Below are 288,358 nucleotides of genomic sequence, written 5' to 3'. Positions count from 1 at the left end.
AAGAAACTAGCTAAGGCTGCTGACATGTGGGTTGCCAACAGGGCTACTCACAAGGATTCTGGGGTAACTCAGAAAAAGGATGAGGGAAAGCAGCCAAAGAAAGACAACAAAGAGAATTCAAATAATTCCAATCCAAAAGAGGGCCCCAAACATAACCAGGGTAAGCCACAAGGGAAACCGAATCAGGCTAGTGTACCATCTGGTCCCAAAACAGATGGAGGTCAGAACAAACCCCTATTCCAGAGAGCATTTGGAAAATGCTTTTTTTTGTGGGCTACCTGACCATGTGAAAGGAGATCCCAGATGTAAGGGTAAACCTTCAGGGGTCAACACTGTTCCTTAGCCTTCTCCCAGGTGGATGAAGTATCTATGGCCAGTGGAAACTTTCAGTTGCTAGGTGATGAGCCCATGAGAGTCTCAGCTAGTGTTTCTTTAGTGTCCTTTGGTCTTTGGGAACAACATAACTTAGATGTCTATAACTCAATCCCTGATAATACTAAAGAGTATTACAAAGATAGTGCTCTTGTGAATGGTCAGGAAACCCCTGCCATCAGAGACACTGGAGCCAGCATAACTGTGGTTGATGAATGTTTTTTAAAGGTAGCAGATGTTGCTAAGGCACCCAAACACCTAACCAAGTTAACTGGAGGCCTTGTGCAAATGGTTCCCCAGTTATCAGCTCTCATCCAGTGTAATGACATGACTGTCAGAATACCTGTAAGTGTTCAGACTAACGTACCTAGGAGGGTCCTGCTGGGTAATGACCTTAAAACTCTTGGAGTTGTGTCCAGTACCCTCAGACCCACCAGCAGAAGCTCACAAGGTCTGCAAGGGAGAGAACCTAGAGAGGCTCTCCTGGGGGCATGATAGAGGAAACTATCCCCCCAAGTCCACAGGACTTACTTACTGCTATTGCAGGTCAGAAAGAGACAAAGGGGAAACCCAAGTCTGCCAGCAAGAAACCAGCAAGCACCCCTGTGCCAAGAAGGACATCTTCTAGTCTGTCCAAAGTCACATCTGTGATTCCTCCACCAGCTGAGGCTGAGTGTGAGGTTCAACCCTGTATGGTTCAGCTAGATACTGAGGAATCAGATCTAGAAGAAGATCTTACTCTGGTAGGGGATCTTGACCCTGTTGACCATCCTGAGCTGCAGTCTTTACTGGCAGAAGGTGGGCCCAACAGGGTCGATTTGAGCATGGGACAGAGAGAGTGTCCTACCTTGGAAGGTCTACGCTTACAGGCAGCTTCTTAGATCAATAAGACTGATACTGGGAAGTATAGGTTGCACTGGGAAGATGGCCTCTTCTACAGTGAACCGACTGAGTCAACCCCTGGGGACTGCAAAAACGTGTAGTACCTCTAGTGAATTCACTCCAGATTCTGCAGTTAGCCCACAAGATACCTTTGGCTGGTCACTTAAGTTTTAAAAAGACCAAGGAAAGGCTCTCTCTTTACTTCTACTGGCCTAAGATGGGCTCAGAAGTAGACAAATTCTGCAGGAGCTGCCACACTTGCCAAACCTCTGGCAAGAGTGGAGCCAAGAATGTGGCACCCTTGGTGCCTCTCCCAGTGGGTGGAGTTCCTTTCAAGAGTGTTGGGATTGACATTGTTGGTCCTCTTGACCCTACCACATCTTCAGGTAACAGGTTTATCCTGGTTGTAGTGTATCATGCCACTAGATTTCCTGAAGCCATACCTGTGAGGACTGTTACGGCCCTGGCTGTGGCTAATGCCCTACTTGGTATTTTTAACAGATTAGGTTTTCCTAAGGAGGTGATATCTGACAGGGGATCACATTTTATGTCCCACTACATGCAAGCCATGTGGAAAACCTGTGGAGTCACCTACAAGTTCTCAACTGCCTACCATCACCAAACCAATGGATTGGTGGAGAGGTTTAACAGAACTATGAAGAGCATGATAGGTGCTTTAGAAGATCCCCTTAAGAGAAAGTGGGACCTTCTACTGCAATGCCTTCTCTTTGCATATAGAGAAGTCCCTCAGGAGGGAGTAGGATCCAGTCCCTTCAAACTTCTTTATGGCCATCCATTCAGAGGTCCATTGGCCCTGATTCAGGAGTGGTTGGAGAGTGTTCCTTCCCCCAACCCAGTCAGAGTGACTGACTATGTGATAGGTCTCCGGAGGAGAATGTTGCACACGATGGCAGAGGCAAGTGATAACATGAAGCCTGGTCAAGCTCTGCAAACATTGGCATGACCAGAAGGCTAACATGGTTGAGTTTACTCAAGACCAGCTTGTTCTTGTTATGGTCCCCACAAGGCAGAGGGCCTTGCAGGACAAATGGATAGGACGCTTCAAAGTTGAGGGTAAACTTGGAGAGGTGAACTATCTGGTGGATTTAGGCAATCCTAAGGAGGCTCCCAGAGTCTTTCACACCAACCGTTTGAAGGCTTATGTCTCTTGACCTGATATAGGAGCTTTGATTCTAGCTTCAGCTCAGGAGGAGAGTGAACCTCTACCTGACCTCCTCGAGGCTTACCTTTAGATGAGCAAGTGGAAAGAGTTAATCTCTTTTCCAGTCTCACATTTGACCAGCAGGATGAGTGCAAGTTACTGTTAAATCAGTTTGCCTCCCTGTTCTCACTTTCACCAGGCTTGACCCCTTGGGGCCAACATGATATACTCACTGGTGACTGTTTGCCTGTCAAAAGCAGGGGGTACAGAATGTCAGACAATGTAAGAACCCATATAAGGAATGAGGTCAACAAGATGATTGATCTCGGGGTTATAGAGCCCTCTATAGCCCATGGTCTAGCACAGTTATGCTTGTACCAAAAGCAGGATCCAAGGAGTTGAGATTCTGAGTGGACTATAGAGCTCTAAATGCAGTCACCAGGACTGATGCCCATCCTTTACCTAGGACAGATGAGCTGGTGGACAAATTTGGTGCAGCCAAGTACCTCAGCACATTTGACCTAACGTCAGGCTACTGGCAAATAGCCCTGACAGACCATGCCAAGGAGAAAACTGCATTCTACACCCCAGCTGGCCTCTACCAATTCAAGGTAATGCCTTTTGGACTAAATAATGCACCTGCTACATTTCAGAGGATGTCAATCAAGTTTTGAATGGTATGCAGGACTTCTGCATGGCATACTTGGATGACATTGCAGTGTTCAGCCCTACATGGAAAGAACATATTGAACACCAATGCTATGTATTGCAGGCTCTGGAACAGGCCCATCTTACCATAAAGGCAAGCAAATATCAAATTGGTCAGAGTACAGTGGTCTACCTTGGGCATGAGGTAGGAGGATTTGAAATAAGGCCATTGCCTAGCAAAGTACAAGCTGTACAAAACTGGGCCACCCCTACTACTCAAACCCAAGTGAGAGCCTTCTTAGGTCTCACTGGGTATTACAGGAACTTCATAGAGAACTATGGGACCATAGCTTCTCCCTTAAATGTCATCTCCTCTCCCAAGTTCCCTAAAAAGGTCTGGTGGAATGAAGAGTGCAATCATGGGTAAAGGACATATGATAGAATGTTAGAAATTAACAGCGATATGCCCTATGATAATATGTACACACACCTAAAGTTATAGAATTTTAAGTAATGTATTTCTCACTAAAAAGTACGAAAACTGGTAGAAGGGCGAAACAAAATCTGATAAACTGTAGAGTTGGACTGCCATGCTCAGCGTGAAATATGTAATCTGCCTAGATAATTATTACGCTCGCCTGGTCTCTGCAGACCTGGTTGGGGCACCGTTGCAGCCCTCCCTTAAACCTGAATCACCCCTTCAGGTCTCTCCCTCAGTAGAAAAGCTGTGAGCGGTGGTACGTGGTGATACTGCTCGTGCATGGAGATAAGAGTGTGTGAGTGTGCCAATCTGTGATTGTTGTACCTCTCGAACCCTTCACCCCAAAGTACGGTTTCTGTGAGCATACGTCAGCCCATAAAGCTCAACTGTGAATTATGGAAGATAAGCTCTCTGTCCTGCTACTTCTGGCAGGGCCGTGTCAAATGGATTCTAGTTCCTTCACTGATCCTTGATAAGGATTCGTCCAGTCCAGCTGTGACTATGCTTCACCTTATGATTGGTAAGTCTTTCTTGAGCTCTTGTGATGCTGTTTGTTCTGTTTAATGTCTTTATATGTTGCTCCTATGTATGCCCGCAATAAAGTCTCTCTTCAGTTTTCTTCCCTTAGATGGAAATGTGGCCTCAATGCAGCTGTGAGACGCAAGATGTGGCCACATTGAAACTGGATGTTACCGCAATGTTCGACAGCAGGTAAGTGATGGTTTAAGGAAAGCACGAAGTATGGTGAAACACAACCTTAAACTGACTGTTTTTTCAATGTCTACCCTTGTCTTCTGTTTTTCCTTGCAGGTGCTGCTGACGACGATGGAGCGTGTAATGCTGCAGTGCGAAGATGAAGATTTCGGCATTTCAGAAAGTGTAAAGATGAATACTTGATTCGCCTAAGAGATGTACAGGTAAGAACAGCTTCCCCCAGTTGATAAGTATGGTGGCAGGAAGCAGGATGTCCAGGAAGCAGGATCTTCAAGGGTAAGTCTGACCTCAGGCAACAGTGAGCGTTACGCTGCTTGCAAGTGCAGAATAACGTAAAGCATCTGTCTTGAGGATCGGGGCAGCTTATATCGCTGAGATCGTGGGCACGCCCATTAGAGGCTGCTTACCAGCCACACCTTGCCACTCCTAGAGAGTGAGCACATGCAAAGGCAATACATTAGTAGCCACACCCAAGAATACACTTGGGGCTGCTTAGCATTTTGGAATGTTCAAGGTTAATGCATCCTGCTTAACGGATGGAATGTTTAAGGTTAATGCATCTGAAGTGCTATGTCCATAATAAAAGCTTTTTGGTGTTAAATGGATGTTCTTGTTTACTTTTGTTCATGATCCTGGTGCCAAAGCCACCATGACAGTGTCCACCCAGGTCTCCTGTGCATGCGACCGTTGCATGCCTGTGCCCCTGACTTCATGACCATGACAATAATTTGTAAATATGCCAAAATAGCATAAATGTGTGATTTGTGTGAGGAATGATTTTAGCTAAAGTAACTGTGGGATGATCCTATGCATAGTAAACCCACATCATAAAGCTGATGTCAGGTTTCTAAAAGTCCAATCAATTGACAGGAAGGCAGGAACAATCACCCCTGATCAATCCAGTTGTTTAGGGGCCTACTCAAGCTGAGCCTGCCCTATCATATAATTCTATGATGTCACCATACCTTATATAAAAGGTGGATGACAGAACTCTAGAGAGACTCTCTCCTGAAGTTCCAGCGCCTGTGTTCCTGATATTCTACATTCATCTTGCCAGATTCTAGATTCCACTGAAAGGCCAAGCATAGCTGGCCCATCCCAGCAAGGCCTAGATTCAGAAAACCCCACTAAAATCCCAGTAACCAGGGGAAAAACTGTGGTACCTTTTTTGGGGGGCATCCTGAGAAGAGACCGGCTTGTTGCCCACTAACTGCATGCCCTCCATACACCTGTCATCCAGCTGTCCTTGCTATCCAGGACCCAAATTGCTCAGCTGTTTGCTACCTGGTAACCCGAGCTATGCACTGACCAGAACCCAGTTTACTGTTCCAAAATTACGAACCCAAGCATAGACTGTGAGTATTTCCCATACCATTGAAACACATAGCTACCCCATCTTAAGCTTTTGTCTTTATTCCACTCTCTAAGCAACCATATCCATTCCTTCCTTTGTTAATTTGTCCTACTGTCAGAATTCTCTGTGCATTTTGTCCGTGATTTCCAAGTTCTTTCATCCACCCCACCTTATAACTCCTTAGCAATATTTTTAATAATTTAATTAATTTCCACGCAAAGAGAAACGCTGCGTCGAGCAGGTTAATGCGGCCAACTTAACATGTTTCATAGGCAGCGCTATCTATCCTTGATAATTTTTCTTAAGTAAAACTTGTCTTTCTTTCCCAGCGGATTTTCTCTCTTTCACGGCTTCAGTTTACCAAAACTGAACCTCTTTTTATCTTGTAAATCTCTTTCAAATCTTCAGTTACAACCATCCTTTCATTCCTATATTGTCCTTGTGATGTGTATCTATCCCCCAGCCCAAAAACCGTATTCCAAATATTAGTATTTCACCCGTTTTTTTATAGAAACCATTTGTGTCATTTAAAATGCCAATTGAGAAAAAATGCAACTTTCCAGCATGTGATTTCGGCTGCATCGTGTTCGTACTTTCAACTTGTTTTTGAACTGTATGTCTTTTGTTGAGAACTTGCCTTGTGATTGCCAGTGATTATATATTCCTGCTATTGTGAGAAATCATATTTGCCTCATAGATTTAACTGCACATTAATTATTTATTTGTGTTATTTTATGCCATTGCAAAGGGCTTCTGCCTCTTATTTCATGAGGGAAGGTTGATTCTGTTTGCTGCACAACATCCCTGACTCCCTGCTGATTATTTCTGTCCATTCCAATTTTGATTCATGGGGTAAGGGCGAACATTGCAGGGGGAAATCTTAACTCAGGTGCTATCTACCCAAAGAGAAAAAGTGTTCCTATTCATTTGTGCTTTGTATATGTTCTTGTAGAAGGTTAACCCAGTGTATTGCTTCAGTTTCCATTGTAATTATCAACCCGTTGGTGATTGCTGTCCAATATTAATATGTGTATGATTTCGTTTGAACTTCAAAATAAATAAATATTACATTTTCACCAACCGGCCTGGTTTATGGTCCATTGTGACCTGGGGTATTTGAAAAAGGGTCTGTGAGACGGGTTGTGTGCCATCTCAAATTGAATTTGCATAAAATAAACAGAAAGCATTCCAATTGTGCGCTACATCTGAGGCTAAAACCAAGGTGTGTGTCGTCTGATTGAAATCCTTAACAGTATAGATACAACAATATACTCAAACAAGGCAACATTCTCTCACCTACTTCCAACCAGTGCCAACACTGTTACAGCCAAGGGCCGTATCCATGCACACAAGCCAGTATGGGTTATACAGGCACAAGACAGCATGGCAGTCCGACTGCAAACATCGTCATATTGTCTCCAATGCACCCCTTTCCCCAGAAAAATACTAGTCTCCGGGGGGGGGGGGTGCTTTTGAGCGGCTAGCAAGATGGCCGTGGCCTGAAAGCACTCCGGCAGAGGCTCAAGCATTCAGCGTTTAAATCTATATTAAAAACAAGTTGCAGTGCCATTCCCGAGACGGCGGAGAGATTTGCCTGCGAGATTCCGGATCGGGTGGTCCTGCCCCCTCATTCTCCATAACTACCCCTGGGGCCAGAGTCTCGGGGGTACACCGTTTTTACAGACTCCTGGCTCCATTAGGGGATGCCCAGGTCACCGCTTGATATGAGTTGTTTCTTACTTGGTGATTGGTAATAGCAGGCAACATGATATATGTGGTAAACAAGCCTCTTGCCTAAGGGAGGCATAGTGGCCACCGGCACCCCCCCAGGCCCAGCGGCACTTAATCAGGGCAAAGTTTGGTAGTTGATGTTATGTGGGAGGGGTGTGGGTTTTGTTGGTCGGTAGGTTGGTGTCTCTGGCGTGGGAGGCGGGAGGGTAGGGTTTGTTGGAGTCTGTTGGTTGTGTTTTGCTTTTTGCGGGGGGGTGGGAACCTTCTTTCAGAACCATGGAATTTTGTGCTTGTCATATATTTTTGAAATGCCTTGACCACTCTGTATTAGGTGTATCGTATGTGGTTAGATATTGGGACAACACTCATAATCCATGCATAAAGTGACCCTCCCTCGGGGGCGGTTAGCTCCGGTAAGGTCCACTATTAATTTGCTCACTTCGAACATCCGGGGTTTCACCAACGGGAAAACGGTGCGCTTAATCTCCAATTATGTGAAGAACCATCAGGTTAATGTTTTATGTGTGCAGGAGACTCATTTAGGAAGGGAGCATAAGCTTCCCCCCTTGGCGGGCTGGGGGATTCATATGTATGGATCATCGTATTCCACTCACTCCCGGGGGGGTCGCAATTTATATACATCGGTCATTGGAATTTCGACTGCATAAGCAGATCTCGGATGATGAGGGCCGGTTTGTCCTGGTGGCTGGGGAGATTGCAGCGTGGTCTGTCCTTATTATAAACATATATGGTCCCAATAATGACTCCCCTGGTGTTTTTTCAGATATGTTCCGAACACATAAGGCTCTTCCCGGAGTATGAAGTGGTATGGGCTGGGGACTTCAATTTGGCCCTTTCCTCCCAGCTGGATAGGTCCACGTCAGCCCAGAGGCCACCCACCACAGCCGCTCTAAAGTGGCAATCTATAGCTGAGGATAATACCTTGACTAATGCCTGGCGGATGCATCACCCTAACGACCGAGAATATACATTTCATTCCAGTGTTCATTGTAGCAGTCCTAGAATAGATTATATTCACCTGTCCCGTGGGTTAGTCCGTGGTTCCAGCACGGCAGAAATACTCCCCCATACGCTGTCGGATCACTCCCCGGTGGTAGTATAGTTTGTGGGTCCGCTTCTCCGTCCTGGGCTCCTTAGATGGAGGTTTCGGGCACGGGCGCGGGTGGACGTGGTGTTTCGGGAGGAATTACGCAAAGCCATCTCGGAGTTCTTTCAGCTGAATAAGGATTCGGTCCCCAGCCAGGGGGTGGTGTGGGAGACCTTCAAGGTGTTCCTTCGGGGGTGGTGTATCGCACAGGAAGGGGGTGTTTTGAAAAGTATTCACAATGCCATTTCATCTAAGGAAAAATAAATTAAAAGCATGGAGATGCTCCAAGCCGGGTCAGACTCCCCCACGCTTCAGGCTGAGTTGGCGGCCGGAAGGCAGGAGGTCCGCCTACTAATGGAGAGTGAGGATAGATTCCAGGGGGACCTAATTGCGGCTGCTAGGTATGGAGAGGGTGATCGTCCAAGTAGGACTCAGGCATAGACCATCAGGCAGGACCGGCATTTGGAACCCATCATAGAGTTTGAATCATCCGAGGGAGTTCCTGTTAGGGGTACGGGAGGGATCAATGAGATTTTCAGACAATTTTATGAAAGGTTATATGCTACACAAAGTACTGCAGGGCATGATAATATCTCTCAATACCTTGATAGGATTGCTCTGGGCTGGCTGGAACCGGAGCTTGGGGCGCTTCTTAATGTTCCCCCTACAGAGGAGGAGCTCCTAAAGGTAATTAATTTGCTCCCGAATGGTAAGACCCCTGGTACGGACGGTATAACGGCAGAACTGTATAAAACATTCCCGGGCCTACTTATTCCTCATTTACGTGATATGTTTGAGGAGGCATCCTCTTCGGGGATCCTCCCGGAGTCTGTTAGAACTGCTCTGGTTACGGTGTTGCTTAAACCTAATAAAGACCACAGGACGTGTTCGTCCTACCGGTCGCTGTCGCTGATGAACACCGATAATAAGATTCTAGTGAAGTTACTGGCCAATCAGCTCCTCACCCATATGCCTGCCCTGATCCTCCCTGACCAGGCCGCTCTACTCAAAATAACCTGCGTAGATTGTTTACTCTAATGCATAATGTAAATTCTGAAGTCCCTATCGCGGTGGTGGCCTTGGACACGGAGAAGGCTTTTGATTCTGTTGAGTGGTCTTCTCTGTTTGAGGTTCTCCGGTGCTCTGGGGTTGGCAACCAGTTTCTATACTGGATTTGTTTACTCTATACAGCCCCTCGGGTCTGATCTATACCAATGGGATCCAGTCAGCTTCTATTTACCCGACTCGGGGTACTAGGGAGGGGTGCCCTCTCTCCCCTCTCTTGTTCGCACTGGCGATCGAGCCTATGGCTTGTGCCCTGAGGGAGTTTCATTCCCATCATGACGTGACTATTAGATCATTCACATTTGTCGTTTCTCTCTACGCAGATGATATGCTGTTATATGTCAAAAATCCCCAGGTCAATTTGCGCCCCATGATGGACGAGATCACCTCATTTGGTGCCCTTTCTGGCCTCCAGATAAATTGGACTAAGTCTGATGTGCTTCCGCTTACGGCGGGGGGTTTCCCCTCAAGATGTGGGGGAGACATTTGCTTGGTGCTCGCAAGGAATTTGCTACTTGGGAGTGAGGGTTTCTACATCCCCCTCTAAACTATACGAGGAAAACTACAAGGTAACTCTTCGGCACTTGGAGCATAGGGTGGACACATGGATGCATCTTCCAATATCTCAGGCTGCCTGTATTTCTTTGTCCAAAATGGTAATCCTGCCGAAATTATTATATGTTTTTAGTAGTTTTCGGATCTGGCCACCCGTGGCTTGTTGGAATCTTATAAAAACTATGATGACTAACTTAATTTGGGCGGGGAAATGACCCCGCATTTCGCTGGGTACATTTTGCAGCCCATGCTCTCAGGGAGGGCTGGATGTTCCCAATTTCTTCTTACACTACTTAGTAGCTCAGATTCAATATTCCATATGGTGGTGGGCCCCCACAAGTAATTTCACTCGTTCATGGCTTGAACGCGCCTGGTGACCTTAGGGGCCTACTCTGGACTGCCCAGGAGCACCATCTGCGAACGAAGGTATAGCCCTTGGGGGTGACCCTTAGAGCATGGGATCAGTTAGTGAAGTGCGCAGGGTTCGGGCCCTGGTACTCCCCTTCGATGGCCATTTACAGAGTTCATTATATCCCTCTTATGCATAAAAATATTTTCATTCAACACTTCCAAAACCTTCAGATCCACACTCTGGGGGACATGGCCCCTGGTGGCCATTTTTTAGCGTCGGACGAGCTTAAGGTTAAGGGTGAATACTCACCTGTCACTCTGCTGTTATATTTCCGCCTCCGGGAGGTATTGAGAGCTAAATGGCCCGAATTTCCAATTGCCCCCCGGATGTCTCCCGTGCTGGAATACGTTTCTACTCCAACATCCCCTGGAAAGTGGGTATCCACCTTATATGGTATGGTGCAGTCAGCGGGTCCCCGTCCCTCATCCCATTACAGGCTTAAGTGGGAGGGTTGCCTGATGCAGTCTTTATCGGAGGCTCAATGGTTGTCTATTCTCGCCCAGACAAAACATATTTCCATAAATAACAGGTTTCGTTTGATTCATTTTAAATTTTTACATCAGGTGTACTACTCTCCGTTGTATTTGCATAAGGTATTTCCCCTCAGATCCTCATCCTGTAGGAGATGCCACCAGGACTTGGCTGACTTTTATCACGTAGCATAGCTCTGCCCTAGGATTCAAGCGTTTTGGTCAGCTGTGGCAGAGGTCATGGAGAAGATTGTGGAGAAACCTATCCCCTTCACCCCTTAGACATGGTTATTGGTACTGATTGATCTGGACTCCCGGAGTGCAAAGCGGTTGGTTGGCATGGCTTCTGTGGTGGCTAGAGCGCTGGTGGCGCGGGCCTGGGGTTCGGCTGCGGCCCCTTCTGTACAGCTTTGGCTCAACACCATGTCGATCTGTGAGCGCAGGGAGACATTGTACAATCAAGCACTTTCATGTGGTAGCAAACCCAGGGACTATTGGGTGGCTTTCAGAAGCTATATGAACAATGTATCGGACCATAAAGGTATATCCCCAATACGGGATGGTGTGAAGTCGACTCTACCTAACCTTACGAGTGTATAATTTGAACTTTCAACATGGCTGGCCAGGTCCTGGCTGCAGTGGGGCCTTGGCATTGTGTTAACCGGTGGGTTGATGTTTGCATCGTATTTAAATTGTTAAAGGTGCATGGAGACCAGCCGTATTTGGCATCGGTTTTGAATACGTTGGAGTGGTGAATACTCCTAAATAATTGATTTTATTTTTTTTCAGTACCTTGACAAGCAGAGAACACTATATACACTTTGTGGAAGAAGGGGGTCAGGGGAGACTGATGCCCTATTTTGGGGCTTGGTTTGCTACCTGGGAAGGTTTTTTTTACTTTCTTCTTCTTCTAATGTTTCATTGTGGTATTGATTGTAATGTAAAACTAATAAACACAGTTTAAAAAGAAAAATACTAGTCTCCACATCTGCCCACCAATTAACTATCGGTGTGTACCTGCATACAAATTCCTTCCATATGCCAATGTCTACCTGCCCTACCTGAAACAAGGCTGTGCCCAAGCCCTACGCTCTTGGGAACATAGGTGAAGTTCACCTATACATGGAATCATGTCAGCACTTACCCTTTCTGGCACATATCGGTTCAGTAATAATCCCAATCAAGTCAACTTTCTGTTACCTACTTCCAACCAGTGGCCATCCTCTTATGTTTAATGGCCCCACCCATGTGCACAAGTCAGTATAGGTTTTGCAAGCACAATACAATATACAACTAATACTGCAAATATCCTCATATTCTGTCCAATGCACTCCCCATCCTCAATGCAGTCTGCCTGCACTCACCAAAAAATTATAGTCACCTCCACAACTGCCCACCAATTAACTATCTGTGAGTACATCCGTACAAATTCCTTCCATCTGCCAATGTCTACTTGCCCTCCCTAAAGCAAGGCTGTGGCCAATCCCTAGGTTCTTGGGTACATAGGCGGAGGCCTACGCCTCCACCCATGCACCCAATTGCCTATTCCTGCTACACACCCACTGGAAACCAAAAAAGTAATGCATGGTAAAGGTTACGCTCACCAGTTATCCACTGGGGCGCCAGACGATACTGGATGGAGGTTTAAGCGCTATCCCGGACCCCTGTTAGCTTGGTTATGTGCCAGACGTTGGGTACCGCCTATAACAGGAGAATGGAGGGTTAAGATACTGGTTCTGTGATGGGAGGATTCCCACCTCTCTCTGGTCCAAATCCCCTCCCTAGGGATTATTGCTCACCTTAGGTTTTTGTGCGTTGAACTCTCCATCCTGTGTCTCTGTGCAGGGGCGTGTGGTTGGTGCGGTCGTTCCGTGGATCTAGTTGCTTCACTGGCCCATGTGCCCTTATGTCGGATCCAGACTGGATGTGACTCTGGCTCTGATTGCTGTCTTCCAGGTGAGTTATAATGTCTTTTCTGTCTTTATTCTGTCTCTTTCTTTCCTGACGTTTTCTCTGTCTTCTCGGTGTCTTGCTCCAATATGCTATTCCCTAACAATGTCTCTTTTTGTTTTCACAGGGATGGTTGCGATCTCAGAGTTGCCGCACCGATGGCGAAGACCACAGTGAGTTATTGATGCTCGGAGCGCTGCACTGTTTATTGGTGTTAATTGCTAACCTGTGTTCTCTTCCCTTCTTTGTACAGGTTGCCGTAATGTTCCGGAGTGATGAGCGATCGAAGTGCTGCTTGTCCAGGTAAGTGCTTTCTTAATGCTGACCTTTTCCCTTTTCCCTTGCAGGTTTCGGCGAACTGCGGAGATGGGCGAGATAGGCGAAGCGCAGGGTGGATTCAAGGGCGGTTGCTTCACATGTAAGTGTTCTTGCTCACTAATGCTGTTCTTATTCTTCCAGGTATGAATGGATTCCAGATCTAGGGCTTCAGGATCTGGCCGCCAGAGAAGCAGATGAGCAGGAGCTGGACACGGTGAGCGTTACACTGCAGGAGTGCAGAATAATGCGAAGCGTGTTCTGTTGTTTTGGTGTGGTTTAAATAGCCCAGGTAAAGTAGTTCCAGGCCCAGTTGTTCCAGGCCCAGCCACACCCAAAACACTAGACCACATGGCTTGGTTCTAAAGAACTGAACTGGCCGCCAGAGAAGCAGATGAGCAGGAGCTGGACACGGTGAGCATTACACTGCAGGAGTGCAGAATAATGCGAAGCGTGTTCTGTTGTTTTGGTGTGGTTTAAATAGCCCAGGTAAAGTAGTTCCAGGCCCAGTAGTTCCAGGCCCAGCCACACCCAAAACACTAGACCACATGGCTTGGTTCTAAAGAACTGAACTGGCCGCCAGAGAAGCAGATGAGCAGGAGCTGGACACGGTGAGCATTACACTGCAGGAGTGCAGAATAATGCGAAGCGTGTTCTGTTGTTTTGGTGTGGTTTAAATAGCCCAGGTAAAGTAGTTCCAGGCCCAGTAGTTCCAGGCCCAGCCACACCCAAAACACTAGACCACATGGCTTGGTTCTAAAGAACTGAACTGTGTAATAGGCCTCCATGTTGGATTAAGGTCCAAAACTGGTATTGCTTTAATCCTAATAATGAGCCTGGTGCCAAAGGTGCCAGGACTGACTCCATGTCTGTTTTTGATGGAGTTTTAAGGCCCTTGGGGCCAGTTCAAAGGGTTTTAGACCTACTGCTGTCAGGGGGCTGTTATGCCTGAGGGGGCAGGGGCATGGATCTTGACAGTAACCTTTCCCACAGTGCTTTACTGCCAACAATTACATATAGATACACCAGACTCAATCAAAGTAATATTCTCATACTTATTTCCAACCAGTGCCCACACTGTGACAGCCAAGGGCCGTACCCATGCACACATGTCAATATAGGTGTTACAGGCACAAGACAACATGGCACTCCGACTGCAAACATCTTCATATTGTCACCAATGCACTCCCTATTCCCAATAGAGTCTGTCTGCACCCACCGAAAAATGATAGTCACCTCCACAATTGCCCAAGAACTGACTGTGTGTGTGTACCTCCAAACAAATTCCTTCCAACTGCCAATGTCAACCTGCCCTCCCTAAAGGAAGGCTATAGCCCAAGCCCCCGCTCCTGGTGCAAATTTGGTGAAATCCCGTCAAGCCGTTCGACCTGTAGCCATGCGCAAAGTTTTTCCCAAATCTGTCTATGGGAAAAAAAACATTTTTGAACTCCCCTATAACTCCCCCCCCACACAAAACATCACCCAACTTGGCGAAACTCAGAGCCACCCATATACTTTTTTGCAAAGTTTGGTGAGGATTCGTCCAGCGGGAGCGAAGTTATAAGCCGCTGAAAAAGTGTTCTTCCTATGAATTTAGCATCTTAACCATAACTACACGCTGCTACTGAGGGCCGTGTAATATATATATATATTACATGGCCACGGTAGTGGCCATGTAGTTATGCTTAAGTTGCTGTTTCCATAGGAAGAGCCCTTTATTTGGTGTAAATCCGTCCAGTAGTTTTTAAGAAAATGACAAAAATGTAAGTGAAAAAAATTAGTGATATCTGTGTTCGCTTTGCGGACACACTTCCCTGTTCGCTCCGCGGACAGGACGATGATTGGGCAAGCAGCTTGCGTGATGTCCGCGGACATCTGACGTGCTCTCTCATTGGATGCGGTGAAAGCGTGCAGTGCGTCTGGCTTCAGAGACGCCCGCCATCTTTGTTCCTCGCATGAGAGGCTTTGTATCCCGCCTGCACAGTAAGTCCCCCACCGCCGCTCATGCCCGTGTCTGTCTCCTGTTCATGCCACCCACCCGCTCATGTCCTGTGTGTCCTTCTTGTCACCCCCACCTATGCTCCGTGTATTCCCTTTTCCTCCAGCCCCCGCTCACGCCATCGACACACGGTGGCCAGCGGAGGGCGGAGGAGCGGGAACTGCCGCCTGTACACGAACGCTGTGTGTCTTTCTCCCTCCCGCCCACCCCCCGCTCATGTCCGTGTGTCTTTCTCCCTCCCGCCCACCCCCCGCTCATGTCCATGTGTCTTTCTCCCTCCCTCACATGTCCGTGTGTCTTTCTCCCTCCTGCCCACCCCCCGCTCATGCCCCGCTCGTGCCCCGCTCATCTCAACCACCCGTCCACCCCCCACTCATGCCCTGTGTGTCTCTCCCACCCCCCATGTGTCTCTCCCACCCCCGCTCATGTCCGTGTGTCTCTCCCCTCCCACCCACCCCCTGCTCATGTCCGTGTGTCTCACCCCTCCCGCCCACCCCCCGCTCATGTCCGTGTGTGTCTCCCCTCCTGCCCACCCCCTCTCATGTCTGTGTGTCTCTCTCCACCCGCCCACCCCGCTCATGTCCGTGTGTCTCTCCCCACCCGCCCACCCCCCGCTCATGTCCGTGTGTCTCTCCCCACCCGCCCACCCACGCTCATGTCCGTGTGTCTCTCTCCACCTGCCGCACACCCCCCGCTCATGTCCGTGTGTCTTTCTCCCTCCCGCCCACCCCCCGCTCATGTCCATGTGTCTTTCTCCCTCCCTCACATGTCCGTGTGTCTTTCTCCCTCCCGCCCACCCCCCGCTCATGCCCCGCTCGTGCCCCGCTCATCTCAATATCCCGCCCACCCCCCACTCATGCCCTGTGTGTCTCTCCCACCCCCCATGTGTCTCTCCCACCCCCGCTCATGTCCGTGTGTCTCGCCCCTCTCGCCCACCCACCGCTCATGTCCGTGTGTCTCTCCCCTCCAACCCACCCCCCGCTCATGTCCGTGTGTCTCACCCCTCCCGCCCATCCCCCGCTCATGTCCGTGTGTCTCTCCCCTCCTGCCCACCCCCTCTCATGTCTGCGTGTCTCTCTCCACCCGCCCACCCCCGCTCATGTCCATGTGTCTCTCCCCACCCGCCCACCCCCCGCTCATGTCCGTGTGTCTCTCCCCACCCGCCCACCCACGCTCATGTCCGTGTGTCTCTCCCCACCCGCCGCCCACCCCCGCTCATGCCCTGTGTGTCTCTCCCACCCCCCTTGTGTCTCTCCCACCCCCCGCTCATGCCCCGTGTGTCTCTCCCCTCCCCCCACCCCTCGCTCATGCCCCGTGTGTCTCTCCCCTCCCCAACCCCCCACTCATGCCCTGTGTGTCTCTCCCACCCCCCTTGTGTCTCTCCCACCCCCCGCTCATGCCCCGTGTGTCTCTCCCCTCCCCCCACCCCCCGTTCATGCCCCGTGTGTCTACCCCTCCTGCCGCCCACCCCCCGCTCATGCCCCGTGTATCTCTCCCTCCCGCCGCCCACCCCTCGCTCATGCCCCGTGTGTCTCTCCCCCTCCCGCCCACCCCCCGCCCATGCCCACCCTCCGCTCCTGCCCCGTGTGTCTCTCCCTCCAGCCGCCCACCCCCTGCTCAGGCCCCATGTGTCTACCCCTCCCGCCGCCCAACCCCCGCTCATGCCCCGTGTGTCTCTCCCTCCAGCCGCCCACCCCCCGCTCATGCCCCGTGTGTCTCTCCCGACCGCCGCCCACCCCCCGCTCATGCCCCGTGTGTCTACCTCTCCCGCCGCCCACCCCCCGCTCATGCCCCGTGTGTCTACCCCTCCCGCCGCCCACCCCCTCTCATGCCCCGTGTGTCTACCCCTCCCGCCGCCCACCCCCGCTCATGCCCCGTGTGTCTCTCCCTCCCGCCGCCCACCCCCGCTCATGCCCCGTGTGCCTCTCCCTCCTGCCTCCCACCCCCCGCTCATGCCCCGTGTGTCTCTCCCTCCCGCCGCCCACCCGCCGCTCATGCCCCGTGTGTCTCTCCCTCCCGCCGCCCACCCCCCCGCTCATGCCCCGTGGGTCTCTCCCTCCCGCCGCCCACCCCCCCGCTCATGCCCCGTGTGTCTCTCCCTCCCGCCGCCCACCCCCCGTTCATGCCCTGTGTGTCTCTCCCTCCCACGGCCCACACCCCGCTCATGCCCCGTGTGTCTACCCCTCCCGCCTCCCATCCCCCCGTGTGTCTCTCCCTCCCGCCACCCACCCCCCGCTCATGCCCCGTGTATCCCTTCATTCCCCCCACCCCCCGCTCATGCCCCGTGTCGGCCCTGTTCCAACCAGGCGTACACGGGGCATGAGCAGGGGTGGGGGCCCAACCTTGCCCTACCCCCGCTCATGCCCAGTGTCTCTCCTGTTCACCCCCACCCCCGCTCATGCTCCGTGTCTGTCTCCCTCCTTTTCCCCCCGCTCATGGCCCGTGTCTCCCCTGTTCACCCCCAACCCCGCTCATGCCCCGTGTCTCCCTTCTTTCCCGCTCATGCCCCGTGTCTCCCTTCTTTCCACCCCCTGCTCATGCCCAGTGTCTCCCTCATGTTACCCCTAACTCATGCCCCGTGCCTCTCTCCTGGTCTTCCCGCCCTCTGCCGATGCCCTGTTGTGTTCTCTTTAACACCCTGCCTTCCCTTTCCCAGGTGTCCATCTTGGTAAAAGATTTTCCTTCCTATACCGGGACGCCTGCCTGCGGTGCCCTGGTTTGGGAAGAAAAATCTTTTTTTTACCACCCCGGGTTCCCACTTTGACAACCTAGGATGCTAGCGGTCTTCCTCCATTGAAAAGGACGTTATGGTTACGTTGCACTAATAAGAAACTATGAAATTCAGTAAAAAAAATGTGTTAAAGTGACTTTATGGTTAAGTTGCACTAATAAAAACCTATGAAAATCAGTAAAAAAACTGTGTTAAAGGGACGTTATGGTTAAGTTGCGCTACTAAAAACCCATGAAATTCAGTAAAAAAACTTTGTTGAAGGGACGTTATGGCTAAGTTGCACTACTAAAAACCTATGAAATTCAGTAAAAAAAAACTTTGTTAAAGGGACGTTATGGTTCAAAGTAAAACCGAAAAACCCCTGAAATTCGGCAGTTATGGTAAGATAAGCAACCATAACTCGCGTCACCATGCACTGCTAACACTAACACCCAGGACATCAAAGATGACCATACCTACACCAGAAGACAGACTTCTGACGGAAGAAGACTCCGACCATCAGCTCTGGCAGTTCAGGTGGAGAGTTGGGGGAACTCTTAGAAGGTGATCTTGACAGATTGAAACGCCCAATACCCCCTGCGGAAAAGATGGCCATTGTGGAACAGTTGCAAGAATTGGTGGCCGCAGTGCAGAACCTAAACATGGAAGTCTTCAGAATCTGAAGACTGAAAATACGCTCCTCTGATAAATGGTAGCAGTCAGAGACGAACCCCCATCTGACCTGCCTCCCATGCCTCTCTCATCTGGGAAATACGATGGATCTCCCAAAAGACTCAAGATTTAGAGGCATGTACTGTCCATTTTGCTTTTCGCTCCAGTACTTACATGTCCGAGCATGTCTGAGTAGGCTTTATGATTTCTAATCTGGCAGGCAACGCACTGGCCTGGGCTACCCCACCGGTAAAATGCAATGATCCCGTCCTACAGGACTATGATGTCATGAACCGTCGTCTGCGTCCCTTCTGGACTTCCTGGTCCCTGACCCATAGGGAATTGAATACAGTGATCCTTCCAACATGGCTCCATGAAATGGAACGCTGCTGGCCAGTCTCTGCGCTCCACGCTGTACGCTCTACAAAACAGACACGCCCCCGCGGCTCTGCGCGTCTCAACGCTACCGCTTGCTGTAGTCGGACGTGTGTTGCCGGAGTTCGCTCAGGGCTCTCTTCTGATTCCTGGTTCCTGGTTCCTTGAATCCCCCTTCCTTCCTCCCATTCGTCTACCTTACCTCAGATCTTCCTGGATTTTCTTCCGCGCTCGGGTCACGGCATTCCGTGCCTCCGAGTGCGAACATCATTCCTTCCCGGTATCCACCCTGGACTTCTGAACGTTCCCGGAAGTTGGATAGCGAACCTCACACTGGAATCCGAGGACCAGCACTCGGGTTTGTACAAATCCTGGACCGTGAGAAAGAAGACATCGCAGAAGGTTGCAAGCAAACAACAAAAGCAGGTGAGAAGGGGAGAGACTTGTGACAGATTGAGATGCCTAAAAAACGATACAGATACAGAGATGGAAGCCGCTGTTCAAGACCTCATGCGAGGCATGCCGGAACTAACCACGGAGGTACAGAACCTTAAGGCTGAGAATGCTGCATTGAAACAGCTAGTTTTGTCATGTGACTCTGCAACTAAGGAAAGCGTGTTATTGGGAGGAGTAGTGGACAAATATGATGGTTCTTCAAAGACTCTCCATGCTTTCCTTGATTCATGTTTAGTGCACTTCACCTTCAAGCCCTACTACTTTTCCACTCCTTGAGCAAAGGTTGGCTTTATGATCTCACACCTCACTGGAAATGCCTTAACCTGGGCAACACCCTAGTCAATTCGAGCGACGCCCTCCAGGATGAATATGATAGGTTTGTGGAAGCTCTAAAGGCCATGTTTGATCGACCAGAACAGGTGTACAGTGCTCAAGAACAACTATTTGAATTTCAACAAGGATCCCAGGATATGCTCACCTATGTGACCTGTTTTAAACAACTCGTGAAGGAAGCAGATTGGTCTCAAGAAGCCAGCTTCACCCTCTTCTGAAGAGGTCTGAATGAAGAAATAAAGGGTGAGTTAGCTAGGGTAGCTCGCCCAAGCTCCTTCCAGGCTCTCATGGACCTTTCCTTGCAAATAGACTTCCGAATCCAAGAAAGAAGAGCAGAGAAAAAGAAGTCTAAATCGACTTTCCAAAAGGCCGCCACAGAACACCCGTCTAGATCTGAGCCCACAGTTTCTCCAAACCCGGACCCAGAATCCATGCAACTGGGGGCCTTCCGTGGACCCATTACCCCACAAGAAAGGATGCAGCAGATTCACACTGGTCTGTGCATGTATTGCGCCTCCGATAAACACCTCGTGAGAGAATGCCCTATTGCTCCTCCACGGCGTTCGGGAAACGCCAGCTCTCGATCCTAGAAGGGGCACAGTTTTGGGAGAGAGATGTTTGCTCCATATCAATTCCATCCTTGAACTCTCCTGGACAAAATAATCTTGTGGTTCTACAGGCCTTTCTATCACCATCCAAGAAAGAATCTTACCCCATCCTGGCATTAGTAGATTGCGGAGCCATGGGCATATTCATAGATCATGATTGGATCACTGCTCACAACATTCCACATGAAACTCGAGGAACTATGCAACCTGTAGAGGCTATCGATGGGAAACGTCTGTCTTCAGGACCCATAACCCTTCAGACTAAAAAGATCCTACTTTCTATAAACCACCATCAAGAGAGGATCAAATTTGACATTATAAAATCAGCCCATTACCCAATGGTTCTGAGAATGCCCTTGTTACAAAAGCATAACCCCTACATCAATTGGGCAGCAGGCTCCTTGTTCCTTGGTTCTGAATACTGTATGTCTCACTGCTTATCCCTAGATTCCTTACCAAAGTCTTCTGAAGACTCGCAAGAGAGTCAGCAAAATCCAGTCACCGTCTCTAACATCATCCGGATTCCCAGGGCCTACCGGGCCTTTACTGATGTATTTTCGACCGCTATGGTTCAAGCTCTCCCTCCTCACAGACCAGAGGATTGCGCCATCGATACTGAACCTTCAGCAGTGGTTCCTTTCGGGAGGATATTTATTTTTTCAGAACCTGAAAAAAGGGCCCTCTGGGAATACCTGGATACTAACCTGGAAAATGGCACCATACGACCATCTAAATCCCCAGAGGGTGCTTCGTTGTTTTTTGTTCCCAAGAAAGACACTAAGGAGATCAGACCATGTCTAGATTACCGTGGCCTTAACCAGTGCACTCTCATCTCGGATATCCTGGAAGCAGTCAGAGGTGCAGTAGTCTTCACAAAACTAGACCTAAGGGGTGCCTACCATCTTATTCATATAATATCAGGACTATGGTGTCATGAACCGTCGTGTGCGTCCCTTCTGGACTTCCTGGTCCCTGACCTTCCTGGTCCCTGACCCATAGGGGATTGAATACAGTGATCCTTTCAACATGGCCGCTTGAAACAGAACGCTGCTGGCCAGTCTCTACGCTCCACGCTGTACGCTCTACAAAACAGATATACCCCCACGGCTGTGCGCGTCTCAACGCTACCGCTTGCTGTAGTCGGACGTGTGTTGCCAGAGTTGGCTCAGGGCTCTCTTCTGATTCCTGGTTCCCGGTTCCTTGAATTCCCCCTTCCTTCCTCCCATTCCTCTACCTTACCTCCGATCTTCCTGGATTTTCTTCCGCGCTCAGGTCACGGTGTTCCGTGCCTCTGAGTGCGAACATCATTCTTTCCCGGTATCCACCCTGGACTTCTGAAAATTCCCGGAAGTTGGATAGCGAACCTCACGCTGGAATCCGAGGACCAGCGCTTGGATTTGTACAAATCTCGGACCGTGAGAATGAAGACATCAAAGAAGGTTGCAAGCAAACAAAAAAGGCAGGTGAGAAGGGGAGAGACTTGTGACATATGGGGCCTTCAGTACTTTACTCAAACAGACCTTCGAATGCCCCGAGATAAGCTTCAGTGCATGTGAGGAATTACTGGACATTCAGCAAGGGTCCGCCGATCTGCTCTCCTATATCACTCATTTCAAGTGTATAGCAGCAGAGGCTGGATGGGCTGAACAGGCCCAATTCACAATATTCTGGAGAGGGCTCAAGGAAGAGCTCAAGGATGAACTAGCCAGGATTCCTAGGCCGTCCACATTTTCGCAGCTGCTTTCTACGATCCTTCAAATAGAATACTGCCTGGGAGAGCGAAAAACCGAAAAGAAGAAAGGCAGAGTTCCCTATACTCCTTCACCTACCTCAGCATCCTCTCCCTCTCAGGTTGCTCTCCGTTCAGTAAATGATGAGCCAATTCAGATCGGAACTGCCAGAGCACCACTCACTCCGGAAGAGTGCAAACGGCAGAGGGACGGTGGATTATGTCTCTATTGTGGATCATCAAGTCATTTATTAAGAGACTGTCCCGAGGTTCCACCAAGACGCCAGGGAAACGGGAGACCTCGGTCCTAGAGGGGACAGGACACCAAGGTTCAGCCAACAGACCCTATGTTTCAGTTGGAAAAACGACACCCGAACTGAGAGAAGACTCATGCCTCATGGTAGTAAGCTTGCAGATTATCCTAAAGAAACAAACAGTCGATACACTTGCTCTCATTGACTGTGGTGCTGCCGGTAACTTTATAGATATCCATTGGACCAACAAGGTTGGCATCCAGCGAGTGGAAAAGGAAGAAAAACAGAAGGTTGAGGGCTTAGATGGTACACAGCTCAGATCGGGTCCCATAACCCATGCCAAACTTTTTCCTCCAGGACAATTTCTTATATTTTAAACAAATTGAATGTGCAGTGCAGCCGCTTTCCCTTTCACAAAATATTTGGCTATCAGCCAGTTCCCGTGTTCACCAATTAGTCTGTCCAAGCTACCCATAGGCATATGCGTGTTAGCTAGTGCATGCCCTGTATAGTAAACACTGCTTCTTCCTTTCACAATGGCCATCTTCTATGGGCTCTCCCTTTCTACATCTGAAGCCAGAAAAGTTGGAGTCATCTTCACCTCCTCTCTTTCCTCCCTTCCTCACATTCATGACCCTGCCAAGAAGGCCCGCTTTCAGCTCTACCTCCTCATATTAATTCTCTCTTTTCTCACTTTCCCCGAGAAGCTCAATTTCTCTAGAGCTCCAGTTCTCTCTACACTCGACTACCGCAATAACCTTTTCCTTAATCTACCCTCTGTTTCTCTACAACCCCTCCAGCTAATCCAGAATAGGGCTGTGAGACTCATTCTTGGCCTTTACCCTAGGGACTGCATCTCTCCAGCCCTAAACATTCTCCACTGGCTCCTGGCTGCTGCAAGGATCACATTTAAATCCCTCTGCATCATCCATTCTGGGTCCAGGGACCGCACCAGCCACACATTTCTCTCACTAAATACTCTCCCTTCAGATCTTTATGTTCCTCCGGCACCAACTCTCGGTAGGTCAAGTGCTTTGCTTAACAGATCTCTTTCCTCTGCAGGCTCCCTCTTATGGAACAGCCTCCCCCTTCCTCTTAATCTCCTCAAATTTCAGAAGCTCCCCAAGACTTTTCTTCTCACTTCTTCATTGCCTTCCTCCCTCCTCTGATAAAACCCACAGTTGCTGAGATTGGTGACTAGGGCCCTTATGTGTCCTCCTGTGCACTGGAACACCACACCCAATGGTGTTTATCCTCTGCCTGCTCCCAGCACCTGCCCTGGTACCCACAGGCCCATGCCACCACAGGCCTGCCCTTATTTTCTGGCAGTTGACCACTCACCCAGGCACTTACAGCTGCTCACTCCCTAGCACTTCCTTCCCTGATTACCTTGCAGTTACCCCCCACTCCCTCATCCCTCTCTCTTCTCACTGCACTTGCACGTTCTGAATGCTCACAATGCCTAGTAGGTCTGCCTCTATATTTCAGTGTTATATTTGATTTTCATTCCCATGTTCTCTCCCTCGCTTTGAAATACAAGTTACTTGATGTATAAGCACCTTACAAATGTACAATAAATACATAAATAAAATAAATACAACCAGCAATAACTACTCTCTACTATTTTATGAATCTGGGGGACATTGGGCACTAATTTGCAGCAGTGATTTATAAAGATAAAACCACATTGGAAAACGCTCTGTGAATAAGGGCCATGGTGTGGTGAAACCCGAGCTATAACCAACACCAATATGGTCTTCAGCTGTTTCATCATCTTGTATCTGACTGCACCGAATCAACAGGCACGTATTCTTATATCTTGGACTATTGGGTTGTCAATGTTTTAAGCCAATTCGCGGAGACAATGAATTCACACCACACTATTGTCAGTCCTAATTTGTAAACACTGCCACAAATAAAGGAGCTTGGCTGATGTTTAAGTATACCTCAGGAGCGTATGTGAATTGAGTCACGCATTCATCTTTGAACTCAAAAATATGGCGACTTTTTTTCTCAACAAAACAACATTACAGTAGATCAGAATCCCAGCTGCAAACTCGATTCTCCGTGTCCCTTTAACAATATAATAGATGCCATCATAATGAGGGGAAACGCATTGTGTGCCTGTCTAGAAACAAGTCTTTCTCTAAGTGATTATCTCCCCTGCGGTTCACAGCCTCCAGATGTAGGAGCAGCCCACTGTTGGTGCACACCGGAGTACACAGCACATCTCACCAGACAATTGTGCTAATTAGAAACGCAACAAGCAAACGGCTTGTTGTGTTCCAAGTACTGAAATTAAAATGCGTTTTTAACAAGCGTGCTTTTCGCACGTCAGGAACATTCTGAACATCCGGATAGCAAGGGGCCGCGTGGCTAATGACATCGTCACAGCTCAACATATAAACAGGAACATATTCACCGTTCTTAAAAGGACAAACCTGAAACTTTTTATTTCGCTTGGATCATCAGGACGTCTTCTCCGGCAGCACGGGGATATATTTGTTGACGGCTTCCTCCACAGTTCATTAACACTATATAACAATGGCTTATCGTCTGTAAAACACATTCGTGATCATATAATGAACCTGAGTAGGAGATCTTGACATTGTGAAGGGGGACAAGGTAAAAGCCTTGGGTGGCGATGTTGCACAAAGGCATTTTTAGGGAGTGTTTTAACAAAGAAAATAATTGCAGTGTTTTGGCGACGCTACATCTTTTTGCCAATCTAGCAATCTTTAGTGCATTGGGAAGATGGTGTTTCACCATTTTAACAGAGGCCATGTAGAGGGGTCGGTTTAGCTTGCTCCGGCCGTCTAAAATGCTCTAATTGTCATCACATGTTAAGCAGGTGTATCCCATGTTGGGTTAGTTTGATGTGGCTGGGACCACTAGCAGAAACTACCAGAAACCAGCGATTGTTTCTCTGCTTGCTCCTTTTCCATATCATATTGTCATAATATTTTCACATATATAATTGATGCAACATTGACCAACATTGTAAGTCTCATAGAGGCAGAGCAGGAATTGAATCTGAACTGTGTCTGAAATCTCATATGACTCACTGGGGATAGCTCCAAGGCTGAAACACAATTGTGTTGACCCGTCTCTCTTGTGTTATACATTTTCACCACTACACTTTTTTACACACTTGTTCACCATGTACTGCGATTACACTGTCATTGCTCATGTCATCCCCTAATAGGGAACATAGAGAATGTTATTGCTGAAAATTCTAAACCCAAAAATGTGTACTTGGGTCTTGTTATTTATGTACCATGCTATGTATGTTCCATGCATTTTGTTGAGTATCCCATGTTTACCTTTTGTTTATACAACACTTGCTGCTTATATATTAAATAAGAATCAAAGTAGCAGTCATCTGAACTAATTTTGTGTTTATTGAGAGTCAGGATTTAGTGTTCTTTTGCTCTAGGTTTTCATGATCTTGCTCAATTGTGTCTGATAAACGTTTACCTACCTGGGTAAAGCAGGGCCTTAACCAGGTGCCCTTTTTTATAAATTGGTCATTATTGGGAGTAGTGACATCATAATTGTATACCAATGTGAAGAGAAGGAGTTTGTAACATCACTAGTTTATTTCTTTACTGGTGCAATGACTGATTATGTTGGCAATAACTTGCATACATTTAAGAGTTCACCATAGTAAACAGTAAAAAAAAAGTCAAAATTGGACCAATGCCGGTGGTGTGGCTAGTCGACGAGAAGTAACGTTGGTACCCACTTGCATCAAGAAGGGCACTGATTAACCTCAGGTGGTTCTGCGAACATCTGCAGCACCTGTGCCAGTTCCTCTGAACGTCAGTCTTGTTTTACATGGTCTGGCGGACAGAGGGCTTGGCCTGACCAAAGATGAAGATCACAGGGAGTGGTTAGCAGGGAATGTCCGCCAGAGGACATTGTTGGGCTCCTAGCAATTTCTGTCTCCTTCTTAGTTGGAATACTAGGAGACATCAACATCTACTCGAGGAGGACGGTCTCCTGGATCACCTTGATAATTTCAGTGTTGTTGTGCTCCAGGAGGCCTAGCTTATTCAGTCAATGGTCTTGGATGGGTGGACCGCAGATGACACACCCGCAGTCAAAGGAAGGGTAGGCAGGCCCAAGGGGGGGTTGTTTTTGGATGTAAAGAATCCACTAACACTAACAGAGATCTTTTGTGATTCACCTAACATTCTTGCAGGAAGAATGGTGTACATCGATGCTAAGGGGAGCAACACAATCATTCTTGTTAACGGTTACAATCCTCCGTTTGCTCGAATGAGCTAGAGTGTCTACTTGACACTGTGACATCTGTTTCCCCCATTGTCTTGTGTGGAGACTTCAATTCCAGGATCCCTAGAAATCGAAATGCTGAGGTTGTAACCACTGTCATATGTTCTTCTGGTGTAGTTTACGAGTTGACGTGGCATCTGCTGAGCAACCCTGCTTTACTCCAAAGGGTTTGTGATGATAAATGGTGCATGTCCATTCCACTGCCCTCCTCAGTTTACTAGGACCTCTGTTAACATCTCCAATATAATTGATTTTGCGTTAGTGGTGAGCGCCTCCTCAATAATTACTGACATGAACTTTCTGTCTCTGATCCATTATTGTACGCGGCTGGTTGGAGGTTAATCAGGGCCAACTACGCCAAATGATTGAGATTACATTGCTACCTGGGTCAGTGTCAATTATGGAGAGACTTGGTCATAACTACTCTAACCACATACTCAGACTTTTGGCGTTTCATTTTATTCAGTGGGCATCATTCGTAATTACTTGCAGACACAGGAATGTGACTCAATAGCATTCACAGCACTCGTTAACACACAACTGCGGGCATGTCAGGGGTGACGTCATGGACATCAAACTTGTGACATCATGCGCGTTAGCACTGCTGTGCACGTGAAATCTCCCGCTGAGCCACATTTTTACAACAATTAATATGGTGCCAGGACAGGTGGCAACACGTGGCACATCAGGGATACAACCCATGGACTCTTATTCAGAACACATTCAAGGCTAGCAGAATACTTATGTATACCGAGTTTTCGATCCCAAAGGGGGTCTTCCACCAGTTTAATTTATTGACGCATCGGCAACACGCATTTATAATGTTTTACTCACAGGCATCTTAAATGGTCTAGGAACATCGTTATGGGGATTTAACCCAGGATCATCAAGCAATTTTTCAAGATTTACCAGCATAATGTGACAGCTATTGGTAAAGGTTTTCAATTCAAACAAATACTATAACAACCAAGAGAGCTCTAGGAATCTCAAAGTTTTACAGATATCATTAATATCTACAGATAGCTACTTTGGGACACAACCCTGCAGTAACCAGCATTATTAGAGAATCTAATCCAGGACACCACTGCAAGCCAAGCCAACTTTAACTTCCAAACCTTGTAGGCAAAACCTTCATTTTGATGCGGATACCACGCTTCGACTGACAGATGTGCCATTTCATTTCAAGCAAATGTTAATTTAACCTTGTTTATTACATCAGGTTATCGTACCGAATGGTGAACACTGAGGGTGAGTTACCAACTATTTCCCCAGACACCTACACATATTTGGTGATGGCTGCGAATGTGGAATGTCTCACCTTGCACATTTGATGCACTATATACTCAGTACCAATGGTGCCGCTCATCCCACACGAATTCGGATTTCCACATGCATCATACTAACACTTACATCTGAACACCTACTGGTGCAAACCACTGGCAATTTACTTTTCACTTTTTAATGTTTTTGCAAGTAACAACTGGACAGATTAGAGTTTCTTAGTGGCCATGAGCAGATGAGGTGCATCACACATCTCTTGATCATGTAACTAATGAAAGGTTGTATTCATGCTTTTCATATTTGTGACAATGTGTCTTTGTCTGTTTTCTTACAGCTATTTAACCCTCCAATGGTGACTTGACCATGGCTATGTAACTATTGATTCAACTGTCTTATTATTTGATTAATAACATTTGCATTCATACTTTATAACAAATATGTACAACTGTTCATTACATTTTTGTTTTTCCTGTTCTTTTTTTGAACATCTCATGTTTTGACACCATTTATGGGATAGTACATTGTCATGTCTCTTGTATATACACTTTTCTAATTTGTTCACATTTCCTTGTTTTTGTTTTTTTGGTTTCGTTGTCAGCCTTCAGGACGACTCAGGTACAAACACATGTCTGTTGGCTTTATGGGAATTAAACCATCCACTGATGAAAAACTTGATGATATTGATTTGAATTTATATTTACAGTCTGTACATCTTACTTTAGAAGGCAGAGCGTGAATCACCAAGACCAATTTATCATCTGGATTAAGTACATCTCCACCACTCTTGGAGGACACGCATTGGGACAAATTACCATTCCCCACTCTCTTGAAGCCTGGAGGTAGAATAAAAGCAAGGAGGAGGTGGCAAAGCTAATTAATATCAACAAATCTTCCGGTCCCCCTGGCCCCGATTTCTTATGCAATCAGTTGATGAAGAAAGATGTCCCATTGTGGACCAAAGTTCTCCTTCAACTCTTTATCTGCATCACATCTACTCAGACTATCCCTCATTCTTGACATGACAGCATCTTAGTTCCTGTACTCAAGAAAGGAGCCCATGCAGACCCTTTCAATCATCACCTTTTGGCAATGCTTGATGTACCAGATAAGGTGTTCACTCAGGTCATTCTTGTGGAACTAACCAGTTGGGTAGAGGCTACAAATATCATACCACTCAACCAAACTGATTATCCAAAAGGTTTCTGCACCACAGGCAATGGCTTAGCACTCACCACTGGTATCCAACAATCATGGCTGATTCGTAATTGAACTGTCTATGTTGCATACATATGGTCTAATTACGAGTTTGGAGGTAGCCATGCCCTTATTAAGGCTGGACTACTGCAGCAGAATCTTTCCAAATCTTCCTGCCTCTAAACTCCGGCCTCTACAACTTCCAGAACAGAACTGCAAGACTTGTCCGTGACAGGGATCGTATCTCTCCAGCTCTGAAATCTCTTCACTGACTCCCTGTGGCAGCAAGGATCAAGTTCAAGACACTTTGCATCATCCACAAGGCTTTCTGGGGCCTGGAACCACACTACCTTCAACTTTCTCTTCCCAAACATCTCCCTTCTCGATCTCTCTGCTCATCCACCTCCAACTCTCTGAGGATGAGTCGCTTTTCCAGGCAGAGTTGGGGCAGATCCTCTTAGGTCCAACTCTCTCTTCGGCTGGGCCTCCCTCCAGAACAGCCTCCCTGCCTCTCTCTCTCTCAAACTTGAGCAGAACCACATCCAGTTCCGCAAGCAACTCGAGACCTTCCTCTTCACTTCCACTTTCCCTCTTCCTCTCTGCTGCTGATGTCCTGACTGCTCCATGCACTGGTCATCTGGCTACCCTCTGAACTTGGGCCCAGGCTCCTGCATTTCCTGTTAATAAGGGCATAGATACCTCCAAACTCGGGTCTTGGGTCCGGGTCCGTGGTCCCTGAATGGGGAAATACCGGGCCATTCCAACGTTGGAGGAACCGGTATTTCCCCATTCAGGGAACACATCTACATTCCCATTTCAACCCCATAGGGCTCAATGGGAATGGGGAGGGAGCTAACAACGGGCCCGTTAATAACGGGCCCGTTGTTAGCTCCCTGGTCCCCTCGCGGGACCCGCAAAGGACGTCTGGTCTGACCAGACGTCCAGAGCAGCTCCCGCAAGGGAACCTCGTAATAGGGCAGAATAGGATTAACGGCACCTTTACCAGCGCCGTTAAACCCATTCCGCCTGCCTCGTTATGAGGCCCATATACTTTAGTGCCGCTTTTGATATGGATGATGGAGCAGGATTATGCGGTAAATTGATGTGCTGTGGGATTTCTTCCATCCAGTTGAAGATGATTATGATGCTGCAAGACTCAGTGAAAGTGCGGTTGGAGGGTAATGGAGGGACCTCTAGATGTATTGATACCATCATGGTAGTCAAGCAGGGTTGCACATTGGCTCCATTCTTATTCAATCTGTATTTGTCTGACATGGGAAAAGCACTGGCATATCCGACCTGTATAGCACTCAAATTAGGTAATGAGGTGTTGCAATAGATGATTTATGCCAACAATATTGTCCTCCTTGACTTGACTCCAGGAGGTCTTCAAACAGCGCTAAACAATATTTACACTTACTCGGCTGGTGATTCACTCAAGGGCAAAACTTCTTCTAAAACCACGATTATGGTGTTTGATTACAAACTGAAAAGGGCGGCTTGAATGAATTGGAAAATGAACGGCGTCCGTATCGAAGTAGTTACTCATTAATCATATCTTAGTATTACTTTAGACACTAAGCTCACTAGCATTGCCCACATAAACCAACTCAAGATTAGAACCCTACAAACATTGGGTGGTATTTGCTCTTTTGCGAATAAAGTGCCAGGTTATTCTGTTGGGTCTTTGACTAAGCTGTATTCCAAGACAATCTCACCCATTATTACATATGCAGCAGAGATGTGAGCATTGGGTAGTTTGGAAATTATTTCAAAGCTAGAAATTATGATTTTAAAGAGAATTTTAAAGGTATCTTCATTTGCTTCATCTGACATGTTTTACTTGGAGCTTAATCTGCTCCCAATCAGGGAGCGAATTAGGCTGAATTGTTTAAACTTGTATTGGAAATGAGCACATGCAGAGTACAACTCCCTCATGGGAAGGCTATTTGAGGTGTATACAAATAAACTCTTCTTTATGCTGCTAAGTGATTTAGCCTCTATTAAAAGGGAAATGTATAAGTGGATTTCTAAAGTTCATGGGGATCCCTTAGCGATGGGTCTGAACTCTTATAAAAGAATCATGAGGGTTTCATTGAAGGCTGTAATTCATGACCAAATGATAATCAATTTAGCTTCTAAATCTATAAGTGAATGGTATATTCCATATATTGGAGCGACAGCTGGTTCCTCTATACATACAGCACTTCATTGGCAATCCCTGGTATGGGACTATATGCGTTGTATATTCAATGCTGTTAAAACATTTCAGATCATTGGGTGGTGGCTTAAGATCCCTAAGAATGAAAGATTGTGTCGTCTTTGTGGCGAATTAGAACTAGAGTCAGTTCGTCACCTTCTTTTTGAGTGTTCACAGATGGTGGCATTACGAACAAAGGCGATAAGAGGTATAGGAAAATATATTTCTACCACCACTGATGATCTCTGGGATATGTTTATGTCTGGACAAACGAAGGAAGTATTATTCATTTTACAATATTATGGAAAAAAATCTTGCGATCTTAACGATTTTAGAATAATGGTATGTTTTATTGTCCAATGTTTAGGATGCTGATGTTATGTTAAGTTTATGGATTTGATTAATTACAAGTTATTGATGTAACTGCATAATACTAAATAAAAACATTTATTTTTTTCAAATGAAAAAGGGCAGAGAGAGCCTGACCATCCGAGAATGGCAGTCAACACGCCCAGGGCATGGGATTGGCATATGGGGGATGTGAACATGGAGCATCATGAGCATCGTGTGGTTTGTAAACGGGTGGGGTCCATGAAGGAGACGTCAGGCTAAGGGTCATTGGGTTGCTACATGAGGGAACACAAAGTGGACCGAGAGAAGGTTTCACCACTGGAAAAAACACCTACAAGTAGAAAAACTGCACAACGATGGCACACAAATGGAACATGGAAGTTGACACCAATCCCACCAAAGGGAAAGGCTTACTTTGAAACAAGTGAAGGCATATTTAGTGATGAACTGAACCGACGTTGAACATAATGAATACATCTTGAATTCTAAATCGAATGGAAAGTTGGAATTAAATGTACCAAGTGCACATTGAATATCGAATTGGAGGAAAACTTGAAATTGAGCATAACGAATGCTCAGTGAATACTGAACTGAATGAAACATTTTAATTAAGCTTATGATAACATGTAATGGAGGATAATTTCTATGGGCAAAGCAAGAGACAGGCAAAGAGGACATGTACAGATGAAAGTTGCATATAAGAAAGAATGCAAGTGTGAAAGAGTGCCATAGAAAGGTGTAATATGGATCCAATCACTACAAAGTGAACTTTAAGAGTGAATGCAGTACGGCAAGCCCAAAGACTGGCAAAAGGTGTGTGACACATTTTGGCAGAGTCAAGAAGCTAACCAGGAGAAGCCAGAAAGTGTGAACCTGCATGTAAAGCAAAGAACCCATAAAAAGAGCAGTTAAGTGAAAGTAACTATGCTTTTTGGAACAGGCATAGAAGGATTTTTGTGGCCTGAAGAGCCAGCGGGTACTGGCTACGTGACCAGTGAGCCCAGAACTATGAGAACCCAAAGATATAGTGAAATAAACTAAAGGAAAGGAATGCGCTGTAAATGAACATTTGAATAAACTCGAAGGAGGGTCAAGTGGACCTAGATTTCTGTTGAACTCTTGAAAGACTGAACCTGTGAAACAAGTTGCTAATCTTGGGAAGAGAACCCTGTAAGTTGATAAACTATATACACTGAGCCTCATTACAAGTCAGGCGGAATGGGAATGGGGAAGGTCCGGGCCTGGGTTCCCTGAGGGAGGAATTATCGGGCTCTCCGAACTCGGAATGGCCCGGTAATTCCCCATTCAGGGAACCCGCCCCGGTTTTGCCAAACCCGTAATGAGGCCCACTGTCTTGAGGACAGAGCCCCAAGACCATTGTGTTTTGGACTGTGTTGCCTTAAAAGTTGGTGAAGGGAGCCCCAAAATTTGTATGGAACTGTATTACCTTGAGTGTAAGAAGGTAATTTTGAGACTTTTGTTGAACTTTCTTGAACTTGGGGAAGGGGAGCTGAAAGAAAGCTGCGAGCTGGAAGAAGCTCAGAACTTTGAATGTAACACTATTTCTTGTATTGACATTCCTATAAATTGTTTAGCTTTAGTTGTGAGGGAAAGTATTGGTTTTGGACACAGGCAGACTTTTAAAGTGAACTCTTGAGTTAATAAATTACTTTGTTTTGAATCTTGAATCTGTTGTCTGTGTAATACTCCATGATGCCTTCACACTACATAGCCATTTTAACAGATTTAGCTAATTATACTGCTGAACCCATAACACATAGCTAGATTGATGTTTTTTGGGGGTTTCCTACAGAACAACTGATGCTGTTATTATGGTCTCTTGGCACTCCAGGACCTGCGGTAGAAAAAGTGGGGAGTGGTTAGTGGGAGCAGTGCAATATTACTTGTCTGTTCTGTTGTGGTGTGCAAATTATATATAAACATTGGGGCTGATTACGGGTCCAGCGGTAACCGTGCCCATGATACCAGCGTATTGCCGCTGGACCTGTAAATATTTACTGGCACCTGACTTCCCGGTGCCATCAGGAGATTCCAACCCCGGCTGCCCGGAAAGGACTCTATGGGATTGGGGACGGTGGAAGCACCGGCACCGTTACTAACGGTGCCGGTGCTTCCGTGATGGTCTGCCTACCATGGTCTCTGTGCCCAGCAGGGTCAGAACTGTGGGCATGGCGGCTCTGGCAGGCTGAGCTGTAGTATAGCAGTCCAGAAAGAAGGGTGTCAGCAAGCTTGAAAGAAGGGTGTCAGCAAGCTTACCGGCACTGTTTTTCTGGAACAGCACACTTGTAATGAGGCCCATTGTCTCTGTGCGGGTCTGGGTCCAGGTGTGTTTGTGCACTGTTTAAGAAGTGGCCTGAATATGTATGCTCTGTATCTGCTTGACAGTCTTCTGCGGTCAGTCAAATCTGTGTTTATTTATTTATTTTTATTTATTTCATTTGTTGTACGTGCCCAGGTCCTGGAGGTATCACAGCGCTTAATTATAGTTACAGTACAGTACAGAATGTTGGTTTACAGTGGTTTACAGGGATGATCATGCATACTTGTTAAAAGGTTTTGACTTGTTTGGGAATGCAAGTTAGGATGGTTAATTTCTAGTTGCAGGTGGGAGTGTGTTCCATAGTGCGGGAGTGATGACAGTGAAGCAGGAGCCCCCTGATAATTTTCTGGTGAATCTAGGTGTAGTAAGTGTGATGGAGGAGGAAAAGCGTAGGGTGCGCAGATTGGGTTTTTTGGAGATGCAGTGTGTGAGATAGGGAGGATCTGTGTTATAGAGGCAGCGGTGAGTGGTGGAAAGTATTTTAAATTCAATGCATGCTTTGGCAGGCTTTGCGTCGGATTTGGGAGATGTGTTTTGAGTGTTTGAGGCCCCTAACAGACCTGAGAGCATTATTCTGTGACAGTTGTAGCTTATTGAGGTTCTTGGTAGAGGTACCTGCTAGGATGGCATTGCAGTAGTCAAGTTTGCTAACAACGGTTTCTCTGGCAAGAGTGAGGCAGTTGCTAGGGGTGAGACATTTTCTGGAGAGATTGAGGAGTTTAGTAGAGTATGCTGCAGAGAAGGTCATGGCATTAACATGTTTGTTCAGGTTGAGTTCTGAGTCTAGGTAGACTCCTGGAGTTTTAACATGTGGAGAGACAGGGATGCTGTTTCTATCGATGATTATGAAGGATTAGGCAGCGTAAAGGTGTTTGAGATGGCGTCGGGAGCTGACAATGAGTAACTTGGTTGTATCATCATTGAGGCGAAGGTGGTGGTTGGCTAACCAGACCTGTATGATGTTATAGATGTGATTTATGTTTGCACAGCCTGAGTCCTAAGTGGCAGAGAGTTTGAGGAGGATCTGTGTGTCATCAGAAAAATTTGTGTAGGGGATATTGAGGTCGTCAAGGTGATCAAATAGGTCCTTGGTGTAGATGTTGCAGAGCGTGGGGGAGATGCAGGAGCCCTATGGGACTCCATAGGGCACTGGGATGGGGTCAGCTGCTTCAGTGCTAGAGAAGACCCTAGAGGTTTGGTCGCACAGGAAGGATTTGATCCATTTTGCTGCTTTTTGGGTGAAGTTGAAGGAGGTGGTGAGGCGGTGGCAAAGGATATCATGGTCTACGAGATCGAAAGCCACAGAGAGGTCGAGTAGCATGAGAATGGCGAGGTCTCCCTTGTCGCGGATGAGATCAAGTTGTATCTTGGAATCGAGGGGGGCGGATTCTGTGCTATGCCTAGGTCTAGACTGAGTAGGGAATGGGTTTCAAGGCACGCTTGCAGTTTTAGGTAGGCGGTGCGGTCAAAGAATTTTCAGGAGGAATGGGACTGTGGTGATGGGGTGGTAGTTGGTGGGATGAGTGCAATCAAGAGAGGGTTTTTTTCAGTGGTGGTTTGACCCATGCTTCTTTGATGGAGGTGGGTATGGTGCAGGTGCTGAAGGATGCATTGATTAATTTAGCAATGGTAGGGGCCACAGGCTCGGCAAAAAGTTTGATTATGTGTGCGGGGCAGAGGTCGCCAGTGCAGTTGGAGACTTTGAGGTGTTGGATGATAGTGAGTGTTTCTGCTGTAGTAACGGGGGGAATAGTGGGTGAGGGAGGGAAGGATGTGGGGTGGGAGTGTTGGGCTTGAGGGATTTGTGCTTTCTTGTGGATAATTTTATCCCTAAGGTTCTGTATTTTGCTGGCTAATGTGTATTGTACCAGGGTGCACCAGGCTTTGTCTTTGGGAAAGGTTGAGGCAGGTGGGACTGGGGTTTGTAGTTCTTTGAGTATTTTGAATAGCTCTTTGGTATTGGAGTGGGCTTCTGAGATGCAGGTATTGTAAATGTTGGCTTTGGTGTTGATGAGGGGCAATTTGTAGGAGGTGGTGCAGATGTGGAAGGCATCTTTGTTAGTGGTGGAGGGATTTTTCTTCAAATGTGCTCTTTAGCCCGCTTGGCTTTGTGGAAATTAGCTAGGTCTTCAGTGAACCAGTTGTGGTGGTGGTCTTTTTTCTGTGTGGTAGTTTTGAAAGGGGCATGAAGATCCAAGGTGTGGCTCAAAGCAGTTTTATAAACTGAGAGGATGGCCTCAGGGTTGTTGTTGTCAGGGCATGTTTCGAGGGTAGACAGGATGGTGGGTTCTAGTAGTTCCTTAGTACGTTTTTTAGTGTGTCTAGCAGTGATTTGTTGGTGGGTGGTTTTCCAGGGGAAGGTGTTAAATGATGTGGTCAGATGTACTGAACCCTGGATACAGCTTCATCAAGGTAAGGGACACCTCTTGGTGATATTCTGCCATGGTGATAGCCTTTTGCCAAAAGGATATTTTTGCAGCACTAATAGCCTGTCACACTAATAGACTTTGCCACAAAGATTGTTTTAATGTGAGAATGTACTAATTAGAGGTTTGACCACTATCAATTAAGGACACTATCAGGTTATCAGTAGCACCACTATAAATATGTGGAATTTGGAAAAGTGCATTGTAAAGTGCTGTCGGCTGTGAAGGCCCCGACTTGCTGTGTGACGGTGGAAAACTTGTCTTCTTTTCTCAATGTTGTGGCAGCGTGTGTTGAAAAGATAAACCACGCCCACTTCCCAGAAATCCCTCTTAAGGCACAGGGCGCACGCATTTGGAAAAGTGCATTGGAAAGTGCTGTCGGCTGTCTGCTGGCTGCGGGTCTGTGGGCGGTGGGTTAATATATCGTCCGTTTTTTATTTATCCTATATCATCCTATATCATACTGCAGAACAGTTTGTCTTCTTTTTTGTATGTGAGCATTTATATACAGTTATGGTAATTGTTTGTAACATACTATAGAGGTGTATGCTGTTTTATTAACTCAACGCAGATCACATTCAATAAGCTTGCGTTCTAACGTCTAAGAGACTAAGGACACGTCTAATTTTGTGTAATTGAGAACACTTTGGTTTAGTTCTGTGTGAACGATCACCTAAAATAGCTCTTGCGAAATAGTGATGACATTGAGAACAGGCATGCCGGCTCAGGAAGTAATTATGTTCTCCTTGAGTGAGGCTATTAAAACACCCAAACTGTCCTCGCGCACGATAAATCTAGTGCGAGCCAGCAAGTCGGCTTCAAATATACAAGCCTGTGCTGTCCTGGCGGACATAAGAAAATACTGTGCGCTCGAGTAAAACCGCGGGAGGAAGCTCAAAATGCTGCCGAGTGGGTGCAGCGGGGATGTAGCCGGGCGGGTGCCCCCGTCCTTCAATATAGAGGAAGGCGACACCCTACCGGTGGCCTCCCTGCCTGACTCACGTATTGCAGCAGGAGCTCCAGTTCTGTTAGAGCGAGAAAATGATACAGCGGGTGAAGAAAATCCCCTGAAAATCATGACAATGAATCAAGAGGCTGTAACAAATACAAAACAAGCAAATAAGAAAGGGAGTGTTTCTGCAATCACTTCCACTAGTGAAGGGGCGGAAATGTTGACTATAGTAAAAATGCTCATGATATTACTATGACTAGTTCGCCAAAAAACAAATCTAACACGAACAGCTGCGAGTTGAATGAAAGTTCTAACAAACGTTTATTGTATCAATCACCTGTGATGTTTTCTGCAACTGCAAATGTTTCCTCTGAAGTTTCCTGCTCTTTTACCAACCCGACTCCTCGGCGAAATCACTCTGCCCCCATGGATAAATTACATCCGATCCCAGGAAACTTTGTAATTGGTTTGGAAACATCACTACAGACGATGAACGCGGCTTTATTTTCACTTACGCGTCTGTATACTATAGACGCCAAAATAAATGATCAACAGGTGCTGCTAGCCCAATTAGTACAGGCAAGCAAAATTAAGCAAATTCATTGTGCTTGCGGTGAAAATCGAAATAAATCACTGAACAATTCTGTAATGGAGACAAACATGGGGTGGAAGACGTAGAGCAAAATGAGGTCCTACTAATTGATTGTACGCAAGATCAACAGGCGATAATACAGTTAGACGCAAAAAAAAAATAACAAATTGAGTAGTGTGACTGATATTGTTCCAAAATCGCTCTCTGTGGAAGTGAATAATGAAAAAATACTCTCAGAAATTGCACAAGATAAAAATGATGAATGTGAGGTGGGAAAGATTTGCACCAAAAAAAACATGTAAAGCTTAGAATCTGGAAATAGCAAATGCACCTTCTCAGAGTAACACACAGACCTATAGACACCCTATCAGTAACAGAGGAACATGAGAGTAGTAAGGCGCTTACTTACAATATTTTTGATATGAAAAAGAAAAAAGTGACCACGAGTTTGAAAACAACAACAATGAAAAAGTAAAAAAATATTACAACTGCTCCAAATTCAAAGATCACTGGTACTCGCCAATTTATTCGCTTATTATCTATGCCAAAATCTGCAACAGCCCTGGCCTGCACAGCTATGGCCAACAAATATCGTAATGCTCTATTTTCAAAAATAGGGCAAGGATCACAGAAACAAGCATCATCATTGGCATATGAACCACTGGACAATTTAGTCCTAATAGCAAAACAACAAAGCCAAAGGGCTATTGATAGCACACAAACAAATGAAAACAAGCTACATACCTCATTGAAAACAACAAACACTGCTGAAATGCAGTCTAATCAAATGTCTAGTGATCTAAAACAATGTGCTCAAATGTCATCGAATGTACAACAAGGACAGAGCAGCGAGGGGGGACAGGGCGATATAACAGAGTTGGCACAGGAGAAGACTGTAACCATGAGTGAATGGAAAACAGAAATTGAGCAATCACTAAAAAGACTAATTGCGCAAGCAAATAAGCAAGAAAACCAATCATCGAGTAGTGAACACACATCAGTGCAAACACCTAATATGAAAATGAATACTCATAACCCGCAATCAAAAGTGCAACTTCAACAAAAAAATCAGGCATTTAAAGGTGAATACCATACACCGCAGAGAGATATAAGCTCAAACTCCTTAACGATGCAGTGTCGCCCTCACCCCTATTGTAGCTTTGACTTGAATAGACAATCTGCAATGAACATCTTTGCTGATATTCCAACCCTTGAGGGAATTTGCTCGAGGGACATCGATCAGATTGAGTTTGTTCATAAAAGTGATCTCTCCATAGTGAAACTATGGATGAAATCAAATTTTGTTAAAAATGCTGTGTGGTATGCAAGAGATGAATTATATCAATTAGGCTTTGTGTTGTTGAATCCATCTTCTCGAGATCACCAGCAACAGTTAACAGTGAGAAATCAATATATCTCAAGAGTTAATGTGTATAACAAAAATCAGGGGATGATAACAAGACCTGATGAACAATTAAGGGATGTTGAAGAAGTGAGAAGTAATAACAACTAACTAGATTATCAGGTGAGAACCTTCTCCCTAGCCTCTTGGAATTTATGAGGCTTCAAGCATCTTACTCAGTCCAAAGATAGCTTATTGAGGAGGCATGATATAGTAGCTTTTCAGGAAATACGGCTTTCCACAGTCCTTATCTGGGACAAACACACAATATTATTGGTTCCTACCATTGTGCCAGTCAAGGGGAGACCTATGGCTGGTCTAATGGTGGCTATAAAATCTTCCCCCTATATACAGGTCGAGCCATGTTTTTGCCCTAACAGCTTTTTACAGATGGTTAAAATCAAGTTCCAACATTCCAACATGGCTTTAATTAATGCTTACTGGAACCATGCTGCAATAAATGATAATGATTTTCATGATGCTATGGATGACTTACTGAAATTAGCAATACTTGATACGTCCTGCGAGAATGTAATAATTACAAGTGATTTAAATATAACCTGCATAACCCTTGAAGGGAAACCCCTAACACAGGCAGCTGCTAGATGGAACTCCTTTATGGAGGAACATCAGTTTTTGAGACTAAATGGAACCAAAAAGGGAGATATGCCGCCTAAAACAACTTGGCATAGAAATATGCAAGCAGCGCTGATTGATTATACTTTTGTGGATAGAGAATTGTATGATTGTGTAACAGAATTTCAGATAATATTGCAGGATGAAAGTGACCACGATATACAATCCACTCAGTGGTCTTGGTGTGTTCAAGCAAAAACTCAAGAAAATTCATTGTCATGTAATAAGAATTTAAACTCTGCCCAAAATAGATTTCATTGGACTCCATTCTCTCTGGAACACTTGAATAAAAATTTACAATGGTCAGTAAGTCATAATCGCCATAATGGCTCTGATATGCTGACCTCCTATGTCGATGAAATGCAACTGTTTATTGTAAAAAGACAGACAAAAAAATAAAATCTGTCCAGCAGGTATTAACCAGTTGCATACATATGATCATGAGATCGCTCTCCAAAAATCACAATTTAGAGCTGACAAGTGGAAGCTTCTCAAAGCAAGATTGCCAAACTATTTGACAAAATTAAAGAATTTGAAGTCTAAATATAAGAATTGGATGAAATCAAGGCAAGCTCTTATGTATCAGTGAGATGCAGAATCTATGCTGTTGTCTTTCCAATCAAATAACTCAGCTAGAATTTGGGCGCATTTAAAATACACACAAAGTTAAATACCGATGATGAGTCAAATCAATCTGATTCCTCAGGAAGTTTGGACGTCTTTCTACAAATCCCTATATGCAGACAAAAACAGTAGTTTAATTGAGGGAATTGTAGAAGAGAGACAAAAAGAAGAGCTAACCTTTGATGTCGATGACATATTGTTATATATATCCAAACTATCAACATCTCGTGCACCAGGTACGGATGGAATATCTAACTTTATGAATAAAAAAATCCCATGGCATGTGCCCAAATTTATGTGACCATGTTTACTCAAATCTTAAGAAGTCGCTGTATTCCCAGTTCATGGAGAAAATATATCACTATCCCCATTTATTAAAAAAAGGGGATAGTACCAATCCAGCAAATTATAGACCAATATCCATTCTGGATATTCCGATTAAAATTTTTGCACGACTCATATTAAGAGATCTTAACAACTGGTTAGATGAAATCAAAATGAGAGATCCAAATCAAACTGCCTTTATGCCAGGTATAGGGACAGTAATTAACCTTCACATCCTGGAAGTCATAAAGAACCAAGAACATCAGAAGGGTCAGGCAATGTACATGGCCTTTATCGACTTCCAGGCTGCTTTTGACTCAGTCTGTAGAAAACGTTGACTAAATAAATTAAGGAATGCAAATTGCCCAAGCTATCTGATACATTGGATAGATGAACTTCATTCTAAAATATGGTACAAATCAGACTGGCCTTAGATGGCATGTTATCAGATTCAATAGAGAGCTGCGTGGCCTAAAGCAGGGGTGCATATTGGCCAGTACATAATTTAACTTTTTCATGTCAGCTGGACGTCATGATTTCTTGAATATAAGATCTGATGCTCCTCGAATTGGCAATTATGTGGTCCCCTGGTTATTTTATGCGGATGACCTAGTGTTATTAGCTAAAACACCAGGCGGCCTACAAGCTCTCTTGTCATGCTTGAGTAATTATGCTGAGACAAATCTATTAAAAATTAATCAAGCAAAGTGTAAAATCATGATCCTTGGTCAAAAAAAAGTGGGACACATAACCTATAACACTGGCACATACAAAATGAGAATATTGAAATAGTATCTGAATATAAGTATTTGGGTTTAACCTTTGGTGATGATCCTTGTGACAAATCCTACTACAGAGATTTGGAAAGAAAATTGAAAACGGGCATAGCTCAGACAAAAATCATTCAGGCTAAATTTGGTTTTCTTTGTCACCTGCTATAATTTTCTTTAAACAGAAAGTTACCCCAATTGTAACATATGGATCTGAATCGAGAGGTATTGTTCCGGAAAGTGTATGGGCCAAACTGGAAGGCTGTTTTTGGAAGAAGATATGTGGTCTTCCAATGTCTGCATCAGTTTGTTTAATCAGACATGAAATAGGTCGTCTCTCTTTGTATGCCATTTATACATGGAAAGCTCTAGCCTTATATCGGAAATATCTTATGGCTAGTCAACAAAATGGCATAATGTACATAATGGGACAGTACATATGGGAAACAAAGAGCTTAAAAATCACGCGCTGGCGAAATTGGTTAAAGGTCATAATGGACAGTGCTGGTATTGACAGAGATCTTTTAGTCACAAATCTGGAGAGAGCTAAAAAGAAACTATGGCTAAGGGATCGGATTGAAACTAGAGATTCGTGTATGAGATTAAGAGAGTTCAAACAACAACCACTTGCAATTAAAAAGTTGCACATCAGTGAAAGTTACTTGATAAAATTTCCTGATTGCAAGAATAGATGCTCACTTATGAGAATAAAACTGAATATTTGTCTCACAAATGAAATTCGTCATACAAGAAAAATCACTACAAATCCCAGTTGTAGATTCTGCCTCATATCTTCTCAAATGAGACTCTAAAACATTTGATCTCTGAATGTCCAGCACTAAATAACCAAAGATGTGCCTTGTTTAAACATATGTTTGAGAGCTCGCGTTTGATGGATGCGGATACATTATGGAACATCTTGTACAATAATCAATCAGTAAAGATGAATATTGCAATGATATTATTTGTTGAATCCTTACATTTGGGGCACCATCCTGACACTGTTGATCATAAAATGATACAAAGTATTAAACAAGCACCATATTGAAATATGATAATTTGAAATCTGAGAGAATGAAAACAAAACGTTGATCGTTGGCTGATTAATGTAATTTGGTATATGTATTTAAGTTGTAGCTTATATTTTATATTTGATGAATTGTATTGTTGTATATTTCTCTATTTTAGACAGTATTGTAAATCTTTTTATCAATGAAGGAACTATGTATTTTGATTCATTTTTGAAAGGCTGCATTTTTACAGCCATATCAAAATAAAAAAATTAAAAAAATGTGGTTGTGTAATTTTTCCACTTAGATTGTGATCATATGATATTACCTTGTAATATATGCCCCTGAACACCTAGCACTGAGCAGCATTGAATCATTTTGTTACCCTACACAACAATTTTAATTGGTACAGCTAAGTATACTGCTGACCCTTAACACAGATTGATTATTTATTTTATTTTATCTGAAATCCTAGCTAGAAATATTTGACAGACCCATTGTGTTAACCACATGGCTAGCAATTATCTAGAATGAATCTTTGTGTTTTGGCATCCACTACACCTGTATAACTGACTATGCTGCTGACCCCATAACATAGCTAGATTTACCCTGTTTCTGAAATTCAAACTATATTCATGCCTAATTGTGTTTAGACAAGCAGTTATCCAGATTGAATCTGTTTAGCAACCCATCCATCTGTAAAGCTCATCATACTGCTGACCCCATAACACATAGCTAAAATGATTGTGGGGGTCATTATGAGTTTGGAGGTAGCCATGGTGCTATTAGCACCATGGCTGCCTCCAAACCCGGGTCCGGTGTCTCTGAATGGGGACTTACCGGGTCATTCCAACCTTGGAGGACTCGGTAAGTCCCCATTTAGAAAACCATTCCCCATTCCCATTTGAGCCCCCATAAGGCTCAATGGGAATGGGGAAGGAGCAAATAACGGGCCTGCTAAGAATGGTTGGTCAGACCAGCCGTTTCTGGTGGGACCCGCTAAGGGACCTCGGAATATGGTGGTAGGGGGTTAATGGTACTGGCAACCTTACCGGTGCCATTAACCCCCTACCACCATACTCGGAATGAGGCCCTGGTTTTTGCCTGAGATTTTGCTGAAATTGTTCCATCTTTAGGCTTGTTTCACAGAAGCATTTTATAATGGAGCAATCCCATAGAAAATTGTTCTGTGAATCAGCCCCATTGTGTTTAGCAGCATGGCTAGCAACTGTCTAGACTAAGGGGGTCATTCCGAGCTGGACGGTAAGGGATACCAGGCACAAGTCAGGAGACCGGTGCCGGTAATCCCTTACTGCCCAATTCCGAGGTCCCTTAGCGGGAACCGTAAAGGACGTGTGGTCTGACCACACGTCCTTTACGGGTCCCGCTAAGGGACCAGGGCGCTAATAACGGGCCTGCTATTCGCGGGCCCCTTATTAACACCTTCCCCATTTCCATTGAGCCCTATGGGGGCTCAAGTGGGAATGGGGAATGGTTGGTTGAATGGGGACTTACCGGTTCCTCCAGGGTCGGAATGACCCGGTAAGTCCCCATTCAGCCACACCAGACGCGGACCTGGTTTGGGAGGCAGCCATGGTGCTAATAGCACCATGGCTGCTGCCCAACTCGGAATGACCCCCTAAATCTGTGTTTACCCTGCACTACATCTGTACAGCTAATGATATCACTGCGTGCATACATAAGACATAAGCTGCCCTTCACTGAATAAATCATAACAATAATTTTGCTCCTCACGCTACTGCTCCCTGTAGCACAGATAGTGAGCAGTATCAGAAACGCAGTCATAGCTGAATGTCACTCTTTGTAATTGCTTCCATACCAAGAGCCTGTTGATGTGCACATACACACAGCACAGAGCTAGTTTGAAACAATGTGTTGGCCTCACCCTTTATGGCTTTTTACACTACAACCATGCACATGTAGCACATAACTGAATTATATTCGACCACTACTTTGTAGTTTACTCACTGTTTTACCTGTTACTTAACACATAGCTAGATTAACCTAATGATATCCATACAAGCATCCACGACAACTGTTTAACTTAATATCAATACATGAATACCTAGCACACAGCCAGATTTGGTTATTTGTACTGTATATGTTATGTTATGTTATTTTGCATTTATATAGCGCCTTATATACCATTGGTATGGTCTGAAGGCGCTGGTAGGTTGACCGCCCTTGGGAACCGAAGTTCAGATCAGTAGAGAGAGCAGAGAGAGTCAAAAGGTGCGTGTGAGCACCGGGTATGTGTGCAGCTGGTGCGGTATTTGTGTAATAGCTGCTTCTTAGCGGTAGGTGTGGTGGTTGATAGATCAGGAGTATGTGTTTGTTCTGGCAGGATTTATCCAGACCGAATGTGGCTGTGTTAGGCCTGAGGAAAATGCCTGGCTTGGGAGTGTGTAACCAGCAGTGTTTATTTAGAATGATGGGTAGTATGCGGCGGATGTTGGTATGAGAACAGTTATACGAATGGTGTCATAGTATCTCTGTGTTCTAGTTGAGTGGTGGTGTAAAGGGGAGAGTAAGCGTGGTGGTGTGATATGACAGGTTATATGGTCTTTCAAACATTCTCTGCATTTCAAACCATACTATATACGTCACGCAATTCTATGCGCTCCAGTCCGTTCCATGCACTCCTATCCACTCCATGCACCCCAGTCTGCTCCACACACTCCGGTCAGCTCGACGCCCTCATGCACTCCAGTCCGCCCCGCACATTCCAATCCGCCACACGCGCCCAGTCCGCTATGCATGCTCCAGTCCCCCCCATGAATGTACTCTTACTGCCCCACGCATGCACGTTTGTCTGCCCCATGCATGCACTCTTGTCTGCCCCACACATACATTCCTGTCTGCCCTAAGTTTACACTCCTGTCTGTCCCATGCATACACTCCTGTCTGCCCGATGCATACCCTCTTGTCAGGCTCATGCATGCACTCCTGTCAGCCACACACACTCCTGTCCGTCACACGCACTCCTGTCCTCTACACGCACTCAAAGGCGCTCTATTTATTCCGATCCGTTGTGTGTATTCTAAGTTGTTTTATGCACTCCATCCACATATTTTGCCCATAACATCTTCATACTTCATCCTTTCCATCCACCTATTTCACACGTTTCATCCACTTACGTCACCCGTTTCGTCCACATACAGCATCCGATCCATCCATATAGGGCACCCGTTCTATCCACATATGTCAGCCGTTCTATCAATGTACGTCACCCGTTCTATCCACGTCCGGCACCCGTATGATCCATATATTTAATCGATTCCATTCACATATATCATTTGTTCTGTCTATATAGATTCCATAAGCATGCTTCACTCGTTCCATCCGCTCTACGCATTCAGCAGCTCTACGTACTCGTCCATTCTACGTAATCATCAGTACTGCATGCATTCTGCGCTTGTTCATTCTACGTACTCATCTGTTCTATGCAACTCGTCCACTCTATGCAACACGTCCGTTCGACTCTAGGTACTCTTTCGCTCTAGGCACTCGTTCGCTCTAGGCACTCGTTCGCTCTAGGCACTCATCCACTTTATGCCCTCACACGCCCAATGCATTCATCTGTTTTGCTCACTCACCCGCTCTACGTACTCATCCCCTCTATGCACTCACCCCCTCTATGCACTCACCCCCTCTACGCACTCACCCCCTCTATGCACTCATCCCCTCTACGCACTCACCCACTCTACGCGCTCATCCCTTCTACGCACTCATCCCTTGTACGCACTCATCCCCTCTACGCACTCACCCACTCTACGCACTCATCCCCTCTACGCACTCATCCCCTCTACGCATTCATCTCCTCTACGCACTCATCTCCTCTACGCACTCATCTCCCCTACGCACTTAACCCCTCTATGCACTCTGCCCCTCTACGCACTCAAACCCTCTACGCACCCAAACCCTCTACGCACTCAATCCCTCTACGCACTCATCCCCTTTACGTACCCCTTTTTCATATGCATTCATTTGCTCATATGTACTCGTCTGCTTTATATACTTGTCGGTCTTACCCACTAGTCTGTTCTATGCAGTCCTCCACTCTACACGTTCTTCCGCTCAGCTCATCCATCCCGCTCCACTCATCCATCCATTCCCAGCACTCATCTGTTCTACGTACTCATCAGCTCTGCATGCATTCTGCACTCATCTGTTCTACATGCTTATCCGTTCTACGCACTCATCCGGACTATGTAACTCATCCGGTCTAGGCGTTTGTCCGCTTTATCCCCTCGCATGCACTACACCGTCATCTGCTCTACGCGTTCACCCACCCTACGCAATCACCTGCTCCCGCACACATCCGCTCCCCGCACTCGTCCGCTCCCCGAACTCAGCAGCTCCCCGCGCGCATCCGCTCTCTGCACGCATCCACTCTCCATGCGCATCCACTCTCCGCACGCATCCGCACTCCGTACTCATCCGCACTCCGTACTCATCCGCTCTCTGCACTCATCTGTGCTCATCCTCTCTCCCACACTCATCCGCTCTTCCACACTCATCTGCTCTTCCATACTCATCCGCTCTCTGCACTCATCTGCTCTCCACACTCATCCGCTCCCCTCAGTCATCTGCTCCCCTCAATCATCCACTCCCCTCACTCATCCGCTCCTCTCACTCATCCGCTCCCCTCACTCATCTGCTCCCCTCACTCATCCGCTCCCCTCACTCATCCGATCTATGCACTCATCCGATCTAGGCACTCATCCGCTTTCTGCACTTGTGCTTTCCACGCATTCAAAAGCAATATGCACCCATCCCCGCACTCGTCTGCTCCCCGAACTCACCTGCTCCCCGCACTCATCTGCTCCTCGAACTTGCCAGCTCCCCGCATGCATCCGCTCTCCGCACTCATCCGCTCTCCGCACTCATCGGCTCTTCCACACTCATCGGCTCTCAACACTCATCAGCTCTTCCACACTCATCCGCTCTTCCACACTCATCCGCTCTTCCACACTCATCTGCTCTCCGCACTCATCCGCTCTCCGCACTCATCAGCTCTTCCACACTCATCCACTCACCACACTCGTCCGCTCTTCCACACTCGTCCGCTCTCCACACTCATCCGCTCTCTGCACTCATCCGCTCTCCGCACTCATCCGCTCTCCACACTCATTCGCTCTTGCACATTCATCCGCTCGCCGCACTCATCTGCTCGCCGCACTCATCCGCTCCCCGCACTCATCCGCTCCGCGCACTCAACCGCTCCCCTCAGTTGTCTGCTCCCCTCAATCATCCGCACTCATCCGATCTATGCACTCATCCGATTTATGCACTCGAGCTTTCCACGCATTCAATAGCAATATGCACCCATCAGCCTTATAAAGTCATTCGCTAATACGCAGTATTCCTGTTCTATATATTCATCTGCTGTATACCCTCATCCGCTCTATGCACTCCTCCGTTCTATGCACTCATCCGCTCTATACACTCATCTGCTCTATGCACTCATCCGCTCTATACACTGATCTGCTCTATACACTCATCCGCTCTATACAATCACCAGGTCTGGACATTCATCTGCTCCAGCGATCTACACACTCTCCGCACTTCCATACTCATCCGCTATACACACTCATGCGGTCTACACAATCTTTGTTCTACATACTAATCTGTTCTTCGCACTCATCCGGTTTACGCTCATCCGTTCCGCACATTCATCTGTTCTACGCACTCCTTCGTTCTACTCACTTCTCAGTATTTATGCACTCATCCGCTCTACATACCCAACCGCTCTACACGCTTATCCGCTCAACATGTTCATCCGTTCTATATAGTCATCCAATCTCCATACTCATTTGATTTACACACTCATTCAAACTATATAGTCATCTGTTCTTCCACTCATGCATTCTTCCACTCAGCGCATTCCTCTGTTTCACACGTTTCATCCATTCTAACTATTTCATCCACGCCATTCACTTTGTTCATTCCTCATGCATTATGTCCATTTCAGGAGTTTAAATCTCTTTACTGTTTCCGTATGATTTATTCTTATTAACCACTTCACTGCTTTGATCTAGTTTACTCGTTTAGTTCTGTTTGTTCTTGTAGTTTATATTAGGGGTTATTAGCTGTCAATTTCTCGCATCAGGTAGTTTGTTGGGTTGGTGTCATTGAGATGATGTGAGTCTGTTTGGGTTAGTTTGGTACCGGTTGGTTTTAGGGGAAGAACCAGCTTTTCAGCAGTTTGCGGAAAGACGTTAAATCCTCAATTAGGCAGATGTGGGGTGGGAGTGAGTTCCACAGCGTGGGGGCCAAGGCTGAGAATGATGATCCACCTAGCCTGACTGAGTTTGTCTTAGGTATGACTAGGAGGCCGACTGAGCTTGATCTTAGGGTGTGTGGGGGGTGGTAGGGTTTTAGCTTGTCTTGAAGATATTGAGGTCCAGTTTTGTGCAGTGCTCGATGTGAGATGCATAAGGTTTTGAAAGTCACCCTTCGGGCTAGCGGGAGCCAGTGCAGCGTCTTAAGGGTTGGGGAGATGTGGTCTCTTGGGCCGAGCGCAAGTAGCATTTTGGCTGCCGCGTTTTGTGCCCTTTGGAGTTCATTCAGTTGGTACGCTTGGACTCCGAGGTATAGGGTATTTGCGTAGTCCAGTCTTGATATAACGATTGATTGGACCGCGGAGAGTCTTTTGGGAAAGGAGAGATATGGAAAGATGCACCTAAGGGTTTTAAGGTGGTAGTGGCAGGACTTTGAGATGTTGTTGACTTGGCGCGAGAGTGTTAGGTCAGAGCCAAGGGTGCATCCAAGATTTTTCACTGAGTTGGAGGGGGTCGGTGAGTTGCCCATGTCGGATGGCCAGGGTAGCGGTTCCAGAAGAATTTTGGGGTTGCCACATACCATGATTTCCGTTTTGGAGGGGTTTAACAAGAGGTGGCTTTGGGTCATCCAGAGTTCTATGTCAATGAGGCAGGAGGCCAGGTCAGGTCGGGGGTTGGGATTTGAGTTCAGCAGTTTTAGAATTAGATGAGTGTCGTTGGCATAGTTGTAACACAGCATGTTGTGTGAACGAATTATTGGTGGGAGGGTGATCAAGTAGAGATTGAACAGGAGGGCGGATAGGCATGCTCCTTGTGGGACTCCTGTGTCAACTGGTCCGGCTTGGGAGGTATAGGTGGAGAGTATCGTTATTTGGTACCTATTTTTGAGGAATGAAGCTATCCATTTAAGAGCGGTTCCACGAATTCCTAGGGAGTGAAGGCGGTATAGGAGGATTGAGTGATTGATTGTGTCAAAGGCGGCGGATAGGTCGAGAAGGATTAGTGCGGCGCATCCCGCAGAGTCTGCCGTCATTTTAAGGTCATCCCAGATTGAGGTTAGCGTGGTTTCAGTTCTGTGACGGGCTCTGAAACCTGATTTTGCGGGGTCTAGGAGGTTGTTGGCTTCAACAAAGGCATTTAGTTAGGAGTAGGCGGTTCAGTCAATGAGTTTAGCAAGGAACCTGGTGTTTGAGATGGGGCGGTAGTTTTTGGGCTCGAGAGGGTCGAGGGAAGGTTTTTTAATTAGAGGTTTGACATGAACCGTTTTGAATGTGTCGGGAAAGATACCAGAGGAAAGGGAGGCATTTATGATGGATCTTGCATGTTCTCCTGCGCAGGTGGAAACAAAAAATTCTTTGAGGGTTGTGGCTGGGTAAGGGTCCAGCAGAGAGCCAGATGGTGTGCAGGCAGATAGATGTTTGAGAAATTGCTCTGGTGATATTGGACTAAAGGATTCAAATGTTGATTGCGTAGTGGTCGCAGCTGGTGGGCTGTCCGGTATGGGAGGAGTATTGCCTGGCGGATGTAGGAGGGCCAGCTTGGTGGCTAGAGTATTAGTTCTTTCGAGAGCCGTGGTGTAAAAGTGGAGAGAGAGTGAGTCGCACAGTGATTGTGAGGGGGTCGGGACGGTCGTGGTGCAAGCCGGTTTGGTGAATTCAGAGATAATTTTGTGGAGTTCTTTCCTTGGGTTTTTGCAGTTTAGGATTCGGGAGTTGTAGTGGGTCTTTTTTGCTTTCTGGATTTCGGCCTTGTACTGGTAAAGGTGTCGAGCCAAGGTGGCCCTGCTCTCCTGGGTTTTGTCTTTCTGCCATTTGCGTTCTAGGTATTTATATAGTTGTTTAGTGTTCTTCAAATCAGGAGTGAACCATTTGGGGAAGAGGCCACGGCGGGTTGATGATTTGCAAGGGGGTGTGAGTCGCATCAGAGATGCGTTGAGCCATGAGTCAAAGGCGTCAGGGGTTAGTTGTTTATTGGGATGGCAGGTAGGTGGTGGAGACTGGAGGAGTGTGTAGGCTAGGTCAGGGACGATTATTAGTTTTTTCCAGCATTTGCGTAGATTCAGAGGTTCAGATTTGAGTACGGGAAGGGGGTCGGGTGAGCGAATGGCGAAAGAGAGAATGAAATGATCGGACCAGATGATAGGGGTGGAGGGATTTACATGAATCCGGTGTTGGTGCTAAAGATGGCATCAAGAGTGTGTCCTTTATAGCGAGTCGGGACATTTATGTGGGGGTGGAGGTTAATTGCGTCTAAACCGTCAACCAGAGAGTGTGTCATAGGGTTGGTGGGGATGTCGAGCCATATGTTGAAGTCTTCAAGAAGGGTGAGGTTGGGATGGTTTAGTTGAAGGGTGGCAATAGAGTTGCAGAGGTTGTTTGCGAATTGTCTATCATAGCCAGGGACCGGGTAGATTATTAGGAAGCTGTGTGAGAGTGACGGGGAGAGGGATAGTTTAACGAGGAGAGATTCGCAGGAAGGAATGGAAGGTTGGTTGTCGATGATTGGGGCGTGGAAGAGAGATTTGAAGACGAATGCTACTCCTCCTCCTTTAGAGGGACGGTTCAGTGGGATGAGGGAGTAGTCAGGGGGGAAGGCTTCATTAGAGATTGGGGCAAAGTAGTCAGAGAACCAAGTTTCGGTGATGAAAACCTGGTCTGGTTTGTCAGAGGTGAGGAGGTCAAAGATGCAGTGTCTGTTTTTTGCTAAGGATCAGGCATTAAATAGAATACAGCTCACATCGGTAGGCGAGGTTGGTCTCGGAGCTGGAGGGGAGGGGGGGTGGCGGAGAGAGTGGAAGCTGGGAGGGGAGAAGGGGAGGGTGGGCGATGATCGAAGGGAATAGTGGGCGAGCAGAAAAGTTGGCGGGCTTTTGCCGGGATTGGGTGGCTGCGTGTGTTCGGATGATCGGGTTTGGTTCGGGGGATTTGAAGGTGGGGTGTGGGCGGTTAGGAGTTTCAGTTGCAGTTGATGAGAAATCGAGGGAGAGGGGTTTCAGGAAGGGTTAAGCCACGGGGGAAGGAGGTGATTGGGGGAATGATGTGGTGGGTCGAGGAGGGGAGGCAAAGAGTGCTGAGAGATTGAGGGGGACCAGGTACGTTTCCTCTTTAGTTTCCTTGCTGCGATTGGAGTGTGGGAGAGGGTAGGGGGGTCAGAGGGGGAGAAGGATGCTGCTTCGGTTCTTGCTAGGGCTAGGCGTGCTGTTTTTAGGGAGGGGAAAGGGTGCGGTCGGGGGAAGGTGGCGGGGGTTTGTGGGAAAGGCGGGGGGTGGATGATTGCAGGGCAGGGTGTGCCTGGTATGATAATGGGGGGAGGGGGCATGGTTAACGTTGGCTGGTCGGTGGTGGGGTTCGGGGGAAGAGTGGACTTAGGGTGGTTTGCTCGCCATCATGCCCCTCTGGCTTGGTGTTTGGAAGGGGAATGGTAGGGAATGTGAAGGAGGGTGGGATGATTTCAGAAGGGGGTTCGGGGGAAGGCAGATCGGGGAGTGGGGGCGGTCCACGGTGTTTGTTTCCGACAAACTCTGGTGGAGTGGGTGCAGTCATGCTTGGAACGAGCTGTTAGATGTAGATTCAAGTGCAACTTACCGTTTATTGGACTTTATCTACGTTTCACGATATTATTCACATATTCTAGGTTTTGGTGTACTATTTGTACTAGCTTGCAGATATTAGGCCGTTTTGAGGTGTAGCTAGACCTTAGGTTATGCTCATTAGTGGCCTATTTAGTTGTAGCTACAGCGCAGTTACGCTGTTCGGAAGGGTTTCTTCTAGTTAGCTGGAATACAGGAAGCTATTAGGAGAAATTGAGTGTAGCAACACCCCAGGTATGGTTTTAGTTTGCACTTTTAGGTGGAATTTTAGGAGGGCTTCCTAATTGTAGTTCTAAATTCAGTGGGGGCACGCTTTTAGGCACACATCCAAGTTCAATTCGCACAGAGATGATATTAGACTATTAGGTGCGCTTCAGGATTCAACTGTACACAGAGATGATGTTAGGCTATTATGTAGTATTAGGTACACTTCTAAATTCAACTGTACTCAGACGGTATCAGGTCTACCTCTAGATTCAAATTTTGTATAGATGGGATATTAGACTATTAGGCACAGTTCTGGATTCTACATTGCACAGATGATATTAGACTATTAGGTGGATTTCTAGATTCAACTGTACACAGAGATGATATTAGGTTTACCTCTAGATTAAATTTTGTATATGGATGATATTAGGTCTATCTCTAGATTCACTTTTGTATAGAGGGGATATTAGACTATAAGGCACATTTCTAGATTCTAAATTACACAGATATACTATTAGGTATACTTCTAACTTAGACTTTGCGCAGTCTTAGACTAACTTAGACTAAATTGAACTAAGCGCAGAGAGACTATTCTGGACACTATTCAGTTCAGTTAGGGCACACTAATAGGCACACTTCTCTCAATTAAACTTTATACAGGGAGGGTATTAGGCATGATTCTAAAATCAACTTTGCACAGAGAGGTGATTAGGGAGATTAGTCGGTTCTACCAGGCACGTTATTAGGCTATTAGGATAGCGGGCACACATCTAATTTCAATTTTCGCAGAGAGGCTATTGGGCGCCCTTCTACATTTAACTTTCTCTCAGAAGCTATTGGGCACACATCAAAAATTCAACTTTCACAGAGTGAGTGTCTATTGGGCACACTTCTAAATTCAACTTTCACATAGAAGGTATTGGGCACATTTCTAAATTCAACTTTCATAGAGAGTCTATTTGTTACACTTCTAAATGTAACTTTCACAGAAAGGCAATTGGGTGCACTTCTAAATTCAACTTTCACATAGAGTCTATTGAGCACACTTCCAATTTCAACTTTTCAGAGAGAGGCTATTTGGGCACACTTCTAAACTCAGCTTTCACAGAGAGGCTATTGGGCACACTTCTAGATTCAACTTTCGCAGAGATGGTATTGGGTACACTTCTAAATTCAACTTCTAAATGTACTTCTAAATGCAACTTTTTACAACCAGGCCATTGGGCGCATTTCTAAATACAACTTTCCATGAGCTGCTATTGGGCACGCTACTAAATTAAACTTTTATAAGGAGACAATTGGGCACACTTCTAAATACAACTTTTAATGTACCTCTAGATTCAATTTTACACAACGAGGAAATTGGGCACACTTTAAAATTAAGCTTTTCACAGAGAGGCTATTGGGCACACTTCTAATTCAACTTCTAAATGTACTTCTAGATTAAATATTTCACAACAAGGCTATTGGGCACACTTTTAAATTAAGCTTTTCACAGAGAGGCTATTGGGCACATTTCTAGATTCAACTTCTAAATGCACGTCTAAATGCAACTTTCACAACAAGGCTATTAGGCACACTTATAAGTTCAACTTTCACAGAGGGGCTATTGGGGACACTTCTAAATGCAACTTTCACAACAATGCTATTGGGCACACGTCTAAGTTCAACTTTCACAGGGAGGCTATTGGGGACACTTCTAAATCAACTTCAAAATGCACTTCTAAATGTAACCTTCACAGAGGGGCAATTGGGCGCACTTCTAAACTCAACTTTCACAGAGAGGCTATTGGGCACACTTCTAAGTTCAACTTTCCCAGAGAGGCTATCAGGCTCACTTCTAAATCAACTTCTAAATGCACTTCTAAATTCAACTTTCACAGAGGGGCAATTGGGCACACTTCTAAATTCTTCTTCTAAATGCACTTCTAAATTCAACTTTCACAGAGGGGCAATTGGGCACACTTCAAATTCAACTTTCACAGAGAGGCTATTGGGTACACTTCTAAATTAAACTTCTAAATGCACTTTTCACATGGAAGCTATTGGGCGTACTCCTAAATGCAACTTTCACAACGAGGCTATTAGGCACACTTCTAAATGCAACTTTCACAACGAGGCTATTGGGCACACTTCTAAGTTCAACTTTCACAGAGGGGCTATTGGGGACACTTCTAAGTTCAACTTTCACAGAGAGGCTATCGGGCACACTTCTAAATCAACTTCTAATTGCACTTCTAAATTCAACTTTCACAGAGGGGCTATCGGGCACACTTCCAGATCAACTTCTAAATGCACTTCTAAATTAAACTTTCACAGAGGGGTTGTTGGGCACATTTCTAAATGCAACTTTCACAACAAGGCTATTGGGCACACTTCTAAGTTCAACTTTCAAAGAGGGGCTATTGGGACACTTCTAAATGAACTCTAAATGCACTTCTAAATTTAACCTTCACAGAGGGGCAATTGGGCGCACTTCTAAATTCAACTTTCACAGAGAGGCTATTGGGCACACGTCTAAGTTCAACTTTCCCAGAGAGGCTATCAGGCTCACTTCTAAATCAACTTCTAAATGCACTTTTAAATTCAACTTTCACAGAGGGGCAATTGGGCACACTTCAAATTCAACTTTCACAGAGAGGCTATTGGGTACACTTCTAAATTAAACTTCTAAATGCACTTTTCACATGGAAGCTATTGGGCGTACTCCTAAATGCACAACCAGGCTATTGGGCACACTTCTAAATTACACTTCTAAATGCACCTTTCACATGGAAGCTATTGGGCACACTTCTAAGTTCAACTTTCACAGAGAGGCTATTGGGCACACTTCTAAATCAACTTCTAAATGCACTTCTAAATTCAACTTTCACAGAGGGGCTATTAAGCACACTTCTAAATCAACTTCTAAATGCACTTCTAAATTCAACTTTCACAGAGAGGCTATTGGGCACACTTCTAAATTAAACTTCTAAATGCACCTTTCACATGGAAGCTATTGGGCGTACTTCTGAATGCAACTTTCACAACGAGGCTATTGGGCACACTTCTAAATTAAACTTCTAAATGCACCTTTCACATGGAAGCACGTTAGGAGCTTTGTCTTAGTGCTTTGCTCCTAACATCTGCATGGTCGATTAACTTGCTTCTACACCTGTATAACTAATGCACAGCTCCATCATGTGCCTGCATATCTAGTAATTAGGGAGGTTGAATCAGTGTTGTATCTGCACAATAACTCCAGACCTATTTCCACTGACAAACTACCTAATGCATAACTAGTTTACTTTTAGCTGTGACAAACACCAAATACATACATGCTTTGCATACCAATCATCTACACACCTTAACTCACTGTGCTATCCCCATAATAACCGCATAGCTTGTGGTAGTTCAACTACACCCCCCGCACATAACGTGTTGGTCCCACCGTATCTTCCTGAGCAATCAGTACTATGTTAAATCAACACACCTAGTAAATATATTTTGTTGTAATCCATGCTATCTTACTAAAACTAGGCCCCTCACACACAGAGTATCAGACACAAACAATTCCTTATAACTTCTGGAATCATTATAACCATATAAGCATAGCTGCATACACTGCTGCACTGAAGGTACCCCCTGTCCATAAACCTAACCAATGGAAAATTATCCCATATGGATATTCTACAAGCCAATTGGCCTATAACATGGCATATAACATGCTCAGAGCATAACTTCACAACTAAATATTGTCACAGCGGGATAAGGAAATCCTTACAAACCAACCACAATTTCAGGCCTGAAGTAAATCAAAAGGTAAATATCACCCCTCCCATCTCTCCCTACCTTATTTCCTCCCTCATCCCAATCATCAGCAACTACAGGTTGGAAAGATGCCTAGAAACTGCAAACAGAGCATAATCTAAAAGGAAGAAAGAACAAGGAGAGAAATGGGAGCAGCCCTCACTACCCTTCCGATCAGGCATCTCGAGACTCTACAGGCTTCCCAGATCCTGAACTCAAAAAATCATTAACTGCTTTTATCTCCAGATACATCCTGATCCCAGATCCTGACGGTAAAATATCATTAACTGCTTTTATCTCCAGATACATCCTGAAGCACCCAGCTAAAGTTCATTATTATGACATAATATTGATCAGAGAAACAGGAATCGCCAAGAATCTAAAATTCTCACATGCATTTACCCCGATAGCCATTCAACCATCCATAAGATGGAAGCTGCAATAATACCTTATACCTTTTACTCCATTCATCTTGAGTCACCCTGCACCATCTACCAATATCACAAAGCAGGAATTAAGAGATTTGCTAGACCCTAAAAAACCTGCTAAGCTTCTTTGAATGTGAAAGACTTATTGTGGACCCCTCAAACCATGAACAACACAACAACACTGACCCAAACAGCCAAACGTACCCAGAAATGTCAGGCACAAGATGCCTCCTGATCAATGCACATTCTGTCTCCAAGCACTCCTCTTACATTTTTCAACCTTCTCTCCGAAGACCAGATAGACGTAGTCTTCATCAGAGAAACTTGGCTCTCAGTTGATCGGTCCTCAATTATCCACAAGAGTATCCCATCAGGGTTCAAGATCATCTCTGCTAATCACAACAATAGGAGAGGAGGTGACACAGCTCTAGTGCACAGACTCCTTCCTACTCTCAATATCCTCCATTGCCACCATCCCAGATTGTGAATCACTCTCTCTGACCTATTCCATCTCTCCCACAGCTACCCTAAGCTTTCTGTTAATCTATAGAACTCCCTCCTACAGTCTTAACATTGCTGACAAACTTGCTGATGCTGCCCCCAACCTGGCCATAGATCACCAACTAGTACGTATACCTCAAGAAAAAAATGGTACTATTACAAAGTCACTTGGTGCAAACTTCAAACAGATGGTCAAGGGCCCTACCCACATAGCTTGACACACTCTAGATGACATTGCTTGTAATGAAAACATAATCACTGTCTATTCCCCAGTACACTTCACCTAGGGGCTTTACTTATTTATCATGTTCACAATATTCATAGAGACACCACACATCACAGGACCCTCAATAGAACTGTTGACCATGCCCAGACCATGGAAAAGAAATACACATCAACTCCCTACTGAAAAAGCTAGAAGCAACCAGATCCACCGTACCCGCAGATGTGCCAACAACCACATTGTATGCAAAACTCCACCACATTCACAGCTGGATTATTTCCACATTGGACTGAATTGACACTAATAAACCTTTCAAAAACTCTAAACAAAGACAAAAGTCAAATGATTCATCCCCAATATGGAGGAAAAACAATCTACACACTAGAAACTGTGTCTACCAGAAACAGTTATTCCTACACAGGGCTGAAGTATTCAAAGCAAAGAAAACGCACTACTCTAAATGCATTGATTTGGCACATCACAGCAAAAGGGACATGTAGAAGATCATCAGAGAATACAAAACCTTGACAGCCTGTAATGCAACTCCTATGCCTGCACAAGATCTCTGTGACCAGATTAGTGCATATTTCAACCAAAAGATAGTAGACATCCAAGTTAACCCTGACAATAAAGCATGCTTGCCACCCAGATCTCAACAAAATGAATTACATGAACTTGACAGTGGCACATCATTGGATGGAGAAGAGACATGATATCTCGCAAATACGATTTCAGGTGGTGGAAATGGTAAGAAAGAGAGGTCCTTATGAAGATCTTGCCAAAAGACCCAATGAGATATGTACTGGAAAGAGAGATTGGAGTGAATGGCTACCAATAGGATTAATGAAGAGATTAATTACCTCTGTTACCTATAGAATTTGTGATCTGGACTATTAACAATACTTGCAAAACCAAGGGGTATGTGAGATAGATTACATCTCACCATATCAATATGATTGGTGTTTCACCACTTGATAAAATATGTGTCCCATTGTGGATGCCTAACCCAGGGTACCAATATACAAGAAAAGGATATTTTGTTCTGTGTGTATGATTGAGCAATGCTACTCTCTGAAATTAATATAGTTAATGACCATCATGAAACAAAAAATATCCATTCCCAGGGTACTAAGATACATAGAAAAGGATGTTTTGTTTAAGATGAAGCAATCCTCTTGTCTGTAACACATGCAGTCATTGACTAGTATGGAACATGTTTCTAATTTCCAGATTTTATGGTACTTGTAGCAGTATTACCACAAAGGAATGGTATCAGAGAAAAATGTAACTGCTTATGACAGCAAAGTGTCTACTGCACAATCTTCCACACTCATACAGACTATCCCTACTAGAAGGACACCCTGTCCCTACCCTCATATGGGATCTCTCACTAGGCTGCGGAGGTGTACCGCCTATCTAACAGGGCTAGGAAGAAAAATATCCCTATCCAACCTTCATTCATACTTCACTGTAGTACAAAAATAAAAACCAGGGTGAGGTCACTAAAGTTATTGATATAAGGAGATACAGTATATTATGCTTGTGTCTCTATCAAAGTGACAGGGTCCTTTCCTTGTCTGGAATTTCAATCTGAATTTTAATCACCAGTTTACGGGGATGTCACTGATCACTAAATAACTTATTCTGATAGATGTTTAAAGGACTGGCTCTATGAAAAGAGCGTGACTTGCTATAGGCAAAAAAGCTTTCTAGCAATAAAAAAAATCGCCCTGACAGACCATGCCAAAGAGAAAACTGCATTTTCAACCCCAGCAGGCCTCTACCAGTGTAAGGTAATGCCTTTTGGATTAAAGAATGCACCTGCAACATTCCAAAGGATGGTTAATCAAGTTCTGAAAGGGATGGGGGACTTCTGCATGGCAAACTTGGATGACATTGCAGTGTTCATCCCTACTTGAAAGAACATGTTGACCACTTAGAATATGTTTTGCAGGCTCTTGAGCAGGCCATCTGACCATAAAGGCAAGTAAATGTCAAACTGGCCAGAGCAAAGTGGTCTAACCAGACCCTTCTTAGGTCTCACTGGTTATTATAGGATCTTCATAGAGAACTATGGGTCCATAGCTTCTCCCTTGAATGTGGTCTCGTCACCCAACTTCCCCAAGAAGTTCAGATGGAATGGAGTGCACTAAGGCATTTGAAGGATTTAACAACACCCTTTGTCAAGCTCCAGTCTTAAGAGCTCCTTACTACATCCAAACCTTCATTGTGCAAACAGATGCTTCCAATACAGGTATAGGTGCAGATCTGAGTCAGCTGGATGAGAAAAGTAGGGAACACCCAATCTGCTTCATCACTAGGAAACTGAAGGAACCGGAAACAAGGTGGGCAACCATAGAGCATGAGTGTTTTGCCATTGTGTGGTCTCTGAAGAAGTTTAGACCATACTTGTATGGATCTACTTTTGTGATTCATACAGACCACCAACCCTTGAGATGGTTAATGCAGATGAAAGGGGAAAATCCTAAATTGTTAAGATGGTCAACCAGCCTGCAGGGGTTTGATTTTACCATTGAACACAGGTCCGGGTGTAATCACCAAAATGCTGATGGTCTCTCCAGAAAGTATGACCAATTGGAGTAAGGAGATTCATCCAGGGGTGGATTGCACCTTCCTGTCCCTTAGTCTGGGGAGGGACGAGTGTTAGGGAGAATTCTCATAAAAGTGCTAATTCCCTTCACCTTAGAGACCCCCATAAACTTTGCTGGATTTTGAGGACGTTATGTTTTTACCTGGAGAGAGTGTGCACCTTTTTTCCTACTCTCTCATGTATTTGATGTGTGTTTTACTCTTGTGTTCTTTGATTATGGTGTTTTAAGATAACTGCATATGCACCATCTTTTCATGTGTGTTACACAGCACCCTCAGTGCAGTAATAAAGGGAAGCCTTTCTAGGATCTCCCAAGATCTGAAAACCTTCTCTGGGATAAACTACTGTTTCCCAGAGAATGCAAAGTTAAATTGACTTTACTAGTCTTTTTAAATTCCTAGATCCAGCACACACTATCTTACAATAGAAGGCAGAGGTGTTACCTAGTATCCCCTATGTCTAGAAACGTATGTAGCAGTCAAAAGCTACCCTTTCCTATCGAAATGGCTGGTGGCAGTGGTTTTACAACAAACTACCATGATTGTTCCCGACCATGAACACTGGTAGCTAAAAATCGCAGGAGCCATGCTTTTCAAGATGGCGCCTAAGCCCCCTTTGTTTAAACAGGTCCCGCTCTTCTTTTTTTTTGCCATTTCTTTTTGGAAATCTCCTTCTAGATTTTGTCTCTGCACACCAAAATAGGTTTGGCCTCTTTGTTTCTATGCCTTTGGCGGGCATCAGGACTGAAGACTGTCTCTGTCGTCTGAGTGTCTGGGTTGGGGAGGAAGTGAGGAGGTGCCCGGAACTTCCTGTGCTTAGTCTCCTAGGAGACCCAAATGCACTGTGGCGTGATTGGCTGGCTGACTGTCCCTGCTGGTTGAGTGGCAGCTAGGCTGGAATGAAAGGGAGAAAACTGTTTAAAAGGTGAGTCTCTTGGCTTGGAAGGAAGAGTTGACCACTGGAATGAAAGAACTGAAGACGAGCTGCAAGAGGACGGCTACTGCAACTACTGGACCATTGGTTTGCCCGGTGGAGCCCTGCTCCAGGCCCGAATCACCAAGTTCATGTCGACAGAGAAGCCCCTTCAAGGACAACTTCTTCCTTTGAGTTGGTAGGACCAATGAACCCGTAAGCCACCTGGATACCATTCTCGGAGCTGGTTAGGATTAACCAGGGAGAATGACACCAGCTTGTGTGCTTGAAGAACAGCAACCGGAATTGAAGATTTGCCAATTTGCCAGCTTTGTGATCCGTCCCTGTGCACTGCAGGAGTCCACTGACGTCCCCCCTCTTGTCCCCACGACTGAGGCACAGGAACAGCGAGATCTGCAGGAACTGCCAGGAACAGAATTCTTCAGCTGCATCTTTTTCTTCAAAATAAGGTACTGTGAAAACCCGACCTTGAGAATTCACCTCTCACCGGAAAAGTTTGTGGAACTTTGGCAAATTGCACGCCTAGTCAGCTTGTGACCCGACATACACACCTTTCTTCTGTGAACTACTCCTAAGAACCGTGGCAAAGACATTTCCGTTTTAAATACCAGAACCGTTTTTACTTATACAAGACACTAGCCCATTAACTTTGGCCTACCTATTGCATTGAATGAACTCCTCTGGTGTACTCAACTTATTTGGACTGTTTTAAAGTAACTGTAATATTCGTTTTATCAGCTTATGCCTTTTTCTCCTACTTCAATGCTATTTGGCTCTGACTTCAAGGGAGCTCAACTGCTTAGTAATCGGTATTGTAGTGTTATTTTTGTGTGATATTGGTTGTCTAATTTAGTGAATGCCTTTTAAATGATTGTGTAATAAATTAAGAAATGTTTTACCAAGAAACCTTGAGCATAAGTGTCTATCTGAAAACTTGTCATTGTAGACCTTTGTGTAACACCCTTACATGCTCACATTCTCTCTTGAAATAAGCCTGGCTGCTCAGCTTGCTACCAAAAACTTTGTGGTACAGACTTATACCAAAAGTTGTTTTTGCATACGCCTGTAGTCCTAGTTGTGTGTAGTGATTCCAGAGGGTACTGCATACAAACTTTGCCTAACAGCCAGCGACTCACTATATATAGGTTTAGGTAAGTGCAGGATGCTCCCGAGCGTCAGCGGGGCTGCGCGTTCCACTCGTTTTCAGCCCAGCACTACAATAGGAAGGTAATGCCCACATGCACACCACATACTCTGGTTGGATGCAATACAATGGCTTAGAGTATGGATAGTTATACACTTGTTCCTTGTTCATTTATATTTTCAGGGGATATTTGAACTTAACTTGCCTATTTAAGAAGGATTGATGAAGACACAGGGGACAATTTAAACATACATTGGTCATTAATACACGTGCTTTTGACTTGCACTTGAGGATTATGATCTAACTGCCATTTATGTTCCCTTTTTGTTTCCCATATTTAGTTCAAATAAGGAGTGTTACTATACAGGTATCATGTTAAAAGGCTTTGAAGCCACTTATGATTTGATTCCTACATTTAATTTGCACATCGGAATTTAGTACTAATCTATTTCTCAATGTTTAGTCTTGTGTTTTGTTTTTATGTTTTTACTTGTGTTTGTCTACATTGATGATGATAAAGGGATCTGCCCTGAAGACGGATCACATTTGACATGCATTTTCAGAATATAACCCATGTATACACACTGCCTCGAACTCAGAATGAAAATAGAACTGTGTATATGATTGATGTGAAGTTCTTTTGAATGATTAAAGCTATGACAGTGTTAGGACTAATCTGTTGACTAGACATGTTATATGCAGCTCGGTTTAGAGCATAGCGAGAGCACATGGTTTTTCTCAAGGGCGCCCCTGGAATTTGTGTATGTATTTTATAACCCTGTGCCAGGGGCTGTTTGACCATTGAGCTCCTAGACAGACAAAAGTAATATTAATAGAAGAACAAGAATGTGAAATAATAGAGGAGTATGACAAGATAATATAGTGGTGCCCACCTTAATCAGTGTGTGTACTTCTATCGACATCCATGCTGTATATTTGTGCACTCCACAATCCGGGGGCTGCCCATATGGTTAACCTGACCGGTCAGTACCAAGTTCAAACAACATTGAGATGTTCATATCAACACACAGGTAATGGGCACTTTCACCCTACATCTGTCAACACCAAAGGTTTCTGCATCTGTCATTCCGCTATTCGACTAACACACCCTGCCCTCCTTTCATGAAAGGCTAGGCTCAGCCCAGTCAACATTATTTGCAGAAGGACGCAATATACGTCCCATTTACATTACATATAGCGCAATGAAAAGATGAGTCAACACCTCTAGGAAATGAGACCAGTCTCCTAGGCAAACGTTTTTCTAAAGAGCTTCATTTTTATTGTGTTTTCAGGCCTAAAAGTGGTCTTCACAGATGTAATGCCAATTGTGAGTGTAGTCTGATGCGGCCCCAGCAGATCTCACATCTATGCCACTGGGTTCTTCCTTTTTTCAGGACGAATATCAGTCTGATTGCTTTGTTTTGAATCATGTGGAGAAGATGGATTAGGTTTTACATTGGGAGGCCTGCCAGAAGAGTTTTACAATAGTCAAGATAAGAGACAGCCATGACAGAAGTCTGTTAATTTCTTTGGGGGTATACTCAAGAGTGGTCAGAGGTCTCAAAGGATGTGAAGTTGAGATTGGAATTAGGCATTCCTAAGGATGATGTTCAGGAGAAAATTAAAGATGTTGGAATTGAAGAGAACAGATAAATGATGTTTTAAGAACAGAAAGGCAGACACAGTTTTCAACAATCCAGTCCTGGACCTGTCAACCATGGCCGTGTAATATATCAGCAGAAAGTCCATCACAGTTTAACATGATTGGTTTTGGGAAGAAATAAAGGACTGTTTTAAACTGAATTGAATTCCTTGTCATGGAAGAATGAGGAGGGAAGCTTCAAGGCCATTGCAGAAATGTCAAAGATGCTTAATGGCAGGTGAGAAGGGTAGCATGAGTAACAGTGGCAAAGGTTCCAAGAATTCTACAAGATTGGGAATAGTGGATGTGTTGACATCCAATGACCTCATGATTTAATCACTCTCTCTGGTGGGCCTGATTCCAGATAGTGGTCATACGGGAACCTTTGCGATTCACTGTGAACAAGCAACTGCTGAGTGATTGTTTTTCTTTGCTTTTAAAAATGAAGGGGATACTAGCGATAGGGGTAATTCTAAAAAGCTTGGGTCAACGTTAATATTTTTTAGGACAGTACAGATCTGAGTTACTTGAGGACATTTGTGAAAATGTCAGTGTCCAGGATGTTATTGACAAAGGAATTTACCACAGGTGCAGGGGTGTGAATATTGTTCGTTTTTGCTGGGCACGTATCAACCTTTTTAGAGGAAGCCCTGATGTTTTTTCTCCTTACCATAGTCATCAGAATAGTTTTGAAGACAGGTGAGAAAGGCTTGAAGGAGCAGAGAGAGGTTCTGTCATCAGGCACACTATATGATCTTAGAACGCAGAAGAAAGATTGATTGATGGACAGATTGACCATATAAATAAGAACCCATTAGCCTTACGCATTTGCAAGTACGGCAATGATAACATTCCAAACAGCAATAATAACACAAGTGGAGCTTTTATACTATCTAGCTTGTGGTAGAGGGACCATTTTATAAACATTTTTAAAAGAGCATGCCCTCGATTTTTCCAATTAATAGAATGTTTTGATTAAAAATCAACACCTTTTTTTTTACTGTGTGAAATAAGAAGCGCCAGTTCCTTTGAAATACCTGCTTGTTAAACAATGGATTTTTTTTTCTTTTTCTCCATACATTTCAATGCTAATAGAATGTCCTTAATCAAAATGGGGTGAACCCGGTTGATCCAGGTTTACCTGCTTGTAGCTGCACTACTCCGATGAAAATGATCTTTAATCGGTAGACGGGTCACCTGCCAAGTCCACTTTATTCTATTCAAGTAACAGGAACACACAGGCTTCAGGCTTGCCGACCTAAGTGAATAAATATCAGGATCGTTTAAATTTCCTGTGCTCTAGTTTTAATTATAGAAAATCCATCTCAAACTCACGGTAGCTTAATTTTGAATCTCTACAAATCTATAGATGGACAAAGGTCAAACCCTGAAACACCAACCTCCACGGATGCCATTTTGCACCTATGTGTTGTACTCTTTATTTATTTCTCTCCATTGATCCTGCCTTGCTTCATTTATCTGAAAATCAATTCCTTCCATCCATCAATTCCGGCCAGCTTCACAGCATTTATTCCTTCCCTATTCACTCTGCATTAATCTGACTCTTTAATTCCGCGTTTTTAGTCTTGTCCTTTCCATCTGCATCGTTCATCCATGTGCTCAATCATTTTCCCCTTCATGCCACCTCTTCATCTTTAACAACTACCTTCTTCCTCTCTTACCTCCTAATGTTCTTACTTTCTTTCTTTCTTACCTCTTAATGTTTATTCTTTCTTTCTTTCTTTCTTTCTTTCTTTCTTTCTTTCTTTCTTTCTTTCTTTCTTTCTTTCTTTCTTTCCCTCCATCCTTCCTTCGATCTTTTCTTCCTTCTTCCCCCCTCTCCTTCTCTCCTTTCTTCTTTCCTTCCTTCTTTCCTCATGTTCCTTTCTTCCTTCCTGCCTTCCTTCCGTTCTTTCTTTTTTTCATATTTGTCCCTTTTCTCTCAACAATTCCTTTTTCTTCTCCACTTTTGTCATCTATCCTCCTTTATTTCCCAAATCACACCCGTTTAAAGTTTCCTCCCTTATTCATTTATTGTTTATATCCTGCTTTATTGCCTTCCCTTGATCTTGCATTTTTATTTTTCCTTATTTTAGTTGTCATTAATTTCTATATCATGCATAATTTCTTTACACGTTCTGCCTTCCTTTCTCTCTTATTTCATTAGCTTTGTTTTATTAGTTTTGTATATCTTATAACCTTCCTTTTTTCATATTCCTTTTTCCGCACATTCATTAATCAAGTTTCCATGCGAAGTTAATTATTAAAACAAACACTCAAACATAAATTGCATTGTATTCCTTAAAATATATTATATCTGTATCTCTCGTTAGCGCTAACACTGCAAATGCATCTTTGCTACAAAATGGCAGAAGGGAAATAAGTATTATATTGTTCGACGATGTGTGTAAATGCTGTAATGATGGTGTTAAATGGCATAAGGTGGTGAGGATTAAAGTAGTGCTATGCATTATTCACATGAAGTTACACAATTAAAATTATACGTCGGGCATAGATCAAATTATACAGTAGTTTAAACAGGTACGTTTTCAGTTCAGTCCGAATTGCACGAGGCTTACAGAATTTTGAACATATATGTCAATGTCATTCAAGATGCAGGCTGCTGAAGGAGGGACTCCACGTCACAATTTCTTCGACAATTAGAGTAGGCATGGCAAGCAAGATGACACATTTGACATGTATCAGGATATTTTTTGTGAAAATATTTGGTTATATTTGGCAATAAGACAGACTTCTTAGGAGGAAAAATTACGATAAGGCCTGATTTATCAATGTTCTTTGCACGCTGAATAGTGACTTTGCGCATTCAACCAACTTTGCCTGCCTTTCCATGGCTTTGCGCGGGCCTGTCACATCTCTGTGTGAAGTTGAGTACAGTGGGTGCGACTCCATGCAAAAACTGGGAATGGCCTACGCAAGGAAATAAATAGTGGGGCGAAGCATTCATTTACCCCATTTCCAATGCAGAAAGAGGAAGAACATGGGCGTGTTGAGGGATGGGCCATGCAGAGAATCCACACGCCCATTTATGCGCAACACAACCAAATTTGTGGATTTCACTGTGCAAGGTCACATCGGGAAAAGTCATGCGCAGACCTCCTGATATCACTGCCACATTGTAGTACTCACAATTTACAACGTGCGTACAATGTGCAAAGGAAACAATGGCCCTCATTACAAGTCAGGCGGTGGACCATGGTGCTATTAGCACCATGGTCCATGCCGGATTCCACCATGGTGGATGGCGGAATTACCGCCCCATTCCAAGGTGAGTGGGGTGGTTATTCCCCATTCACCATTTGTCCTTCCCCATTCCCATTTTTGCCCCATAGGGCATAATGGGGATGGGGAAGGCGCTAATTACGGCACCGTTAATTACGGTGCCGTAATTAGCACCAAGGTCGCTTAGCGCCTTGGACTTTAACGCCTGCAAAAAGCAGGCATTAAAGTGTGAATCAGGCGTTAAGAGTTAACGGCACCGACGGCGCCGTTAAACCCTTAACGCCTGACTTGTAATGAGGGCCAATGTGTACAAAGCACTCAATGCACACCATTCCAACGTCAGTCAGCCACAATGAATGCCGGAATAGTGGGAGCCGTCGTAGTTGGGCACAAAAGGAGGAGGAGGTACAGAGACCACAGATTTTCCCAACATGCACCATGCTGTTTGGGATGCTTGATGACCAGATGTATGCAAGATACTGGTTCCCACCCCATGTCATACTAGAACTGGTCAGGGAGTGGGAAGAAGGCCTTTCACCCCCCACCATCTGCTCCCATGCCCTCACCCCCTGGAAAAGGCGCTGACAGCACTCCATTTCAAAGCCACAGGCTCCTTTCAGCGCACCACATAGCTATTGTGGGTGGCATATCTCAAGCCACACAATCCCGTTGTCTCCACCAGGTGTTGGCCTGCAAACTATCACGTGCGAGTGTGCATAGGAACAGACACATGCCTACACAGTGCAGGAAAAGCAGAGAGTATGCCAGGAGTTCTATGCAGTAGCACACTTCCCACGTGTACTTGGTGTCATTGATTTTACACCTGTTGCTCTACGTCAACCCCGATTGACACATTTACCATCACCATGTGTCTCTGCACCCATGCAGCCAGACCCGCCCACCCCAGGACAATGCAAGTAAAAAACCACACACAGTGATACCTCCCCCACCCACAACACTTACACTGCCTGCCCGCCTGAGTGCCATGCAGTGAAGGACCAGGTACCACTTAACTCTTGTTCCGGTGAGGGGACATTGTGAACATGTTGATCCGACTGTAGAAAGAATGACAGTGAGCAGACTCCCAAATAGAGATCAATGAGAGGTTTGAAACCCCTGATCTCCTTGGAAGCACTCCCAATGCCATGATATGGCATCCCCTAATTAACGTGCCCTCGGGACAGTGCAGTACAAACCAATGAGGGAAGCAGCAAAATTATGGAATGCAAACATCTCATCAATTGCACTGAAGACAGGATCCGGCAGCAGGCAGCTGGTCAAAGAGGTAGCAGAAAAGAAAACACATTTTGTTCTCGGCCCTCAGATATGAGTTGGGTCTTCAGTCATTGACCAGTATTATTGAGTGGAAAAAAATAGCACTTTTGTACTGTTATCAGGGGAAATTTTGCAGATTCGAGATCAATCAGGGAGTGTTCATGTTCCTTGTCGCTTCTGTCAGAGTGCAACTGTAAAGGAAACTATCAGGCATTTACTATTAGACTGTGAATCATTGACGAGAAATGGTTTGAATATTTTGGTAAATTTGTGAGGGATTCATAGAGAGTGCTCCAGAGATAATATGGTGGAATATGCTACATGGACGGCCTGTCTCTTTGAAACTAGCAATAGTGTGCTTTCTGTCAAAAGTATGTGGATTGAGGACTATTGACTGACTGACAAGGTACAGATGTGAACTTTGGATTTAATATAACTTTATATTTTAACAAATTGATGTTGAAATGTTATGTGAAATTATAATTGGACTTGTAAACTTTTGTACTTTTTGTGAAAGTTTTCTTTGTAAAGCCAAATACATTTAAAAAAAAAAGTAGCAGTCATACAGGAAGGCAGGGCACAGAGGCAACTGGCATAAAGGAAAGAGAAACAGAGGTCAAGGAGACTGACACACAAAAGGGAGCAGGGAACAGGCAAGAGGAAGGGAAGGCTGAGCTCATAGGGACTGGACTGAATGGGGACCAATGTGCTGGTAACTGAACAGAGATGCACTGAGCAGCTCTCAACAGCCAGCAAAATATTGTCCAGCATACCATGCAAGGTACATGTCCCCATGGGAAACACCAACACCAGGCCAATGATGGGTGCATGGCATCTGTGGTGAACCAGGCATCCCCATAATGGGCTGCAATGCTGTGCTGTTTGGGGATTTGCCTTGGGACAGCACCACATGAAGGGGCAGATATACCGTGAGTGGACTGCTAGAGTGGCTAGACATGCCATGAAAAGCTCAGTCAATGGGATGCTGCATGGCAGTCAAGACACATGCAAAACCTCCAAGCATAGACTCACCAGCCTACCATCACCATGTGCCGCTGCACTCATGAAACCGGACTTGCTCGCCTCAGTTCATCCCAAAGTAAACACTCCACACAATGCCAGACTCCCTGCCACCAACATCACCACAACCTGTGGCCCCCTGAATGCCATCAACTTACATGCACAATGTACCCACCTGTCTCCCATCCACAGCATCACCCCTGAAACAACATTCTAAGCTAGCAAAGACATGCATTGCATTAAAATAAAGATAGTGGACAGCCTTGACAACTCCCATATGCAACATGGCAAATGCCAGGCATCACCCAGTGTCAATGTCCAGAAGTACACTTTTCGGAGCGTGAGCAAATTTCAACTTGATGACAGCAAAATTCATATACAGAGAGAGCACCCACAGTGAAGCAAACCAATCTCAAGCTCAGCACAACATGCACCCTGGAAACAGGTGTCAATCAGTCATTAGATGCGATCACAAGTGGGTTCATTGATTGCAGCCATACATGTGCTACACACCCACTGCCAGGTGTCACGTGTGCCTTTGGGTCACCCATGGAAGCAGGGGTGAAAAAAGACACCAAGTGATGAGGCAAATGTTTGGGGAGTGGAAGTAAAAGTGTGGGAGCCAATGTGAAGGATGACAGAGATAGGACGCAGAGGGCCTCATCACGAGTTGTGCGGTAGCCCGTCAATGTGGCCGTAAAGCTATTATTGCCACATTTAAGGGCTGACCCTATTATGGGTTGGGCAGAAAGTTTGGAGTTTTACCTCTTTTGCTGGAGGTAAAAATCCTACTTTCCGGCAGTTTTGCATGTTTTTAGTGTCGTGCTAATTGCGCCAGCGCTAACAGCACCATGAAACTCCCATTGGGTCCATAGGACCCCATGGGGAATGGGCAATAACTGTCGAGCCGCTACTCTTGATTCGGTGCTAATGGCACCGGACCAAGTAGCCGTAGTACTATTTGCACCGGCGGTATCACAGTGGAATTAGCCCAGTATACTGCCAGACTTGTGATGATGCCCAGAATGATGAATGTGTAGCTGCACAGTGGAAAGAGGGCGTGAGAGAGGGGGATAGGGAAATCATGGTACAAGGAGGAGACTGGTTGGTGGGGAGATGAGGAGAGAGATGCTGGCAATCACAGTAGGTGAGTGCAGAGCGAAGGTGGTGAATAGAGAAAGACAGAAAGACCAGGAAAAATGCACGAAAGCATGTTAACCGGAAAGAAACCCATGTCTGCATCATCCGCACCAAAACGTCAATCAAATAACATCTCCAGACCCTGCACAAACCACCAAACCCCCCCCCCCCCAGTTGAACACCACAGTAAATGGACATGATAAAAATACACAGCTGTTGCTTTACCATCCAACAGAACACGACCCCTGGATGAGACCGTCCGGGTAATTGTGCAGGGATCATAAGTGCATTGGCAACACCTACAGGGACAACAGATGAACACACGCTTGGGCGAGTGACTAATGTACCACATACATGTGCCTTAAATGTACAATTTACACACACATTGTGCAGTCATTCACAGTAATGGATTTGAAGAACAAATAACAAAAAAAAAGTCATGCAATATATCTAGGTGGAGAAAACATACCAAAAACAATGAACAACAAGGGTCGTGATTGGGTAACACATGTTAAGTCTGTCAGTGGTTGTGCAAACAAGTACAACCCTAGATGCACCAAGTGTGCCAAACCTGTCCTATGGAGTCCATGGAGACAAATGGCCAGATCTGTGTTACCAGAGGCAAGGCCATGAAGGGGAGCAGTCGAGGACATGTAGACCCAACAATGGACATGTGTGTAAGATGTATAATTGTATCAGGGCAGGTCATGTGAGTGGATCAGGGTGTGGAGTGGGATCTGGCACAGGTTACAGAGTAGTGTGGACAGGGAGTACACCTGCAGGGTCCCGGAAGGGCACATGGGGCGGGGGGAGGATAAGGGTGGCAATAAGAAGACATCATACTGGTCAGTGAAGTAAGTATTGAACAACCAAAAACACAGAGTCCAGATGCACAGAGAATGTAGGACGTGAATGAGGATGCATATCCAGAATGTTGCAAACACTCTGTGAGATATGTGCTGTACATTCCCATTATTTGGCAGTCAATTATGGAAGTGAAACCACAAAAACAAGGCACACACATTGATGCGGAAGGGTACATACACACACATGTATGTGGACAAACACATGTGTACTGACATTCACTGTGACTAAATGATTACACCCACAGAAAGTAAATGTGTAAGTATGCATGCAAAGAACCTGGTGACCACTAATACAGATATTGCACAATAGAAAGTGCTCATCCTTACCTGCTGACAGAGCTGCCCTAATGTGATTCCCTCATCACCTCCACGGAAACTTTACCTCCACATTTGTGAATGGAGTGTCAGTGCCTGGCAGAGGGCATGGGGAATAGGGAGGTGAAAGTTGCAGGGTGGACCTTCCATGGAGTTCAGTCACTGGATGAATCAGGATCACTGTAACAACATGGGATATTGTGTGTCACCAGCCGCAGTAGCAAATCATGCATACTGCCCATATGAACAAAAAGGCTATCAACCATTGTTACCTGCACATGTCATACTGTTGTGACCAAGTCAACTATGCCAGTTCATACCACTGTGCATGGCTTCATCTCCAGTACTGCACTCATTATTCCCTTGAGAGGGGAATAGCACATCTGTCAAGGTTGGCAAATATTTTTTAAAAAGTCCATCTCGTTTAGGGGAAAAACACAACACATGCCTCCATCCTAGACAGGGGAATGTAAAATTAGGAAGAAATAGTCCATCACGATCAAGAGGGCAAAACAATGAAAACTCAGACCACACTGGTCAGGTTAAAATAATATAAAAAGTCCATCCTGGACAGGGGGTAAAAAAAATCCACCTTGGAAGGGGGAGGCGGAGGGTGCATGACCATGAGTGAGTCCACCAAAAATAAAAACAATAAAAATTATCACTCCATGGGCTCATGGGCATCATGGCAGAGGTGGTTGAGGAGGCATGGGTGTGCTGGACCCGCCATCCTGCAGTGGATCTGCAGGTGGTAGTGTATCCAGTCCATGCAGTGCCAAGACCTGGTCTTCATTGGCTGTGACACAGATGCATGCCCCAGCATGCCAGAGGTGGGGAGGTCATGATGCGCTTCATCCTGAGTGGCCACAGAGTCTATATGTGTGCTCATTCGTGACACATCAAGTAGCTGGGACGGTGTCTGCCTCAAGGCATCCATCCCTTCATGGAGCTGTGTCCTTGTGGCTGAGAGTTCATCATGCAGTGAAGCCCTCAAGCTCCACATCTCATGGCAATTGTATCTACGACATGCCAACATCTCATGCCTGAGGGCCTCTTTATGTGGCCTAGCATCTGCATGCAGGGACTCCTGCATACACTTTAGGTCAGCCTGTCGGCCCTTGATGTTGGCCTCCATACCCAGTCTATGGGAGTGGCTTGAGGACTGCATGTCTTGAAGCCATTGCACATGCTGGGCTGCTGGTGTGGGCATGTTCTTGGCCAGGCTATCCATGCCCTCTGCAACACGACTCAACAGATCACCATGCTGGATGGCAGCACGCATCATTTGCTGCTCCCATACTGTCTCCCCAGCAAGCACACCTCCACCATGTGTGCGGGGCTCATGGCGGTGTGATGCAAGGGACCAGGCCTCTTGCTGCTGTGCCACTGTAGTTGGCTGCAGGTCTGCAGCCCTCTGTTGGACATCAGTCCCAGAACCTGACACCAACTCATGGGAGGGAGGTCTTGCCGCCATAACCACCACAGACGTGGGGATCACTAAAGACTGGCCATGTGAATCCTGCTGCACTGCCACAGACTCAATGACCCCATCTGATCTGCCCTTTGGGGCACTCACCTTCTCTCTCTGCGAGGCATCCACTTCTGGTTCTCCATCTGTATCAGCAGAGTCTGAAGAGGCAGGAGAATGACTGATAATCACCTGTAACACCTGTGGATTTTCCTGTCGAAGGACACTACAGCCTCCACTGGTAGACTGACAAACCAGTTGCTATTTTTCCTCCTCCTCCAATGTATCTGCTGCATCATCATTTGCACATGGACCAAGAAAGACAGTTTGAGTCATGTGTTTCCTGACAAAAATGCACATATACACCAAAGTGCAGACAGACACAAAATGCCTAGATACAGATACATCTAACATCATGACTTGGCGCGCTTTGAGCTGTAAACCATGCATTGGGATGCAGCCTACATGCATTCCCTCACCATTGGAGTACTCCTCATCTACCAAACATGGCAACTACTGCCACTTTCGGGCAAAATGTGACTCTGCACCTTGATCAGGACAGCATGATACATTGCATTATTGCGCATAGCATAGTCCATGTACAATCAATTACATGATAATTGTGCAGCAATGAAGCGTGTGTTCGACATAAATCACATGAACTTGATGTAAAATACAAAGAGACAGGTCACAAGAATGTTGCAAAGATCAATACATGTGGCTGTTGCATTTTTTGGCATGACACAGAGGTGCGCCCTGTGGGTAATGTGTGCATAACAGGGGTGCACGCCATAGAGTATTGCAATTTTCAGATAATTCGGACATTGAACCCCTCCATGCAAGTACTGGCACAGCTGTATAGGCCAGCAGTCAGTGCTGTGTACTGTCACACTGATATGAGCCACGCTTGTGAACCACACAACAACCTCCAAGAAGACAGGACATGTGACATAAGTCTACACGGTAGCAAACATGCATTGCCCTAGGATGGGTGCCAACTCCAGAGAACTGTACTGCAACATATATATGGGTAGGTCAACCATGATTTTCTGCACATATGATGCACACAAATGTCACTCACCAGATGTGTCCTCATAGTTCTCCACACATACAACGCCTGCACCTGCTCAATGGTGGTGAATTGACTTGTGGCCACTTCAAATGGAGTCAGCTGATACTCCTCTATTGCCCCCCCCCCTCATGTGGCCAGTGCAGAGGACAGCTTGGCACGGAGCTTATACTTGGTCCTTCGCCTGAGATCCTTCATCCATTTTTGGACCTTTTCAACAGTGCAATTCTCATAACCTAAGGCGGTGAAGAGTCCTGTGACATGCTGCCAATGCACCATTCATTCTGCTGGTGTATGGGTGCTCCCCACATGCTGGTACATCTCATCATGGAGATTGCTAACATAGTCAACGAGGATCTGGAGCTCCTCATCAGAAAAACACTTCTTCCTCTGCAGACACAGCTCCTCTTCCTTGTCTTGTGGTGGAGCCTCTTTGTGCTCTGCAGGGAGTCCCTTCTTGGACCTAGAGGCCCTAGCTGGTGCTGCTTCACCTGTCTGCCTCTGATCATGTCCACGTCAGGTGCCGGGTCACCTGTGGGCTGAGGCACACTACGTCCTACTGGGGCTGTGGCTGATATGTTCTCACCATGTCCATGTCTACTCCATTTCCCTTTCCATGTTGCAAACTTTCCACTCATGTTGCTGATGTACTGGATGAGTGCAATGCACACCAGTATATTGTTCTGGGCAAAATGTGGAAGGGAACAGTCTATATGATGTGCTACGTGGATGTGTGGTCCAGCAAGGCTCCAATGTACCCCAAAACAAAAAATTGCATAAATAATACTCGGAAAGCTTTCTGAAAGGTGGAAAAAGAAGTATGTGATACACAGAGGCATCCCAGAAACAAAGAATTCCATAGCAACACACAGTAGACCTCAAATGGACAAAAATACATATGCGTATGCACAGACGCAATCCCCAAAAAGAAAATGTCATTGCGTGTTACCTGATGGAAACGGCTTGTGTAACACCCTCAAATACGAGTATGCGATACTCCTCTGTCGTCGTACCTTCACATGCACAACTAAGAAGAGGCTCCACCACAAGACAAGGCAGAGGAGATGGGTCCACAGAGGAAGAGGTGCTTCTCAGCATGCAGCGTGTGTCACCTAACTTACATGGTAAGGGCCTATACTCTGTTTTCAGCTGTCTTCAATGCTAGACACGGAACACACCCCTGTCCTGCCCCTGTGCCAATTTTACTGCCACCTCCTGTCCTGTGCTACCTCCTACCTTGCTATCTGGTGCTGCCTGCCCAGAGTGAGTGCCTGCTGCCCACCTGCACTGCTCTCGGAGTGCCTGTTGATCTGACATTTCCTGTGCTTCTTTGTCTGTCCCTGTGACCACCTCATTTGCCATGTAGGACTCCCACCTCTCCATTACACCACCACTGCTCCACAGCCCATTTCCAGTTTGCCCCCCCACACATGCCTCTGTGGTGGCCATGTCGGCACCATCATCCTCTTCATCAAGCGGCACCCCCATGGCAGCGAGGCAGAGGGCTGCCAACCTCACCTCCAGCGAGGTTGGTATCCTGGTGGATCAGGTTCTGGAGAATTCTGATGCCCTCTCCAACCCAGCAAAGAAATGGAGGACTGTAGCACACAAGCAGATCTGGGTGAACATCACGGCTGCCATAAATGCAGAGGGGGTGGCAGTCCGCTGCCCCAAGAGTGTGCACAAGTGATGGGAGGACCTCAAGAAGTCCAGGACCCACACCGAGGCCTTGCGTGCCCAGAAGGACGGTGCCACCGTGGAGGTGCACTGTGTGGGCAGGTGCAAGTATTCCACCATGAATACAAAGGTCCTGTCGACATTCTACCTGGAGCTTTATCCGACATCCGCGAGTGCAACAAACAGCACCTGGATGCTGCTGGTGAGCAGCTATGTGGTGCACTGATCTACAGTACATGTGTGTTGTAAATGGGCCTGCATGTTAGTAGTTTCTCCCTTATGCATGTGGCATGTGTGTTTCAGTGATCCACAGCAGCATGCAGCCCCAGACAATGCTCACACTGTGTGAAGACTGGCATCTGTTGATTGGACATGCACTGGTATTTGCAGAGTTTGTAGTTGTACAGTTGCACCAACCATGCACATGCAATGTCACTTGATGGTTAGATGTGCTTGGACACAAGGGTGCCAGATGACAATGATGTGCCCATGTGAGGGGCATGCATGTTGGACATGATGTTGTGTGGACCATTGCAATGCATGTCAATCCACCCTCAATATCTGGAGGTAATAAGTGTGTATGGATGTTTGGCGGTGTCATGTTGTGGCATTGACATTTTGGGGACATTTATATATGTCATGCTGCTGCATGTGTACTTTGTGTTGATGTGCGATCATGCCTTGTCTATGTGCTTGGGGCTATGCCATACTTGCGTGTGCCTCTGCAATTTGTACATGTATGTGTTGCATGAGCACAGGTCAGGCTGTCATGGAGGCATGTTGTTTTATGTAATAGTGTGGACAGATGCCCAAGCAGGTGTTGTCATGGCAGATCTGTGCATAGTGCAATCATGAGTGTCTACTAGGAGCCAACGATCCACTGTGTGTCTTGCCACCAATGGGTACCCAGCGGTACCCTGGTCCATTTGTGCTTCCATGCTTTCTGTGTTTGGCCAACCTACCAGTTGACACCCTGCACACCCCTGTACCCCTGTGCCATGACTCCCATAGCAATGCAGCAGGTTGCAGTTAGGTCACCTTGGCATTGCCATTGTGCTATGTCATATGTCTTGGTATGTGCCCGTGCACTGCTGTCTTTGTGCTGTGTTTACATGTGAATGTGTCGTGACTGTTCTCATCCTTGACCCTGGATTGGTGTGTCTGTTTTCATGGGAATAGCATGGGCATGTGGCTGTTGCTGGCTCACCTATGGCAACTTCATGTTACTGTAAATGGTGTGTATGCCACACATGCTTTGACACTGTATAAAGATGTCAATATTCTATGTCTTCTTTCCCGCAGTAGCTGCAGCTGGAGAGAAAGGTGGAAGCTGTGCTGTCGAGCGTGGATGCGGGGCCCAAGCTGCCAGACCAAGGCACATAACCCAGCCACTCCCCTGTGACAGCTCATCTTTGGGGAGTGATGTGGCCAAGGGAGCGCCAGGACCATTGTGCGTGACTGCTAGGGGTAAGTCCCAGGAGTTGAAGGAGGCAGGGGACTCCTCAGCAGCGGTGAGACAGGGTGATGCTACACAGAGGCCATCCACGGGGAAAGACACCCTGAAGTCATCCAGGTTGAGGGAGGTGGAGATGGCACTTGTAGCCCAGCCCATGGGGTCAGGTGGGTGTGTGAAGGTGGGTGTAGTTGCCTCTACAAAATCCTGTCCCTGGGCTATCGGAAGCAGCAGTGCCCACCTACCTGGATGCCTCCACCCAGGCCACCATACCCAGGCCAGCTGATGTCCATTCAAGATCATGTGCTGCCCTTGCTGGCTGGTCTCACGAGGTGGACCATAGTCATCTGTGATGATGCACCGACTACTCGTGGTATGCTTGTGAATCGTCAGATTGAGCTATGCTGCCTCATGGCCTTGCTGGCAATAGCAATGTTCTCGGGTGGGCACCGTGGGCTGTTCTCTGTCATGACCCCCTCCTCCACTTCCTCCTATGTGCAACAGTCATCCTCCAGAGTGCCTTCCGGGCCACATTCCAAGTGGTCCCCTGTACACCACTCACACCACCTATGCCCTGTCTGGTGAGGGTAACGTCCGTGCCCACGGTGGGAATTCCTTCAATGACAGATGAAGTGGTCACTGTGCCTACCCAGGCACCAACACAGCTCCAGGCAGTGGAGGGTCAGCAGTCACCTCCGAGCAGTGCAGGTGCTGTACGCCCCTGACAACCATCATCTGGTCAGAGGGCATACCTACACAGCTTGCACTCGGCATGGCGGCAGCCGATGGCAACTATGAGGAGGCAGACTGTAACAGGGCATACCACCCTGAGGAGGCAGTGGGCACCTATGAGGCAGGCGGAACCTAGGGGGGGCATGTAGGCTTTGTCTTCTGCGTTCCGATGATACCAGAGGCAGCTGGTAGCAGAGATGCAGTGGGCACAGGAAGCGTAGGTGACGGTGGCAGAGCTGAGGGGGCGCTGAGGCAGCCTTGGAGCCAGGCACCAACCTGGAGGCAACGTTTAGGTTGGCAGAGGAGGCAGAACAACACATGGTGGCAACCCTGCAAGCCCCACAGGCAACAATGGAGGCCCTCCATATGGAGGAGGATGTTGCCTGCGACACAGTCCTGGTCAAATGATTGTCATAAATTGGAGAGGACTAACCTGATGCCTTTGTTAATAGTTATTTAGGATTAGGTTTCATGTTTGACATTTTGTTTCTATTTTATTCCCAGACTTGAAAGGCATTCCTTTTCTGTTTTTCATGTACAAAGTTACATTTCTCTACAGGTTTTAAATCACTTAGTTTATTTACAATTAGGTTTCATTTGTGAATTTATTTATTTTTTTCTTCCCAGGACTTTAAAGTTGTTCCTTCCCTGTTTTCTATGTATATAGTTATATTAAAATACAGTTTTTCAGTTACTTCATTTCACAATTCATGCAGTCTATTTATCTATCTATGCATTGGATTTTTTTATGTTCTCCCTGTGCATCTGTTAATTGTCGGTCATGTGTATTGTGGCCTGACTGTGTGTGTCATGTTGGTGCTGTGATGTTAGCTGCTGGAGGGGTGACCGTGTGCTTGACATGTGGAGGTTTGACCATCAGGCAACTTGAGGGTGCACTGAATGATTATCATATTCTGCTACATGTTCCGGGTGCACCGCATGTTTTGCATCAGTGTGTTGGTGTGGTTGGCGGGGAGGCTTTTGTTGTGTCTGTTATGGTTGTGATGCTGGAAATGCATAGGAGGGACAGGGCCTCCGTATCCTTGTCCTTTATTGATTTTTATTGTGTGTTCTGTTGTGTTTTCCACGCAGGAGTTCATGTGGGACTCCTGGCGGTGCAGCTGTCTCTTTTGGTTTGGTGTACAGACACATGGGATACCCTTATGGCACCAATGGGTGGGGGTACAACCCTGTGCCCCTAGTGTATGTTTTTGGGAACCTGTGTGTGGCCCACAGAGCAGGGCATGGGCTGGTGGCAGCTCCATGCTGAATTTGACAGGTGCTCTGAGTATCCTCCATTTTGGGATACCCAGGCCCTGGCATTGGAATCAGTTGATTCCTGATAGGAAACGAGATGGCCCCTCTGGCCTCTTGCGTTCTATTGCCTGTTACCTTGTTTTCCCAAAGTCCTGGAAAGCCCTGACTCTGTCCCTTCCCCCTGACCAGCTGTTGGGTGGAAGTTCCATATATGGTGTTGTTGTGAAGTTCAGGCCAGACTGGCTGGAGCCTTCCCAGTGACTGTATGTTGTGGGTACACCGTGTGGGTGAGACCTGGGTGAATGGAGTGTGTGACCAATATGCACTTCTTGTTGTGGATGTCTGGTTTCTGGTGTTTGACACAATGACTGAGACAGCCCTGCCCGAAACTGGTATGAATGCAGTGTGGAGTGTTGAATGGCTGGGTACTTGTCCCAATACACATAACTTGTTGTGAGTGTCTGTAGAGAAGCCAATGGCCTGAACGCACTATGCACCTGATTGGCTGCCTGCCTGCATGAATGCCCTTCTGACCGATTGGTTGCCTGAGTGTGACCCTGCAGAATGAATGGGAGATCAACTAGTATATCTGGGGGCCTCTAACTGCTAGAATTTGTGTTCAGAAGCTGAAGAGAAACTAGAGTTGGAACTGAAGCTTAACATTGAAGCCCTGCTGGAAGAGAAGTCTTGTTGTTGCTCTACTTTGTCGATCTGAAAGCTGCTGTGTCTCCAAGAACTCACCTAGAGAGGACCTCGTAAGGCACCCTCTTCCCGAGCTATGAGGGACCATTGTGCACCAGCTGATCTTTGCCAAAGCTCCCTGGTAGACAGACCTACAACAGGCTGCCGACCAGAGACGGGGACTGTTTCGGAATCACAAGGAGAAGTGCCCGGACACTGTTGTCCATCAGTGTCGATGACCGTCGTCACAGACCGGAGCCGCTGTGCTCCCTTTGCCTAAGTGACATTTGATCCAAGGAGGCTCTCGCCTGCACTGTTGACCACTTTGTCCCGCTGGAGAAAGTCAAGGCTGCCGACGTGCAGAGGAGAATCCGCTGGTGGGTTTCCCGCCACCTGACAACCGTAGAGACGCCAGACCACTCAACGCCCTTGCTGAGCCACAGTTCGTCACAATCTCTTTGCGATCCTGAACTATCGTCATCGAGGTGCCCCACACACCTCTTCCTTGCAGGATGCCAATGCTCCATCATCGACGAGCATCGCTAGAAATGAAGATGCCACCTCACTATCTTTGTTCAACCCTTGTTCCTCGTGGGATCTCGACGATCTGTGGCTCCTGCCTTAAAGTGAGCCGCTCAAGAAGGATCCGTCGACGACCCGACAACAAACTCTGCTATTCCAGGTACATTGGGGTGGTAGAACTATTTTAGAAGGAAATAAGACTCTTGTGAACAATATATGGACTAGACTTGTATGATGTCTTTATTTACAGGTTGCCCTGGTGGGGCGATCTCCACACAGAACTGTGTCTAGGTAACGGGGCCAGTATTCTGCCAATTGTTCTAACCAACTGCTTTCCTCCTATGTCTATTGTTGTTTACCTCTATTGATTGATTTGTGTGACATTTAACCAGAGTACAGTTGGAATATAATAATAATTGTGGTGCCACTTAGAACTGTATATATTTGCCATTGTAGATTCACTGAGCACAAAGTGAGTTATTGTGATTGTATACATAACCTTGAACTTAATTATATAAAGACTGTGTTTGAACAAATACAGTGTTTGGACATTCCTTTGTGGGGGCTTGGGGACTACACTGTACTTAGGGTATGGTTGTAGACATGTGTGGATGTCTTAGATGTCTTATGCCGGTTTTATAGACTCTCTTTGGGGATGGATTACCACCTGTTTATGTGTACTTCCACACGTTCAACATGTTTGTGTTGTGTGTAGTACCTGGTGTCATCTGTATTGCCTCTGCACATTTGATACTGGTGGTGGTGTTTATTTTGAATTGTTTCCCTTTTAGGTCCACTGTTGTTCAGGTGTCCCCTCGGTGCATGCTTGGGTTTGTGCATGTGACCACAAGCTATTCACTGTAGTGTGCATTTGGCATTGTTGATGCTTGGGTGGGAAGTGGGCTCACTGTGGATGGGTGGCCTGGACACATCGCTTGTGCATTTGACATTTCATTGCTTTGTCACTCCCATGTGATGCTGAACCATCCAACCACATCTGCAGTCACACACTGCCTGCTCTCATATCAATGCAGATGTGTCCCATGATTTGTGTTACTGTTTGGCCGAACACATTTCCTGTCTCACTGAGACACACGCTCTCTGACTGGCTTCCCATCACCCATGCACAGGCCTGTCATGTTTTTGACCCTGATAAGGACTTTGCCACCACTACCACTTGGGATACCTTTGAACAGGTTCCAAGGCGCCCAGTCATTTCTGTGGATATGACCAATCTATTTATAAGTGATTTCAATCCGGTACACACCCAAGTCGAAGCCCAGCATGTAGAGCACAACTGAAACCATTATTTATTTTTGTCTATATGTTCAATATTCTGAACGATATACCACTCATATCACAGTAGATTTTAATAGGTACACAACAATCACCACCGGGGAGACAGAACACTGAAGAATATCTTTAATACACTAGGAATAAGTAATGAGCAAAACAAATGCAGCACAGAAAATAATACTGTTGTGTTGGTTCAGATCAGATAGCACTATGGTTATAGGTTCCCCCTGCAACACCTCTCTACCCCCCCAATAGGCAGTTAAATAGATGTGAGGAGAGAGCAGGTATTCAGGAATAGCACAAATCAAACAGAATATCAGTCCCACTTTCCCCCTTCAAACACAAGAGAAAAACGGAATTGACTTTTCAGCTGTCAGGATGGCTTTAAAATGGTCTTTAGAATTGACTGGGTAAAAACACCAACTATGGTCAAACATACTGAAATTGTTATTAATTCCTATGGGAGCCGCTTTGAACAGTTGCACACAAACACAAGCAATGATTTAGCAGCAGAAAACATTTGAAAGCTTAAAGTCCAAGTTGGAAGCAGTTTAGAGCTATTTTACACGTGTAAACCTTTGAGATTTTTAAAATCGCGGCAAACTTTTCCTTGCACGTTTTTCGCTATAATGGGGCAACCACACTGTATTGCAATTCTATGGATAGCTATGGTTTGTTAGGTGTAATTGTGTTTCTATCTTAAAAACGGAGGGAGTTATAGAGGTTTTAGTAAAGGTCGCTTTTGTAAAATAGGTGCGAGAATTTTGACAGAGGCTTCAGTTTTAAAATCAGAAAAATATTGACTATGGACTAGAGCATCCAAGCTAAGCCACCAGGATGGCACAACATAAGAGCCAGGAGTGATTTGCGACTCAATCCTAGTTCTTCAATGTCCACCCTGGAGTGCTAGGCTGGTCACTCGAATGAAATTAACAGATCAAAATTTACAAAATGACTAGGAAAAGGATGCTTTGACAGATAGACAGAATAAGATTTCACTACGGATTTAGACAATGTTACTGATTATGGAAGTAAGGATAGTTCAGAGGTTAGGAGGGTACAAGATGATGCACGGTAATCAATCGTTTCTAGCTTCCTGTTAATACTCAGAAACAAATGGATTTAAGATTTTGAACCATCAGGATTCTAGACCACTTAATCGGATCTATCAGGAACTGACAGGGTCTGACAGCTGGGCACATCGGACTGGACAGGGTCAGCAAGACTCTCTGGTCACAGCACGGCACAGGATTGCACAGGATTTGCCCTTCTTGGTTCTGAGGCTATTCCAATTCAGCAGGCAAGCATTAACAGCACGCCCGGCTGTATTGTGATGCTTCCCCTATGCTTTTGGGATTCTTTTCTAGAATTTGAGGCCTAGCTGCGAATGGTTCAGCTATGCATAGGCCTTTGCTTTGCCAAGTTTCTGGAGTCTGGAACAAGGAAGATGTAGATTTCAGCAGCAGAGCGCTCCGCCAGCAGTCAGGAGATAGAAATGTTGTAGAAGTCCCTATGTGTTGTCAGCTGTCCCTATATATTATATAAAATGACATCACAAAGGGGGTGTATGGGCCGGCTTAGCTAAGTTTAACCCTGTGAGCTGGGATAGGACCACACTTCATATCTGCATTGCAATTTGAGTGATTGGATCAAGTCTGGATGATGTCACATTTTATGGTTTGCTTTACAGCCTTTAGAAACCTCCCTTTAGCCACTGGTCTCAAAATCGGATTTGATACTAAATGTACATTTCTACATTGGTCACCTTTATACAAATCACACACAAAGATGCCATATTTTATGTAGCAGCTATTCCTCAAAACCCTCCAGTGGTGGGATCTTGTCTCAACATTCTAAAGAATTATGACCTTTTTGCTATGAACACAATTTCCAAATTGTATGCAACTTTGCCACAAATGTGTGTGTTTAACATAGGGATGTGCTTGTACATTTTCACAATTCTAACATTAATACAGTCCACATAAACCCACCTTTATTGCCATTCCTGTTCAGAATAAACTACACAGTGTCAAAAGTAGTGCAAACATTTAGGTTAATAAATCTGTCATTTTCAGATTTTGTACCCCTTCTGATAATAAGTTATACACCTTCTAAAAATGTCCATTACATATCCTGTTAAGACCAAAAGGTCAGTGTTTGTCAGTCCTTGAAGCATGTGGTAGCCCCCTCCTATGGAATGTTCTTCTGTCAGCCAGGAGTTTCCTTGGCTGCAGCAGTTTTACGACCTTTCACACCTTCAATATCCTGGGTTGGAGGATGTCCATTGTTTAGTCCTGGCTGGAGACAATAATCTGGCCTAGCTTGTGATTAACACAATTAAGACAGCATCTGCTGAGAGGAATGCCCTCCCCCTGGATAGAACCTGTTTGGCAACCCCTTGGCAGAATTACATCTCCCACCCAGGCTTAATTTAATTGTTAAATTCTTTTGGCTTTACTTTAGCAAAAAACAAACTTGTGATTCCTTAAACTAAGTGAATTGTAGCACCCAGCAAGAATTGTGAATATTTGGAAGATGTTCTGTACCAGCATTCTGAGGTTTCAGCAGCAAAGAAAGGTGATTTAAAGCAATATTTCAGTAGTGAGAGCTCTGTTCCACCACTGACAACATGCGTGGCAGATTGAGCAGCCATCTTTTTGTGCATTGAAAAGCGTGATTTTCAGGGGTTTTGTCACACACAGTGGTTTTTCAGCCATTTTGCTGTTTCTGGCACCACCATAACAGAGTGATGCAGCATATTAGAGTACAAGTGGGTCAATATATCCCACACTATGGTTCTGGGTACTTATGTCCACCACAGGCATTCACTTGCTGTGATTTGGGGCCTTTGCACAATTTGCACAATTTGCACATGCCACTTTGCATTGCATTCATGTCATATGTACATGGGGTGGTCCTAGTGGAGGTGGTGCCACGGTGTGCTGTCCAGTTGAGGTGCTGCAGATTCAGGTCTGTCAGGGAGTGACATGAGATGCTCTGGTACTGGATTCAACAACAGCGCTACCAGTTGATCATGTTGGTGGTGAACATGTGGCATGCCTGCTTCATGGTGGAGGAATACCACAGAGGTTGAGGTAAGTTGCAGTTCCACATTGGAATGGTGGGGTGGCAGACAGTCAGGGTGCTCCCTGGGGGTATTGGCAGAGGTGAGGTGACCTGATAGGTGGTGTCAGGGCTCCCTGGGGATATTGACAGCGGTGATGCGGGCTGGTGGGTGCTGTCTGGACTTGACGGGACTGCCTGGGGTATTGGCAGAGTTGAGGGGGGCTTGTGGGTGGTGTCAGGACCTGAGGGCGCTACCTGGGGATAGTGTCAGAGGTAAGAGGTGGTGATAGGAGGTATGGGGACTTGAGAGGACTGCCTGGGATATTGACAGAAATGATGAGGGCTGGTGGGTGGTGTCAGGACTCGGGGGCTACCTGAGGCTATTGGCAGAGGTTAGGGGGCTGGTGGTGGTGTCAGGGCTAGCTCAGGGTATAGGCAGAGGTGAGGTGGGCTGGTGGGTGGTGTCTGGAATTGAGAGGGCTATATGGGGTATTGGCAGAAGTGAGGGGGCTGGTGGGTGGTGTCTGGACTTGAGGGGGCTGTCTGGGGTATTGGCAGAGGTGAGGGTCTGGTGGGTGGTGTTGGGACTTGGGGGCTACCTGGAGGTATTGGCAGAGGTGAGGGTCTGGTGGGTGGTGTTGGGACTTGGGGGCTACCTGGAGGTATTGGCAGAGGTGAGGGGGGCTGGTGGGTGGTGTCAGGGCTTCCTGGGAGTATTGGCAGAGGTGAGGGTGGCTGGTGGTTGGTGTCTGGACTGGAGTGGGCTGCCTGATGGTATTGGTGGTGGTGAGGGGGAGTGGTGGGTGGTGTCAAGGCTGCTTGTGGATATTGGCAGAGGTGAGGAGGGCGGGTGGGTGGTGTGGGTATTTGAGGGGACTGCCTGGGGTATTGGCAGAGCACAGGGGGGTTCATGTTTGGTGTGGAGACTTGATTGGGCTTCCTAGGGATAGTGTCAGAGGTGAGGGGGGCGGTTAGGTGGTGTGGGGACTCGAGGGGACTGTCTGGGATATTGGCAGAGGTGAGGGGGGCTGGTAGGTGGTTACAGGACTTGAAGGTGCTGCTATGATTTGTTGGTATTTGACAGCATTTTGTGTGCCTTGGGAGTAGGGGAGTAGGGGATGCAGTTTTACAGTGAGGCGGCTATTACTTACGGGGTACCACGCATGCATTTGCAGGGGTGCAGCCATGACTTATGGGAGGTCACATGCACTTTCACAGGGGTGAAGCTGTTGCGGGGGACAGCACACAGTTTTGCAGGGATGCAGCCATTACTTACTGGGTACCGCTCCTGCTTTTGCAGGGGGTACAGCTGTGACTTATGGGATATTCTGTGCACTTTTGCAGGGATGCCGCAATTGCTTAAGGGGGACCTTGCACAGTTTTGCAGGGCTGAAGACGTTACTTTGGGCGGACCTCACACAGTTTCGATTGGGTGCAACTTTGACTTAAGGGGCTCTGCGCATTTTTTTGCAGGGGTGCAGACCATTGCTTACGGAGGACAGCCCGCAGTTTCACACGGGTGAAGACAATATTCATGGGGGTTTGCTCGCAGTTTCGCCTGTGTACAGCCCTGACTTACAGGGGACTGTGTGCAGTTTCGTAGGGCTTCTGGATTGTTGGGCAGAGGTGGATGCAAAGGTTTGCGCATAGATTGTTCTTTGTCAATGGTTTTGGTATGTGTGGGGGTCGTATTGTGGGTGGATTTAGCGCAGCTCGGTCTGCTTTGCAGTTGGGTTACTTTGCACTTTTGATTCCATTAATACACGGTTCGCACAGAGAGTCTTTTGCACGGAATGTGTGGAATGGTATTGAACATATAGACTGCTTTGCAGGGTCTATGCTCTTATTCCTTAAATCAGAGCTGCATATGGTGTACAATTGATATTAAACATTTCTTGGAAGTACGTGAGGGCCAAGTGTTCCATGAATTTGTATTTTAGCCATTGGGTTATAATGGTGAACCTGGATGTAAAGGTGAGGCAATGGATGCCTCAGTGATGCAATAGGAAAGCGATGAATTACTTGAGGTGAAGTACGCTCACCAGTGGCATTGAAGTCTTGTTACAACCTATTGCAATATAACGGCTTGCTATGCAGGGGTCTACTATGGAGGACATTGACATTGTCTAAGGCATAGTAGATGTGTGAATTCACCAATGCACCTTAACCCATTTGTTGGTTTTCAAAGCACTGAGAGGTGTAATATTGTTCACCACTCCATCCCACAAGTCTTGTTGCTGAAGTTTTATGGAGAATACTTGTTTGTAGGATTTTAGAGTGTGATGGATAGCTTGCTATGGAGGAATAATTGTCTGGATATTCTTGTGATTAAGAGGACCTATAGAAGACAATGATATCCAAGTTTTGTTTACGGGATATTGTGATGTCATCCTTACAGTAGTTATTCATGAACTTCAGTGATGGCGACATTGTTGAACTCCCCAGATTATTTGCATTGTTATGTTATGTTATTTTGCATTTATATAGCGCCTTATGTATCATTGGTATGATCTCAAGGCACTGGTAGGTTGAGTGCCCTCGGGAACCGAAGTTCAAGTCAGTACAGAGAGAGAGAGTCATAAGGTGCATGTAAGCACCGGATATGTGTGCAGCGTTGTTGCATTCCTGTGATAGCTGCTTCTTAGCGGTAGGTGTGGTGGTTGGGAGATCAAGAGTATATGTCATTCTGGCAGGTTGTTATCCAGACCGATTCTGGCTGCGTTAGGCCTGAGGAGAATGCCAATGCTGGAGGGTGTGTAACCAGCTATGTTTAGATAGGATGATGGAGAGTATGAGGCAAGTGATGGTATGAGAACAGCTATACCGAATGGTGTCATAGTATTGCTGTGTTCTAGTTGAGTGGTGGTGTAAAGGAGAGAGTAAGTGTGGAGCTGTGATAAGGTGGTTTATATCTTGAGGTCGAGCACACTCCAGTAGTTCCATGCACTTCCGCAATTCCATGTACTCCGACCGTTTTGTGACTCCAAACCATTCCATTCATTACCACCATGCTATGCACTCCATCCATTCTATGCACTCCAACCATTCTAAGCACTCCAACCATTCTATTTCACCCGTTTCGTCCACACACTTCTTTCGTTTCAACCACTTCACCGGTCCCACCCACTCTACCCAGTCCACACGTTCCACCCATGTACTTCCCCGTTCCATCTGTTCCATCCACATACTTCACCCGTTCCTTCCACATACTTAACCCGTTACTTCCACATACTTCATCTGTTCCTTCCACATACTTCACCCGTTCCTTCCACATACTTCATCCGTTCCTCCCACATAATTCACCCGTTCCTTCCACATACTTCACCCAATCCATCCACATACTTCACCCGTTCCATACACATACTTCACCCGTTCCAACTACATACGTCACCCGTTCCATCAACATACTTCACCCGTTCTATCCACATACTTCACCCATTCCATCCACATACTGCATCCGTTCCATCGACATACTTCACCCGTTCGATCCACGTACTTCACCTGTTCCATCCACGTACTTCATCTGTTCCATCCACATACTTCACCCGTTTTGTCCATCCATTTCCCTCGATTCCTTCACATATTTCACCCGTCCTTCCACATACTTCAGCCATTCCATCCATCAATTTCATCAGTTCGATCCATCCACTTCGCCCGTTCCATCTAGATACTTCACCCATTCCATCCAGATACTACACCTGTTCCAACCACATACTTCACCTGTTACACGACATACTTCACCCGTTCCAACTACATGTGCCACCCGTTCCATCCACATACTTCATGTGCCAGCCAGTAGACCCAATGCCACAGCCGAAGCATGAGATCCGAGGTAACAAGGTACACTGGGGCAAGTGGCACAGGTATGGTACCAAATATCCTGGCAAACTGTTCTGCATTTCCCAACCCCATGCCAAGCTCCACAGAGTGGACAGAACATATCAGTAGAATGACACTTTAAAGTATTTCTCTCCCCCAATGACTTCAGCGATGAAAGATAATCAGAAAACTGCAGATATAAACAGCACACCAACATAAGAACATGAAGCAAAAAGGCTTGTGTTTTGTAACTTTCAGATACCTGATTAATTTTCCAATTAACATATTACTGTAACTGCAAGGAACATGCAATCAGAGCATAGCCTTCAGAAGTAATCTGAGGAATATGGATAACTTGGTAGACCTTCCTACTTCAAAGGAAGCACTTACCAAACCCTACAGAACTAACAATATGTTCCAGCAAAGAAAATGCAACAACAATGAGGTGAAAGCTAGACTAGTTGAAAAGAGAAGGGATACACAGTACAGATTGCATACGTTGCCACCCACTGACTGCTTTACGTTAAACAGATTGTAAAAAGGACAAAGAAAGACTTCAGGGAAGACAACTACCCAACAGGCAGTAGCGGCTTGTGAGTTTGAAAGCTGGTGGGGCGTAAATTTTGCAGGCCGAAATTATTAGCGTGGGGGCTGCCGGGGGTTCTCCCCCCGCAACATTTTTGGAAAAATGGCCTACAAAATGTGCAATTTACTGTCCAAAAAACTCACCGAAATATGAAAAAAGCATTTGGTTTTACATATTAATGGTGGTACACTATTCTTACGTGTGCAAGTGTGATGGTGTATTTTACAGCGGCTTGTATTGAGAATAGCTGGTAGTATGGTGTATGCATAAAGAAATTCATTATATAGTCAGTAATGATGGAAACATATGTTTATCATGCTGTTACTGGCATTCACATGCGTTCATCCTCTTACTAAGGTGAGATTTTAGGCATTTTCTGAAAGGGGGAAACTAAGCTAAAATATTACTTTAGTTTTTAACCACTTAATTAATGCGACATTTGTCCTACCTCTAATGGCTGTCTGCCTCACTGAGTTGCCATTGCTTCAGTTGCTCAAAGTTGCAACACGTGGAATGCACAGGTCTCAGAAATAACACATACATATTGCATGGAGAAAAATGCAACAGAAATAGTTTGCTAAGTTTATTATGTTGAGTGCTTTATAATCAACCAACAACTATAACATCCAAACATACTTCACATTTCTCACTGTTCTGTCAAATAGATCACTGCAACCTTACACAAAATCATAACATATATAAGGCCATTGAAAAAAAGAATTCAAGGAAACCCACAAAATAACTGCAAATAGCTTGTTTGTAACAGAACATTCACTGGTCAATCATTTTGAAAGTTTGTACACAAATTGTGCACGTCTATTTTTCAGAGAGGCACATTTATCAATAGTCCGTGTATTGAAGTCAGGGATCTCTTGAATTAGTTGTTTTTCCATGGACAGCATGGCCAAAGCATTCAGACGATCCTCAGGCATTGTGTTTCTCAGGAATGTTTTAATTCGCTTCAGGGTGGAGTAGCAGCGCTCAGACTCAGCTGTTGTCATGGGTGTAGTAATCAGAATTTTTAATAACTGCATTGTCTCACTAAATGCTTCTTTGAGATTGTTTTCAACGAACAATTTTAATAAAGAAATTGCCCCACTTGAACTACAGAATTCTAGTCTCTCATAAACAATTGAAAGCTCAGTGCGCAGTCTTTCCTTGTTTAACATGGGGTACGCTTGGACAGTTGCATTCAGTGCATCATTGGGAAAAGACTGTCCATGTGTTTGAAATAGGTCACTCTGCAACAATTTGGCCCCCTCCAAGTGGTTAGTAAATGCAAAGCGTTCTTGGGCTTGTGTAACTATAATATCACATACTTCTTTAGCCAAACGATTCAAAGTGTTCATATTTGCATTGCGACCTGAAAAAGTTGCCTCTGATGGAAGTTTAGCTTCCAGATTGTCAGTGCTTCCACGTACTCTGCCAATGCACTTGATAAAAGTTGCAGTAGCTTTCTGCATATACACAGAGTCAATGTATCACTTCTGAAGCTGGTTATATAGAATGTTGACATGGGGCATTATGTCATTGAACAAAAAAGTTTGAATGAATCCCTGGGCCTCATGCACAGTAACCCCCTCAAAATCAGTCCGTCTTTCAATAATGAGCTCAAAGCATGTACGGAGTGCTTCCCTGTACTGATATACGGCTTCCACTACCCGAATATGGTAGCTCCAGCGAGTGCGAGATGGTTTTGGAAGTCTGTGATCTGATACCTCATCTAGAACTGCAGTTATTTTTGGAGAACAAGAAAAAAAATGTACAGAAGCCAGAGATATCACAAAAGAAAACTTGAGCTTCTGAGATTTTTTAAACAGCCTGTTCAATGATGAGGTTAAGCTGGTGTGCATAGCAATGTACATAATGTGCTTTTGGATACACTTCAGCTACTTTCTTTTGGACACCACCAGATACCCTCTCATTACACTCGCACCATCATATGTTTGCGCAATTACTTTTTTTTGTGGCAATCTTCAGGAAATACTTTGTCCAATTTTTCCATTATGGCAGTAGCAATGGTCTGCGCTCTAGAGTCTTTCAGATGAGAGAATCCATAAAACCTTTCAACAATTCTGTATCGTTCATCAATGTAGAGATAGACTAGCACAGACTGAGTCTTAGTGGAAACATCAGTTGTATTGTCTGCCTGAATAGCCACATAATCAGTGCATTTTCACTGCTCTACAATGATCTCTCTGGTGACTGTGAGCATGCAGTCCAGCAGTTCTTTATGAATTGTTTTTGAAGTGCCCTTGAATAATGATGCAGTATAGTTCCATTGCACTGTCTATGCTGGATACAAAATCCACCAGGCCTCTATATACACCACGATTTAAAGAATCTTCAGTTTAATCATGGCTACGTAAAGCCAATTCAAAAGCACCACAAAAACGCACACAGTCTATTAACTTTGACAAGATGTATCGGTTTTTATCCACATCCTCATTATGACTCATCACGCTCCGGCAATAGGCATCATCCAACTGTGTTGCAATGTTTACACTTCCCAACATGCGCAGCTGTAATATATTCTCAATATGAGATTTGCACGATTCATGTCTCTTGCTTTTTTCTGACAAATGCTTTAAGTCAGTGACTCTGGTTTTTGTCCAGGCCGTTTCACCTCCAAACAGCAGGCAAGTGAAGCAGAACAAAGACAGCTTAGCAATGCTACCAGTGAGCCATGTCTTCTTTTCATACCACACCATGGAAAATGTGCGTGTGTAAGCCTTTCCCCTATCTTTTGCGGACTGTTCAATTTTTACATCTGGCCGATCAGGCCCTACTCTTACACCTCCAGTTTTTCACTGTGTGCGAGTCCAGAAAATGGTTTTGAGAGTAATTGGTCCACTGAATTCATTTTCGGCAACAGTGACACCTGTTAATAAGCAAAATGATTATGTACATGTATATGTAGATGGGATCATGTAGTCATTGTTAGGTATGCTCTTCAATAACACATAAGTATAATTAGTTGGTACTAGACACAGATATCGTCTGCAATTATACACAACTCTGCTGTACTTATCATCGACCAGTACAGTTGAGTATAATTGCCGATATATCTATCCATGCGTTAACACACATGCCCATTAGCAAATGTGACACCGGTCACACAGTACGTATTGCAGCTTGTTTGGCAAATGAGTACTTATGGAAGAAATGAGTCACGTTTGTTCTGTTAATACTGTTCTAAAAAAACATTGTTTAGAATGTAGGGAGATTTTTCTGACTGCATGACACAACCCCAACTCCTCCCAAGCACTGTGGGAGCAATGGTGAAGATTAGAAAGAAGGTATTCTGATGTTTGAAAGATTGTGGGATTTTACAGCAGTAAAACAAATTACTGTATACCATTCAACTGGAAGATACCAGGTCATCATGAGGTAAGTGAGAACCACCACCCAATCCTATCCTTCGACAAACAGTTTCCAAATGGACAGGTTTGCTTCCGTTGAACCATAAGCTGGCCTTTTTGCATTATATGTATGACTTTCCATTTTCACATGCCACCCTCTCAGCTAGTCATAGATGCCATTCTGTAGTCTGTACTGTTCATCAGATTTTCCCCCACCTCATTGATCCCCACAAACATGGGCTTCTTTTAAAAAAAAAAATTAAACAAGATAGCTGTGTGCCTTCTTTACTACAGATGAACACAAACAGAGTTGGAGTGCCCTGAGCACCAAACCCTACAAAAGACTCATGCTAGCTCACCTCGTTCTGGAGAATGGTCACTGCAATGAACTCCTTTGTAGGCTATGGGAAATTCAAATCCCGGAAGGTGCACTGTGGAGGTTGAAGTCTGATGTTTTTAGTTGCACAATTGCCCTGGACTGGTTGGATTTGTTCATGTAAGGTGTTGCTGATGGTCTGTAAAGAGAAAGCTAGAGACTGATCTGAGAAAGGGCAACATAAGCTCAGAGCAGTATTAAAATGGTTTTCACGCATGAAGGAGAGAGAGTTAACTGCTTGTAACATTGAAGCTGCACCAGAATAATCATTAGTACAATGTGTAAAGAAAGTACCAGCAACTACCACCATGTGCCAGTCATCAGTTGTATAACGCTGCAATATATACATTTTTGTAATGTTTTCATTCTGGGGCTTTAAAAGTGCGCTTTGCGGAGCTCACATTACAACATTAATTTGCTGCAGCCCTTCAGGCACCAGATTTATAAGCACTCTGCGTGTCCTTCGCTGAAGTCCTGTTAAAAGCCAGGCACTGCTATTAGATCACGATGCCCAGGAACTTGCACCATGTTTCTGCTTCTACAACAACGGGTAGTTAATTCTGCTACAGCCTTCCAGAGTGCAGTTTATGCAGTCCAGCTGTAGACCAGGTGATTGGTCAGTTATTTACTCCTTCGGAAATCAATGAGTGAATACCACACCCCCAAATGGAATTCAAACCAAGGGGTGGTCCGCCAAAGGCTAGACCACCCCACCAAGAACACCTATGCATTCTAGAACGGCCACGCTTGCAAAGGAATGAATCTACGCTGTTCCAGACATACATCTGAATGTGCCAGTCAGAACTGGTTTCAGACTGACGACAGCCCCCAGGCCTAGGAGACACACACTACCTCCTCGTGTCCAAAGATGGCCCCCTTCTCTCACATACCCAAAGAGGGACAAAGGATAGTCAAGTGATCTAACAAGTCTTGGAGGAAACTCTTTACACTGGCGAAGACCCATCACCAGCCTAGCCACATGACTAACCAAGAAGGACCTCTCTCTAGCAGACTAAGGGGTATCCCTACCTTAGGAGTCATAAGGGTGGTAGGGCACAGCACAAATGCAGACCCACAATCTGTTATGCTCAGGGGTGTTGCTAGGTCTAGAAAAGATCCGGGGCTACACTAATGTTGGGACTGTCGAGACTCTGGTCTAGCCAGCCTTTTGGTTGAAGCTCCTGAGATTCTATCCGGAGCTAGAACCAAAAGACCTGCGGCTATAGCCCCCTAAGACCCCCCACCCATCATCGCCTCTGGTTATGCTTGAGATTTAGCCTGGCTGGGTAAAAAAGTAGTCGCAAACCCAGGAAAGCCAACAAAAAGTACAGTGGGCCATCGCATGCGGTACACAGTGGGCTGTCTGCCTCGCGCTGCTCAGTACACAACTGCTCAACTTTGCAAGCAGCTGCAGTGTACCCAAGATGCCAGCTCTTTTGTACGTCCTGAACTGTTTTACCAAGCAGAACTGTTTTTTTATTTTTTCTGTTCCTTCTAAGACGTCGTGCCTATGAGCCTCACTGTGAAAATGATGGTTATTGTACAGATGAGTTTCTTAAATCACCCTATGAGTTGGCAACACATGGGATATTTATGTGTGCATGGGGTACATGGAAAGTACTGGATGGACTGAACAAATAACCCGTATTTACTCCATGTGCTGTAAATATTTCACGTGGCTGCAACTAATTGGTTGTATTTTAAACCACCATACACCTAATGATGCTAGGACTCATCTTCTTGCAGAGTGGTATAGCACAAGGCTCTGTGCCATGCCACCCAGCAATGTAGCAAGTGGGTCATTTGCCCTGCACGTGAATGTATATGTTCCTCCTTTGTGTCCCTCGTCATTGAGGTCGTTTGGTATTCACTGCCCATCAAGCTTCCTTATACGAAAACCTTAACTTAATGATGTGAACAAGCCCCACACTGTGCAAAGCTACTCTGCTACCGTGCGATTTCTTTCAAAAAGGTGAGTCTACTATTAGCTCACTCCCCAAATTGAAAATTACAGTCTCTTGTTCTGTCACAAATGTGTTCCACAGGATCTCCACGCGCCTTGATCCTGGGAAGGAATCTCCCGATTAAGGGCGGCACTATTTGGGGCGGGGTCGTTGGGATGTCAGTTTTTAGAATGTGCTCCGTTTTTTCCTGCAGTTACTGTGAATGTTTCCTGTGTTTTGTTTTGCCTATTAGATGGTGCTTCTAAAGCATACTATTGTCATGGCAAGTGAAGGTCTGAGGGAGAAGGGGATGTGAGGGGGATACACAGCCTTTGGGTGTTGGGCAGGTGGGTAAAAAGCAAATGGCCGTACTAGTCTCCATGGTCACACCCTATACCTGCCCAAAACACACACACCTGCGATCGTTTTAATCTAGATCTTGGCTTTCTGTGCTTCTTTCTGAAGCTAATGGCTTGATTGCAGATACTCTTTCCCGGCACCCCCCCATGTTTATGTTTCTGGCTAGGTTTGCTCTATTTGCACTGTCAAAATTACAGCTTCTGGTGTAATAAAAATGTCTTAACGAAGTGTGCCTTCAGCCACTTCATTTCATAAGCAGTATGTGTGAACTAGCATAAATTACTAGTGAAACTAGCACTGAATTACTAGTAACAATAGCATGTTCAAAACCAACCGTGTTGGATCTTTATAGGCATTTGCTAGGAGCTAACACCATTTGCCAGCTGTTAACCCTTTCATGACCAGGCAGGCCCCATGATCAGCCGCGGCCCGCGACCGCGCATCATGCTAATTGTGCCGTTTTACATTTTCAGCATTTTTTTTCGAAAAATGCAGGAAATATAAAACGGCACAATTAGCATGATGTGGGAGTGGTCGCGAGGCCGCGGCTGCAGTATGGGCAGCAGCAGCGCACGCCTGCCTGCCCTGACCCCCCTGGGCCTTGCGTACCGGTCCGGCGTGGCCCAAGGCAAGGCCCTTTGGCCACGGCACGGACCGGGGTTAAACAAAGTAGGCCCAGGCAGCCCCCGCCTTGGTGGTAGCGGGTGGCCCGCAACCACCAAGGCTCGCCCAAGTTGACGGCAGTCAGCTCAGCAGCAACACTGAACGACGTGTAGGCCCTAGCCTACACGTCGTTCAGTGTTTACTGGGCCTGGGCCGTGGTGGACCACATAGTTTGGGCCCGGGGAGGAGAGTGTAACACTCCCGAGACACCGGGCCCAAACAGAGAAGAAAAGTTAAACAAACATGGGGATGGGTGTACTTACCACAGCGCCGCTGGGCTGGAGTCGTGTGTTGTTCACTCAACGTCTCGTACTTCTGAAAGAAAGAGAAACAGACAGACGTGTGAAGGCGGCGCAGGCGCACGCACACACCCTGCGCCGCCAGTCATAGATACAGTAATGTCATTGGCTGTTTGCCAGCCAATGACATTACTGTATCCATGGCAGGGGAGGGGAAGGAATCGAATAAGTGCTCTGTTTGCGTACATTTTATACTAGCGGGGCCAACCCTGAAGCGGCATGCAGGCTTCTAATTAAAGGGGCTACGTAGAGTGTGTGGAGCTACGAGCTCCACACACTCTACTATAGAAGAAAAAATATAGTAAGTTGGGACGCGCCCCACTGTGAAAGCCGGGCCGGCCTATACACACTATTGTTTCCTTGCCACAGCGCCCCCGCGCTGTTGGCAAAGGAAATGCAGCACTAAAGCTAAAAGAGATTCAATCAGAGAAGTTCTCTGATTGAATCTCTTTTAGCTTCTCTCTTTTTTTTGGGGGCGTGGGGTGGCGCCCGGCCGCCCTATCATAGCAGCCGCCACTGCCAACAGGCAAACATAAGAGAGAGAACAAAAGCCGAAAAGTGCATGCACAGCTTTTTGACATGTACACAATGTATTGGACAACATAATCTTCCAATTAATTGTTGCCTTTAATTAAAATAAAAAAGCAAATACTGCTCTCTAGACTGATTGACCCTATGCGTCAAATTGTTAGTTTGAGGATGATAGTCCGGAGGATGGATCATGTGATGCCTTTTAACCCTCGGAGAACATGTCAGAAATAAGTTTACCAAGCAACTCACAGTGATCTCTTACTGGGGTGACATGAGCCTTCATGGTAAATGGAGCCACTTTAAAGATGATCATAAAGCAATAATTTAAGGAAGGGGACAATCCAGTCAGGAGCATTAATATGTGATGGTTTTAGTTATAAATATAACAGTGTCAATATACCAATCAGCCAGTGATGCAAGCACTTTAGAAAGCTGGAAGGAACATAACAGTTGATATAAAGAGACAAAATAAACCACAACAAATGTCAGCACCAGCTCCTCTTACAGTGTGGATACAAAAGAACGCAACCCACTCAAGGATGCCTTAACACATTGTGAAGAATTGACCACTGCCCTGCAGGGATACAAGTATGAACAAAGGCTAAACGCCTACTCAGACCTCACACTTCTACAAACCAAGAGCCAACACAATCATACAAGTAAAACAGGCACAGTTAATAGATATACTTCCTTCGCCTGTTGTGGTAACGTGGACCAATCGAAGACTATACTCGCAAGAGGGGTGTGACTGTGGTTCAGTAGCAACCGAAACAGTGAACTATAACAGTCCAGAATAAAGCAATGTCCAATCAAGTTTCTTTTAAAATATGTTCTTTAAACAAACACACCATGTGCATTAATAGCTACCTTGAAAAAACTGTAAAAACCCACCCCTCTAGAAGGAACAGAGAAAATGCAAACAAAGAATAGATGCAGCACAATGGGTAACGAGACAGGGGAGAAAAGACAGTTAAAAGACCACAATGTTCAAAAGGATATGCCGTGGGTTTGCAAAAGGGATTAAAATAACCTGTCCAGTCTCTAGGATCAAGGACACAAAAAATTGACCAATTAATCAGTTAATAGTAGCTTTAAAGGAGACTTAGCAGTTCAACAACATTGAGCAGGCTTCTGAGTGCAGTTCGAGGGTTCATTTCGAGGATGAGGCAGGTTTGGGGATCCAGTGGTGAGCAGGTGTCAAACCGGTGGTCAAATGGGAAGGTAGCTGTGGTTTGAAGCGTTACTCTAGAGATGTGGATCAGACGGTCGCCTGGTTCGATTCAACGGTCGAGCTTCGATGGCTGGAGGATAGTACCAGGATATGCAGGTGAGTCCGTTCAATGCTGAAGCCTGGATGTTACGGTTCGAGGGACACCAGATTCAGTCGGCTTACAGTGCTGGCACAATGAAGCAACTGACAGTTGGAAAGCGGTTCAAGCAAATGTGCTACTTCTGGGTTCGAGCTGAGTCAATGACACACTCCAACTGGCACTCCAGCTGGCACTCCAACTGGCAGCTTATGGCAGTGGTGAACTGGTTCAAACGGATGAACTTGCGGTTTGTAGAACAACATATGCCAATGGCAAGGTACAGAGGATCCTGCTGGATCAAATGTTGTTTGTTGAACATGCTAGAATCACGGTTCAAACTATTTTGATGGTGTAACCACAAGTATCCTTGCTGTTCTAGCTTTCAGGTGCTGTGAAGCCCAATTCAGGGACTCAGGTACAAGGTGAGTGCTTGTTCTATTGCTCCCAAACCCGCGGGAAGCTGGCATACCACTGCATGGGCAATCCAACATGGTGAGATCCTGGATACCACTGTGACTGACAGAGAGGTGGGTCTTGTTCCAACAGCAGGTCACCCCCAATTGTCCCTGGAGATGGTTAGGGAGCAGAATTGTCCTCTGCATTGGGACACCTGCCTTCACCTCAGAACTGGAGATCTCTGGAAAGGACTGTTCTTTCCACAGAGTCCAATAAAATCTTCTTAAGAGATGAGCCAAAGATAATTCAAAGAAGGGGTGGGTGACCCTTTAAAGGTAAAGATCAGCAGGTGATTGGACTGAAGCAAGCCTGCCTAAGTGGTTTAATCCCTGTTCTTGAAAGAAATGTATGTTGCCCTTCTGACATCACACCCAAAGTGCTTCACTGTAGAGGGTGTTGAGGGTACAGGAAGGAGAGAGAAAGGCAGAGAGGAACAAACATGTGGAAGTTTTCCTCCACTGTATAGAGCCCTCATGTCCACTCTAACCCTGCCCCCGACCCTCTTACTAGGATCATCAGCCTTTAGAAATGCAGCACCCTGGTGTGAGACTACTCCCCTTGAATGGGTGTGCCCCTCTGATGCCTGGGTCCAGGACAGCTGCCTGTTCTGTGGTTGTCCCTGTATGACGGTGTTACCTACCCTCACAAAGATATCAAAGAAGAGGCATGGCCATTCAAGTTCATGCCCTGTAATTTGGCAGGCTCAGCCTGTTTGGCCTAAAACACATCAACATCCAAAGCAGCGCTGGCTCACAGACACTAGCACATGTGTGATATCAAATTGGATGCAGCTGCAATGATTATAAGTAGTGTCATGCACCATGCTTTCACGCAGGCATAGCTTATCTTGAGAGTTTACCCTGCCACCAGCTTGGGCTACTTATGATCATTACAGTTTTGGTGCAGAGCTGCATATCTTAAATGCAGCCCCTGCACTGCAGAGACTTGGCTGTCACTGCAGCTGTCAAATGGGTAATTGTGACCTCTAAACCTGCTTTCTGCCAACAGTAGGGGAGGTGCTGCAAATTAGGATACTGATGCAGCAGGTCACACATACATGCTATACTTTTGGCGTGGATCTCATGAAAGGGGACTCTGATCAGCAGGTTACTCTTTCAGAGATGGTATTGCCTGCATCATTTTATTATTTAGTAAACATCAAAAAGGCTAAAGCTTTCACACCCTTGCCAGGTGGCATTTCATCACACAATCATATTCACTTTGAAGGGGAAAGTTTAGAGGTATCCGTACAGAACAGATCGAACATAGAAGCAGTGATTATAAAATGGTAATATTCCATTTCCAGTGGTGGCCAAATCTAACATGACTTAATGTCCTGAATATAATGCCCAATTTCAATTCCGCTTCAAAGGCTCCCTTGGCATCCATGCCCAAGGGACATTTCTTAAATTCCTTCAGTGTCAGTGAAACGTAAGTGTCCCGGCACACTTCCTTGGCTTGTATTTAGCCAATGGCCTGAATGACGAGCATTCCCCTAGAATTCTATAGTTGTGATGTACATCATAAATGAAAAAAACCTATTGAGGTTGCCCTCCACCCCAGGAAACTTCATAAGGCATTGCTGAAGCAAGCATTGTAACTTCCCCCTTGGTCATTATGGTTCTTCTGTGTAGGATGTTTCTCATGTTCCTTGTTATTTGGTAGGCTGAAGGGTTCCACCAAGGATGCAATCATGGAGTAATTTATGTCTGTATTTTCTCCCACTATACTCAATTCATTTACAGTGTGACAATATTGGGAGCATAGCGCGTTTCCTTCTCAGTGACCCTACAGATTTCGCCTCATTGTCCTGAGTCCCATGTTCACTAGTCCTCCACAATGGTCACCCTAATTGTGACTTCATCACACACCTTCTACCCTTAGCCGTTATAGGGACTTTGGACTGGGATAAGGTGATGTTTTTATGAAATCCACAACAGATTGTAGCTTGTAATTGCAGTGCTTAAATGAGAATAGATAGATAAGTCTGGTTTCTCAGGAAGAAAATCATATGCCATGAATTACTTTCTTTATTCAACCCTAACCAATTTAATGGGTGAGATATGTTATAAGACATGATTTTCAGCTTGTGAGACAGTATTTTGAGGTGCTTAAAGCCTTCCTAATAGCCATATCTATTTTGGGTTTGTTTCTCACATTTTTCCAGCTAATATGCAAGACCTGATGTTCCAGACCATGGGCCTCATTAGGACCCTGGTGGTAGGGGGTTAACAGTGCCGGTAGAGCTGCCGGCGACGTTAACCCCCTACCACCTCATTACGAGGGCCGCTCACGGGACCCTCTACGGACGCCTGGTTTTACCAGACGTCCTTAGCGGGTCCCGTGAACGGTCCTGCATGCTAACAACAGGCCCGTCATTAACAGGCCCGTTGTTAGCATGCTCCCCATTCCCATTGAGCCCTATGGGGGCTCAAATAGGAATGGGGATGGACCAGGTCTGGGTTCGTTGAATGGGGAAATACCAGGCCATACAAGGTCGGAATGGCCCGGTATTTCCCCATTCAGGGAACCCGGATTCGGGTTTGGGGGTAGCCATGCCCTTATTAAGGGCATGGCTACCTCCAAACTCGTAATGAGGCCCCATGTCTTTTTTGAGTTAACACTGGTCTGAAGCCTACTTTTGATGCATTAGTTTGAAATAGGAATCGGGCTGGGTAAAGGCACCCATGACCAGATAAAAGGGGGCTGCATAAGGTGGCATTTAACAATTGTAAAGCTTCTGTTTCAAAAGCACTCCAAACCAATTAAGCACAGTGACTTGGTTTAATTTTATCAATAAGAGATCCTGCTATAATAATCTCAGGATAAACATACTCAAATAGCCAATCAGTTCTAAAAGACTCTTTTTTAGGTGGTGCAAGAAGTACGTATTGGACTGAAGGCATCTTTTCTGACTAGGTTTGTACTAAACCATTTCCTATAAGCCCCAGATATTTTGAATGGACTAGACAAGAAGACACTTTTCCAACTTAGCTGTGTACCTGGATGTTTTGGTAATGCCTATCCCACCAGATAGGTTTTGCCACAGACTTTCAGTGATATTTAGAGGCGACCAAAACGAGTGTAAACTGCCCCAGCTCTGTATCCATAAGCTGCTGAAAAGTGGCTGAAGCTCATGCAGCCCAAATGTTAGTAAAGCAAAAAGAAATATACTTTCCAGGATAGAGGATGCAACTTTTCCCTTCCTTCTTGTGCTCTACACGAACATGTCAGTATTTCAATTTTCAGTAAATCAGCTTTATTCAGAAAGCAACAATCTATCCATTAAAGTACATATAATAATATTAGTTAATTAACTCAACGATAAAAAGAAAATCAAATCATAAAAACTAAATAAAATAATGTACAATGGACATTTGCCCTATAGTATAATGAAACCCACCATAATTAATGGTTTGCAGGGTCGGACTGGGACAAGAAATAGGCCCGGACACCCCAAAAAAAGTGGCCCTCAAACCTTCATCCGTGAATCTCGTCAATTCACGACTTTACAGAAATTCTATCCCAAAAACTCACACCTGGATAAATTGCCCTTTGCAATAGGGTGGCCACATTTTCAAAATGGTTTCGCAGGACACTTCACGCGCGAGATTTTATACAGCGCCATTTGTTCACACCAACATATGGATACTTTTGTTTACATATGACTGTTGTGATGTTTAAATGTCCTGTCCTCTCTGGGTGAAGAGCAATCGACCATTGACTGATGACTGCACACCTAGTGCACATTATTTTATAGGCTTAGCCATTCTTGTATGTCACATGTATTTTGGACCTAGCCGTTTCAGGTCTGTTTTTGGTCTCGTTTTGCCATAATGTGTCCATGGGTGTGTAATACATGGAAGGGGACATTAATGCCTGTGCCCTCCAGACATGGGTCACACCACAACTCCAGGGGAAACCTGAGGCAAAATGGTGTTGCCTGGCACCCTGATCCACCAGAGAGAGAGTGTGGTTATGTGTGCGTGGCAGAGAGGGTGTGGGCCTTATGATTTGAGTACTTAGCATAGCATACACTATCCATATCTCGTGTGCTGTGAGCTCACTGTTTTTCTTTTAGTTTGGGCTATTAGGTGCCGCTTTAAGCCAAAACTATTGCATTAGAGTACAGATAGGGAGAATGGTAAATGAGGTGGAACACAGAGCTTGTAGGTGTTTTTAGTTATTTGCTCACCCATTGACTGCCCATGGCTATGCTAATCCCTATGGCCAAATCCACCCAGTTCTTGCCCCTGCCCGCCCAAAACACCTCTTCATGGGAACTCTTTCAGCTTGCTTTAATCAAGCCTTACCATCAAACTTTGCAGTGTGATCAGCCTCCATGAGTTGAAGGGCTGCTACAGCATACCACAGCCTGTTTCTTTGTCATCCTTTTCATTCACAGCTCTTTAGTGTCATTATTATTACATGCACTCTCCCTCACGCCCTAGAACATCAGCAGTAGACCTGTATGCTTAATCCCATGCAATATGCTCCCTCCTGCAGGAACGGAACATCCTGACAACACAATATCATTGCCAAGCACTTTATACAGTGCACATCACAAACTCAACTCTCTAACACGCCCATCCACGCAGGGTACGTTTCACCACTCATGAAATGGTAAAAGGCCAATGAGGAACATGTTACACACATGTCATCTTCTACAGGAGTATTTACCCACTCAGTTATTGTTCTTTGCATATCAGACAATCGCCACTTTCTCTTCATAGCCCTATTGCTTAGTGCGCGCGGACACTTGCCACACGTTCTAATCAACTTTGGGCGATGATGGGAAGATTTAGTCAGCCTCACACGGTTCGCACAGTTCGTCGCAGAAACCACCTGGGCTGTCTTTTACTTTTGTGTACCTATCTAGATTTGAACCTGAGTCAACTGCATACCCACATCCATTTGTTTATGGTGTTTGTAAGGAAGCTGGTTTGGTTCATCCCGTGGTTGTGGGGTCAGCTTTGGATCAAAGAATGTAAGCCCGGCTTTACCACTCGACTACAGGGTGCCACCCCATGTGTCGAGCTTCCTCTCTCTGGCATGTTATAGTACTTAGAAACAATGTTTTCAGTGCTTTATATAATATATTAAATAATGATGTCAGAGCAAGGGGCTTTTTGGGGTAGTCGCCACTGGTTTGGTCGGAGAAGAAACATTGAAGACATATGACTTACCTGCCAGAACTGAGAGGGGTAACAGCAGCCAGTAGAGGACCCCACACAGCACCTGCAGCTCCATGGACGGGACTCACCCCAGAGAGAGGCGATCCTAGACTCTGCCTTAATGTCCAACCTGCGCCACGCAGCTCCGGACTGTAGTCTGCAACCATCGTGTCCAGCTCCAAAAAATCCACAAGTTCCGGTACCAGCATGGAAATGCAATGCCCGGTTATTGGGGAGAAGTGGGGACCAGTTGAGAGAGTCAGTAACATAAATGTGAAGATAGGAAATGGGCGGCAGTCGGCACTGCAGAAGGTGCCCGCGGGACTGGCGGGAGACTTTTCCTGAAAAGTTCCCGACAGTGCTGCCTGCAGCCGAGCTCGGCAGTCCAGGATCAGTGGACAATGGGCCTCATTTGGGGGAGAGGTCTGAGGTCATTTCCAGACCTGCAGAAAGTGAAAGCAGAGTCAGACAAAACGTAAATGGATGGAGAGACCGAGGATGGAGAGACCAAGAGCGACCCAACCCTCCCAGCTGCGTCTTCCCCCTACCCAGATCATTCTCCCTAATTGTCCCACCCAACCTGTCTCCCTGAGAGTAGAGTCCTGTTGGCTCTGTTGCTAATTCAATAAATCGCAACAAAAGGAGCGGCTCCCCAGGAGCCACTCCTTTTTACTGTGATTCATAACCTTTGCAACAATTGGTGCCACGCCGTCGCCAGATCGGCTCGGGGCTAAGGGCACTGCCAGTCCAGAATGCCTACGTGATGCATTCATCAAAGAAAGGTAACACTTGCATGTTACCGTTCTCTAATGAATAGATCCGCTGTGTGTCGTGCCGGCGCAGCAGCGAGGCACGACATGGCTGGTGGCAAGCCAATTTAATTAACAACAAAAAAGGCCCAGCTGGGCAACGCGCCCCGCAGCAGTCACTGTGAGTCTCGCTGCATTATGTTTACTTATCATTTTACCAGCAAAAAAATGGCCCTGGGGGCCTCATGAAAACTGGCCCCCCAGGTCCTCAAAGGTCATCGGCCAGTGGGCGATGGCCGATGCAGCCAGCCCGACCCTGATGGTTTGTATGGGCTAAAATCACCTATGATTTGAATAGACTGATCAACTGATGCAGAACATAATAAAGTGACAAAAGCTGAAACATACAAAACTATGCACAATGTATTAAAGCAATTCATGTTAACTGATCAAACCTGTATCTATGTAAACAATATCATTATTTATATGTGTTTTGTGGGCCATGAATGCCTGTTTCATCTTCACTCCAAAGTAGCCAGGCAACCTGTGGTTGCTCACCATTTTCAGCTCATTGTTATGGGGAAACTGGCATGTCCTTCAGGCTGTCAGTACTAAGAAACTTTGTTTCTCTTAGTCTTTCAACTTTGTTTCCACTTTTGGTAAAAGTGTATCATTGCGCAAAGTACATTACTGTACCGCACAATGGGGGCTATGTGTTTTCTCGGCTTAGACACCCTCTAAGGATTTTGGGGTGATGATACAGCAGTGTGCTTAGAACAGACTGGTGGCAGCAGTATCTTTTTCCTGTATTTTTACAGCTTTTTATTGAGCCATACAGCACTTACCACTTTTGCTCATGACTGTGGCTGGTATCCGTCATGGCCATGCCACAAGGTGTTTGGTCTGTTCCTTTTGGCCATTTTGTCCTTTGACCTTCCCCCTGGTCTTCCGACCTGGGACTCCCTTATTTGGGCATTCAGTTACCTGCGAAAGCTGCTTCTTCGTGGGTCTTGCAGGTCACGTGTGTGTACCCAGGAAGTGGGCTGGGACTGCCTGGTCCCAATCCATACTAATGGTGCCAGGATGTCTGGTGTACACAAGAGCATGAGAACCCCAAGGGTGCCTGATTTGACTGCTATTGGCGTGCATCCATGTGACAGATCTTCTCATTGGTGGGCCGGGTACGAGCACTTGCACAACTTTGGACCTGAGGAGGGGTCCTGAATCCATTCCAGCAGATCAACAACAAGTCAGAACTGACCTGGATATGGAGCCAAGTATCCAGGAGAGCTGAGCAGAACAAAGAACGATCATGAATCAAACAGATGAAAGTTAGCACCAGAATCACGTTGTTGTCCCGGTGGAGCCCTGCTTTGCACTTGATCTCAGAAGACCTGCAAAGGTGCTTTGAACCTTTAGAGTGGTGGAACTAATCAATCTCAAAGCATCCTAGTTGGTGCAAATGAGCATGTTCGGATGTGTCCCTGGGCCATCCAGGGGACTGTCCAGCTCTAACCTGGGTTACCGTGCAGGAGTGTTGCTGCATCAAGTTTTGGCTTAAGACTTTGGGTTACAGTGACAGTCTTTAAGGCAGTTTCCTGTGTTCCTTCCTGTTCCCTGAGACCAGATGCATCAGTGTTTTCTTTCTTCATAACCCAAATCAAGATTTACAGCTCCTGTTCCATACCAGACCCGCATCTGCACCCGAAGCGCCTGTGCAACTTCATCCAGACTTGCCAAGTTTGGACCAAAATGAGCTAAGGACAGTGTGCAGTCTAGCCACTTACTGGTGGCCCTTTGCTCATCCATATGCTTTAATGCATAGAGGATCACTTCTGATCTTCTCTTTGGCTTGGGTAGCGCCCGCTTCCTAAAGACCTCCGAAAGTCAGGAACAGCTATGTTCATGGAAGCAGATCCACTACTGACTTTTGGAACTTGTTTCACGCCTTCAGAATTGCTTCCCTAACTTTTACCAGCTTTTAAAAAAGGTACTTTGTGAATTTTACGCAGGAAAAGACGCTATTATGCGTGCATCGAACATTGAGCACGAGGCTCCATTCATCGTAGGGCAGGACTTCTAAAGTTAGGATCGCCATCTCTGAAGTTTCTCTGCACTCTAAAGGTTATTCACCCTTTTCCCTTACAGGTAGTGCCGCAGTTATTAACTTGATTGTATTGACTCCAGTGATTGTATACATGTTACATATTGTGTTACTTGTGTTCAATTTGATAGTACATTTCTTTATTCATTTGAGTTGATTCCTGCGGTCCTAATACATAGTATATTTTTGTATACTTCTGTCTAATGGTAATTATTGGTGTTTCACTGTGTGTGCTCATTGTGGGCCTGTGATCAACCTCACTCCTCCTGAGACCCATCCTTGACTGAACTCCAAGTTACTGTGAATTGGTCTGGCTATCTTCTCAGAAATGTCTACTGTTCATATAACAATGGTGGCCTTCTAAACATCTGGCCACCAGGCTAGAGTTTAGAAATGCATTCCAACAAAGGGCAACTCCACATTGGCAAATAACTGCATTAAAAAAAATCTATTTTAGTGTATGAGATTGAATACCATCATAAACTGGACAAAACAGAAGAAAATGCAGTACTATTTCAACAGCATTATGGCAGCTTGTCCCTACTGGCCATGTAATCAGGACTTTGCCCATGTCTCTGTACATTTTTCAGTGGTAGCAGGTTTAATCTCAATCTCATCAACCAGTGTCTGATAGAGTTGGTAGGCACCCAGGACAAGTACTCAGCATGGCTACTTTCATTGTTAGTAATTACTCAGTAGTTCAGATGGCTAAATGTTATCTTATTAAAGGTCTGCATGACGTTCTGCAAATTGCAATAATAAGTCATTGACTACCTTTGACTGTATTCACTTCAGGAATGTTGTTTAATTTGTAAACCATTGGGCATAATTACAACCAACCATTTACAGTGTTGCTCCATGGAATGTTTAAGCACTTGCCTCACATACTTATGTGGTTGAATAATGAATGTGCAAACCTATTTCTTCTTTCGTCCCATGTTTTGAGCCAAAGGCACAGTGGCACCTTCAGTATCTCATATTCAACATACATGAGACAAAACTCCAAATAAACAACAGATGTGGGGCAAGATGATACATGCTTAATAAATTATTTTACAAAATTGACAGATCAGTCACAAAGATGCCTCTTAATCGCCCGAAGTGGAGGCGGCTGGTCCTGCTTTTCCTCTGTTGTTTTCTGTGGTTCTCCGACTCATCTAACACTCCTACAGCTGAACTCTGATCTCCATTCAAGGCTGATATTTTGAAGTTTGTTGGCAGGGCTCGTTCCGCATAAGGGGTTGGGGGTTGACCACTTGACTGCCCACGTTTCCTGTGCCCTGCCCGCACCATGTTTAAGATATTGCAATTTTTAAATGGAAGGTTGGCCATAAGACTGGAATTCTTCCCCCTCCCTGTTGCATCTATCTCATCATTTACTCATTTGGTTTCCCTTGAGTGAGTGAAAGTAGCTGGTGGTGACCTGGGAGGTTTTGGAGTACCTATCCACAACCCTGTTCATTATGTGTATTTTGAATTCCTAGGTATAGAAACGTTACTGTCCCATTGGATATTTTGTTCCTGTTATCGCAGATGTTTGGAACTATCAAGCATCTGCATCTGGTCACTTTTTCACTTCATGCACTTGAGCACTTTGAAACTGGAAGCACCTAAAGGAACTATTAGCACTTTGTAGTGGTTCACTGAGCTGGCCACTTGGTGGTTGGATTCACCCGTAAAGCAGTGATTGCATCTATTCTATTCATTTTATTGATGGTATTTTTTTCATGCTTTTTGTCAGAAACTGGACATCTCAGAGGTTATCTCAGAGGTTGAAAGTAAAATCTATGCATGTTGTGTAAACATTTGGGATCCACATTCTATTGAGAATAAATCATATAATGGTTATGAACACAAAACTATATACTCAGGATCCTAATGACATCAATAATACCAGTAATCATACTAGTATCAAGAACCCATCTATTCTAAGGGCTGGCCTATATAAAAACAGAAGGGGCACAATGGGATATCTAACAATGGGGTGAAGGGGAACAGGAGCATGTGTTGACAGAGGGCCGCACAGCCGACTCTCAGCAGCCTTTCAAGACTATTATCGTTGACCGGGGTAATGTTAATAAGAGCGCTAATTACCTGTTTCCTCCTCCTAATACGCAGGTGAAGGAAATCCTAATCCTGGATGAAGATGAGCAGTGTGAAGCCTTAATACACATGCTATTAAATGGAAACATTCTAAAGAATGTACTACTATTTTACAGTGCATGATAATGTCTTTAGTGATTAATAGTCTTGGTATTTTAGTTTGAATGAAGTGGTACTCTATTGGCAAACAGTAGCAAAGGTAGTTGGATACTGGTTAGCAAATGTATGGCCAGCGAGGCGAGGCCATTTCAGCAATTAGGATTCTTTTAAAAACAGGAGGCTAGTCTCAGCTCAATCAGCTCCTTATTTAAGAAGTTCAACGAATGAGAGCAATGACAATAATCACTAATCCTAATCTAATCAGTGACCTCCAGGTTAAAAAAAATAATAATAATACTTGTTGTCGAAATCTAGACGCAGACTAGTAACAGACCAATGTAAAGTTGTCTGCGAAAAAATCCTGGTCAACTTCTGTAGGAAATATATGTGTGCTGCCTTAGGCAAGCATAAATACTTTCTTGCATTCTTTCTTATAAAACCATTCCCTTTTGTTTGAAGGCAAGAATCCAAGTCCCAACTCCAAGCATCAGCAGAATAAGAAGTAACTGAAACTGAAATGGCATAATATACTTGGAACTTGCATAGTATACTTTGGATTTGCAATATACTTGGAAAATATTCTAGAATTATAATCTTTCAGATGTTTATGTTATACCGCAAAATGGCCCCATTAACTTGGGTCATTTGTAGTGCCTAATATTCTGTATGCAGGGTTCACTCCTGCTCATTGAATCTCACTTTCGAACCCTGTGTATTGGGAGCCTAGATGGATTTGTAATAATCTGGTATGCCTAAAAATTGCAATGTTTAACCAACACTAATATCTCCTTCAAAAACATCAGTATAGTGCAGTTGCAGATGACATTCTGTCTATGTGTTGGAGAAGTTGAAGTCACCTATTTTGATTATATGCACATCAGCGGACATGTCAGAGTCAGAGAAGATGGGTGGGTGGTATATGAGAAGAATGAGAATAGGGATATGGGAAGGAGATGGTCAGAGATGTATTTGAATGAGGAGAGAGCGAAGTCAGAGAGAGATGGGAAAAATGGAGAGCGCTTGCTGATCATTAAGGCAAACACTATCAACTTTGTGTGATGAGGTACAGGGGAGCGGGGGAGCCTGGCCATGTCAGTGTGGATTGTGGTGGGAGAGAAGCCATGCCATGGGGGTAATCGCTGTTTTAGTGATGCCTATTATTGAGAGTTCAATCTGATGGGGGTCAACATACTCAGTGAGGAAAGATGTTTTGTTGCAGAACTGTTTGGCCTCCCGCATACGCACAATAAAGTCAATACAAGTGGACTGGTTTGAAAAGGTGAAGAGGGGAGTCATAAGAGCTTGGCAAGTAGGTTATATATGGCTGAATTGGGAAGGGAGAGCGCAAGAGTGGGGCAAAGGAAGGGGTGGGATAGAGAATGAGGTTAGACAGAGACCCAAAGTAGGGGGCGAGAGAGGGAATAGTGAGAAGAAGTAGGACAGATGGGAGCACAGTGATATGCAAAAGAGGAAAGGTAGCAGGGGTTTTGGTGCAGGAGTGAGAGGGCTGAGAGGTATAGGGAGTTGTTGCTTTTCTATTTCTCTATTAGGTAGACAGGTAGTGGCCATACAAGTGGGTAAAGGGTAATAAGTGACTTTCAGGAATTGGGGTGGGCTGCATTTAACCACATTGGATGACTGTCGGTCAGAGAGACTCAGGCAAACCAAAGTGAATGGATGAAGATGCATGACAGGGAACATTGACCAAAATACAATGCTGTGATGCAGCTAAAACATGTCTTAATCAACCACAATGCGAAGTAGTAGTAAACTTGTGGTTCTACACCTATACGTATGCAAGGTACAGGTGCTCACTCTCAGGTTAAATAGAAATCATAGGATCTGAGGAGTAAGCCAGCTCCTCTGATAAAATGGTTGCATTCATTCAAAATGTTGGCAAACTTAAAATCATGAATGGTTGTCACATTCAAACATTCCTTTACAATATATAACTCCACTGTGAATCCAGATATAATTCAGGAATCTGGCCAGATCGTGTCCGGTTCCATCACTCTTCTGAGGCAGGCTAATGCTTCATCATAAATGGCAATATCTCTGCCCCACAAATTCTCCCAGGAATACAACCTTAGGCTGATAGTTTACCCACTGTACTTGACGTAGGGGTTCCCAGTACGGGCACCCATGGAGTATAGCATGTAGTACCAGAATTGATTTACACATGATAATCTGTCATCAGTCAGTGGAACCGCACAAACCACTATAAGGCCAGACTTCATTATGCTGAGTTAATTTTGTATGTCATAAGGCTTCGTTAGATCACCCTTTGTATCCTTTGTAGCCAGTTATTATACATAAGAGTGACCTATAGGCATAGTGTTTTCCTCACACAAAAAAGGTATTTCATTAGCACCTATTGCCACTACTTTAACCAATATATATCCCTGGCAAATTGCAAATAAAGCCTTGCAAGACAATGTTCATCATTTCACCACTAGTTGTCAGTGTGTCATTCTCATTGTGTGTCACATATGACCAACAGAACGCATCTTATCCAAAAGTACAAGTTCAAAAACATGTCCTTCTTTTGTTAGGATGGAGATGAATAATGTCTATTGCCTTTACATTAGAAACAATAAGGATTCTTTTCATACATTTGTCAAGAAGGGTTACGTTGTCACAGGGACCTGTGATGAAGTGACTTTCATACATCTGGGGATATCTAGTGGTGTGAAAAAAGGGGCTGGCAACCTCCCCACTCTAGAAGATGATGGACCCAGAGGAGGCATAGAGAGCGAATACGATTTTCACCCAAACATAATCAATGACTTAGGCAGAGGAACATCACATGGTCACCAACCAAGATGATTCGGCACCCTTGATTGTGCCATGGGCACAACCAGCCAGGAAGCAGCATCAACCCAACACAGCACCACAACCTCAGGGGTTTGGTGCCCAACATTCCCTGCTCACTGGAACAGCAACCAAGGCACTGGCCCTTTAAAAGTCCTTCCACAGCAGTCCTATCTAATCTAGCAAAACACATTCAGTTATCTCAAGCTCATGGCCTCAGAGTGTTGTCCTTTTAAAAGATACAATCAAAGGCATTCAAAATCTCTGACTAATTACCTACAAATGTACCATTATTATCCCAGGGTTAGAATGCAGTTCTTGGCACTCCTCAAATGTGTGCAGAGTTGCTAGTACTGTCCTTTGAATGGACTGTGATCATGCTATTCCTAATAACCTAATTGCTAAGGAGTCAAGTCTGTCCAACCTGGTTCACTGACCACACAAACACATCAAAGACCCTAGTCTGATTCCTATACAAGCCCTATAAGGGGCTCGCATAGACAAAAAAAAAAAGAAAACGGATATCCTTGATTAGATTGGGGAGTCCACAAAGGTTTGAAACTTCCACTCAGATTTGCAATGCAACATGCGACTGCTGACTGGCACAAGGGATATAGAACTCCCTCTGGGAATTCACATATGTATTTCTCTTCAGCTACCAACATTTTCACTCCATACCCATCATTAAGATACACTCTCACTTCAAAGCAGCATGCCTCCAGGCTACAAGCAGAGCAAAATCAGCTTCCTGTGATGCCAGGAAAATATTTGGGAAATCGTTAGTGACAGAACACTATTGTAAACGTTTTACTTCGTCCCACCATGCCTGTTAAGTGCAACCAGTTCCAGTCTGTCACTTATTTGGAAACCCAACTGTATACCCTCACAGGGAGGCCAACCGTGAGGAGGAGTTAAAGGGCTATGTACGCTCAGACTATCATTAAGCAGTTTTTTGTAAGTTGTTGTAGGTGTTGGAGTGAGAGAATGACAATGCTTGCAGCTGGTTCAAGGAGGACAGATATTGGAGCTGGTTAGAGAAGGGCAGGCATTAGAGCCTCAGGGAGGAGCACCGAAATTGGAGATTGTTTGGGGAGTTCAGAGATTCTAGGTGGAGAAATACATGGAAGGAGGAGGCTGAGGGAAACAGAGATTTGTTGGATGAAGACAAATTGGATGTGGTTGGATGAATTATCTTCTGGAGCAGGTTGGTTGATGCTAGAGGGGAAGATAAGACCTGGAGGGCGAGGGAGAAGGATTAGAGTGTGGATGAAGTATTACATCTGGAGGAAACTAAGAGTTGGAGGAGTAATAACAAGAAGCATTAGTTTGGGGAGACAGATGTGGAGAATGAAAATCAACAAGAGGTTCCAGGAGGATTTCAAAAGCTGGAGAAGGAATCAAACAATGAGGCGGTTGGGGGAGACTTAACTCTGGAGTCATAATAATAACAGAAGGTCAGTTGGGGAGACTAAGAGATGGATGAGGAATAATGCAGGACATACTTGAGCTCAAATTTGAAAGTCCAAGGACTGAGAGACCGATCAAAATAACCACTGCACTTCTTGAGTACAAGCATGAGTAGTGAATAAACCACCTACTCACCTCCACACTACTTCTAAAGGAGCTTTGCTCTCAATCTAAGGGCAAAACAGACCTGGCCCAATTGGTGTGCCTCCTTTGGCTTTTGCGATAATGTGGGTCCAGGGCAGACTATATGCTCAGAAGAGATGTGAAGTGATCAAAGCAGCAACCCAAACAGAAATAGTACAAAGGCTGAAACATAAAGGAATGTTCAAAAAAGGTTTTATACACATATTTATACTTGATCAATCAAGAATGAAAACTAGAATACACAAGTGAAATCCCATCCCTGTTGATAAAGTACAAAACAAGCCGAGCGTGTATGCAATAACACTCAGGTTAATTGAGCTGAGATGAACAGGTAAGTAATTGCAGTAATGCCACTTGAACATGATATGTTCTTTAGAAACAGGTGTAATAGGAGGTGTTATCAGTAACAATGGCTGCAAAAGTGGAACAGAGCCTCTAGGCATCTCAACACTACCTGGCTTTTGGGCAGTTTGGCAGTGAACCAGACTTCTATACACTGTCCTTGAAGGTCAAACTGGGTTTGAATGCTGCAAGACGTGTTGGTCCTGGTGCTGAGTCAGCTTTGGGTCGGGTAAGAAGAGGAGTTCCATGGGGTTCAATGCAGCATGTGAGGAGTGAATTTCAAAGAGTTCAACCGGGTTGGTTTGATGGTCCAGCTGGTTTGAAATTAATGGTTACTGCTGGGTCAGGTTGGTGAGAGACCCTGATGGCTTCCATCAATGCTTCAAGCAATGTCAATTTGAGGTTCTGATGGTCCAATGAATTGTGTGTACATGCAGAAGTTTGAAGGTGTCTGCAACTGTGAGCTGGTGCTCAGACCAAAACAGTGATAAGCACTACTCGTGGTGCCATGTCAAACTCGCTTGAATGTTGAAATCAGTGGATCAAAGATGCATCAAGCGATGCCAAAGGCAGCACTGCAGGTTCTGTGTGTTTCAAAGGCTTTGAACATGGTAAAATTATTTCTAGGATGTTTCACAATGGTTAAGTAGGAGTCAAGGCTGCTCTGGGCTGCTCAAGGCACTGTGCGTCTTTGTTCACGGGACCTAGGACCAGGTGAGTCCTTCTCACTCTTCACTCTGAGTCCAGGGAGCTTGACTGGCACCTGCAGAAATTCCTACACCTGCAGTGAGGAGCCATGACAGCGTGCAGCTAGAAGAGTGCATGCCTTGGTAGAAGCTGTTGACCCCCAGTGTTCCCTGGGGATGGTTAGGGACCCAGAGTTCTCCTGTGTCTTGGATACACCTGTCTTCTCCTTTATGGCAGAGGGCTTTGGAATGGGCTGAACTCCTGACGACAGTGTTCCAGGGATGTCTTCTTCTTGGTTTCAGGAAAGAATTAAGGAAGGCGTGGGGCTTCTTCCTAATAAAGTTTAGAAAAACTCACAGGAGATTGGACAGGGGCAAGCTAAGTTTACAGAGTCCAAATCATGTTGCTGTAACAAGAGTCCCTTGCCTTCTTGCATCATACAGAGAGTGCCGTATTCCACAGGAAATGGTGAAGAGAGGTAGGAAAGAACACCCCCCAGAAAAGCAAAATGGTGGAATCCATTGGCTGGTCCACTTCATTATCTGTGGCTAGAGTAAATCCACCCCCTTCCCATGACTACACTTCGAAGGCACTTTGAGGTGGAACTGTCTAGTGTGAGACTGGCTTTTGTTATGTGAGTGTCCATTTGAAAGCAAGGATCCCATTGGATGTCATGTTCGTAGCCCCTCTGCCTTAGTGTAGGTGGTACCCATCCTCACAGGGGATCAAAAGAGGCAAGCAACCTGGATTTTTTTTTCTGATAAGGAGCAGTATAGAAAGCCATGCTTCCATAAATACAAATTGCCCTCACATAGCTAACCTGGGTTCACAGGGTTTACATGTGTATGATATCAAATTGGTGTGGCTTTAATACGTGTTTTCTCTTATTTGTCACTGTGCCATACCAGGTACATCTTTTAGATTTTACCCTGCCACTATCAAATACGGCAACACTTATATTTTGGCTTGGAGTTGCAGAAGTTAAATTACAGCCACTCTGTAGGGATGTTGGGTGCAGAAGTTGTCAGGAATGCACACATGACTGTTCAACCTGTCCTGTGCCACTGGAGGGGAGGTGCAGCTGCTGTCAAGCAACTGGTGTACCAGGGGCACATGTATGCACTATGACTTTGGCATGGAGCTTCATGAAAGGGAGTCACATTAGCTATGGCTTCAACACCCTCACTAGATGGATTCTGTCACAGAGAAACACTATCCCCCAAAGGGTGTGAGGAACCCCATTGATCACAAGCCTAGTCTCTAATAGTGGCCATTATCATAAGGGCCCTCTGTGGATGAGTAACTCCACATAGACCCCCTCCTTTTTGTATATTAATTTTCTCAAGTGTCAAGGAGATACTTCTAATTACTGAGTTTCCCACTGAATGTTCCTGTTGCTGGATTGATCTCTTGATTTATTTTCTATTAAATGAATGTTTTTTGTTTAAAAATCTTGGCCTGTGTTCTTGAGCCCTCATGAACCTTGACCCTTTGACAGGCCTAACTATCTAGATATTAATATTGCCTAAGGTTCAGTAAACATCATACTTAAGGGTATAGCAGAATGGACACTACTTGGTTCACTCACAGCCTCAGAGGTATAGGAAACTGGTAGCATCTTGGAAATGTCAGTCCTGGAGATATAGCCACATGTTTGCTTCTTGCCAACACAATCTCCTACCAAAAAATATTCCAGCCTTGATTTAGGATAATTGTCAGACCTAGATATTCTTACACAGTAATGGAAGATCATCCTCTTGGGAGAGTGTATATTTTAAAATCATGACTACCAGCAAAAATGTCTTCCTCTTTGAGTAGGGATTTCGTCAGGCTGTGATAGTCACCATCCAGCTGGGACCTGTACTTGTTGATTATCTCAAATTAGTCGATTCTTTGTGGTTTGTTCTGATGCCTTGTCCAAATCCTCCTGCAGCAGCAATCAACAATGGATAAAGGACATGTACTGGGATTTCCAGTGGCAGCTTCCTCAGTTAGTGCCTATTCCTTACGGCTCTGCTCTCAATCCTGTGGCTCATTATCTCTCCAGACCTGCCATGATTCCTGTAGAGCCCTGGTTTGTTGTATATAATAATGACTTTTCTGATTGGTTATTTCTGGGTCTAAAAAAAAGAGAAGCGAAAACTAGAATCTATCTGGCTTAAATACCAGTCCAAATAAAATAAAGATGTTCAGAAACAAGCTGATAAAACCTATAAAAACAAAGAGGTAGAGAGAAAGATGAATTTCTATAATTTGGAAAACTTTTTGAAACACTAAAATTAGTAGAGAAACCTTATGCCCTCCAAACTCCTTTTTTGTCCACTGCTCAAGACTCATTGACAGTGCAGGCTGTCTTCAAAGAGAAAATCATTAAGGGACAAAAGAAAATCAAGGATACAATACAGTCCAGGGCCAATTTAGTTAACATCTCTCCGCATAAATGCAACAAAGTCCGAAGCCAGCCCTCCTTCTCATTCTTTGAAATTGACACATGTGACATGTAATTAAGTCAATGAGACCTACAGCAAAACATTATTGTATCTAAAATCCTTTTGAAACATCAGGAACTTTTTGCTCCTTTACTCAGCAGGTCCATAAATGCCTCCTTTAGGGAAGGAAGGGTACGCAAGTCCATTAAAACAGTTGAAGTCACACCACTACCAAAAAAAAAGATACGAACAACCTTATGGCAATTAACAACAGCAACACACTTCTCAAAGTCCTGGATAAAGCAGTTTACATGCAGTTCCAGTGGTTCATTGAAGCTAATGACATTCTATATCCCAAGCAGTCTGGCGTTCGTCCTAATTATAGTACCGAAACTGCTTTAGTAGACCTCCAGTCACACATGCTACAAATCACAGAAGAGGGCAAAGTACATATCCTGGACTTATTGGATTTATCTGTGGCCTTTGATCTAGTGGACCTTGGTATTATGAAACAAACATTGGGCCATCTTGGCCACTGCTCAGACAAAGGGGTGGATTGATTCCTATCTGATCATGATGCAAAATTCCAATGGGGACAGGCTGGATCACCTGCAGTTACGATTTGCTGTGGTATCCCGCAGGGGGCAAGCCTGTTGTCATTACTTTTCAATTTGTATATTAGACCTCCCCCTGTTCCCTCCAGGACGGTCCGGTATGTTCTTTACTAACTCCGCTGAGGACACCCAGCTAGTCCTAGGAATAACAGGAGTGTGAACCACTGACGCCATAGCCCTCTCAACCATATATCATCTAATTGAAGACTAGTTGTCAACCAATTGGTTATGTATAAATGGCAACAAGACAGAGGTGATGATATTTGGCTCAACGGTCACACAGGCTAAACTAAGCACTGATTACACCAGCTTCCAAATAGGCACAAGCTGCAACTCTGTCCTTGATAAGGGGAATACTCTGGGTATTCAGCTGTAGGCCTCCCTTAATTCCAATGAAAATGTCAATCAGATGATAAAAAGCTGCAACTAATCCCTCGATCTCTGAAAAATATCCGACCATACATCACCAGAGATAACACAGAAACTATTGCCTGTGCCACTGTCTTATCCAAGTTGGATCATTGCAACTCGTTACTGATTGCTACTTCAACCAATAATGTAAGGAACTGTCAGGTACTAAAAAACAACACAGTACGCATTGTCAACAAAGTCAAAAGGCGAGAGCACATCACATCACATAGGAGGAACCTACATTGGTTACCTACACAAGAACGAATCAATTTTGAAGTAGGCTACATTATCCATAAACGCGTGCATGGAGCCGCACCATCCTACCTGAAAACTTTGATACCCCAGTACTGTCCCGATACCCCAGTACTGTCCCACTGCGGTTAGCACACAAAAACCAGATCAAATGCCCTAAGTATAAGCGCGAAAATGGCCTGGGAAGATTATTCCCAGTCAAAGTGGCACAGTTCTGGAACTCCTTTCCCGCAGTCACAAGGGATGAAAATTTGAGAACTTTCAATAAAACCCTAACACCCTTGCTTTTTAAGTAATCCCCTTTCTCCCCGGATCAGTCCTTCTGGCCCCTGTCCCGTCTTTGATGGATCCATCTTTTGGGTGTGTTTGCGACCCAATTCCTGTGGGCTTTCAACGCATTACAAATAAATAAATAAATACGTATACATCTGATTCTGTGAGTGAACCAATTAGTGTACATGCTGCTATACCCCTAAGTATGTAGATGTTTAAAGAACCTTAGGCATATTCAAGGACTGAAATTTAAAAGCTGCAACCATTGTCCTATGCCTCTGAGGCCGTGAGTGAACTAAGTAGTGTACGTGCTGCTATACCCCAAAGTGTGTAGATGTTTAATTAACCTTATGTCATATCATATATCGCCCTTGGAAGCTATGGAACAGATGGACGATATGGAAGAAGCACTAGTTCACCCATTCGTGGGAACGCACAGTGCGCTCTAGTCTTCCTGACTCTGGCAAGCTATAATTATCAGGCAAGTGGTTGCACCGGTGAGTTGCAACTTTCATGGTTCCCATACGTTAGTTCTGGTCAATGCTTCTGTCCCGTGAGTTTACCTTCCTTCTCCGTCCCTCGCGTATTCCTGTTTTCCTGCCCTTGTCCTGCTCTTTCTGTTACTCGGCACTCCTGTGGGGTTGTTTGTGTTATCCTTCCGCGCTCGAGCGGATTACTGATTTCCCTTCAGCGGTTACCTCTGTCAGCGGCGCTCCAATCTACTCTCTCTCGCTGCTGACATTTCATCACGTACTTCCACGGCGACTCCCGCTGTTGTCTGGTGGCTTGTCTGTGCCACGTGTTTCCGTGAGCAACCGGCAAGGGTGCCTTTTCGCCTTGCAGAGTCTATCGGCCCTGTATCACCGTATCTGATTGCTCACGCTGGGAGGCGTGAGTTAACTTCCATTGCCCACCAACTGCTGTCTAACCCAGTGCATGCTGGTAATGGTAGTCCATAGAAAAGTACTGGATTCTGCAAAGGATTACAATCAAGTCTACCAGCCACATCACTGCCTACAGCCTACCCAACAAGACCAGGGTTTTTCGGTAAAGGCTTTTCCCTAGTTTGGGGTGGGCTCCCCGGAGTCCCCGCTACCGGGCAAATAGCCTGTCTGGCAAAGTGGCCTCCGAGGGAGCCCAACCCTATATCTTCAAGCAGAACGGAAAAACCATCAAGAAGAAGACAAAGACAGCCTGGAGAGAAAGTAAGGTGGAGAGTTCCTCAGACGAGCTCTCGGATTTCAACACAGGATTATCAGGTGAGGAGTGGGCTTGTGATAAGGGTTCTGTGGTAGACACCAAACCTGCCGAATCTGAGAAATTGCAATGCCAAGAGAAAATGGCCAGCCTCAAGCAATACCAGGAAATGGTTAATGCTATGCAGGCTCTGACCTTTGAAATACAGTCCCTAAAAGCTGATACCACTGCCTTGAGACAATAAGTTCAAAGAGAGAAGACCTGCCTCCCATTGCATTACCCTGTGGCAAATTTGACGGTAACCTGAGGAAAATAAATGAGTTCCTAGATGCTTGCACAATCCACTATAGCTTTTGCCCAAAGACATATGATTTGGACCGGGCAAGGGTGGGATTTCTAATACCCACTCTAGTTGGGAACACCCTTGCATGCACCACCCAATTAGTAACCAATATGGTCCCAGCCCTGAATAATTATGGGTCATTTGTACAATGTTTCAATGAAAGTTTTGAGAGACCGGAGGTTTTATACTCTACTTTTGAGAACCTGCTGGACATTCGCCAGGGAACGTCTGACGTACAGGCCTATGTAGCCTACTTTCAGAAGTTTGCTGTGGAAGCAGGTTGGCCTGAGACAGCCCAGCAAGCCATCTTTCGATGAGGTCTTCACAAAGACATCAAGGATGAACTGGCCAGAGTTACCAGACCTGCTTCTTTCCAGGAGTTTGTATCTTTGGTGTTACAGGTAGAGTTCCGTATGTCTGAGAGAAGGGCAGAGAAGTAGAAACCTCAATTGTTCGTACCACTGCCTAGCCTACCATTATTACCTGAAAAAGGTCCAGTTGAAGAGCCCATGCAGATCAGAACAGCTAGAGGACCGCTTACAGCAAATGAACAAAAGGGGCACAAGGATCTCGGGCTATGCATGTACTGTGGGTCCAATACGCATTTGTTATGCGATTGTCCCGACGTTGCTCCCAGGAGACAGGGAAACTAAACACCCCGACCTTTAAGAGGGGAAAATGAAGCAGTGTTTTCAGTCAATCCCTGTGCCGCTATCCAACTAGCGGTAATCAACAGCAGTAGTCTTGTGGTCATCAAGGTTACCCTAGACTGGAATCAAGAAAATCCTGTAGAATGTTTGGCCATGCTGGATTGCGGGGCAGCAGGAAACTTTGTGGATGATAAATGGACATTGAATCATCATATTCCCAGGCGTTCCAAGATACGACCTATTCCAGTGGAAGGAGCTGATCGCACATCATCAACGTCGGTAAAAATCAGTCAGGAAACTCAGGAAGTAAGAGTCAGGATGTCTAATCATCATCCGACCATCATTTTGACCTCATCCGAGTGGCTCATTTTCCAGTTATACTGTGTATACCATGGCTTAGGAAACATAACCCAAGTATTGACTGGAGACTCAACACAGTGGAATTCCAATCACAAATTTGTTGTAAGCATTGTCTGATACCAGAGTCGACTCCTCCCAGTGTGCAGATGACTCGTCCAAATACCGTTGTCAGTGTTAATTCAATACCAGTTCAGTTCCAAGAATTCACTGACGTATTTGTGGACAGTCAACCTTGTAACCTTCTACCTCATTGCAAGGAGGACTGCAGGATCGAACTTGTGGGATATTTTGACCCACTTAGATGTGCCTCACTACATCGCTTTACTGCAATGGTGAAGGAAACAGCCCAAAATGACCGCGCTGACTCCTGTGCACACCAAGATCCCTAAACTGCACTTTGAAATAACCGGAAAATGGCTGCACTTCCCTGCCAACACACATTTCAGGTGGGGTGGAACAGAGTACGCACTGTAGGAGTATGCCAGGGTGCTCTGCAACATTCAACATGGAGCAAAGGAAAGAGCAGCATTACTGTGCTGAAAAACCCAAAATGCCTCTTTTAAATGTCATCTTTTCAACTTTCAAAGTGCTATTTGGCACCAAATCCATTCTTTTCTCATAAAACACTATGACAAAAAAGGCCCTGAAATGCTCAGGATCATCCATTGTGGCTCAGAGGAACCGGGCCTCATTTGAATGACAGCTCCTGGCAACAGTATCTTTGGAAAAGCAAACCAGGGACTGTGTTTCCATTTCTCCATGGGAAAAGCGGCTATTTCTTTGCAACAAGTATCAAGAATCAGCTGTGCAGAGAAATATTATAAACAAATGTCGGATACATGTATCCATACTGCAAAAAATTCCAGCACTCAAGGAAAGGACTAGAGCTGACTCAAGGGTGTATTTGCCGCAGAGGAAAACTGAATTGAAAAGAAATAAGTTAAATATGCTTTTTCCTGAATGAAGAGCAAAGTCGCCTATTTTAAAAGTATATCATTGTGTAAAGGCTTGATTATTTAAGCATGTGACAGGATTTTCTACTATTAGAAATACACATATAAATTCTTTAATTCTATATGTTTAAAGTTAAGATTTAAAAGTATACATCACAGCAAAAACCCAGGCTGAATGGCAAACTGTGTCAAAGGAAAAAAAAACTGCTATCCCAGAGTGCCAGCCCTGAGAAAGGGTGACACCTCATAAACCTCTTAGCAGGGCATGCTAATTGCAAGCATGGGGGCTTTGAATCCCAGGACAATGGGGGGATCCCCAGTGCATCAGACATTCGTCTTTGACTAAGGATGAGACAATAGCAGACTGACTCTCACCTGTCAAGTGTGAAAGGCAGGCAACTTCAGTCAAAGGAAAGAGGCCCCTCATCATGTTTCAAAGGAATTTGACAGTTTCTGCCAGTTGAAAAAAAATAAAAAAAACTGCTAAGGACATGTGGTGTTACCAGGAAAGGACAATCCACTTGTGGATGCTCTATCACACAGTCACGGAGGTGACTCAGGAGGATACCAAGGCCAAGAAGTCCTGTGGGCAGGGAAAAGATTCATTAACACTGTAAGTACTTTCCTCCAACAAGTACAAACAACCCAGGATGTGGGGCAAAGAGACCTGAATCAGGGGATGACACGAAAAGGAGGTTTCCTGTTCAAAGATGGATCCTTGTTCATGCCTACTCAAACCTTACAAGAACAGGCCAAGGGACAGAATGCTACTTGGGAGCTGACATCTCGTCATTTCTGGTGGCCTAGTATGACAAAGAATGTAAAGGATCATGTTGCCACATGCCCCATATGTGCTCAGAAAAAGTATTCTTACTGCGGTTTACTACAACAGGAACCTACACCAGCTGGTCCATGGCAACACATCTTGACCAATGTCATTGTGGACTTACCCATTTCTCAAGGCCACTCAGCGATAACGGTCATGGTTGAATCTTTCAGCAAGTTAGCCCATTTTTCGCCACTAAAAGGATTAACATCAGCTTTTATTACTGTGGAGGTGTTTTTGAGGGATGTGGTTAGGTTACATGGACTTCCACACACCATAGTCTCAGACAGGGGCTCACAGTTCACGTCCATGTTTTGGACAGTCCTTTGCAAATCATTAGGAATAAAGAGATCACTGTCATCCGTGTTTAACCCGGAGAGCAATGGACAAACTGAACGGCTCAATGCTATCTTGGAGCAATACATCAGGTGTTTCTGTAACCACGAACAGAGTGACTGGTATCAACTCCTACCCATGGCAGAATTTTCATACAATAACACAAGCCACACATCAACAGGTATGAGCCCTTTTTGTTGCACCTATGGGTTAAATCCCAGACACATCCCCATTCGGCCTAGTGTCTACAAACATACCTTCGGTTGATCCAACCTTGGGATTTCTCATCAGGATAATAAAAGATGGGCAGACCAAAAACAGAGACCCAACCAACCATGCGAAGTTGGAACTAAGGTGTGGTTAGCTACCAAGTTCTACCCAGATGGATTCATCAAGGCAAATTTATTGGACCCTTCAAGACTACTGCCAAGATAAATCTGGTTGCCTTTCATCTAGCCCTTCCACCAAGACTTCAGAGGATCCATCCAGTGTTTCACACATCCATGCTGAAAGCATATGTGGAAGACCCTCACACTAGAAAGGTGAAGAGGCTCAGTTGCAGACCTACTGGATTGGCTGAAGAATATGAAGTGTCCAGACTGCTGGACTCAAGATACAAGAGGGGTGCCTTACAATACCTTGTGATATGGAAGGGCTACCCGATGTCAGAGAGTTCATGGGAACCCATTCGAACATATCTTCACCTCTACTCATCCGGAGGTTCCATTACTTACACCTGGGAAAGCCGGGAGGAAGACGGCTGAGAAAGGGTCATTCTGTCATATATCACTCTTGGAAGCTATGGAACAGATGGGCGATATGGAAGAAGGACTAGTTCACCCATTCGTGGGAACGCACAGTGTGCTCTTGTCTTCCTGACTGCGGCAAGCTATACTTATCAGGCAAGTGGTTGCACCAGTACATTGCAACTTTCATGGTTCCCCTATGTTAGTTCTGGTCAACGCATCTGTCCTGTGAGTTTACCCTACTTCTCCTTCCCACCCATATTCCTGTTTTCCTGCCCTTGTCCTGCTCCTGCACTTTCTGTTACTTGCCACTCTCGTGCGATTCTTTGTGTTATCATTCCGCGCTCGAGCGGATTACTGATTTCCCTTCAGCGGTTACCTCTGTCAGCGGCGTTCCAATCTACTCCCTCTCGCTGCTGACATTTCACTGCGTACTTCAACAGCGACTCCCGCTGTTGCCTGGCGGCTTGTCTGTGCCGTGTGTTTCTGTGAGCAATTGGCACAGGTGCCTTTTTGCCTTGCAGAGTCTATCTGCTCTGTATCATCGTCTCTGATTGCTCGTGCTGGGAGGCATGAGTTACCTTTATTCGCCCACTAACTGCTGTCTAACCCAGTGCATGCTGGTACTGGTAGTTCACGGAAAAGTAATGGATTCAGCAAAGGATTACAATCAAGTCTACATGCCACATCACCGCCTACAACCTACCCAACAAGACCTACCAGGGTTTTTTGGCGTAGGATTTTCCCTGGTTTGTAGAGGGCTCCCCAAAGTCCCCGCTGCCAGGCAAATAGCCTTTCTAGCAAAGTGGTCTCCGGGGTAGCCCACCCCTATCTCTTCAAACAGAAAGGAAAAACCATCAAGAAGAAGACAAAGGCAGCCTGGAGAGAAAGTAAGGTGGAGAGTTCCTCAGACGAGCCCTCTGATTTCAACACAGGGTCATCAGGTGAGGAGTGGGCTAGTGATGTGGGTACTGTGGTAGACACCAAACCTGCCGAATCTGAGACCTTAGGCATATCTCAAGGACTGAAATGTCACAGATGCAACCAGTGTCCTATACCTCTGAGGAGAAAGTAGTGTACACGCTGCTATATCCCTAAGTATGAAGATGTTTAATGAACCTTAGGCAATATTAGTATCCTAATAGTTAGGGCTGTCAAAAGGGTCAAGGTTAGTGAAAGCTCAAAAACACACGCTAAGATTTTTAAACAGAACACATTTATTTAATAGAAAATGCATCTGCACTCAGGCACACATCAGTACCTGCGGGTTGCTGGTTCAGAGGCAACAAGACTTACTCGCGAAGATAGAATCTATAGTGTTCCTTTCTGCCAACGAATGATTTCCTGCTATTTCCGCACCCAATAATAATGCGTGATTATAATGCATCCTGTTGCAACATAAGCAGCCCTTTGTAGGTTCAGAACATCCCAAATGGCTTTTAGGTGTTCATTGGCCACAATGTGTAATTGCATTATCGGACGTGTAAAGCTGCATTTAAATTGAGGGTATCAGGAGCACTGCATGAATTGTTACAGGAAGAGCATCTCCAGAATGGAATGGGCAATGGATGTGACTGTAAGTTGTAAAGAGATGGGAGGCAGTGTTTTTTGGCTCCTGTACAGTAATTCCACACATCTCTTCGCGTTATTTCTATCATTACTCCAGCTGACTGCTTTCTAGTGCCACTTGCCAGTTTATTGTGCCCAGATGCTGTTCTCCTATTCCTCTCAGAGGGATCATGAAGGGTGCTTTGCGATTGTGTTTATGTTCATGGATATTTATAGTGTGAATAAGTGCGCATCTAAATCTGGAAAAACTTCTCCAGAATGGAATGGGGCATGCGCGGCACTGTAGGTTGTAAGGTGATGGGAGGTTGTTGTTTACTGACTCCTGTACAGTAACTCTGTCAGCCTCTTCATTTTATTTCTATCTTTACTCAATACACCTGTTATACAAACAGCATTGTGATCAAATGCTGTTCTCCTCTCCCACGGGAACCAAAAAGCGCAATTTGCAATTGTATTTTTCTTTATGTTTGTGGATAGGTATAGTGTGCCTCGTTGCATATTTAAATGTGTCTAGAAGCAACTGCTGAATGACACAAAATAGCCTGTCACAATTAACACCATACCCAGCAAAACATCAATGTCTTAGTAGCATTCAGGAATTGTGTTAACCCTATTATCCCCAGCTTCTCTGAGGGGAGAACATTGCAGCCATGGGCTCTTACGCTGAAAACGGAAAATCTCCACTTCTCTTGTATCTGCCTTTAGAAACTACTAACCGATGTTGACTTCCTGATTAAAGATTACAAGTGGAGAAATATGGGATGATTCTATCAATCAGATAGCATAGGGTGTGCTCTCGGATTTCTTTCACTGAAAGACAGAACCATTTTAAAACGATCTGCTGTCCTAATGGCAGCTATTGAAGAGCTTGCTTTAATGTGGGCACTCAGGAGTACATCTGTGCCTTAGAGATCCGTACAAATGGCACTAAAAGTGGCAGTACCAAGTATATTTTTTTTCTTTCTATTTTCGAGTTGAGTTTTGGAAGCGACAGACTTAACATATCTGCCTGCGTTTTCCACTCGGCCAGAAAAATGTCCGTACATTACTGTCAACATGTGTTTTTCATGTGAGGGTAATGCAATGGATGCCTATGGAATCTGTCTGGATTTTACATCAGAGAAATAATGTGGATTCCATTGGAATTCTTAGTAAATAATTCCTGGAATTGTCCGTTGTGGGTGGAGCTATCCTTTTTAACATTTGTTGTGGCAAAGTGAAGTGTAAAGGCACTTTCACCTGTATGTTACTATTAATGTTTCCATTACCTGATGGAAATAAAAAGAAATTTACAAAGTGCACATTCATGCACAAATGTGAATGTGGATGAGGTAGCCTCCATGCAATTCACATTTTAAAAGCATCCTCTCCTCCCCGATCAAATCACTTTTGATAGTTTGATAAATCACACGAAACTTTGTGTGTTTGTATCCCCGAATTCTGTTCCGCTGGTGTGTTGGGAGCCCAAGAGAGAGCACATGTTACCATAGACATGAATGGAGTTCACAAGTGCTCCAAGCGTGGTGCTATTGGTCCCCTTAGAGATACAGATGTCTGATGGAATTGGGGCAAAAGGAAGTAGGCATGTTTAATGACTACCCCAATTTGGGATCTCATCTCAAATTATCATCACAAAACACTCCTTAGTTCTACACCTTGTAGACTAAGCATGATGCCCCCAAACGACCTGCAAGGAGGCAGCGGAGTGTTTTATGTCATAGGGTATGCTGGGGTCTCAACAGCATCCCCTGCATCTTGGCTTGTTTGCACTTCCACCTATATATCCACTCAGTGCCTTACTGTGTACTCCGAATCCACCTGCATGCATATCTGTAAATGTGCAGGAGTGTTCACAGACAGATAATACATAGACATTGTGACAGTTGTGAAACTGATTAGAATTAGCGGCATAGTTGCGTAGATTTACACATGGTCCTCTATGGTTGGAGAAGTCTGAGAAATGCCTGAAGGCAGGATCCAAAAATATGCCACAGAAGTACCATAAGCAATCCATGTTTCATGGTGTGAAATGCTGCTGCAATTTCCAAAATAGAAAATAGTCAGCAGTGTTTGGGCCCCCCTCTGAGCCTGGGCCAGGGTTTCATCACAGGCATTCCATCCTAAGTAGACAGAGATGGCTGCCCCGGAAGATGTCAATCAATGCCTTCAAAATAGTTCTCCCATCGACCATAAAGGACAACGGCCAACTACCTAGATGAGCAATCATCTTTTAAGCCCAAGTCGTAATCGATGGGAACAATTATTCCTGGAACTTTCATACCATTAGACTACATGTTTTTAAATGATCAGATATAATTCTTTTGAATTCTGTTGTTACATTTGTGAAAGTAAGCCAGCACAGTGTTAGCCTTGGAGTAAGAACAACACATCTGCTAAGGTGCAGATGACCGATACAACATTTGAAATTACGTGGGTCTTGAATAATCACTTTCGTTGAAAAAATACTCCTCAAATTGAGCCCCTCCGAAGACTCCTTCACATTGAGTCATTCCTCAGTTTCAAGCACAGCTACAGCATTCTCAGGTAATGTATGACTGCATTTGATTCCGCCTAGGTATTGCTGGCTACCATGCAGTGAGTTAAATTGATACCCCAAAGCTGAACTTCCAGTGGCTTGCCTGCGGTGTACACATAACCAAAACAACCGTACTCTGATGTAGCAAAGGTAAAAAGAGAGGGAATCCAAATTATTCAAGTTGATAGGTAGACCGCTGTTGGGAAGCATGATGACTACCATGAAAAGGAGAAGCCCAGCAAAGGAGAACTGGGCAAATACCCAAGAAAGTTTCAATTACTCTGAGGAAGAACAGAGTTCTCTTCACCATCTCAAGGTGACTGTGTTGTGCAGCAAAACACGTTCCTGCCTTTTTCTTTGCTTGCTGAAAAACTGTGCCTGGCACCTATTTCGAAATGGCTGCATTTCCATACTGCCTACTGCATATTGCCAATAAACTAAATGCTTTATAAAAAAATGCCTGCTGAAAAACTGTGCCTGCCACCTATTTTGAAATGGCTGCATTTCCATACTGCATACTGCATACTACCAATAAAATCCCCAAATATGCATCAAAAATATTTCAAAATAAAACACATCGCAAAATGTTTAATGCATCTCATACATTCTCACGCTCCTCATCTTTGAACTGACTCACCAAAATGAGCGAATTCTGAAGCACTTGTCACCGGAGCTTTATCTATGCAAACCTCCCTCGCGCAACTCCCAGGAACACAGCCTTGCACTACCTCGGAATGATTTAAAGCCAGGCAGCTCTCCCTCTCTCTTTTATCTTCAAGACTGTAGCCAAAGATCTCCCATCCCTGAAAGTCACCATTCGCACTCAAGTCCCAAACAGCTCTGACCTCTTCCCCTTATTTTGCCCATCAGAATGTTTTCCCTGTCTATCAACTGCAAGTCATCCTCCCATGACATGAGCTGTACCACCTCTCTATTCCTACCAATCATCGTGCAAGAATGTTTTGTAAAAAAACTCTCTCTGCTCCAGAACAATGAAAGCTTCAGGCACATGTTTCCATTTGCCTTTCCATCGCACATGTTTCTGCTCTTCATGTAAAATGGAATACAACTCACTGTGCTCACAAACTGCATTACAATGTTAGAGGGAGCGGGGCAGTTACTATATTAGTAATACAATTAGTATAGGGTTAGCTAATTGTGTATTTCTAATGCAGTTTTACGCACATGAAAACATCCAAATTGTATCTATGCAGTTCTGCACTTTAAAATGACTGGCATGTCTCTGAAACATTTTGCTAAATGCTTTAAAAAAATAATACTGAAAAACTGTGCCTGGCACCTATTTTGAAATGGCTGCATTTCCATAATGCATACTGCATACTACCAATAAAATCCCCAAATATATCCTTATGCCTAAAAAATATATCAAAATAAAACACATCGCAAAATGAACTCAGTGTGCATCATTTTTGTTTAGTCAGTGCAAACATGCGTAGAGAAACATGATATTTTCTTTTTACAGTTACCTCACTACACTGTCTTTCAATAAGTGTAATGCATCTCATACATGCTCACGCTCCTCATCTTTGAACTGACTCACCAAAATGAGTGAATTCTGAAGCACTTGTCACGGGAGCTTTATCTATGCGAACCTCCCTCGCGCAACTCCCAGGAACACAGCCATGCACTACCTCGGAATGCTTTAAAGCCAGGCAGCTCACCCTCTCTCTTTTATCTTCAAGACTGCAGTCACAGATCTCCCATCCCTGGAAGTCACTGTTCGCACTCAATCCCAAACAGCTCTGACCTCTTCCCCTTATTTTGCCCATCAAAAAACTTTCCATGTCTATCAACTGCAAGTCATGCTCCCATGACACGAGCTGTACCACCTCTCTATTCCTACCAATCATCGTGCAAGAATGTTTTGCAAAAAAAACTCTCTATGCTCCAGAACAATGAAAGCTTCAGGCAAATGTTTCCATTTGCCTTCCTATCACACATGTTACTGCTCTTCATGAAAAAATGGAATGCATCTCACTGTGCTCACAAACTGCATTACAATGTTAGAGGGAGCGGGGCAGTTACTATATTAGTAATACAATTAGTATAGGGTTAGCTAATTGTGTATTTCTAATGCAGTTTTACGCACATGAAAACATCCACATTGTACCTATGCACTTCTGCACTTTAAAATGACTGGCATGTTTCTAAAACATTTTGGCAAATGCTTTTAAAAATAATGCCTGCTGAAAAACTATGCCTGGCACCTATTTCGAAATGGCTGCATTTCCATACTGCATACTGCATACTACCAATAAAGTCCGCAAATATATCCTTGCATACCCTCCTTTTTCCAACAATTCTGGCTAATAAACTCATAATTGTAGGAAATCTGTATGACTTTAAAATGTATGTTTCCCGAGACATCTCTTTTTTTCCATGCATGATGTAAAACTTTATGATTTGCATTTTGCATTTGATGTATGCTTGGAGTTGTATTTTATATCTGATGTATATTGCACGTTTATTTAACAAGTTGAACTTTTTTTGCACTTTTAAGTTACTGGAAATCTTTCTGTGAATCTAAGTGTTTATATCTGTAATGACGGTGGGTTAAGAAAATGTCACGCATTTTTGTCTGAACCCACACAATAAAATAATAAAATGTGATCAAGTGACAAGTCGGTCGCAAAACAAAACTCTGCTGAATTTTTGCCATTTTGCACTTTGGGAATTTTACATGTTCGTGGTTTTTAATGTGAATGATGCACTAATAAAATAACTTGGTATTTTCACTTTTCTGCTCTCGGATTTCTGGTGTTTGCACAGTTTGCAGACTTTGAAGAGTGCTCCTATATCTTTTGTTGCACACTGCAGCGGAACCTTGGCACATATATACGTATATATATAATTATACAGCGCACAATAGTGGCTGTGTAGTTATGGTTAAGTTGCTAATCCCATAGGAAGAACACTTTTTGGGAGGCTTATAAATTAGCCCCCCCTGGATGAATCCTCACCAAACTTTGCAAAAAAAAGCCCACTCTCAATTTATTTGCCAATTTCGGTCAGGTATGGTCCAGGGGTACAAAGTTATAGGGGGGGGTCCCAAAGTTTCTTTTTTCTTATAGACATAATGGGTTAAAACTTTGTGCATACCTACAGCTCAAATCGCTGGACGAATTTCCACCAAATTTGCGGCAGGAGCGGCGGCTTAGTCCCAAAAATGTGCTTTTGTTACTTTGGTGTAAATCTGTCCAGTAGTTTTTTTTTTTAAATGGCCAAAAACGTAAGGCAAAAATATTAGTGATATCTATGTCCACTCTGCGGACACACTTCCCTGTTTGCTCCACGGACAGGACACCGATTGGCTAATCGGCTTGCGCCATGTCGGCAGACACGTGATGCCTCCTCCAATTGGCTGGGATGAGGTGTGAGGTGCGTCAAATAGTTTTGATGCGCCCGCCATCTTGGGTTCGCCGACAGCGTGGCGGCGAACAGAGGCAAAATGCAATTTTGTGGAGTGTGTTGATGTGCAGAAGTGCTTGGGGAGGTTTGGGGAGTAAGAGATGGGTCAAATACTGTATTTGTTTAGGTTCCAGGTGCCCCTAATGTGTTTGCCATGTCCCCAGTCTTCGCAGCTGTCCGCGGACATAATAAATGCACTACTAGCTATTTTAATTTAGTATGATGTTGGTTTTGGGTTGTTAGTAGAGGACTGACTGTAATTAATATCCCCTATGAGCAGCACACATACCACAGTCAAAATGTTTGGTAGTATAGGTGTGCTATGCTGCAGTGGTTGTTGCCAGGGCCTAGAGTCTTGGGTGCATGGCCAAAGGCCGTATGCCATGCACCCAAGACTCTAAGCCCCGGCCACAACCACCGCAGCATAACACACTCATAGAATCAAACACCCATCAAATATCCACAACCCAAAAGTTTGTGTACTGTTTCATTTGTAGAGTTTGTATGTGAAGTTTTGGGTAGGCTATGCAGTTAAGATTGTAGAGTTTGTAACAAGGACTGAAGTTTTTTGTGGTTGTATGCAGTTTTTTCATGACATGGGTAACTGGACCAGACATACTTTTTTTCGTTCTCTGTGATAAAGAAAAGATCATATGTTAGAGTAGGTAGTTCATAATGAGTTATTGCATTGCATAATAGATATTTCTGTATTTTTTTACCCTCATATTTAGTACTTTACAAGTACTATAGTTCAAACCAGTGTACTGCACAATTTGTTCAGTTTCTGTTTTGGTTTTCTAAATCACTGGGTATGTGGGGAAAAAAATGATGCTGGATAAAAAAAAAACTTCTATGTTGTGGTACAATATATTTCTTTCAATGTTTTACTGTTCATTTCTTGTTTCTTGCTAATCTTCTATCTGTTGGATTTTTGCAGATTTTTGGGGCAATTAGATGCCTTTTGCCGTATTCTAATTGTTTATTTCTACTTTTATACTATTCATCTATCTGTTGGGTTGTTACAGATTTTTTTGGGGCAGTTAGATGATACCTGTTGCTGTATTCTAACTGTATATTTCTTGTTTGATTTTAGTGGTATTTGTTTATCTGTTTGCTTGTTGCAGATTTTTTGGGTCAGTTAGATACTTGTTGGCGTATTCTAACTGTATATTTCTTGTTTGATTTTAGTGGTATTTATTTATCTGTTTGCTTGTTGCAGAATCTGCCGATGGTGGGCCTCCTTATGGCGTTTAGAAAAGACAAACACTTTAAATTCCTTAGTGTACCAACATCATCACCCTGTTTTGAAGTTTTAAAAGTACAACAAGGAAAATATATGATTGCCAGAAAACACTTGTCAGTGGATTAGTTTTTTCATCAACTACAGTCCATTCTTGACAGTCTAGTTCTGGATATGACCATCATGCATACCCTAAATATGGGGGATTTAAATATGCATTTGATGCTTAATGTAAAATCTAGCAAAACTGCGGCGGAATAAAAATGGCTATCAATTATGGCTGAACGCAATTATGTAATGTTAAATTGATCTATTCAAGGAGATATTCCGCCCCGTATGACATGGCAAAGAGATGGCCAACATGCCATCTTAGATTATCTTTATGTAATTACCACTTATTTGGACAAAATAATGTCTCTAACTATTAAACCATCTAACAAGAGTGACCATGATCAATTATGTTTGGTATGTGATTGGCCTGCCTCCCATACAGAGATCCTGATCAATCCTTAGATGGCGGTCTTAAATGTTAATAATAACACATCTAGAGTCACCTGGAACGAAGCAAAGTTATTTAAGTTTGGAGAAATATTACAAGCTTCATTTCAGAATCTCAATAGTTATACCAACACAAACTATGTTGAATCTTTGCAAGTGTTCAAGTCCAGAAGAGTGGATGATTGGCAAAGCCATGGTAACTGTTCCCATGCTTTTGATTATGAGGTTAAACCCATAAAAAGAGAATTAAGGAAAAATATTCGAGATGTGAGAATCTCTGTGAATAAACAAGATCAGATAAAAAAAACTTAAGAATGCATATACACTTTGGCAAAGAGGAAGACGAGCCATTCAATATCAACATGAGGGTGAGTCCATGCTTAAACAACTCATGCTGAAGACATCGGGTGGCATCTGGGCGCTGTTAAATGGATCTTAGAAACAGACTCACCTTGTTTTACAAATTAATCCCATTGCTAAAGAGGTATGGCATGATTATTATGGCAATGCCTTTCAGTCACCCTTTAACAGGCTTAGTATTGAAATAAATGATCCATATCAGCAAAATAATATGGAATTCGATGTGACTGATATTCAATATCATATAGCCAAATTGAGTAATTCTAGAGCAACTGACTCAGTAAAATAACATTTAAAATAAGCAATTCTCTTTTCCTGAAGGTTTCCACATTCAACCATCAAATGTTTTATCGTTTCTGGATATTCATTACAAAATCTGCAATGTATTGCCTGTATTGGTATCTTTTGCCAGTTTGGTAGGCCAGAAATTCAGTCTAAATCTTTATTAATCTGCCCGATGTGTAATGTTAGGAGACCGCTGTAGATATGCTTCTACTTGACCATGTACTTTTAGACCGAATGGATCTGCTTGAAATGTATGTAATTCCATGCACTTTGATCTCGTTTTAATCCAATCAGACATCCATCATTTTTGCTTGGCCTTATCAGGATTCTCCATCAACATTCTTACAGTTATCCCAGCTCCTTGTAATGATTTTGACGCAAATTTACACCCAGTCTTCACGAAGCACTCATTTCCTTGCTTTAGATGTTTTGATATTATATTTAACAAACTGTTATTATTTCCCTGCATAATGCATTTCCTGTACAGTTGACATATTTTCCATTTGTACATGCCGAATAATAACCATGGATTCAGACATGGGAAGTATCAATGATTTTTTCCCATAAGATCCTTCCCATTTCGTCCAATATTCATACGTCTGACATTTTCTTGTCTCCACACCATAGAGTATTATTGGCACCAGTTTTTGCTTGTAATATATTATTAAGGGGGATATTGAAAACTTACAATATTTAGCTCTTATTATGCACATTTGAGAGTTTGCAGTCTGACATTTAATTTTCATATGATCCTCATATGGCTTATCATCATAATTATTATGAACACAAACTCCCAGATAAATATACGTCCTAATGAACTGTAGTGTAGTATTTTGTATTTGCCATTGATACTGTCTTTGATTTGATTTACCAAACTGCATTGTTTGTGTTTTACTAGTATTAATACTAATGCGGTTTTCTAGGGCATATTTATCTAGAGCATTCAATAAAGTTCTCAGCCCAGATGGTGTTTTAAATATAAGGATCAAATCGTCTGCATATAAGAGCCAATTTCTCGCTGACCCCTGTAATTTAGGCGGATCCGTAAGCAGGCCTGCAAAACTATAGCCTATATCCGCTAAAAAGAAATTAAATATAGCAGAGGCTAGCAGACAACCTTGTTTCAATGTTGGCAGTCAGCAACCCATCATTCCGCAGCCGAACCTGAATTGTATTATTCATTTGCAATGCTACAATCCACTTCATTATAGACCATTGTTAAAGGGACATTATTCGCGCCACCACCGTGCATTGCTAAGACTAACACCCAGGACATCAAAGATGACATCAGAAATGTCATTGATGACATCACTGATGACATCACATGTCTGGCTCCATGGTCTTTCCTTTAGTGATATATCTTAGCCAGTAATACTTAGGGACAAAGAAATCAAAAAGTACTATATTTGTAGACTTATACTTCAATTATGTTGTTACAGTAATTCATTTGGGGTTCACTCATAGCATATGAAACATATACATAGGGAAAATACACACTTGAAAGATACCAATGCTTTCTGTATATGAAGACAATCAGTGAAGTTATCAACACTTTCTTATTGTTCTGCTGTTTCTTTATTACTGTACTTTCTCTGGATATGCTCATATTTGTATTCAGATTACTTTCTTTAGGGTGCAGTCAAATCATGTGATAGTTATTCATAGGTAAGTAGTAGGTTTGAAGCAGAACAATCATTTCTGTGCATAAAGATAATCAGGTAGGCTATGAACAATTTCTGGTTCTACTGCGTTTTTTTTATACTTCACTTTCCCTGTATAGACTCATATTTGTATGTGTTTTTGTGTTTTTTTGTTTTGTATGTAATAATGAAATTATATAGGAAGTGGGTTTCATTAGCTACTTATTACATGTTGCACAGTACACACAACTCTAATAACAAAGTATTTATCATTTCACTATTCAACAGATGAAGATTATGAATATTACACCTCCATCATGTATGATGCACAGAATGCTTATATTTATACATGAGTCGCTTAGTACACTGTAAACAACTTCATAATAGAATGCTATTTATATCAATGCATTGAATAATGCACTACATAGCTCAAGACATCTATTCCAATGATCCTTGACACTTTTTTGTCAACATTATAATAAGAATCCGTTGTACAGAGTTTTAATGAAAAGTAAATGCACATGTGATGTCATCAGTGATGTCATCAATGACATTTGTGATGTCATCTTTGATGTCCTGGGTGTTAGTCTAAGCAATGCACGGTGGTGGCGCGAGTTATGGTTGCTTAGCTTACCATAACTGGTGAATTTCAGGGTTTTTTCGGTTTTACTTGGAGCCATAACGTCCCTTTATCAAAGTTTTTTTTACTGAATATACATATACATGCTATGAATTTGATAGATGTTTACTTTATATACATGCTGAGCCCTCTGGTAGTGATTTTGATGTCCGCGGACGACACAAACAACATCAAGAGTACCCAAAACTCAGGGGGTATCTTAGATTGTTCTATCATGCCATATAAACACTGAACAAGTTAAAAAAGCAGCACATAAACACATTATATGTAACAATAAATAAGAAGTGCAACCTATATGAGTAACACATCAACCGTTCATTTATATACCATGTGTACTAAAATGGAATATACCAAAACAAAAAAGATATGCTTCCAACAAAATTACCTCACAGAAACTGCACAGCTAGGAGCAACAGCAGACCTACACAACAGTAAGAACACAACTTACCAGAAACTAGTAAGTAAACTTCATGTTTCTTATATATTTCTAAACTATCTATATTTGGTACACTAAAAGTATATATATTTTTTTTTACACAGACATGTCCAGTACTTTGGAATGGCTTGAAGAAAATGTTCCACATGAGGAAATGTCTGAAGACAGTGATACTAATGGTACACACTTCTCTATGTAAGAAAACTAATAATCATTACTTTATGTGTACTTAACATATATATATATATATATATATTTTTTTTTTAACAAACCATACAAACATTGAAAATAATACAGCAAAAGAGACATTTGAAAATACTCTACAGTGCATGGAACAAAAAATTAATATGATTATGGAAAATTTCTATCTTTTGAAACATTTTGTAGAGGACCACATACAAGAAAAAATTAAATATCATTGTCCCACATGCACCTGTTCCCCCTCTCCATGTCCCAGTAAACTATCCCCAGACCCTCACCACCAAGAAAAATGTTCTAATGAGACTTCTATCCCTTCATCCCCTCAGATCGATCCTCACAAACCCCTAATTCCCCTGTATTTGTGTCAGTTTCTGCTTCCCCCCTCTTTCATAAAAGTTATATTTGTATACAATAATAAATATTATATGTGTTGTTACTTCATTCCTTTGTGTCTTTAAAAGGCATTTGGGGTGTCTGCGGACAGCGCGGGTGTCCAGAATGTTTGCATTTAACCAAATGGTGGTGTTCTGAGGACACTATACCTGTCCGTACTGTCCGCAAGCAAGATAGAAACTGTTCTTAGAGCATAGTTGGTGTCCGGGATGTCTGTAAGTAACCAAAATGGAGGTGTCCTAAGAACACTTTCCCCACCCGTACTCTTCGCAAGCAAGATGGAATTGTTCTTAGAACATACTCGGTGTCCGGGATGTCCGGAAATAATCAAAATGGTGGTGTCCTAAGGACACTATACCTATCCGCACATTTTGCAAGCAAGATGAAACTGTTCTTAGAACACAGTCGGTGTCTGAAATATCTGCAATTAACCATAATGGAGGTGTCCTAAGGACACCATACGTGTCCATACTCATCGTAGAAGTTCTACGCACAGGCGCATGACACCCAGAAGTCCTACGAACATCGCGCCTGTCCCTAACTGTCCGTCTCACGTGTGTCACTTTTAATTAGTTTGAGGACCTGAACAATGTCAGTAGAACAACCGCGCGAATGCGCTGGACCGGTCCTACACATTTGGTGTCCTGCGGACCCTGTCCCATTCATGGACGTGTTCGCGACATCATCATGTGACCGCACCCACGCTGAGCGTGTGTCCTGATTTGCGGACACTGTCCAGATCCCTGAACATTTAAAAAGTACTTTTTTCGGCAATCCAAAGTATTTTACAGTAGAAAATTCACCATTGCACATGTCCCAGACAATGACTCTGGCTTTCTAAATACTTTTTGGAACTTTTTGAGCCTTTTTTGGGTGTTTGATCTGTCCGCGGAGCGCGCACCTGCACACCTATAAAAGGCCACACCCCAGAGCTCATCTTCATTCTGTGTTTCTACTATTGAAGATTGACCTGCTTTTGCAGCCTTTGCTGTTGCTGTTGCATAATCAAACCTCCCCAGGGGCCTGCAGAGGGGAACAGGCATGAGAATGTCGAGAAGGAGGATGAAGAGGATGAGGTAGTGGAAGTCCCTACTACCAGCACTCGCCGTGAGTCTTGGGTGTGGTGGTTGTTTACCATTCCAGGTGACAGTCCAAAAGCACGTGCGAACAAGGTCACCTGCAACCAGTGCAAAATGGTGCTGAGACATGGGAGGCCTGGTTTGTACAGCTTTGGTACGACATCCATGAAGCGACATCTAAAGTTGTTCCACGGTGGTGCCATTCGCAAGATTGTACCTTGTGATAAACGTAGTAGGTTGAGTTCCTCTACAACATCCTCCGTTTCAGCTCCTGTCACCACAAGAAACACTACTGTGGGACAGCGCATCCCTCCAGCTGCCACACAGTCAATCCATGATGCTCTTGACCCTTACCTTTCGAGGGTCACAATATTGTATATGTACTGCGATGCAGTATTCTGCAGGGGGGAGAGTCTTCGGAGTGCTTTCAAGGCGGTGGTCACGGAGCATGAGAAGGTCTGCCCACTACCTAAATAAGGTCCACCCTACATCTTCCTCTCTGCACCTGCCCTTTCTCATCCCAGTGGTTGGCGTCCCTTCCTTACCCTCCTTTCCCCTCCTTTCCTTGTGTGTCGTGTGTACAAAACAAAAAAAATATATAAAACAACAAAAAACTAAAAAAAGGCTATTTTTAGAGCCACCTTTCACAGTTTAAAAATAGAAGTGGCAAATAAATGGAGCACAGCCCTTAGCATTTTTTTTAGAAGTCTGCGGACAGTTCGCGGACATGTAAAATTATGGGGTGCTATCAAAACCATTTCACTTTTCTCTGGGAGGAAGTGGTGGCTCTGAAAAGAGCCTTTTGGTGGTGTTTGTTTGTGATTGAAAAACTTCAAATGGTCAACATCTACTGCAAAATGGATGGCTGTAATTCCAAAAAAGGTTGCAATGCATTTTGTACATTTCTCAGAAAAATCTGATTGCCAGCATAAGTAAGATGAACACCATCTCTGCGAAAAATGTATGTGCTACAAAAAATAATATTTTCATTGTGAAAGGAGGACATGCCGACATCTCTTAAAAAAGCACAAACAGCCTTATTGACATTGCGCCTCGCTTTCTCCATTTGTGGACCAAATGAAGAAGAACGCAGCCACATTTGTCTATGCGCAATATGAGAAAAAATTACTTTATTGAAAATTGCAAAGAAATTCCAGACACATGTCCTAAACTGTTCCCTCAACAATGAATTATAATTATGTCTGGATGATGCTGTGTCTCCAAAGTAGCACAGAGAGGTACCAAGTACAGCCACTTCATTCCACGCACTCCATGAGAATGCACTTCCACATAAGGGAATCCAAGATCTGCAGCTACTCCACAGCGTTCTGCATGCACCTCCAATCAATGATCCATGAGTCTCCCAAAATCCAGATAATCTGTTTTCTGAAAAACACAGCCATGGCTATCTGTACTTCTCTGAGAAAAAAGACTTTCTAACAAACTCTCTGAGCGTGGCGAATGTAAATTTAAATAGTGTGCCCCATTTCCCCTTTGAGGTTGGCTCTGAAAAGAGCCGTTTTTTTTGTTTTTTTGCAGATGCTTGACAGACACCTGTTATTTTGTTTTTTTTTTTCTTTTTTTTCCTTAGTTTACTCCTAAAATCTTCACATAACCTTCTCCAAAGCCACCCATATATTCCAGAACAGCATGACATTTCCCATAAAAGATAAAGAAATGCCATCTTCTTTAAAATAAACAGCATTACTGGAATCAATATTCTCATTATTACAGAAGATCATACCAGCTCTAAGCATGAACACACACATGCCTCAGTTGATTGCACACCTAGCAATGTTTTGCTGAGGAAAAAAAACAGAAGTATTGTCCCATATTGCCCTAGGTACTAATCCAGAAAAAATAAGTTTGGCATTTGGAAGGATGTCCATTACTGCTTGAACCAAGTGTTCCAAATATGGCAACAAAGTAGGGCCACTGACATAGCCCAAATGGAAAGCACCACAGTGCAAAACTTCTACATGGGGACTGTTCATCCTGCCCATATCTTCACAAACTTGTACAATTCCCTGTACATTGCAATCAGACACAGTGCTCCACACCACCTTCACTCATTTAACATCAAAATTGTTTGCCACATGCCTGCATTGAGCATACTGCTTTAAACCATGCACAAACATCTCTCCAGGCACCAACAACCTGCATGCTCCACCTCGGACATCTTCACTACACACAGCCTCTTTCAGCACAAATCCACAACCTCAACACCTGATGGGCTAATCCCTACAGTACCCTTTCCATGCTGGATTTTCTGGAAAACCCCGGATGTGGCACGCCCTGTTGGCGGACAACTGAGGTGTCCGCGAACCGCATAACTCTTAGACAGCCCTTCTACCCTTTCCACTTCACTCTCTGTGCCATTCCCTCATTGGATACAGCTAAGCAGTCACACAACCATCCACCAATAACATCCAAGACCTCTACATCTAACTCCATCATCAGAGTTCAGCACTTCACATTTACTGTTGATCACTCTGAGTACAAGTCTCATATCATTGGAAAGCACCTACTAAATAAAACTACTGTACAAGTGTCCAAGATTCCTACTTGCAGCTGCATGCATATTCAAATACATGAATACAAACCACAGGTATGCATATTTTATGCACAGTACATATACAACTCTTATAAATGCATATAAACAAAGTAACTGCCACTTAACCTGTATAACTTATAAAATGAACTTACTATTATTTTTCCCATCTGCTATAATCAACTGTCACTTCCAAACCTGTCTGCTGTCTAAATTATTTTTTTACACACACAACTATCTACAAAATTATAATATTAAAAGATGGGAGAAATAACAGTATAATTGTAGAAAAACATTTAGTAGTGTATTATAAAATTACACACAGCCAGGATAAGTTCATGCATCTTTATACCCTCACACAGATAGACACATCATTGAAAAGCTCACAGCTGAAATAACACCACTCCCTGTACATCACATCCTTCTGCTTTATTACCCACACCTTCACAAACACATACATTCTAGGCTTTTCTATACAGTTTCTGCCATTTATCTTACAAAAATTGGAAAACAAATACATCATTATTTCTTCTATCTCCTAACATGCAATAACACAGCCCTAAGAAACCAAGTGAGTTTCATATACTTAGTATTGTACTCATTTGCAAAGCATGTTGAACTAACATATTGTAAGTAAAATATAAAGGCTGCACATAGTCAAAGGAAACTGCATGCACACACTATGTTCAGTTATCAAACAAGAATACTACTACAAAAACATAAAAATCAACGTCTACATTAACATTAGTGCTATAAACACACAGAATTACTAACTTCTTTCTTTTACAATTGCAGTGAAGACCACTCTCCTGGAAAGCAGCAGCATCTGAAGTACAAACAACAACTCAGAAGAAACCTGCTCATTCCAAACAAAAAAGTAAGTACAATACTACCATAATATTCTTACTGTTACTGAAACAATCTGTGGGGTTGCTTCATGGAATTTGTGCACCAAACAAAAGAAATTTGTGCACCATTCTGTCCACAAATCCCCATTGGTTAAACAGGGGTTTGCAGGCACAATGACGCATAAATCCCAGTTTTTCGAAACACAAATGGCATAACTCAGCCCCGAGAATGTTAGTATTGCAGAAAAAATAACAGTTTTAATTCTATACCATTAGATTTATTATTAGTACTAACACACAAATACAAGAATAGCCTTTCCAACTAGTTGTAGCTGTCCAGTGCACAATGACACACCACCATATACATCCTTAACATCATAGTCAGACACTCATGCACACAGCACACATAAATTGCAGAACAGCCCAACCCATACCTTCTTTTCAACAGACCCCAAAGAATGCCTATCAAAAAGCAAGTCTGTAGAAAGCAACGAAGAAGTAGAGCAAATGAAAATAAAAGTGTCCAAAATAAGCATCCATCTCTAGCCGAATGTGTACAAAAAGTTCAAACAAAAGATCTAATAGAGTCAGTAAGCAAAACAAAACAGGCTTCCAGTACAAAAACGTTCCCTCCTCTTTCAAAATGTAAAACGAAACAGAAAGTGATCAACAAGAATTCTGCTACCACTACTGCTAACACTGCTCCTTTAAATCTTGATGTAGTGGCAAGTAACCATACCAAAAAAAGAAGTATTTTAGAAAAAAAATTCCGGCACAGAGTCCTTCAGAATCTTATTCAATCAGGAGAGAAATCATGCACAACCCTTAAAACCATTGGAAATTAATCTTAGAAGCTCTCATAGACAGTGCAATCCTTCTCAAAAAGAAGTTATTTATTTTAGTGTTAAACAGAATGAAACCACTTACAAAATGAACTATTAAATTACAAAAAAGACTTCTTAATAAAAGGAATGTCAACAAAAATAACTTCTTAAATATCTGTGGAGGTGAATGGAGTCACACCACAAGCATAGAACCATATTTCAATGAAGAAGCATACAGAAAAAGCAAGCTAACACAATTGCCATACATAGCAGTGGGCGAGGGTATGAAAAACTTAATAATACCATAATGAAACAAGAAATACTGCTTACAAAAATATCCCCAGAAAATTCAGTATCACCTCTCCATGCGACTGAACCAGAACGTCCAGTATACAAATGGCCATGCACGTCAAAAAAATTCAAATCTTTATGCCAGTTCCTCAATCAGTATGTGAAAAGCAAAGACAAAATCAAAATGAATCTACTACAAAATATAGATATCTGTCCAGTGCGCAAATACACACAACTACAAGGACATTCATTAGCCTGCATTTCAGGACGTATTTGCAAAAGCACCTTCCATCATATCAACATGATATCAACACATCATTCAACTATAAGAAATCTAGTCTATAAACTGTACTATGCTAAAAGTCCTGCTATAGCACTAACCAATTTAAATAACACTCTTCTATGTGGTACAGCCAAAGACATACTTGAAGAAATAGAGCACATCCAAAGAAAATATGTTGGAAGTGAAAGCCACTTACAAAATGCAATAACTTTACAGCAGACTAGCAACAATTGTACAGGTGGCAATCTTCTACTACACACATACAAAAAATAAATACTAAAATTTAAAAGTACATCCACTGAAGTACCAAACCATGTGTGTGTGTGTTGCCGCAGAACATTTTATAAAAGTAACACAAAAACTGTAGACGTAACATACAAAATACAAGACAGTGAAGATTCCAAATGGTTTGAATTAGCTCTCCACCTTATAGCAGAAAACAAATACAAAAAAACTGACCCCTTAATATTTTGCACTTAATGCACTACAGAACTTGACAACAACCAAACTCCTTCACATGCTATCACAAATAACTTTTATTCCCACTACCAAAACCCCTGCAAAAACTCAATTTATATGAGAGCGTCATAATTCAAACAGTGCACCCATTTCAAGCAATAATACGCCTTCAACCAAAAACACTCACTTTGAATTAGTGAAAGGCATTTGTGGCAAAGTAGTTTATTTACCATTTGATCTGAAAGAAAATGTGCACACTCTAGGAGTGCAATGTTCAATAGAGCAATCTTTAATTGTCTTGGTAAATGGTGTACCAACAAAAGACAAAAACATTTGGCAACAACTCGTAGACTTACATAAAGTTAGACAAGCCTTGCAATGTCTAAAAGACAATAAGAAATACTACAAAGAAATGAATATTGAAGAAAACTTGAGGGAAACCACGGAAATAATTCAAGAGTCACCAGAAAACTGGTCAATTTGAACTTCTAGATCCGCTACAGTATCCAATATTTTAGACCATTATACAATTCATCCATTACACTCTAAAGACACCATAGATGATGCACTAGAAACGTACCAAATGCGACAAACCAAAGGATTACCAATCAGCATATGGGTAAAAAGTATAGAAGCATATGCTTTTCCTCTACTCTTTCCTACTAGGAAAGGAGGAAGGTACGATGATAGATCGATTCAGATAACAGCATCAGAATACCGCTCGTTAACAATGTATTCTGAAGATCCCAGATTTAGACAAAATCTGGAATACATATTCCACCTACTCTTTGAAAGTGAACTAGCAACTCTATGCTACAGAGTTGCACACACATTGAAATCAGGTAACCACTTTCAAAATATGTCAGCTACGCAATTACTACAAAAAGTGCAAGAGAAAGATGAGGTTTTACAATCAAGCATTACAAATCTGTTAGCAAACATGCATGGTACTAAAGAGTACTGGTTCCGACATCACCGAGATGTACGTTGTATGATAAAAAAACCTTGGCCCACCCACGTGGTTTGTTACATTAAGTAGTGCAGAATATGCATGGGAAGATTTACATGATTTCCTACGCATATCAAACAAAAACAAACGTAGATATACTAACACCTGGAGAACTTTGCTCTCTAGATCCTGTTAATGTTTTAAGATATTTCCATCATTGCTTCATTGCTATGCTACACTTTCTTTGTAATAAAATTGTTCCTCCCCTCGGAGAAGTGCAACACTTCATTCTGAGAAAAGAATACCAAGCTAGAGGAGCAACACCTATCCACATGCTTTTATGGATTAAAGATGCTCCTAAATTTGGACAAGACAGTGATGCTGCTGTTTTACAGTTTATCAAAAAATATGTCACTTGTGAAATTCCATCAGAAGCAACAAATAGTGATCTTCATGCACAAATTGTTCAATTTCAAAGACACAAATGTGGGAAATATTGTCATCGCAAATACAAAAACAAAGAGAAATACTACACCAAATGCCGCTTTAGTTTCCCTAGACCAGTTACAGAAACAGGTGACATGAACAACTTCATGTCTTCAGTTAGAAATAGTGTTAAAGGTAAATCACCTAAGAACACATGTTACATCAAAAGAACAGAAGAAGCAAAATATATCAATGATTACAATGCAATCATTGCCCTCTTATGGAATGCAAACATAGATGTGCAGTACATTGCAAACAATCCCAGTGCAGTTCCACAATATGTTACAGCCTACTTAAGAAAAGCAGAAAAAACAGAGCTTCAAGACCTCTGGGATTACCTATTATCAGACAAAACACTGTCTCAGAAATTGTACAGCTTAGGCATAAAAATGCTCTCTCATGGAGAATGTGGCTGCTATGAAGCTGCAGACTGTAGATCATTTGACCGGTACTGCTTTGTATGGAAAATCTGAAAATATAGTATGGCTAAGTCTTGGTCCTGCTAAATCTAGAAAAAGAGTTCTCAAATCATACGACTTAGAAACAATAGCCAAAAATGATCCTAACAGCCAAGACATTTTGAAAAATGTTTTACTAGACACATACTACCCAAACAGAAGCACCACTTTGAAAACCATGTGTCTGCACCACATAGTCCAAAACTTCACATACACAAATAATATAAAACTTGATGAAATTAAAGGTAGATACAGAGTGACAAATTGTGAAGGCAGCTTAGTGAAACTTACCAAACAAAACTTAATTAATCATATCAAATTGTCATTCAAAACTCCTCACCATAAAGAACTGTATTACATGTCCCTGCTACAACTTTTTAAACCATGGAGAAAAGAAGAAGAGTTACTAGATATCTATGACTCCTATGAAGACGCTTTCAAAGCAAATGAAAGCACTATAACGGATGTAAACTTTACACAGTACAAAACAATGTTGCACAATGAACAGCGACACGAAGAAGAACTCCAGGCCCAACTAGATAAGGACACTCCCGACAGTAGTCAACCTTCTGTAACAGGAAGCCAAGAACCACTGGGAGAGCCACTAATAGCAAATGAGGCAGAATTAGCTATGACAGACATAGAAAACACCATGGGCCTCATTACACGGATGGCGGAGAACCATGGCGCTATTAGCGCCATGGTTCATGCTGGTAAAATACCGGCACCGCCTTAGCGGAAAGGGGAATTACCGCCCCATTCCAAGGTTGGCGGGGCGGTAATTCCCCCTTCCACCATTGCCCTTCCCCATTCCCATTTTTGCCCCATAGGGCTCTATGGGAATGGGGAAGGCGCTAATTACGGTACCGCAAATTGCGGTACCGTAATTAGCTCCCTGGGTCCCTTTGCGGGTTGGTTTTTAACGCCTGCAAAAAGCAGGCGTTAAATTCCCCAACCCGCAAAGGGACCTCATAGTAAGGCGGTAAGGATTTACCGGTACCGGTAAAATAACGGTACTGGTAAACCCTTACCGCCATCCGTGTAATGAGGTCCCATGTCTCACTATGAAGAAGATACAGAAGACTTAACTGTACTGCAATCAAAACTGAACAATGAGCAGCATAGCATTTTTCAAGAAGTAACACAATAAATTGCAAATGGTGTACAACATGAAAATAAATAATGTACCTGCCAAAATTACAAACCTATACTACTATACGTCAGTGGTCAAGCTGGTTCAGGCAAAACATTCTTAATCAAAATCATCAGCAAGTTCCTTCAACAATTGACAAACAACAAACTGTCAGCTGTTGTAACTGCCCCCACAGGTTTAGCTGCCTACAACATAGGCGGTTTCACTTTACACCGATTACTACTCCTTCCAGTAGAAAAAAAAAACATATTAGAATATTATAAACTTTCGACAGAAGCTGCAATGAAACTATGCAGAGTGTTAAAACAAATGAAAATGCTACTATAATAGGTGAAGTGAGCATGGTCTCCAACCTAATGTTGGCTTTGATTCACCTCAGATTACAAGAAGTACTCAAAACAAACTATATTCAGTGAAAAAAACGTTGTTGAAGGGACGTTATGGTTAATTTGCGCTATTAAAAACCTATGAAATTCAGTGAAAAAAACTTTGTTGAAGGGACATTATGGTTAAGTTGCGCTACTAAAAACCTATGAAATTCAGTAAAAGAAACGTTAAAAGGACGTTATGGTTCCAAGTAAAACCGAAAAACCCCAGAAATTCCCCATTTATGCTAAGCTAAGCAACCATAACTCTCGCCACCACCGTGCACTGCTAAGACTAACACCCAGGACATCAAAGATGACATCACAAATGTCTGCAGACCTCACATACGCCAACATTTTAAAACGTATTAGAGTTGGTGTACTATCTCAAGAAGCACAAGCAATATTTAAAACTGTGGCCATAACTCATGTGCTACTGATGTCATGGAACAATTAGCACACAAAATGTCAACGGTATGTCCTTGATGCAAACTCTTGCAAGCTGTTCCAAATTCAATGGAACAATGTTGAAAAAAGAAATGCAACCAATAATTGACATTTGCTCCACAGACAAACTGGATGTACATGGTATGACACTACCCATGTGTCAACAAGCCACAACAAGACTAAATACCTTATAAAACACAGCTGGTTTGGAGAATATATTAAAATTATCTTTAAACTGTAGAGTAATGCTTCAATGTAACGTTGACGTGGAGCAAGGACTAGTTAATGGAGCAATTGGTACAGTTGTTGGCTTTTAAACATATCCACATGACAACAACATTCAGTTTGTCAATATTCTCTTTGACAAACTATCAGAAGTAAAAAGGATAGGATGCTCAACAGCTCGATTCCTTCTTTTTAAAGACATGTATGTACGCAGAGAACAATTTTCTCTAACTCTAGCATATGCAGCCACCATTCACAAATTACATGGTCTTACCCTAGATAAAGCATTTATAGATATTGGGAACACAGTCTTTAAAGAAGGCATGAGCTACGCAGCACTATCACGCTTACATACACTTGATGATCTATTTCTAATCAACTTTGATGCAAGTAAAGTAAATGCTGATATTCCTTGCATTTTAGAATACAATAGACTACATTCACTATACATCCTCCATCTAAAAACGTATCCTGTTCCACAAAATACAAAATGTTGTAAAAGAAGACTACTTCAAACAGAAATGCAACAGGATGTCACTGCAAATCCTCTAAAGAGAGTAAAAGAAGCTAATACTTCATCAATTACGGCAGCGAAAGAAGAATCTACGACTCAAAGTAACTCAGGTACTTCTTCAAAGAAGCAACACACACTCCGAAGAAATGACTTGGACACAGAACTATCTGGTCCATTCCAATTTTCAAATATAACTGTTGTAAATTGCTATGCAAATGTTGCAATAAATATTCTATTTCAATTGCCACCAATTGTTGACAACATTTACTTATACAATACAGACAAATTGTGTTTGCAAATGTTAGTCCTTCATAGAAATGCAAGCAAGATTCCTGACAACACATATAGTGTTCATGGAATAAGACAAGAATTGAACTACTGTGCTGGAATGGTCAAATTCACTATCAACTCACAAGAAGATCCACAAGAATGTATAATGTACTTACTACAAGTACTGGAAAACAAAAACATACCATAAAAATGAAATCTTCCAGATTTCATACAAGTGAAAACATCCATGCAGTCTGTGCAACAATATGGCACAGGAACAAATCCCTAATGAATGATTCGTGTATGTATCCCTACCAAACTGTGAATCCGTTCCATTTCAGCAACTTGTACAAAATGCAAACCATGGCAGATTATATATTACCTGCAATTCAGATAATCGCTCCACCTTACAAATACAAACACATAGTAAATACATAATATTAATGCTTATATGTTACAATGCAGATGGTACCAAAAACAACTGCAAGCTGAGTGGATTCACACATGGTCAAGTATCACTTGGTAAGAAAACCTTCACAAAAATAAGTATAATCTACCACGCAGCAGCCACAACCATTGCAGGTCACTACACTGCATATATAAAAATTAATTGTGGATGGTTCGAATGTAATTATAGTACCATTACTCTAAAGCAGAGATTACCAGCAAATCTTATAAACCCTTATTTAAACTCCTTAAACCAAAATTTAATAAATAATCTGTACATAAACATTAACAAAACTACAATTAGAAAACTATAAACAGTTACAATACGCCAACAGGTATCTAACTGCCCCAAGATTTTGAAACAACCAAACAAATAAATCAATACCACTAATAACTGATCTGTGCATAAACATTAATAAAACTTCAATTAGAAAACTATCAACAGTTACAATACGCCAACAGGTATCTAACTGTTCTGCAACAACCAAAAATGTAAATCAATACCACTAAATTATAAGAAGAAATAAACAGTTAGAATACGCCAACAGGTATCCAACTGCCCCAAGATTTTGCAACAACCAAACAAATAAATAAATACCACTAAACTATAACAAGAAATAACCAGTTAGAATATGCCAACATGTATCTAACTGCCCCAGGAATCTGCAACAACCCAACAGATAGACTAGCAACTTGAGAATATGAATAAAAAATGATAACGAGTTACAATTCGACAACAGGTATCTAAAAACCTGCAACAAGCCAACACAATATTAGCCAGAAACACTGAAAACAAAGAAAGAAATGTACTGTATCATAACAAAATAGGATTTTTTTAATCCAACATGGATTTTTTTCCCACAGACCCAATGATTTAAGCAACCAACACAGAACCTGAGCAAATTGCAGAGTACACTTGTTTGTAAACTACTAAATATGAGGGTCAAAATAAAGCAGAAATGTCTTTTATGCAATGTAATAAGTCTTAATAAACTACCTAAACTAACATGATCTTTTCTTTTATCACAGCAATTGAAAAAGAATATCTGCTACAGTTACCCAAGTCATGAAAAAAAGGCTCTCTACAACGTGCAGACATTTTGGCGTGAGTTGGTTCATGCAAGTACCTGGCACCAACATCTCCAACCAGACTTTGTCAAAAGCCTTCCTCACTTTGAGAAAGAAGATTGACGGGTGTGTATTTCAGGTGCCAGTGCATAGCGCACCACGACGGCTAACACATTTGCGTATGCGACGGTAGTTCTTCGAAGAACAAAAGCATGTTCCTATGCGGATAAAATGGGCAGTAAAATAGCTACTAATCTAGTAGCTAGTGATGCAGAAAATAATGTCTTAATCCATACATGGGTCTGTGTGACTGATACATCGTTTGATCTGTATTTATTTTGGAAAAAAAAAAACAATGTTTTTCTATCCCATGCGTTAATTGTGCTTTAATTATTCAAGCCACAGCTACCTATCCTGTAAACTAGTGTCACTACCAAGATGGCACATGTTGCTAATAATTCAACTTCTCTTGGATCCTTCAAAATGTGGGAGTGGTTTGAAAGCTTTTTATAACACCTCACTACTAACCACCAGCGGCAAGTATACTGTCTTCCTCCTATATGTGTGGTAGGGGTATCTGTTCAAAAAGTTTCCCAATAAACTTTTGGTTGCATGTCCATCTTCCAGCTACAGTTTGCAATAGAATATCTAGGGCAGCTATAACACTCATGACCACCCTATCTTGCAAAACAAATATTTACAAAACCTGATTTTCTGCCTGCTTGATTCTCATTTGGTAAACTATATATTGTTCTGAAAATTGGGTATTACAATATATGGGTGTTACTAGTATGCTGTTATTGTTTATTAGCTTCCTTCCAACTGTCATTACACAGCCCACGGTAGTGGCCGTGTAGTTATGGTTAAATTGCTAATCCCATAGGAAGAGCACTTTTTGGGTGGCTTATAAATTCACTCCCTGTGGACAAATTCACACCAAACTTTGCAAAAAGAGTATATGGCCCACTCTTAATTTTTGCAAAGTTTGGTGAGGTTTGGTCCAAGGGGGCCAAGGTTATAGGGGGGTCCCAAAATGTATTTTTTTCCCAGAGTGAATTGGGAAAAAACTTTGCTCACGCCTACAGCCCAAACCGCTGGACGGATTTTCACCAAATTTGCAGCAGAAGCAGAGGCTTGGTCCTGAAAGCGTACTTTTGTAAATTTGGTGGAAATCTGTCCTGTAGTTCTTTTATTAAAACGACCAAAAAGTAGGTGTCAAAAAATAAGTGATATATATGTCCGCTCCGTGGACACATTTCCTTGTTTGCTCCGCGGACAGGACACCGATTGGCTAATCGGCTTGCGTCATGTCCACGGACATACGATGTGTTCGCTGATTGGCTGGTATGAAGCGTGAGGTGTGTCATATTGTTTTGATGCGTCCGCCATCTTGGATCCGCAGACATCCGCAGACAACGCGGCAATGAACGGGGGAAAAATAAAACTTTGGGGAGTGTGTTAGTATGTAAGAGTGCTTGCGGAGGGTGGGGGAGTAAGAGATGGGTCAAATGCTGTATTTCTTTAGGTGGCAGGCATCCCTGATGTGTTTGTCATGTCCGCGGTCACCGCTGCTGTCCGTGCACATAATAAACGCCCATATAGCATAGTTAATGGGTGTGTTATGCTGTGGTGGTTTTGGCCAGGGCCTACACTCTTGGGTGCATGGCCTACGGCCTACGGCCTTCGGCCATAGCCATAAAACCCATAGAAATATTTTGAATTGTGGTGTATGGTTAGATGTTTGCTTCAATGGTTGTTTTATGGAGCAGTATTTGTGGGTTGAATTATAATATACTCACTGTTTGATTTTTTATGATGGGATATATTTTTTCATGACTCAATTTATGTGATTAAAGAAAATATCATGTTAGTGTAGGTAGTTTATAATGAATTATTGCATTGCACAATAGGCATTTCTGCATTATTTCGAACCTTATATTTAGTAGTTTACAAACAAGTGTACTGTGCAATTTGCTCAGTTTCTTTGTTTGTTTCTTAAATCATTGGGTCTATGTCAAAAAAAATCCATGCTGGATTAAAAAAAAATGTTATGGTAAAATATATTTCTTTCTTTCTTTTCAGTGTTTATTTATTGTTTCTGGCTAATGTTCTATCTGTTGACTTGTTGCAGATTGTTAGATACCTGTTGGCATATTCTAACTGGTTATAGTTTTTTATGTATATTTTCAAGTTACTCATCTATCTGTTGGGTTGTTGTAAATTTTTGGGGCAGTTAGATACCTGTTGGCATATTCTAACTGTTTATAGTTTTCTAATTGAAGTTTAATTATTTTTCATGTACAGATTAGTTATTAAATTTTGGTTTTAAGAATATTAAATAAGCGTTTATAAAATTTGCTGGTAATGTCTACTTTAGAGTAATGGTATTATCATTAGATTCGAACCATCCACAATTCTTTTTTATATATGCAGTGTAGTAACCTGCATTGGTTGTGGCTCCTGTGTGGTAGATTATACCTATTGTTTGACGATTTTCTTACCAAGTGATACTTGACCATGTGTGAATCCAGTCAGTTTACCGTTGTTTTTGGTACCATCTGCATTGTAAAGTAGAAGCATTAATATTCCGTATTTACTATGTGTTTGTATTTGTAAGGTGAAGCGATTATCTGAATTACAGGTAGTACATAATCTGCCATGGTTTGCATTTTGTACAAGTTGCTGATATGGAACCGGTTCACAGTTAGGTATGGATACATACACGAAGCATTCATTAGGGATTAGTTCCTGTGCCATATTGTTGCAGAGAGTGCATGTATGTTTCCACATGTATGAAATCAGGAAGATTTCATTTATAGGTATGTTTTTGTTTTCCAGTACTTGTAGTAAGTACATTAGAAATTCTTGTGGCTCTTCTTGTGAGTTTATAGTGAATTGTACCATTCCAACACAGTAATCTAATTCTTGTCTTATTCCAGTAACACTTTATGTGTTGTCAGGATTGTTGGTTGCATTTCTATGAAGGACTAACATTTGCAAACACAATTGGTTGTATTGTGTAAGTAAATGTTGTCAACAATTGGTGGCAATTGGAATAGAATATGTATTGCTACATTCGCGTAGCAATTTACACCAGTTATATTTGAAAATTTGAATGGACCAGATAGTTCTGTGTCCAAGTCATTTCTTCGGACTGTGTGTTGCTTCTTTGAAGAAGTACCTGAGTTACTTTGAGTAGTAGATTCTTCTTTGGTTGTAGTAATTGATGAAGTAGTAGCTTCTTTTACTCTCTTTGGAGGATTTCATGAGATCCTGTTGCATTTCTGTTTGAAGTAGTTTTCTTTTACAACGTTTTGCTTTTTTTGGAACAGGGTAGGTTTTTAGATGGGGGTGTATATTGAACGTAGTCTATTGTATTCTAAAATGCTGGAATATCAGCGTTCACTTAGCTTGCATCAAAGTTGATTAGAAATAGACTGTCAAGTGTACGTAAGCATGATAGTGCTTTGTAGCTCATGCCTTCTTTAAAGACTGTGTTCCCAATATCTATCAATGCTTCATCTAGGGTAAGACCTTGTGAGTTGTGAATGGTGACTGTGTATGCTAGATTTAGAGAACATTGTTCTCTGCGTACATACATGACTTTGAAAAGAAGGAATCGAGCTGTTGAGCATCCTATCCTTTTTACTTCTGATAGTTTGTCAAAGAGAATATTGACAAACTGAATGTCGTTGCCAGGTGGATATGTGTGAAAGCCAACAACTGTACCCAGTGCTCCATTAACTAGTCCTTGCTCCATGTCATTGGTACATTGTAAAGATAATTTTAATATTTTCTCCAAACCAGCTGTGTTGGAGATAGAGTTTTCTAAAGTATTTAGTCTTGTTGTGGCTTGTTGACACATGGGTAGTGTCATACCATGTATGTCCAATTTGTCTGTGGAGCAAATTTCAATTATTGGTTGCATTTGTTTTTGCAGCATTGTTTCATTGAATTTGGAACAGCTTGCAAGAGTTGGCATCACGGACATACAATTGACATTTGTGTGTGCTAATTGTTCCATGGCATCAGTAGCACATGAGTTATGGCCATAGAGTGCATTGATTTGCTAGGTTTTTAATATTGCTTGTGCTTCTTGAGATAGTACACCAACTCTGATACTTTTTTAAAATGTTGGCGTATGTGAGGTCTGAAGACTGGCGCATGTTTTCTGTTAATTCTCTGTTTTGGAAATGTTGCCAAAGGTTGATATTTCCTATGCTGCCAGCAGTTTTACGGCAGAGTTTGTGTCCTAAGGTTTTAAAAATAGGTTCACCTTTCACTGGTGTCAATTGAAGAAGAACTCTGAAAACAATAATGTGTTTTCCTCCAAATAGCTCTTCGTAGTTTGTTTTGAGTACTTCTTGTAATCTGAGGTGAATCAAAGCCAACATTAGGTTGGAGACCATGCTCACTTCATCTATTAGTAGCATTTTCATTTGATTTAACACTCTGCATCGTTCCATTGCAGCTTCTGTAGAAAGTTTGTAATATTCCTATTTGTTTTGGTGTTCTACTGGAAGGAGTAGTAATCAGTGTAAAGTGACACCACCTACGTTTTAGGCAGCTAAACCTGTGGGGGCAGTTACAACAGCTGACAGTATGTTGTTTGTCAATTGTTGAAGGAACTTGCTGATGATTTTGATTAAGAATGTTTTGCCTGAACCAGATTGAGATTGACCAATGACGTGTAGTAGTATAGTTTTGTAATTTTGGCAGGTACATTCTTTATTTTCATGTTGTACACCATGTGCAATCTCTTTTGTTACTTCTTGAAAAATGCTATGCTGTTCATTGTTCAGTTTTGATTGCAGTACAGTTAAGTCTACTGTATCTTCTTCATAGTGAGACATGGTGTTTTTACTTCTGTCATAGCTAATTCTGCCTCATGTTCTGTTAGTGGCTGTCCCAGTGGTTCTTGGCTTCCTGTTACAGAAGGTTGACTACTGTCGGGAGTGTCCTTACCTAGTTGGGCCTGGAGTTCTTCTTCGTGTTGCTGTTCATTGTGCAACATTGTTTTGTACTGTTTTGTACTGTGTAAAGTTTACATCGGTTATAGTGCTTTAGTTTGCTTTGAAAATGTCTTCATAGGAGTCATAGATATCTAGTAACTCTTCTTCTTTTCTCCATGGTTTAAAAAGTTGTAGCAGGGACATTTAATATCGTTATTTAAGTTGAGGAGTTTTTAATGACAATTTGATATGATTAATTAAGCTTATTTTGGTAAGTTTCACTAAGCTGCATTCACAATTTGTCACTCTGTATCTATCTTTGTTTTCATCTGGTTTTATATTATATTTGTATGTGAAGTTTTGGGCTATGTGGTATAAACACATGGTTTCCAAAGTGGTATTCCTGTTTGGGTAGTATGTGTCTAGTAAATTGTTTCTCAAAATGTCTTGGCTGTTGGGATCATTTTTGGCTCTTGTTTCTATGTTGTTGTATGATTTGAAAACTCTTTTTCTAGATTTAGCATGACCAGGGCTTAGCCATACTATATTTTCAGATTTTCCATACAAAGCAGTACCGGTTAAACGGTTTGCAGCTTCATAGGAGCCACATTCTCTATGAGAGAGCATTTTTATGCCTAAGCTGTACAATTTCTCCGATAGTGTTTTGTCAGATGATATGTCATCCCAGAGGTCTTGAAGCTCTGTTTTGTCTGCTTTGGTTAAGTAGGCTGTGACACATTGTGGAACTGCAGTGGAATTGTTTGCAATGTACTGCACATCTATGTTTGCATTCCATAGGAGGGCAATGATTGCATTGTAATCATTGATGTATTTTTATTCTTCTGTCCTTTTTACGTAATATGTGTTTTTAGGTGATTTACCTTGGAAGTTGTTTACTTGACCTGTTGTTGAAACTGGTCTAGGGAAACCAAAGTGGCATTTGGTGTAGTATTTCCCTTTGTTTTTGTATTTGTCATGACAATATTTCCCACATTTCTGTCTTTGAAATTGTAAAATGTGTGCATGAAGTTCACTATTTGTTGCTTCTGAAGGAATTTCACAAGTGACATATTTTTTGATAAACTGTAAAACAGTGGCATCGCTGTCTTGACCAAATTTAGGAGCATCTTTATTCCATAAAACATGTGAATGAGTGGTGCTCCTTTGGCTTGTTATTCTTTTCTCCAAAAGAAGTGTTGCACTTCTCCAAGGGGACAAACAGTTTTATTACAAATAAAGTGTAGCATAGCAATGAAGCGATGTTGGAAATATCTTGAAACATTAACAGGATCTAGAGAGCAAAGTTTTCCAGGTGTTAGTGTATCTATTTTTGTTTTGTTTTTGTTTGATATGCGTAGGAAATCATTTAAATCTTCCCATGCATATTCTGCACAAATTAATGTAACAAACCAAGTGGGTGGGCCAAGGTTTCTTATCATACAATGTACATCTCCGTGACGTTGGAATCAGTACTCTTTAGTAACACGCATGTTTGCTAACAGATTTGTAATGCTTGACCTCATCTTTTTCTTGCACTTCTTGTAGTAATTGCTTAGCTAACATATTTTGAAATTGGGTACCTGATTTCAATGTGTGTGCAACTCCGCAGCATAGAGTTGCTAGTTCACTTTCAAAGAGTAGGTGGAATATGTATTCCACATTTTGTCTAAATCTGGGATCTTCAGAATACATTCGTAACCATTTACTAAGACAATTAAAGATTGATCTATTGGACGTTGCACTCCTAGAGTGTGTACATTTTCTTTCAGATCTAATGTTAAATAAACTACTTTGTCATGAATGCCTTTCACTAATTCTGAGGGAGGTAATGTTGCTGTGTTTGGTTGAAGGCGTATTATTGCTTGAAATGGATGCACTGTTTGAATTATGATGCTCTCATATAAATCGAGTTGTTGCAAGGGTTGTGATAGTGGGAATAATTCCAAGTTATTTGTGATAGCACGTGCAGGAGTTTGGTTGTTGTCAAGTTTTGCAGTGCAGTAACTGCAAAGTATTAAGGGGTCATGTATTTCGTATTTGTTTTCCTCTATAAGGTAGAGAGCTAATTCAAACCATTTGGAATCTTCATTGTCTTCTATTTTGTATGTTATGTCTTCAGTTTTTGTGCTAATTTTATAAAAAAGTTCTGCGGCAACACACACACAACCTGTTTGGTACTTCAGCGGATGTACTTTTACATTTTAGTATTTCTTTTTTTTATGTGTGTAGTAGAAGGTTGCCATTTGCAGAATTGTTCCTATTCTCTTGTAAAGCTATTGCATTTTGTAAGTGGCTTTCACTTCCAAAATATTTTCTCTGGATATGCTCTATTTCTTCGAGTAGGTCTTTGGCTGTACCATGTAGAAGATTGTAATTTAAATTGTCTAATGCTGGACTTTAAGCATAGTACAGTTTATGGACTAGATTTCTTATAGTTGAATGATGTGTTAATATCACTTTGATATGATGGAAGGTGCTTTTGCAACTAGGTCCTGAAATGCAGGCTAATGAATGTCCTTGTCGTCCTGTGTGTTTACGCACTAGACAAGTATCCATATTTTGTAGAAGTGTCATTTTAAATTTGTCTTTGCCTTTTACATATTGATTGATGAACTGGCGTAAAGATTTGAAAGGTTTTTCTCAATGTTACACATTGATGTGCACAGCCATTTGTACACTGGATGTTTTGGTTCAGTCTGATGGAGAGGTCATACTGAATTTTCTGGGGATATTTTTGTGAGCAGCATTTCTTGTTCCATAATGGTATTATTAAGTTTTTCATACCCTTGTCCGCTGCTATGTATAGCAATTGTGTTTGTTTGCTTCTGTTTGTATGCTTCTTCATTGAAATATGTTTCTGTGCTCGTGGTGTGACTCCATTCACCTCCAGAGATATTTAAGAAGTTATTTTTGTTGACATTCTGTTTATTGAGAATCTTTTTTGTAATTTAGTAGTTAGTTTTGTTAGTGATTTCATTCTGTTTAACACTAAAATAAATAACTTCATTTTGAGAAGGATTGCACTGTGTGCTTCTAAGATTAATTTTCTATGGTAGGTTTTAAGGGTTGTGCATTATTTCTTTCCTGTTTTCATAAGATTCTGAAGGACTCTGTGGCGGAACATTTTTTGGAAAATACTTTTTTTGGTATGTTTCTTTGCCACTACATCAAGATTTATAGAAGCAGTGTTAGCAGCAGTGGTAGCTGAATTCTTGTTCATCACTTTCTGTTTTGTTTTACATTTTGAAAGAGGAGGGAATGTTTTTGTACTGGAAGCTTGTTTTGCTTCACTTAATGACTCTATTAGATATTTAGTTTGAAATTTTTGTACAAATTCTGCTAGAGATGGATGCTTATTTTGGACACTTTTATTTTCATTTGCTCTACTTCTGCGTTGCTTTCTACAGACTTGCTTTTTGGTAGGCATTCTTTGGGGTCTGTTGAAAAAAAAAGAAAGTATGGGTTGGGCTGTTCTGCAATGTATGTGTGTTGTGTGAATGATTGTCTGAGTATGATGGTAAGGATGTATGTGGTGGTTTGTGATTGTGCATTGGGCAGCTACAACTAGTTGGGAGGGCTATTCTTGTATTTGTGTGTTACTATACTGGGGTTCAGATGACAGTACAAAGTAAACTAGTGGTGAGGAGAAGCACTAATACTAAATCTAATGGTGTAGAATTAAAACAGTTCTTTGTTCTGCAATACTAACATTCTAGTGGCTGATTTATGGAATTTGTGTGCCGAAAAACTGGGATTTGTGTGCCAATCTGCCTGCAAATCCCTGTTTAACAAATGGGGATTTGTGTCTTAATTTAGACATTGAGTTTTATGTTTTTGTATTAGTATTGTTGATTGATAAATGAACATAGAGTGTGAATGCAGTTTCCTTTGACTATGTGCAGCCTTTATATTTTACTTACAATATGTTAGTTCAACATGCTTTGCAAATGAGTAGAATACTAAGTATATGAAACTCTCTTGGTTTCTTAAGGTTGTGTTATTGCATGTTACGAGATAAGGTAAATTTCAGAAACTGTTTTGAAAAGCATAAAATGAATGTGTGTGTGAAGGTCTGGGTAATAAAGCATAAGGGTAATAAAGCATAAGGATCTGATGTACAGGCAGTGGTGTTAATTCAGCTGGGAGCTTTCAATGATAGTGTCTATATCTGTGTGAGTGTATAAGATGCATGAACTTATCCTGCCTGTGTGTAATTTTATAATACACTACTAAGTGTTTTCTACAATTATACTGTTATTTCTCCCATATTTTAACATTATACCTTTTTAGATAGTTGTGTGTGTAAAAAAATAATTTAGAAAGCAGACATGTTTGGAAGTGACAGTTGATTATAGCAGATTGGAAAAACAATAGTAAGTTCTTGTTATAGCTTATACAGGTTAAGTGGCAGTTACTCTGTTTATATGCATTTATACGAGTTGTACATGTACTCTGCATACAGTATGCATACCTGTGGTTTGTATTCATGCATGTGGATATGCATGCAGCTGCAAAGTAGAAATCTGGAGACTTGTAAAGTAGTTTTTGTAGTAGGTGCTTTCCAATGATATGAGACTTGTACTCAGAGTGATCAACAGTACATTTGAAGTGCTGAACTCTGATGATGGAGTTAGATGTAGAGGTCTTGGATGTGATTGGTGGATGGTTGTGTGACTGCTTGGCTGTATCCAATGAGGGAATGGCACAAAGAGTGAAGTGGAAAGGGTAGAAGGGCTACCAGGTCGTGCCACATCCAGGGTTTTCCAGCAAATCCAGCATGGAAAGAGGCTGTGTGTAGTGAAGATGGCAGAGGTGGAGAAAGTGAGGGTGTTGGTGCTTGGAGATATGGTGCTTGGAGATATGGTTGTGCATTATTTACAGTAGTATGTTCAATGCAGGCACGTTGCAAACAATTTTGATGTTAAAGGAGTGGAGGTGGTGTGGAACACTGTGCCTGATTGCAATGTTTAGGGAATTGTACAAGTTTGTGCAGATATGGGCAGGATGAACAGTCCCCATGTGGTAGATTTGCACTGTGGTGCTTTCCATTTGGGCTATGTCAGTGCCCCTACTTTGTTGGCAGATTTGGAACACTTGGTTCAAGCAGTAATGAACATTCTTCCAAATGCCAAACTTATTTTTTCTGGATTAGTACCAAGGGCAATATGGGACAATAGTTCTGTTTTTTGTCCTCAGCAAAACATTGCTAGGTGTGCAATCAACCGAGGCATGTGTGCTTTCATGCTTAGAGCTGGTATGTTCTTCTGTAATAATGAGAATATTGATTCCAGTAATGCTGTTTATTTTAAAGAAGATGGCATTTATTATGGGAAATGCCATGCTGTTCTGGAAAGTAAGGGTTGCTTTGGAGAAGGTTATGTGAAGATTTTAGGAGTAAAGTAAGAAAAAAAACATACAAAATAACAGTTGTCTGTCAAGCATCTGCAAAAAAACCAAAAAAAAGTCTCTTTTTAGAGCCAACCTCAAAGGGGAAATAGGGCACACTATTTAAATTTAAATTCACCATGCACAGATTTTCGATATGTCCGTGGACATGGCCCTAATCCGCGGACCCTGTGCATTACATACAGGGATTTTGGGGTGGAGAGGCATGCAAATGACAATGAATAGAGCAAGAGATTGGTCAATAACGTTTATTTCGTGTCTTGTGTAAGGATTGAGTTTGTCAGAAAGTCTTTTTCCTGATAGAAGAACATATAGCTATGGCTCTGTGTTTCAGTAAACAGATTATCTGGATTTTGGGAGACTCATGGATACATTGGTTGGAGGTGCATGCAGAATGCTGTGGAGTAGCTGCAGATCTTGGATTCCCTCATGTGGAATGCATTGGCATGGAGTGCTTGGAATGAAGTGGCTGGACTTGTGTCACGACCCTCGCCCAAAACCCCCTCTGGCAAACCCATTGGCCAGGTGGAATCAGGACTCGGGCCTCTAGAGCCTGGCATCATCTTCAAAAGTCCTCATGCGGCCAGTCCTGGCGACTATGGCGCCAGGCTCATACACCATGAAAAACAATGTGTTTGGGAACTACTTTATTGTATTGTCAGCCAACATGGAGGCATCCACATATCTTGGTTCCTAGGAACCAAGCTATGCGGTCTAGTGTTTTGGGTGTGGTAGCCTAGGGATTACTTTACCTGGACTATTTTGTTGGGGCTATTTAAACCACACTCGAACAAGACAACACGCTTTGCATTACTTTGCAGCTTGCAACGTGACGCTCACTGTGTCCAGCTATTCCCTCGAACCTCGGAGAAGCAGAACCTGCAAGGAGACAAAAGGAACATCATTAGCAGCAGCATCTTACCTGCAGTCTTCATCTTCAAACACTCGCAGCTACTGAGAACAGCTTCCTCGAATCTGCACGCATCCCGGACAGAATGTCCTGAAAGAGGAAGATAGAGGCAACATTAAAGAAAGCAGTAGAGACATTTACAAATTACGAACTGCTCAAAAGGCTTACCTGGCTGGACGCCTCTTGGCTGGCAAAACTCCGGACATTCCACTCGCGCTGAAGAACACCGCGACCTACAAGGAAGGAACACACAGGTTAGCAAAGGCAAGACTTCGCAGCGCTGCCCAGAGCGCTTACTTACCGCATCATAGCGCTCTTAATGTGCCATCATTTACCAGCGGGACTCAACCATGCCAGTTCGCTGCGCTGAAGCTCTGCATACCTAAGGGAGAAAAAGAGACATTTTAAACAAAGAAAGGCATGCAAGATAGCAACAAAACTAAAGAACAGCAATAAGACCTACCTGAACAATATCAAACAGGCCGGCGTCAGTGAAGTAACTGGACCGCACTCGCCCATGAAAGACAACGCGCCCCTGCAAAGAAGGCAGGAGGGAGAGCACGCCTAATTCTACAAGGTGAGGAGAGGGCGCCAGAGGGACTGAAATCATACAGGGGTGGAGGGAGGATACTTACCCCAGTTGGCCAGCCTTGAACACAGTCCAGCTGTATTTTCAGGCAGAACCTTCCTCGCAGACCACATCAGGGCAAAGCTGAGAAGCATACCAGCGAGTAACCCGGCTGGGTGGCATCCCTGTGGATACCAGGTGAGCGTAACAGAACGCGAAGCCTACCATAACAAATCCACCTAGGCACCATGGAGACATCAGAAATCGACCAATTGGCCCAATTACTAGGAGAGCTTCGTGCTGAGGTTCATTCTGCCCGACAAGAGACTGATGCCCTCCAGAGAGACCTAATAGTGACCAAAGAACGCACTGAAGAGATTAGCAGGCGATACTTACAATCACAGGCAGGACAGACACCTCTACCTGGAAGCAATCCAACAATGCAAAACCCCGCCATACCACCCACTCTGGTACAGATCACGTTACCTGGAACAGTGCCCCTGGCACCACCAGAAAGGTTCTGTGGTGACCCATGGAAGTATGCAGCATTCATCAATCAATGCTGCCTTCATTTTCTTTGTAGGCGTGGAGCATTTCCAAACGACCAAGCTCGGGTAGCTTTTGTCTTATCATACCTGAGTGGTAGTGCAGCAGATTGGTCGGTGCCGTTGGTAACCCATGACGATCCTCTATTACATGACTTTGGGGGGTTCCAGAGAGAAATGGAAACACTTTTTGCTCGCCATACCCAGGAACAAGCAGTAGACAATGAACTCTTGTCCCTCCGACAGGGGAATCAGGACTTGTTAACGAACATTGCTACCTTCACCAGACTCCTTGCCGATGCTATGTGGCCAGAAAACAAAAGGACCATGTTATTCCATCGAGGTTCACAAGGCGAATTAAAGGACGTCTTAGCCCAGGTGGTTGATCCACCCAGAGACTGTGCAGAATTCATAAATCTGGTCGTGCAGCTAGACCACCGGTTGCAGGACCGAAAGGCAGACCGGTCTGAAACAGACCCTCGGACCGTGTATGTTCGACCAAGGGAAAACACACCCGATGTACCTGAAAATGCTGTAGAACCCATGCAGATTGGAGGGATACGGCCTCCATTAACAAAACAAGAGCGGGACAAAAGAAGACAACAACAGCTTTGTTTGTATTGTTGGAAACCAGGATATTTCCTGAAGAACTGTCCAGTAAAACCCCCAAGAAGAACAGTCGGGGCCACAGAGAAGGATGAAGCTAAGGAATCGGAAAACTACCAAGTTTGACAAACGTAGAGGTCAGTTTGTTGAGTGAGAAGAAAGAGTGGCTGACCTCGCACTTTGCAATACCATGATCCGAATTAACCACCATAAGTCGTCAAGAATGCATGTCGTTGAAGCATACATCGATAGCGGAGCAGTTGGAAATTATATTGATCAAGAACTGGCAGCAGAGATGGGCTTCCTTTGTGTTCTAAGCCAACTATGGACAAGGTAACCACCGTGGATGGGACAGAAATCGCTTCCGGACCAGTAACCCAGTGCACAGCCAGGGTAAACTTGCTGTGCCAGTACAGACATCGGGAGTCTATTTCATTCAATCTCATCAAGGCACCTCATTTCAGGCTAATACTAGGGATGCCATGGTTGGTTGCTCACAACCCTTTGATAGACTGCCAAGTGACTACCATGATTTCCAGGATGTGTTCGGAAAGGACCAGGCCAATACATTGCCGCCGCACAGGCCCGATGACTGGCAGATCGACCTTGTTCCTGGTGCACAAATCCCTCGCGCCAGGATCTTTGCTCTCACAGAACCAGAAAACCTTCATTTAAAATCCCTTTTAGACCAGTACCTTGCAAACAGATTTATGCGTCCTTCGAACTCCCCCACAGCCAGTCCTTTGTTCTTCATACCGAAAAAGGAAGGAGACTTGAGAACCTTTATTGACTACCGTGCATTGAACCAGATCACTGTGAAGAACCGCTACCCCTTGTCACTTATCCCTGAGATGCTAGACCAAGTTAAAGATGTCCAGATTTATACCAAATTGGACCTTCGAGGAGAGTACCACCTGGTCCGAGTCAGAAAAGGAGATGAATGGAAACCCGCCTTCCGTACAAAGTACGGCTTGTTTGAATATCAAGTAATGCCCTTCGGGTTATGCAATGCTCCTGCGGCATTCCAGTATTTCATGAATGACGTCTTAGGCAGTTAATTGATGTGTGCGCCTTAATGTGCGTAGACGACATCTTAGTATACTCAGCCTCGGAACAAGATCATGTCAGGCACGTTCGTTCAGTCATCACCAAGCTCCGTCAACATTGCTTGTTTGCAAAGCTTGAAAAATGCTTTTTTCACGTCACCGAAGTAGAATTTCTTGGTTTTATCCGTACTCCAGGAGGCATCAGAATGGGCATGCACAAGGTAGATGCCATTCTCAAATGGCCTTCACCGACATCTCTGAAAGGGGCACAAAGCATGCTGGGCCTTGCGAACTTCTACCGCCGGTTCATCCCAGACTTCTCTCAGGTTGTGCACCCAATCACAGTACTATTATGAAAAAACAATAAAAAGTTTGTTTGGTCCGAAGAAGCAGAAGAAACCTTTCAGGAACTTAAACAAAGGTTTACCTCAGCTCCAATCCTGCAACATCCTTGTCCAGACCTCCCTTATGTTGTTGAAACTGATGCATCCAGTCTCGCAATGGGGGCTGTCCTTTCACAGAGAGACCCGGAAACCGGCCAGCTACATCCTGTGGCCTTCTGGTTGAAAAAGTTCTCACCTCCAGAGATTAATTATGCCATCACGGACAAGGAACTCCTGGCTATCAAATCCGCCTTTAAAGCCTGGAGGCACTACCTTCTGGGGGCCATGCACATCATTACAGTCATAACAGACCACCGAAACCTGTAATATCTGAAAACAGCCAAGGCCCAGTCCTCGCGCCAATTACGGTGGGCCCTTTTCTTCGCTGAATATGATTAGGTAATCACATTTCGAACAGGAGTCAGAAACGGAAAGGCGGGTGCCTTATCTTGCATGGGCATGGATGAAATAGTATATTCAACTCCAGACCCAGTACCTATTTTACCTGAAGACAAACTCTTGGGTATCACAACAGCCTTAACACAAGCATAACTACGAAAAGAAATCCAACGGACAATGAATCCTGATGCCTATCTCACATGGCAAACTCAAGGAGAACAATATACCATCAAGGACCATCTACCCTTTTTTAGGGATCGCCTATATGTACCCAAGAAGGAATTACAACAGCATATTTTTTCAAACTATCATGATTCACTGATAGAAGGGCATCCTGGGATCGCCAAAACCCTAGCTAAGGTGAAAGAGAACTTTTGGTGGCCTACCTGGCGTAAGGACATCATTCAGTATATTCAGTCCTGCGGTGTCTGCGCACAAAATAAATCACAGAAACAAAAACCATCTGGTCTCCTACAACCATTGGACATTCCTCCAGTTCCATGGAACACTCTTTCCCTTGACTTCATCACTGATCTACCTCCAAGTCAGGGAGGGTTCAACACCATCCTTGTAGTTGTGGACTTATACTCGAAGATGGCCCATTTTATTATTCTCTCAAAGGCCTCCCAGACGCAGCCACTTTAGCAAAAGTGTTCCTGGAGGGCGTGGTTCAGCTACATGGCTTCCCTTCGCTTCTGGTCTCTGATCGAGGCAGCCAGTTTGTTTCAAACTTCAGTAAAAAATGTTGTGCAATAGCGCAGGTCGACGTTCGGCTCTCTACCAGTCACCATCCCCAAACGGATGGCCAAACCGAGAGTACCAATCAGACACTCGAGCAATATTTACGGTGCATGCTGCACCACGAAGAAAGGAAATGGAAAGACCTACTATGGATAGCCAAATATGCATATAACAATTCTTTGCATTCAAGCACGGGACAAACGCCCTTCTGTACCCTTTATGGCAGACATCCACGTACCTCTGAACTAGACCTTCCAGCCAGCTTGGAAATGCCAGCAGTAAAGACTCTACACACAAACATTACTCAGGCTTTCAAAAGGGCAAATGAACACCTTATTCATGCCAAAGAAAAACAAAAGAGATTTGCCGACCAACACCGGAAAAAGGCCCCTGATTATCAAGTAGGAGACAAAGGTTGGTTAGCCGCTAAATTCGTACCCATCAAGGGAACCGGACCTTTCATCCCAGATTCCTAGGACCCTATACCATTAAGGCAATTATCAAGCCAGAAGCCGTGAAACTGGATTAACCACCTAATCTACACATCCACCCAGTATTCCATGTGTCCGTCCTGAAACCAATGCACCCCGGCACACGGATTGGGACACCACCTAAGCCCATACTTGTTGACGGAGAACCTGAATTCGAAGTCAAAGATATCTTGGACTCTAAATACTCGAGGACCAAGCTATATTATCTCGTCGATTGGAAAGGATTTGGACCACAAGATAGATTTGGGAGCCCAGTGAGAATATCCACGCACCACGACTAATCAATGAGCCATCATTTACCAGCGGGACTCAACCAAGCCAGTTCACTGCGCTGAAGCTCTGCATACCTAAGGGAGAAAAAAGAGACATTTTAAACAAAGAAAGGCATGCAGGATACCAACAAAACTAAAGAACAGCAATAAGACCTACCTGAACAATATCAAACGGGCCAGCGTCAGTGAAGTAATTGGACCGCACTCGCTCATGAAAGACAACGCGCCCCTGCAAAGAAGGCAGGACGGAGAGCTCGCCTAATTCTACCACAAGGTGAGGAGAGGGTGCCAGAGGGACTGAAATCATACGGGGGTGGAGGGAGGATACTTACCCCAGTCAGTCAGTCATGAACACAGTCCTCCTGTATTTTGAGGCAGAACCTTCCCTGCAGACCACATCAGGGCAAAGCTGAGAATCATACCAGCGAGTAACCCGGCTGGGTGGCGTCCCTGTGGATACCAGGTGAGTGAAACAACTTGGTACCTCTATGTGCTACTGTGGGGACACAGCATCATGCAGACATAATTATAATTAATTGGGGAGGGAACAGTTTAGGACAAGTGTCTGGAATTTCTTTGCAATTTGCGATGAAAGAAGGACTTGGGAAGGTAATGGACATGTTTCCAAATTCTCAAGTAATTTTTTCTCTTATTGCGCAGAGACAAATGTGGCTGCATTCTTCTTCATTTGGTCCACAAATGAAGAAAGCGAGGCGCAATGTCAATAAAGCTGTATGTGCCTTTTTAATAGATGTTGGCATGTCCTCTTTTCACAATGAAAATATTATGTTTTGTAATACATACATTTTCCGCAGAGATGGAGTCCACCTTACTTATGCTGGCAATCAGATTTTTCTGAGAAATGTACAAAATGCATTGCACAGCAATCCATTTTGCAGTAGGTGTTCACCATTTGAAGTTTTTCAAACACAAAAAACACCACCAAAAGGCTCTTTTCATAGCCACCACTTCCTCCTAGAGAAAAGTGCAGTGGTTTTGATAGGACAGCATTCCAAAATGTTATATGTCCGCCTACTGTCTGCAGACTTCTAAAAAAATGAACAGGGCCCTGCACTATTTATTTGTCACTTCTATTTTTAAACTGTGAAAGGCAGCTCTGAGAAGAGCCTTTTTTGGGTTTATTTATTTATTTATTTATTTTTTCACACTACACACAAGGAAAGGAGGGGAAAGGAGGGTAAGGAAGGGACTCAAACCACAGGGATAAGAAAGGGCAGGTGGAGAGAGGAAGATGTAGGGTGGGCCTTATTTAGGTAGGTAGCAGACCTTCTCATGCTCCGTGACCGCAGTCTCGAAAGCACTCCAAAGACACCCCCCCCCTGCAGAGTACTGCATCTCAGCACATACACAATATTGTGACCCTCGAAATGTAAGGGTCAACAACATCATGGATGGCCTGTGAGGCAGCTGGAGGGATGCGCTGTCCCACAGGAGTGTCTCTTGTGGTGACAGGAGCGGAAACAGAGGATGGGATGTTGTAGAGGAACTCAACCTACTACATTTATCACAAGGTAAAACCTTGTGAATAGCCCCACCGTGGAACAACCTTTGGTGTCGCTTCATGGATGTCATACCAAAGCTCTACGAGCCAGGCCTCCCATGACTCAGCACCATTTTGCACTGGTTGCAGGTGACCTTATTCACACACGCTTTTGGAACTCCACCCTCAATTGTAAACAACCGCCACACTCAAGACTCACGGTGAGTGCTGGTAGTAGGGACTTCCACTACCTCATCCTCTTCATCCTCTTCAACCTCCTCCTCAACATCCTCACGTCAGTTCCCCTCTGCAGGCTGTTGGGGAGGTGGTGGTGGTGGAAGGGGTGGGGGTGGTGCTGAGGCACAAGTAGCACCAGCTGGAGCAGCAGCAACCGAAGATGCCATCAGGTTAGATGTTGGGAAGCAGCAAGAGCAGCAAGATCAGCAAAAGCCAAAATAGACAATGCTCTGTCAAGTAGTCAGAAGCATAATGAGGCAGAGCTCTGGGGTGTGGCCTTTTATAGTGGTGCAGTTGTGCACTCCACAGACAGCCGCGCTGTCCACGGACAGATCGAACACCCCAAAAAGGCTCAAAAAGTTCCTAAAAGTGTGTAGAAAGCCAGGGTCATTGTCTGGGACATGTGCAATGGTGAATATTTACTGTAAAATACTTTGGATTGTCCATAAAAATACTTTTAAAATGTTCGGGGACCCAGACAATGTCCGCATATCAGGGCACACGCTCAGCGAGGGTGCGGTCACATGATGGCGTCACGAACATGCCTGCGAATGGGAAGAGTGTCCGCAGGCCACCAAATGCATGGGAACGGTTGTGCACATGCGCGTGGATGTTCTCGGGTCCTCAAACTAATTGAAAGTGCGACACACATGAGACAGACAGTTACGAACAGGCGCGATGTTTGTAGGATTTATGGGTGTGGTGCACATGTGCGTAGATGTTTTACAGAGAGTACAGCAGGTATGGTGTCCTTAGGACACCTCCATTGTGGTTAATTGCAGACATTCCGGACACTGAGTGTGTTCTAAGAACAGTTCTATCGTGCTTGCGAACAGTACAGACATGTATAGCGTCCTTAGGACACCGCCATTTTGGTTAATTGCAGACATTCCAGACACCGAGTATGTTCTAAGAACAATTCCATCTTGCTTGCGAACAGTACGGACAGGTATAGTGCCCTTAGGACACCTCCATTTTGGTTAATTGCAGACATTCCAGACACCGAGTGTGTTCTAAGAACAGTTCCATCTTGCTTGCGAACAGTACGGATAGGTATAGTGTCCTTAGGACACCGCCATTTTGGTTAATTGCAGACATTCCGGACACTGAGTATGTTCTAAGAACAGTTCCATCTTGCTTGTGGACGGTACGGACAGGTATAGTGTCCTTAGGACACCTCCATTTTGGTTAATTGCAGACGTTCCGGACAACAAGTATGTTCTAAGAACAGTCCCATCTTGCTTGCAGATGGTACAGGCAGGTATAATGTCCTTAGGACACATCCATTTTGGTTAGTTGTGGACATTTCAGGACACCGAGTGTGTTCTAAGGACAGTTCAATCTTGCTTGCGGCCAGTACGGACAGGTATAATGTCCTCAGGACACCCCGATTTCTGTTAATTTGCGACATTCCGGACACCCGCACAGTCCGCTGACACCCTAACTGCCTTTTTTTTTTAAAAGACACAAAGGACTGAATTAAACCACACATAATATTTTTTTTAATTATATACAGATATAAAATGTAGGAAAGAGACGGGGAAGAAGAAACTGACACAAATACAGGGGAATTAGGGGTTTGGAGAGGATGGATGGGAGGGGATGAAGGGATGGAAGTCGCATCATATTGTTTTTGTTGGTGGTGAGGGTTTGAGGATAGTTGACTGGGACATGGAGAGGGGGAACAGGTGCATGTGGGACAATTATATTTATCTTTTTCTTTTATGTGGTCCTCTACAAAATGTTTCAAAAGATTGAAATTTTCCAAAAGCATATCCATTTTTTGTTCCATGCGCTGCAGAGTATTTTGTAATGTCTTTTTTGGTATATTATTTTCAATGTTTTTATGGTCTGTAAAAAAAAATATATATATATATATGTTAAGTGCACATAAAGTGATGATTATTAGTTTGCTTATATAGAGAAGTGTCTACCATTAGTATCACTGTCTTCACTCATTTCGTCACTTGGGACATTTTCTTCAAGCCTTCGCAAAGTAATGGACATTTCTGTGTAAAATAAAATATATTAATTTAAGTGTACCTAATACAGAAAGTTCAGAAATATGAAAGAAAAGTGAAATTTACTTACTAGTTTCTGGTAAGTATTGTTCTTACTGTTGTGTAGGTCTGCTGTTGCTTCTTGCTGTGCAGTTTCTGTGAGGTAATTATTTTGGAGGCATATCTTTTTTGTTTTGGTATATTCCACTTTAGTACATATGCTATTTAAATGGATGTTTAATGTGTTAAATATATAGGTTCCACTTCTTATTTATATTACATATAATTTGTTTATGTTCTGGTTTTTGAACTTGTTTAGTGTTTATATGGCATTATAGCACAATTTAAGATACCTCCTGAGTTTTTGGGTAGTGTTGATGTTGTCTGCGTCAGTCCGGGGACATACGCACAGTCCGCGGACATCAAAATCACTAGCTGGTATGTTCTATGTTACATGTATATAAAGTAAGGGAATCCTAGTAAACATGTATCAAATTCACACTATGAATATGTATATTCAATAAAAAAAAACGTTGATAAAGGGAGGGTATGGTTAAGTTGCTCTATTAAAAACCTATGAAATTCAGTAAAAAAACTATGTTAAAGTCCCCCTAACTAAGATTTTTCATCGAATTTCATGGGTTTTTTACCTTAACGTCCCTAACTTAACCATAGAGTCCCTTTAACAATGTTTTTTCATTGAATTTCATTGGTTTTTAGGAGTGCAACTTAACCATAACGTCCCTTTGATAATGTTTTTTCATTGAATTTCTTGGGTTTTTACCAGTGCATGCTATTTTCCTACAACTTACTAATGTCATACTTAGCCAATACTTAGCCAATAAGCAATAATTTTGTCCAATTGACAAAGTTTCACCTTAAAACTCATTTCCCACCTTGCAGCATCATTTTAAACACGTCTATACACATTTTGCAACTTTTTAAAATAATTTTGTATCTGTAGATGTCTGTAGATGTCTGAGAATGTCTGACTTAATCAAAGAGTTTCTGGACAGTGCCACTTGACCATACGATTGCCCGTGGCATGGTGACATGTTCACGAAGGTGTCTGCACTTCATAATCGGATCCGTGCTTCGAAGACAGTTCGGAACTGCATTTTCTACTGATCCAGGAACTTTAAACTTCAAAATTTCCCTTGCACACCTCCTACACCTTTTCGTACTCATTATCCATTACCAATCTAGTGCACAGTACAAACTTGGAAGTATTTTATCAAAACTGCTATTTATGTCAAAAATGGCATCGGTTATTGCCATCCCTCCTCCCCAAGAGCCACCACCACCACCAGCTGGTGAACCTTCGCAACAAAAAAGTGCAGTACTTTCAAAGACAATGAAGAGGACCAAGAAGATGAGGTAGAGGAAGTACCAACTTCTAGCACCAAGATCGAATCATGGGTGTGCTAGTTCTTTGCTACTGTTGGGAGTGTAACAAAGACTAAAGCTACAAAAGTGAAATGCACTGAGTGCAATTTTGTACTCAGTTGCAGACTACATGGACAGTACTCCTACGGGACCACCTCCATCCACTGCCACACCAAATCCAATGACCGCAATGTTCTCAGAAAGGTTGTTCCTTTCTCAGCAAGTAGTAAGCGGTCTTCCTCAACCTCATCTTCTGTTATAAATAAATAAATAAATAAGGAGGGCTACACACCATTATCGTCCATTGCAGCCCCTGAAATGGGGGATAAAGGCCATTAGCAGCCCTGAGGCCTTTAGCACCCCTGGTTCTCAAAGCGGGAACCCAGGGTGCTAAAACACAGATTTTTCTTCCTATAGCAGGATGCCTGCGGCGTCCCGTTGTAAGAAGGAAGGAAAACACTTTTCCAAGACAGCCAACATGTAAAGAGAAGGTGGGGCACCATACACAGCCTCATGGCAGCCTGCAAAACCCTATGAATATATTACCACAAGCACTTTTATTCCCTTTCAAACCTATCCTACCTTCAAATAACTTTACCACATAGCCAATCGCAGGTAGACATAGACACTTTAACACAATTTTTCGTCCCTTTTCTGTCCCTAGCGGTCATGGCATGTAGCCAGATTGTACGCGTCATGACCTTATGCCATGACCCAGTCAATCTGGCTACTGCCCACGGCCACAGGCTACACCTCAGGCACCAAAGGTATATGACTATTTTTTCTACCTACATTATGACACTTGTCAAAAAATAAAACACGGGCACATTTGCAAAACCATTCTTTAATGTCCTTGCCAATGTTCCTCACGAGTTTGCTTGAAGTCCACCCGTTTTCTTTTTTTAAAGTATCAAAATGTATGTACATACAATAGTCATATTACTTAGCCCCCACTTGACAAAATCCATTCAGTCTTTACACAAACATTGAAGGTTGGGACTATAATCTTTTTCAAAACGTTTGTCCTCATTCGTCAAATAGCAACAAAGTTATAAGCCATTTAAAAATGTTGAGACTCCCCCTCTAATTTCGCCCCCTCTTGAGAAAATCCCACCAAACTTTAGAAGACCATTTATATCTAGATCCAAAATTGTTTTGCCAAATGTTTGGTAGATTCGTCAAATGACACCACATTTATATGCCCTTTACAATATTTTGGGACCCCCCCCCCCAATTTTGCCCCCTCTTGACAGAATCCCACAAAACTTTGCAAAACCATTCAGGATTAGTTCTAGAATGGAATTGCAAGTTCCATTGAGTGGCGCAAAAGTTATAAGCCATCCATAAACTGCTTTTCCCCAACCCTGTAATGCAGAAATAGGTACAGAAGTGTCTGCAAAAACCACAGGACTGCCCCAGGACATCTGGTGTGTTTGCGGACTGTTGGAGGGAGGGGGGGGTGAAACAACCCGTTTTTTGTCTTCTTATTGCTATATCCCATCCCATCCTCACCCACCCACATCCCCAGAGATTGTTACATGTTACAGAGAATGTGCATGATAGATGGACAGTCTGGTACCATACCAAAATCTTGAGAGCGGCATTTGTCGTAAAACCAGGATTGACATGACCTCCACTCAAAGCTACTTTGACACAAAGAGGACATTATAAAAACACCCTGATACATAGCACAGCACACTAAGACACACATGCAGGCAGGAGCTGCAATTTGGCAAGGAAGAGGGGCAAGTAGGCAGATGAAGAGACAAATGTGATGTTATTAGAACAGAAATGCTTTTAGCTTGTTTCGGCAAGAAAACAATAGAAATTGCTGATTAATTTTAAATGTATACATTTTTTTTTCATGGCTTGCATTTTTAAGTGGATATTATTGCACACGTGTTTTTCACATACCATACACGTTTCATTAAACATTAATTACTGCCATGGCTCTACTTGAGCGTTGCAGACAAAAGTACGCTAAAATGATTTTCTTTTTTTAAATTATGCTGGTTTCTGAATGAAGGTTTATGCACACTGCAATCATTTAGCTAAACTAGCAAAATTAGCTCATAGAAGCATTAATATAAGCACTAGCATTTAAATTATGAATGTGATACAGCATATATCTTATGAAAAAAGAACTTCCTTAATAGACAACAGATGTGCATTTAGCACCGCCAATTAGACAGACACTTGTCATTTCGAAATAATGAAGGTACTTGAAGAGAGTTTGAAGCATAAATATAAAATTAGTTGATTGGGAAAATGAAATTAACGTGAGAGAGTAATTGCTGAAAGCAGTTTTACCAACATGTTTTCCTTAAATAAATTACATACATGTTTTTTGAATTCATATGTGTGGCAAGTGAAAATGTATTTATTATAAAAGCAGTACAAGTTTTTACTAGATGCTTGTATCCAAATCCATTAACAAAAACGCATGCTTGTCTGACAATCCAAGACAATATTTTATAGCTTCCTAAATATTGGAAAACATAGTAGCCCTACCTAGAGACCTGCAGCCACCTAGACTCTGCTGCTCACTTCTCTAAAGAGGCCATATTATGGATCAAATCCTTCCTGAATAACCTCACCGTGAGAGTCTTCTCTCCATCAGCCTCAGCTGACCCAATCCCTATAACGTGCGGTGTACCCCAGGGATCTTGTGTATCACCAACCCTCTATAACATATTCACAAAGCCGCTCTTTAACGAAATGGATCATCTGGGTATCGCCTACACCAACTATGCAGACGATACCCAGATCCTCCTTCCGCTTTCAGGAGATTACGTCGTGGATCTGGCTTTAGTGAATAAAATTTACAGCATCGTTCAGGCATGGATGGCCACACACGGCTTATGCCTGAATGACGACAAAAATGAGCTCATAATCCTAGGCACCCCGACATACATAACTAAACTTAACACTGACTATGCCAGCTTCATTATCGATGGGAACAATATCAAAGTAGCAAAGGAAGTCAAGACCCTAGGCTTTTACCTTGACGCCACCTTAAACTTTGGCAAACAAGTCAACTCCCTAGCCTCTTCTACAGCATATACTTGCAAACTCATTAGAGCCAGCAAGCAATTCCTCTATACAGACAGCTGCATCACGCTTGCCAGAGCCCTTATACTGTCCAAACTGGACTACTGTAATGGTCTCTACATTGGGGCTAACAAACAGACTATCCTACAGAATAATGCCCTGAGAGCCGCGCTTAAGATCAACAGGAAAGAGCATATCTCCTCTATAAGAAGAGAATATAAATGGCTATCCACTCAGGACAAAATCCAACTCAAAATTGCCTCCCTTACTCACAAGTGCCTCAATAACATGGCACCACCCTACCTCATGGACAGGCTACACTTAAGAACCTCACCTAGACCAACAAGAATGGTCAATGCGAATTGCCTCTATGTCCCTCGCTTTAAACGTGCCACTATTGGAGGACATAGCTTCGCAGTCAAAGCAGCACAGCTTTGGAACTCCCTACCACATGACATAAGAGAACCCCAGCCCTTTGCGAAATTCAGGCAGAATTTGACCAAGTGGCTGAGAGCTAATGACATCTAACTAATCCGACCTGCTTGACCTAACTGTCCCTACTAGCGATCCACCTGCATGCCCCAGCTCTGATACCACTTTCTGTATTTTACACCATTGTATATTACTGTACTTACTCCACTGTATATCACCTCCACATTGTTAAATATTCCTGTACCCTTATCACCTCTTGTCTGGACCTAGCTCCAGCCCTGCTCATTCTTCCTTATTGTATACTGCATTATTACCATGCACATGTACCTGTATATATTTTATTTATTGCAGAATGTACTATGATTATGTAGATGTACCTGTAACAAAGTTGAGCATATTCTTGTCTTGTGCGCCCTGATGCTCCAGGGCTTGGCACGCCCTACAAATAATAAACTAAACTAAAACTAAACTACTCGTCACTGATGACGCCCAAGGCCGGAACATGTCTGGGGATCTGTAATGGCAAGCTGGTGAGTGTATGAGGTCATCACTTGGTGACTGTGAGTGGGAAGCTGGGAATCCACTACAGATGGTTGGGCAAAGAAAGAGTGGCCAGTCTGGATGGTGAGCACCAGTGTTAGGTTAAGCCTTTAATTATATTTGGGCACAGCTCACAATGTGGAGCAATAAAGAAGACTGACCATCACATGTGTACATGTTACTTTGTCAGCATGGTTCACAACAGTATCAACACTGCTGTAGAGGTGGCCCTCGTGGCCCCCACACTATTAGGGCCCCGCTGCCACATGTCCAGGGAGGGACCCCCATCAGACTTCAAAAATAGATTGTTTCTTTTTGAAGTCACTCTGCCTTAAGAAAGAAATGTTTTTCTGTTCGAAAATAATTTCGTTATGTGGGCAGAGTGACTTAAAAAAGAAACTCTTTTTGAATGACATGGAGGCTTCAAGATCGCAAATGTAGTTCACCCAAGAAAAGGTGTTTGAACCTTATGAGAAATCTAAAGGGATTTCTCTGTGACACTGCACTGAAGGTGCTGTGTGTCACCATACAAAACGTAGATGCCTATGGAGTTTGTCAAACTACTAAAACAGTAAAAACACATAATCCAATTCAGGTCAAAACACATGAGAAAGTGAGGAAAATGCCTCACTCACTCCAGGGTTAAAATCAAAAGTCCTAAAGTCCTGCAAAAGAGCTGGGGTTCTCTAAGGTTGAACCCCCCAAACCCCCAAGACTAAGGGACAGGAGGATTTAATCTACTCTTGGGTGAATCTCTTATTCCAGTTGGTCATGCTGGCTGGAGAAACCATCAGCATTTTGGTGATTGCACCCTGACCTGTGTTCTATGGTAAGATCAGACCGTTGGAGGCTGATTGACCCTCCCAAAAATGTTGGATTTTCCCCCTCCATTTGCATTAATCATCTCAAGGGTTGGTGATCTGTCTGAATAATGAAAGTAGAACCATACAAGTATGGCCAAAACGTCTTCAGAGACCACACAATGGCAACACATTCACATTCTATAGTTGCCCACATTGTCTCATGGTCCTTCAGTTTCCTACTGATGAACCAAATAGGGTGTTACCTGCCTTTCTGATCCAGTTGGCTCAACACTGCACCTATCCCTGCATTAGAAGCATCTGTCTGTACAATGAAGGATTGTTTATAATCAGGAGCTCTCAAGACTGGTGCTTGACAAATGGCTTTCTTCAAACCTTCAAAGGACTTTGTGGACTCCTCATTCCTCCTGACCTTCTTGGGGAATTTGGGTGAGGAGATCACATGTAAAAGAGAAGCTATGGTCCCATAGTTCTCTATGAATTTCCTGTAATATCCAGAGAGACCTAGGAAGGCTCTCACTTGAGTCTGTGTAGTAGGGGTGGCCCAGTCTTGTACAGCTTGTACTTTGCTAGGTAGTGGCCTAATTACACCACCTCCTACCTCATTTCCAAGATAGCCCACTTTACTCTGCTCAATTTTACATTTACTAGCCTTTATGTCTGATGGGCTTGCTCCATAGCCTGCAAAACACACCTTAGGTGGTGAAGATGCTCTTCCCAACTGGGGCGGAACACTGCAATGTCATCCAGGTATGCCATGCAGAAGTCCTCTAATCCATTCAGAACTTGATTCACCATCCTCTGAAATGTAGCAGGTGCATTCTAAGTCCAAAAGGCATAACCTTAAAATGGTATAAACCTCCTGGGGTGGACACATGCAATTTCCTCCTTGGCATGGTCTGTCAGAGCTATTTGCCAATAGCCTGCGCTCAGGTCAAATGTACTGAGGAACTTGGCTGAACCAAGTTTGTCGATCAGTTCATCTGTCCTGGGTGAAGGGTGGGCATCACTTGTGGTGACTGCATTAAGAGCTCTATGGTCCACACAGAATCTCACGTCTTTGGTTCCTGCTTTGAGCACTAGTACAACTGGACCAGCCCATGGACTTGTAGATGTCTCAATAACCCCAAAGTCAAGCATCTTCTTGACATCTTCCTTTATGTGAGATCTGACATGATCTGGCATTCTGTAAGCCCTGTTTTTTGCCAGGGAGAAAGTTGCCAGTGAGAATATCATGCTGGACCCAAGGGGTCAAGCCTGGTGTCAGTGAAAACAGGGAGGCAAACTGATTCAACAGAGCTTTGCACTCCTCCTGTTGTCGAAGAGTCAAATCTGAAGAGAGTTTTACTCCTTCAATTGTCTCAATGGAAGGTTATCCCCTGGGGAGATCACTGAGAGGCTCGCTCTCCTCCTCACCTTGGTCAGAGGCTAGAAGCAAAGCTCCTTGTTCTGGTCTGGAAACATAAGCCTTCAGACAGTTATGTGATAGACCCTCGGGGACTCCTTGTGGTTGCCCAAGTCCACTAAATAGCTGACCTCTCCAAGCGTTTCTACAATCTTGAAGGTTCCAATCCACTAGTCCTATAAGGCCCCTGCCTTGTAGGTACCATAACCGATACAAGCTGGTCCGGAGTATAGTGCACCATATTGCCCTTCTGGTTGTGCTAATGCTTGACCAGATCTTGACCTGCTGTCAGGTTTTCTGAAGCTTCTGTCCTCATCAGTGCCATCCTCTTCCTGAGGCCCAGCACATAGTCAGTGACTCTCACTGGCGGTAGGGAAGGAGCACTCTCCAACCCTTCCTTATTACAGTTAAACCTCTCCACCAACCCATTTGGGGATGGTAGGCTGTTGAGAACTTGTAAGTCAATCCTCAGTTTGTCCAGATGGTCTGCGTGTAGTGGGACACAAAGTTTGATCCCATGTCAGAGATGACTTCCTTAGGAAAACCTACCTTGGTAAAAATACCAACGAGGGCCTTAGCCACTGCCTGAGCAGTAACAGTTCTCATAGGTATGGCCTCAGGATAACTGGTAGCATGGCCTACCACAACCAATATAAATCAGTTTGCCTGAGGAACTTGGAGGGTCTAGGGGACCAACAATATCAATCCCGACTCTTTCAAAAGGGGCACACACCACTTGGAGGAGCACTAAAGAAGCCACATTCTTGAATCCACTCTTGCCTGAAGTCTACATAATTTATCTACATCAGCCCCCATCTTAGGTCAGTAGAAATACAGTTATAGCCTTTCTTTGGTCTTCTTGAAATTCAACTGACCAGCCAAAGGGATCTCATGTACTAACTGTAGCAACTTTTGTCCCACCTCCTGGGCCACTACCAGTCACCTGTATTCCCCTGGGGTAGACTCAGTAGGTTCACTGTAGAGCGGGCCATCTCCCAGTGAAGCCTATCCTTCCCTGACTCTTGCCCTTCCAACTGGGAAGCTGCCTGCTGGTGCAGGCCTTCTAGAGGGGGACACTCTCTTTATCCTATGCTGAAGTCTGCCCTAGAGGGTCCACCTTCTGCAAGTAAAGTTTGCAGCTCAGGATGGTCTCTAGGATCCAGACCTCCAATGCAGTGACGGGTTACTTCCAGCTTTGTGTCACCAGAAGCTGATTCCACAGAATTTAGTTGGTCCTCCCACTCAGCAGCAGCTGGGGAAGGGGTCACTGGGGTGACCAGGGACAGTCATCTCAGTTTTAGGTTTCATACCTTTCTTTTTTCCAGAGATCATGGCTGTCTCCTTTGTCTCTTTTCTTTTCTTGGAAGTTGAAGGGTGGCTTTCCAGTTGACGGGAGGTATTGGAAATCTCCTTAACGTCTAACCGAGAGTGTTATCTGTTATGGAGTTATAGATATCCACATTCTGTTGTTCCAACAGACCCAGGGACACTAAAGATACACTGGCTTGAACTCCAATGGGGTCTTCAACCAGAATTTGAAAGTGTACACTTGCCATGCGTGCTTCTTCCTCAAGGATAAAGGCTAAGGAGGCAGTGTGGACCCATGAAGGTTTACCCTTACATCTGGGATCCCCTTTCAAATTATCTACAGACCCACATACAAAACATTTACCAAATGTTCTCTGGAATGGGGGTTTCTGTTAACCTCCCTCTGGTTTGGCACCAGAGAGTTCACTAGACCTATCAGGTTTCTAATGGAATTTCCCCTTGCTATGTTTGTGGCCCTCGTTTGGATGGTGGGAATTATAATTCTCTTTACCCTCTTTCTTGTGCTGCTCCCCATCTTCCTTCTTGTGAGTTGCCCCAGAGTCTTTGTGAGTGGCCCTGTTGGCTACCCATAAATCAGCAGCTTGTGCTAGCTTTTTAGAATCAATTTCCTTTGAGTCAGCCAAGTGCTGTCTCAGCTCAGAAGAGCAGGAATCAACAATAGATTCAAGAAAAAAATGATTTCTCATTCTTTCAAAGGTGTTTACTCTGTACCCCTTAAATCGCCCATCTAAGTTGTTCAAACATTCACATACCCATGTAGCCCAAGGAGTACCACCAGTCATTTTGAAGGTCCTAAACCTCTTAAGATACTGGGAAGGGGTCTTCCCAAATATGGCTATTAATGCCATCTTAACTGACTCATAATCCTTTCTCTCCAACTCCAAAACAGCATCACAGCCATTCAGGTGTAACCTATACCTGACCCATGGAATCAAAACATTCCAACTTATTCCTTGAAGAGCAAAGGTATTCAAATGTACCCAGCCAATGCAATACTTAAGTTTATGTTCATACATACTCCTTGCTTCTTTTGGCAGACAAGGCCTCTTGGGACTAGTATACCTAGAAGACCCTGAAAGGGATGCAGAATCAAGGGACATCTTTCTCAATTCCATTTCATGATGCATTTCTCTTTCTTTTAGTTTCACCCCTTGATGTTTGGTTTCAGCTTGGACATCTAGTCTCTTGAACTCCAACTCTAATCTTAGGCTTTCAAGTGCAACATATTCTGGGTTTAGATTTGGACCTTGTGAGGTCACAATGGGAAGTTACTGAGGTACAGGGGCAGGCTGTGGAAGAGGGTGGCATCCCTCCTGTAGACTCCTCGTCCTCCTCTGACTCCTTTTGCAGATTGGAGTTTGACCCTAAACTAGCATCCTCATCATTATCTTCGCCCAAGATCGTAACTAACTCTTTGCTGTCTGTAACATGGACAACTAACAACCATTACCGATCACCAAGCCTCACTGTATTCCCTAGTACCAATCCCGACCACACACACACTGCAACCTACTACTTACTGTATGTGTGCAACTTATTACAGGGGCTATTAACTTGTAACCCATGTAGAATTATGCTGTATCCTATAAATGTTTCCCTGTGACCCAAGTATGCTATGTCTGTAACTTCCTCGGTTGTAAGTACCTACTGTAACCGACTTCTGTACCTAAGTTGTTATGTCTGTAACTTCTCCTGATGTAAATAATTACTCTAACCGATTTTTTAAGTAAAAGCGCCTGGATGCCTCTGGGATATGTGCGCTATACAAATGAAAAAATAAATAAATACATTAATATATTATCTTCTACATTAGTTTGGTAAGTAAGTGTTACAGGCCTATTATCCAAGCTTTGGTTATTTAACAAACTTACAATCAATTCACATTGTTTTTCTTTCAGAGTCAGACACCTAGTTTTACGCATTTCTTTCAGTTATTCTATTGTCAGGCAAGTCAGGCCTGACTCATTAAAGTGATCCATATTTGGCATGTTACAATTGCTTAACTTTTCGGTGGAGCTTAGACTTGTGGCTGGTTTAGTTGGGCACAAGTACAACAAATAGTCAATGTAACAACTCCAAGCCAATCCGACCACCTGCCACCAGTCTTAGGTAAGAATTGATGCAGTCACACGTTGTGTGACTACACAACACTTATCTGCTTGGTATTAGGTAACCCACCTTTTGGTGTAGGTCTGTACTACACAAGTTGGTAGTGTGACTGAGCAGCCATCTCAAGAGGGGTAAATGTGAGCTGTAGAGCTGTACAAATTACATTTGTAAATGCAAGTAACCAAGTAACACTTACACTCAAGGTTTCTGTTATAAATGGTTATTTATTTATTTAACATCAATGTTTAAATAAGCATTCTTTAAAATGGCAATTCATCTAACAGTGTAAATATGCTTTAACATTAGTTTCACAGAATCAGAACAAGTTAGTGGATAATATTTGGGTATGCATCTTACACAATTCCTACACCCGAGGTGACTTTGATCACAAACACAGGAATGCCATTTTTATATCACACTAGTTACTTTGCAGATTCTGAAGTTGCAGAAAGGAAAGGTTTAAGGAAGGAAAAGGTTAAACAGCTTCTCAGTAAAGTCTAGATAAGCCTTTCACAGCAGTAGCAGTTCAAAACAAGCTTCCACCTACGAGGGACAAACAATATCAAAGTCAATGGACTAGAAGAGTCTTCAGGGAGCCAGGACAGCCAAAGTCAATTGGAACACAGTCTATGGAGCTGAGGCAGTCTTGCACAAACTTACAGAGTTGTTGAAAATCACTTGTAGGGTCACAAGCTGTTAAGCCTGTGAAAGGAGATTTGGAATAAACTCTGTAAGTAGCTAATGCAATTGCCAACTGAGAAGAGCACAGCTGAAAAGGCAATAAGGTAAGTACCCACAACCTAAACAGTACCTCTGGTTTGAAGAAGGGTGGTCCAGCAGGATTCTGTTTTGCTACAGAAGTGCAGACCAAGTGTTCCTGAGCCTCGGATAGGGGGAAAAGAGGGAGGATGTCTGGAGGGCTCCTGCGGCGGTAATTGGTAGGTCATCTGCAGCTACGGGTTCTTTCCGGTTAAGCAGCAACAGTTTCAGTGCTTAGCAAACAGCACCATTGTAGATCTCGGATACCGGTTGGGATTCCTTCACTCCTTGCGTCCTGCACTCTGGTGAGGGGGCTCGAGCTCTGGTGGTCCCAATTCTGGAGGATCTTTAGGGGACTCCTGGAGCTTCTAGCAGGATTTCAGACGTTGCACTTGAGTACGGATTACTTGACCACTGGAACTCGGTTCTTGCAGCAATGAAGAAGTACAGCCAGCCGGGGAAGATGGTCCAGTGGAGTTCGTCTCAGGGTTATTTGGTCCCACTAACCCAAGGGGAGAAGTCGTTCTTTCCGGAGCTTCTCTGTCAAAATGAAAAAGGAGATTCAGCAAAGCAGTAGGGCTTCACCAGGCAAATCAAAGGTCCAAGAAAATGCAGCAAGCTTTGTTAACGGTTTCTTCGTCGGGTGTTTCTCCCAGTGGTTGATTCTGTGTCTAGTCCCAAAACGTTCGCCTTTTAAGGAGGTTTCTCTCATTCATGTACAGCCTAGGCTGTCATTCACAAGAAGGGTGGTTGTCCTAATAGGACAGCCAGCCAGCCAATCAGGACTGGCTGCATACAGGCATTCCTAAAGATAAAGGACAGGGGAGTTTCGGGAACCTCCTTCTCGTCCTGCCCTTCCAGACACACTGGAGCTAGAGGCGGGCTTCAGGCCTGATGCCCACCAAAGACAAAGAATGGGCTCAAATATGCATTGTTGCACAGAGTAAACCCCAAGAAAGACCTCACAAAGTGAAAATTGTGAAAAAAGAAGACAGGGGCTACTTTGATAAAATGGTCACCCATGGGTGCTGTACTGCAGCTGAGGGTTCAGCCTGCGGTAGAAAAGCACAATGGTAAGAAAAATTAAACCACTGCCACCAGCCATTTAAAGTAGTCTGGGTAGCATACAAATGTTACATGAGAGGGTAGGAGAAGGGGCTACTAGGTAACCCCACAGCACTCCACATATGTTGGTATCTGCTGGACCTACAAAGAGAAAAGATAAGTGAAGTCAATTTTACTTTACTAATCATGGGAACTGTACTTCACCCAAGAAAAGGTATTTAAACCTTATGATAAATCTAAAGGGATTTCTCTGTGACACTGCACTTTAAGTAGTGTGTGTCACCATAAAAGGTAGATGCCTATGGAGTTTGTCAGACTCCAAAAACAGTAAAAACACATAATCCAATTTAGGTCAAAACACGTGAGAGAGTGCGAAAAAGGTCTCACTCACTCCAGGGTTAAAATGAAAAAGTCCTAAAGTACAGCAAAAGAGCTGGGGGTCTCTAGGTTTGGAGGGAATTAGCACATAAATGAGAATTCCACCTAAGAACAGTAATGCAGTGGTAACTGTATCATTGCTGCATTTGTTCCGCACCGCCCAACTCGTGATGAAGCCCCTTTTCTTTAAGAGTAGGTAGGATTCATACAATATATTAGGGTATTTATCGCTCCCTATGTCTTCTGAGTGAAGTGTTGGAATGCAGGGTCTGATTCAAGTGATTCTGATTAATCTTTGATTTTCTATCATCAGTGGAATGGAGTCTAATCTTAAGAGCTTCACACTAATTGTAGAGAAGGAATACAATACAAATTCAATTTGAAAGCCAATCCATATATTTGATTTATCTCTGTTTGGTCCTTACAACAAACAGAAAAAAATTGGTAAAGATAATGGGCCTCATTACACGGACGGCGGTAAGGGTTAACGGTCACCGTTAATGGCAACGGTGACCGTTAACCCTTACCGCCGTACTACGAGGTCCCTTTGCGGGTTGGAGGATTTAACGCCTGCTTCTTGCAGGCGTTAATATCCAACCCGCTAAGGGACCTCGGAGCTAATTACGGCACCGCAAAATTGCGGTGCCGTAATTAGCGCCTTCCCCATTTCCATAGAGCCCTATGGGGCAGAAATGGGAATGGGGAAGGGCAATGGCGGAAGGGGGATTTACCGCCCCTCCAACCTTGGAATGGGGCGGTAAATCCCCTTTCCGCCAAGGCGGTGCCGGTAATTTACCGGCATGGTCCAGGGTGCTAATAGCACCCTGGATTACCGCCTTCCGTGTAATGAGGCCCAATGTGTCCCATTTGCTAATGGATTATTTATCCATTGACCATATAATGAAACTTACTCTTTTGGAGTTTCTATATGAAAGGCTGATCACCAGCACATCATAAGATAAAATAAGTGCAGACAACATCTTCAAAAAAGTTTCTTTACAATTGAATCCAACTAAAATATACCACTGGAGATTTTAGAAAGGTATTTCCAATTTCCATGCTAATATCTCTTTGATGAAACACTTCACCACCATTCTGAAAACAAAGTTATGAATGAGTGACATAGTTCTCATTGTTTTCCGAAACCTGTAAGAAAAAGATACATTCTTCCTAGATTCCACTAATCACAACTTGAACAGACTACAGATACTACAGAAAAACGCCCTCAGATGTGCCCTCAACTTTCCCTGCAAGGCTCACATCTCCACCTTCAGAAAGGAGGTTCTCTGGCTCCATATCCATGACAGAATCAAATTACGCTCACCTGTCTTCACACACAAATGCCTCTCTCTGACAGCCCCACGATATTTATCAGATAAATCCACCAGACAAAGCTTATCCAGACCGACCAGAACCCCGTATCTGAACCAACTGAACCTTCTGAAATTCAACCTGGTAAACGGCAGGGGGAGCTAGCTTCCCTGTGTTAGCAGCAAAATGCTGGAATGCACTTCCCATGGCAATCAGAGCCGACACTTTGTTCTGGTCATTCAGAGTCAATGTGAAGGAGCTGTTCACAACCCAACAATAGCCTGCTACTGGCCCTCAGCAAATTCTTTCACCCTGTCAATTTTGTGTTTGTTTTCTGTAGCTGCGGGCCAATCTGTAACCAGATCCAGTTTGTAAACTTTGTTGCCTCCACTGTGGCGGACCATACTGTAACCTTTTCCCTCATGTTATTTATTGTATTGTACCAACTTCTGCTGTCTTTCGCATGTACAACCTTCTGTAACCCATGTTACTCCACAAGTCTAATGTGCCCAGTTATCCCAGGGTTCGGCTGCGCAACACAAATAAACAAACTAAACTAAACTAAGCTAAACTAAACTAAACTAAATCATATACAAATAAAGGGGGTGAGGTGGAGATGCGCTAAACACTATATAAATAAGGGACACTAGTAGTACAGTTGATGCTTTAATTGTAGCAGGAACAGCCGACATGTGTTTCGACACACAGGTCGTTTTCAAGGCTGAATAGTTAATGCAACATTGATATTACATAACAAAAGCAAGATCCAAAATGTCGCAATCAAATTAAATATAAACAAAAACAACCGCATCACATTACAGTAGATAATGATTTAAATAAAACCGAATAACACAACACATTGTATAATAAAAAGTCGTTAGCATACCGTAAACCATGGTTGGAGATTGGAACAAACAGAAGCACAGGCAGTAGCAAATATTAAGAACAAAACAGAAGATATACAGTAAGTTACATACTTTAGCAATTTGTGAATACATCACTCCGGGTATGGGGGAACAAAAACAGAAGTCCTCTTGAACAGTGTGCAGCCACAACGGAGCCTCCAGTCATGCATAGTGTGTACAAGTCACCCGAAAAAACAGTGAAGTGAAAGTCTATTAAGCACCAAAGGAAAAGGCCACAGATTGGCCAGAAGCCAGTGTCCAATGGACAAACTAGAATACAAGTAATAAACTAGACTTACCACAGGCAAACCAAATATATTGAAAAAGTCGATGATGGGTAATCCCTGTGCAAAGTAATCATCAATGTCAAATAGCTGGCACGGCATAAGGAGCGGTTCTAACCATTATATAGAGGTATAAAATATAAGTCAAGGTGTTCGAGTCCACATACCACAAAGAACAGGACGTTGTAAGTATCACGCTGATGTCACATTCAGAAATTGAGTCCGTGCCGTGATGGCCGTAACCAATATATAGTCTAAAGAAAATCAACAAATTAACTGAATACTACAGCCAGATTAAATAGGATCAGTTTACTTAATACTGAGCAACAAGGAACCAAACTTACTCGCTAGATCGAGCGGTCACAATCACAGAGGAAATCCCCGAAGCAGCCGTCCAAGCAAAAGGTAAGAAAGAAGTAGAGGAGAAGCAACCGACGTCACAGCGGTGACGTCGGTGGTGTCGCACGCGTCTGTCGTCACGTTGATGACGTCAGTTGTAAACAAACAACTGAATTGAGAGTGAGGTTAAAACTAAGCTGACAAAAACGTCATGTTGGAAGAATGCAAAGAAGACCAATAATGAGAGGCTGGACCCTGAATAATAATAAATCAGAAATTGGTTAATAAGCGCAGAAATAGACAGACAATATTCCAGGGCATAGTCATACCTAAACAAAAAATATAGTCCGGACTCGAATAACATTTAGAATCATTGCCAAAATATGAAAGACAGGGTCAAATCACAATTGCAGTATAAAAAAGAGGACCAAAGGAACTAGATATTGCAAAAGTAAGACATATGAAGTATATAAGTCAGAATGGGAAATAAATGAAAATAGAACAAGTTAAAATTAGTGGGTGCTAGTGCCCGCAAGCACGATGGAATGGCTCTGGCGTAGTGCAACTCCAAATACTGATTGTAAAACATAAGATTCATTGTGACTCTTTAAGAAAATTATTATAGAAAAACAGACATCTCATGATCTGTGTTTAGACCCCGTGTGGTACAACGTAATAAACAAATAAGTTTCGCCTCCATTTGGCGTAGTTTCAACTGTAGGTTGCCACCCCTTTTCCCCTTATGCGCCTTCATCAGACCAATAAAACGCAAATCAGCAATATTATCCAACTGGTGTTCCAATTGCCAGTGTGCGGGCAAAGGAGATTTTGGTTCAGGCATTCTGAGGCTGGACAAATGTTCCCTTATTCGGATACGAAGTTGGCGACCCACATACAACTTATCACAGGTACAAATGATGGCATAGACCACATAGGTAGTCTTGCAGTTAATGAAATCACGTATTTCAATTCGTGTTCCAAATTTGTCACAAAAGGTTTTGCATTTGCTAACAGCCCAAGGGCATTGGTTACAATTGCCACATTTGTGGAAACCACCCGGTTGTTGTAACCACGTGGAGGAGCTTGGTTGGTTATCAAAAAATGAAGGACTCACAATATTTTTGATTTTAGGTGATCTTGTGAAAGTGAATTTGGGTTTCTTAGTCAAAAATGGTTGTAAATCTTTATCAAGTCTTGGAATGTGCCAATGCTTGGCAACCATTTTGTATAGCAATGAGGAATCATTCGTGAATGGAGTGATTAGTGAAATATATGGGGGATGTTCTTTTGAGCTGGTCACATTAGTCAGGAGGTCATGTTGATGAATTTGAGTAAATTTAGAATACGCCTTATGGATAACAGAACTCTTGTACCCTCGATTGAGGAAGCGTTGATTTAAGATATTGCATTCTCTTTTGTAATCACTAGATAAGGTACAGTTACGTCTAGCCCTATGAAATTCACCCATTGGGATATTATCAATGGTGGCGCGTTGATGGTTGCTCTGGGCAGCCAAAATTGAATTAACTTCAGTAGGTTTTCTGAAAGTACTGGTGTGTACATTATTTGCTTCATGAAAAATATGTAAATCCAGAAAATCAATTTTGCTTGGGTTACAAAGGCCTGTAAGGCGAATTCCAAACCCATTGGTGTTAGCATGGCATAAAAAAACAGTGAAAGCGTCTTCAGACCCCTTCCAAATTAGAAAAATATCGTCAATGTAACGACGCCACATCACAATGTTTGACACAAATTGCACTTGATTGAGGATATGCGTTTCTTCATAGAAGGCCATAAAAAGATTAGCCAAAGAGGGTGCAAACTTACCCCCCATGGCAACGCCCCTCACCTGCAGGTAGAACTGGTCATTGAAAATAAACATATTGTTTTTGTTTATATTTAATTTGATTGCGACATTTTGGATCTTGCTTTTGCTATGTAATATCAAAGTTGCATTAACTATTCAGCCTTGAAAACGACCTGTGTGTCGAAACACGTGTCGGCTGTTCCTGCTACAATTAAAGCAACAAACTGTACTACTAGTGTCCCTTATTTATATAGTGTTTAGCGCATCTCCACCTCACCCCCTTTTTTTGTATACGATTTTCAGTACCAGCCAGGGTGGACTGGTTGGCGCAGGTGGTAATGCAGCTCACACTTCCAATTCCTTATTTTTGACTGAATTATTAACATAATCAGTGAACACCAGCGCACAGACCTCTACGCGTTAATCCACATTTTCTGTTTTACATTTATTGTCGCTAGTCTGTGCCTGCTGACCTTCACTGCATAACAAAGGCTGATTACATGTCCAACAGAGACAAGGACACAGCAGCACTATTTGCCCCTAGGAATAGCACTGATAACCCATTCAAACGTAATTCCTCAGTACCTGAGACCCTCAAACACAAATTCATCAAACTTGAACGTCTTCCTAAAAAAGAAATCAACAAGTATTGGGAGCAAGCATCGCTCACCAATTACCTTGAGAATAACCTTATCCCTAGAGGCTTGTGGATACTTACATTTCCTAATTTTGATCATGAAGAGGATGCGGATCTAGCAGAACAATGGGTAGATAATTTAAATCAAAGCTCCAAACACATGTTGGAACTACTAATGTTACATGCTACTAGAGAGCATAAACGTGTTCTGTCTAAAATTCAAGAAATAAAGGAGGAAATCAGTAAAATGCCTAATGCAGAAGAAACTAAGCATAAGAATTTTGAGAAAATGCATGAAATCCTAGTAGAGTACCAAGATGAAATTAAACTACGTAAATTCTGTAAATATTTCCGTGACGATAAGATTACGGTCAGGATAGAGTTTACACTTTTCAACCAAAGTATGATGACATCCACACTAATTCCAAACCACCTTCAGCTAATACTACCCCTGCTAGTTCTGATCCAGACTCAGAAACAGAACCAATTGAACCAGATGCCAATGAGGCACAGCCTGGTGTAACTCCCAACTTAAAAGGTAAACTTTTTTTGGGCAAAATCAGGCGCTACAAAAAGGGCAATATCAGATTTGCCAATAGCAAACAAGTCAGATTTACCAAAAAACCAACTGTGTTTACTCCAACCATGCCAAGCACACCAAGGGCAGGAGGGGGGGTAAGCGGCAGCGGAAGCGGAAGCTCGGACGAGGACACGACCCGTACAGGGATCTTGACTCGCTCAAAGAAACATTTGGGTCTATAGTTGATTCAGATTTGGTGATTAATCTTTCTGATCGCTCTCTATCTCATGATGAGAATTCTGCACTTAATAAAGGCCTGTCTTTTTCTCCTAGTATTGGTACTAATTTTGTGAATTTCCAGGTTGATTTATTCAAATTTTTGAGGAAACTCAAGCTAAAATTTTTTTTTGCTACTCAAGTCACAATGTACAATCCTAAGCCTAAACCTGATCCCCCTAGTTCCTTCACCATTGGGGATCTAAATGTAATTGAGACCTTAGTCACCTTAGATCGTGAGGTCTGTTCACAACCATGTGATGTTGCTAAGATTTAAGCATTAATCCACTTCATTTGAATCTTAAAGAACTCAAATTTAAGTCTAAATTCACCCCTCAACTGTCTGCAGACAATGTCATTGAAACCTTCAATCAAGCACTTACACAAGACATTCATTCCTATTTGGATAAGCAGATTAACTCATATAAAAAAAGGAATCTCACTACTAAGCAAAGGAAAGCATTACGAAATTTGGCGAAAGACCCTTCAATTGTTATCAAGGAGGCTGATAAAGGAGGCAATATTGTCATCCTCAACACTCTTGACTATATAACTATGGGCTGTAAACATTTACATACCCCTGGTTGCTATGAAACCCTTAAATCCAATCCTACCAAGCGTGTGGTAACTGGTCTTCTTGAATTAATTGATACTTGGCATTATAAAGGCTTCCTTACTGACGATGAGAAACAGTTTTTCTCTAATACCAATATACTACTCACATTTTACAATCTTTGCAAGCTATCACTTGGGAACCAGATTACTTGTTGGCAACAATTGATGTAGTTGCTCTTTACACTAATATTAATCATGATTTAGCGTTGCAGACAATTGTTTATGTGTTTAGGAACACCTCAGCATCTTATTCTGATCATGTTTTCATGTTGAAGCAATTTTTACAATTTGTACTTGCGAACAATATGTTTATTTTCAATGACCAGTTCTACCTGCAGGTGACGGGCGTTGCCATGGGGGCTAAGTTTGCACCCTCTTTGGCTAATCTTTTTATGGCCTTCTATGAAGAAACGCATATCCTCAATCAAGTGCAATTTGTGTCAAATATTGTGATGTGGCGTTGTTACATTGACGATATTTTTCTAATTTGGAAGGGGTCTGAAGACTCTTTCACTCTTTTTTATGCCATGCTAACACCAATGGGTTTGGAATTCGCCTTACAGGCCTTTGTAACCCAAGTAAAATTGATTGTCTGGATTTACATATTTTTCATGAAGCAAATAATGTACACACCAGTACTTTCAGAAAACCTACTGAAGTTAATTCAATTTTGGCTGCCCAGAGCAACCATCAACGCGCCACCATTGATAATATCCCAATGGGTGAATTTTATAGGGCTAGACGTAACTGTACCTTATCTAATGATTACAAAAGAGAATGCAATCTCTTAAATCAACGCTTCCTCAATTAAGGGTACAAGAGTTCTGTTATCCATAAGGCATACTCTAAATTTACTCAAATTCATCAACCTCCTGACTAATGTGACCAGGTCAAAAGAACATCTCCCATATATTTCACTAATCACTCCATTCACAAATGATTCCTCATTGCTATACAAAATGGTTGCCAAGCATTGGCACATTCTAAGACTTGATAAAGATTTACAACCATTTTTGACTCCAAAACCCAAATTCACTTTCACAAGATCACCTATGATCAAAAATATTGTGAGTCCTTCATTTTTTGATAACCAACCAAGCTCCTCCACTTGGTTACAACAACCGGGTGGTTTCCACAAATGTGGCAATTGTAACCAATGCCCTTGGGCTGTTAGCAAATGCAAAACCTTTTGTGACAAATTTGGAACACGAATTGAAATACGTGATTTCATTAACTGCAAGACTACCTATGTGGTCTATGCCATCATTTGTACCTGTGATAAGTTGTATGTGGGTAGCACCATTCGCCAACTTCGTATCCGAATAAGGGAACATTTGTCCAGCCTCAGAATGCCTGAACCAAAATCTCCTTTGGCCGCACACTGGCAATTGGAACACCAGTTGGATAATATTGCTGATTTGTGTTTTATTGGTCTGATGAAGGCGCATAAGGGGAAAAGGGTTGGCAACCTACAGTTGAAACTACGCCAAATGGAAGCGAAACTTATTTGTTTATTACGTTGTACCACACGGGGTCTAAACACAGATCATGAGATGTCTGTTTTTCTATAATAATTTTCTTAAAGAGTCACAATGAATCTTATGTTTTACAATCAGTATTTGGAGTTGCACTACGCCAGAGCCATTCCATCGTGCTTGCGGGCACTAGCACCCACTAATTTTAACCTGTTCTATTTTCATTTATTTCCCATTCTGACTTATATACTTCATATGTCTTACTTTTGCAATATCTAGTTCCTTTGGTCCTCTTTTTTATACTGCAATTGTGATTTGACCCTGTCTTTCATATTTTGGCAATGATTCTAAATGTTATTCGAGTCCGGACTATATTTTTTGTTTAGGTATGACTATGCCCTGGAATATTGTCTGTCTATTTCTGCGCTTATTAACCAATTTCTGATTTATTATTATTCAGGGTCCAGCCTCTCATTATTGGTCTTCTTTGCATTCTTCCAACATGACGTTTTTGTCAGCTTAGTTTTAACCTCACTCTCAATTCAGTTGTTTGTTTACAACTGACGTCATCAACGCGACGCCAGACGCGTGTGACGCCACAGACGTCACTGCTGTGACGTCGGTTGCTTCTCCTCTACTTCTTTCTTACCTTTTGCTTGGACGGCTGCTTCAGGGATTTCCTCTGTGATTGTGACCGCTCGATCTAGCGAGTAAGTTTGGTTCCTTGTTGCTCAGTATTAGGTAAACTGATCCTATTTAATCTGGCTGTAGTATTCAGTTAATTTGTTGATTTTCTTTAGACTATATATTGGTTAGGGCCATCACGGCACAGACTCAATTTCTGAATGTGACATCAGCTTGATACTTACAACGTCCTGTTCTTTGTGGTATGTGGACTCGAACACCTTGACTTATATTTTATACCTCTATATAATGGTTAGAACCGCTTCTTATGCCTTGCCACCTATTTGACATTGATGATTACTTTGCACACGGATTACCCATCATCTACGTTTTCGATATATGTGGTTTGCCTGTGGTAAGTTTAGTTTATTACTTGTATTCTAGTTTGTCCATTGGACACTGGCTTCTGGCCAATCTATGGCCTTTTCCCTTGGTGCTTAATAGACTTTCACTTCACTGTTTTTTCGGGTGACTTGTACACACTATGCATGACTGGAGGCTCCGTTGTGGCTGCACACTGTTCAAGGGGACTGCTGTTTTTGTTCCCCCATATCCAGAGTGATGTATTCACAAATTGCTAAAGTATGTAACTTACTGTATATCTGCTGTTTTGTTTTTAATATTTGCTACTGCTTGTGCTTCTGCTTGTTCCACTCTCCAACCATGGTTTACGGTATGCTAACGACTTTTTATTATACAATGGCCCTCATTACGACCCTTGCGGAAATCGAAAAACGATGGCGGAAATGCAATACCGCCATCGAATAGCGCTCGGTGCGACTATGACCCGTCACCGCAAAGTACGATGCCATTAGCGACACCGTAGTGAACGCCAACGCTAACTGCACCAAGTACGCGCGCGCGCGCCATGCCAAACCGTAAATACCACCATGGCGCAAGGGTACGCAAATTCCGACCCTAGCGGACATGTACCTAACGCCATCAAGCATGGCGGAAAGTACCATTCCGCCATGGTGAGAAGTACGGCATCGCGAATCAACCGTAAACGGCCCCACTGAGTGCCTGTACACCGCTCCCTGCCCACAAAGTACAACTCCCCGTAGGTGCAATGAAGTCACAATGCAACCAGTGAAATGTACAAGTCACTCATGCATGCCAACGAACAAAAGATTCACAAGAGGGGCCAATGGGAGCTGCAGGGCACAGATGGCACGAATACAGAAGCCATTCCAATGGACATGACCACAGTCCCCCCCCCCGAAACGCCCGCAAACACAGGCACCTGTGACCAGCAATATTCCGAAAATCACATCATTCCACCAGTCCACCTGGCTGACCGGCATCTGTTACACAAAACCCAATCCCCCGCCCCTGAGCATGACAACATTCAAACTGTCATATTGGCAGCCCCCATCCCTGACCTCACTGGGCTTCGTAGGCAAACGTGCCCAGCACAGTACCACGCAACTAAACTCCGAAGCTGGAACCCAATGCAGATCTCCTCACAATACATCGCTCCCCAAATAGGAATATGCCACATCACTCGCAAAGAAGAACGCTACACGGCCCATATCAGAATAGAAATTTAATGCACAACAAAACACCAAGCCCATACAGCCATTAGGCCATGAACTCCAAAACACATTTCACCATTGTGGGCTGCATCCGCAAGAAATGACCAGCTACTACTTGTGTGACGCCCTGTTCCATCATGGTACACAGAGCCACATTCACGTACGAAAAGGCAACATGGAAGCGCACAGAACCGCAGGGCCGTCCCAATGGGGAGGCACTAGTCCAGCTGAAAGGCCGAAATGTTGCTCCGAGCCACTAGTACTGCGTAAGGGCATGTGGCCCATTGGCGATCGTCCCATAAGATCGTAATGCTGCTCCACTGATTAACACGAAGCAGCAGGTGTCGGGAGTAAAAGCCATCTGCAGGAGTGGCATACAGATGGCAGTGGCAAAAGGGGAGGAGATACCTGTCAACCAAAAGAAAAGAAAAAGAACAGAATGGCCATCAGAACTACATCCGAACAACTCACTTCAATGATCACACTGAATCCACAGCCATATGCATGCTAGCCCACTCCAAAGGATCATCACCACCCCAAAACCACTTGCGACTCATAACCATCTATATCGAGGTGTAAACACCATCACAAACGAGTGTACCTGTGCATGCGTCTGTCAAAACAGAATCCATCAGATGGGATTGGTAACGTGCATGGACACAAGTGTCTGAGGGCGCGTCGAGACAGGGAGGGCTCAACAAGGCCAGATAGACGATGGTCCCACTATGGCAGCCCTGCATCACATAGCGCAGGGGAGGCGGACAGATTCCAAGAAGCCCTGTACATGGCAAACTCTGTATCAAATCATCTGTCCATGCATCCATTCATCATTCCCTCATCCCGGGATAAAAACGCCTGAATATTTACTCACATAACATTAGAAATATCCATTGAGTCTGTGCGATATGCAGCCTGCAAAATCCACAGTGCCCAGCCCGTAATTCCAGTGTTGTGAAGTAATATGTATTTGGGAACGTCCGGCCTCATCGCCCACGTCGCTATTGCGCATCCCAAACTATTCATATCAATCATTGCTTCCTCGCCATGGCCCCTGTCTCAAGGACATTGAACAATAGAACGTTATATTTGCAGTCAGACCTGTGGGCATCTCCTCGCCGCTAGCTGATAACCGAAAGCGCCGCCCTTCGAATTCCTCATTTGCAACATCACGTCGAAAAGGCATCTGTGGCCGCTTGAAATCACAAATTAATCCATCTAGTGCGGCTGTGTGTGAAAATGGCAACTGCCTTCACCCACAAATGGGACGCCCCGTCCGTCGGTGCAACTCGGTACAGTGATGCATGAGGGCCCACCGTTACTCGAGTACTACGTTCCACTGACCCTTCACAAGTCTGTTCGCGACGGCAAAGATTGTATGTGAAACAATGGGACCATAGCCGAATGTACATATCAACAAATGTTACACGGCCATCGGGTACAAATACATGATTGCAATAGCAAGATGCCATTACCGAATTGCAGCGTTGTGTGCGGGACGTGCTCGGCCAAAGGGGAGAGCAGCTTGCACAGGTGGAATGAATCACCACAGGTGGAGGCCATACAGCCTGAAAACACATAAATTGCACACCCAGTCTCCTCCCACAACCACACCCACTCCGAAATGCTACCGGCAGGACTCGCGATGTTGGCCCTGGGGGACCTGATAGCACTGCAAATACTCCAACTCCAAGAAGAAGACGAACACCAACTACAACCGGCCGCACGGAGGAGACGCAGGAGGAGGAGGAGGGCAAGGCAGGGCCAGCAAGGGGCGCCAGCACAGCCACTACCACCACGCAGGCAGCCCGCAATCCCACGCCTCCGAGCACATCCGTTCAACCTCACTGATGAGCAGATCCACACCCTCTACCGTTTGGACCGGGACACCATAGCCGCCATTGTGGACATGACACAGGCTGACCTTGTCAGCATGATAGATAGCCCAACCGCCATCCCACCCCTACTGAAGGTGGTGTCTGTACTACACTTCCTGGTCACAGGCACCTACCAGCACACAGTCGGACAGTTGCATGGCATTTCTCAGCCACTGTTCTCACGGACACTATTGCAAGTGCTCGATGCCCTCCTGCAGCACGCAGACGACTACATCTCCCTACCACGCTCGGAGCAGGAAATTACAAACACGAAAGTGGGATTCCATGCACTTGCCGGCATACCGGGTTGCATTGGTGCCATCGACTGCACCCATGTTGAATTGGTCGTCCCACATGCCATGGAGGCCCAGTACCGCAACCGAAAACAATTTAATTCCCTGAATGTACAAATGGTGTGTGACTCCAACAGGATCATTACACATTGTTGTGCCCGATTCCCTGGATCAACCCATGATTCTATGGTCTTGAGGAACTCTACAATACCACGCTACATGGAGCGACACGCAGGGAACAGATCCTGGCTACTCGGTGAGTCTCATTACATGCATGATAATGTGGGGTATGTGATTCGGCAATGACCTGGCAGGAAGGGGGGGGGTGTGCGTACGTAGCAATGGCATTCCACATAATCCGTTTATCGTCCACATACAGGTGATGCTGGATATCCACTGAAGAGATGGCTCCTCACACCAGTCCGGAACCCACGGGACCAGCATGAGGAGGACTACAACCATGCCCACTCACGTACCCGTGTAGTCATTGAACAGGCATTCGGCCTACTGAAGACTCGTTTCCGCTGCCTCAGCAGGTCTGGCGGGGCACTCCTGTACCGCCATGAGAAGGTTGCAAAGATGGTGATGGCATGTGTCATGCTCCACAACATGTGCGTACGTAGAAATGTGCCCATGCCCCCTGACGCAGAACTGCAAGCACTGATGATGGTCATGATGAGGGTGGGGATGTGGCAGCACCTCAAGGAGTCTGCGAGGCACCGGAGGGCCGTGACATTCGTCAGCATCTGATTGATGCATGCTTCTAGCACTCACGCCTGGTGGCTGATACATGGACACGGTACTCGTGGCACTGTGTGTGTCTGGTACATGCACAATATGGACTGTACGCCTATGATGGCCTAGTACACAATGATCATTGTCCACACATCTCATTGGTTGATTGTGCACTGTTTATGGCATATGTGATATCATATTGAACACCCTATCGACCCGCCACCCAAGTGAGCCCAACACACCCCCTCCACCCTCCTACCACCCTCCGAACACCAGTGTCCAAAGATGCTCATTGTCAGTGGGCTGTCGCTATTGCAAGCCCCCTCTGCGGGTATCAGGGGCACCCCTGCCTGTGGAGCGCAGGTTCCTCCCAGATCTACGTTGGGGGCTGCCCTGGACAGAACTTGCAACGGATGATGTCTCTGCCTGCTCACGTCCATGCATGTCCCTAAGTGTTTGTGAGAGCTCAGTGAGCACACGGCGCACTGCGGCAAGTTCGGCACATACGTCTGTGGACGTCGCATGCAGTTCCTCCCTCAGGCTCTCGGTGCTTCTCTCCATTTGGACTCTCAGGCTCTCGGTGCCACTCTCCATTTGGACTCTCAGGCTCTCGGTGCTAGTCTCCATTTGGACTCTCAGGCTCTCGGTGCTACTCTCCATTTGTGCCCTTAGTGTCTCTGTACTTCTCTCCATTTCTGCCCTAAGTGTCTCAGTTGATGTTTCTATGTCTGCCTTAGTGCCCCCACATTCATCGGCATGGTCCTTGAGGAGCGTGGCCAGTTGCTGCTGTTGCACGATTAACTGGTCGAGGGACTGTTGCCTCTGCTGGGCCATGGCCATTTGCGGGGGTGTCACAGAGGGGCTGTTGACCTCATGTTGCCTTGCCACAGGGCTTGTGGGGGATGGCCAGTCGTCGTCTTGTGGGTGCCCCTGCGTGGTATCCTCATGTTGTACGGGATGGGACAGACAGGGGGATTGGGACAGGTCATGGATGGATCTGACTTCGACATCCCCGTCTTCTGTGTCGGAGCATGCTGCCATCAATGGGGTGTCACCTATGGTGCTGCTGCCACCAGAGGCAGTGCCTTCTGTGGTATCCGTTGGGGGGACCTGTGGTGGTGGTGTTGTGGGCATGCTGGCTGCTGGGGTGCCTGTTGATGTTCCCTCCTCTGTGCTGCCACCTGATTTGTGCTGCTGCCGTGTCTTGATGCGTGCAGCTGAGGTGGAGGGTCTTTGGCCGTTGGTCTTGGCCCTCTTTGCAGGTGTGCTGGTAGGGGTGTCCTGATGCTCGTCGTTTGGATCGGACCCTGTGGTGGAGTAAAGGAGGGCGAGGGTTATTAATGGGTCTGTGGGTATTGGAATGGCATTGTATCACATGCATTGGGGTGGTACCTGAGGGTGATTTGGGTCGGGGCCTTGGAGGTGCTTTCATTTGTGTGTGGAGTGAGGGTGCAGTTGTTTGGCAGCCTGCAGTTAGGGTGTGCCTGCTGCCCTTGTAGTGGGTGTTTTAGGGGTTTTTAATTATTTATGTATTTATTGTGAGTTTTAAAGTGCGCTATCAGGCCGATGTGTGTGGACGTTCTCCTGGACATGTGTTTCTGTTGCACTATGTGGACACATGGTACTTCACATGATTGGACATTGTGGATTTAGCATTGTTTTATTTGGCCCACCTACCTGAATCTTCGGATGTCTGCACTCCTTTCTCCATCCCTCCGACTCCCTCTATGCTCTCCATTCCGATGGTGGAGGCACAGATTTCTTCCCAGGGGGTCAACTTGATGGGTGATTCAGGACCTCCCCCGGTGGCTGTGGCAATGTTGCGGTTGGCAGAAAGTATGCTGCGGACGCGTATCCGCAGGTCGTCCCATCGCTTTCTGCATTGCTGTGGGTTGCGGGGTGCGGTCCCCACCGCACTTACACGCTGTGCCACCAGAGCCCATATGGCCTTCTTGTTCGCAAGTGCTGTCCTGGTCATTTGCGTGGAGAAGACGACGGCAGCATTCTCCTGGAGGGTGTCTGTTAGCACGGTGAGTTCCTCACGGGAGAAGTGGACCTGCCGCTTGCGGTCGCACGCTTTCTTCGCTGCTTTTCCCATTTTTCTTGGTTTCGCTAGGGTGGATGACGGGTTGGGGTGTGTCTCAGGGTAGTGTTTTTAGTGGTTGTGTGGATTTTGTGGTTTTATAGGTGTACGGCGGGATGTTTCCCGTTCCGGGCCCATGTTTTTACTTCCGTTTCCGTATATTTACGGTCACCGTACTTTCCGGTTGGCGCTCACTGCGGTGTCCGCTGTGATGGGTGGCGGTATTGCACCTAGGGCGCCGTACGGCGGCGGTGTGGGCCGTTTTGGGGTCATTTCCGCCATCGCGGACTTTGCACTTCCGCCATGGCGTGGTGCTCGTGCCCGATGGGTCGGAATGGGCCGCACTTTGCTCCATCGTGCAATGGCGGAAACGCTATTTACGCTGTGGCGGTCCGGTCAGTCACTTTCCGCCAGGGTCGTAATGAGGGCCAATGTGTTGTGTTATTCGGTTTTATTTAAATCATTATCTACTGTAATGTGATGCGGTTGTTTTTGTTTATATTTAATTTGATTGCGACATTTTGGATCTTGCTTTTGTTATGTAATATCAATGTTGCATTAACTATTCAGCCTTGAAAACGACCTGTGTGTCGAAATACGTGTTGGATGTTCCTGCTACAATTAAAGCATCAACTGTACTACTAGTGTCCCTTATTTATATAGTGTTTAGCGCATCTCCACCTCACCCCATTTTTTTGTATACGATTTTCAGTACCAGCCAGGGTGGACTGGTTGGCGCAGGTGGTAATGCAGCTCACACTTCCAATTCCTTATTTTTGACTGAATTATTAACATAATCAATGAACACTAGCGCACAGACCTCTACGCGTTAATCCACATTTTCTGTTTTAAACTAAACTAAACTAAACTAAACTAAACTAAAGCAAATGTCATTTTAACATCTAAATGTCCCAATCACATGGACATCAAGAGGAGAATTGTGATTAAAATATTTTTTTTGTTTATTGCTGACAGACTCAAACAGTGTTACATTAGCATACCAATAGTCCTCATGGTCAGGACTAGATTTTGTTCTGGGTGTCATGCCCCAAGCCCAATTTGACATTCTCTGTTTACCTCTTCTGTCCCTTTTGCTCTTCTGGGGGTAACTGTTGTTGGCATGGTTGCAGTATAGTGCTAACATGTGATTGGCATTACTATTTACAACAATACCCGTACTGCATGAAATATTTCTGCAACTAACAATCAGGCCAGCCATTCTAGTGTGTTTTTTGTGTTCAGGGTGTTCATGTCAGGGTTTGAATTTTCGAGTTTTATCCCCTAATTGTTCCAATCATTGATTCCAACCTCCATGATTTAAATAGTCTCATATCCGATTTGATGAAGTTGCAACATCCCTTCCTGGTCATAGCACTATAGCCCTAAATGCATATTTGTGTGAGTAGGAATGTAACATATCATTTGAATTCATCCAAATTTGAGCAAAAATTACAGTATAAAAAGTACACTTTTAGACCATATGTTCTGCTACCAACATATTGTGAATTTCAGCCTTGCCTCAGTATTCTGGGTATGTCTCCCTGAGGGAAGGAAGCTTTAAGAATGGAGCTCGTAAAGGATGGCTTTCATTGAACAGGATATCCTGTGTTTATTGAAGCCAATGTTACCACACAGAGTGATTATTTTCACCAGTTGCCATAACAGATACAGTAACTGTGTCTGGTTTGCTAGTGGCTTATTAGCCATTAACCCTATACTGAAACATACTCTTTTGAAGTTTTTATAGGGAAGGCTGATCACTGGCACATACAAAGGCAAATAAGTGCTGAACAAAAGAAGAAATAGACAAAATATTCAGAAATGCTTCATTTGTATTGAAACCAACTAAAAACTTACCGCTTGAGATTTTAAACAGATATTTCCAATTTCCATGCTAATCTCGCCTTGCTCAAACACTTCAGCACAATTTTTAACAAACAACTTTAGGAATGATAGACATTGTTCTCATCGTCTTCCAAAACCTATAAGATAAAGCAAATGTTCCCATCACCTGGCCATCAAGGGGAGAATTGTGATTGAAATTAATTTTTGTTTATTGTTCCTAGACTAGTACAGAGTTACATTAGGGTACCAATAGGTTCAAAATATTAATAAAAATGAGTAGGGCCAAAATAGGTCAAAATACTTGTTTTGGATGTTGACACTTACAAGGTCTAAAATGAAGATTATATTTTTTGACTGGCAAACCTAGAATACAGCCTGAGAAGTTAGGAGATGGAAATGGTCCCCAAAAATGAGTTTTCATAGTGGATGAGAAAGCCTTTCATAGACCTGTGTACAATTGGTTTTCAGGCCTTTTTGTTCTCTGTTATTTTCTCAAAATACTGCTAAAGACATGTTGATCCATCCCTTTACATCTGCATAAGTAAAGGGGTTAATCAGACGTGTCAGAGATGAAGGTTTCAGCTCGGGTGCAGAAGAGGGATATCAAGGTATAGGCACTTGATGGGTGTGAACAAACAGCACAATTGCAAGATTAGTGTTGCTTGACTTTTTCTTTTGCAGAATCTAGTAGGAGAAGACATGTAACCCGTTTCACTCTGTGGGGCCCTTCTCATGGACCAAAGGGTCTTCACAAAGAGGTGATAGGAATTAACAGTGTTGGTGAATCCTGAGGCTGTCAGTCTTAACACATGCTGATAGTTGATTCAGATTTGGTGATTAATCTTTCTGATCGCTCTCTATCTCATGATGAGAATTCTGCACTTAATAAAGGCCTGTCTTTTTCTCCTAGCATTGGTACTAATTTTGTGAATTTCCAGGTTGATATATTCAAATTTTTGAGGAAACTCAAGCTAAAAATGTTTTTTGCTACTCAAGTCACAATGTACAATCCTAAGCCTAAACCTGATCCCCCTAGTTCCTTCACCATTGGGGATCTAAATGTAATTGAGACCTTAGTCACCCTAGATCGTGAGGTCTGTTCACAACCATGTGATGTTGCTCAAGATTTAAGCATTAATCCACTTCATTTGAATCTTAAAGAACTCAAATTTAAGTCTAAATTCACCCCTCAACTGTCTGCAGACAATGTCATTGAAACCTTCAATCAAGCACTTACACAAGACATTCATTCCTATTTGGATAAGCAGATTAACTCATATAAAAAAAGTAATCTCACTACTAAGCAAAGGAAAGCATTACAAAATTTGGCGAAAGACCCTTCAATGGTTATCAAGGAGGCCGATAAAGGGGGCAATATTGTCATCCTCAACACTCTTGACTATATAACTATGGGCTGTAAACATTTACATACCCCTGGTTGCTATGAAACCCTTAAATCCAATCCTACCAAGCGTGTGGTAACTGGTCTTCTTGAATTAATTGATACTTGGCATTATAAAGGCTTCCTTACTGACGATGAGAAACAGTTTTTGTCTAATACCAACCCTACTATACCGACTATGTATTTTCTGCCAAAGATACATAAAACCTTTGAGACCTTACCTGAGGTTCGGCCCATCATGAGTGGTATTGATTGGGCTACTGAAGGTCTTTCAAAATATTTGGACGAGGCGCTCAAGCCTTTTGTTGTTGCAAATGCCATCCTATATTCGTGATAGTACTCACATTTTACAATCTTTGCAAGCTATCACTTGGGAACCAGATTACTTGTTGGCAACAATTGATGTAGTTGCACTTTACACTAATATTAATCATGATTTAGCATTGCAGACAATTGATTATGTGTTTAGGAACACCTCAGCATCTTATTCTGATCATGTTTTCATGTTGAAGCAATTTTTACAATTTGTACTTGCGAACAATATGTTTATTTTCAATGACCAGTTCTACCTGCAGGTGACGGGCGTTGCCATGGGGGCTAAGTTTGCACCCTCTTTGGCTAATCTTTTTATGGCCTTCTATGAAGAAACGCATATCCTCAATCAAGTGCAATTTGTGTCAAACATTGTGATGTGGCGTTGTTACATTGACGATATTTTTCTAATTTGGAAGGGGTCTGAAGACTCTTTCACTCTTTTTTATGCCATGCTAACACCAATGGGTTTGGAATTCGCCTTACAGGCCTTTGTAACCCAAGTAAAATTGATTTTCTGGATTTACATATTTTTCATGAAGCAAATAATGTACACACCAGTACTTTCAGAAAACCTACTGAAGTTAATTCAATTTTGGCTGCCCAGAGCAACCATCAACGCGCCACCATTGATAATATCCCAATGGGTGAATTTCATAGGGCTAGACGTAACTGTACCTTATCTAGTGATTACAAAAGAGGATGCAATCTCTTAAATCAACGCTTCCTCAATCAAGGGTACAAGAGTTCTGTTATCCATAAGGCATACTCTAAATTTACTCAAATTCATCAACCTCCTGACTAATGTGACCAGGTCAAAAGAACCTCTCCCATATATTTCACTAATCACTCCATTCACGAATGATTCCTCATTGCTATACAAAATGGTTGCCAAGCATTGGCACATTCTAAGACTTGATAAAGATTTACAACCATTTTTGACTCCAAAACCCAAATTCACTTTCACAAGATCACCCTACGATCAAAAATATTGTGAGTCCTTTATTTTTTGATAACCAACCAAGCTCCTCCACGTGGTTACAACAACCGGGTGGTTTCCACAAATGTGACAATTGTAACCAATGCCCTTGGGCTGTTAGCAAATGCAAAACCTTTTGTGACAAATTTGGAACACAAATTGAAATACGTGATTTCATTAACTGCAAGACTACCTATGTGGTCTATGCCATCATTTGTAACTGTGATAAGTTGTATGTGGGTAGCACCATTCGCCAACTTCGTATCCGAATAAGGGAACATTTGTCCAGCCTCAGAATGCCTGAACCAAAATCTCCTTTGGCCGCACACTGGCAATTGGAACACCAGTTGGATAATATTGCTGATTTGCGTTTTATTGGTCTGATAAAGGCGCATAAGGGGAAAAGGGTTGGCAACCTACAGTTGAAACTACGCCAAATGTAGGCGAAACTTATTTGTTTATTACGTTGTACCACACGGGGTCTAAACACAGATCATGAGATGTCTGTTTTTCTATAATAATTTACTTAAAGAGTCACAATGAATCTTATGTTTTACAATCAGTATTTGGAGTTGCACTACGCCGGAGCCATTCCATCGTGCTTGCGGGCACTAGCACCCACTAATTTTAACCTGTTCTATTTTCATTTATTTCCCATGCTGACTTATATACTTCATATGTCTTACTTTTGCAATATCTAGTTCCTTTGGTCCTCTTTTTTATACTGCAATTGTGATTTGACCCTGTCTTTCATATTTTGGCAATGATTCTAAATGTTATTCGAGTCCGGACTATATTTTTTGTTTAGGTATGACTATGCCCTGGAATATTGTCTGTCTATTTCTGCGCTTATTAACCAATTTCTGATTTATTATTATTCAGGGTCCAGCCTCTCATTATTGGTCTTCTTTGCATTCTTCCAACATGACGTTTTTGTCAGCTTAGTTTTAACCTCACTCTCAATTCAGTTGTTTGTTTACAACTGACGTCATCAACGCGACGCCAGACGCGTGCGACGCCACCGACGTCACCGCTGTGACGTCGGTTGCTTCTCCTCTACTTCTTTCTTACCTTTTGCTTGGACGGCTGCTTCAGGGATTTCCTCTGTGATTGTGACCGCTCGATCTAGCGAGTAAGTTTGGTTCCTTGTTGCTCAGTATTAGGTAAACTGATCCTATTTAATCTGGCTGTAGTATTCAGTTAATTTGTTGATTTTCTTTAGACTATATATTGGTTACGGCCATCACGGCACGGACTCAATTTCTGAATGTGACATCAGCGTGATACTTACAACGTCCTGTTCTTTGTGGTATGTGGACTCGAACACCTTGACTTATATTTTATACCTCTATATAATGGTTAGAACCGCTTCTTATGCCTTGCCACCTATTTGACATTGATGATTACTTTGCACAGGGATTACCCATCATCTACGTTTTCGATATATGTGGTTTGCCTGTGGTAAGTTTAGTTTATTACTTGTATTCTAGTTTGTCCATTGGACACTGGCTTCTGGCCAATCTATGGCCTTTTCCCTTGGTGCTTAATAGACTTTACTTCACTGTTTTTTCGGGTGACTTGTACACACTATGCATGACTGGAGGCTCCGTTGTGGCTGCACACTGTTCAATGGGACTTCTGTTTTTGTTCCCCCATACCCGGAGTGATGTATTCACAAATTGCTAAAGTATGTAACTTACTGTATATCTGCTGTTTTGTTTTTAATATTTGCTACTGCCTGTGCTTCTGCTTGTTCCACTCTCCAACCATGGTTTACGGTATGCTAACGACTTTTTATTATACAATGTGTTGTGTTATTCGGTTTTATTTAAATCATTATCTACTGTAATGTGATGCGGTTGTTTTTGTTTATATTTAATTTGATTGCGACATTTTGGATCTTGCTTTTGTTATGTAATATCAATGTTGCATTAACTATTCAGCCTTGAAAACGACCTGTGTGTCGAAATACGTGTTGGATGTTCCTGCTACAATTAAAGCATCAACTGTACTACTAGTGTCCCTTATTTATATAGTGTTTAGCGCATCTCCACCTCACCCCATTTTTTTGTATACGATTTTCAGTACCAGCCAGGGTGGACTGGTTGGCGCAGGTGGTAATGCAGCTCACACTTCCAATTCCTTATTTTTGACTGAATTATTAACATAATCAGTGAACACCAGCGCACAGACCTCTACGCGTTAATCCACATTTTCTGTTTTAAACTAAACTAAACTAAACTAAACTAAAGCAAATGTCATTTTAACATCTAAATGTCCCAATCACATGGACATCAAGAGGAGAATTGTGATTAAAATTATTGTTTTGTTTATTGCTGACAGACTCAAACAGTGTTACATTAGCATACCAATAGCCCTCATGGTCAGGACTAGATTTTGTTCTGGGTGTCATGCCCCAAGCCCAATTTGACATTCTCTGTTTACCTCTTCTGTCCCTTTTGCTCTTCTGGGGGTAACTGTTGTTGGCATGGTTGCAATATAGTGCTACCATGTGATTGGCATTACTATTTACAACAATACCCGTACTGCATGAAATATTTCTGCAACTAACAATCAGGCCAGCCATTCTAGTGTGTTGTTTTGTGTTCAGGGTGTTCATGTCAGGGTTTGAATTTTCGAGTTTTATCCCCTAATTGTTCCAATCATTGATTCCAACCTCCATGATTTAAATAGTCTCATATCTGATTCGATGAAGTTGCAACATCCCTTCCTGGCCATAGCACTATAGCCCTAAATGCATATTTGTGTGAGTAGGAATGTAACATATCATTTGAATTAATCCAAATTTGACCAAAAATTACAGTATAAAAAGTACACTTTTAGACCATATGTTCTGCTACCAACATATCGTGAATTTCAGCCTTGCCTCAGTATTCTGGGTATGTCTCCCTGAGGGAAGGAAGCTTTAAGAATGGAGCTCGTAAAGGATGGCTTTCATTGAACAGGATATCCTGTGTTTATTGAAGCCAATGTTACCACACAGAGTGATTATTTTCACCAGTTGCCATAACAGATACAGTAAATGTGTCTGGTTTGCTAGTGGCTTATTAGCCATTAACCCTATACTGAAACATACTCTTTTGAAGTTTTTATAGGGAAGGCTGATCACTGGCACATACAAAGGCAAATAAGTGCTGAACAAAAGAACAAATAGACAAAATATTCAGAAATGCTTCATTTGTATTGAAACCAACTAAAAACTTACCGCTTGAGATTTTAAACAGATATTTCCAATTTCCATGCTAATCTCGCCTTGCTCAAACACTTCAGCACAATTTTTAACAAACAACTTTAGGAATGATAGACATTGTTCTCATCGTCTTCCAAAACCTATAAGATAAAGCAAATGTTCCCATCACATGGCCATCAAGGGGAGAATTGTGATTGAAATTAATTTTTGTTTATTGTTCCTAGACTAGTACAGAGTTACATTAGGGTACCAATAGGTTCAAAATATTAATAAAAATGAGTAGGGCCAAAATAGGTCAAAATACTTGTTTTGGATGTTGACACTTACAAGGTCTAAAATGAAGATTATATTTTTTGACTGGCAAACCTAGAATACAGCCTGAGAAGTTAGGAGATGGAAATGGTCCCCAAAAATGAGTTTTCATAGTGGATGAGAAAGCCTTTCATAGACCTGTGTACCATTGGTTTTCAGGCCTTTTTGTTCTGCTGTTATTTTCTCAAAATACTGCTAAAGACATGTTGATCCATCCCTTTACATCTGCATAAGTAAAAGGGTTAATCAGACGTGTCAGAGATGAAGGTTTCAGCTCGGGTGCAGAAGAGGGATATCAAGGTATAGGCACTTGATGGGTGTGAACAAACAGCACAATTGCAAGATTAGTGTTGCTTGACTTTTTCTTTTGCAGAATCTAGTAGGAGAAGACATGTAACCCGTTTCACTCTGTGGGGCCCTTCTCATGGACCAAAGGGTCTTCACAAAGAGGTGATATGAATTAACAGTGTTGGTGAATCCTGAGGCTGTCAGTCATAACACATGCTGATCACAGAAACAGGGTTAGCAAGATCTCACAGGATGATATGTGCTTATTTATGGTTTAGGCAGTGCAGCTACAAAGATAAGATTGTGGGGTCTCAAGGGATTTCCTGAGCATTTCAGTGGACACCACTCAAGTTGTCACACAAGCCTCTTCTTAGGACTTTATATTAGCATAATGCCACTCTTCTGGAAATCAGATGGGACTACGGCAAGGGAATTGGACTGAACTGGGAAATTAGAAGCAACCCTGCCAGTGTCTACAATAGGTCAGAGAGATGTTGGGATTGTCTCTGCCTTTCCAATTTGGAGGCGGTTTGATCAGACCCTTCATGTCCTGGCATTCCTGGTTTTGTTACTCCAGACTAAAAGTGCATTCCATGTGTGCTTGCATGATGCCAGGAGGAACAAACTGAGGGACATCAAAACCATCTGTGATTTTCAAAATAAACAACCTATTATTTTTCAATCTTGATGTGAAGTTAAAGTGCTGATTTAATGCAACAAAATCTCTGAAATTGGGCAGGTGCTGACGTTCTGCCACCTAAACTATTTGGTCGCCATTGCATGGGCACTAATCACACTGATGGCAGCACAAATTACATCATTGATGGCATCACAAGCGACATCACTGGTACAGCAGATCACTGGCCTCCGTGTATTATATTGCGATTAACACCCATGTACTTTCCTATGCAGGTGCTAAAGGTCTTTCATTAAAAAAGGCCTTACATTGCTGTGCACTTCAGCACTAGTTCCTGAAATCCATTTTCTGATGGCTGTGGCAACCTCAAGAGAGAAATGGGATTCGAAAATTACAGCACAATGCCACACTTTTTGTTTGCTTTAACTAAAGGCTGTTAGCACCATGCAGGCGTTAACAGTGTTTAATTGGAACAAAAACACACTTACCTTACGGCGCACCTCAGCACCAGACCCTAGTTCCTGAAATCCATGTCCTCTCTTGATGACTGTCATGTCTTCAACAGAGAAACATACTTTTTTAATGTATGGCACGGCCCAGCGCCACACCACAAGGTCATATATCAAGCTACTATGGGTAGAAAAACGTTTCATTTGTTTGCTTCTGTCTCCCGTCATGGAAGAACATTTTGGGCCTCATTACACGGAAGGCGGTGAGCCATGGCGATATTAGCGCCATGGCTCATGCCGGTAAAATACCGGCACCGCCTTGGGGGAAAGGGGATTTACCGCCCCATTCCAAGGTTGGTGGGGCGGTAAATCCCCCTTCCGCCATTGCCCTTCCCCATTCCCATTTCTGCCCCATGGGGCTCTATGGGAATGGCAAAGGCGCTAATTACGGTACCGCAATTTTGCAATGCCGTAATTAGCTCCGAGGTCCCTTTGCGGGTTGGATTGTAACGCCTGCAAAAAGCAGGCGTTAAAGCACCAACACGCTAAGGGACCTCGTAGTAAGGCGGCAATGGTTAACGGTCACCGTTACCATTAACGGTGGCCGTTAACCATTACCGCCTTCCGTGTAATGAGGCCCTTTAACTGTTAAATGAACATAAAGAGGTTTTTTTAACCCTTACAATTTGGATGCTGATGGTTTGACGGAACGAAAAACTGTTTATTAATTGAGTGCCTCCGGCTGTGAGTGTGACTTACTTTCACCTGTATTTGCACACCGGTTAGCTTTTGGAATTAAACAGCCACGGTAGTGGCTGTGTAGTTATGGTTAAGTTGCTGTTTCCATAGGAAGAGCACTTTTTCGGCGGCTTATAACTTCACTCCGCCTGGACGAATTCACACCAAACTTTGCAAAAAAAAGTATATGGCCCACTCTGAATTTATTTGCAAAGTTTGGTGAGGATTCGTCCAGGGGGGGCAAAGTTATAGGGGGGGTCCCAAAACTTTTGTTTTTTCCTATAGACATAGGCCCTATAAACATAGACTGAATGGATTTTCACCAAATTTGGACCAGGAGTAGCGGGTTGGTCCCGAAAGCATGCTTTTGCAGATTTGGTGAAAATCCGTCCGGTAGTTTATTTTTAAAATGACCAAAAATTAGGTCATAAAAAATGTGTGATATCTGTGTTCGCTCCGCGGACACACTTCCCTGTTCGCTCTGCGGACAGTGTCCTGATTGGCTAATCGGCTTCGCGGATGTTTGCGGACATGCGACGTGTTGATTGGACGGCGTGGAGCGTGAAGCGTGTCAGATTTTCGGTAGCGCCCGCCATCTTGAATTCGCAGACGTCCGCGGACAGCGCGGTGAAACTTGGTTTAAAATTTGTATTTAGTAGAGTGTGTTGGTGTGTAAGAGTGTTTGGGGAGGGTGGGAGAGTATGAGATAGGTTAAATGTTGTGTTTTTTTATGTGGTAGACGCTCTTGTTGTGTTCGATTTGTCTGCGGACAACATGGCTGTTCTGAAATGTTCTAAATAAACTAAATGGGGGGTGTTCTGAGGATGCAATATGTGTCCATTTTGTTCGCAAGCAAACTGAAACTGTTCTAAGAACACTTGCTGAGGACGCTGTCCGAATTGTTCTCTGGTAAGTTGAATGTGTTCTAAGAACACTCGCTTTGTCCTGAAATTTTCATAGGGGGTGTCCTGAAGACGCTGTCCGTATTGTTCTCTGGCAAGTTGAATGTGTTCTAAGAACACTCGTGGTGTCCTGAAATGTTCGTAAATAAACAAAATGGGGGTGTCCTGAGGACGCTGTCCGAATTGTTCGATGGGAAGTTGAATGTGTTCTAAGAACACTCGTGGTGTCCTGAAACGTTCGTAAATAAACAAAATGGGGGTGTCCTGAGGACGCTGTCCGTATTGTTCGATGGCAGGTTGAATGTGTTCTAAGAACACTCGCGGTGTCCTGAAATGTCCGTAGGGGGTCACCTGAAGATGCAATCCGTATTGTTTGCTGCAAAGTTGAATGTGTTCTAAGAACACTCGCGGTGTCCTGAAATGTTCGCAAATAAAAAAATGGGGGAGTTCTGAGGATGCTGTCCGTATTGATCTCTTGCAAGTTGAATGTGTTCTAAGAACACCTGTGGTGTCCTGAAATGTTCTTAAATAAACAAAATGGGGGTGTTCTGAGGACGCTGTCCGTTTTGTTTGTTGTCAAGTTTAAAGTGTTCTAAGAACACTCGCGGTGTCCTGAAATGTTCGTAGGGGGTGTCCTGAAGATGCTGTCCGCATTGTTCTCTGGCAAGTTGAATGTGTTCTAAGAACACTCGTGGTGTCCTGAAATGTTTGTAAATAAACAAAATGGATGTGTCCTGAGGACGCTGTCCGTATTGTTCATTGTCAAGTTTAAAGTGTTCTAAGAACACTCGCGGTGTCCTGAAATGTTCGTAGGGGGTGTCCTGAAGACGCTGTCCGCATTACTCTCTGGCAAGTTGAATGTGTTCTAAGAACACTCTTGGTGTCCTGAAATGTTCGTAAATAAACAAAATGGGGGTGTCCTGAGGACGCTGTCCGTATTGTTCGATGGCAAGTTGAATGTGTTCTAAGAACACTTGCAGTGTCCTGAAATGTTCACAAATAAACAAAATGGGGGTGTCCTGAGGATACTGTCCGTATTGTTCGATGGCAGGTTGAATGTGTTCTCAGAACACTCGCGGTATCCTGAAATGTTCGCAAATAAACAAAATGGGGGTGTCCTGAGGATACTGTCTGTGTTGTTCGATGGGAAGTTGAATGTGTTCTAAGAACATTCGCGGTGTTCTGAAATGTTCGTAAATGAACAAAATGGTGGTGTCGTGAGGACGCTGTCCGTATTGTTCGTTGTCAAGTTGAAAGTGTTCTAAGAATACTCGCGGTGTCCTGAAATGTCCGTAGGGGGTGACCTGAAGACGCAATCGTATTGTTTGCTGCAAAGTTGAATGTGTTCTAAGAACACTCGCGGTGTCCTGAAATGTTCGCAAATAAAAAAATGGGGGAGTTCTGAGGACGCTGTCCGTATTGTTCTCTTGCAAGTTGAATGTGTTCTAAGAACACCTGTGGTGTCCTGAAATGTTCTTAAAAAACCAAAATGGGGGTGTTCTGAGGACGCTGTCCTTTTTGTTTGTTGTCAAGTTTAAAGTGTTCTAATAACACTCGCGGTGTCCTGAAATGTTCGTAGGGGGTGTCCTGAAGATGCTGTCCGCATTGTTCTCTGGCAAGTTGAATGTGTTCTAAGAACACTCGTGGTGTCCTGAAATGTTTGTAAATAAACAAAATGGATGTGTCCTGAGGACGCTGTCCGTATTGTTCGTTGTCAAGTTTAAAGTGTTCTAAGAACACTCGCGGTGTCCTGAAATGTTTGTAGGGGGTGTCCTGAAGACGCTGTCCGCATTACTCTCTGGCAAGTTGAATGTGTTCTAAGAACACTCTTGGTGTCCTGAAATGTTTGTAAATAAACAAAATGGGGGTGTCCTGAGGACGCTGTCCGTATTGTTCGTTGTCAAGTTGAAAGTGTTCTAAGAACCCTCGTGGTGTCCTGAAATGTTCGTAGGGGGTGTCCTGACGACGCTGTCCGTATTGTTCGTTGTCAAGTTGAAAGTGTTCTAAGAACTGTCGCGGTGTCCTGACATGTTCATAGGGGGTTCCTGAAAACGCTGTCCGTATTGTTCGCTGGCAAGTTGAATGTGCTCTAAGAACACTCGCGGTGTCCTGAAATGTTTGCAAATATAAAAAAGGGGGTGTTCTGAGGACGCTGTCCGTATTGTTCGCTAGCAAGTTAAAAGTGTTCTAAGAACACTCATAATGTCCGCGGACATTAAAAGTTTCCATAGGCCATAGTTGAAATGTTTGACTCCATGGATGTGATATGCTGCGGTGGTTGTGGCCAGGACATAGAGTCTTGGGTGCATGGCGATTTGCCATGCACCCAAGACTCTATGACCTGGCCACAACCACCGCAGCATATCACACTCATAGTTGCTTATAATTTTGAGTCAAAACAAATTTATAAGGAACAAAGTTATAAGCCACTATGGGTGTGATATACTGCGATGGTTGTACTTATTAGAATATACTTACTGTTTGGTTTAGTAACTGAAGTACATGTATTTGTTCATTTCTGTGATAAAAGAAAATAGCATGTTAGTATTAGTATTTTGTAATGACTTATTACATTGCATAATCAACAATTTTTTTTGGACCCTCATATGTAGATTACAAACCAGAGTACTGTGCAATTTGCTCAGTTTCTATGTTTGTTGCTAAAATCATTGGGTCTGTGGGAGAAAAAAAATCCATGTTGGATTAAAAAAAAAAACTTTCTGTTATGCTACAGTTTATTTGTTTGTTTGTTTTCAGTGTTCACTTGTTTCTGGCTAATGCTTTATACATTGGCTTGTTGCAGTTTTTGGAGCAGTAACATATGATTTATTTGTTTGGATGTTGTAAAATTTTGGAGCAGTTAGATAACAGTAGGCGTATTCTAACTGTCTATTTATTTTATATATTTTAGTGGTAGGTTTATATATTTTAGTGGTATTGATTTATCTGTTTGGATATTGTTAAATTTTGGGACAGTTAGATACCAATTGGCAAATTCTAACTGTCTATTTTTTGCTCTAACTTAGTGGTATTCATTTATCTGATTAGTTGTTGTAGAATCTTTGGGCAGTTAGATAGCTTTTGGAATATTCTAACAGTTTATATTTTTTTACTATAAGTTTACTTAAGGTTTAAGAACAGTTTAGTTATCAAATGTTGGTTTTAAGAACATTAAATAAGCATTTGTAAGATTTGCTGGTAATCTCTGCTTTAGAGTAATGGTACTATCATTACATTCAAACCATCCAAATTTCTTTTTTATATATGCAGTGTAGTGCCCTGAATTGGTTGTGGCTCCTGCGTGGTAGATTATACCTATTGTTGTGAAGGTTTTCTTACCAAGTGATATTTGACCATGTGTGAATCCAGTCAGCTTGTTTTGGTACCATCTGCATTGTAACGTAGAAGCATTAGTATTACATATTTACTATGTGTTTGTATTACTAACGTGGAGTGATTATCCAAATTGCAGGTAGTACATAATCTACCATGGTTTGCATTTTGTACAAGTTGCTGAAATGGAATGGATTCACAATTAGGTATTGATATATATATATGAAGCATTCATTGGGGATTTCTTCTTGTGTCACATTGTTGCAGAGAGTGCATTTATGTTTCCACATGTATGAAATCTGGATCTTGTGGATCTTCCTGTGAGTTTATAGTGAATTTCACCACTCCAGCACAGTAGTCCAATTGTTGTCTTATTCCGTAAACACTATACGTGTTGTCAGGATTGTATGCTGCATTTCTGTGAAGTACTAACATTTGCAAACACAATGGGTCTGTACTGTGTAAGTAAATGTTGTCAACAATTGGTGGCAATTGAAATAGAATATTCATTGCTACATTTGCGAAGCAACTTACTCCAACTATATTTGAGAGTTTAAATGGACCAGGTAGTTCTGTATCTGATTGATTGTTTTTTAGTTTGTCTTCCTTCTTTGATGAAGTACCTGGTTTACTTTCCCTAATGGGTTATTTTATGTGTGTGGTACTTGATGAAGTTTTAGTTTCTTTTACTCTCTTTGGAGGATTTGCAGTGACATCCTGTTGCATTTCAGTTTGATTTAGTTTTCTTTCACAACGTTTTACTTTTTGTGGTACAGAATATGTGTTTAGATGGGGGTGTATAGTGAGCGAAGTCTATTGTATTCTAAAATGCGAGGAATATCAGCGTTTACTTTACTTGCATCAAAGTTGGTTAGAAATAGACCGTCAAGTGTACGTAAGCGTGATAGTGCTATATAGCTCATGCCTTCTTTAAAGACTGTGTTACCAATTTCTATCATTGCTTTGTCTAGGGTAAAACCTTGTGATTTATGAATGGTGACTGCGTATGCAAGAGTTATTGTTCTCTGCGTACATACATGTCTTTGAAGAGAAGGAATCGAGCTGTTGAGCATCCTATCCTTTTTACTTCTGAAAGTTTGTCAAAGAGAATATTGACAAACTGAATTTTGTTGTCACATGGGTATGTTTGTAAGCCAACACCTGTACCCAGTGCTCCATTAACTAGTCCTTGGTCCACGTCAAGGTTACGTTTAAGCATTACTCTGCAATTTAAGGATAATGTTAATATCTTTTCCAAGCCTGCTGTGTTTGAGATTGATTTTTCTAAACTATTTAGTCTTGTTGTGGCTTGGTCACACATGGGTAGTGTCATACCATATACATCTAGTTTGTCTGTGGCGCTAATTTCCATATTGGTTGCATTTCTTTACTTAACATTATTTAATTGAATTTGAAACAGCTTGCAAGAGTTGGCATTAAGGCCATACAATTGACATTTTTGTGGGCTAATTGTTCCATAACATCTGTAGCACATGCATCATCACCATAAAGTGCATGAATGTGCCGGGTTTTCAATATTGCTTCTGCTTCTTTAGAAAGTATACCAACTCTGATACTTTTTAAGATGTTGGCATAAGTGAGATCTGCAGATTGCTGCATGTTTTCTGTTAATTCTCTGTATTGGACATGTTGCCAAAGAATGACATTTCCAATGCTGCAGTTTTACGGCAGAGTTTGTGTCCTGAGGCGAATCAAAGCTAACATCAGGTTGGAGACCATGCTCACTTTATATATTAGTAGCATTTTCATCTGTTTCAATACTCTGCGTAGTTCCATTGCAGCTTCTGCAGAAAGTTTGTAATAGTCTAATTTGTTTTGGTGTTCTACTGGAAGGAGTAGTAATCGGTGTAAAATGACACCACCTATGTTGTAGGCAGCTAAACCTGTGGGGGCAGTGACAACAGCTGACAGTTTGTTGTTTGTCAATTGTTGAAGGAACTTACTGATGATTTTGATTAGGAATATTTTGCCAGAACCAGCTTCACCACTGATGTACAATAGTATAGGTTTGTAATTTTGGCAGGTGCATTCTTTGTTTTCATGTTGTACACCATGTGCAATTTCTTTTCTTACTTCTTGAAAAATGCTACGTTTCTCATTTTTTAGTTTTGATTGTAGTATAGTAAAGTCTTCTTTATCTTCATACTGACACATGGTGTTTTCTACTTCTATCATAGCTTATTCTGCCTCATTTGTTATTAGTGGCTCTTCCAGTGGTTCTTGGTTTCCTGTTACAGAAGGTTGACTACTGACAGGAGTGTCCTTATCTAGTTGGGCCTGGATTTCTTTGTGTTGCTGTTCATTGTGCAACATTGTTTTGTACTGTGTAAAGTTTACATGAGTTATAGTGCTTTCATTTTCTTTGAAAGCGTCTTCATATGAGTCATAGTTATCCAGTATTTCTTCTTCTTTTCTCCATGGTTTAAAGAGTTGTAGCAGGGACAATGTTATATACTTCTTTATGTTGAGGAGTCTTTAATGACAATTTGATTTGATTAATTAAATTTGGTTTGGTGAGTTTTACTAAGCTGCCTTCACAGTTTGTCACTCTGTATTTACCGTTTTTTTAATCAGGTTTTATATTATTTTTGTATGTGTAGTTTTGGGCTATGTGGTATAGACACATTGTTTCCAAAGTGGTACTCCTGTTTGGGTAGTATGTGTCCAATAAATTGTGTTTTAAAATGTCTTGGCTGTTGGGATCATGTTTGGCTATTGTGTCTATGGCCCTCATTACGACCCTGGCGGAAAGTAACTGACATGACCGCCACAGCGTAAATAGCGTTTCCGCCATAGCACGATGGAGCAAAGTGCGGCTAATCCCGACCCATCGGGCACGAGCATAACGCCATGGCGGAAGTGCAAAGTCCGCGATGGCGGAAATGGCCCCAAAACGCCCCTTACCGCCGTCGTACGCCGCCCTAGGTGCAACTCCGCCACCCATCTTAGCGGTCACCGTAATGAGCGGGCAGCGCAAATTACGGTCACCGTAAATATACGGAAACGGAAGTAAAAACATGGGGCCGGAACGGGAAACAGCACGCCGTACACCTATAAAATCAGAATCCCAACACAACCATCAAAAATCCGACCCTGAGACACATCCCAACCCGTTAGCCACACCAGTCAAAAAAATAAATATGGGAAAAGTTGCTAAAAAGCGTGCGATCGCAAGCGGCAGGTCCACTTCTCCCATGAGGAACTCACCGTGCTCACAGAGACCCTCCAGGAGAATGCTGCCGTCGTCTTCTCGACGCAAATGACCAGGACGGCACTTGCGAACAAGAAGGCCATATGGGCCCTGGTGGCACAGCGGGTAAGTGCGGTGGGGACCGCACCCCGCAACCCACAGCAATGCAGAAAGCGATGGGACGACTTGCGGATACGCGTCCGGAGCATACTTTCGGCCAACCGAAACATTGCCACAGCCACCGGGGGAGGATCGGATTCACCCATCAAGTTGACCCCCTGGGAAGAAATCTGTGCCTCCACCATTGGAATGGAGAGCATAGAGGGAGTCGGAGGGATGGAGAAAGGAGTGTAGACATCCGAAGAATCAGGTAGGTGGCCCAAATAAAACAATGCTAAATCCACAATGTCCAATCATGTGAAGTACCATGTGTCCCCATAGTGCAATAGAAACACATGTCCAGGAGAACGTCCACATACATTGCCATGCTAGCGCCCTTTAAAAGTCAGATCAAATACATAAATAAGTAAAAATCCTAAAAACACCCTCTACATGTGCAGCATGCACACCCTAACTGCAGGCTGCAAAATAACTGCATCCTCAATCCACACAAAAATGAGACCACCTCCAAGGCCCTGACCCAAATCACCCTCAGGTACCACCCCAATGCATGTGATACATTGCCATTCCAATTTCCACAGACCCATAAATAACGCTCGCCCTCCTTTACTCCACCACAGGGTCCGAATCAAACGACGAGCTACAGGACACCCCTACCAGCATACCTGCAAAGAGGGCCAAGACCAACGGCCAAAGACCCTCCACCTCAGCTGCACGGAACAAGACACGGCAGCAGCACAAATCAAGTGGCAGCACACTGGAGGGGACTTCAACAGGCACCCCAGCTGCCAGCATGTCCACAACAGCAGCACCACAGGTCCCCCCAATGGATGCCACAGAAGGCACTGCTTCTGGTGGCAGCAGCACCATAGGTGACACTGCTTTCATGCCAGCATGCTCCGACACAGAAAACGGTGCTGTAGATGTAGGATCCATCCATGACCTGTCTCAATCCCCCTGTTTGTTTCATCCCGTACACCATGAGGAAACCACGCAGGGGCACCTACAAGACGACGACTGGCCAACCCCCACAAGGCCTGTGGCAAGGCAACATGAGGTGATCAGCCCCTCTGTGACACCACCGCAAATGGGCATGGCCCAGCAGAGGCAACAGTCCCTCGAGCAGATGATTGTGCAACAGCAGCAACTGGCCACGCTCCTCAAGGAGCATGCTGCTGAATGTGGGGGTTCTAAGGCAGCCATAGAAACATCTACTGAGTCACTTAGGGCAGAAATGGAGTGAAGTACAGAGACACTAAGGGCACAAATGGAGAGAAGCACCGAGAGCCTGAGGGGGGAACTGCATGCGACGTCCAAAGACGTATGTGGTGAACTTGCCGCTGTGCGCCGTGTGCTCACTGAGCTCTCACAAAACCTTAGGGACATGCATGGACGTGAGCAGGCAGAGACATCATCCGTTGCAAGTTCCGTCCAGGGCAGCCCCCAACGTAGATCTGGGAGGAACCTGCGCTCCACAGGCAGGGGTGCCCCTGATACCCGGAGAGGGGGCTTGCAATAGCGACTGCCCACTGACACTGAGCATCTTTGGACACTGGTGTTCGGGGGGGAGGTAGGAGGGTGGAGGGGGTGTGTTGTGCTTCTTTGGGTGGCGGGTCGATTGGGTGTGTAACATCATTTCACATTTGCTATACATTTCTTCATATTCATCCAATGAGATGTGTGGACATTGATCTTTGTGTACGAGGCCTTTCTTGTCGTACAGTCCACATTGTGCATGTTCCAGACACACACAGTGCCACAAGTCCCGTGTCCATGTAACAGCCACCAGGCGTGAGTGCTAGAAGCATGCATCTATGAGATTCTGACGAATTTCACGGGCCTCCTGTGCCTCGCGGACTCCTTGAGGTGCTGCCACATCCCCACCCTCATCATCACCATCTTCAGGTGCTTGCAGTTCTGCGTCAGGGGGCATGGCCACATTTCTACGTATGCACATGTTGTGTAGCATGACACATGCCATGACCATCTTTGCCACCTTCTCATGGCGGTACAGGAGTGCCCCGCCAGACCTGCTGAGGCAGCGGAAACGAGCCTTCAGTAGGCCGAATGCCTGTTCTATGACTACACGGGTACGTGAGTGGGCATGGTTGTAGTCCTCCTCATGCTGGTTCTGTGGGTTCCGGATTGGTGTAAGGAGCCATCTCTTCAGTGGATACCCGGCATCACCTGTATGTGGACAAAGAAGGATGTTTGTGGAATAACATTGCTACGTACGCATCCCCCCCTTCCTGTTACGTCATTGACGCATCACCTACCCCACATTCACATGCATTAAATGAGACTCACCGAGTAGCCAGGATCGGTGCCCTGCGTGTCGCTCCAAGTAGCGTGGTATTGTAGAGTTCCTCAAGACCATAGAATCATGGGTTGATCCTGGAAATTGGGCACAACAATGTGTAAAGATCCTGTTGGAGTCACACACCATTTGTACATTGATAGAATGATATTGTTTCCTGTTGCGGTACTGGACCTCCATGGCATGTGGGACAACCAATTCCACATGGGTGCAGTTGATGGCACCAATGCAACCCGGTATGCCGCCAAGTGCATGGAATCCCACTTTTGTGTTTGTAAGCTCCTGCTCCGAGCGTGGTAAAGAGATGTAGTCGTCTGTGTGCTTCAGGAGGGCATCAAGCACTTGGAATAGTGGTCCGTGACAATAGTGGCTGTGAAATGCCATGCAACTGTCCGACTGTGTGCTGGTAGGTGCCTGTGGCCAGGAAGTGGAGTACAGACACCACCTTCAGTAGGGGTAGGGTGGCGGTGGGGCTATCTATCATGCTGACAAGGTCAGCGTGTGTCATGTTGACAATGGCGGTTATGGTTTCCCGGTCCAAACGGTAGAGGGTGTGGATCTGCTCAGCAGTGAGGTTGAACGGATTAGCTCGGAGGCGTGGGATTGCGGGCTGCCTGCGTGGTGGTAGTGGCTGTGCTGGTGGGCCTTGCTGCCCGTGCCTTGCCCTCCTTCTCCTCCTCCTTCGTCTCCTCTGTGCGGCCGGTTGTTGTAGTAGTTGGTGTTCGTCTTCTTCTTGAAGTTGGAGTACTTGCAGTGCTATCAGGTCCCCCAGGCCCAACATCGCAAGTCCTGTCGGTAGCATTTTGGAGTGGGTGTGGTTGTGGGAGGGGTTTAGGTGTGCAATTTATGTGTTTTCAGGCTGTATAGCCTCCACCTGTGGTGATTCATTCCACCTGTGCCAGCTGCAGTAACTATTGGGCGAGCACGTCCCGCACACAACGCTGCAATTTGACGCATGGCATCTTGCAAATGCAATCATGTATTTAATCCCGATGGCAGTGAAATATTGGTTTATATGTTAATTTTGCTATTGTTCCATTTTTTAACATACTATATTTGCAGTCGCGAACAAACTTGTGAAGGGTCAGTGGAATGTAGTACTCGATGAACGGTGGACCCTCATGCAGCACTGTACCGACGTTCACCGACGGGCGGGGAGTCCCATTAGTGATTGGAGCCAGTTACCATTTTCACACACAGCCGCACTACATAGATGTATTTGTGAATTCAAGCGTTCACAGATGCCTTTTCGACGTGATGTTGCAAATGAGGAATTCGAAGGACAGCGCTTTTGGTTTTCAACTAGCGGCGAGGAGACGCCCACAGGTCTGACAGGGAATATAACGTTCTATTGTTGAATGTCCTTGGGACAGGGCCCATGACGAGAATGCAATGATTGATATGAATTGAATGGGATGCGCAATAGCGTAGTGGACGATAAGGCAGGACGTTCCCAATTACATGTTATTTCACTACACTACAAATCCGGCCAGGAGCACAGTGGATTTTGCAGACTGCATTACGCACAGACTCAATGGAAATTTCAAATGTTATGTGAGTAAATATGCAGGCGTTTTTATACCGGGATGAGGGAATGATGAATGGATGCATGGAAAGATGATTTAATTGAGGGTTTGCCATGTACATGGCTTTTTTGGGATCTATCCCCTTCCCCTGCGCTATTTGATGCAATGCTGCCATAGTGGGACCATCGTCTATCTGCCCTTGTTGAACCCTCCCTGTCTCGACGCGCCTTCAAACACTTGTGTCTATGCACGTTACCAATCCCATCAAATGGATTATGTTTTAACAGACGCATGCACACAAACACTCATTTGTGATAGTGTATTCACCTCGATTTATATCGTTATGATTCCCAAGTTATTTTTGGGTGAAATTAATCCTTTTGAGTGGGCTAGCATGCATATGGTTGTAGATTTAGTGTGTTGAATGAAGTGAGTAATACTTATGAAGTTCGGATTCCCATACTATTTTTATTTTTATTCATTTGGGTGACAGGTATCTCCTCCCCTTTTGCCGCTGCCATCTGTACGCCACTCCTGCAGATGGCTTCTACAGTCGACACCTGCAGCTTCGAGTTAATCAGTGGAGCACCATTACGATCTTATGGGACGATCGCCAATGGGCCACATGCCCTTACGCAGTACTAGTGGCTAGGGGCAACATCTCATACTTTCAGCTGGACTAGTGCCTACTTCATGGGACGGCCCTGCGGTTCTAGGCACTTCCATGTTGCCTTTTTGAACGTAAATGTAGCCCCTGTGTACCATGAAGGAACAGGGCGTCACACAAGAAGTAGCTGGTCATTTATTGCGGATGCAGCCCACAGTAATGTAAATATGAAAATTATTTGGGAGTTTATGAGTAAATAGCTGTATGGGCTTGGTGATTTTGATGTGCATTAACTTTATATTCAGTTATTTACCGTGTAGCGTTATTCTTTGCTAGTAATGTAGCATATTCCCATTGGTGCCGCGATGTATTGTGAGATGATGTGCATTGGGTTCCGGCTTCTGAGTAGAGTTGTGTGGTACTGTACTGGCCGCGTTTGCCTACGAAGCCCAGTTAGGTCAGGGATAGGGGCTGCCATTATGACTGTTTTTATGATGTCATGCTCAGGGGCGGGGGATTAGCTTTTGTGCAACAGATGCCGGTCAGCCAGGTGAATTGGTGGAATGATGGGATTATCAGAAAATGGCTGGTCACAGGTGCCTGTGTTTGCGTGCGTTTCTTGGAGGGAGACTGAGGTCAGGTCCATTGGAATTGCTGCTGTATTCGTGCCATCTGTGCCCTACAGCTCCCATTGGCCCCTCTTGAGATGAGCCTGGCTGCTCAGTCACTCTGCCAACGTGTGTGGTACATGCTTATGCTGATGGTTGGTTTGTCTACTGGCAAGAGTACAGGGCTGGTGCAGTCTCCCTCAGGATACTGCTTTGGATGTTGATTTTAACTGGTGGCAAGCGATGGGGGACTATTGTTGTTTTGTCTCATGGAATATTTCAGTTCATTTTGGTGTACTTGTACCTTCACATGCCTGTGCTGCATCAGTACGGCAATGGTGACATGCCAAATATGGATGGCCACTCACAAGCCACTTGGAGCCCCTGCATGCATTTGATCGTTGGCATGCATGGGTGACTTGTACATTTCACAGGTTGCATAGTGTGACTACATTGCGCCTACGGGGAGTTGTGCAATGTGGGCAGGGAGTGGAGTACAGGCACTCAGTAGGGCCATTTACGGTTGGTTCGCGATGCCGTAATTCTCGCCATGGCGGAATGGTACTTTCCGCCATGCTTGATGGCGTTGAGTACATGTCCGCTAGGGTCAGAATTCGCGTACCGTTGCGACATGGCGGAAATTGCGGTTTCGCAAGGCGCGCGTGCGTGTACTTGGTGCAGTTAGCGTTGGCGTTCACTAAGGTGTCACTAATGGCATCGTACTTTACGGTGACGGGTCATGATCGCAACGAGCGGTATTCGATGGCGGTATTACATTTCCGCCATCGTTTTTCGATTTCCGCCAGGGTCGTAATGAGGGCCTATATCTTCGTTTGATTTTAGAACTCTTTTTCTATATTTACTTGGACCAAGACTTAGCCATACTATATTTTCAGATTTACCATACAGTGCAGTACCAGTTAAACGATCAGCTGCTTCATAGGATCCACATTCTCTATGGGACAGCATTTTTATGCCCAAGCTGTATAATTTTTGAGACACTGTTTTATCTGATGACAGGTCATTCAAGAGGTCTTGCAGCTCTGTCTTTTCTGCTTTGGTTAAGTATGCTGTGACATATTGTGCAACTGCAGTAGAATTGTCTGCAATGTACTGCACATCTATGTTTGCATTCCATAAGTGGGCAATGATTGCATTGTAATCATTGATATATTTTTCTTCTTCTTTTCTTTTTATGTAATATGTATTTTTAGGTGACTTACCTTTAACACTATGTATAATTGAAGACACGAGGTTTTTCACTTGACCTGTATTTGCAACTGGTCTAGGGAAACCAAATCGGCATTTGATGTAGTATTTCCCTTTGTTTTTGTATTTGCAACGACAATATTTGCCACATTTGTGTCTTTGAAATTGTAAAATTTGTGCATGAAGATCACTATTTTTGGATTCCGATGGAATTTCACAAGTGACATATTTTTCAATAAACTGTAAAACAGTGGCATCACTGTCTTGACCAAATTTAGGAGCATCTTTAATCCATAAAAGCATGCAGATATGTGGTGCTCCTTTGGCTTGGTATTCTTTTCTCCAAAAGAAATATGGCACTTCTCCAAGGGGAGGAACAGTTTTATTTCAAATAAAATGTAGCATAGCAATGAAGCGATGGTGAAAACATTAACAGGATCCAGAGAACAAAGTTCTCCAGGTGTTAGTATATCTATGTTTGTTTTGTTTTTGTTTGATATGCATAGGAAATCATGTAAATCTCCCCATGCATATTCTGCACACCTTAATGTAACAAACCAAGTGGGTGGGCCAAGGTTTCTGATCATACAACGTACATCTCTGTGACGTCGAAACCAGTACTCTTTAGTACCACGCATATTTGCTAATAGATTTGTAATATTTGATTGTAAAACCTCATCTTTTTGGTGCACTTTTTGTAATAATTGTGTAGCTGCCATATTTTGAAAGTGTGATCCTGATTTTAATAGGTGTGCAACTCCATAACATAAAGTTGCTTGTTCACTTTCCAAGAGTAGGTGGAATATGTATTCCACATTTTGTCTAAATCTGAGATCTTCAGAATACATCCGTAATGAGCGGTATTCAGATGCTGATATTTGAATAGGTCTATCATTGTACCTTCCTTCTTTGTCAGTAGGAAAGAGAAGAGGAAAAGCATGTGCTTCTACACTTTTTTCCCATATGCTGATTGGTGATCCTTTTGTTTGACGCATTTGGTACATTTCCAGTGCATCTTCTATGGTGTCATTAGAGTGCAATGAATGTATTTTATAATGGTCTAAAGTGTTTGATATTGTAGCAGGATCTAGGAGCTCAAACTGACCAGCTTCTTGTGTCTCTTGAATTATTTCAGTTGTATCCTTCAAGTTTTCTTCAATATTAATTTCTTTGTAATATTCATTATTCTCTTTAAGATATTGCAAGGCTTCTCTAACTTTATGTAAATCTACCAGCTGTTGCCAAATTTTGTTGTCTTTTGTAGGTACTCCATTTACCAAGATAATTAAAGATTATTGCATTGGACGTTGCACTCCTAGAGTGTGCACATTTTCTTTTAGTTCTAATGGTAAATACACTACTTTTCCACGAATACCTTTCACTAATTCAGAGGGAGGTAATTTTGCAGTTTTTGGTTGAAGGCGTATTATTGCTTGAAATAGGTGCTCTGTTTGAATTATGATGCTCTCATATAAATTAAGTTGTTGAAGGGGTTTTGGTAGTGGATATAATTGCAAATTATTTGTGATAGCACGTGAAGAAGTTTGGTTGTTGTCAAGTTTTGTAGTGCAGTAACTACAAAGTATTATGGGGTCAGTTATTTCGTATTTGTTTTCTGCTATAAGGTAGAGAGCCAATTCAAACCATTTAGAATCTTCATTGTCTTCTATTTCGTATGAGAGGTCTACAGTTTTTGTGTTACTTTTATAAAAAGTTCTGCGGCAACATACATACACATGGTTTGGTACTTCAGCTGATGTACTTTTAAATTTTAGTATTTCTTTTTTATATGTGTGTAGTAAAAGGTTGCCATGTGTAGAACTGGTACTAATTTGGTTTACAGCTATTTCTTTCTGTAAGTGGGTTTCACTTCCAAAACCTTTTTTCTGGATATAGTTGATTTCTTCTAGTAGGTCTTTTACTGTACCATGTAGATGAATGTTATTTAAATTGGCTAGTGCTAAAGCAGGACTTTTAGCATAGTACAGATTATAAACTAGATGTCTTATAGTTGAACGATGTGTTGATATCCTTTGATATCATGGAAGGTGGTTTTGCAAGTAGGTCCTGTAATGCAGGCCAATGAATGTCCTTGTAGTCCTGTGTACTTGCGTACTGGACAGGTATCCATATTTTGCAGTCGTTTAATTTTGATTTTGTCTTTGCTTTTCACATATTGATTGAGGAATTGGCGTAAAGACTTGAAAAATTGTTTGGGAATGTTACACATTGATGTGCATGGCCATTTGTACACTAGATGTTCTGATTCAGTTGAATGGAGGGGTAATTCTAAGTTTTCAGGACATATTTTTGTAAGGAGTACTTCTTGTTCATAACCTCGACCACTGCTATGTATGGCAATTGTATTTGTTTGCTTTTGTTTCTTCATTAAAGTATGGTTCTGTGCACGTAGTGTGAATCCATTCACCTCTGCAGATGTTAAAGAAGTTTGTTCTGTTGATATTTCCTTTCTTGAGAAGTCTTTTTTGTAATTTAGTTATTAGTTTTGTTAGTGGTTTCATTTTGTTTAACACTAAAATAAATAACTTTCTTTTGAGAAGATTTGCACTGTCTATCAACACTTCTAAGATTAATTTCCTACGATAGGTTTTAAGCGTTGAACCTGGTTTCTCTCCTGTTTTTACAAGATTTTTAAGGACTTTGTGACGGAACATTTAGGCTAAAATACTTTTCTTGGTATGCTTACTTTGAACTTTATCAAGATTTAAAGAAGCAGTTTTATCTGCAGTGATAGCTGATTTTCTGCTAATTATTTTTTGGTTTGGTTTACATTTTGATAAAGGAGGCAACATTTTTGTACTTGAAACTTCTTCTGTTTCACTAAATGACTGTATTAGCTGTTTTGTTTCAACTTTTTTTGCAAATTGTGTTAAAGATGCAATCTTATGTTGGACACTTTTATTTTCATTTGCTCTACTTCTGCGTTGCTTTCTACGGACATGATTTTTGGTAGGCATTCTTTAGGGTCTGTTGAAAAAAATAAAGAAGGTATGGGTAGGGGTGTTCTGCAATGTATGTGTGCTATGTGCATGAGTGTTTGATAAAGATGATAAAGATGTATGTAATGGTGTGTGATTGCGCATTGGGAACTACAACTAGTAGGGATGGGTATTTTTGAATGAATGTGTTACTAAACTGGGGTTCAGATGTGTTACGAAGTTCGTTGGTCGTGTAGAGCATGAACAACCCCTCTGTCCCCAAGAAACACCCTGACAACACCAGAAATACTGTCAGCGTGATTATTAAGGCCACAGGTGGAAGTCCCCAAACCAGGACGCGGGACAGCCGGAAGAACCCCTTGAGCGCTGTAAGGCAAGGTACAGTGGTTATGTAAGCAGGAAAGCAAGACACAATATTCTCGTATGTAAATATCAAAACACTGGAATACCTGTGAGGACTTGAAAGAGGCGTGAACCTTCAGCCTGTAGCTGGACAAGGCTGTAAGGTATAGCAGGTAACCACCTATTGTAGGACCGAGATCCTAGTGAAAACATGTGATCCGTAGAGAATTCCAGGCAGTCCGAGGTCAGAAAAAGGGTGTTAAATGTTCCGGAGCGAAGGAGGGTTAAGCAAGGACAATCCGTGTAACAAGCGTAGGTCGGCAACAGGCAATCCAAAGTTCCAGAGTCAGTGAAGGGTTAAGCAAGAACAATCCGTGGAGAAAGCCTAAGTTGGCAATAGGCAATCCAAAGTTCCAGAGTCAGAGAAGGGCTAAGCAGAGACAATCCGTGGAGCAAGCGTAGGTCGGCAATAGAACAGGTCCGTAGAGCGAAGAGAGAGCGTCATGTAATCCTAGATGAAACAGCTGTGAAGCAATGCCTTCGGTTCCCAAACTCTTTTTATCCCTGGAAGGAACGCACGTGACGGTATCACGTGGAAGTGAACCGAAAGTGTTGTAGCGTTGCTAGGCAACTAAGAGTCATATGATCCGTGACGTGCCGGGCAGCACTGGTCTCCGCGAAGGAAGCGAGTTCCTGGATTGAAGGAGTCTCCACTTGGTTTGCCACCGCCGTGAAGGGCGATAAACGCCAGCTCCGGCAAACATGCCACTCCGTGCCCTGTTGTGTGAAACGTGAGTGGGTAATGCTGTGCATGAATCTATGCGTGTGTGCTGGGGGGCGCTGGTGGAAGCGGAGGGGCGTGTCTTTGGCTTAGTGGTAGAAGCGGAGGGGCGTGTCTTTGGCTTAGTAGGAAGCGGTGTGACAGAATCCCCCCTCAAAGGCCCACGACCACGTGGGCTAGCAGGGTTGTCCCTATGAAACCGCGACACCAGAAGCGGAGCCCAAACATCCCGGGAGGGAACCCAGGAACCGTCCTCGGGACCATAGCCCAGCCAGTCCACCAGATATTGAATTCGACCCCGGTAGTATCGGGAACCAAGGATAGCACTAACCTCAAAAACGTCCTGGGAAGACACAGAGACCGGGGCAGGCGGGACAAGGACACGTGTGGGAGCAAGGTATGGTTTGAGGAGAGAGGTATGGAACACCGGGTGAATCCGCCAGGAAAGGGGAACAGAGAGTTTGAGAGCCACGGGATGCAAGACCTTGGTAATCCGATAAGGGCCCACAAAACGGGGCAACAGTTTGCGGCAACCAGGGATCCGCAAATGTCTGGTCGACAGCCACACCCGGTCGCCCACCTGATACTCCGGAGCTTTCGCCCGCTTGCGGTCAGCCTTAGTCTTCATCATTGCTTGGGCTTCACGGAGATGGACCAGTGTCTGGGCATGCACACCCGCTAGATCGCGCACACAGGCATTAGCAGCAGGAGTGGCAGAGGGGAAATCAGGGAGCGGCAGGGTGCGCGGATGTTGCCCATACAGAGCATAAAAGGGGGAGAAACCAGTAGTCGAATGACGGGAGTTGTTATACGCAAATTCAGCGAGATACAACAGTTTAGACCAGGAGTCTTGGAACTGCAGGGACAGGCACTGTAAGTACTGCTCTAGAGCCTGATTCACCCTCTCGGTCTGCCCGTTGCTTTCAGGGTGATAGGCCGAAGAGAAGCGGGCATCTATACCCAGGAGTTTGGTGAGAGCGCGCCAGAAACAGGACGTGAACTGCGATCCACGATCTGAGATGATGACCTGCGGCAAACCAAAGAGACAGAAGATAGCCCTAAAGAACAAGCGAGCCAAGGTTGGGGCAGACGGTATACCTGTGCAGGGAATAAAGCGGGCCATTTTTGTGTATGAATCGACGATAACCCATATGGTATCGTAACCTTGTCTGCGGGGCAGGTCGGTGATGAGATCCATAGATATGGTGTGCCAAGGTCGGGGAGGTACCGGTAATGGTAAGAGTAGCCCAAAGGCCGTCCCCTCCGTGACTTGCATTGGACACATATGGAGCACGTGTTAACATAATGTTCAATGTCTTTCCTCATGGAGGGCCACCAGCACCAACGTTGTAACAAGTCTAAAGTGCGTTGTTGCCCTGAATGGCCATTTATTGCCGCATCATGTGACCAGGTAAGTGCCTGGTTGCGTACATCGCATGTAGGGAGCAATAATTTGCCCTGGATGAATGGTAATCCCTCGTGAAGGGCAACGTCCCATTCGGTGAGTGCATGGGGATTTTGGGAAACCCATTGTCTAATGTCGGTAAGCATGGTGGGAGATGGCGTACACATACAGATAACATGGCCTTTTCCTAGTAGTGTGTCAGGGAACTGAGACAATGACTCCCCGCCAGGAGAACGGGATAAAGCATCAGCCTTACCATGGATACGACCTGGTCTGTGTTTGACTACAAAATCAAAGGCGGCAAAAAACAAATGCCAACGCACCTGTCTGCTGTTTGCACATTTCAGGGAGGCTAAGTCTTGTAAGTTTTTGTGGTCTGTATATACCACCGTCTGGTGCTTTTCCCCCATTAGATGATGATGCCACGCTTGTAGAGCGTCCTTGATGACCAATAACTCTTTCTCGGTTACAGTATAGTGTGATTCGGCTGCCGAGAATTTACGTGAGTGATAGGCCACCGGATGCAAACAACCCGTGGTTGGGCAAGGCTGGGACAGTACCGCACCTAGGGCAAACGAGGAGGCATCTGCCTCCAGAATGTAGGGGAGGTCGGGATCGGGATGTTGCAACACAGGGGCAGAGACGAACCTGGCCTTGAGTGCATCGAAGGCCTTCTGATGTGTAGGGGTCCAAGAGAACGGGACAAGAGGACTGGTCAAAGCGGTCAGAGGAGAAACGATAGAAGAGAAGCCGGCGATAAATCGCCGGTAAAAATTAGCGAAGCCGAGAAAGGACTGGAGTTGTTTAATGTTAACGGGAGTTGGCCATTCAGTGACAGCACAAACCTTCGACAGGTTCATGGACAAGCCTCCAGGGGAGATGTAAAAACCCAGAAACTCTACTTCCCTTGAATGGAATAAACATTTTTCAGGTTTGGCGAACAAGGCGTTTGCCTTGAGGTGAGAGAGTACCTCTCTAACATGACCGACATGTTCCTCCAGGGAGGATGAGTAGATCAAAATATCATCCAAATACACCACCACGAACGTATCCAGGATGTCAGAGAATACGTCGTTGATGAATCGTTGGAACGTCGCGGGAGCATTACAAAGCCCAAAGGGCATCACTGTGTATTCGAATAAACCCTGTCGGGAGCAGAACGCCGTCTTCCACTCATCCCCAAGCCGGATACGAATCAGGTTGTACGCTCCTCTTAAGTCCAGCTTGGTGAATATAGAAGCCTTAGTCAACCTGTCCAGCAGCGTGGAAATGAGCGGAAGCGGGTACCTGTTTTTTATGGTGATGGAATTTAACCGTCTGTAGTCCACACATGGACGTAGATCGCCCTCCTTCTTTGGCACAAAGAAGATCGGACTGGCAGCTGGAGAACAAGAAGGCCGTATGTGACCCAACTTCAAAGCCTGATGTATGTAGTCCTTAAGGGCTTGCTCCTCTGACTGTGACAACGAATAAACCCTACCCCTGGGAATGGGAGCCTCCGGAGCCAGGTCAATCGGACAATCGTATGGTCTATGTGGGGGTAGACCCTCAGCAGTGGCTTTGTCAAAAACCGTATGGAAATCATGGTAGGCAGCAGGTATGTTAGCTGTAACTGCCCCCACAGTGTGTGAAAGCACAGGATTTGGAACAATGTTTTCGATATGGGTGGCAGCCATGGCACCAAGGATCGTGGCAGGAGTGGACAGCGGATCAGCTTCGAGGAGACAAAACTGTTGACACACCTCGGATTCGAACGTGACTTGCCCGTTACCCCAATTGATCAATGGGTTGTGCTGTCGTAACCAGGGTATCCACAATATGACGCCGAACTGTGGTGTATTGATAAGATCAAACGACATGGTTTCTCTATGGATGTTTTGTATCACCACTTCCATTGGCGCAGTCTGGAACCTGATTGGGCCGGAGGACAGGGAAGTGCCGTCCACGGCGTGTACCGGTTCCGGGTGTTCTTTCCTGACCAGGGGCAGATTGAGACGATGGGCCAAGGGAATATCGATGTAACAACCAGTGGCCCCGGAATCAACTACAATATGAACTATGTGTGTGATCTCCCTAGTGGGCTTCAGTAGAGCATGTATTACCACTGGTCGGATAGGCCCGAAGGTGGGTTCAGAGGGAGTTATAGACAGGCTCGCCGGTACCCCCTGTATCATTGGCGAGCCTTCTGAAAACCCGAAGTTTTGTTCCTGGGGCGTCGGGGGCATTCCCTTACAAAGTGTCCGTTTAACCCGCAATAAAAACAGGCATTATCGTTTCGCCGACGTTCTCAGTCGGATGTAGTTATCGGACTACGGATACCGCCTACTTGCATGGGTTCAACAGGGGTGGTAGAAACGGAATATCCAGATTGACCAGTGAACATAGTTTCGGCCCTTCTCTCGGATCTCCTTGCGTCAATTTGTAAAGCAAGATCCACCAGATCCGAAAACACAGAGGGAAGGGCAGGAACCACTGAGAGTGCGTCCTTCATGGTGTTGCATAGGCCGCGATAGAATACAATTGCTTTCTTCTCCTCGGGCCAGGATGTTTCAGCAGCGAGTTGGTTGTACCTAGTAATGTATTCTATCAATGTTTGTTTACCTTGTGTTAGATCCAGGAGCTCGAGATCCCTTGACTGGGCCTTATAACGCGTATCAAAGACTTTGGCCATTTCTGATACAAGAAGATCAAAATCATACAGAGCGGGATGATCGTTCTCCAGCATTGGGTTCGCCCAAGTGGCCGCCACCCCAGACAAATGGGACAGAAGAAACGCGGCCTTTGTAACAGAATCGGGAAACGCCAAGGGCCTGCACAAAAAATGTAATTTGCATTGATTAACGAAAGTACGATACTTCCGTGGGTCCCCCTGATAGCGTTCTGGCGCAGCAAGAGGGACAGGTGTAGGAAACCATACTGGAGTGGGTGCCGGGGTCGTGGCAGGTGTTGGTTGGATTGGGGGAACTGGGTCCCCGAAATCGGCATCCGCGGGTAATGGGAAGCGTGTGCTTTGTAAGGCGTCCAAACGGTGATGTATGGCTGTCGTGGCGGTAACCATATCGGTCCTAAGGACCGCCACTGCCTGCAACAAAGCGGTCACCGGATCCCCGGCGGAGGGATTCATACTCCGGACGACCAAAAGGCTTCACAGTCTGTTACGAAGTTCGTTGGTCGTGTAGAGCATGAACAACCCCTCTGTCCCCAAGAAACACCCTGACAACACCAGAAATACTGTCAGCGTGATTATTAAGGCCACAGGTGGAAGTCCCCAAACCAGGACGCGGGACAGCCGGAAGAACCCCTTGAGCGCTGTAAGGCAAGGTACAGTGGTTATGTAAGCAGGAAAGCAAGACACAATATTCTCGTATGTAAATATCAAAACACTGGAATACCTGTGAGGACTTGAAAGAGGCGTGAACCTTCAGCCTGTAGCTGGACAAGGCTGTAAGGTATAGCAGGTAACCACCTATTGTAGGACCGAGATCCTAGTGAAAACACGTGATCCGTAGAGAATTCCAGGCAGTCCGAGGTCAGAAAACGGGTGTTAAATGTTCCGGAGCGAAGGAGGGTTAAGCAAGGACAATCCGTGTAACAAGCGTAGGTCGGCAACAGGCAATCCAAAGTTCCAGAGTCAGTGAAGGGTTAAGCAAGAACAATCCGTGGAGAAAGCGTAAGTTGGCAATAGGCAATCCAAAGTTCCAGAGTCAGAGAAGGGCTAAGCAGAGACAATCCGTGGAGCAAGCGTAGATCGGCAATAGAACAGGTCCGTAGAGCGAAGAGAGAGCGTCACGTAATCCTAGATGAAACAGCTGTGAAGCAATGCCTTCGGTTCCCAAACTCTTTTTATCCCTGGAAGGAACGCATGTGACGGTATCACGTGGAAGTGAACCGAAAGTGTTGTAGCGTTGCTAGGCAACTAAGAGTCATATGATCCGTGACGTGCCGGGCAGCACTGGTCTCCGCGAAGGAAGCGAGTTCCTGGATTGAAGGAGTCTCCACTTGGTTTGCCACCGCCGTGAAGGGCGATAAACACCAGCTCCGGCAAACATGCCACTCCGTGCCCTGTTGTGTGAAACGTGAGTGGGTAATGCTGTGCATGAATCTATGCGTGTGTGCTGGGGGGCGCTGGTGGAAGCGGAGGGGCGTGTCTTTGGCTTAGTGGTAGAAGCGGAGGGGCGTGTCTTTGGCTTAGTAGGAAGCGGTGTGACAAGATGACAGAAACAAGAAAGCTAGTGGTGTGGATAAGTATAAACAGTACATCTAATGCTATACAATTAAAACAGTTGTTTGTTCTATAACATCTAAATTCTAGCGGTTGAGTTGGGTAATTTGTGTGTCGAAAAATAGGAATTTGTGGGCCATTCTGGCTGTAAATCCCTGTTTAAGACATGGGGATTTTTGGACAGAATGGTGCAGAATCTCTATTTTTAGGCACAGAAATAGCATGAATTAACCTTACAATGTGTTTGAGTAATAATACAAATATTATCGTGAATATTCTATTTACTTTTTTTCTAAAATGAACAGGTTACTTCTTAGTTGTTCTTTGTACTTCAAATTCGGTTGCTTTTTTCAGGAGAATGGTCTTCACTGTAATTGTAAAAGAAACAAATTAGTAATTTTGTTTGTATATAGCACTGTTTTTAATTCAGACATTGATTTTTTTAATTAAAATCCTCAGCGCCTTCCTCAAAACCATTAAAACTATCTTATTTACATAAGATATGTCGCACCAGTTGAATACATATGATATGTTCTTAATGAACAAATTGTATTGCAATGACTAACTGTAGCAAACAAAATATCTTTACTATGTCTTGTGAAATTCATAATGTACCACTGAATACCATTATTCCTGTAACTAGGCTCTTCCAAGTAATAGTGCCTCAATGTCATGGGCTGCTTGTCCTATGTAAATGTAAGTAATTAAATAAATAAAGAAATTAAAAAAAATGTGTAATTGTACAAGTATTATTGTTTGAGATTTGAACATAGAGTGTGCATGCAATTTTGCTTGACTATATGTACTCTATATATTTCATTTCAAAAATGTTAGTTTAACATGATTTGAGTGTGTGTGTGTCTAAAGAAATTAAATAGTATAAATATTTGTAAGTGACAGTTGATATTAGGAGATTGAAAAAAACACAGTAGATTCATTTTATAGATTATACAAGATAAAAGTCAGTTAGAAAATGTGTTCATGTACTGTACAGAAAATATGCATACCTGTAGTTTGTGTTCATGCATATGGATATGCATGGGGCTGCAAGTAGACATCTTGGAGACTTGTACAGTCTTTCTTGTAGATGGTGCTTGCCAATGATATGACACTTGTACTCAGAGAGATTCACAGTACATTTGCAGTGCTGATCTATGATGATGCAGTTAGATGTAGAGGTCTTGAATGTGATTGGTGCATGGTCATGTGATTTTTGAGGTACATCCAATGAGGGAATGGCAGAGAGAGTGTAGTGGAAATGGTAGAAGGGCTGTTCATGTTATGATATGTCCGCGGACATGGCGGTAGTTCGCGGACATCGGGTGTTACATCTGGGGATTTTTGGGTTCAGAAGTCATGCAAATGAGAAAGAGCACTGAAAGGGATTGCTCAGGAAAGTTTAGTGGGTGTGTTGTGCCAGGAGAGAGTTTATCAGATACTCTTTTTGCTGAGAGAACAAAAGATAGCTATGGCTGTGTGTTTCAGAAAACAGATTGTTTGGATTTTGGGAGATTCGTGGATACATTGGTTGAAGGTGCATGCAGAAAGCTGTGGAGTAGGTGTAGATCTTGGATTCCCACATGTGGAAGTACACTGGCATGGAGTACGTCGAATGAAGTGGTTGGACTTGCTACCTCTCTGTGCTACTTTGGAGACAGAGCAACATCCAGACATAATTGTAATTCATTGTGGAGGGAACAGTTTAGGACATGTGACTGGAATTATTTTGCAATTTGCTATGAAAGAAGGACTTGTGAAGGTTATGGACATGTTTCCTAATTCTCAAGTGATATTTTCACGGATTGCGCAGAGACAAATGTGGCTTTGTTCTTCTTCATTTGGTCCACAAATGGACAAAGCAAGGCGCAATGTTAATAAGGCTGTTTGTGCCTTTCTAAGAGATTTTGGCATTTCCTCTTTTCACAATGAAAATAATATGTTTCGTAGTACATACATTTTTTAGCAGAGATGGAGTACATCTAACTTATGCTGGCAATCAGATTTTTCTAAGAAACATACACAATGCATTGCAACCTTTTTTTAGAATTACAGCATCCATTTTGAAGTAGGTGTTGAGTATTTATAATTTTTGAAACACAAACACCTCCCAAAGGCTCTTTTCAGAGCCACCACTTGCTCCCAGAGAAAATTGCAATGGTTATGATAGGGTAGCACCCCAACATTTTAGATGTCCGCGGACAGTCCACAGACTTCTAAAAAATACAAAGGGTCCTGCTTCATTTATTTTCACTTCTATTTTTTAACTGTGAAAGGCGTCTCTGAAAAGAGCCTTATTTTTTTCTTTTTTTGTTAAAGGGGGGACACCAACCACAGGGATAAGAAAGGGCGAGCTGAGAGAGGAAGATGTAGAGTGGGTTTTATTTGGGTAGTGAGCAGGTCTTCTTGTGCTCTGAGACGATAGTCTCAAAAGCACTACAAAGTCGCTCCCCCCTGCAGAGTACTGTGTCACAGTACATACACACAACTGTGACCCTCGAAAGGTAAGGGTCGTCAGCATTATGTATGGCCTGTGAGGCAGCTTGAGGAAGACGCTGTCCCACAGAGGTGTTCCTTGTGGTGACAGGATCAGAAACGGAGGATGAAGTAGAAGAAATCAACCTACTGCGCTCCTCGCAAGGTACAACCTTGCGAATGGCCCCAGAGAGAAATGACCTTAGGTGTCGCTTCATGGTAGTGGTCAAAAAGCTGTACGAACCATGCCTCCCACGACTGAGTACCATTTAGCACTCATTGCAGGTGACTCGGTTTGCACGAGCCTTAGGACCATCCCCATGAATGGTAAATAACCGCCACACCCAAGACTCATGCCGAGTGCGGGTAGTATGGATTTCCACTACCTCATTCTCGTCATCCTCTTCTTCCTCCTCTGCATCCTCATTCCTGTTCCCCTCTTCAGGCCCTTGGGGAGGTGGTGGTAGTGGAGGGGTGGTGCTGAAGCAGGTGCAGCACCAGGTGGCAGTAGTGCAGCCATGGATGTCATCTCGATGATGGTGTAATCTGCATGTTGCAGGAAAAATAGCTGTGCTCTGAAGAATAGCCAGAAACACAATGAGAATAAGCTCTAGGGTGTTGTCTTTTATAGGGGTGCTTGTACGCGGTTCACAGACATGCGCGGACAGATCGAACACAAAAAAAGGTTCAAAAACTTTCAAAAAGTATGTCAAAACTCAGGATTAGTATTTGGGACTTGTGCCATGGTGAGTTTTTAGTGAGAAATATTGTGGATTACTTGAAAATGAACTTTTAAATTGTTCGGCGACACGAACAGTGTCCGCATTCAGAACACGCGATCAGCATGGGCGCGGTCACATGATCACTTCACGAACATGTTTGCGAAGGAAGCGGCTGTCTGCAGGACACCAAATGCACGGACATTGGTTTGCGCATGTGCGTTGATGTTCTACGGACACTGTTCGGGTCCTGAAGAAATTAAAAGTGCATCACACATCAAACGAACAGTTACAGACAACCATTTGTTCTTAGAACAGTTTAACTTCCTTGTGAACAATACGGACAGACATAGCATCCTCAGGACACCTCCATTTTCATTTATTTATGAACATTTCAGACTAGCGCGTGTGCTCTTAGAACAGTTTCAACTTGCTAGCGAACAGTATGGACAGGTATACTGTTCTTCAGGACACCTCCATTTTCGTTTATTTACGAACATTTCAGGACACCGCTTGTGCTCTTAGAACAGTTTCAACTTGGTAGCGAACATTATAGACAGGTATAGTGTTCTTCAGGACACCTCCATTTTCGATTATTTACAAATATTTCAGGACACCACTTGTGTTCTTAGAACAGTTTCTACTTGCTAGCGAACAATACGGACAGGTATAGTGTTCTTCAGGACACCCCCATTTTGTTTATTTACGAACATTTCAGAACAACCGCGCTGTCCGTGGACACCTAAATTGTTTTTTTTAAAAACTGAAACTAATTACAACACAACATAAAAATGTAACTTTATTTAACATATATTAACAATTTATGACAGAGAAGGTGAGGCAGAAACGGAAACAAAAACAGGAGAATTAGGGGTTTCAACATGATTGGTATCAGGTGAAGATGAGATGGAAGTCTCATCAAAACGTTTTGGGTTATGGAGAGGGTTTGGGGATAATTGACGGGGATATGGTGAGGGGGCACAAATAGATGTGGGACAATGGTATGAGGTTTTTGTTTTAAAATGATCCTCAACAAAAGTTTTCAAAGTATTAAAATTGGTGAACAATATATCAATTTTTTCTTTTATGCTGTCAAGAGTGCTATCCGTAACGGTTTCTTCAGAGGTATTTTCTATTTTGGTATGGTCTGTACAAAAGAAATATATATGTTAAATGTATATAAAATAATAATAATTAAATGGATTATATTGTAAAGTTTGTACCATTAATTTCACTATCTTCTGACATTTCCTCACGTGGGAAATGCTCCTCTAGCCATTCCAGAGTACTAGACATTTCTGTGAGAAAAAAAAAATAATATATTATTTTTTTGTCTAATACAGAAAGTTTATAAATATATGAGGAAAATGACTACACTTACTAGTTCAGGTAAAATATGTTCTGAGTACTCTGTAGGTCTGGTCTTGCTCTTAGTTGTGGAGTGTCTGTGAGGTAATTTTGTTGGAAGCCAATTTATCTTCTTTAGGTATATTCCATTTTAGAACATATTGGGCTCATTACACGGTAGGCGGAGAACCATGGCACAATTAGCGCCATGGTCCATGCCGGTAAAATACCGGCACCGCCTTGGTGGAAAGGGGAATTACCGCCCCATTCCAAGGTTGGCGGGGCGGTAATTCCCCCTTCCACCATTGCCCTTCCCCATTCCAATTTTTGCCCCATAGGGCATAATGGGAATGGGGAAGGCGCTAATTACAGCACCGCAAATTGCGGTACCGTAATTAGCTCCCTGGGTCCCTTTGCGGGTTGGTTTTTAACACCTGCAAAAAGCAGCCGTTACAATCCCCAACCCGCAAAGGGGCCTCGTAGTGAGGCGGTAAGGATTTACCAGTACCGGTAAAATACCGGTACTGGTAAACCCTTACCGTCTACCGTATAATGAGGCCCATTGTATTTAAATGAATGGTTAGTGTGTTACTGTAACGCTCACCTGATTCTCGCAGAGGCGCCGGTCTTGACTGGGCGACTACCGTATCTTCAAAGGTGATGTGTAGCACCCGGTTGGCTCTTTGGGCTGGACCTCTGTGCACTGTATGCCTGACTTCAAGAGTAAGATGTCTGCAGACAGAAAATATGGGATTAATGAACTGGGGTTATTGGGGTGTCCCTATCTCTTCCCTTTTTTGCTCTCCTGTAGACCCCCAAAGGTTAACGCTCTCACCTTAGGTAAGTGAATGCCGAGCTCTCCATCTGCCTCGGGGCAGGGTGCTGTAACCAGTTTCTTCACTGGATCGGTAGCGCAGGCCTCTTGACTTCAGAGGACTGCTGTCCGTCGTTTACTGCACGAACGGTAAGTTTCGAGTAATTCTATTGTCTTTAAAGTCTTTAGCAATGATGTCTCTTGTTTTGCAGGTTCCGGCGATGGCGGATGACGGGCTGAAGTGAGTTGAAGATGGAGTCCGTATGATGAATAGAAGCGCCTGGAAGCACGTAAGTAAGCGCTTGTTGCCTGCTTCACAATGCGCTCTAACTGTCTTTTATTTTGCAGGTACGAGTTCGGAGCGGCTGCAGGGTGCCGGAATACCCACTGGGGTTGATGTGGAAAGGAGTAATGGCACGTGAGTATCAAAGTTCCCCAATGTCTTTAAACGCACCTTGTTTTGTCTTTCAGATGCAGGATGCAGCGCCGAAGGCCTCCGGAGCGTGCGAAGAGTCGGTAAGCTTTTGTCTTTCAGATGCCGGAATGCAGTGTGAAGACCTCCGGAGCGCACGAAGAGTAGGTAAGCCTTTGTCTTTCAGATGCCGGAATGCTAACCTGTTCTTTCTTGTCTTTATAGGTGTTGCTGAAGACTGAATTCAGGATGGTAAGCCTTTTTCCTTAGGCCCAGGATCCGATGCAGAAGACACGATGAGCGTTCTGCTGCAGAGGATGCAGAATAACGCAAAGCAAGATTCATCCACCGGGTGTGGTTTAAATAGCCTCCTGTAGTGCTTAGGTGTCTCCTTCCACAGCCACGCCTAGGTAAGAAAAGAGTTCCTGCTTTCCAGAAGAGTTCCAGTGTTCTGAATCTAGGGAGTGGCTCCTGCCCCACCCAACAGGAAAAGTAGTTCCAAACAGAAGAGGATCAGAGGCTCAGCAGGCAGGCAAGTAAGCAGCATGGTCTGCTGCAGGTAAGTCCACCCAAGCATTATGAGCCCGGCGCTTCCAGCGCTGGGACTGGGCACATTTATGAGCCTGGTGCCACTGGCGCCAGGACTGGGTCCAAAAGGTCCCAATTGGGACTGGTTGGCCCTCGGAACCTGGGTTATGGATCTGCTTCCAAGGGAGTTGGGAAAACCCTGACCTTTTGGAAGCAGAGATCATGACAGTTACATATATGGGTTACATTTCTTATGTATTACTACTAATATGTATGTGTGCTGCTTTGTGAATTTTTCAAAAGTTACTATGTTATGATATAACAATTAAACATACCCCCCCCCAGAGTTTTCAGGTAGGGGTACTGTTGTCCGAACATGTCCGTGGACTTCAAAAAAGTTTGCGGACATCAAATTCAGTAGCAGGGGTTCAGTATGTTCCATATTACATGTACATAAAGTCAAAGTTATTATTGTTAAGTTGTGCTACTAATAACATATGCAATTCAGTGAAAAAACTTTGTTAAAGGGACGTTATGGTTCCAAGTAAAACCCCCTGAAATTTTCCAGTTATGGTAAGCTAAGCAACCACAACTCGCGCCACCACCATGCACTGCTAAGACTAACACCCACAACATCAAAGATGACATCACAAATGTCATTGATGGCATCACAAAAGTGTCAAGGATCATTGCAATAAATATCATACCCTAATTAGTGCATTGAACGATGCATTGATATAAATAGCATTCTATTATGGGGTTCTATCTAGTATACTAAGCTACTCATGCAGAAACATAGCATTGTGTGCAGTGTACAAGATGAAGTTATAATATTCGTAATGTTATTATGTTGAATAATGAAATGATAATTGTTTTCTTAATAGATTTTTGTGTACTGTGAAATATGTAATAAGTAGCTAATAAAACCCATGTACTACATAATTGCATTACTATAGACAAAACACAAAGAGACAAGAGCACATACCGATATGGGTATATACAGGGAAAGTGAAGTTAGCAAAAAAGCACAAGTAGTAGCAGAAACAATTCATAACCTAACTGATTATTTTCATGCAAATAAATGATTGCTCTGTTTCAAAGCTGCTATTTACCTTACGTATATGTATCACTTGATGTGATTGGACCCTAAGGAAAGTAGTGTGAGTACAATGTATACAAATATGACCATATACAGGGAAAGTACAGCCATTAAAAAACAACAGAACTATCAGAAAGTGCTGATAAGTCTATTGATTATCGTAATGCACAAAAAGGATTGCTGTCTTTCAAGCTTGTGTCTTCTCCTATGTATATGTTTCATATGATGTGACTGGACTCTAAGGGAATTACTGTAAGAACCTACTTGAAGGATACGTCTACAAATAAAATACATGTTTTAGTTTCTGACTGTTACTGAAGAAAACCATGTGGCCTAAATATGTCAGCAAAAGAAAAAAGAGTGAGCCAGACATGTGATGTCATCAATGACATTTGTGATGTCACATTTGATGTTGTGGGTGTTAGTCTTAGCAGTGCACGGTGGTGGCGCGAGTTATGGTTGCTTAGCTTACCATAACTGGCGAATTTCAGGGGGTTTTTTCACTGAATATTAAGTTGCGCTACTAAAAACCTATGAAATTCAGTGAAAAAAACGGTGTTAAATGGTTGTTATGGTTTTAAGTAAAACACAAAAAACAATACAAATTCACCAGTTATGGTAAGCTAAGCAACCATAACTCATGCCACCACCATGCACTGCTAAGAAAGACTAATACTCATGACATCAAAGATGACATCACAAATGTCATTCATGACATGCCTGATAACATTACATATCTTATTCCCCCTTCTTCTCTGTTCACTAACATAGGTAGGCCAGTTTGTTTTTTTTCAGTAACAGTCAGGAAGTAAAAATGCAAAAGATACTATGTTTGTATACTTTACTCTTCTTTTATTTACTACACTACTTTCCTTTGAATTCACCCACATTATACAACACATAAATATAAGGGAATAAGCAGCTTTGCGATAGAGAATCCATGTCTGTGCATGAATGTAAAGGCAGGTTATGAACACTATCTGGTAATTCTGCTGTTTTTTGCATACTTTACTTCCCTTGTATAAACTCATATTTCTAGCATTGGTGTCTTTTTTATATGTGTACTACTACAATTATGCAGTAAAGAAGGCATTTCTAGGTACTTAGTATATGTGTCACAGTGCACAAAATGCTAAATAAAAAGATTCATCATTTCACTATCCAACATATTAAGTTATTGAATATTGCAGCTCTTTGGTGCATGCTGCAGACAATGCCTACATTTCAATACAAGTTCATTCATGTACTGGAAAGAAGTCAGTAACACAATGATGTTTATAGCAATGCATGACCTAATGAACTATTTGGCAAATGATAGTTCTTCCAATGATTTTTTGACTTTTTTATACCAACATCATAAAAACAATCCTTCTAGAGACTGCACATAAAAACTAAATACATGTGTAATGTCATTTGTGATGTCATCTTTGATGTCATGAGTATTAGCCGTAGCATTGCATGGTGGTGGTGTGAGATATGGTTGCTTAGCATACCATAACTGGCGAATTTCTAGGGTTTTTTGGTTTTACTTAAAACCATAACATCCATTTAACAATGTTTTTTGACTGAATTTCATAGGTTTTTGGTAGCGCAACTTAACCATAATGTCCCTTTAACAAGGTTTTTTCACTGAATTTCACAGGTTTTTTTCACTGAATATAGATATAGATATCATGAATTTCATAGGTTTTTAGTAGGATCCCCTTAGTTTATACACATGTAACAAAGAACATACTGTACCCCCTGTCCCACGCTAGTGGTTCTGATGTCAGCGGACCATGCGCATGTCCGCGGACGGACTCGGTCAACATCAACACTATCCAAAAACTCAAGGGCAGTGGTCGAAGTGAGCGGGAGCGGTCGGGAGCTGTGCACCATTTCTTTTTTAAATTACCTTTTACAGCTCCTTTGCTTTTATTTTAAAGCAAAACTGATCTAGAATGCTTTCGTTTTAAAATAAAAGTGTAGGAAGACGCTGCAGCTTGCACTTTCAGTGCACTGAACTGAACCTTCTCTCAAACAGCAGGTGCAGGTGTTTGGGGGGTGTATTGTGTGTGGGAGGGGACGTGATGATGGTGTTTGTGGGGAGTGGGTGCAGGCCAGCAGGGAACATAGTTCCACTACATCTTTATGTACACTTCGACCACTGCTCAAGGGGTATCTTACATTGGTCTGTCATGCAATAAAAACACTGAACATGTTCAAAGAGCAGCATATAAATAAATTACATTAAAAAATAAATAAGAAGTGCAAACTGTATATGTAAGACACCAACAGTACAATTACATAGCATATGAAACATAATGGAACATACCAAAAAAAAATAACATATGCCTCTAGCAGAATTACCTCACAGAAACTGCACAGCAAATATCAACAGCACACCTACAAAGCAGTAACAGCAAAACTAAAAAGCAAACTGGTAAGTATACTACATGAATTCCTATATTTATAAACTTTCTGTAGTTGGATATACTGAACAATAATGTTCTGTTATTTTTACACAGAAATGTCTAGTACTTTGGAATGGCTAGAAGAAAATGTTCCCCAGGACGAAATGAGTGAGAACAGTGATAGTAATGGAAGACACTACACTTTTTTAAATAAGCAAATTAGTAAACATTTTTTTATGTGCACTTAACACATTTTTTTAATAGAACATACAGCCAATAAGAATAATACTGAAACAGACACTTTCGAGAATCATCTGCAACGTTTAGAGCAAAAAATTGATCAATTAATGGCAAATTTTTTTATGTTGAAAAACTTTGTAGAGAACCATATCATGGAAAAAATGAAATATCACTGTCCCACATGTACCTGTACCCCTTCTCCATGTCCCAACCAACCATCCCCAAAAAATCCCCATCACAAAAAACATTATGATGAGACTTCAATCCCTTCCTCCCCTACCTTCTAACATGTACAAACCCCTAATTCTCATAATTTGTAAACATTTCTGCTCCCCACTCTCTTTCATAATGTTTATAGTTGTATACAATAATAAAATATCATAAACGCTGTTACTATATTACTTGTGTTGTTTTTTTTTAAACGGCTGTTAGGGTGTACACAGACGACGACGCTGTCCGGAATGTCTGCAATGAAACAAATGGGGGTTTCATAGGGACACTATGCCTGTCCATACTGTTCGCAATCAAAATGAAGGTGTCCGCAGGACACAAAATCTGTCCGCCTGTCCGCTATTATTCCAAAATAAGGTGTCCTAAGAACATCCCCCCTGTTCGCATTGTCTGCAATCAGAATGAACATGTGAACACATAGCCCGTCAGCCTGTCTGAAAAGTTGTGATGCACATTTATGTAGTTTGGGGACCTGAACATTGTCCGTAGAACATCTGCACACATGCGTATCACACCCTTGGGTCCTACGAACCTCGTGCCTGCTTGTAACTGTCTGCCGTATGTGTGGCACACTTTTAATGAGCTCCAAGACATGAACACTATCCGTAGAACACTCGCACGCATGTGAACAACTGACCCCCTGCATTTTGTGTCCTACGGACACCCGTCCCATTCCAGAACATGTCCGCAACGTCATCAATTGACCGCATCCACGCTAAGCATGGGTCCTTGTTCGCGAACACAGTCTGGGCCCCAAAACATCAAAAATGTGCTTCTTTGAGCAATCCAAGTTATTTTTATGTGAAACTTCACACTTGCACATGTCCCAGACCATGTCCGTAGCGATCTATATACTTTTTGGAAATTTGTGAACCCTTTTTGGTGTTTGAAGTGTTTGTGGACAGAGCTGGTGTCCACATAGCACTCCCCAGGACCCCTATGAAAGGGCATACCCCAGAGCTGCTCCTCACTCTGTTTTTGGAGTTTCAGGACAGACAATGCAGAATTTTATATTCTGCAAATTGATACTGTTTTTGTGCCTCCTGACACCATTGAAGATGGTAACCATGGCTGCTGATGCTACTTCTGCCTCAGCACCACCTCAACCCCTCCACCACCACCACCTCCCAGAGGGCCTGGAGAGGGGAACAGGTGTGAGGATGCAGAGGAGGATGATGAGGATGACAAGGATGAGGTAGTGGAAGTCCCTACTACTAGCACCAACCGTGAATGTTGGGTGTGGAGGTTGTTTGCCACTCTTGATGGAGTACCAAAAGCTTGTGCAAACAAGCTGCGCTGCACTCAGTACCAGTTGGTGCTGAGTCATGGCAAACCAGGTTTGTACAGCTACGGTACTACTTCAATGAAGCAACACCCAAGGTCATTCCACAGTGGGGCTATTCGTAAGGTTGTACCCTGCAATAAACATAGCAGGTTGAGTTTCTCTGCAGCATCCTCCGTTTCTGCTCCTGCCACCAGAAGAGGCACTCCTGTGGGACAGCGCATCCCTCCAGATGCCTCGCAGGCCATACGTGATGCTCTAGACCCTTGTCTTTCGAGGGTCACAGTATTTTGCATGTACTGTGATGCAGTACTCTGCAGGGGGGAGACCCTTTGAAGTGCTTTCAATGCTGCAGTCTGGGAGCATGAAAAGGGCTGCCCACTACCGTGATTAAGGCCCACCCTACATCTTCCTCTCTCCACCTGGCCGTTCTTATCCCTGTGGTTGGTGCTCCTTTCTTACCCTCCCTTCGCTTCCTTTCCTTATGTGTCATGTCTGAAAAATGAAAAAAAAACAAAACAACAAAAAACAAAAAAAAGGCTCTTTCCAGTGCCACCTTTCACAGTTCAAAATTAGAAGTGCCAATGAAATGAAATGACAGTCTACAGACATTTTAAATGTTTGGGGTGCTGCACTATAAAAACCATTGCACTCTTCTCCGGGAGGAAGTGGTGGCTCTGAAAAGAGCCTTTTTGTTTTTTTTGTGTTTCAAAAACTGCAAATCTTCAACACCTACTGGAAAAAAGATTACTATAATTCCAAAAAGGGTAGTAATGCATTTTGTATTTTTCACAGAAAAATCTGATGGCCAGCATAAGTAAGATGTACTCCATCTCTGTGAAAAATGTGTGTACTGCAAAACATAATATTTTCATTGTGAAAAGAGGACATGCCAACATCTCTCAAAAAGGCACACACAGCCTTGTTGACATTGTGCGCTGCTTTCTCCTTTTGTGGACCAAATGAAGAAGAATGCAGCCACATTTGTTTCTGCGCAATACGAGAAAAAATTGCTCGGGAGTTTGGAAACATGTCCATGACTTTCCCAAGTGCTTCTTTCATTGCAAATTGCAAAGAGATTCCAGAGACATGACCTAAACTGTTCCCTTCACAATGAATAATAATAATGTCTGGATGATGCTGTATCAAAGTAGAAGAGAGGTACCAAATCCAGCCAATTCATTCCACGCACTCCATGCCAGTGCACTTCCACATGAGGGAATGCAAGATGTGCAGCCACTCCACTGTGATCTGCATGCACCTCCAACCAATGTATCCTCAAGTCTTCCAAAATCCAGACGATTTCCCTTCTGAAAGACAAAGCCATAGCTATCTGCTCTCCTCTCAGGAAAAAGACTTTCTGGCAAACTCTCTTTACACATCACACCCACTAAAACTTATTGACCAGTCCCTTGCCCTGCTAATTCTCATTTGCACGACTCTCAGCCTCAAAATCCCCATATGTAATACGCGCTGTCCGCAGACAACTGCCATGTCCGTGGACAAATCGTGAAATGTGAGTGGGGAATAACATTTTAAATAGTGTTCCCTAATTTTGCTTTGAGGTTGGCTCTAAAAAAAGCCTTTTTTTGGAAACTGCTTATAAGAAAACAGCTTTCATTTAGTAATTTACTCATACAGAAACATAGGCATTGGCTGCAGCATACACCATAGAGATGTAATATTTCCAATTTTGGATAGTAAAACGGTGAATGCTTCTCTATCACACTTTTGCATACTGTGAAACATATACTAAGTAGTTAATAATTCATCACTTATTACATACTTGTACTAATAAACATTAAGAGACCACAATGTATACAAATATGGGGCTTATACAGGGAGAGTAAAGTAAGTAAACAAGAGGCAGTATCATGAGCCACTGTGTATAACCAACATGAATATCTTTACGCATAGAAATGATTGCTGTGTTTCAGGCCTGCTTCTTCCCCTATGTATGTGCAGCAGAAGATGTGATTGAATTCTAAGGAAAGTACTGTAAGAACATATGAAACTAGCAACGTCTACAAATGTAATACCTTTTGAAATTTAAGTTTTTGTCTGTCAGTGAATAAACTCACCTGTCCTAGATATGTCAGTGAACAAAAAAAGAAGTGGCTAGACATGTGATGTCATCAATGATGTCATCAATCATATTTGTGATGTCATCTTTGATGTTATGGGTGTTATTCTTAGCAGTGCTCGGTTTGCGGATTTCTGGGGGTTTTCGGTTTTACTTGTAACCATAACATCCCTTTAACAAAGTTTTTTCACTGAATTTGATAGGATTTTAGTAGCGCAACATAACAATAATGTCCCTTTAACAAAGTTATTTCATTGAATTTCACAGGTTCTTATTACTGCAACTTAACCATAATGTCCCCTTAACAATGTTTTTTCATTGAATTTCATAGGTTTTTATGAGTCCAACTTAACCATAATGTCCCTTTAACAAAAGTTTGTTCAGTGAATTTCATGAGTTTTTACCAGTGCATGCTATTTTCTGACAACTTACTGATGGAAAATGTGCCCAGTATAGCAAAATTTGTGTCCAATTTACATAGTGTCACCTTAAAACTTTGCCATTTCCCACCTTCTAGATTCATGTTTAACACTTCTGTACACATATTGCAACAATTTCAACTAGTTCTGCATCCGTAGACGTCTATGAACATATGACTTCATTGCAAACCTTCCGGACAGTGCTACATGACAATACGCTGGCGCACGACATGATGACGTGTCCGTGAACCCGTCTGCACTTCACAATAATATCTGTACTTCACGGACAGTTCGGAACTACATTATCTCCTGATCTAGGAACTTTCAACTTCAAAATTTCCCTTGCACAGCTCCAAGACCTATTCATGCTCATCCATTAACATTCTAGTACACAGTACATACTTTTAGCAAAACTGCTATTTATCTTAAAATGTAATCAGCTAATGCCATCCCTCCTCCCCAAGAGACACCATCACTGCTGTAATCAAGGAGCATGAGAAACACTGCCCCCTACCTTTTTATTTGGTACCTCTTCCCTCATTTCCCTCCCCACATTTCATTCTAAGCTCTCCTGCCAAAAAAAAAATACATCTAAAAACAATAAAAGAAATTTTACTATAGGAACCACCTTTCAGAGTTAAAAAAATAGAACTAAAAAAACGTATAGACTCCATCTACTTTATATTTCTCAGTAAAGTACATAGACTCAATAAGATTTTCCAACATTTCCCTCTGCATTTTGTGTTATGCTGATGGAAATACTGTGGTGTTCATCCCCCGTTCCATGGACTGAAATGGTGGATACCGGCCTGGCATCCCAAGTTATCAGCCAAAGTGAAGCGAGGGTGGATAATAAGGTCTCTGGACCATTATCCCCCCATTCCGGCCTCTGTAATGGGAGTTGAAGGCCATTAGCACCCTAAATTCCCAAACCCGGGTTTTTAAAAATAAGATTTTTCTTCCTACTCTGGGACGCCTGTGGCGTCCCGGTGTAGGAAGGAAAATCCTTTTCCAAGATGGCCACCATGGAAAGGAAAGGCGGGGTTCCGTACAGGGCCCCACTTCGCTTTCCATGGCAGCCTGCAGAAGGCGAAAAGAGAACCCTATGACCATATTACCACAAGCACATTTTTCTTCCCTTTCATACCTATCCCAATTTCAAATAACTTTACCACAAAGCCAGTCCCAGGTGGACATGGCCACTTTAACCTCATGTGTTGTACCTCGTGGTCATGGCCAGTAGCCAGATTGTCCGGATCATGACCTTATTCCATGACACGGACAATCTGGCCACTGCCTATGGCCACAGGCTACACCTCAGTCACCAAAGGTATATCACTATTTTTCGTACTTACATTATGACACTGGCACATCTGCAAAACCATGCTTTCAGATCCTTGCCAATGTTCCTTACACAAGTTTGCTGGAAATCCACCCACGTTTAATTTTTTCAAAAGTGTCAAATGTATGCACATGCAATAGTCATATAACCTAGCCCTCACTTGACAAATTCCAATCAGACTTTATGAAAACATTTAAATCTAGATCTATAATCTTTTTGTAAACCTTTTGAGTAGATTTGTCAAATGGCACCACATTTATAAGCCTTTAGAATATTTTGTGGCCCCCCTCTAATTTTGCCCCCTCGTGATAAAATCCCACCAAGCTTCGGAAACACATTTATATCTAGATCTATCATCAGTTTGCCAAAGTAAGTGTAGATTTGTCAAATGGCAACTCATTTATAAGCCTTTACATTATTTTGGGACCCCCCTCTAATTTTTCCCCCTCTTGACACAATCCCACCAAACTTCGCAAACACATTTACATTCAGATCTGTTACCAGTTTGCCAAATTAAGTGTAGATTTGTCAAATGGCAACTCATTTATAAGCCTTTACATTATTTTGGGACCCCCCTCTAATCTTGTCCCCTCTTGACAGAATCCCACCAAACTTTGCAAACTCATTCAGAATCAGGTCAAGAATATAAATGCAAAATATCATGCAGTTTCATTAAGTGGCACCAAAGTTATGAGCAAACCAAGAACTGCTTTTCACCAACTCTGTAATGCTGAGGTGTCCGTGAACTTCTCAGGACTGTTCGTGAACATGCAAACTGTTCACAGGTATGCAAACTGTTTGCGGACCTTCACACGAAAAACACCAGTTTTGTTGCTTTTTGCAGCCATATCCCATCCCATCTTCATCATCCCTCACCTCCCCAGAGATTATTTGATAAGTTTGAAAAGTGCAATGTTGTGTTGTTTAATATGTTTTTACCGCAATGTCCGGGACATTGGTCGCTGTCCGCAAATCCAAGATGGCGGGCGTTTCCAAAAATCTGACGCACTTCATGCTGTTCACCATCCAATTAGTGGGCATGTCCTATGTCTGTGGACACCTCGTTGCCTTCTAAGCCAATTGGAGTCCTGGCCGCGGAGCGAACAGGGAAGTGTGTCCGTGGAGCAGACATAGATATCACTAATTTTTTGGGACCTACTTTTTGGTCATTTTAAAATAAACGACTGGACGGATTTCCACCAAATTTACAAAAGCACACTTCCGGACTAAGCCACCGCTCCTGCCATAAATTTGGTGAAAATCTGTCCAGCGGTTTGGGCTGCAGGCGCGAGAAAAGTTCTCTCTCCATTCAGTCTATGGGAAAAACAAAAAAAATTGGGACCCCCTATAACTTTGGCCCCCCTTGACCAAACCTCACCAAACTTTGCAAAAAAAACTCAGAGTGGGCCATATACTTTTTTGCATAAAGGGAAAAAACTTTGCTCATGCCTACAGCCCAAACCGCTGGATTGATTTTCACCAATTTTGCAATTGCGATATTTGCAAGTGATGTCATCAATGACATTTGTGATGTCATCTTTGAAGTCCTGGGTGTTAGTCTTAGCAGTGCACAGTGGTGGTGCAAGTTATGGTTGCTTAGCTTACCATAACTGGCAAATTTCAATTTTTTTTTGGTTTTACCAATAACCATAACGTCCCTGTAAAAATGTTTTTCCATTGAATTTCATAGATTTTTATTAGTGGAACTTAACCATAACGTCCCCTTAACTACATTTTTTCATTGAATATCATAGTTTTTTATTAGTGCAACTTAACCATAACATCCCTTTAACACAGTTTTGTTCATTGAATATATATATAAATATATATATATATATATATATATATATATATATATATATATATATATATATATATTCAGTGAAAAAACTTTGTTAAAGGGACGTTATGGTTAAGTTGCGCTACTAAAAACTTATGAAATTCAGTGAAAATAACTTTGTTAAAGGGATGTTATGGTTCAAAGTAAAACCGAAAACCCCTGAAATTCGGCAGTTATGGTAAGATAAGCAACCATAACTCGAGCCACTGTGCACTGCTAACACTAACACCCAGGACATCAAAGATGACATCACAAATGTCATTGATGACATCACTGATGACATCACTTGTCTGGCTCCCCATTTTTTTCCTTTACTGACATATCTAGGCCACATGGTTTTGTTCAGTAACAGTCAAGGGGCCTCATTACGACCCTGGCGCTAAGGGATTACCGGTACCAGTACCGGTACCCTTAGCGCCTGATTACAAGGTCCCTTTGCGGGTTCCCACCTTAACGGCTGTTTTTACCAGCCGTTAAGGATTGGACCCGCAAAGGGACCTTGGTGCTAATTACGGTACCTTCACAGTACGCAAAACTCTAATAAGAAAGCAGTTATCATTTCACTATTCAACATGGCAAGATTATGAATATTACACCTTCATCATGTATGCTGCACACACTGCCTATGTTTCTGCATAAGTAGCGTAGTGTACTGGATAGAACTTCATTATAGAATGCTATTTATATCAATGCATTGCTCATTGCACTAATTAGCTCATGATATTTATCCCAATGATCCGTGACAGTTTTTGGTCAGCATTATAAGAATTCCTTGTACAGAGTTTTCATGAAAAGTAAATGCACATGTGATGTCATCAGTGATGTCATCAATGACATTTGGGATGTCATCTTTGATGTGCTGGGTGTTAGTGTTAGCAGTGCACGGTGGCGCGAGTTATGGTTGCTTATCTTACCATAACTGCCGAATTTCAGGGGTTTTTCGGTTTTACTTTGAACCATAACGTCCCTTTAACAAAGTTTTTTTGACTGAATTTCATACGTTTTTAGTAGCGCAACTTAACCATAACGTCCCTTTAACAAAGTTTTTTCACTGAATTTCATAGGTTTTTTCGTAGCACAACTTAACCATAACGTCCCTTTAACAATGTTTTTTCACTGAATTTCATACGTTTTTGGTAGCACAACTTAACCATAATCTCCCTGACTTCATATACATGTAAGATAGAACATACTGAACCCCCACGTAGTGATATTGATGTCTGCGGACTACCGCCATGTCCGCAGACATACCGAGAATCTGAGCGTGGTGAATGTCAATTTAAATAGTGTGCCCCATTTCCCCTTTGAAGTTGGCTCTGAAAAGAGCGTTTTTTTGTTTTTTTTTACAGATGCTTGACAGACACCTGTTATTTTGTATATTTTTTTCTTGTTTCTTTTCCTTACTTTACTCCTAAAATCTTCACATAACCTTCTCCAAAGCAACCCTTACATTCCAAAATAGAAAGGCATTTCCCGTAAAAGATAAAGAGATGCCATCTTCTTTAAAATTAACAGTGTTACTGGCATCAATATTCTCATTATTACAGAAGAACATACCAGCTTTAAGCATGAAGGCACACATGCCTCGGTTGATAACACACCTAGCAATGATTTGCTGAGCACAAAAAAACAAACTATTATCCCATATTGCCCTAGGTAGTAATCCAGAAAAAATTACTTTCACATTTGGAAGGATCTTCATTACGGCTTGAACCAAGCGTTCCAAATCAGCCAACAAAGTAGGGGCACTGACGTTGCCCAAATGGAAAACACCATAGTGCAAAACTACCACATGCGGACTGTTCATCATGGCCATATCCTCACAAACTTGTACAATTCCCTGTACATTGCAATCAGGCACAGTGCTCCACACCACCTCCGCTCCTTTCACATCAAAGTTCTTTTCAACATGCCTGCATCGAGCGTACTGTTGTAAACCATGCACAAACATATCTCCAAGCACCAACACCCTGACTTTCTCTACTTCTGCTATCTTCACCACACACAGTCTCTTTCAACACAAATCCACAACCTCAACATCTGATTGGCTAATCCGTACAGTCTTCTTTCCATGTTGGATTTGCTGGAAAACCCCGGATGTAGCACGCCCTGTCCACGGACAGCCGTGGTGTCCGCGGACCACGTAACTCTTCGACACCCCTTCTACCATTTCCACTTTACTCTCTGTGCCATTCCCTCATTGCATACAGCTAAGCAGTCACACAATACGAAGAACGTCCTCAGAACACCCCCATTTTGTTTATTTTCAAACATTTCAGGATTATTATCATTTCATTATTCAACATATTAACATTACAAATATTATACTTTCATCTTGTACGCTGCACACAATGCTATGTTTCTCCATTAGTAGCTCAGTATACTAGATAGAACCCCATAATACAATGCTATTTATATCAATGCATCGTTCAAAGCACTAATTAGGGTATGATATTTATTGCAATGATCCTTGACACTTTTTTCGAACATTATAATAAAAATCCCTAGTACACAAATTTCATGAAAAGTAAATGCACATTTGATGTCATCAGAGATGTCATTAATGACATTTGCGATGTCATCTTTGATGTCCTGGGTGTTAGTCTTAGCAGTGCACGGTGGTGGTGTGAGTTATGGTTGCTTAGCTTACCATAACTGCCGAATTTCAGGGGTTTTTCGGCTTTACTTGGAACCATAACGTCCCTTAAACAAACTTTTTTTATTAGCACGCAAACAATATACAAAGATGTAGTGTAAACAGGAAGTTCTCACAGATGGCTTTACACAGAATGTAGCAAAGTAAGCATTTATGCTCGTTCACAGTGAAGGTCAGCTGCTTCCATTTTTTTCTCGCGGCCGGGAGAGGCCCACGACTCCCAATATAAGGTTGGTGTATTTACGAACATTTAAAAACACTGCGCGTGTTTTTAGCTCAATTTTACCTTCCTTGCGAACAAAAAGGACACATACTCCGTCCTCTGAACACCCCACCATTTAGTTTATTTACAAAATGTCAGAACAGCTGTGTTCTCCGTGGACAAATCGAACACAACAAAAGCATATAGCACATAAAAAAACAAAACATTGAACCTATCTCATACTCCCCCACCCTCCCCAAACACTCTTACACACCAACACACTCTACTAAATACAATTTTTTATCCAGGTTTCACCGCGCTGTCCGCAGTCGACGGCGAATACAAGATGGCGGGCGCCACAAAAAATCTGACACGCTCCACGCCCCACGCCGTCCAATCAGCGAACACGTTGCATGTCCTCAGACATGACGGAAGCCCATGGGCCAATCCGGGTGCTGTCCGGCAGAGCGAACAGAGAAGTCCGTCCGCGAAGCGAACACAGATATCACTAATTTTTTTGCCTTACATTTTGGTCATTTTTTAAAAAGCTACTGGACGGATTTACAACAAATTTGCAAAAGCACGCTTTCGGGACGAAGCCGCCGCTCCTGCCGCAAATTTGGTGTAAATCCGTCCAGCGGGTCAGGCTGTAGCCGTGTGTCTAACGTTTTTTCCCATTATGTCTATAGGAAAAAACAAAAGTTTTGGGACCCCCCTATAATTTTGCCCCCCCCTCGACCAAACCTCTCCAAACTTTGCAAAAAAATTCAGACTTTTTTTGCAAAGTTTGGTGAGGATTCGTCCAGAGGGAGCGAAGTTATAAGTTATAAGCCACCCAAAAAGTGCTCTTCCTATGGAAACAGCAACTTAACCATAACTACATGGATGCTACCGCGTCCATGTATATATATATATATATATATATATATATATATATATATATATATATATATATATATATATATATATATATATATATATATATATATATATATTACATGGCTGGCCATGTAGTTATGGTTAAGTTGCTGTTTCCATAGGAACAGCACTTTTTGGGCGGCTTATAACTTTGCTCTCCCTGAACGGATCCTCACCGAACTTTGCAAAATAAGTATTTGGGTCACTTTGAATTCTTTTGCAAAGTTTGGTGAGGATTCGTTCAGGGGGGGCAAAGTTATAGGGGGAGTCCCAAAACTTTTTTTTCCCATAGACTGAATGGGAAAACATTGTTGCTCGCGTCTACAGCCCAAACCGCTGGACGGATTTTCACCAAATTTGGACCAGGAGCAGCGGCTTGGTCCCGAAAGCGTGCTTTTGCAAATTTGGTGAAAATCCGTCCAGTAGTTTTTTTTTTAAATGACCAAAGAGTAGGTAAAAAAAATTAGTGATATCTGTGTTCGGTCCGCGGACACACTTCCCTGTTCGCTCCGCAGACAGTGTACTGATTGGCCAATCGGCTTGCGTGATGCTCGCGGACATGCAACGTGTTTGCTGACTGTGTGGAAACAGAGAAATTGATATGAGGCCAGGAAGCCCAAAGGAAACACACCAACACAGGTTACAAAGAACATACAAAGCGCTTTATTCAAAGATGCAACAATTACCAAAAGTCAATTGACAAACGGATAGCTATTCGGCCCTCAGAGTAACAGAACGAACTATCAACGGTAGTTCGCCGTGTTAGTGTGAGAGACCGTACATTGGGGTACTCAGGTTTTTATACTTTTTATCCAGCTCTTGCCAACCCCCTCGCGGGTTAAACATTCCTAGAACCAGGCCTAGAGTTCGTTGCCAGGTCGATCCCATAATGTATGCATTTCGATCACTTTCGCTGATACAGTTGTTCATTTACACATAGGTCAGGGAGAGGACAAGGTCTTAGTTCGCGACCCCAACAAGTGGCCTGCAGGCATAATACTTATTCATGTGTGCGGAGGTCACAACAGCCAGAATCCCACTCGAAATGTCATTCGGCCTCCATTTTGTTGTTCAGGGTGACTTCCACACTACAAGAGAACCTAAAATGGCGGCTAAATCCAAGATGGCGATTCACACAATACATTAAGGTCAAGACCTTGCGGCGGAATCTATTTACACAATGTTTTTAGACAACTTGGCGTAGGCCAACATACATTCAAACAATGCGATTGGAGGTATAATATTATTTCGATTTCGACGGACCCTCCTTTTGGCCTATGCCAAGTGCTAAACATCATTCCTAATACTTTTGAAAATAACTCCATGTGTTATCATCCATAGATTCCGCATCATTGTCTGTAATGTCTATGGCCATAAGGTCGTTCAAGAAAACATCTTGTAACATGAATTCTTTAGATGCTGTATCTGGGGTATATATTTTATGCCCTATTGCGCTCACTGCTTGAGCACAACACCCCCCTATCATTCCACACATACTTGGGAGGCATTGAAAACAGCAACAAAGGAATAACAGAATCCCTAAAATAACCAGAATAACGGAAAGCACCTTCCAACCCCAAGATCGCAAAGAATCCCAGAACCAATTACTAAGGTTCCAGCCTCCTACAGGGATATGGACTTCAGAACTGAGAGTATGCAAGTTCTGAATTGCTTTAAAAATTGTTGGTGAGGAGTCTGGTACGAAAACACAACAAGCGGACCCCACTAATTTGCATACTCCACCTCGTTCTGCCAAGATGACATCCAATGCCATCCGATTTTGAAGTGCTACCAATCTTATTGCCTTTTGCTCTAAGGTCATATTGTAGAGTATGTCCGTGGTCCGGTTGATCGTTCTCTCCAGTACCCTTGCTAATCCCCTAATGTTCTCTGAGTTTGCTATTTGTCCCCAAAAGGGCACAACTGGTTTCGCTATGTCCCCCAATACTTGCCCAGGGGTATCTCCGTTGTCGTCTCGCCGCGGGCGAGCCTTAGAAATCTCTAATGTACTTGCTACAAATACCCCGGGTAACAATATTCCTAAATAACAGGTTCCCAGCCAATCCTTGGGCAGCCAGGGAAATGCTAAACTACCACAAACAAAATAAACAGGCCCCCCTACATACAGAGGCCTGTTTTCCCCAGTCAAATTTACAATGTTTTTACAAGCTTCAAAATCTCCCATTGGCCTAGTGCCATTTCTCTGTACACAGAAGGGAACTGAATCAGGACTATGATTTATAGAATAAGAAGGAGGTACAGCGTCCTTATTGCCTATCGGAGCCATTTTAAAGGAAATCAGAGTTTGAAAAGGAAGAGATAGTTTGTCAGACGGCCTAATAGAAGCGACGTTAGGTTTACTTCTATTTGCGAAAAGCGAGCATCCCAGTGGAGTCAATTCACGTTTCTCGAAATCATTTAAATTAGTTCCATCAAAGTTCCCTGAGATGCTATCATTCCATCGGCCAAAGAATAGTGCTCTAAGAGAGGCATAGCAAGCAGTCGTTATAGGTAGAGGATGTATATACCATCCCAGTCCCTTGTTCCCATGTTGCGGTAAATGAGTACAAATCCAACAATTACTCTTATTAAAAATGGCATGAGTAGCATTCATTACTATCATCAGAGTGTTATTATGATACTTCTGTCTATGTTGGGAGTCTCTAGGGGACAGAGTGTGAAGGTGTACAGAGGGAGTCAAAACAGTTGGTACAATCTCGGTCGGTAATAAAGGTTTCAAAGGATAGATTTCTTCGAAATACCAAAGTCCTAAAGCAGCAGTTGCAAAAATAACAATAATCATTATCAAAACACAACAGTACGTTTTCGGGGCCCAGGCACATTGTTCATTGTTCGATTTGGTCACCCCCTTATTTACAAGTCCAGTGCGGGGAGCAGCGGAGAAGGTGGCAGGCATCGTAGTTTCTCAATCGACGGCCCCAATGTTCGTTGCTGGCGACACTACGGTCGCGTGATTTCTTCCTTTTTCCAGATGCACGAAACTCGTGCCGTAGTTCTATTTCCTTTGTCGAAGGTTGTACCTGATGGTACCCAAAATTGTGTGGTCCGGAAGCAAAGTATCGTCACTTCCTGAGGGAAGCGACGTGTCGGTGGCGACGGAAGTCGCAGAGCTCGAAACAGTGTTTTCCGGAAGTGATTTTTCAAAAGAGTGCGGAGACGAAATGGACTGTTCCCCAAGCTCCTCAGGCTCAGAGAACTTCTCCGATGCACTCACAGCGCTGTTTTCTACTCCAAGATCAGAGACTGTAGCATCAGCGAGGGGTTCTGCTTCTTCTGTAGCGTGTGGCGTCGTGTGAGGAAGTTTCTGGACGTGCGTCGCGTGAATCCAGTTCTTCTCTCCAGCCACCCGCACTGCTGTCCTGGTGACCAATAACACCTGATGAGGTCCCCGCCAGCGAGGCACGAGACAGGAAGACCTCTCGTAGGCCTTTACTAAGACCCAACTTTCGGGCTGTATATCGTGTCCTGGGCCTGTGAACCGTACAGGTAAAGCTGCGTGAATCTGGTGATAAATGAAATACAGGTTTTTAGTTAACTGGTAACAGAAGTCTACAACAATACATTTTCCACCTCTCTCAGGGCTTTAGGTTTCGGGAGACCCCAAATATTAGCAGGTCTCCCCATCACTACTTCAAATGGAGAAAGCCCAGTTCTAGTCTGAGGTGTCGTATGCATAGCTAATAACACAATAGGTAAGGCATCTGGCCATTTTAGTTTGGTATCAGCACATGTTTTTGCAAGTTTATTCTTTAGAATACCATTGTGTCTTTCCACCAACCCAGCACTTTGAGGATGTCTAGCTAAATGAAATCGTTTCTCAATACATAGGGCTGCACATATTTGCAAAATTACTGCTGCGATAAAGTGAGGACCATTATCCGACCAGATTATCCTCGGGAGCATAAATCGAGGAAAGAATTCTTTTACCATAATCTTTGCAGTGGTCATGGCGGTAGCATCTTTGACGGGGAAAGCCTCGACCCATTTACTGAAGGCACAAATAATTACAAGAACATATTTTAGATTATTACATCGCTCCATTTCAATAAAATCAAAGTGAATAACCTCAAAGGGGACAGAAGGGGGGCCGAAACTTCCCCTTGGAGTCACTGTCCCCTTACCCACATTGTGCTGCAGGCAGATCATACAGTTCTGGACGTGCCTCTTTGCAGTGTCCAGAATCTTGTCATTTACCCAAACTTGTTCTAATATTTTCGTGATCTGCTGGGCACACACATGTGTAGGACCGTGTGCCATCGTAACCATTTCCAATACATAAGAATCAGGAAGCAACCATTTCCCCTCGGATGTATCCACCCAACACCCTTCGTCATCCAGTTTCCCCATTCCTTCAGCCCACCTTTTAGATTCTTCTATTGTGGCATCAGTTTGAATATCTCGCACAGACCCAATACCTTCATCCATTATGCAAGCATCTCTCATTTCCCTGGAGGCATACATGTCCGTGCTAAGGTCTGTGGCCGTTTGTCTGGCTATCAAATCCGCAAAAGCGTTCCCTTTCCCCACATCATCTATGACCTTGCAATGTGCTGCACATTTCATGATCACTAACTGTTTAGGGAGTGAGAGTGCCGAAAGTAATTGCACTATCAAGGGGCCATGCTGAATCTTGGTCCCATGTGAGGTCAGGAACCCCCTTTCTGACCAAAGCTTTCCAAAGTTGTGAGCCACCCCAAATGCGTACTGACTATCAGTATATATATTGACTTTATGCCCTTGGGAAAGTTCACAAGCTCGGGTCAACGCTATAATCTCTGCGGCCTGCGCGGAGTTATGCGAAATTCTCTTAGTTTCGACCACTTTGCTCAATGTAGTAACTGCATAAGCAGCAGTAGATGTACCATTGGAAAGTTTGAAGGAGGAGCCATCACAAAACAGCTCCCCTTCTGCATTATCCAAAGGAGTATCTATGAGATCTATCCTGCCCTTCGTTTCTTGTTCAGTGGTATACAGGCAGTCATGTAACTCTTCGCCACCGCAAACAGTGTTTTGCAGGAAAGGTAAGAGTTCAGCCGGATTAAGAACACAACACCTCTTAATTTGAATATGAGGGGCAAACAGAATTAGTTCATACCTTGTTAACCGTGCTGAGGTGAGGTGTTGCGTTTGAGTTTTGTTCAATAGAATATCAACAGAGTGAGGTACCATCAGAATCAAATCATGGCCTAGGACCATTCCCTCACTCTGTTTTACAGACGCGGCAGCAGCAGCGACAGTGCGCAAACATCTTGGCAAAGCGCATGCGACAGGATCAAGGGCGGAGGAATAGTAGCCGCACGGCCTATTCTTCCCTCCATGTTCCTGTGTTAACACAGCCAAAGCACATCCATCACATTCATGCACAAACAACACAAAGGCCTTGTCATAATTTGGAGTACCCAGAACCGGTGCCGAACATAGCGAGGTTTTGAGAAGCTCAAATGATCGCTGATGTTCCGATTCCCATGGCAGTGGCAGAGAAATGCCCTTCTTCGTCAAAGCCAACATCGGTTTTATCACTAGTGCGAAATTCGGGATCCACAACCTACAGTAAGAAGCCATACCTATCAGGGCTCTGACTTCCTTCTGTGTATTTGGAACAGACATGCCAGAAATGTGTTTTATTCTTTCAGGTGTAAATCTTCTCCCCTCCTTTGACAGGAGGTAGCCCAAATAGGCAACCTCCTGACAACAATATTGAAATTTCTTAAGCGAAGCTTTGTGACCATTTTTAGCTAGATGAACAAGCAAAAGTATAGTGCATTCTTTGCAGGCATTCTCAGAATCTGCAGCCAAAAGAAAATCGTCAACATATTGAAGCAGCGTGCAAGTAGGTGGCAATTCAAGGGTGTCGAGCTGCTCTTCCAAAGCTCTACTATAAATACTGGTACTACCCTTGAGGTGCCCTTGTAAATGTAAATGAGCGTCCCCCCAAGGTGAACGCAAACAGATATCTGCTTTCTTTATGTATAGGAATACTAAAGAAGGCGTTTTTCAGATCCACAACGCTAAAGTGCGTAGCCGTAGCAGGGATCATTGTCAATATCGTCGTCACATCAGGTACAATAGGAAATTGTGGGGCGACCACTCGGTTAATAGCACGAAGATCAATTATGAACCGGTATGGAATTGCATTGTCGCCTTTCTTATATACGGACAGGATCGGACTGTTACACAAACTACCTTTAATCTCCTCGATCACCCCACGATGTACAAAATCGGAGACAATGCATTTCAAAGCACATTCGCCTTCGACTGATATTTTATACTGCGGAATGCGCGGCAGTTTCACCCCATGTTTCAGGACTATTTTAACAGGCTCAATCTGTAACACTCCAACATCATTGTCGTCCACCGCCCACAAACATTCCGGGACAATGCTAAACTCGGGAGGTAAAGGTCGAATCAGAAACTGAGAATTAGGAAGTTGTTGTGGTGAAACCGTCAGCTGTACTACATCCGAAGAACAATGGATTACTGCGTTCAATTTCTTTAACAAATTCAACCCCAGCAAATTCTCTCCACAGTTTGAAGTGAGAAGAAAGGGACAATGGTCAGTAAAGGGACCCAAAGAAACGGATACCGGTGCAGAAACCAGACAGACAGTTGGTACACCAGAAAACCCTACGGAAACATTTGTTTGCCCTGACAGTGGGATGTTTGGAACCCGAGAATGATCAATGGAGCACTTCTGTGCTCCAGTATCAATCAAAAACTGGTGTTTCCTATTCCCTACTAATAATTCAACGTAGGGGCCTTTCTGATTAACGGGAATAGGCGAAGGTTCCAAACCCTGCTTCGGGCAATCCTAATGGAACAGAGCCTCGTCAGAAGGAAGCTCTTCAGAAAGGTAGGCAGCAGAAGGGTGATCAAATATGTTTCTCGAGTCCATACTCGAGGTCTGATTTTCCCGTGAAAAAGGTTGCTGAGAATCTTGTAAAAGCTGACCTCTGTCAGGGCCCCCTGCTCCAGGGTGGCCCCTAGGTCGTCTACCCATACCCCCAAACGCACTGTTTGACCTCTGGTGAAGGACAGGACACTGTGCTCGCCAATGACCTTCCTGGCGGCAATAAGCACATTGATTAATATTCACAGGACTCAAAGGAGTATTTCATTTTGGGACGTACTGACCTCTAGTCTGTGTCGTACCTCCTCTGGGGTTTCTAACAATTTGTTGTAATAATACTTTGGTTTTCAAATCTCCCTATCTCTTTTCAATTTTCTCCTTCTCATTATTAACACGGTTCTCATAATACTGAGCCATGTGCAAAACCTCAGATTGAGATTTTGCCTGCCAAGCGCTCTCAGAGGACATAATTTGTGACTTGATGTCAGGTAACAATCCACGTACAAATTTGTCCACAAACAACCTCTTTCCCGACTCTGTACCTAAATCCTGTCCACTGAAGTCAGAAAATACCTGCTCGAATCTATTAAAAAATTCGGTGGCGCCTTCAGTTTTCCCTTGGACACAGGCCGTAAGCTTGTCCCAAATAATCCTTTTCTCTGGAATTATAGTTTTTAGTTTCGTAACAATCCCATCAGGTAAAGTAAGTATTACCTGTGGTGGTTTCTCACCAGCTGGTCTTTCTCCATCAATTTGAATCATATTTGCCCACGTATCTCCCAGCCCCGGCACATCGTCTATTGTCCGAACCTGTTTCCATACATCTACGGGTAGGAGTACAGGGAATAACAAGTTAATGTCACTCAAGGTGAACACAGAGGACTGTAAAACGGACTCTATTTCTTTGTAAAACCCCGTCGGGTTTTTCCTAATATTGGGAACAGATTGTCTAATTGTGTTCACTTCCTGTCGTGAAAACGGGACGTGAACAAATTGCGATACATAATGTGCAGGGATATCCACAGCGGGGGCACCAGTCCCAGCGTTGGTGGGGATCTCAACTTTTGGGACAAAGGTCGGAGGAACCTCTTTCATAGGCAACTGAGATATAGGTACCTCGGGCCGCTTACTAAGTAACAGGGCCAGGTCGAGCGCTAAGGCAACTGTCGAAGTATCGGGCGAAAAAGCCCTTTTACAAATCCCCAATAATTCTATGGGGCAACTAACCCTCTTCCTTACATATTCCTCTTGCAGGTGCTGTACCATCACCTGAATTACCTTCCTTTGCATTTCTACCGTATACTGACTATACGTGTCATACACTTCGTCTGGCGGTATCGATGAATCCGAGATCCATCGAACCGCGTCCTTAGTACAAATTCGTACTTTCTCAGGTGCCGATATACGGCACGGAAGGAACCGTTTCTGTACATATATTCTATCGTCTTCATCATCCTCATCTCGTGATTTTTCAAAGTCTTTCCTAATCTCAAACAATCTTACAACATGCCCATCTACTTTCTGCTCTGTGTCCCTCGAAAGTGCCAAAGCATTCAGATCTCTCACCCCTTGTGGAAGATCCGAATTTTAAAATCTACCCCACATCACACACAAATGAGTCCCAGACCTTCGATAAAAACATTTTTCTCGGGAAAACTATTCAAATTAGATAATGTGGAAAAAACATTAACTTGATTGCCTTTCTCCATGCAATGCTTGGCCCATGCAAACAATTCCTGTTTCTTATCTGCAGAAACAGTACTACGGGTCACAATCTTTGATCCTGCACCTGGATCGACTTCAGTCAATACGGGGCCACTCGGGAGCGGAGGTATAGGTAATTTTAACAGAGGTGCAACTATCGGTGCAGAGGGAAGGGGCGGTGCAATAGGCGGAGGAACAACAACCAAAGGACTAGGAACAATAGGTTGTATAGGGGGAACAGGAGTAACAACAGGAGCGACAACAGGAACGGGCAGGGTGCCCAAAATAGGGGCATACGGAGGTGGCGCTGAGGCATTGGGCCTGCGTTCATTTAATAACTTCTCAATAAATTCTTCAGAAACATGGAAATCTTTAGAGGGGTAAATGTTTTGGACTCCGAGTGAAAAGGCTCTATCCATATTTTTAACTAATTCTGACCGCTTTTCTTTATCATATAATAATGCTTTTTTCAGCGTTTGTTTTATGACGACGTGCATGTTTATCCCTACTTTTAAGCTGCTGTAATGCTTCTTTCTTCCAATTCTGTAACACATCAAAGGCTGCTGGTCTAGCCTTCTTCTTTACCAAAATTGATTCCAAGCATTCAATACGGGGATCTCAAAACTACCGTGATTGGCCACTGAAATTCGGAGGCATGTCTGGTCTGTCTGTGCCAGATATCATTAAATACTATACTTCCAATGCCATACTTACAGTACATAGTACACACCGGCGACCCTTCCTGTGGTGCCGGGCGGCTAAATTCCAAGGATTGTCGATCGCTGCGGAACAGAGCCCTAAAGCAGCTAGACAATTTCCCAGGCATTTCACAAAAAATTGGTGTTACCTGGTTCAATAATTGTGTCTGTGATACAATACGCCAAATTCAAATTGTCAGGGTTAAATTAAGAGCCGGGTCACGACTGCACCTGACCAAACCTAAGGAGGACCGTACGGTTTACCAAAGAACTTACCTAACGAATTTTACCTTGTGTTTGGTGGTTTCGGCAAATCTGGCCGCCTCAAAATTGGACCCTCGTCAAGATGCCGTGTCAGACCACACGACTATCGTCCAAGGATCGGATCGTGCAGCGCTGCCGAGGTATCGCGTCTCGATCGGTCGGGCCCACAGAATCACACCGTCCGATCCTGGTTCGATAGTCTGCATCAACCTTCAATGATCCGGCATCAATCTTGAGGGTCCCTATTCGGGCGCCAACTGTGGAAACAGAGAAATTGATATGACGCCAGGAAGCCCAAAGGAAACACACCAACACAGGTTACAAAGAACATACAAAGCGCTTTATTCAAAGATGCAACAATTACCAAAAGTCAATTGACAAACGGATAGCTATTCGGCCCTCAGTGTAACAGAACAAACTATCAACAGTAGTTCGCCGTGTTAGTGTAATAGACCGTACATTGGGGTACTCAGGTTTTTATACTTTTTATCCAGCTCTGGCCAACCCCCTCGCGGGTTAACCATTCCTAGGACCAGGCCTAGAGTTCGTTGCCAGGTCGATCCCATAATGTATGCATTTCAATCAGTTTCGCTGATACAGTTGTTCATTTACACATAGGTCAGGGAGAGGACAAGGTCTTAGTTCGCGACCCCAACAAGTGGCCTGCAGGCATATTACTTATTCATGTGTGCGGAGGTCACAACGGCCAGAATCCCACTCGAAATGTTATTCAGCCTCCATTTTGTTGTTCAGGGTGACTTCCACACTACAAGAGAACCTAAAATGGCGGCTAAATCCAAGATGGCGATTCACACAATACATTAAGGTCAAGACCTTGCGGCGGAATCTATTTACACGATGTTTTTAGACAACTTGGCGTAGGCCAACATACATTCAAACAATGCGATTGGAGGTATAATATTATTTCGATTTCGACAACTGGACGGCGTGGAGCGTGAAGCGCGTCAGATTTTCGGTAGTGCCCGCCATCTTGGATTCGCGGTCGTCTGCGGACAGCGCAGTGAAACTTTGTTCAAAATTTGTATTTTGTGTTGGTGTGTAGGAGTGTTTGGGGAGGGTGGGAGTGTATGAGATAGGATGAAAGTTGTGTTTTTTATGTGTTAGACGTTCTTTTTGTGTTCGATTTGTCTGCGGACGTCACAGGTGTTCTGAAATGTTCTAAATAAACTGAATGGGGGTGTTCTGAGGACTCAATATGTGTCCGTTTTGTTCGCAAGCAAACTGAAACTGTTCTAAGAACACTCGCAGTGTCCTGAAATGTTCTCAAATAAACAAAATAGGGGTGTCCTGAGGACGCTGTTCGTATTGTTCATTGTCGAGTTGAATATGTTCTAAGAACACTCGCGGTGTCCTGAAATGTTCGCAAATACACAAAATGGGGGTATTCTGAAGACGCTGTCGAACACTCGCTGTGTCCTGAAATGTTCGCAAATATGAATGGGGGTTGTGGCTGACAAGTTGAATGTGTTCTAAGAACACTTGTGGTGTCCTGAAATGTTCGCAATTAAACAGAATTGGGGTGTCTGAGGACGCTGTCCGTATTGTTCTCTGTCAAGTTGAATGTGTTCTAAGAACACTCGCGGTGTCCTGAAATGTTCACAAATAAACAAGATGGTGGTGTTCTGAAGTCGCTTCTAAGAACACTCGCGGTGTCCGGGGAATGTTCGTAGGGGGTGTCCTGAGGACGCTGTCCGTATTGTTCTCTGTCAAGTTGAATGTGTTCTAAGAACACTGGCGGTGTCCTGAAATGTTCGCAAATAAACAAAATGGGGGTGTTCTGAAGACGTTTCTAAGAACACTCGCGGTGTCCTGGAATGTTCGTAGGGGGTGTCCTGAAGGCGTAGTCCGTATTGTTCGCTGGCAAGTTGAATGTGTTCTAAGAACACTCGCAGTGTCCTGAAATGTTTGCAAATAAACAAAATGGGGTGTCCTGAGGACACTGTCCGTATTGTTCGTTGTCAAGTTGAAAGTGTTCTAAGAACACTCACGGTGTCCTGAAATGTTTGCAAATAAACAAGATGGTGGTGTTTTGAAGACGCTTCTAAGAACACTTGCGGTGTCCGGGGAATGTTCGTAGGGGGTGTCCTGAGGACGCTGTCCGTATTGTTCTCTGTCAATTTGAATGTGTTCTAAGAACACTCGTGGTGTCATGAAATGTTCGCAAATAAACAAAATGGGAGTGTTCTGAAGACGTTTCTAAGAACACTTGCGGTGTCCTGGAATGTTCGTAGGGGGTGTCCTGAAGGTGTAGTCCGTATTGTTTGCTGGCAAGTTGAATGTGTTCTAAGAACTCTCGCAGTGTCCTGAAATGTTCGCAAATAAACAAAATGGGGGTGTCCTGAGGATACTGTCCGTATTGTTCGTTGTCAAGTTGAAAGTGTTCTAAGAACACTCGCGGTGTCCTGAAATGTTCGCAAATAAACAAGATGGTGGTGTTCTGAAGACGCTTCTAAGAACACTCGCGGTGTCCGCGGAATGTTCGTAGTGGGTGTCCTGAGGACGCTTTCCATATTGTTCTCTGTCAAGGTGAATGTGTTCTAAGAACACTCGCGGTGTCCTGAAATGTTCGCAAATAAACAAAAAGGGGGTGTTCTGAAGACATTTTTAAGAACACTCGCAGTGTCCTGGAATGTTCGTAGGGGGTGTCCTGAAGGCGTAGTCCGTATTGTTTGCTGGCAAGTTGAACGTGTTCTAAGAACACTCGCAGTCTCCTGAAATGATCGCAAATAAACAAAATGGGGGTGTCCTGAGGACACTGTCCGTATTGTTCGTTGTCAAGTTGAAAGTGTTCTAAGAACTATCGCTTTGTTCTGAAATATTCGTATCGTAGGGGGTGTCCTGAAATTGCTATCCATATTGTTCGCTGGCAAGTTGAAAGTGTTCTAAGAACACTCATAATGTCCGCAGACATTAAAAGTTTCCATAGACCATAGTTGAAATGTTTGACTCTATGGATGTGATATGCTGCTGTGGTTGTTGCCAGGGCATAGAGTCTTGGGTGCATGGCCATTTGCCATGGACCCAAGACTCTATGCCCTGGCAACAACCACCACAGCATATCACATCCATATTTGCTTATAACTTTTGGTGAAAAACAAATGTATAAGGAACAAAGGTATTAGATACTATGGATGTAATATGCTGCTATGGTTCTCCTTATTATTGTTTACTTACTGTTTGGTCTAGTAACCGGAGTACATGCATTTCTTGTTAATTTCTGTGATAAAAGAAAATAGCATGTTACTATTAGTATTTTGTAATGACTTATTACATTGTATAATCAATATACTTTTTTTTTTGGACCCTCATATTTAGTAGATTACAAATCAGAGTACTGTGCAATTTGCTCAGTTTCTGTATTTGTTGCTAAAATCATTGGGTCTGTGGGAGAAAAAAAAATCCATGTTGGATTAAAAAAAAAACTTTTTCTGTTATGCTACAGTTTATTTGTTTATTGGGGTATTCTAACTGTCTATTTTTTTATATATATTTTAGTGGTATTGATTTATCTATTTGGATATTGTTAAATTTTGGGACAGATAGATACCAATTGGCGTATTCTAACTGCGTATTGTTTGGTCTAATTTAGTGGTATTCATTTATCTGATTAGTTGTTGTAGAATCTTTGAGCAGTTAGATAGCTTTTGGAGTTTTCTAACAGTTTATATTTTTTCAACACAAGTTTACTTAGGGTTTAAATACAGTTTAGTTATCAAATTTTGGTTTTAAGAACATCAAATAAGCGTTTGTAAGATTTGCTGGTAATCTCTGCTTTAGAGTAATGGTACTATCATTACATTCAAACCATCCACATTTCTTTTTTATATATGCAGTGTAGTGCCCTGAATTGGTTGTGGCTCCTGCGTGGTAGATTATACCTGTTGTTGTGAAGGTTTTCTTACCAAGTGATATTTGACCATGTGTGAATCCAGTCAGCTTGCAGTTGTTTTTGCTACCATCTGCATTGTAACGTAGAAGCATTAGTATTATGTATTTACTATGTGTTTGTATTACTAACGTGGAGCGATTATCTGAATTGCAAGTAGAGAAATATCCACCATTATTTGCATTTTGTACAAGTCGCTGAAATGGAATGGATTCACAATTTGGTATTGATATATATATGAAGCGTTCATTGGGGATTTCTTCTTGTGTCACATTGTTGCAGAGTGCATGTATGTTTCCACATGTATGAAATCTGAAAGATTTCATTTCTAGGTATGTTTTTGTTTTCCAGTACTTGTAGTAAGTACATTAGAAATTCTTGTGGATCTTCCTGTGAGTTTATAGTGAATTTCACCATTCCAGCACAGTAGTCCAATTGTTGTTTTATTCCATAAACACTATACGTGTTGTCAGGATTGTATGCTGCATTTCTGTGAAGCACTAACATTTGCAAACACAATGGGTCTGTACTGTGTAAGTAAATGTTGTCAACAATTGGTGGTAATTGAAATAGAATATTCATTGCTACATTTGCGTAGCAACTTACACCAACTATATTTGAGAATTTAAATGGTCCAGGTAGTTCTGTATCTAACTGCTTTTTTTGGAGTTTGTCTTCCTTCTTTAAAGAAGTACCTGGTTTACTTTCCCTAATTGATTCTTTTTTGCTTGTGGTACTCGATGAAGTATTAGTTTCTTTTACTCTCTTTGGAGGATTAAAAAGTGACATCCTGTTGCAATTATGTTTGATTTATTTTTCTTTTATAACGTTTTACTTTTTGTGGAACAGAATATGTTTTTAGGTGGGGGGTGTATAGTGAGCGAAGTCTATTGTATTCTAAAATGCAAGGAATATCAGCTTTTTTTTTACTTGCATCAAAGTTGATTAGAAATAGACCGTCAAGTATACATAAGCGTGATAGTGCTACATAGCTCATGCCTTCTTTAAAGACTGTGTTACCAATATCTATCATTGCTTTGTCTAGGGTAAGACCTTGTGATTTATGAATCGTGACTGCGTATGCAAGAGTTAGAGAAAATTGTTCTCTGCGTACATACATATCTTTGAAGAGAAGGAATCTAGCTGTTGAGCGTCCTATCCTTTTTACTTCTGAAAGTTTGTCAAAGAGTATATTGACAAACTGAATTTTGTTGTCGCGTGGGTATGTTTGAAAGCCAACAACTGTACCTAGTGTTCCATTAACTAGTCCTTGGTCCACATCAAGGTTACGTTTAAGCATTACTCCGCAATTTAAGGATAATTTTAATATCTTTTCTAAGCCTGCTTTGTGTGAGATTGATTTTTCTAAACTATTTAGTCTTGTTGTGGCTTTGTCACACATGGATAGTGTCATACCATGTACATCTAGTTTGTCTGTGGCGCTAATTTCCACGATTGGTTGCATTTCTTTACTTAGCATGATTTAATTGAATTTGAAACAGCTTGCAGGAGTTGGCATTAAGGCCATACAATTGACATTTTTGTGGGCTAATTGTTCCATAACATCTGTAGCACATGCATTATCGCCATAAAGTGAATTAATGTGCCAGGTTTTCAATATTGCTTCTGCTTCTTTAGAAAGTATACCAACTCTGATACTTTTTAAAATGTGGCATAAATGAGATCTGCAGACTGCCGCATGTTTTCTGTTAATTCTCTGTATTGGAAATGTTGCCAAAGGTTGACATTTCCAATGCTGCCAACAGTTTTACGGCAGAGTTTGTGTCCTAATGTTTTAAAAATAGGCTCACCTTTTACTGGTGTTAATTGAAGCAGATCTCCAAAAACAATCATGTGTTTTCCTGCAAAGAGCTCTTCATAGTCTGTTTTGAGTACTTCTTGTAATCTGAGGTGAATCAAAGCTAACATCAGGTTGGAGATCATGCTCACTTCATCTATTAGTAGCATTTTCATTTGTTTCAATACTCTGCATAATTCCATTGCAGCTTCTGCAGAAAGTTTGTAATAGTCTAATTTGTTCTGGTGTTCTACTGGTAATAGAAGTAATCGGTGTAATGTAACACCACCTATGTTGTAGGCAGCTAAACCTGTGGGGGCAGTGATACCAGCTGACAGTTTGTTGTTTGTCAATTGTTGAAGGAACTTACTAATGATTTTGATTAGGAATGTTTTGCCAGAACCAGCTTCACCACTGACGTACAGTAGTATAGGTTTATAAGTATGGCAGGAACATTCTTTATTTTCATGTTTTACACCATGTGCAATTTGTTTTGTTACTTCTTGAAAAATGTTACTTTGCTCATTGTTTAATTTTGATTGTAGTATAGTTAAGTCTTCCTTATCTTCATACTGACACATGGTGTTTACTACTTCTATCATAGCTAATTCTGCAACATTTATTATTAGTGGTTCTCCCAGTGGTGCTTGGCTTCCTGTTACAGAAGGTTGACTACTGTCAGAAGTGTCCTTATCTAGTTGGGCTTGGAGTTCTTCTTCGTGTTGCTGTTCATTGTGCAACATTGTTTTGTACTGTGTAAAGTTTACATCAGTTATAGTGCTTTCATTTGATTTGAAAGCATCCTCATAAGAGTCATAGTTATCTAGTAATTGTTCTTCTTTTCTCCATGGTTTGAAGAGTTGTAGCAGGGACATGTAATATACTTCTTTATGTTGAGGAGTCTTTAATGACAATTTGATATGATTAATAAAATTTGGTTTAGTGTGTTTAAGCTGCCTTCACAGTTTGTCACTCTATATTTACCTTTTTTCATCAGGTTTCATGTTATTATTGTATGTGTAGTTTTGGGCTATGTGGTATAGACACATGTTTTCCAAAGTATTACTTCTGTTTGGGTAGTATGTGTCCAATAAATTGTTTTTTAAAATGTCGTGGCTGTTGGGATCATGTTTGGCTATTGTTTCTATATCTTCATATGATTTTAGAACTCTTTTTCTAGATCTAGCTGGACCAAGACTTAGCCATACTATATTTTCAGATTTACCATACAATGCAGTACCAGTTAAACGATCAGCTGCTTCATATGATCCATATTCTCTATGGGTGAGCATTTTTATGCCCAAGCTGTATAATTTCTGAGATACTGTTTTATCTGATGACAGGTCATTCCAGAGGTCTTGGAGCTCTGTCTTTTCTGCTTTAGTTAAGTATGCTGTGACATATCGTGCAACTGCAATAGAATTGTCTGCAATGTACTGCACATCTATGTTTGCATTCCATAAGTGGGCAATGATTGCATTATAATCATTGATATATTTTTCTTCCTCTTTTCTTTTTATGTAATATGCATTTTTAGGTGACTTACCTTTAACACTATGTCTAACTGAAGACATGAGGGTGTTTGCTTGACCTGTATTTGTAACTGGTCTAGTGAAACCAAATCGGCATTTGGTGTAGTATTTCCCTTTGTTTTTGTATTAGCGACGACAATATTTTCCACATTAGTGTCTTTGAAATTGTAAAATGTGTGCATGAAGATCACTATTTGTGGCTTCTGATGGAATTTCACAAGTGACATATTTTTCAATAAACTGTAAAACAGTGGCATCACTGTATTGACCAAATTTAGGAGCATCTTTAATCCATAAAAGCATGTGGATATGTGGTGCTCCTCTGGCTTGGTCTTCTTTTCTCCAAAAGAAGTGTTGCACTTCTCCAAGGGGAGGAACCGTTTTATTAAAATAAAATGTAGCATAGCAATGAAGCGATGGTGAAAATATCTTGAAACATTAACAGGATCCAAAGAACAAAGTTCTCCAGGTGTTAGTATATCTATGTTTGTTTTGTTTTTATTTGATATGCGTAGGAAATCATGTAAATCTTCCCATGCATATTCTGCACAACTTAATGTAACAAACCAAGTGGGTGGGCCAAGGTTTCTGATCATACAACGTACATCTCCATGACGTTGAAACCAGTACTCTTTAGTACCACTCATATTTGCTAATAGATTTGTAATATTTGATTGTAAAACCTCATCCTTTCGTTGCACTTTTTCTAATAATTGTGTAGCTGTCATATTTTGAAAGTGTGATCCTGATTTTAATATGTGTGCAACTCCGTAACGTAAAGTTGCTAGTTCACTTTCAAAGAGTAGGTGGAATATGTATTCCACATTTTGTCTAAATCTGGGATATTCAGAATACATCCGTAATGAGCGGTATTCTGAAGCTGATATTTGAATAGGTCTATTATCATACCTTCCTCCTTTGCCAGTAGGAAAGAGTAGAGGAAAAGCATGTGCTTCTATACTTTTTTCCCATATGCTGATAGGCGATCCTTTTGTTTGACGCATTTGGTAAGTTTCCAGTACATCTTCTACGGTGTCATTACAGTGCAAAGGATGAATTGTATAATGGTCTAAAGTATTTGATATTTTAGCAGGATCTAGTAGCTCAAATTGACCAGCTTCTTGTGTTTCTTGAATTATTTCAGTTGTATTTTTCAAGTTTTCTTCAATATTAATTTCTTTGTAATATTCATTATTCTCTTTAAGATATTGGAAGGCTTGTCTAACTTTATATAAATCTACCAGCTGTTGCCATATTTTTTTGTCTTTTGTAGGTACTCCATTTACTAAGATAATTAAAGATTGCTGCATTGGACATTGCACTCCTAGAGTATGCACATTTTCTTTTAGATCTAATGGTAAATAAACTACTTTTCCACGAATGCCTTTTACCAATTCAGAGGGAGGTAATTTTGCTGGTTTTGGTTGAAGGCGTATTATTGCTTGAAATGGGTGTACTGTTTGAATTATGATGCTCTCATATACATTAAGTTGTTGTAGGGGTTTTGGTACTGGGTATAATTCCAAATTATTTGTGATATAACGTGAAGGAGTTTGGTTGTTGTCAAGTTTTGTAGTGCAGTAACTGCAAAGTATTAAGGGCTTAGTTATTTCGTATTTGTTTTCTGCTACAAGGTAGAGAGCTAATTCAAACCATTTAGAATCTTCATTGTCTTCTATTTTGTATGATACGTCTACGGTTTTTGTGTTACTTTTATAAAAAGTTCTACGGCAACATACACATACATGGTTTGGTACTTCAGCTGATGTACTTTTAAATGTTAGTATTTCTTTTTTGTATGTGTTTAGCAAAAGGTTGCCATGTGTAGAATTGTTGCTTAATTGGTTTAAAGCTATTTCATTCTGTAAATGGCTTTCACTTCCAAAATATTTTTTCTGGATACAGTGATTTTCTTCAAGTAGGTCTTTTGCTGTACCATGTAGAAGGATGTTATTTAACTTTGCTAGTGCTAAAGCAGGACTTTTAGCATAGTACAGTTTATAGACTAGATTTCTTATAGTTGAATGTTGTGTTGATATCCTTTTGATATCATGGAAAGTGGTTTTACAAGTAGGTCCTGTAATGCAGGCAAATGAATGTCCTTGTAGTCCTGTGTACTTGCGCACTGGACAGGTATCCATATTTTGCAGCAACTTAATTTTGATTTTGTCTTTGCTTTTTACATATTTATTGAGGAATTGGCGTAAAGACATTGTTTGGGAATGTTACACATTGACGTGCATGGCCATTTGTACACTAGACGTTCTGATTCAGTTGAATGGAGGGGTAATTCTAAGTTTTCAGGGCATATTTTTGTAAGGAGTACTTCTTGTTCCATTATGGTATTATTCACTTTTTCATAACCTCAACCACTGCTCTGTATGGCAATTGTATTTGTTTTCTTTTGTTTGTATGTTTCTTCATTAAAATAAGGTTCTGTGCTCGTAGTGTGATTCCATTCACCTCCGCAGATACTTAAGAAGTTCTTTCTGTTGACATTTCGCTTATTGAGAAGTCTTTTTTGTAATTTAGTTATTAGTTTTGTTGCTGGTTTCATTTTGTTTAACAGTAAAATAAATAAATTTCTTTTGAGAAGAATTGCACTGTCAATCAACGCTTCTAAGATTAATTTCCTACGATAGGTTTTAAGCATTGAACCTGATTTCGCTCCTGTTTTTATAAGATTTTGAAGGACTTTGTGACGGTACATTTTGGCTAAAATACTTCTCTTGGTATGCTTACTTTGCACTATATTAAAATTTGAAGAAGTAGTTTTATCTGTAGTGATAGCTGATTTTCTGTTAATTGTTTTTTGGTTTGTTTTACATTTTGATAGAGGAGGCAAAGTTTTTGTACTTGAAACTTCTTGTGTTTCACTAAATGACTGTATTAGCTGTTTTGTTTCAACTTTTTTTACAAATTCTGCTAGAGATGGATGCTTATGTTGGACACTTTTATTTTCATTTGCTCTACTTTTGCGTTGCTTTCTACGGACTTGACCTTTGGTAGGCATTCTTTAGGGTCTGTTGAAAAAAATAAAGAAGATATGGGTTGGGGTGTTCTGGAATGTATGTGTGCTGTGTGCATGAGTGTTTGAGTAAAATGATAAAGATGTATGTAATGGTGTGTGATTGTGCATTGGGAACTACAACTAGTGGGGATAGGTATTCTTGAATTTATGTGTTACTAAACTGGGGTTCAGATGACAAAAAAAAAGTAAGCTTGTGGTGTGGAAAAGTACAAATAGTAAATCTAATGTATACAATTAAAACAGTTGTTTGTTCTATAATATGAAAATTGTAGCGGTTCAGTTGGGTAATTTGTGTGTCCAAAAATAGGAATTTGTGGGCCATTCTGGCTGTAAATCGCTGTTTAAGAAATGGAGATTTTTGGACAAAATGGTACACAATCTCTATTTTTAGGCACAGAAATATCTTGTATTAACGTTATAGTATGTTTGATTAATAATACAAATATTATGGTGATATTCTACTTACTTTTATTCTTAAATTAACAGGTAACTTCTTAGTTCTTCTTTGTTCTTCGAATTTGGCTGCTTCTTTTCAGGAGACTGGTCTTCACTGCAATTGTAAAAGCTTCAAATTAGTAACTTTGTTTGTATATTGCGCTGTTTTTAATTTAGATATTGTTTCTTTTATTTGAAATCCTCAGTGCCTTATTTAAAACCATCAAACTAATTTATTTGCATAAGATACATTGCATCAGTTCAGTACATATGATATGTTCTTAATGAACAAATTGCATTGAATGACTAACTGTAGCAGAAAAGGTATCTTTACTATGTCTTGTGAAATTTATAATATACCAGTGAATACCACTATTTCTGTAAGTAAGCCGTTCTAGGTACATTTTGGCTAAAATACTTCTCTTGGTATGCTTACTTTGCACTATATTAAAATTTGAAGAAGTAGTTTTATCTGTAGTGATAGCTGATTTTCTGTTAATTGTTTTTTGGTTTGTTTTACATTTTGATAGAGGAGGCAACGTTTTTGTACGTGAAACTTCTTGTGTTTCACTAAATGACTGTATTAGCTGTTTTGTTTCAGCTTTTTTTTACAAATTCTCCTAGAGATGGATGCTTATGTTGGACACTTTTATTTTCATTTGTTCTACTTTTGCGTTGCTTTCTACGGACTTGACTTTTGGTAGGCATTCTTTAGGGTCTGTTGAAAAAAATAAAGAAGATATGGGTTGGGGTGTTCTGGAATGTATGTGCGCTGTGTGCATGAGTGTTTAAGTAATATGATAAAGATGTATGTAATGGTGTGTGATTGTGCTTTGGGAACTACAACTAGTGGGGATAGGTAGTCTTGAATTTATGTGTTACTAAACTGGGGTTCAGATGACAAAAAAAAGTAAGCTAGTAGTGTGGAAAAGTACAAATAGTAAATCTAATGTATACAATTAAAACAGTTGTTTGTTCTATAATATGAACATTGTAGCGGTTCAGTTGAGTAATTTGTGTGTCCAAAAATAGGAATTTGTGGACCATTCTGGCTGTAAATCGCTGTTTAAGACATGGAGATTTTTGGACAAAATGGTACACAATATCTATTTTTAGGCACAGAAATAGCTTGTATAAACGTTATAGTATGTTTGATTAATAATACAAATGTTATGGTGATATTCTACTTACTTTTATTCTTAAATTAACAGGTAACTTCTTAGTTCTTCTTTGATCTTCGAATTTGGCTGCTTCTTTTCAGGAGACTGGTCTTCACTGCAATTGTAAAAGCTGCAAATTAGTAACTTTGTTTGTATATTGCGCTGTTTTTAATTTAGATATTGATTTTTTTAATTGAAATCCTCAGTGCCTTCTTTAAAACCATTAAACTAATTTATTTACATAAGACACATTGCATCAGTTCAGTACATAGATATGTTCTTAATGAACAAATTGTATTGAATGACTAACTGTAGCAAAAAAAAATATCTTTACTATGTCTTGTGAAATTTATAATATACCAGTGAATACCACTACTTCTGTAAGTAAGCTGTTCTAGGTAATAGCGCCTCAATGTCATGTCTAAATTAAAGTAATTAAGTAAATAAATAAATAAAAACAATAAAATATGAAATTGTATAAGTATTTTTTTAAAGATTTAAACATAGATTGTGCTTGCATGCAATTTTGTTTGAATATATGTAGTCTATATATTATATTTAAAAAATGTTAGTTTAACATGATTTGAGTGTGTGTGTATAAAGAAAGTAAATAGTATAAAGGTTTATAAGTGATAGTTGATTTTAGGATATTGAAAAAAATACAGTACATTCATTTTACAGATTACACAAGCTAAAAGTCTGTTTGAAAATGTGTTCATCTACTGTACAGAAAATATGCATACCTGAAGTTTGTGTTCATGCATATGGATATGCATGGAGCTGCAAGTAGAAATCTTGGAGACTTGTACAGTATTTCTGGTAGATGGTGCTTACCAATGATATGACACTTGTACTCAGAGAGATTCACAGTACATTTGCAGTGCTGATCTATGATGATGCAGTTAGATCTAGAGGTCTTGAATGTGATTGGTGCATGGTCATGTGATTCTTTAGCTACATCCAATGAGGGAATGGCAGAGAGAGTGAAGTGGAAATGGTAGAAGGGCTGTTCATGTTACAATATGTCCGCAGACATGGCGGTAGTTCGCAGACATCGGGAGTTACATCCGGGGATTTTTGGGTTCAGAAGTCATGCAAATGAGAATAAGCACTGAAAGGGATTGGTAAGGAAACTTTAGTGGGTGTGTTGTGCCAGGAGAGAGTTTCTCAGATACTCTTTTTGCTGAGAGAACAAAATATAGCTATGGCTGTGTGTTTCAGAAAACAGAGTGTTTGATTTTTGGGAGATTCGTGGATACATTGGTTGAAGGTGCATGCAGAAAGCTGTGGAGTAGCTGTAGATCTTGGATTCCCACATGTGGAAGTACACTGGCATGGAGTACGTGGAATGAAGTGGTTGGACTTGCTACCTCTCTGTGCTACTTTGGAGACAGAGCAACATCCAGACCTAATTGTAATTCATTGTGGAGGGAACAGTTTAGGACATGTGACTGGAATTTTTTTGCAATTTGCTATGAAAGAAGGACTTGGGAAGGTTATGGACATGTTTCCTAATTCTCAAGTGATATTTTCACAGATTGTGCAGAGAAAAATGTGGCTTCGTTTTTCTTCATTTGGTCCAGAAATGGAAAAAGCAAGGCGCAATGTTAAGAAGGCTGTTTGTGCCTTTCTAAGAGATTTTGGCATGTCCTCTTTTCACAATGAAAATATTATGTTTCGTAGTACATACATTTTTCGCAGAGATGGAGTCCATCTTACTTATGCTGGCAATCAGATTTTTCTGAGAAATGTACAAAATGCATTGCGGCCTTTTTTGGAATTACAACATCCATTTTGAAGTAGGTGTTAAGCATTTATAATTTTTGACTTACAAACACCTCCCAAAGGCTCTTTTCAGAGCCACCACTTCCTCCCAGAGAAAATTGCAATGTTTGTGATGGGGTAGCAACCCAATTTTTTAAATGTTGGCAAACTGTCCGCGGACTTCTAAAAAATACAAAGGTCCCTGCTTCATTTATTTTCACTTCTATTTTTTAACTGTGAAAGGCGGCTCTGAAAAGAGCCTTATTTTTTTTTGGATTTTTGATATTTTGTATTTTTTTTGGTTTTTTATACACGACACACTAGGAGAGAAGGAGAAAGGAAGGTAAAGGGGGGACACCAACCACAGGGATAAGAAAGGGCGAGCTGAGAGAGGAAGATGTAGAGTGGGCTTTATTTGGGTAGTGAGCAGATCTTCTCGTGCTCTGAGACATTAGTCTCAAAAGCACTGCGAAGTCGCTCCCCCCTGCAGAGTACTGTGTCACAGTACATACATACAACTGTGACCCTCGAAAGGTAAGGGTCATCAACATTCTGTATGGCCTGTGAGGCAGCTTGAGGAAGACGCTGTCCCACAGAAGTGGTCCTTGTGGTGACAGGATCAGAAACAGAGGATGAAGTATAGGAAATCAACCTGCTATGTTCTTTGCAAGGTACAACCCTGCAAATAGCCCCAGAGTGAAATGACCTCAGGTGTCGCGTCATAGTAGTGGTCACAAAGCTGTACCTACCATGCTTCCCGCGACTGAGTATCATTTTGCACTCATTGCAGGTAACACGGTTTGCACGAGCCTTAGGAACATTCCCATGAATGGTAAATAACCGCCACACCCAAGACACACGCTTAGTGCAGGTAGTAGGGTTTTCCTCTACCTCATTCTCATCATCCTCTTCTTCCTCCTCCGCATCCTCACTTCTGTTCCCCTCTTCAGGCCCTTGGGGGGCTGGTGGTGGTGGAGGGGGTGGGGGTGGTGCTGAAGCAGGTGCAGCACCATGTGGCAGTTCAGCAGCCAGGGATGCCATCAAAGATGCGATGGAAATCTGCAGTTGGCAGCAAATTTTGCTGTGCTCTGTAGAAAAGCCAGAAACACAATAAAAATGAGCTCTAGGGCGTGGTCTTTTATAGGGGTGCTTGTGCGCGGTCCACAGACATGCGCGCTGTCCGCGGACAGATCAAACACAAAAAAAAGATTGAAAAGTTTCAAAAGGTATGTAGAAACTCAGCATTACTATGTGGGACTTGTGCCATGGTGAGATTTTATTGAAAAATATTATGGATTAATTGAAAATGTACTTTTAATTTGTTCGGGGACTCGAACAGTGTCCGCATTCAGAACACGCGATCAGCGTGGGTGCGGTCATATGATCCGTTCGCGAACAAGTCCGCGAAGGAAGTGCATGTCCGCAGGACACCAAATGCACAGAGATTGGCTAGCGCATGCGCGTTTATGTTCTACGGACACTGTTCGGGTCCTGAACTAATTAAAATTGCATCACACTTGAAACGAACATTTCAGGACACTGCGTGTTTTCTTAGAACAGTTTAAATTTGCTAGCGAACAGTAAGGACAGATATAGTGTTCTTCAGGACACGTTCAATTTCGTTTATGTACGAATTTCATTCATTTCATTCATTTCATTTCATTTTTATATAGCGCCGGTAGCCCAAGGGCATCAGGGCGCTTTAAACAAACAGAGACACACATAGAACACAGAAAGAGGCCAGTCCATAGCTGAACCCTGAAGATGTCCCTGATCCAACTTATCCCGGTTCATCATCTGAAGAGATATGTTTTCAAACCCTTCCTGAAAGCAAGAAGGTTTGTTTCAGACCTGAGTGTTTCCGGAACACTATTCCACAAGCTGGGCGCCTGAACCAAAAAGGAGCTGCCCAACCCCGATTTCAGCTTGAACTTGGGAACGATCAACAGGCATTTACCCCCGGAGCGAAGACTTCTACTGGGGGTGTGAAGCACTAACCTCTTTTTTAAATACTCTGGAGCAGAGCCATAAAGGCATTTATGAACCAGGCAGAGAGCTTTAAATTTTATACGATCCTCTACTCTTCGCCAGTGTAACGCCATTCTATCTTTAGTGACATGGTCTCTTTTCCTCAAATTTCTGACCAGCCTAACCGCGTTATTCTGAATCACCTGACAACTAGAGACATCCCTAGAGGAAGCCCCTAGCATCAGGGCATTACCATAGTCAAGTCTTGATAATATAATGGCTCTGGCTATGGTAGCCATGTTGCCCTCATTAAGGTAAGGCTTAATGGCTTTCATGAGCCTTAAGTAATATGCCATGTTTTTTTGTAGATAGCTAGTCTGAGCATGAGAGTCTACCACTGCGTTAACCATCATTCCCAGGGTCTTCACTTTCTGGACTACCTGGATAGTGGCTTTCTTGATTTTACATGACTTATACTCTGCCCCCAAGTTGGCAAGCTGACGACTAGATCCAAACAGCATAAGCTCAGTTTTGGAGTTGTTCAGACACATCCAATTTGTCTGCATCCAAGCATTAATTATCTTATAGACCCTGGCTATTACTTCACTGTCTGCGTCATGATGGCTGCCATCCAGTTCCAATATGAGTTGGGTGTCGTCTTCGTAATTTGTAAACAACACCCCCTCCTTCACCAGTAAGCTGCACAGAGTGCGCATGTATATGTTAAACAGCATTGGGGACAGGCTGGCCCCTTGTGGGACTCCAAATAAAATATCACAGGGATCGGAGAAGCTACTGCCCCAATGGACTCTGGCTTGACGGTCCGAAAGGAAGGACAGAAGCCAATCAATGGCTCCTTCTGAACATCCCACATTCTCTCTGAGTGCCTTGATGAGAAGGTGGTGATCCACCAGGTCAAAGGCGGCACTTAAATTTAAAAGCATTAACACTCCTAACTTGCCTTTATCTATTAAGCTAAGCATCTGGTTCTGCAGATCCAGCATGGCTGTTTCCGTACTATGGGAGGCTCTAAATGCCGATTGTTGCCGATGCAGGATCTCCTCGTTTTCAACGAATTGTTGCAGTTGTTGTGTAGAAACCTTGTCCAATAGCTTGAGAACAAAGTTTGAGTTGGTTATTGGGCAAAGATTTGCAGGATCTTTAGGATCCAGACCTGCTTTTTTGACAAGAGGGATGATAGTAACTTTCTTAATGTCTCTCGGCACTGTGCCCTCTTTAAATGAGGCGTTTACTATTCTCTGAAGAATGGGCGCAAAGGTAGCTTTATGTTGGAGAATGATGCTAGGAGGCAGGATATTTTCTGCACAAGTGGTTGGTTTCATGTTGTTCAACACCTCTAACATCTCTGCCTCTGAGATGGAGCTAAATTTGAAGAACTGTCCTCTGACAAGAGTCTCCGTTAGTGGGGGATCAGTGTCTTGTTTAGAGATAAGTCTGGCTTTGATAATGTTCTGTCTTGCTTTTTCTATTTTTGCTTGAAAGGCCTGTGACACCTTGTTACAATCCTCCTCGGAGGGCATGAAAGGCGGGGTGAGAGAGGCCAGCTTTTCCATGCTCTTCAAAATATCGAAGAGCTTGCTTGTCTTATTTTCTGCCTGCTCAATTTCACTATTGAGAAAATTAGCCTTGGGTACCTTAATCTTATCTCTATATTCCTTATCCTTCAATTTCCAGTTCTTTTTACTCTCCGTGGTTTTATCTTTAGTCCATTTCCTTTCCAACGTGCGTTTTTCTTTCTTCAAAGAGTTGAGCTCTGGACTAAACCATTTTTGGCTGTTGTTATTTTTCCTAGCTAATTTTGAGATGAGCGGTGCCTCTGATTCCACTAACTCTGTAAGATGCTTATTATATTTATCTAGAAGGTTAGTACATGAGTCCTGATCCTGAAATGAGTCCGCTATTTTATCCATACAAGTCTTAAGAAGTAGCGCATTTAGATTATTGAAGTTTCTCTTAACTATTTTAATATGAGGATTGGGTTTATGTGCATAGAGTGGTAATCTTAAATTGGCTGATATTAAGTAGTGGTCACTCCATATACAAGGAGTGGTTCTGCAATTTTGTAATAGTACATTATAACCACACAGCCAGTCTAACTGGTTTCCCTGAGGGGTGGTTGGATCCATATTGAGAATAGAAAAATCCAGGTTATTCAATGCTTTTTCCAGGGCAATAGCTCCCTTATCTTTCTTATTCCCTCGCCAAAAGTTTACGTCACCCATAATAACTGTAGATACGTTATCAGATCTCAGGGTGTTTAAATATGAACAAAGTTCCGAAGAAAAGTCTGAGACCAAAGCTGGTGGTCTGTAAATAGCAATTACATTTAAGCAATTATTGGGTGAGAGCATTAACTTAAAGTGCAAAGCTTCGCATCCACTAAGTCCTAGAGTAACCTTAAAAAGTTTAAGGCTGTTTTTGGCAATAATTGCCACCCCGCCGCCTCTACCCTGCTGTCTGTTTTCAAAGTAAATACTGTAGCCATCTGGTACAGCCTGTTCACATGTGGGACCTACTGGGTCCTCGAGCCAGGTTTCTGTTAAACAGAGAATGTCAAAATTGTTGGAAGTAATCAACTCCCCAATATTGGTAGCATGTTTGGTTAACGATCGTGTGTTAAGTAGGCCGATATTAAGGTCTGAGAACTTCCCCGTATCCTCCCGTACTGAACCAGTGACCAAATTTCCCTCCACCTCATCAATTAAAACTGCATCCCTCTCATGTTGACCTGTTTCTCTCGCTACTCCTGTAGTCAACATGGCGCAGATCTTGACTTACCTAAGCCCCAGGCTCCCCAAATCCCGGGTACTGACACAGGTGTGACGAGTCCCGGCTCCACCAACTCCGACCCGTCCGGCCACGGACCGGCACAGACCGGCTTGCCCTCTTCGCGCCGGCGCGTTTGCGCCGGGTTTAAACTAATGAGGCAGCAGAGAACTACAAGGCTGCTGGATTGTGTAGTTCAGATGCCCAGGCAGCACATGCAGGGAAACAAACAGGCTAAAATCTTAGCTGTGTTAATAAAATGCTAAATTTTGGGCAGGTACGTTATCTAATGGCCCCAACTAATGATGACACAAGTTAAAATTCAATTTATAATCAATTGTAGTTTCATGACATTACACACAATAGACCTTCATACAGTGCTAAAAACGAAATGCAAAAACGAAATGCAATGAAAATAAAACGGCGTAGTTTAAGAGAGACCTGAAGATGAAGGAGAATCAATGGACTTTATAGTCTGGCCAGACCGGCACAGACCGGCTTGCCCCCTTCGCGCCGGCGCGTTCGCGCCGGGTTTAAACTAATGAGGCAGCAGAGAACTACAAGGCTGCTGGATTGTGTAGTTCAGATGCCCAGGCAGCACATGCAGGGAAACAAACAGGCTAAAATCTTAGCTGTGTTAATAAAATGCTAAATTTTGGGCAGGTACGTTATCTAATGGCCCCAACTAATGATGACACAAGTTAAAATTCAATTTATAATCAATTGTAGTTTCATGACATTACACACAATAGACCTTCATACAGTGCTAAAAACGAAATGCAAAAACGAAATGCAACAAAAATAAAACGGCATAGTTTAAGAGAGACCTACATTTCCCGAACATTTCAGGACACCAATTGTGTTCTTAGAACATTTTCAACTTGCTAGCGAACAGTACGGACAGTTATAGTGTTCTTTAAGACACCTCCATTTTCGTTTAATTACGAACAATTCAGGACACCGCGTGTGTTCTTAGAACAGTTTGAACTTGCTAGCGAACACTACGGACAGATATAGTGTTCTTTAGGACACTTTAATTTTTTTTTTTATGAACATTTCAGGACACCGCGTGTGTTCTTAGAATAGTTTGATCTTGCTAGCGAACAGTACGAACAGGTTTATTGTTCTTCAGGACACCTCCATTTTCGTTTATTTACGAACATTTCAGAACACCTGCACTGTCCGCGGACACCTACATTGTTTTTTTTTTTAAAAAAACAAAACTATTTACAACACAATATAAAAATTAAACTTTATTTAACATATATTAATAATTTATGACAGAGAAGGTGAGGCAGAAACAGAAACAAAAACAGGAGAATTAGGGGTTTCATCATGATTGTTATTAGGTGAAGAAGGGATGGAAGTCTCATCAAAACGTTTTGGGTTATGGAGAGGTTTTGGGGATAATTGACTGGGATATGGTGAGGAGGGACAAGTACATGTGGGGCAATGGTACGAGGTTTTTGGTTTAAAACGATCTTCCACAAAAGTTTTCAAATTATTAAAATTAGTCAACAATAAATCCATGTTTTCTTCTATACTGTGAAAAGTGTTATCCATAACAGGTTTTTCTGAATTATTTTCTATTTTGGTATGCTCTGTACAAAAAAAAATATATATGTTAAATGTATACAAAATAATAATAATTAAATGGTTTATATTATAAAGTGTTTACCATTAGTTTCACTATCTTGTGACATTTCTTCATGTGGGAAATGTTCCTCTAGCCATTCCAGAGTACTAGACATTTCTGTGAGAGAAAAAAAAAAAAAAGATAATATATTTTTTTATCTAATACAGAAAGTTTATAAATATATGAATAAAATTAAGTACACTTACTATTTCAGGTAAGATATGTCCTATGTACTCAGTGGGTCTGCTCTTGTTCTCAGTTCTGTCGTGTTTGTGAGGTAATTATGTTGGAAGCCAATTTATTTTCTTGTGGTATATTCCATTTTAGAACATAGTGCATTTAAATGAATGGTTAGTGTGTTATATGGGTTACATTTCTTATGTATTAGTACATATAATGTGTTTGTGTGTTTTTTTTAATTTGTTAAATGTTCCTATGTTATGATATAACAATTAAACATACCCCCCCCAGAGTTTTTAGGTAGTGGTACTGTTCTTCAAACATGTCCGTGAACGTTCGCGGACATCAAGTACAGTAGAAGAGATTCAGTCAGTTCCATATGATATGTATATAAAGTGAAAGGGACGTTATGGTTAAGTTGCACTACTAAAAACCTATGAAATTCAATGAAAAAACTTTGTTAGAGGGACGTTATGGTTAAGTTGCACTACTAAAAACCTATGAAATTCAGTGAAAAAACTTTGTCAAAGGGACATTATGGTTCCAAGTAAAACCGAAAAACCCTTGAAATTCGCCAGTTATGGTAAACTAAGCAACCATAACTCGCGCCACCACCGTGCACTGCTAAGACTAACACCCAGGACATCAAAGATGACATGTCTATATATAGCCACAAAAAGAACTACAAGACGCTCTACCAAGAAGGGGCACAACCAAATAACCTGTTGTTTGGGAAGGTGCCCACTCGGGAGGGTGTTCAACAACATTTTAGCTCACTGTAATTTTCACAGAGGAGAAATATTCATTTGCATATTAGTCTTTGTCCCACCCACAGGGGCAGACCAGCACCGAAATGCTCTGGAATTCTCCTCTGAACATGAGTACCAACAGCAGCCCCAGACACGTGTTTCGGTCTAGCCTGACCTCATCAGTGAGGTGAAGCTGTGCCTCTATAAGCACAGTGAGCAAGGGGTCCACGTTTGGATTACCTCGAGTAACCTAGGGTGAAACACAAAGTTCCTAATAATGCACAAAAAGGTCTGGGAGCCACTTTACTAAGAACGAACATGGACAAATAACATGTCATTTATGAAATGCATGATGGCATCACATATAAAATTCATTTTGATGAAAAGTCCCTACAAGGGGTTGTGTTTATAATGTTATTAACAAGATGTCAGGGGTGATCGGGAGACCTATCATGAACTACTTAATTTATTAAAGAATGTATCTATCTAAACAAAAGATTATGGGGCCGATTCATGGAACAAACGTGTGCCAAAAATCCGAGCGCAAGCAGGCGCAATGTGGCGCAATTGTGAGAAAGCAAGCGCATGCGCACGCGTGCGATTCAAATAAGGCGCTGCGCATGTATACCACTGGACGTGCGCCAAATCCGTGCGTGGCGCACACGGCGGAACATGTCATCAAATGGCGTGCCCTACGCGCACAGCGAAAGCGCACATAGCGCGGCGCACACAACAAAAGTGGGCGGAACAGTGGGCGGAACACACGGAATGGGGAATAACGTGTGAAAAAGAAGGCGTAACTGGGGAAGTACTGGAGGGAACTACACAGAACGCCCACACGCACGCGAACAACCCGTCTTCATGGATCCGAATACAGGAAACCTGCGCACCGCAAAAGACGTGCATAGGCGTCAACGCGTCCACCACAGGAAGGCAGGCGGAAGCGTCCCCGCGCACAGTATAAAAGTGCGCGCAAACAACACACACGTATATCCCGCTATGATGAAGGCCCCATTTATCGCAGCACTGATCGTGGGACACCGCAGGAGGAGGAGAATAGCCAGGGCACTAATTTTTTCACCCCGGATAAGCCTTTTTGGGATGCCTGACGACCAGGTCTACGGCAGGTATAGGTTTCCACCTCGTATCATCCTAGACCTGGTCAGGGAGTGGGAAGATTACCTTACATCCCCCACCCTCTGCTCCCAAGCATTGAGCCACTTGGAGAAGGTGCTCAGTGTCCTGCATTTTTTGGCCACTGGGTCATTTCAGCAGACTACTGCCATAGTGGGGGGTCTCACAGGCCACGCAGTCACGCTGCCTAAACCAGGTCTTGGCAATCATGACAGCGCACCCCTCAGTCTGCAGGCACATATACATGCCCAGAACACCCGCAGAAAGGCAGGCCGTTGTCCAGGACTGTTACAGGGTGGCACACTTTCCCAAAACCGCAAGCACTGGCATTCCATCAACGTGCAGGTGGTATGCGATGCAAAGGGAATCATCACCTCTGTCTATGCAAACTACCCTGGTTCCACCCATGACAGTTTCATATACAGAATGTCCGCCCTGAGCCGGGCCCTGAAAGCTGGGCAGCATGGCGGCACATGGCTCCTAGGTGAGTACAAATGCCTGTGCACATGCATGCATGTCACACACACACACAAATACACAAACCCCAATAATCACAACCATCATCACCTCTCCAGGGGACAGTGCCTACCCTCTGAGCAACCACATGATGACGACAATCCGGAACCCCACCACACCACCCCAGGTAATATACAACGCTGCCCATATTGCAACCAGGGCCATAGTGGAGCCCACATTCGGAGTGCTCAAGTCACGCTTCTTCTCCCTTGACCGCTCTGGCAGGCAGCTAATCTATGCACCCCCAGTAGTGTGCAGGATCATTGTGGCAACATGTGTCCTGCACAATGTTGCAACACGGCAGGGCATACCGGTGGACATGGTGGTGCCCCCACATCCCCAACCACAGGCACAGGCGCTGCCCATGGGAGGGGACAGGCCATGTGGCGAGGCAGCCCGGATCCAGATGGTGGCCACATTTTTCACCTAAACTCCCACCCCTGCGGAGTGCACCTGGTACATACAAGGTGACAATCGATAATGACAAAGAGACAGTCAACTGTCACAACCTTACCACCCTGAGAATGTTGCCATGGAAGTGCCATGGAAGTGCCACATTGTGTGTATCACTAGCTACTTAAACATAACCAATCCTGTGTGACCAAAAGGCACACATGCAAGGTGTGAATCACACAGACCTGCAAAACAGGCCATGACTATCACTGCTATGTCACCCAAACCCTCCCAAACCACAACATGACATGGCAAGCAATAGCTATACACCAAAACTGTACCAATAAGGTGCACATTGACATGTGAAAAATGAAAGTGGCATCACACAATGATGCCTGACATGGAATCAGATGAAATGACTGACCAACAACCTCCCACCCAAACGAAGTCATACCCAAATGCATTCCAACAGTTGTAGTTGTAACATAACAATGAATGCCTGTCTACATGCACATTGTGCATTGCAAAATCAACACTGCAGCTTCTGTGTGCCGTGCCCACCTCATGCAACACACTGCTCAGCGCACAGCCTAGTGAACAGCCATTGTGTGTGTAGTGGATCATAGAGCGAGTGTGTGGGTCAGTAGGGATATGCACTCAATATAAGCATGTGCAATCAAGTGATCATCAGTTTCCTCTACACATCACATGTGAACATTCACCATGTGTGCACCCCAGCATGTCAAGCCACAACTGTTCCCTCACACCTGAAAGGTAAACACAACACATGAACAGGCATTGATGAGCAGAATACATCATGTACATAGGATACTGCAATTACAATGTGTGGGTGTGCATCACACTGTAGGGCAAGGCAACTGTCAACAACAAAACACCCCCTCCCTCACAAATCACCATGACCCACTGAACAACTGCACCTGGGTTATCTAGCCTTCATACTTGAAGTTCACCTGGCCACAGGATCACCCTTCCCCTTTGTCACCATCTCCCACCTTGTGTGCAAAAAGTGTCCAGCACCCTCAGAGGCCACCTTGACTTGCAAATACACCACATCAAAGAGAACTCAAAGCAGGCCATCACAGAAGCCAAGCAAAAAGCCTGCAGGCAGCAAAACAAACCAGAAGACCCTCCAGTAGATTACTTGAAGTAGTAGTACGTCACAAATCCCAAGAACTACCACAATAGCATAACAACCAAGGCAGCACAGTAAAACAGTGTCACAACAGGATGTGTACCATGTGTGGTACGTAACACAGAATAATGCACCACAGACTGATGTGTACTGTCACTGCTCCCGTGTACAGGTGCAGGAGTGGCACGATCCAACCACCCCCACTGTGGCTGGGTGCCTGCAAGGTCAAACTCACACAGGCCTCTGAGACCGTGGTGGGGAAGGAGGGTCAGGGCTATGCAGTCGGGACAGGCATTGCTGTACTGGATAACCGGAATGAGGGGCAGGAGAGGGGAGTAGGATTCACATGGGAAAGTAGGAAATGCACAAAACTGTACTACTCACATTAACACATACAGAAGTACACCAAACTTGATCATCATGCGCATAGTAACAAATTACTCAAATAGAAGACAAACAGAAACTTATTTCTGGGGTGAGTGCTGGCCTCCTGCCTGAGCACTATCAGGTCCAGTAACAGGAGCAGTTTAATGCTGCAAAGAGAGCCACAGTTACTAATCTGTGCGTGCCTATAACACACAGACACACCACCATATATGCCCCAAAGTAACAAAATTCTCTACAAACAAACAATCTGGTGTGGATGCTTCGTACCCATACGTAACATTACCCCTGTGATGGTTACGACACAGTCAATGCAGTAAGTCATGCGCCGCTGGGTGTGTTGCAAATGGAAGACCAATGTGTCACGAATCACACAACATGCAATGTTCCCTGGGTAAGCAGCCAGACGCATATAGCAAGGAATGACTTCAGAACAAGTCCTGTTCCACCATGACCCAAATAAAGTAGGTAGTGCATGTGTCAAATTCTACATGGTAATGAAATGCACTGCACAGAAGTCTGTCCCTTGCTGTCTGTCCCTGTGAGCTGTTTCTTTCAATGTCTCGGAATGCTACATGGCTAATACAAGTGCCTCAATGGACCATGGTGGACCGGAGAGTATGTGCCACTGGCCCTGCAGGTTCCCCAGACAACTTTCCCATCAACTAGCCATTAGTCCACCAACGCATCTCAGCTGTATTGTGCGCTTCAACACCAATATTTGTCCAAGCTCACCGTCAGTGCTGCTACTAAGAATGCATGTGCAACTGGCCAGGTGGAAGGTCTGCTGCGTTGTGGCCCCCCTGTCCTGCTGACCTTGCCTGGAGTCCCTTGAAATATGTCAGCTGTTTTCGGATGTATGAGCGCAATCCCTGTGCCTCTGCTTGCGCACACATGCGCATGTCGGTACCACCAAACATGTCCAGCTACCAGACGTCCAATGGCCCATGTCTG

Source organism: Ambystoma mexicanum, chromosome 4q (assembly GCF_040938575.1).
Source record: "Ambystoma mexicanum isolate Mex_15411 chromosome 4q, UKY_AmexF1_1, whole genome shotgun sequence".
NCBI classification, from domain to species: Eukaryota; Metazoa; Chordata; class Amphibia; order Caudata; family Ambystomatidae; genus Ambystoma; species Ambystoma mexicanum.
Note: the sequence above shows the minus strand (reverse complement) of the source record.